This window comes from Loxodonta africana, chromosome 14 (genome assembly GCF_030014295.1).
Source record: "Loxodonta africana isolate mLoxAfr1 chromosome 14, mLoxAfr1.hap2, whole genome shotgun sequence".
In the NCBI taxonomy this organism is placed as follows: Eukaryota; Metazoa; Chordata; class Mammalia; order Proboscidea; family Elephantidae; genus Loxodonta; species Loxodonta africana.
In genome coordinates, this window is record NC_087355.1 from 60,624,256 (window position 1) to 60,912,613 (window position 288,358).

Here is a 288,358-nt window from a genome sequence, read left to right on the forward strand (position 1 = left end):
GTGGAGTGGTGGTGGGTTGGAACTGCCTACTTTTTGGCTGGCAGCTGAGCACTTTAACCACTCTGCCACTAGGGCTACTTACGCAAGCAATAGTGAACACTAAATTAAACAATTATGTATTCTATTTTCCCCTCGTTCTTAAATATCAAGTAAGCCACTTCAAAAGATTTGAAGAGAAGCGTATTTTATTTCTTGTAGTATATCATTTTATACAGAAACGTTTGGGTAATGAAGGAGTCTTTTTTTTTTTTTTTATATGAGCATATGGTTGATGATAAAACTAAATAGTTTTATTATGGGAACAGAAAACAATTTTTATTGTTCATGTAGTTAGCCTAACAACAACACTTCATTATGTTTGTTAAATTAATTGAACACATCATACAGACCAATCACCCAAACAACTGACTAAATGCTTTATTGTTTTGATTTTGATTACATTGACTAGGTGTTTTTTGAAGCGTGTAGAGCAGCTAATAGGGTACTAGGAAAGTGATCACTTGAGTTGCAGACAGAAATTTCCCATAGCAAAAAATATATTATTTAATTAATAAATATTCCTGGTCTGAGTCTACAGGCATAACGGTTTTGATCGCAGAGATGTTCAAATCGGTTGTAAACTTTCCTCTTTGTTCTAACTACCAGGTTGTAGTGATTTTTGATTGTCCTATGGTCAACTAATTGTGCACAATGCCATGGTAACTTATTGTTTTTTCTTTGCCTGATAAAACTTATAAAGTTAAGAAAAAAAACTTTATATTTCCCCTGAATATATATTATATACTCTGGAGGCTGAAGATTAAAAGTACTACTCATATTCTAATTATTATACCACCTGGAATGAGTAATTTGAGTATTTAATTGAGTGCTGATCTCATAGTTCCTTGGTCATTTTGTACAATTCGATATAACCCAGAAGATGTTTAACATGTTTTATACCCAATGACCAGCAAGTTGAGGTAGTTGAATACAGTAATGTAATAATGAATTTATTACTTAAATCTAAGTGAACCTAATTTATAATACTACATTTGGTGCTATAAGAAGAAAATTTATATTATTGAAAATGTATTTTGTATGAAATGTTGAAAAAAGAATAATATTCACTAGTTTGGTTTAACTCTATAATTATAAACTTTAAAACAGTCAAGTCGTAATTACCAAACAACCTTATCCTGCGAGAGAAACTTTATTTACTAACTTTTTGTAGAGTTACGGAGGAAACAAAACAAAACAAAAGTTTTCTTTCGTTGTTTTCACATGAAGAAAAGGGACCTATTAGTAGATAAATGACCTTGAAGGCAATCATTTAGTACAATTTGAAATCGCTTGAGTTACAGATTTGTGAGAGGCTAAAGATTGACATTATTCTTCCAAATATTTTCATATTGATACTGTTACATAAGACCAAGAAAATTCACAGTAAATGCTTCTAATTGACAAAGTCTCTCTTGCATTTAATATTTCTAGAGGGAAAAACAATCCTTTGTGAGTTTTATACTTAGTCCATGCTTGGATGTCTTTGAAAATGTGCGTTAGGGTCTAGAAATGGATCTAAATGAAGTATTCTCCCTGTTTTGTACAAGTTCCAATTTCCTTTTTTAAGTAATGAAGAGACTGTCTCTACCTCCACATTTCATCTTGGCTTTTTTGGAAAAGAATATTTTATTTGTGGGATAAGAAGAAAATTGTTTTTGAGACTTCCAACTTTTCAGTTCAGTTACCTGGCTGATATGATCTGCGATGCTCACCACTCATCCTGGGAGTCGTGGGATATGAAGTCCTCTTGTAATAAATGAGAATGTAGCTACTCTTACAGAAACCACTTATGCCAGTTAATGAAAATGAAATGGTAAGTTAATATTCCAGATAGACCTGTATTTCAAAAGTGCAATGCCATAAAACAATTTCATCACACCGTCACACTTTTGCCAAGTTGGACAAGGTTCAAAAAACAGCGAATATTTGAATGTCATGCTGTGGGATAGGATATATATGTATATGTACTGAATATGAATGGAAACAAATACATAAATAGAAACAAATATTATACACAGTATGAAAATTTTTTAAAGCCTAGATTCTGAACTTAGAGCACAGTTGAAGTGTTTGGTTCAAGATAGACACAAGTGTTGAACAAATGAAAGGCCTTTAAAAATGGAAAAGAATCATATAACACATTCATATGTTTGTTTCTTAGCCAAAAAGGTGATACCAAAAAAAATTTCTGTTGAGTTAATTCCGACTCATGGTGATCCCGTGTGTTGCAGAGTAAGACTGTGCTCCATAAGGTTTTCAATGGAGGATTTTTTTGGAAATAGATTGCCAGGTCTTTCTTCTGAGGTGCTTTTGGGTTGACTCAAGCCACCATCTTTTCAGTTAGCAGCTGAGCATTTAACCGTTTGTGCCACCCAGGGACTCTAAAGACATGATACAGTCCCTAATGAAAATTATCGTTGAAATAATTTACACTGGTTTAAATATGAAGAGTTTCAACTAATAGTGGGAAAATATATCAGGCAATAATTTGTAAATATTTACAGGAGAAAGTGGCCACTATGCTCATCAGAAGTCAGTGATAGTCATATTATCATCCAACTTTATTTATGATCTGGAAAACATAGTATAAACGATATATTAAAATTTGCAGATGATATTAGTTATACCTATTTGCTCATAGTATGAGGCAGCAATTTATTACTTGTATTTCAAAAGTGACGCTATTTTATGTTATAATAATGCAGAACCAAAAAAAAAAATTAAATTGGGCAATATATTTAGAAGTCAAGAGACGTATTTAATGAGAACATTTTAAAATTTTCTGCATGAATACGGCGCAGATAACCTTTACTAATCTCTTTGCAAATCCTTCATTGAATAAGGGAAGAAATGTATTTCAACATTATACTAAGGAAACACTTATTTTTCTCTTTCCATAAACTACTCCACCATACTAATCTTAATTTTTGTTTCAGTTAAAGAAGTGATAATAAAATAAGTGGAAATCTCTGTTTTATTGGGCACCAAATCAAGTAATAATAGTAGTGGATGGTCATGATGGTCACTGCTGTTACTAATAGCACTGCTACTTGCTGTTGTTGGGTGCTGTCGAGTCATTTCCGACTCATAGCAAACCCATGTGAGAAAGCAGAACTACCCCAAAGAGCTTTCTTGGCTGTAATCTTTCTCCCACAGAGCCGCTGGGTCGGTTCAAACCACCAGCCTTTTGGTTAGCAGCCAAGTGCTTAACCATTTGTTCCACGAGGGCTCCTTAGTACTACTACTAGATAACAAGTATTAATATTATTCTGTGTGTCAGATACTGTGCTAAGCATATTGTATGCATTAAACTCATTTAAACTTGTGATAATAAGTTGTTATTATTTAAATTGTTGTAGGTTTATAGCCTGTTTAATATGAGTAATTCTTCTAGATCTAGTCATTGAGGTTTAAGGTTTGATACATCAAAATTAACATGCCCAAAATTTAGGGCATTATAAAAGCAGGTTCTCCATGGGTTTCCACTAACAAGATTTTTTTTTTTTTAAGAAATTATAGTATTATAGCACATAATGAATGCTACTATTTAGAGATCAATATCTGGGAAGAAAAACACATTACATAATGGAGACAAAAAATCGACTTTGTGAAATTTAGGACAGTCAATCTGTGCCCAAGGTTCCTGAGAATGACTATTTGCAAATCAATTACTAGTAATTAAATATTTACACCTACAAGTGATATCATAGGCTTGTTAAGACAGGTTAATTAGAGAAAAAAGTTGATCAACTATGTATATGTGTACAACTTGCTCTCAGTCTCTTTCCATATTATCAAATTCTTTCTATCCTTTGATATAATTTGGCATTTGCCATATTTCTCATAGTGTGGTGTATTATTAACTTTCTTTTTATGTCTGAACAAAAGAACTTTCAAAAGAACTTTATATTTCATGAGTTTTTGATAGGCATGTACAAGTAAGGTAATTATAAAAACAAACACTTGTTGCCCTTGAGGGGATTCCAATTCATAGCGACCTAGGACCGAGTAGGAGCGGATGGTGGTTCAAACTGCTGACCTTTTGGTTAGCAGCTGAGCTCTTAATCACTGTGCCACCAGGGATTCAGTTGTAAGGTAGATTAAATGAATACGTGGTTGATTGCTTAGTTAATACCAAATTGTCTTTTATAAAATTTTCCAGCTAAATATTGGACATTTCAGAGAAACTAACAATAGCCACAATTTAACTTAATTATGAGTATATTTTAATGTCTGTATACATGTACACCGGCTGTTAACCAAAAAGGTTGGCAGTTTGAACCCACCAGCCACTCCAAGGGGAAAGATGTGGCAGTCTGCTTCTGTAAAGATTCCAGCCTTGGAAACCCTATGAGGCAAGCCTACTGTGTCCCGTAGGGTCTCTTGCCATGAGTCAGAATCGACTTGACAGCAATGAGTGGGTGATACATGTATGCACATATTAAATATTTGATCTAGCATCGAAAGTACTAAATAAATACCTGATAAAGACAATAATGAGCCCTGGTGGCGCATTGGTTAAGAGCTTGGCTTCTAACCAGAAGGTCAGCAGTTCCAATCCACCAGCTGCTCCTTGGAAATCCTATGGGGGCAGTTCTACTCTGTCCTGTAGGATCTCTGTGAATCAGAAATCACTTGATATCAACTCTTGTGTGTGTGTGTGTGTGTAAGGCGATAAGGAAGAATAAAAACTGTTTTTAGATTTTTAGAGTTTTCTTGAGCACTGTCCGACCCACTGGAGCATGAACATATATCATCTTTTGCAAAGGCATCAGTCATATTCTTAAGGAGCTATTTGCCAAGTTCATTTAAATGATACCTTCATGAACTCAGGCTGGGATTCACCACTTGGCCTATATAATATATAGATTCACTAAAATGTTATTTCGAGTATATAGCCCTAGAGGTCACTCAATTTAACTGTCCCCCAAAGTTATAATAAATGATTATAGCAGAAGTCAAATGGCTAGAATACAAAGCTCATAGCCATAACTGCACTTCATTAAATGCATTCAGAATGTCAAACTCAGTTGCTTCTGGCAGTGGCATTCCTGTTATCATGTTGATCAAAAGGTAATGGGAAGTGACAAGCAGTATCACAAACACTGTATTGTAAACAAAATACTCTTCAAACACTTAAGTGATCACAGTGATAGTCTGTTTTCATAATAGTAAAATCCAGCAGTCTTATTCAGCTTTTATTCGTGCATATGTTTCTTAGGAGCACATCTTGTCCTAACTGCTTTGAATATAGTGCAGTGAACTACTCTGAACAATGCAGGTAAAGAAATGTCAATATAAAGAATTCCTACTCTCCGCCTCTACCCACAACATTAGCGTGTTTGGTTGTTTTATTTTACACCTAAATAAAGATACTGATTATATATTTCTTCCTCCCTGTTCATACTTTATATATGGTGGGTTTTATAGAGTTATAATTTTCTCCTACATGGGATTATCTTTATTATTGTCAGTGAACAATGCCATCTTGTCTTTCATAATTTACTTCAAATGTTACTTTCACTGTCATTTTCTGTAAACTTTTCTCCCAAATACAAATAATTGGCCTTCCATCTGTGTTTACAGTATTATTTAATATCTATATTATAGTAAGTCAAATATTTCAGCCTGTTATTCAAGACACATCAAGATCATACACAAAATTGAACTCAATGTTTCTCCCTTCCTAAGCCAAAATGCTCATACTCTGTAATTGGTTCTGTAAGTGATTGGAATTACTACCTCAATCCCCAAGTCATAACCTCACTCTATTCCTCATCATCCACTGTATTTGTAAGAAAATACTGTCAGACCCTCATAAAAGAAGTATGTCCAGAACCTCATAACTTCTCCTCTGTACCACCAATATCAGATACCTGTGGACTTACCATCAGCTACGTTTCTAACTGGGCTGTCTGAAATTATAAACAGTTCCACCACTTTGTCATTACTATTTTCCCAATAATAAATATGATTTGATGACATCAGTAGTAAGTCTGAAAATACAATATCAACATACTCATTGACTCCACACTGCCTACAGGGTTAATTTTTATTTTTTATTTTAACAGAAAATAAATTATTTTCAGAACCTCAATCCAAGCAATATTCTAGTCTTTTTATTGATGCTTCCTGTACACTCTCTTTATCAGTATTCTACACATTAAATTATACATCCAACAAATATTCATTAAGTGCCCCACTATGTGTTGGGCAATGTGCTTGGTCCTGGAGTTACAACAGTGAACCCAGTGGACCACCCAGCAGACATGACTTTGTCCCTCACCTCCTTCATGTATTACTCAGATGTCATCTCTTCATTTAGGCCTCCTTCAACCACCCTATTTAAAACGTCATTGCACAAATATACACATCCCTTCTCTCTTCCCTCTCAATATTTCTCCATAGTTCTTCTAATCATAGATCTATTACATATTTTAGATAGTTTGTTTATATCTTTTGCTGCACTAGAGAGAAAGCTCCATGAGGTTGAGATTTTTGTCCTCTAGAAGTCAGTAAAGTTTGTGGGAAGTTTTAATATGTGAATTTTCCTCAAAATAAGGTGATTCTTAAGTAACTCAGGAAGGCATTTCATTGTCCGGTTACTGCTGTCCAAACAGAGATATTTTTCTCTATGGTCAATCCTGAATAATCTGTTTGGTTTTATTAATAAATGTGAAAATTTTACGTAAATCTCATATCCCATTTTCCCTAATCCATTTAAATTATTTTCATATTTCAAACCCTGTCTCAACTATCTCCTTCTCTATGAGGCCCTTCCTGGTTCTCTGGTAGAATTTCTTGCTTACTTGTCTTTGTCACAATAGAATAAGTGATGTTTCTATAAAAATGTTTACCATAGTATGTATAAAAAAAGTTATTTTAGTTTTCGTCAGAATTATATAGCATTAGGTGAGATGAAAAAGAGGAATCCGGCATTAACCTGCTTATCAAGAATTTCCTAGAGAATATTGCTATAATTTTTTTACCCTAGAAAAATGATATAATAGTTATATTAACTATATTTGTGGTTCAGATGAGTACCTTTTAATTTAAAATGCCAACAAAAAAACCTCCAAGGTATACTGTTATACTGAATACATATAAAGAAGGTACAGAACAATGTGTAAGTTTTGTTTGAAGGCAAAATTGAGATGAAACCTTTTATTGGTTACTCTATACTTTTTGGATTTTAAAACCTATGTATATATTAACTATATAATAATAATTAAAAAAACAACCATAAGCCCATAACCCTTTCCCTCTTATTTGCACTGGTCAGCATAAAAAGCTAGATATATAGTCTCTTTTCTACAAAAAGTAAAATTCTGATTTTTAAAGATAGTTAAGCTTTAATGATAAGCTCACATAATTAGACGTCAAGTCCTAAGAGGAAATAAACTAATTAGAAATAAGTCCTTGTTTCTTTGTGTAACTCCCTTGGGTAAAAAACTCCCTTGGATAATATTAAAATAATGTTCATTCAATTAACACACACGTATTGAGCTTCCATGCGAAGTATTGGGTATACAGTAATTAACCTGACAGCTATATTTTCTGTCCTCCTGGAAATTACTAACTATTCAGGAAAACCAAAAATAAATTAGTGAAATGGATAAATACAATATGTACTAAGTGCTAGGTAAGGAAAGTACAGGGTTTTGTAATAGAGAAGCAGAAGAGGATAGTTCTAACTGGGAAGGCCTCTTAGGGGACAGAATATCTATGCTGGATGACATGGAGTCAGTCATGAATAGATCTGGGGGAACCATGTTTCAGGAAGAGGAAATGAGTTGTTCAAATTTTGAGACAACAAAAAAACCACTATGACACTCCTGACATTGGAGAGCAATGGGCAAGATAAGGAAGAGTAGTGTGATATGAGGTAGAAAAGGTTTGCAGACACCAGATTCTGCAGGGCCTTGTAAGATCAAGTAAGGAGTTTGGATTTTACTCCAAGTTCAATGGGAAACCACATCATTTTTCTAAAATTAGAGGAATAACTACACATATTTTTTATTTTAAAAACATCATTCTGGCTGATGTGTGAAGAACAGGTTCAAAGAAGACAAGAGTAAAAGCAAGAACAGTTTATCATTGTCTTACTTCTATGGGAGAATGTGTGCACATTTGTACATGGTGTAAGGGTAGAAAGAAACCGTAGTATGGTGTGGTGCTACTGGCCTGTTCGGTCCAATGATGTGTGAGACCTAATGTGACCTCATAGTTTTCACTCAAAAACAAGAATACCGGAAGAGAAAGAACATGGCTAATGTGGGTAAGTATTGACTTCATGAAAGAAAAATGTATAGACTATGAAAATATTTTACATTTAAACGAAGGGTGGAAAATTTGGAGGTTGGGATTTGTTAACAGTTTTATCTCTTCCTTTTGCTAATAATATCCAATAAAAATTGCTATTTTGGGAGGGGTATCATATACAGGAAGTCCTGGTGGCATAGTAGGTAAGGACTCGGCTGCTAACTAAAAAGTCATCAGCTTGAAACCACCAGCTGCTCCTTGGAAACCGCATGGGGCAGTTCTACTCTGTCTTATATGGTCTCCATGAATTGGAATTGATTTGATGGGTTTAGTTTGGTTTTGGTCATATACATAGTGCCTCATTTCATGGAAATACGTGGCTATGATTAGAAAAATTGAAATGAATTATCTACAAATTTCTCTCATTGTTCAGGATACTGCAAGTCAAATTATGTATTTACTTTTTATTTCCCTTTAGACTTTGAACTTAAAAGTAGCGCCTGTGTTGGATTTACCCCTTGGGGAACATATTGTCTGTTAGATACAGTAAAAAAAAAAGTTTTGTATGGACTGTTTCATTTAATTTTCAAAACAACTTTTTGAAGTACATTGTATCAGTTTGGATACATCAAGTTTTGTTGCTAAAACAAAAGTAAGAACCATAGTGCCTTTGCCATAAGACCAGGAGGACCAAAGATTCAGTAGAAGAATCTTGATCCAAAGACGGAAAATGTAGAACGAAATTTCAAATTCTTATAGAATTCAGACTTTCTATAGAGCTTATAGAGCCATTAGGCCTGGATGAACCCCTGAAACTATTGCTGTGAGATAATCTTTAAACCTTTAACCAAAGCTATACCCTGAAATCTTCTTAAAATCAAACAATAGTTTAGCTTGGTTTGTAAAGAATGTCAGCTTTGAGCAATGTGTTCTTTTAAAGAAATATCTACATGGGAACAAATTGACAATAGAAGCTCGAAAGGTTGGATAAGAAGCTTAGGGGGCACTGAGTTTTTGTTAACGGTAGAGGAATAATTCAGAAAAAGTAGGTGAGAATGGTTGCACGACTTGAAGAATGTAATCGTTGTCACTGAATGTTACATGTACAAATTGTTGCCTTGGTGTATGTTTTACTGTGTATAATTTCAACAACAATAAAATAAAATAAATTATTAAAAAAAAACACAGTGGCTTAAGCAAGAAAATTGAAATTTCTTTCACTTAATATTCTGGGACCTTTAGAGAAACTAATGGATGTCAGGGCCACAGGATCTTTCTATCTTATTGCTTTGCCTACTTCAAATACGACTTTTAAGTTGTGTCTATCATGCCTGCTCCAGCATCTCACCATGCATTAAACAGGGAGGGAAGAGGAAAAGTGGGAGGCATATTCTTTCCTTTTAAGGAGTCAGTAGGTATTCATATCACTTCTGAGCTCATTTCATTGACAGAACTTCAGTCACATAGCCATATCTATATGCAAAAATGGATTGGGAGATAATAGTCTTTAACTGGCTTGCCAGCTAAACCTCGTGCTTTTAATTATTACAGAATAAAAGGGAAAATGTAGTATTAGAGAACAAATGGCAGCTCTGTCCAAGTCCCCCACTCTGATCACCCGAAGACCTTTTTATGCATAGCAATATTACCCCCTCTCTACAGGAAAAATACCCTCAAAAACAAAAACAAACTAACAAAAACCAGAAAAAAAAAAAAACCTAAACTGTATCCAACTACTGAAATCAGCTCAATTTTCATAAGCATATGAGCTATGAGCAATGTAATTTCTCTTCCAAGCCCAGTGACCTATAAACGGAAGGAAATGATATTGGATTCTCAGTTCAAATACAGTATGGTGAAGCAAAATCAAGATCATTGCACCTAAAACACTACTTCAGGAAAAGACACAGGAGTCAGTGGTACGCAGAAATTATCACTTCCTCCTGGGCTAAACTCCCCGTCTCGCTAGTGGGATAAATTCTCAGGAGCCCTAGGGATAGCTGTGTTACCCATTGTCTTTGTGACCACTGGTTTTGGCCTCAAAAGTTCAACTTCTTTTGCAAAGCTGGACAGTTTAAAGGTAATAAAAAACTGTCCTTTTTCCTACATAAATTTTTTAAGTGAAATTGATGTAGATAAAACGTTTGTTCCTAATTACTTGAGCATAGAACTTCATTTTACAGAAAAGTAATGTTATAATATTAAACACTCTAAAACTGCAGATAACAGGTGAATTAAAGAAAATTATATTGCCTTTTGTGGACAGATTCAGCAAGACTTTTTTTATAATTTCAGAAAAATCAAATCACGTATTTTAATGCTGGTAGTAGCTTTTTTTTTTTTTTAGCATTTCAGGCACAGAAGCAACATATCTATATCAGCCTTTATTTGAGGCTCTAGCATTTGTGAAGATACTAAGTATGTGTGCAAATACCTGAGCTCTTATATGTCTTCTAGTGTTGTTTCCCCCAAGTGAATAAATCCTGAAATACGTATTATTTTATTATAAATGCATTTTTTTTTTTATACTTTCCCCTTTTGATTTCAGTTGCAGCATTATGTTAATTTTGTGAAAACTATGTGGACATGCAGAATATGTAAGGCAAATATTTTATTTATCTTTGTATTTCCAGTACCTAGTAATGTGCAACGACAGGCTCAAATAGCAATGATTGTGATGGTGGCGCATGACTGGGCAGCGTTTCGTTCTATTGTACGTGGCGTTGCTATGAGTCGGAACTGACGCAATGCACCTAACAATAATAACAACAAGCAATGTGTAAGATAAATTAACCCTTGGTAACATAAGATGTGTCATGAATCTGGAGGAAAAGCCTATTGTAACTTTCCAAACCCATTGTCTTCAAGTTGATTCCGACCCATAGTGACCCAATAGGACAGAGTAGAATTGCCCCACAGCATTCTCAAGGCTATAATCGTTATGGAAGCAGACTGCCACATCTCCCTGCTGTGGAGTGGCTGGTAGGTTCGAACTACTGATCTTTCTGTTAGCAGCCAAGCACTTAACCATAGGAAGCATGGAGAAAAATAAAATAAATTAAAATGTTAAGTCAACATTGTTTGTTTTCCCATATATTTTGCCCAATTTTATTAAAAAAGCAAGCATACAGTATTGATTGAGTTATTCTAACATACTTTTAGCACTATACCTTCAGTAAATATGCAAATAATATATGAAGATGGATATTTACTTAACAATTGAAAGCTAATTTGAGCATCAGACATGGTTAAATGTAAAACTACAGTATCCTAGATATTTATGTCCCCAGAAGATAAAAACACCAATAGAGAGATGTATTACCAACATATTGAATTTTTTTCCAGTTTTTTTTTTTTTAATCCAACGTGGTTGTCATATTTTATTCTTTCATGTTTCGAGAATTTAACCATCAGCCTATAAGAAAAGAGATGGTAACAGAGATGATTTAAAATTATATGACTTTATGAACAGTGGTAGATTGCAGCCACTGACAGATGTTCTGAACTTTCAATAAATTTATTATAAAGATAAAGAAAAAAATAACATTACCTAGAAGCATGAATAGCAAAGACTGACTGTGATAGTTAAGGTTGTGTGTCAACTTGGGTGGGCCATGATTCTCAGTGGTTTGGCAGTTATGATGTAGTTTGGTGTTATGTAATGGTGTAATTTGGCAGCTGGGTAATGAGGTAGTCATCCTCCATTTTGAGATCTGATGTAATCACCTCCATGATATGATCTGACGTGATCAGCCAATCATTTGTAAGGTGAGTTTCCTTGGGGGAATGGCTTGCATCCAATATATAGGGACAGTGTGGCAAAGCTGGCTGGCTTTTGTTCTGGATCCTGCAACTGGCTTGTCATCATCTGACCTCCAGTTCTTGGTATTTGAGCTAGTGGCCTACCGTGTTGCCTGCTGATCTTGGGATTCATCAGCTTCTGCAATCTGTGACACAGCAGCCTGCCACCTTATCTTCTGATCTTGGAATTTGTTGGCCTTTGCAGCCTGTGAACAAGCAACTTGCTGCCCTACCTGCCAATTTTGGATTCATCATCCTCTGCACCTTGTGAGTCAGTGGCTTGCTGATGGACCTGCTGATCTTGGGTCCATCAGTCCCTGCCGCTATGTGAGTCAGGAGAAAACTCCAGACTCCACCCCTTCTAAACCAAAAATCCAAACCTGCTGCCATCAAGTTGATTCTGACTCATAGTGACCCTATAGGAGAGAGCAGAGCTGCCCCATGGAGTTGCCAAAGAGCAGCTGGTGGATTCAAACTGTTAACCTTTTGGTTAGCAGCCTAAGCTCTTAGTCAGTCTGCTACCAGAGCCCCCACCCTATCTATATCTGTATCTATACCTATATCATCCATATCTATACCTATTGTCCATACCTATCGTTTATACCTATCGTCTATACCTATGTCTATACCATCTATATCTATGTCATCTATATCTATATCATCTATAGATATATCTACAGATATAGATATATCTATAGGTACAGATATATCTATACCTATAGATATATAGAGACAGAGACAGAGATAGAGATATATCTCCCCCACACATCTATCATTTTGTCATAATGTGGGGCATGCATGTTGCCAAGGTGGACAGGCTTCAGCTGAGCTTCTAAACCAAGACGGATGAGAAAGAAGGACCTGGCAGTCTACTTCTGAAAAAAATTAGCCAGTGAAAACTTTATGAATAGTAGCAGAACATGATTTGATATAGTGCCAGAAAATGAGCCCCTCAGGTTGGAAGGCACTCAAAAGATGACTGGGGAAAAGCTGCCTCCTCAAAGTAGAGTCAGCCTTAAATATGTGGATGGAGTCAAGCTTTCAGGACCTTCATTTGCTGACTCAAAATGAGAAGAAACAACTGCAAGTATACATTAATGTGGAATGTACAAAGTAAGAATCTAGGAAAATCGGAAATCATCCATAATGAAATGGAAGGCATAAGCATCAATATCCTAGGCATTAGTGAGCTGAAATGGACAGGTATCGGTCATTTTGCATCAGACAATAATATGGTCTACTATGCTGGAAATGACAAATTAAAGAGGAATGGCATTGCATTCACTGTCGAAAAGAACATTTCAAGATCTATCCTGAAGTAGAACACTGTCAGTGATAGAATAATATCCATACACCCACAAGAAAGACCAGTTAATGTGATTTTTATTCAACTTTATGGAGCAACCACTAAGGTCAAAGGTGAAGAAATTGAAGATTTTTACCAAATTCTTCAGTCTAAAATTGATCAAACATTCAATCAAGATGCATTGATAATTACTGATGATTGGAGTGTGAAAGTTGGAGAAAGAAGATTGGTAATTGACAAATCTGACCTTGGTGATAGGAAAAATGCTGGTGATCGCATGATAGAATTTTGCAAGACCAATGACTTCTTCATTGTAAATACCTTTCAATAACATAAATGGTCACTATACAGGTGGACCTCAATCAAACTGACTACATCTGTGGAATGAGTCGATGGAAAAGCTCAATATCATCAGTCAGAACTGGGCCAGGGGACAACTGCAGAACAGGCCATCATCATATGCTCATACGAAAAGTTCAAGTTGAAGTAGAAGAAAATTAGAACAAGCCCACGAGAGCCAAAGGACAACCTTGAATATGTCCCACCTGAGTTTAGAGACCATCTCAAGAGTATATTTGATACATTGGACACTAATGATCAAAGACCAAATGAGTTGTGGAATGATATCAAGGACAACGTATGTGAAGAAAGCAAAAGGTCATTAAAAACACAGGAAAGAAAGAACAAATCTGTCTTGGAAGAAGTACAGCTGGAAGGCTCCTTAGAAGCAAGAATGGGGAGACTTTGTCCCATATGCTTTGGACATGTTATCAGGAGGGACCAGTCCCTGCAGAAGGACATTATGCTTGGTAGAGTAGAAGGTCAGTGAAAAAGAGGAAGACTCTTAACGAGATGAATTAACACAGTGGCTGCAACAATGGGCTCGAGCATAAAAAAGATTGTGAGGATGGTGCAGGATTGGGCAGTGTTTTCTTCCATTGCACATAAGGTCGCTATGAGTTGGAACTGACTCCACGGCACCTAACAACAACAGCAACACCTAGCTGCCTAGCTATCATCTGTCTGTCTGTCTGTCTATCTATCTATCATCTACCTACCTACCTATCTATCTGTCTGTCTGTCTGTCTGTCTATCTATCATCTACCTACCTACCTATCTATCTATCTGTCTGTCTGTCTATCTATCTACTTCAGCAGGTTTGCTTCTCTAGAAAACCCAGCCTAAGACACTGAAAAAAAATATTTTGTCAGAAACTTGGAGTAATTTTTTTCCTCCAATTTATCAAGGTCATCCATATCCTCTTTGTCCTATTCTTACCTGATTAGTTTTCAAAATTGATCACTTCTTTTGCTGGGTTTTCTTCAGTATTTTCCAGTTTACTTCATATTTTGGTTTCTCTCCTAGTGTATGAGTCTTTTTTTCCAGTCTCTACTGTAGTTTCCTCTTATCTTTAAAATTTTTGAACAGCTTCTTTTCTCTATCTACACTCACTACCCTAAGTGATTCGCTAAATCTCATGATTTTAAAAGCCATTTATATGTATAGATGAACTCCAAATTTTTATTTCCAGCCTAGGTATCTCCCCCAAACTCATACATATGTAATTTATACCTTATTTGAATGTCGAAGATATTTTCAAAATTCACACATCCAAAACTGAACTCCCAATCTTCCCTATCAAAATCCTCCAACATTCTTACCCATTTAAGATATTGACAACTCCGTAGTTCCAGTAGCTCAGGCCAAAGCTCGTGTTACTATCTCTCACAATCTTCACTAAATCTGTAGGAAATTATCAATCTTTCTGCTCAGTTCCACTGCCACCTGTCACCTGGGGGTGAAACCAAAAAACAAACAAAAAAAAAGACCCTATTGCTGTCAAGTGTTTCTGACTCATAGTGATCCTATAGGACAGAATATAACTGCCCCATAGGGTTTCCAAGGCCATCATCTTTATGGAAGCAGACTACCACTTCCACATCTTTCTCCTGTGGTTAACAGCCAAATGCTTAACCACTGCACCACCAAGGTTCCTTCCACCGGTGGCAGGCCATCATAATTTCTTATCTAGGTTATTGTTACAGTTTCCTAACTGCTCTCCTTGTTTGCCCTCTTGTTCCTCCTATAGTTATTTTTCAATACAGCTGCTAAAATGACTTTTTTTCTAAAATTTTCTGCTCAAAGTTCATTTCACCCTGCATGAAAGCCAAAGCCCTCATAATTGTCTAGAAGTTCTATATGATCTGTCTGGCACTTTCTCCCTTTAAGCTTTCTGACCCCATTCCCTATCACATTTTTTCTGCTATATTCTTAACACCTATAACAGTGATTAGCACATAGTAAGAGTTCAATACCTAATTGATGAAAAAATGAATTTACAGTATTACGTGTATAACCTGCTGTTAGTTCAATTAAAGGTCCTTCTGAACAAAGATGTCCCCCAGCTAATTATGCCCTTTCAAGCATTAATTTACCATTCACGCTACATGCTCATGCTACATTTGCCTGCACATTATCTATTTCATATTTCCCTCTGTAGAATAAGTTATAACTGACTTTTGTGCTTCTAATCTTTGTTTTTATCACCAAGGAAATTAAGGTAGACAAAATCTGTAAGCCCACGTAGCTTACACAGTATTGTCTGGATTTCAGAGGGCCAGATGACAAAGGTTGTTTAAAGCCTGAGCTGAAAACTGATCCCCTGCAGAATGATGTTTTGTAGTTAAAGATGCCATTCAGTTAAGGGAATCTGTTGACTTCAGCATGTTCAAGAGACAGCTTTACATTCCCATTATATACATGTGTTTGGTCCTCTTGTAATAAGCTACACCCACCGTTGAAATTCCCAGAAACTCTGAAAAATAAAATGAAGCAAAATGTTATTTTCCAAAAACAAAAATAAAGTAGAAACAGAAAATTATAAACTAATGACTGTTTGTCATTATTAAATACATACCGTTGTTGTATGGGTGAAGACCTGCATAGTAACAGCATGAATTTAACATTCCATGTCTGAGTCTATAATTTTATAATAATTACCAACAATATGTAATGATACTACAGTAAAAATTAAAATCATCAATAAAATTTTCTCTCTTCCCAAATTTCAACCTCCAATTTAATAATATCTTATCTGACTAATGCATCTACTCTGAATTGTATTAATAAAGACCAACTTCTGCTTTTAAAATGTTCATGTCTCCTTTCCATTGTGTTTTTCTTTTAAAGAAAAGGGAATGGAGAAAAGAAAAATGACACTTAATGGGTACATTAAAATTAGGTCTCCATTTGACATTTCAAGAGAATAGACACAGCTAATTAAAGTTTCCATCAAATCTACACCCCTTAGCTGTGTGTAGCCATTAGCAGTTTATTGAATTCACAAGTAGGAAAAACAAACAAAAAATCTGGCAATGTTTCCTCAAGTCAGGTATAAGAAACACCTGGGGCACTTTCGAAAATGGAGATTACCAGATCGCACTCCAGGTATTATGATTCAATAGATTTATTTGTTGGAACCCTGGAATCAGCATTTTGAGAAGCACCCTGGTGATTCAGATTCAGATGCAGACAGCCCAATAATTTTGCACTGAGAAATTTGTCCTCCTGAGAAGACTCTCTAATGGTCAAGGGCCTAAGAAAGCAGAATTTATGTTTTTGCCTTTATCTAGAAGCAAGAGGTAAAATAAAATTCCCATGACATAAATAGCTCTCAGGCTATTATTCTTCCCTGAAAATTACTGGTGACCCATGACTCTGAGCAAGGCAGCTTATAGGTGCTTTTCCCTGCTCCAGCCCATTACGCTAGAATAAAAAAGATTTTATACTGAGGAAGCTCAGCTATCCTCTGTTACAAAAATTGGTGGATTTGGAATTTGGATTGACCCATGCATGCCCTGTTGAAAATAAGAAACAAAGAAAAATAAATGAAAGGGAAATGCCATTACATAATTGTCTTGAAGTGCTAGAGAGTCAGGACAGAAGGAATTCTTCCGGCTTTTGCTTTTTAACTTTTTTTCTAGTGTGAAATTGTTTTTTTCTGTGTAGAGGTAGGCATATGTTTTAGGCAACGGTTTCAGTATTTTAACCTACATGTCTAACCAAGGTCAAATTAGTAACCTGTAGGCAATAAAGAAAATCCTATTTTCTTTGATAATCTCCTAAATATTTCAGATGGGCAATGGACTAAAAAAATGGACTATATGAGATAATTTAATGTTCATATTATCTCAATTTAACTGTAAACTTTCGTAGAACGCAAATGTGGATACATTATGCAAATGCAAAAAAATACACCAGAAATTACTAAGTTATTTGTTTTCTTTATCATATTTTTCACATCTCTTTTGATCTATTAAAATTTTATGTGCATAGATATGTGAAAGCATGTTGGCTATACCACTGAATCACAGGGGTACTTCGTACAGCACACATGGTAAACGTGCTGTTATATAATCTACGAAACATTGCATCACTTATTTCATGTTATGTTTAAAATACTCTGTACTTCTGCATTGCCAGAACTGAATGCTTAATGTTTCTCTTTCATTTTTTTTTTAATTGGTTGCATATTTTTAAAATAATTTCAGAAAGATTCTACCTCAGTGATTTTCTTTACTGAACTTCATCTTATCTCCTTCTTTCAAGGGAAAGTCAAAACGTATAAAGTCTGTAACTTAGGCAAAGAAAATAAACCTACTTTTTCAAGGTTCAGGATCTGTACAACACAAACACACAGAGGAATAAAAGACCAAGTTACTGGTTATTTTGCTACTCGCTTTCAACAGAATTTCCGAATAACATGGGGTCAGTATTTCTGGCTTCCATTAGTTTGTAGAAAACTTCAAAGAGCATCACTCCCAGAGTAACAACCAAAAAATCAGATAATCTACAAAATCCTAGCCTTCTTTTCAACCTGGCAGAAAGCTGGGGTCACAGGGCAACCAGCTAGCCTGAAATCGAAGGATAGATTGACACAATTCAACATTGCTTTACCTGGAGTAGAACACAGAAGAGAAACAGGTTCACCATCGGAACTGTAAAACAATGCTGCTAAAAATTTTAACAAATTGCTGAAGGCAAAATATGGACTAATATAAAAATATAAATTCCAGGGAACTGCAGAAACTAAGTGAGTTTGCCCCTACACCCAGGTTCTTTCCACAAAGTGTAAACTGTGTGCATACCAAAAAGACTGCTAGCTGGGCGGAAGCCTACAGAAAGCTTCCCTGATGGTGCAGTCCTGGAGGAGAGGAGCACCTGCTGCTGTAGGAAAGGCACAAAGCCTCACTCAGGCTCTTCCTTGCAAATGGTTAATGTGTCCAGCTGCGTTGATGTTTGGCAGTTTGAATCCACCTCGGTGTGCCTCAGAAGAAAGGCCTGGATACCTACTTCCAAAAAATCAGTCATTGAAGACCCTGTGGAGCATAAGTTTAGTCTAACACACATGGGGTCACCAAGAGACTTGACAGCAACTTTCTTTTTTTTAAAATTGTTTTCTATACAGCTGCTCCTATACCAAAACCAAACCGAACCCAGTGCCGTCAAGCTGACTCTGACTCATAGCGACCCTATAGGACAGAGTAGAACTGCCCCATAGAGTTTCCAAGGAGCACCTGGTGGATTTGAACTGCCAACCCTTGGGTTAGCAGCTGGAGCACTTAACCACTACACCACCAGGGTTTCTGCTGCTCCTATAAGCTCCTATACTTCCCTGTATATATGGATCCATCTGACTCTCACCACCTTCCCTCATCAGGGAAATGGAGCATAAGGAACCAGATCTATGGTTGCTTTGTAAGTAAATAATTGGTCTTTCTCAAATCTAGAAACCTTGTGTTTACTATCGAGGGAAATAAATACAGATTTTAAAAAATATCACTAGTGCTTGACACATGGTAAGTAAATATTTTTGAAAGATTGATACATATACATATAATCTCTCCTGTGTCTTCCTCTGTCTCTCCATTTCTGTCTCTCTCTCTTTCTGTATATAAAATGATCATTTTTTCTTAGCTTGGCAATATATATTACTCCTCCAAGGACTGGCCCACTTGTTACTTTTTTATTTTCCCCTTCTAAATTTGTTTTGTGATGGTATATTTTTTTCTAATTGTATCTGATAAATATCTATCCCAGCCATAATAGAGCTTAATATGTATAACATGTTGTACTCAGTTCTTTCCAGCTCCCACAAAATTGTATATAACAGTGTTGAGAATGTCTATTCCAACCCTTAAGATGATACTTTTCCTAGCAGGCAAGAAAATACTAACACAGTTACTCATTCAATAAATATTTATTGACTATTGACAGTCTATGAGGTTCCAAGTGTTTTGGTTAGCAGCTAAACTCCTAACCACTGTGCCACTAAATCTCCTTTCCTTTATCACTAAAAAATAAAAAAATTATTTAAATCACTAGAAGCTATACATTACCAAAGACATTGCAGTTCTTACCCTCAAAGAGGTCTAAATTGAGTATGGAAACTGATATTAGTAATCACAGTTATAATCCCAGTTTTATAGAGCTGTTTGGAGGACTAAATGGCATAATGCATATAGAACACTTACTGAGTACATACATACATTAGAACTCAATAAATGTTTACTACTATTATTTTTAGCAGCAAGAGCACAATAGAGTGTAGGTGCTCTAATGAAGTTATAGTTGTGCAGGGTAGAGCTCCTAGCACTTAACCAAGACTGAAGGCAAGGGCTTTGGGACATCTTACTGAAGGCAGCAAAATGACAAATTTTTAGTGTTATATGCAAGTCCAGAAGCCGCAGCAGAGAAATGGCAGCAGCAGAGGCAAGAGATGGGCAAGAGACTGTCAGAAGACAGCGCTGTGGGCTTCCTCGCCCATGCAACAAGGAAGCTGAGGATCTTCAGGCAGGAGGCTTACTGGCAGTGTAGGGTGCCTCAGGGCACTTGGTGGAGCTAGGTTTGCACACCCACAGAGCTAGAGTTGGGCATCTTTGGACCACAGCTTACTGGCAGAATGGGTTGCCTCAGGGTTCTTGTCAGCAGAGCTAAAAGAACTTTGTAACCCTTGTGGGAGGAGGACAGAGGCCCAGAACCAGAGAAAGGCATGCCTAAGGGCACAGCTAAGAAGAGGCTGTCCTGACTGAAGAACTGTATCCTGAGAGTTCCTGAACCTGAATTGTAACGTGATACTTTCCTACTAAGCCTCTTAATGGTGAGTATTATCTGTCGGTTCTGTGTGGCCCTTCCAACAAATTATCAAACTCAGCAGAGAAGTAGAGAGTGCCGTTGGAGGGACAGATAGCTGGCGTCAGAATTGGTAAAAAGAGCTGATGAGAGGACGTATGTCTGATCTCTGCTCATAGGAATCAGCCTTGGGCTGTTGATCTTGATTCTTCTTTCCCCTCATGAAGTTAGAGGTCAGACACTGCTGCTATGCCATTTTTACAATGACATATTATTCTATATATAATATCTGATACATGTTTCTGTAATAATTACTGCATGACCACTATACCAATACCACTCGAAAATATTATTGTGTTTACTAGTCAAAGCAGGATAAATTCAAAAACCCACATCCCCAGATCTCAAAGGTTTAGAAAAATTAAAATGTGTCTGTTGCTCACATCAAAGAGTAATATGGTTAGTGAAGGAGTCTCTTTTTCCTGTTCATCCATGTATCCTAGTTTCCTCCATCCTATTATGCTAGCAACTTCAGCATATAACCTCCAAGGTCACTGTAAATAGGAAAATGGGCGTTGAGGGGAGATATTCACTCTTAATTCTCCACGTGAAGTGGTGCTTCACATCGCCATTGGTAAGAATCAGCTAATGGTTCAAGTCAAATGAAAAGGGGGGCTGGAAAATGATGTTTAACTATTTGTTCAGGAAGAGAAAACAAATTTATTGTACATCTAATCAATCAGCATTACAGAAAGGAAGTCCTTATTTTTTAACCCAAGCAAAATCTCAACTCTTGCCTGCATATTCACTTTGGTCAGTAATCTACTAAGCAAAAATTTGAGGTGACTAAGGAAAGAATCTGACTGGGAAGTACATAGGTCATTTTGACCCCCTTATTAAGGGGGATGTTTTGTTGAGCATTCTAGGCTCATTCCAAAAGATCCAATCAGATAATTATTCATTAGACACCGATGGGAGTCTTCCTTACAAGTTTCTAAACATTCAGATAAATCATTCCAACTTGACATGAATTAATATAGATACATGCCTTTGGCCATCTCTCTTTCCATGAAAATTGGTCAAATAAATAGCCCCCTGTGAAGATTTCCCTTCTTTAAAAAAAATTCTTTAGCATCGTTCAAATCCACCGTTAGTGGGACTCTAAAGCTACCCCAGTTCACTTCTGGCTGGTGATAGCATATCCTAAAAAACATTTTGTAAATCAGGCTCAATAATTTTTTTCCCCCTTCTCAGCTAATAGGTTATAGATCATCACAAAGAGATCATAACTGTGTGTTGTAGCAGGAGTCAATGTGTTGGGAGGAGAGGTAACTACTTTAGGATAGAGTACCATTGGTGATGTCTGAACATGTAGTTCGATGGATCAGAAATCATCCAGTGTATGGAAGAGACTCAGTTGGGTTAAGTGTACTGAAAGCCATCTGAAACCTATAAAATATCCACAATCAAATTTTAGGGTCCCACTATTTCTCACAAGTTTCTTGGTAATGGCGTATATTTAACCTACGTTGTATTTGCGTAATCCACAGGGTCAGAATATAAATCTGATTTTTGGCTGCCTAAATCCTGTGGTTATGAGAAAAATGAATTAATTTGGTGTAGACAAAAAAAAAAAAAACTTGTATTTTCTACTACCAAGTATTTAGCTGAGATTTTAAAACTTTGAGTTTGATATTTTCTTTCTTTAAGATTTCCCTTGCAATCAGTTAAACAGTCTGTTAAGTCATTACATTCCTCATGTATTTCCATGGTGGTATATAGCAGTAACTGTATCAAAAAAAAACAAACCAAACCCGTTGCCCTCGAGTTGATTCCAACTCATATTCCTTACCAAAACCCTGCTTTTAATAATGTTTAATTTCAGTTAATAATTTAGTTAATTGTTTCACTGCAGTATGTTGTATATCATCAGTGTAGTATCATCAAAAGCTACCTGGTCTTCACTAAATTAAAACCCAATCGGGTAAGATAATAATTCCCAGATTCCCAATTTCCTAAGTGTATATTATTATGATACTTCCTCTGGTAATAATTATTTTGTCAGCTAAGTTTTTAAATTTAAGGCAACAGATCCCTCCACCTCCACTCCAGGAAGTTTAAGCAGAAAGAAGGTTATTATAAAGCTATGTTGTTGTTATTAGGTGTCCTCTTATTGGTCCTGACTCATAGCGACCTTATGTACAACAGAATGAATCACTGCCTGGTCCTGCACCATCCTCATGATCATTGTTATGCCCGTTGTTGCAGCCGCTGTGTCAATCCATCTAACCAATAAAGCTATCGGTTAGCTTAAAAAATTTCTGAGAGGGGCAGGGAATCAGGTCTCGGTATTACACAGAAAGAAATACCGCAAAACTAAACCCAGTGCCCTCAAGTCGATTCCAACTCATCACGACCCTATAGGACAGAGTAGAACTGCCCCATAGAGTTTCCAAAGAGTGCCTGGTGGATTCGAACTGCCGACCCTTTGGTTAGCAGCCGAAGCACTTAACCACTACGCCACCTGGGAGGTTTGGGTATTACACAGAAAGAAATACAGCAGCAAGTGTAAATGTGCTACTATAACCCGTGCTATTCTAACACACAAAAAAATTTTTAATTCTAACAGACACAACATTGTTATAGGTAAACATCAATCAGAACCTATAATACTGTACCAGCTGCCCTAGAACAAGTTGCCACCATCATACTTGACATAATAACGAATAACTATATATTTGGCTATCACCTTATGTTGTTTACTTCTGTTTCCGAATATCATAGGGATGTTTCTGCTTAGTGGACCCACGTCATTTGCAGAACCCTAGATGCATGAGGGTCTGCGAAAGACAGTTTTTAGTTTTGTGCCTCTACATTGCAGGAAGGCAAGCTCGAAGGGGTTGAAATAGGTTGTAAGCCAATTTTAAGATTTAACATAGTGGAGCAAAAGTCATTTTCAGCAGAAAGATTGTTATTGCAAAGGCCTGAAGGAAAAAAGAGAGTGAACTCTATCCAAAAGTAATATGACTATAACAGCACTATTTGAGATGTTCCATTAAGGGGGGGAAAAAAGATTCTAAAATCAAATGCTTGGAGAAATGCTTTATACTATTTTTGGAGATTTACAGCACACAGTAATTGCTCTGGGAAGATATTCAGTTAAAAAAAGCAGAAGGAAAGGAGGGAAGAAGGAAAAAAAAATAAAAAGGAAAACAAAACCTCTTTGGCAATCTTTTAGCCAAGTATTTATCAAACTTACTTATTCAGAGAACAGTGGTTTGTATAATACCTATTAGCATTCCAAAGAACAATAAACTGGGGAACACATTTTAGAAAACTTGAAGCTAGATTGAAGGCATCAGAAGAACGGTGGTGGACAAAGATGAGACTGAAGATACCTTTTGTCTTGTTTATCTTGCTAAGAGATTTGCATTTTTAATGACAATGAAGGTGGAACCACTGAAGAGTTGTAAGCAGTAACATGGCAAGATAAAATTTAATTGGCATCACAGGCACCTGAATGAACCAAGTAGGTTAAAAGGTTGTTGCAATAATCCAGATGAGAAAGAGGTGAGATTGAAATATTAGGCACTCACACCTGTGGAAAGTTCTACAAACCCATTATGAAAAAAAATTTAAGTGCCCAGTTGAAGTATGATGGTAGAGGCTAACTTGCACCCCACCGTAATTCCCCACCTGTGTTTTGAGCAAGATGTAGTGGAGTCCTTGATCACATCAGAAAACAAGGCAAAAAATGAAAATATGTAGAATCTGCTATTTTTTAGGAGCCAAGAACTTGGACTCCAATGGCCAAAGCCAGGAAATCAAAATCAAGAACAGTTCTATAATAGAAAAGATCAAAAGATCAGGTTACAAACAGTGCTAGAATGAATCATGGGTATAAGAGTAAAGGGCTCCTAAGTAATAATATCAATATAAATTGAATTTTATCTTGCTAATATGTGAAAATTGACATTTTGGTGTTTGAGTATACTGCAGTGAGCAAAGGTACAGAGTTTATGAACATACCATATAATTAGAAGGGAAAGAAAGATAAAGGAAATTAGTGTTGTAAAGGCAGAGAATGGATAATAATACATGAACATATAATATGTAGTACGATAAATCACCTTTAAATATTTACAATATGTCGATATCTTAATATTCTTGTAATCAAATAATGATTGATTACTCATAGATTACTGTTATTTGTTTTAGTGTCAAGAATTGTGTAGTTATCTGTTGTTGGCACAATTAGTTTCAGTGGTCTAAAGCTTTACTATACGTTGCTGACTTAATCCAAGTAAGAAGTTTATATATTTCCACACTAGTTTAATATATAATCATTTTCTAAGATTTAGCTCCCAGCAGGGAAAACATTTTAATTTGACATGAAAAAGTGATATTACAAATCTTGCTTAAAGTTGGATATTTTTTCCCTTGTAATTTGGTAGACTTGAGATGAATTGATAAAATATGAATCCCTCAATGTCTCATATATAACTTGGGAAAAATGTGTTGCATTTTATTACATAATTGATGAAAACTAATATATCAGCATACATATGTACTTTCTGACTGTGCTGCTAAATTATCACACCTTGATATTTTTTTCTTCTTTTTTTAATAAAACCTTTTAGAACAAACCCTAGAGTTAACAACCTATTTTAGTTATTAAATTCTCTATCAAAAATGTATATGTATAGTCAGAACAAAGTAACCAGATACATATACTTTAACATGTTAAATGTAAAAACTAGTGTGTTTTAGTGGTAAAGGAGAGGTCAGTCAAAAGTTAAAAAAGACCCTTGCAATTGCTGTAGGAAATAAATGGAGGTATTTTGTTCTTAGAGGTACTGGTTAAGGAATAAAACAAGTCTCTTTTAAGAAAAAAAAAAAAAAAATATCGTCAGTCAAATAGTACATTTATGGTGTACCAAGGGCTAACAATAGAGTTCTATCAGAAATGTTACTAAAATATTTTTATTGAAATTATATAAAATTCACTACAATACTTGGAAAAACACTGAGTATTTGATTCAATAATAGCTTGTCTATAGATGTCCAGAATCAGAATCTAGATATATTTTAAACTTTGTTCCTTGGATAGGGTGAGAGAATAACCTATAGGAGCATAGTAAGATTTATCAGTAGACTAGAAATGATCAAGATATTTGAGAAGGTTGTAGGCCTAGATATATTTTACTGTGTCAAATAGCTTCTGACATTTATAAGTTAATGACCCTATTGGCATTACAGGAATGAACTATGAAATGAAAAATATATTTTGATACAAAATCAAACATAATTTTATAACATCAAACCTAATATCATCCTTGAAGTATAGATTTACATAAGCAACTATTTAGCTTTTTTTTTTTTATTTACTTGGATATCAAATTGTAAACTCAAAATGAACATGACAAAAATTCGGCTCCTCAGAGTTTCCATTTAACCTGCTCCTTGCACAATTGTCTTATCATGCTAAATGGATACCTCATGTTTCAAGTTGCTCAGGACAAAAATCTTGGAGCCATTTTTAACTTTCCCTTTCATAAACCGCATCTAACCCATTAGCAAATACTGTCAGCTCTACTTTCAAAACTATCCAGAATTCATCCACTTTCCTACCTACCATTCTGTTACCTTAATTTGCTGATAAAGCCTTTTAACTGTTCTCCCAACTTCTGCTTTTGGGCTAGTCTCGACAGATCAGCTAGAAGTTTTCCTACTAGCTGTGACAGAATAGCTTGTATCAGACCAATCTTTTGTTGAGAAAGGTATTAAAGTGCTTTTTTTTTTTTTTAAAAAAAAAAACAGCTATTTAACCACATTGGGAGTCAGAAGTTAGGAGGGCATATCCTGGAGGGAAGGGAAAGTACTTAGGTAAGCGTATATTTTCCATCGCTTTTCCCTTTCACACATTTTCTGATTCAAGACTGGTGGGGAGAAGGCTGTGAAAGTTGGAAAGACTGTGGCTCCCAAATTTAAACAAGAAAAAGCTGGAGAAGCCACAAAATCATAACCTTACTCAAATTCTTCAGACAGCTAAGGTAGAAGGGCAGAAAAGTAGCCTGAAATCTAAGGAAAGATGACACCTCCAAGGAGAGATAATATGTGAGCACTTGCTTACCTGGGGAAAGCACTGAGTATCATACAAGCTGGTAAGGAGATTCAGTTAAAATTGTTAACAGATTGCTTAAGGCCAACTGTAGGCTGTCAGGAAAGTGTAGAGCTCTCAGGAGCCTGGAAAGCAAGGGTTATGCACATCCCCTCATGCATTCTTCTCTAAAGGTCTCTCCCAATTCACTCCAGAAAGACAGGGTGGGGTATACAGAATAAAACTACCTCTGGCCACTGCTATGAAAAGGCATGAAGTTTCACCTGGATCCTTCTTTGATACCTGCCCTGTGAAACAAAAGCCTTAAGCTACTGGGGGAAGGGCAGCAAACCCTGCTACTCTCAGGATACAGGTGAAGACACATTTCATCTGGGTGAAGATAACACAACAACAACAACAAAAATCCCCCCTACTACTAGGGAATAAACAGGAAAATTCCCTGGTACAAAACTTTAGAGATCTTCTACCACTGGAGGAGGGAATGGATCACTGAGAAGACCATATCCCAGAGTCCCAGTGACACAGGGCCTACCTAAAATTTAGCCTGAAACAGAACAACAGGGAGCACCCACTCCTCCATTGGACCATGATTTCCAGCAAGCACCAAATACCATATAATGACAGTCTACTGCTGGAGGAAAGGAATGTTTAGGGAATAAGAAGGTGTCTAAAGCAGAAGGTCCTAGGGAAAGATTAAAGCTGAAGATAGAGAATGGGAACGTTAAGAAAAACCGCCAGCAAACCAGCTTCCATGCTAAAAACAGATTCATATTAGAAGAATGAGAAGTTTCTGATACATTGAGGATAACCACCAATGACAAAACCCAGCTCAGTCCCCGACTAGACTGACTCAACCTCCCCACCCACCTCAAAACACATACGCTAAAGACCTAACAAAAGACAAGGTATGCCCGTTCCTAGACATAAAATACTGTTTATTTCAGTCCCTGATGTTGTAAAAGATTTTTTGATGTGTCAACTTGGCCAGGCTGCCAAACCATAAAACCAAATCCATTGCCATAAATTTCATTTCATAGTGATACTTTTGGACAGGGTAGAACTGCCCCACTGGGTTTCCAAGATCGTAATCTTTATAGAAAAAGACTGCCACATTTTTCTCCTGTGCAGTGGCTGATGGGTTTGAACCTCTGAACTTTTGGTTAACAGCTGACATTTTAACCACTGCACTGCCAGGCCTTATTTTGTTAAGTGCTTAGCTGCTAACCTAAAGATCAGCAGTTTGAACTCACCAGCCAGAGCGGCCTTAAGCAATTTGTTAACGATCTCAGTTGAATTCTTACCAGTGTATATGATACCCAGTGCCTTCCCCAGGTAAGTAAGTGCTCACATCTTATCTCTCCTTGGAAGTGCCATCTTTCCTTACCTAGCCAAGTAGGTAACTCGGTAACTACTAACACCACCATAAGCCAATCAATTGTAATAAAGCTATATCATCTAAATCCTACTGGTCCCTCTTTTCTAGGTGAACCCTACTGATACAACTGTCAAACACGATATGCCTAGACTTCAGAAAAGAATTATGAAACACACAGAGAATTAGGGAAAACAACATATTATAAAGATAGAAAGCAATCAAGGAACAGGCTCAGATATAACTCAGATATTAAACAGACAAGGAATTAAAACAACTATGACTACTGGAAAAGATGGACAATGTGCATGAACAGTTAGGGAATTCTGGCAAAGAGATGGGATTTACACAAATGAATAAAATGGAAATGTTGAAATAAAAACATGTCAGAGATGAAGACAGCCTTAGAGAGCTTTAGCAGTAGACTCAACACAGCTGAAGAAGAGTCAGTAAATCTGAATGCAGAACAATAGAAATTACCCAAATTGAAAAGATAGAGAAAGGGGGGAAAAAATTAGCCAGGTGTTGTGGTACAATATCAGTAAGTATAATATATGTATAATTGGAATTAGAAAAATAAGAAAGAGAAAATGGGGCAGAAGAAATATTTGGAGCAATAATGGATAAAGTTTTTTTTTTTTTTTAGACAAAACTAACATTAGACAGTAAACCGTGGATCCAAGAGACTCAGAGCACAACAAACAGTACAAGTACAAAGAGTACAACAAGCACAGCACACACACCTCCTATTTAAAGTGCTGAAAAATCTGTCTTACAGGCAGTCAGGAGTAAAAAACACAGATACATATGACATGTAGATTACCGCAGATTTGTTTTAGAAAGTATCCAAGCCTGAAGACAATAGAGTTTTATCTGTAAATTATTTAGAGGAAAAAGAAAAGTATATTAAGCCAGAATTTTATACATAGGAAAATCTCTTTAAAGGTTAAGTTTTTTTTTTCAGACAAACAAAAACAGAAAATTCACTGCCAGCAGAAAATAAGAAATATTATGGAAAGTCCCATGATGTGTAAATTACAGGTATGTGTCACTTAATGTCCATGATATGTACTATGAAATTGGAGGCTATGTGACTTGGAAGTTGTGCGAACACCTGAGTCCTAGGGACACGAACTAGGTACGGCTGGCAGGGCTGCTGTGAGGCACCCCATCTGGGCAGAGCTGGCTGAGGATGCCTCAGGTGAGCGCTCAGCGTGGCTCTGCAGCCGCGTGTGGGCCTGGGCAGCAGGTGAGTGGTCTCACCACCTAGCGCCCCGCTCTGGCTGGGCGCAGATGTTTGCAGACCACAGGATCAGCAGCAGGGGTCTTGCTCCAGTGAGTAGGGGATAGCGGGGCAGGCTCACTGCCGAGTGCAGCTGAGGGAAGGTGTTAAAAATACGAGTAGCCTGTTTCAAAGGTCAGGGAGCCAGTGTAACCTTAAAGCAAAAAGCCAGGGGGAAAGGGAGAAATCAAAAAGCACTGTGGGCTAGGCTGGCCGCAGACATACCAATGGTTTTTGTCATTTGTGGCTGGGCAAGATTTATGACAAGGTGCCCCAAAGCTGTAAACAGAGCACAAAATAACAAACACTTGCTCCTTAATGTGTATTGCGGTGGCGCCACATGAAAGAGGGAAGAGACCCTGCAGCAAAAATCCGCTTGCCAGCATTTTCTCTTCAAACTGGCCCAGTTAGTTGTGGCATTTGAAGAAAAAAAGGCTCTGGGGTCAATAGTCTACCAGCACTTTCTCCTCCAAACTTCTGATGCGACTCTCACCACCTTCTCTGCTAAGCCAGATGCAGGGAAGGTCAGCTCGCCAGCCTGTAAGAACCTACCCAGGGAGAGGACTGTGCAGGCCAAGGGGGCAGGGTGCACCAAGCCAGGGCTGGGGAGCCCAGGGCATATACCTCCCCATCGGCGTCGTCTGAGACCACGCCAGGTAAAACATGGGGACTAGACCCGCCAAATTGTGGGAGCTGAGTAGATCGAGGTTGGGAGTTTGGGCCTGACCATCATCGCCTCGGACTAGGTGACTTCCGGGGCACACGCAACAGCCGGGCAGAAGTGGGGCTTCAGTCTCAAGATGTGGGCTTGCCGTCATGGCACCCTGATACCTGGGTGCCAGGGCCCATGGAAGTGTGTGCGGTTGGATGGACATTGCCCAAACGGAGGTTAAACAACACTTACCTGTGTCGTACTATGACAATTCATTAAATATAGCCAAATATAACTTCCCGTTTTAAGTTTACAGGAAAATCTGTCTGCAATGTCAAATTATAATCAGAAGGGTATTTGGTGATCATGGCATAAGAACAGAGGGCATTAAAATAATAGAATGTTTAATGCCATTAGTAAGACAGCTTGCTGCATTCATCACTTGAAAAGCCTACAGTTGCCAAGTGGGGAGGAACATTATACATTTGTTTTTACAAGACACTTGCTCTTGCCATATTTTAGGATGCATACATTTCAATAGCTAGTGTTTCCAGTCCTTTCTACATTACTTGGACACTGCTAACTTTTTCTATTTCTCATCCTTTTTTATGGTTCCCTCATGATACACCACCCTTTTCGTCCACACATATTTCTTTTCAAAATACATACGCAATTTTTTACCACAAATGCATGCTGACTTGAGAACCTTTCTGTTTCTTTAATGTAGCTTTGAATGTCTCTATTCTATTGCACGTTTGGAGTTTTACAGCTTTACTCTTAGAGATAAATTGAGTTTCCCTTACTTCTAAAGATTATCTTGGCTTTCAAAAATTCCTTAAAAAATTATTTCTAGCAATTTGAAGTTTACCTAGTCTCTTAAGTAATGATATCAGCCACCATTTCAGTTGGCTTACTGAATAAAACCCAATGTATTTAATTGTTCTTCAAAGCTTTACATAATCTGCAAGATCTATATGATTTAATTTCCCAACATTTCTCTGATCTCATTTCCAGTCACCTGCTTTTTTTTTTTTTAGCACAGTCTGCTCTATCCAAGCTCCCTTCCTCAAGATTCTTTAAACACACAAAGTGTTTTCCTGCCTCACAGCCTTAAATTTGTTGTTTCCTCTCCCTGTAATTCTCTTCTCCCCAATTATCTAAACATTTCCTCCCTCAATTACTTTTGGCCTTCTCTGATTACCTCTTTAACTCCAAACTCCCCTTACTGGCTTTATTTTCCTACTGACACTTTTCATCAACTGACAAATTGTTATTTTTTATTTAATCTCCGTGAGAAGAGAGACTCCATTTGGTTCAGAGTAGCATCCCCAGCGGGTAGAACAACTGTGGCACAAAGTTGGCCCTCAGTAAATATTTGTCAAATAAAAGGGTGAATGTGGATCTGACACTATATTAAATCCTTTCCCATTACATTCTTTCACTAAATTCTTATATCAACTCATTTTATAGATGAGGATGTAGAAGCTCAGGAAGGGTAAAATAATTTTCCTGGGATTTTACATTTGGAAAAATTACTTAAACTGCTAGTCTTCCAGAGTAATCAGCCATGGTGTTCAAAGACTGTGTTCCCTGAAACATGTCGTACTTGGCAAACTTTGAAGAAATTAAAAAGCAAGGAAAAGATCAAGGGGAATTTTGGAGCAAAATATATAATTCAAAGAGGGCTGACCTAGATCAAACTGCAAAGATTCTCAGGGTGAGGACAGGACTGAGAGTAGGGAATAGGGATTCTGGACTGAAAGTAATTGGAGGGGTGGTGTCCTATGGTGGTAGCAGAGAAAGGTGAGAAAAACATGACAGTGAAAAAAAGAGCATACCTTCCTATTAAACCCTTTCAGGACCGACAATATATATAACTACCACTTACTTTTTGTTGCTTTGGGATTCACTGGGAAGCTATTGTCCCACTGACAGTAGGTGCTGCCAGCAGGCAGGGTCCTATCTAACACTTTGAAACAGAAAGAACAGGTGTATGCCACAAATTACTGTTTACACAGGGGTTTATGAGGGGGTGGTTAATCATTGAATTTTTGGCAGGAAAAACATGAATTTTGAAAATTTTTATTCAGTACACATATATACCTCTGAACTCTGGAGGTGAAATTTGTGGAATGAGGCATAAAGCAAAAACTATACTACCTACCAAAAATTCAGACATACTCAATGATTCAGCATGTCCTCCATTACTGAAAACACATAGTATCAAACAAAAAATTAAAAGGAAAAAATAATCAGGTCATGAAAGGGTTTATGAGAATTCTCTTTACATGGAATGGCTAGTGATATGGTGAGCTTCCTGTTTTTCAAAAATATTTTAGAAAAGGAGTGGGTGTCTTTATCAGGGATGCTCTAAAGGGCATTACTATTTTACTTGGGTGGCTGGTTTTATTAGTTGGAATAAGAACTATACTGTAAGATTTATATTTGTGTTGGTTAATATTTCTAGTATACAGATTCCAAATGTTTTGCAACATAGATTTATATGACCTTTCTCAGAATATTAAAATTGTTTATCTGCCATATTTCAAGTCACAAAAACAAAACCCTTGTGTGAAAATGACAAGGTATTAAAAGTGAAAAAGGAAAGTATTTTAGAAGAATACTTCATACACATCATATTTTCTTTTCAAATTTTTCCAGGAGTTGTCACACATAAATGTATCTGTGCCACTATTATGCCAATCTAATAAGATAAATGGCTGAATAAGGAGTCCCTAGGTGATGCAAATGGTTAACACACTCAGCGGCTAACTGAAGTTGGCAGTCAAACCCAATCAGAGCCTCAGAAGAAAGGCCTGGCAATCTAATTCCAAAAAAATCAGCCATTGAAAACCCTATGTAGCATAGTTCTACTCTAACACGCATGGGGTAACCATGAGTTGGAACTGACTCCAGCCCAACTGTTTAATGGCTGCAAAAATCCAAACCCATTGCCGTCAAGTCAATTCTGACTTATAGCGACCCTACAAGACAGAGTAGAACTGCCCCATAGGGTTTCCAAGGCTGTAAATCTTTATAGAAGCAAACTGCCACATCTTTCTCCCAAGGAGCGCCTGGTAGGTTTGAACTGTCACCCTTTTGGTTAGGAGCTGCAGCTCTTAACCACTATGCTACCAATGGTTAGGTTATTAAATAATAAGACAAAAATACCTGCAATTGGGACTTGAGGATTGCTGTAAGTTGAAGTCACAGCTAATCCTGTAGACTTTGTGGAGGAGTTACTGATAATTTTGAATAGAAAGAGACATTTTTTGGAGCTCAGATCTTTGTAATTTCAGGGAAATCCTCAAATTTATTGACCCAAGTACAAAATTTGGGGCTTAATAAAAAAAATTCATCAGGCCATTTCTACCAAGTATGTACATATTTGGATATAAAACTCTGTTTTAAATATCCCAAAATCTTAAATGAATCAACCAACAGTATATTTTAGCAGTTTCAATACATTATACTTAAACAATCTAGCATTTTTAAAGCATGGTATAAGGCAAAGAAGTCTGTGTGTGGGTGTGTGTGTGTGTGTGTGTGATTATCAAGATTATTCAAGTTTATCTATCTATCTAACTCTTCCCAAGTGAATTTGATACGTGTTAATAACTTGAACTAAAGGCTACAAGTCTTCCTAAAATGGAATTAAAAACTGGTGCTGCTTATTAACGCCAAGCTGTTTAGCAGAGGTCGAAGGCCAAATTATTAAAGCAGATGAGAAGGCTCCCTAGAACCACCTGGGCCTAGCAATAGAAAAAAAAAAAAATATTGGGGAATCTAGGCAATTCTGTTTAAAAACAAAACAAAACAAAAAACTACATATAGTGAGACCTAGGCACATAAATCATGAGAAATGTTCTAGTGAACTCTTTTCCATGTGTCTTTATATCTGAAGTCATCACCAATTATGTCTATAATAAGTTAAAGCTGTTTTTTTCTCCTGATTTATAGAGAAAAGACCTTAAGTAATAATACCTTGCTAAGAAAACATAATGGGGAATATAATTGAGAAAATAGGACAGAATACAATGGTTTTCTGAAAAGGTAATAGTGAAAATAGGGAGAATTAAAATCAGCAGGAAGAAGGCATGGGTAAAGGACACCTAATTTTCTGGGGTGCTGAGCAGCAGAAACTATGGTCCTCCTTCAAATCCCCCTCTCATCTGCCCTTATCTCTATACTCATTTTTACCTCCGTCTCCCAGATCTCAGTAAAACATTTGTTTTTTTTTCTTCTCCAAACGAAATTCCTCACTGAGGCACTGAGTCTATACCTTCTTGCGATCTCTGGTATTTCATCATAGCTTAACCGTTTCCCCATCCTCCTTGCTCATTTCCTTCTGCCTATCAACCATGCTCTAGTCTGCCAGATTAAAAAAAAAAAAAAAACAGTCAAATTAAGGTTCTTTCTAACGTGTTACTGTTGTTAGGTGCCATCTAGTCAGTTCCCACTCATAGTGACCGTACGTACAAGGAAACACTTCCTGGTCCTCTGCCATCCTCACAACTTTGCTATGTCTGAGCCCATTGCAACTTGAGGCTTGAATTTTTTCTTCAGTTCTTTGAGCTTGAGAAATGCTGAGTATGTTCTTCCCTTTTGGTTTTCTAACTCCATGTCTTTGCACATTTTGTTATAATACTTTACTTTGTCATCTCGAGCAGCCCTTAGAAACCTTCTGTTCAGCTCTTTTACTTGACCATTTTTTTTCCATTCACGTTAGCTATTCTACATTCAAGAACACATTTCAGAGTCTCGTCTGACATCCATACATTCCTGTCTTTTTAATGATGTTTTGCTTTCTTCATGTGTGATATTTTTGATGTCATCCCACAACTCATCTGGTCGCTGGTCATTAGTGTTCAACACATCAAATCTAGTCTTGAGATGGCCTCTAAATTCGGGAGGGATATAGTCAAGGTCGTACTTTGGCTCTCGTGGACTTGTTTTAATTTTCCTCAGCTTCAACTACTTTCCTTTACAGCCAAGATTCTTTAAACAAATTTCTCCTCTCATTGTCTCCAAATTTTCACTCCCCAATTCACTACTAAAAAGCTTTACCTTTTAGTTTCTTTCCCTAAGTGCTGTAACAAGCTATGAGGCATACATTATCTCTTACTTTGTAAAAACACTGAATCATTTTTAACCCTTATTTTATTTGATCTCTTTGCAGGATTTGGCAGGTTGCAATCCGCTCTGAGGAACCTTTACTTGTGGTTCTCAGACACAATAATTTCATTAATTTATTAATGGAAAAGTTTTATTTTCATTAAGGTGTTTTTCTGCTTTTCTAGTTGCTTTTTCTCAGTCTTTGTCATGGTCTCTTTCCTTGAAAATTCAAGTTTTATGTTCCCTGGGGTCAAGTCCTTGAATATCTTCTCAATTTTAACATTCCCCTTTGGGATTTTCATTCAGTCCCATGACTCCCAATAAATGCTAATGACATCCATGTTCATATCTATTTCATGAACTTCAGACCCATTTGTCTGACTTTGTCCAGCCTAGCCATGGTGGAAAATGAACAAATTAGTGAATAAGATTATTATCATGCCTTGATTAGACTTTTTTGCATTTCTTCAGTTTTTATGTACCTTCTTGCATAGGGAATAGATGTGTTAGTGCTAAACAAATTATCACCTTTGAATCTCTTCTTTCATGTACAGAGAAGTACATTCCTAACATGATCAGTCCTTAGTGCAGTAGAGGCTGGCTGGATTACATGCAGGTCAACCAAAATGTGTAAATTTATTGTCTGTGGGCAATCCAGAATGAAATGGCCTTTTACATTCCTATTTTAAATTAAAAAACACAAAACAAAACTCCTGCAGTAAAATCTATGGGGGTGAACTCTGAAATCGTTGCTCTCCTCTTTTTAGATATTGGAAACCCTGGTGGTTTAGTGGCTGCCAACCAAAAGGTCAACAGTTTGAATCCACCAGGTGCTCTTTGGAAACTCTATGGGGCAGTTCTACTCTGTTCTACAGGGTTGCTGTGAGTCAGAATAGACTCAATGGCAGCAGGTTTATTCAGATACAGATGATAGCTTGTTTCTTTTTTGAAAGGCACATTAAATAGGCCCAGTTACTTGACTGGTATCATGCTCAAAGTCATACAAAATTGAAACTTACAAACATCCAAATTTAAACTAAATAGATTTGTTTATCACTTTTAGTATAATTTTACCTATTACTTTTGTCTTCTCCTGTCTCTCTGTTCCTTGAAGGAAAACTACATTTTATTTTTCCAGTTTATTCTTTTCTAGCTAGTTCTTTTGAAAGATACCAGATTGGACAGCATCAAAAGTGGTATTGGAGCTAAATTACTAAGCTACTTTCTTATTTTGATTTTTATGCAGAGAAAAGGCAGAACTCTGGGAATTTGAGTTTGGTTTAGCTTTCTGTAGAATTTTCTTTTCTTCCTTTGTTTCTAATTTGTTTGACATCCTCAAACAAATGCTGGGGAAAATTTACTTTCCAAGGGGAATCTGAAATATCATATGAACATTGACCCTGAAGGTTAAAACAAAGGAGGATGACAAATCCTCATTTGTTTTGATTTTTCCAAGAGCTTTGACCTGCAAATAAGATAGGTTTGAATTTTTCAACTCTATGTAAATTATTCAGGTCTCTGAAAATATGAGACTTGCTTTTTAATCATTGTGTCTAGAGATTCCATTGACTTGACTGGATATTACATCTCATTCCCTACAGGAAAGGATCAGAATTAATTTAATTTCAGTAACTCTTGCCTTCAATAACAAGGCTGCGTAAGTTATTTGAAAGAAAATGTTGAATTATAAAATTCAAAGGCTTTGGAATTATTTTTTAGAAGAACCAACACTGAAAAATCTTGTAGTGCTGTCATGGCTAAATTTTGTCAGCCTAATGTGCAAAATAAATAGTAAAGCTCAGGGTTACAGCCTTTCTGCTTACATTTGTGCTGACAGATTGTGCTTATCAAAGCCTAGAGGTTCCAGAAAAGTGGCACAGCAACAGCCATTACTGGTTCAGCTGTGGTTGTCTTCAGCACTACAGTGGTTTTTAACAAAAATGCAACTGGACTTCAAGCTGCTCTTTAGAGTTGTTAGCAGAGGTATGGCAAGAGTATATCACTATTCAAACCCAATCCAAACAAACTGGTGGATATTGGTTGCTCAGTAAAACTGTTGACAAATATATCGTTTAACCAGTTAAATAGATTGAATGAGTTTATGTAATGAACTAGTCCACCATGTAGAATGCTGTACCTAGAAAGTGATTAGCCAAAAAAAAAAAAAAACCAAACCGGTTGCTGTCGAATCGATTCCGACTCATAGCAACCCTATAGGACAGAGTAGAACTGCCCCATAGGGTTTCCAAGGAGTAGGGTTTCCAAGGAGTGCCTGGTGAATTTGAACTGCCAAGCTCTTTGGTTAGCAGCTGTAGCTCTTAACCACTACACCACCAGGGTTTCCAGAAAGTGATTGCAAACTGCTAAACAGGCATATTGAAAAAAATACGTTCTTTTTAGTATGTGAGGCTAAGGTGATGTGATTTTCTAGAACACAGCTCTTAACTTTAAAATCAAAATTACTACAAAGCTATTTATTTACGCTAGATGAAAGGGAAAAAATACTCTTCATTTTAAAATACTTGCTTCAGCAGATAGTATTTTCAATTTATCTGAGACGACTGTACATTTTGCTGAGCTAACATGGATAACAAAGAAAATCCTCAATGCTCAAATATACTGTCAGTGTTTCCATGGAGACCAAAGAAAGCATAGCCCTTTAGTTCAAACAATTTGAGAAAGGCTAAATACCACACAACACATATAGTGAGGAGCGAAAGGTACAAAATTGAATACGTTACAGAAACACATTTTTACATACGCCGTACTTAATATGCATAAAAATGAATTATTTTATTCTCCTTAAATTCCTCAGAAAAATTAAACAAAAGGTATGTAGTTAGTGAGTTGTGAGCCCCATGGCTCTGAAGTCAGAACATGGGTTTTAGGACTGACTCCCACTTAACAGCTGCTTGACTTAGAGCCAATAGCCCAATCCACTTATTAATTCCACTCAAGAAGCTTAAAAGAAGGATAATCAATCAGAGCTGAGGTGAGTTACTGAAGAGGCAAAGGCCTAAAAATATTTCAAAGCTATGCTGCCTAAATTCTTTTTCTTTGTGCCCTCTGAACGGTGATTTTTTTTTTTGAATTTGCTAATAATCTGGATTAGTGTCCATTATTGATAATTTGCATGTCTTTGTCTCAAAATCTACTTTTGTAGTATGTTGGGGTTCTGCACTTTTCTCCTTGTTTGGTTGGTGAGATTTATATATACAGGGAACTTAAAAAGATGATTACCTTGATAGCTGATAACATAAATCTCTATTGGGGGAACTATTACTGTTTGGAAAAATTCTATCATAAATTCCTGGAATAGAAAGCAAAGCCTGAAAGCACGGTTATCTGAAGGGACAAAGTCAATAAAATGAGGTAGATGAGAAAAAGAGGAATTTGCTTTTCTCTTTGAAACAGAGAAGTGCTCATAATAAGGGGAGTAACAACTAGAGGAGCAAGAGAGAAGACAATAAGGTGGTGAAAGAAAGTTCCTCAGAGTTTGAGCAGCCAATATATATTTAAAACAGTAATATCTCTAGTTTAATTTGAAGTCTTCTACATTTCTGTGATGAAGCTGCTAACTAAATCATCCCATTCCAAACTTCAGTAAAATCTACTATACTCTATTACCCTCACAAATGCTCTGGTTGTGTGTGTGTGTGTGTGAATTTAAGGAAGGGATTGAGCTGACATAGTCTGGAACAGAAATAGTATGCCTTATATGGAATAGAGAAGTATTAGGCATATGAGTCTTGCAGTCATCTACAGCATTTTAGGAAGGAATGTGGATTCCCATAGCATGTAGAATGGGCCTTAAGCCTATCTCCATGGGGCCAGGAAAGCTCAGTCAGCCTCTATGTAAATTACATATGAGATTTTAGTATTTATTAGTATTCTTAGAAGGGGCATCATTACATCTAAGTGTTTATTTGGGCCAAGTTGTCAAGAAGATCAATGATCCCTTTAAACACTTGAAAAAACATCAATTGAAAAATACACAACACACAGGATGATACAATATAAAAAGAATAGTGTAGTATCAAGGGATAAATCTCCCTTAAACACAAATGATTGTAAACTAGCAATACAGCCAGCATTTACAGACTTGCTTCACTCCTCTCCTCTTATAAGATCCTCCCCATTACTACCCCCAATGTTTGCGATGTAATCTTTTGTGATGTTGTAAAGAGGGTAAACTGAGAAGGGATTAAGAAAAATATTGTGGGCACAGGTGTAAAATATTGATAAGTCTTTGTCACCATTTTTTTCCTGGAGTGGATTTTGAGTGTCTGAGTCTTCTGCTGTATTTCCAGAGCATTCTGTGACAAAGTTTCTGAGGTTCTTGCGAAATACATAGAACATAGAATCATCGTATGAACTGCTTTGCAGTAGAGATCATAAAGGGGTGTGTGTGTGTGTGTGTGTGTGTGTGTGTGTGTAGGGGGTTCCCCTGCCACTGATTAAGAATTTGCTCATTTGCAAACATTTATTTAGTGTCTTCTATGTGGTGGCTGTTGTGCTGGGTGCTAGAGACACAAAGTCATTTCAGGAAAGGGTGTACAGAAGCTTATAAGCCAATTAGGCAAGCATTTCAATTTGTCCATAATAAGCACAGTATTTGAGATATGCATTGAAATTGTGAGAGCACAAGGGAAGGGTATCTTCATCACACATCTGAGTAAAGAAAGATAAAAGAGATGATGTTAGAACCTGGCTTTTCAAGGACAGGTTACTCTCTCTTCACCTGTAATATGAAGAGCATAATAACCGCTCTAACTGCTTCACACAAATGTTTCATAGATTAAATATAATAATATATAATAAAGCTCTATACATATATTTAGTATCATAATTCTCTAGATATAAAATATCCCTATAGGAATAAGACTGGAATCAGGGCAAAGCAGGTAAATGAATGAGCCTTAAGCAGTGTAATAATTTGGTTCTCTTTCAACGAGATATTATTATTTTACATTTATTTTATGAGATAAGCCCATTTTGTTTTTGAAAAATGTATACATTTAAAAAAATTATTGTTAAGTTGATATCACCCCACTGTCAGCTTGTCACACTGTGGTGGTTTCCGTGTTGCTACGATGCTGGAAACTATGCTGCTGGTATTTAAATACCAGCAGAGACACCCATGGTGGGCAGGTTTTGGTGGAGCTTCCAGACTAAGACAGACTAGGAAGAAAGGCCTGCTGATCTACTGCCAAAAATTAGCCAGTGAAAACCCTATGGATCACAACAGAACATTGTCCGATATGGTGCCAGAAGATGAGTTCCCTAAGTTAGAAAACAAACAAACAAACAAACAAAAAACCCAGTGCCGTCCGAGTCGATTCTGACTCATAGTGACCCTATAGGACGGAGTAGAACTGCCACATAGAGTTTCCAAGTACCTTCGGTTAGCAGTCGTAGCACTTAACCCCTACGCTGCACTCAAAATTAACAGTGACCGCAGCAATGAACTCGAATATAGAATTGTGAAGATGGCGCAAAACAAGACAACCATTCAGCTCTGTTTTACGTGGGATCACCGTGAGTCTGAGTCAACTCAATGGCAACTAACAAGAAATATATCACAAAAAATTGACACTTCATCCAGCCTGAAGTGTACAATGAACACAATGAAGTGACAGTAATCACACTCACCACGTTGTGCATGTCGTGCAACTGTCACAACTATCCATTTCCAAAGAAAAAAATATATATATATTTTCTCACCTGAAGCAAACTTCGTATCCCTCAACCAATAACTTCCCATTCCACACTCTCCCATCCCTTGGAAACCATTGATAAACTTTGATGTCTGTTTTTCCTTTTAGATATTTCACGTAAGTGGAATCATACAGAATTTGTCCTTTTGAGTCTTTTTTTTTTTTTTTAACTGCACTTAAAGGCATAATGTTTTAGCATGATGTCTTCAAAGTTCATCCATATCAGAGCATTTGTCAAATTGTCAAAATTTCATTTCTCTTTATGGCTGAACAATAGTCCATCGTTTGTGTTGCTGTTTGGTGCCATTGAGTCTGTTTTGATTCGTAGTGGAATTGTGTACAACAGAAAGAAACACTGCCCAGTCCTGCTCCATTCTCACAGACATTGCTATGTTTGAGCCCATTGTTGCAGCCACTGTGTCAATCCATCTCGGTGAGGATCTTCCTTTTTTTCGCTGACCATCTACTTTACCAAACATGATGTCCTTCTCCAGGGACTGGTCCCTTCAGATAACGTCCAAAGTATGTGAGATGAAACCTCGCTCTCCTTTCTTCCAATGAGCATTCTGGCTGTACTTCTTCCAAGACAGATTTGTATATTCTTCTGCAATCCATGGTGTGTTTAACGATCTATCTTTGCCAACACTATAATTCAAAGGAATCAATTCTTCTTCGGCCTCCCTTATTCATTGTCCAGCTTTTGCATGCATATGAGGCGACTGAGAACACAATGACTTGAGTCAGGTGCACCTTAGTCCTTAAAGCGACATCTTTGCTTTTTAACACTCTAGAGAGGTCTTTTGCAGCAGATTTGCCCAATGCAATGTGTCATTTTTGATTTCTTGACTGCTGCTTCCATGGACATTGATTGTGGATCCAAGTAAAATGAAATCCTTGATAACTTCGCTCTTTTCTCTGTTTATCATGATACTTCTTATTGGTCCAGTTGTGAGGATTTTCGTTTCCTTTATGTTGAGGTGTAAACCATACTGAAGGCTGTGGTCTTTGACCTTCGTCGGTAAGTGCTTCAATTCCTTTTTGCTTTTAACAAGAAAATTTGTGTCATCTGTATATTTCAGGTTGCTAATGAGTCTTCCAACAATCCTGATGCCCCGTTCTTCATATAGTCCAGCTTCTTGGATTATTTGCTCAGCATACAGATTGAATAAGTATGGTGAAAGAATATAATCCTGACTTACATCTTTCTTAACTTTAAACCATGCAGTATTCCTTTGTTCTGTTCGAATGACTGCCTCTTGGCCTAAGTACAGTTTCCTCATGAGCACAATTAAGTGTTCTGGAATTCCCATTCTTCACAATGTAATCTATAATTTGTTATGATCAACACAGTTGAATGCCTTTACATACTCAATAAAACAAAGGTAAACATCTTTCTGGTATTCTCTGCTCTCAGCCAGGATCCATCTGACATCAGCAAAGATATCCCATGTTGTCTTCTGAATCCAGCTTGAATTTCCGGTATTTCCCTGTGGATGTACTGCTACAACTGCTTTTGAATGACCTTCAGGAAAATTTTACTTGTGTGTGATATTAATGATATTGTTCCATTGTTGGTATGTAGCACATTTTACTTAGCCATTTATCTGTTGAAGGTTACTTGAATTTTTTCCACTAGTTGGCGATTATAAAGAACGTTGCAATGAATATTGATGTACAAGTATCTGTTTAAGTTCCTGCTTTCAAGTCTTTTGGGTATAAACTTAGAAGTGAAATTGTTGGGTCATATGGAAACTCTATGTTTAATTGTTTGAGGAACCATCAAGCTGCCTTCTACCAAGTAGCTACACCATTTGTGTTTTCCTAATGAGGAGTCCCTGGGTGGTGAGAACAGCTAAGCACTCAGCTAATAACTGAAAGTTTGGTGGTTGGAATCCACCCAGACAAGTCTCAGAAGAAAGGCCTGATAATCTGCTTCTGAAAGATCACAGCCACTGAGAACCCTGTGGAGCACAAAGTCTACTCCGAAACAGATGGGGTTGCCGTGAGCTGGAGTTGACTCGATAGCGACTCATTCCTTTTCATGACTGATGAGGGGACAATAGTTGCTCAGTGAGTAGAATTCTTCCTTTCCTTATGGGAGATCTCTTTTGATTCCTGGTGGTTGCACCTCATGTGTGGTCACCACCCATCTGTCAGTGGAGGCTTGAGTGTTACTATGAGATTTCAGCAGAGCTTCCAGACTAAGACAAGGAAGAAAGACCTGGTGATTTACTTCCAAAAATCACCCAGTGAAAACCCTCTGGATCACCATGGTCCTATCTGCAATCAGTTATCAGGATAACCCAGGAGCATCATTTTGTTCCTCTGTCCATGCGTTTGTGATAAGAGGCCAACTCTATAAAAAATAGCAGCTAACAAAACTAACAAATGACTAATACGCTTTTGGCCATTCGTGTGTCTTCTTTAGAGAGATGTATCTTTAAGTTTCTTGACCATTTCTTAGATTATCATTCTGTGGTGAGTTACAGAAGTTCCTTATACATTCTAGGTATTAAACCCTTATCAGATATGGGATTCCCAAATAGTTTCTCCCGTTCTGTAGTTTGTTTCTTCACTTTCTTGATAAATTGCTTTGATGCAGAAAAGTTTTAAATTTTGATAAAGTCTGATTCATCTATTTTGTCTTTTGTTACTTATGTTTTCTGTGTCATATCTAAGAATTCATTGTTAAAAACTATGTCCGAAAACATTACCCCTATGCTTTCTTCTAAGAGTTTTATTGTTTTAATTCTTACATTTAGAGCCTTGATCCATTTTGAGGTATTTTTGTACATGGTGTGAGATATGCTTTCAACTTCATTCCTTTGCATGTGGAGGTCCAGTTATCCCAGCACCATTTATGGAAAAGACTATTGTCTCCCCATTGAATGGACTTGGCACCCCTGACAAAAATCAATTGGCTATAGATCACTAGCTCACTGAGAGAATGTGCTGTAATTAGGTGTTCATATTTTCAAAATTCACATTTCTTTTATTATGCCATATAGATATAGTAGAAAGTAAATAGCCACAAGTTGGATCAAATGGGGTTTACATTTTACTATAGGAAGAATTTTCAGGTGGGGAAAACGGGTAGCAATGCATTCGTTAAAGCTCTGTGTGTGTGTGTGTGTGTGTGTACGTATGTGTGTATCTGTGTCTATCTACTAAAGAGGAAACTAACATTATTAGACATGGTATGGTCAGATGCTAATAAGTTATTTCAGATTTTCCCAAATGGGTTCTGATTGGATCTTTGGTATATGTTTTTATTTTCATTGCAGTATTAAAAATCAGTGGTGAGGCAGCTTACCTTAAATTTAATGAAGAATCTTATCTTAGTTCCCAAATGCACTAGTGATTAGGACCATAAAACTTGCCAAATAGTTCTTTATAGAGACTGTTGATATTTCAGTTGCGACATAGTATGATTCACTGACCATGTTTAAGGCCGGTGACAAGATTCTCATAAATTTTAGAAACATGGCCCCAAGCTTGACCCTGTCCAATTACCGTTCTGCATGGGAAGTGATTGCAATTCTGGGTCACGTCTATGCTGTTCAGTGTAGGGAAGATTTAAAAGCCATTTTCTGTGGGAAAAAAAAAAAAAAAGCTTGCCTCACTAAGATAAGTAACATGTGTGATCATTTCTTTCTGATCAGTTTGCTGGCACTTCTTGATTTTTTTTTTTTTTGATTAGTTTTGAAATAAGAGTAATGGCATATTCTATGTTTTCTTCTATATTTTTTAGGACAAAAAAATGAATGTGGTTCCCATTATAGTTTGAAGTAAACTATTTCAGAATGAATCTCTGAAATTTATGGGCAGATATGAGCTATATCAGAAATAGCCTCAAGTGTGGTTGTTTTCTAAACTCTTAAGGATTATAATATAAAGAATAAGTTTAAAATATCTGCATTATTACTTCAGTTCTTAGCTAGGGAGAAAATCATTAATATGATAGTCATATGAAGTAAGAGTATTAGGTAATATACCTGACTAGGCATATCCATTGCAACAACAAAAGTCTTAATTGCATCAAGAATTTCTAGATATGTTTTAAGTTGTGTTATACCATCACACACCAACACTGTTGCGACAGCATTTTATCAGGGACTCTTAGAATTTCTTCTGAAACTAGTACTCAACAGATACTCTAGTAAAATTTTGATTAGAAAACATTATGGTTTTTCCATATTGACTAAACTTTGATAATTGCCACACCAAATGTGCAATTTTAAAAGCAAAATAAGATTAATTGCTGTCATAGAAAGCTTTACTCACAAGTCAAAATCAATGTTTCTTCTTTTTTCTACATAATTAAGATGGCAGAATTATTGCAAGACAGCAATTAGAATAAACCTTATGATTTGTAGTTCTAACAAATATGCTATTGCTGCTGCAGCTATACAAGTTCAAGGTCATAATTTTCTCAGTACTAAAACATCAGAAGAAACACTATGTATATATACACATATATACATACATCCATATATATGTATAAAAGAGTCCATGGGAGATATGGCAAATGGTTAAACACTCGGCTACTAACCAGAAGACTGGTGGTTAGAATTCAACCAGAGGCCCCTCAGGAGAAAGTGCCTGAAATATATTAATGCTTCTAAAATATCACAGCCATTAAAAACCCCGTGTGGTGCAGTTCTACTCTGAAACACATGGGGTCACCAGGGATTGGAATCAACTTATGGCAACCAGGTTGGTTTTTGTGTGGTAAAGAGCTCGGCTGCTAACCAAAAGGTCGGTATTTCACATTCACCAGCTGCTCCTTGGAAACCGCATGGAGCAGCTCTACTCTGCCTGTACGGTCGCTATGAGTCAGAATCGACTCGATGACAATGTTTTTTTTTAGTAGATATAAGTATAGATATAGGTATTGGTATAGATATATATAGATATAGATGTAGATATCTATTAGACATGGTGAGGCCTGTGGCCTGCTTGAGAGTAGAATATGTTTGAACATTACATTTAAATTGTGACTTAACCTTTTTTATAGTGAGGAATGAATCATTCTCCTTTTATATTGGAAATCATACTGAGGCCCAACGTTTTCTCAAAGATGACAAGGTTAGAGTATATTGAGATGTGGCAAAATGAAACCAGCTGCGGTCATTGTGCACTATTCATGTGCCGAAGTCCATTATCATGCAACATATTCTCAGAGTTCGATCAGAAGGCTACCTCCTTTATTGTCTCTGGAATGCCAGTTAAAAATGAAGGTTCCTGGTACCTACGTAAGAGTTACTACTAAGTCAGTCTGTTTTATGAAGAGACAGGGTTCTACACTTTAAACAATTCATGTGCACTAAATTTGAAATCAAATGGCTGTTCCTCCTTGGTTTAAAGAGAAAACAGGTAAGGGAGAGTGGCTCTATGGCAGACCCTATTACTCCTTCAGAACTCCTAAGGCATGTGATTCCGATGCAAGTGTGAAAACACATCAAAGGTGCAACCTAAACAGAATTATATGTTTGGACTTCTTCCATGAATACACTCTGCCAGTGAGTCCCTCAGGACATTCTCTCTCTCTTTTTTTTTTTTGAGTAGGCAAAGACTAGCCAAGGTCTCAGAAAGGCCAGCTAAGAGAAGTTATTGAAGAAAGCCCAAAAGCAAAGACAAGAAAGCAGGAAGGGGTAGGAGAATTGGACAAATGGAAACAGAGAACCAGGGGAAGAGAAGGGGAAAGTTGACACATTGCAGGATTGGCAACCAATGTCACAAAACAATATGTGTATTAACTGTTTAATGAGAAACTAATTTCCTCTGTAAACTGTCACATAAAGCATTAAAAAAACAAATTTTCAGTTTCATGTATTCATTACAAATTTTATTTTCATTTAATACATGCCAAAGGATATGTTACTTATATGCAAGCTGTTGAAGATCTCTATAAAAAACAAGTACTATGAATTCATCACCCATCTAAAGGCATGAGATATTACCAACAACGTTCAACCTGCGTGAATGCACATCCCATTTCCCACCTTGCCCATTGACGTTCAGCACTGTCTTAGAGTGTGTCCACAATTTTCTTGCTTCCTTCATGCATGTATATGTGCCTACGTGTGTGTGTGTGTGTGTGTGTGTGTGAGCATCCATCTATTTCTCTAACTTACCTATTTCTCTATCTAATCTCTTTTTGGTGTGATTTAGGTATCCGGTTTCATTTCTACTATAAGAATAAGCAAATACACCAGCACCATTCATTGAATGTTCATCATTTGCCCACTGCTCCAAAATTTCAGATGTGTCATATATCATTCTTGTCTGTATGTACATGTCTATTTTTGGTTTTTCTAATCTAATTGGTCAACTTGTGCCAACATATCCAGTATAATTATTGTAGCTTTAAATAAACATTGATATTCTGACATTTCCCTCTTGCCTTATTCTTCTTCCTGAATTTCTTGGCTCTCTTTAGCCACCTTCTCTGCCTCATATTTTAGAATAGCACTTCAAAAATATATACCGATTTTTATTACTGTTCAGTTATATCTATAGATTGATTTGGGGTGATGTAATACTTTGGTGTTAGTGAGATTTCTTATATAGTGACATGCACCCCTTTCTGGTCGTTCAGGTTTCCATTAATACAATGAACTGTGTCTTATAATTATTTTGAAAGTCTTTTACCTGTTTCATTGGATTATTCCAAGATACATTATTTATTGTTGAAATTTACATCATTTATTATAAAAATATGTTCATAATATCCAAGAATAACAAATTTGTTGTTACTTTGTTTCTGGCTAAGACCTCCAGTACAATGTTGAACAGAAATGTTAACAGTGGCCATGTTTGTCTCCTTCTGGATTTATAAGAGAGAGGGAATGGATGCTTGTAATATTTCTCCATTAAGAATCATATACATTTTTATGAAAGCTTCAAAGGTCAGCGGAGCAGGGGCTGGGGTTTGGGGAACTTGGTTTGAGGGGACTTCTAAGTCAATGGGCAAAATAATTCTATTATGAAAACATTCTGCATCCCACTTTGAATTGTGGCGCCTGGGGTCCTAAATGCCAACAAGCGGCCATCTAAGATACATCAATTGGTCTCAACCCACCTGGAGCAAAGGCAAAGGAAGAACACCAAGGTCACACGACAACTAAGAACCCAAGAGACAGAAAGGGCCACATGAACCAGAGACCTACATTATCCTGAGACCAGAAGAACTAGTTGGTGCCCGGCCACAATCGATGTCTGCCCTGTCAGGGAGCACAACAGACAACTCCTGAGGGAGCAGGAGACCAATGGGATACAGTCCCCAAATTCTCATGAAAAAACCATACCTAATGGTATGACTGCAACTAGAGGAATCCCAGAGACAATGCTCCCCAGACCTTCTGATGGCACAGGACAGGAACCATCCCCGAAGACAAATCATCAGGCATGAAAAGGACTGGTCAGTGCGGGGGAGAGAGATGCTGATGAAGAGTGAGCTAATTAAATCAGGTGGACCCTGGAGAGTGTGTTGGCAACTCTTGACTGGAGGGGGGATGGGAAGATAGAGAGAGAGGGAAGATGGCAAAATTGGCACGAAACGAGAGACTGAAGGGCTGACTCAATGGGGGAGAGCAAGTGGGAGAAGGGAGTAAGATGTATGTAAACCTACATGCGACAGACTGATTGGAATGGTAAATGTTCACTTGAAGCTTAATAAAAATTAATTAAAAAAAAAGAATCATATACATTTTTAATACCTATGCTGGATATTTCCTCCTATATCCAGCATATTAAACCCATTGCCGTCAGTCAAGTGGATTCTAACTCAAGTGACCTGACAGGACAGAGTAGAACTGCTGCACATGGTTTCCAAGGAGCAATTGGTGAATTTGAACTGCCGGCCTTTTGGTTAGCAGCTGTAGCTCACCACAGCTCTTCGTGCCACCGGGGCTCCATATAGCATATTACCCATAGCCGTTGAGTCGATTCCGACTCATAGTGACCCCATAGGACGGAGAAGAAATGTCCCACAGGGTTTCCAAGGAGCACCTGGCAGATTCAAACTGCTGACCTTTTGGTTAGCAGTCGTAGCTCTTAACCACTAGCCACCAGGGTTTCCATATAGCACATTAAAAAAAAAAAAGCTATTTAAATCAATAATAGCTGTTGAATTTTATTAAATGGGTCTTCTGCTTCCTTGCAATAATAATAGAGTTTAAATATTTTAATCACTGAATACGATAAATAATTGAATATGTAATGTAAAGCCAGTGAGGAATTTCTGTGATTTAAAAAAAAGCCAACATACACCTGATATTCGTATTGATTAATTTAATCATGAATACTTGCATGCTTAACTTATAGCATCAATAAATTATCAATCAATATTTTATCCCTTCTTATAAACAATGCAAGAACCTTAGAACACAAGTGCTCAAGAAACTTTCCACTAACATGTTATTATTGTCCACTAATTCAGTTGTTTTATTTTATTTTTTTTAGCTTCACACATTGGGCATTATTTTCATTATTTTGTCCATGAAAAATTTGTTTAGATTGAACTTCATGTTCACTTATTTTTCCTTACTATTACTTTTGTTCCATCTCGTAATTTCATTCTAAGGCCATTTCCTTTGCTTTTGAAGTACGTTCTTTAGGAGCTCCTTTAGGGAATTCTGTTAATTTAGTTGTACATAAAAATGCCCTCTTTTCATTCTCATTTCTGAAAAATAATTTATCTGGTTTTAAAACTCTAGGTTAATAGTTATATTCTTTCAGTACTGCAAAAATACAATTCCATTTTTTTTTTTTTTTTTTTGTGCCCACAGGACAATGCAAGCTTTGATACGTACTGCATACCTTCATTGAGCATCTCATGTATGCTTCACTTCCAGCCCACTTAGGTCCAAGATTCCTTTTTGTTCTCCATGACCTGTGTATTTCTCTAACTTTCACATGAGCTCAGCAATGCCATAAAAGGGATGTGATAACTTATCCCAGAGCTAGGGTTGCTATGAGTCACAATCAACTCTGTGGCAAAGGTAATTAAAAAAAAAAAAAATTTAGGTTCTGAGGTCCTGAGATTGGCATTTGTTTTGGGAGGAAGGGAGGGCGAGCAGTGTAACTTAATTTTGAAAGGCAATCCTGTTCTAGGAGAGAAGTACAATCTAATGAGGGAAAGCTGCACTTAGGCATGATGCCAGGCAGGTGGGATGAGTACATAGAGAAGATAGATCTTCTTAATGTGAACCAGACATAAATGACCCAGCTTCAGAGTTCCAATTGTCTGTGGTGGGGATTTTGTATTTCTTCTGAGACCTCTACTGCAAATCAGAATCCTCCTAAATTTGAAGGTTTTTTAGCCTGGATAAGGTTAAACACAAGAAGAAAATCCTGGTAAAGAAAACCGTGTATACCTGTGGGTAGCATCGTAGTTCAAACCTTGTATTTCGGTTTTTGAGTTTCTGAAGGTGTACACTATGGTGTTTCAGCCTGTGGTTGGCCTGAGTTTTTACATTCTAAGGATTCTTACTGGTGTCCTGCCTTTTTATCCTCTTCAAGTCCAACATAGGCATGGGAAAAAGCAAAGCTCCTATTGACTCGTGGAATTTTCACAAAAACTGAGATAAAAGATAGAGTTGGTGTAAGGTAATGGATCTTTTGATAAAAAAATGTGCATTTTAGTTACATGCATGGCATCTTCCTTACAAGCTCTTCAAAATATCAAACATTTTTCAGTAGCATAGCCCATATGACATTTGGACATTTTATTTTGAAATTCAGGTATATAGAGATATAATTCACATATAGTAAAAATTGCCCTCAGCTCTATGACTTTTGACAAATACATATAAATCAAACACAATACAAATGCATATAATTATGAAATAACCACCGTCATCAAGATAAAGAATAGTTTCCTATCCCAAAAAATTCCTCTGTGGTCCTTTGTTGGCAACCCCTATCCCAAACCACAGTCTGTGGCAACCATTGATCTGTTTTCTATACCCATAGTCTTGCTTTTTCCAGTATGCCCTAAACATTTTTTAATATTATTTATTAAAAATGTTTTTTGCACACTTACCACATCAAAGGTAACATTATCCCCAAAATTACACAAATATTTATTAATATTCAACAGACATTCCTGGTTGAATTTGAATGTTGCTTAGAACAAAACAAATATCAGTTTACAAAACAGCCATATGTGATATGCAAATTTCAGCTAAAACCACTACACTTTCTCAGCTTTCTGAATCTAAAAATGGATACAGTGACTGGTGGGAGGTGAAGCCAAATTTGGTGGAAATTAAGATTTCTTAATCAGCGGGTGACTAAAATTAGTTTCTGGAATTCACATTGACTTTCAGACAGTGACTTTACAGTTGTTTTGGCCATAGCTTTCAACGTCAGTCTGTCTCTGTGTTAGAGGAACTGAAGACTCCAGCACTGCAAAGCCCTGCTATTTGTGCCACCATGTATCTAGATTTAAGTTGATTGATTTATGTGAAATTGTCTGGAACAATTTTTGTACCATCCACAGAGGAAAAACAACAACCAAAAAAAGAAAAAAAAAACTGTCTAGCGTATTGATGTACATGATATTTCAAGCTATACCTTTTCAAAATCAGAAGTGAAAAATCAACCACATTGCTATGTGTTCCTGTTGAGCTTTCATCTAGAAGGTTCTGACTTTGTAAAAAACATTTTATTTTTTGAAAAGAGCCTCTTATTCAAATTTGATAAGCCTTTACTTTTATCAATAAATTACTCACAAGAAGTTGGCTGTAGCCTTTCCCTTGCTCTTAGGAAGTATGAATCTTGGTGATTCCCTTTGGTTTTTCTCTTGAATAATTGTTCTTTTTATTTTACACTCAGGTGGTTATTATTGTGTGCTGTTGACTTGATTCCCACTCATTGTGTGCTATTCTATAAAACTGAGTAGAACTGCTCCATAGAATTTCACAGGGTGAAATCTTTATGGCAGCAGATTGCCAGATCTTTCCCCACCTCCCCAGCAGCTGGTAGGTTCAAACTTCTAACCTTTCTGTTACCAGCCAAGAGCTTAACCATTCAGTATCCAGGGCTCCTTAAATTCAGGTTATTGTTCAGCATAAATTGAGTCTGAAGAGTTGAAATACAATTAAATTATTCTTATAGTTTAGAAAGTACTCAGATTATTCAAATTGATAGTGTATGATTTCATTATCAAATATATTTTCTCACCCACATGAATTAATATTCAACTCACTTCTGACTTTGATGGATCCCAAACAAAGCAAAACAAAAAGTTTTAAAGCTCTTGTATGTACATTCTCCTATCACCAAATTGTTGGTTGTGAATCAGGAGCCAATGTATCTGTATCACTCTAAGCTTTTGGATTACATGCATACATAGTTTTCTCTTCTCCCCACTCCCATAAAATCATAATTTTCTTGACGGGAAAGAGATAAGAGTTATTTTATCTGTCCTCAGAGCTATCCCAAGCACATTACCCTCTTGCCATTTAGTGAATTCTGACTCATAGCAACACTGTAGGACAGAGTGGAACTGCTCCAAAAGGTTTCCAAGGAGTAGCTGGTGGATTCAAATTGCTGAGCCTTTGGTTAGCAGCCAAACTCTTAACCGCTACACCACCAGGGCTCCATCCCAAGCACATTAGTACCTAATATTAGCAATTAACATTTAAGTTTGCACAGGTATAAACAAAAATTAGATATTTTAGTTGTAAATTCAGGGAAAAAAAAAAAACTGCATGGAGATTTCAGAGTAAGGAAACCTTTGACCAAACTTTCTTCATATCTGTCTGAAGGCAGTGTCTCTTCTAGGAAACTTTATCTCAGTCCCAAGTCTAGTCTAGTGTCTTATACATTGCCTTGTAGTGGTCTGTTAATCTGTGTTTCATTCACTAAACTGTAATAGTCTTTAAGAGGATAAATGTGTGGCTTATTCGTTTTTTAATTGTGGTAAATATAAGAGCAAAAAAAAAAAAGTTGCCATTTCTACAATCTCCGCATGTACAGTTCAGTGACACTGATGACATTCGTCAGGTTGTTTAACCATCACCACTAACGGTTTCCGAATTTTTCATCATCCTTAACAGAATGTGGCTTGCTCATTTTTGGAACACTGTGTTTAAAAAGCATTTTCTAAATCTTTGTTAAATAAGTCAATAAAGACTGAAAATATTTCTTCACATTACAGTATGCTATAAAAAGAGAAGCTTTTATGCAAGTTAAGTGTCTTTTTTTTTTTTAAGTGTCTTAGTCACCCAGCGCTGCTATAACAGAAATACCACAAGTGGACGGCTTTAACAAAGAGAAGTTTATTTCCTCGCAGTAAAGTAGGCTAAAAGTCCAAATTCAGGGCATCAGCTCCAAGGGAAGACTATCTCTGTCAGCTCTGGAGGAAGGTCCTGTCCTCAATCTTCCCTGGTCGAGAAGCTTCTCAGGCACAGGGACTCTGGGTCCAAAGGATGCGCTTTCCTCCCGGTGCTGCTTTCTTGGTGCTATGAGGTCCCCAACTCTCTGCTTGCTTTCCTTTCCTTTTATCTCTTGGGAGGTAAAAGGTGGAGTAGGCCATATCCCAGGGAAACTCTCTTTACATTGGATCAGGGAGGTGACCTGAATAACGGTGGTGTTACAATGCCACCCTAATCCTTTTAAGGTAAAATCGCAATCACAAAATGGAGGACAGCCAATCAACACTGGGAAGCATGGCCTAACCAAGTTGATACACATGTTTTTGGTGGGACATAATTCAAACCATGACAGTAAGTAAAAATATATTAGGCCAGGGATACAAGTTATAAACACTAACTAAAACTGGACTCTTGTTGTTCCAGGAGGTTATCAAGATCTTGGGGTATCAAAGTAGGGTGTAGAGCATAGCTGCTTGCTGTGTCTACAGAGGCTGCACCCTAAGCACTGGGTCACTAATCAAAACCCATTGCTGCTGAGTCCATTCTGACTCACAGCAACCCTGTAGAACAGAGTAGAACTGCCCTAAGGGTTTCCAAGGCGGTAATCTTTATAGGAACGTATCCCCAGGTCTTCCCTCCCCCTCCACCCACCTAGCGACTGGTGGGTTTGAACCACCTTCCTTTTGGTTAGCAGCCGAACACTTAACTGCTGCACCACTAGGGTTCCTAGGCTGTCTGATAAACCAAACCAAACCCGTTGCTGTCGAGTCGATTCCAACTCATACTGACCCTATAGGACAAAGTAGAACCACCCCATAGGATTTCCAAGGAGCGGCTGGTGAATTCCACTGCTCACTTCTTGGTTAGCAGCCAAGCTCTTACCCACTGCAACATCAGGGCTTCTGATAGTTGGCATCAAATGTTTGGTTCTGTGTAAATCACTGACCCAACAGCACTGGCAATGGGCAGGCAGCTCCAATAATATTTTGAATGGATTTTAACTAAGACAGTGGAAAGAAGGCTTTGTGATGTGATACAATGTGATTTTAACAAATTTAACTTATGTGATTCTTTCCGGACGCTAGAATTTGTGCCATTTTAAAGTAAAAATCCCCTTGTTACTCAGGTCCATAGACATCCTAGTAAAATGTATAAATTCACACAACTGTGTGCACTTTAACTGCCTCTGGGAGAGCTGAATCCTTGTGGCTTAGTCTCTAAAAAGCTTGGTTACTTAACTTTCCTCTCTAAGCCTAAATTTTCTTTCCCCTAACCGGAAGTATTTGGATCTGATGACCTGTGTGGTTCTTCCCACCTGCATCATCTCGTTATTCTCTGGTCGCTCTGCCTGTCGCTTACCAAGTCTTCTCTGGGGACTCCAGAGTGGAGCAATTACTTGATTGAAAACATAAAATAGCTTATCAAATGCAACCAACTTGAGGTCACAAAAAGGACACTCTAAGTTATAATAAGGAATTGGAGAGGTTAATGTCATATTTAACTAATCCGTTTCCTCCCTCAAATTTTTTATCTTGAAAAATTTCAAAGCGGCAAAAAGTTGAAAACATAATGCAATGAACATCGGTATATTGTTCACCTAGATTCTGTAATTGTTAACATTTTTCAATATTTGCTTTCTCTTGTCTTTCTATATTCTTTTCTGATTCAGAAATTAAAGTACAGGCATTAAGATACTTCTGAATGCATCAGCAGATACATACTCTGATAAACAGAATTCTCATACATAATTGCAAAACCATTAACATGTTCAAGAAATTTAACATTGATATGATAATATTGCCTAAAATGTACTCCATATTCAGATTTTTAAAGCCAAGATCCATCCAAGATCACACACTGTGTTTAAATATGTATTATTATTTTTTTTATTCTAGAACAGCGACCCTACCTGCTTATGTGCTCTTTTGTGTTATATCATATTTGCGGTCGTGTTCATGTTCCTGTCTTTAAAGACAGGAATATTTTTGTAGAGTTCATGCTAGGTTTCTCATAGAATGTCCAAATCCTGGATATATCAGTGGTTCCCTCGTGATTAGATTTTGGCAGAATATTTGGCGTGAGTTCTACATGGTGGGTGTTGCATATTCCATATTGTGTTATATTGGGAGTCATGTAACATCAGCTTTTTCCATACTGGTGATGCTTATATAAATATTTGGTTAACGTGGTATCTATCAGCTCTCTGTACTGTAAGGTATGCTTCACCTTTTAATTCACGAGCAATTTTTAAGGTGATACTTTTAGACCATGATCTTATCTTCAACAAAATTTAATCAGATGGTATTCATATCCATGGATGATTCTTGCTTACATCAATTGTTTCATTGGTGCTGCAAAATTAATCTGATTTGACTTGCTATTTTTATAGTATGAAAAATTAAATGGAGTAAGTTAACTCTAAAAACTCACTGCTGTTGAGTCGATTCTGACTCTTAGCGACCCTATAGGACAGAGTAGAACTGCCTGATACAGAGCTTCCAAGGAGTGCCTGGAGGATTCAAACTGCTGACCTCTTGGTTAGCAGCCATAGCACTTAACCACTAAGCCACCAGGGTTAACTCTACAATATATTTTTATCTTAGGATAAGCAAAGTAAATTAAATATTGGAAGTTGGGATATTTAAAAGAAAATATAAACAAATGCTTAAACTAAGAAGTAACTTGGATCAACACCAAAAGTGCACTGTCTAATTTTTTTTTATCATTTTGAGTGTCTCTGTTATATTTTTTACAAAGCACTGTAATTATTTCTCATATCATGATATAAAGAATCTAATTAAAATGGTTTTATTTTAATGCCTTAACATATTATGAAATGTCACTCTAAGTATGCGTTGTAAAAAATCATTCATTTATTCAGTCATTCATTAATCTAACCAACCAACATTTATTTTGTGGCTACTTATGTGTCTGGGACCAAGCAAAGTGCTGGTGGTAGAGAGAGAAAAGACACGGTACTTGTTTTCAAGAAGACTAAAACATGGTGTGAAAAGAGACATTTTTATTATAACCTGAGGGATGCTACGCAGTAACCAGTGAAGGCAGAGAGAAGTGATAGCACGAGCTTGGATTTTCTAACTTTCTGTTTCTAACATAATCAACCTCAGGGAATACACGTATTATTTAATAAGCTTCTCAGAATAAATGTGATAAGACAAGCCTAACAATAACCAAATTGGTTTTGTAAATACAGTTTCTTTTTATTCCTGTATTTAATAGGGTGAAAATCCTATAAACAGAGGAAGAAATCCAGAGGTCTTTCTTCCCTATGTAATGTTATTAGTTTCTTGCTTTGTAATTAAGTAAAAATGCTTTTAGCATTTAAAAATAAAATAGCTTTTTATCAGTATTGTAAAGGGATATTATTGTGACAAAAGCTACTAGTCCAGGACTTTTTCCTCCTCAAAGTATAATATTGTGATTTTTTTGGGGGGGTGGGATGGGGTCTGGAAAGGCTTGACTACTAGCCGAAAGGTTGGAAGTTTGAATCCACTCAGAGGCACCTTGGAAAATAGGCCTCCGGATCTGCTTCCAAAAGGTCACAGCCTTGAAAACCTTATGGAGCATTTCTACTCTGCATGCACAGGGTCGTCATGAGTTGGAATCTACTGATGACAACTAACAACCAGACAATATAGCACCCAGGATTATAATACACATACGCTCTCAAAAATATTTCTTCAACTAAATTGTTCTCTTAAAGATAGAATGGAGGCATGTAGTTTTGCAGCAGTTAGCTGCAGAGAAAGAATTATAAACTCCATGCTCTAAATTTGGACTCTGTTATTTGGCCATCCACTTTGTAGGCTCTCATTCCTGGTTGTGAATGGAATTGATTTCTTTGCTGTTCACAAAAGGTACAGCTCTTTTGTGGAATAGCAGATTGAGAGATGCAATGAAAGTATCGTAATAGTCCAATGTAACTTGAAGACTATAACTCTCCAGCCTCTTTAGCTCCTGTCTGGTACTTTTGGAACAAGAATGATGCTACAGTTAGAAAAAGAAGGTGACCATTAACAGGGTGGTTCCTAAAGATCTGCTATCCCAATACTTGTAGCTCTATCCACTAGTTTCTTCACAGTTCACTACTTTTACATTGAAAGTCTCTTTTAAAATACACATGCATGTATACATATGTATATGTGTGCATTTATGTCTATGTATAAACAGACACTTTTTCAATCCTTAGTTGATGTCTTAAGTTACTGCACATAGAATAACCGGATTTGACAGCTATTGAGATTCAAATGCTCTTTAATTGTTCTTTATCCTCTGTAGTATAAGGACAGTGACTCACTGGTATGAGACAGAGTTTAAGGCCTGACTCAACTATTGACCTTGAATGAGCTCATCCTTTCTAAGTCTAAACTTCTGTGAAGTGATGATAACACTCTCCATTGGTTTGTGGTGACAATTAGTTAAGGTAATGCGTGTCCAATGCTTATCACACTTCTCAGCATATGTTAAGTGATTGATAAATTTCACTAATCATTATAAAAACTCAAGTTCCTGAGCATGGATTTTAACTCTGATTACTATATCTAGTTTTCCAAACTTTCCAGATTGGTTACTTTGAACTCTGGGAGGAGCCCTGGTGGCACAATGGTTAAGCACTTGGCCAATAACCAAAGGTCAGCAATTTGAACCTACCAGCAGCTCCACGGGAGAAAAGATCTGATGATTTACTTTTGTGTAAAGATTTATGCCTAGGAAACCCTGTTGGGCAGTTCTTCTCTGTCACATAGGGTCACTATGAGTTGGAATTGACTCAGCAGCACACAACAACAACAATTTAGAAATTTAGTCATAATGAAATTTTAGCAGTAATTATGTATACCAGTTCAGAGCCTTGGGACTTTCTTTACACATGATAATCTTTCTATTGGAATTTCTTTTTTCCCTCGATCATGCGAAATCACCATTATCTTTTGAAGATTTAAAGCCCAGACTGATTCTAAGTAGACTGACAACTCTCACCTGTATGTCTACAAAACCCACTGTGCCATTATAGCACTGTGTATGCAAAGATTTTTACTTTGTGAATCTGATTTTGTTCCTCACATGTGAGCTCCTTGAGAGAGCAGGAATCACATCTATACAGCTTCAGATCTAAGACAATGTAGGACCCAGCCCAGCCCAGCCCAGTGCTGTCGAGTCGATTCCGACTCATTGAGAGATGAGTCAGTGTAGGATAAAAAAAAAAAAAAAAAAAGGATAGTGCCTGCTTAATAGCTAGTATTCAAAGAATATTTGATAATTCATTTATTAAAATTTGAAGATATTAAATAATTCACATAGATGGCAGGTCAAAAAAAGAATGATCATGGGGAAGGGTCCCAAGGGAAGAGATTGCCTAGATGGGGAAAAAGGAGCCTTGATGCAGGAAGTATTGTAAAGAGGAATTTCACATTTGACATAAACATTGTCCTTTCAGAAATGACATTTGGGCTTGCCTTGTTCCTGCTTAGGTAAGAGCTAGGTTATAAAAAATTCACTTTCGACTCAGTAGAATTCTGTTCCTTGTAGATTTCTGGTCTCCCTGTGGAAACATCGGTGGCAACCGTGTCTGTAGTTATCTAAGCACTCTCAGATCTCATACGTTTGTAGGTATTTATGATCTGTATTTATTTTTAGTTGGAAAAAAAATCACAGGTTTCTGTATGCCATGAGTTCACTTTATTGTATCAAAACTAATATGCAAATGCACACATCTCTTTTGGCCTCCTTTATAAAATATAATGTGATAGCAACATTTTAGCTGTAGGGCCTGCTTGTAAAATGAATGACTTTGGTGACTTAGAGAGAGTGCAAATTATCAGTAAACAATCCATTGCTAGAATATTCTGGACTATTTGATGACCTAGAAACCAGCTTTTCTGATTCTCAGATGTGTGATTACCATGCGACATGAGTCCCACATCTGCTTGCAGCTGAGTGAGCTGTCCAACTGCCTCTGCGAAGACATTTTATTGTTGATCACAATTTAAGTCAGCGTACTATTAATTTCGTGATAACTTGATTTTGGTATGCCTTTGTGTCATTTAAAAGAAAAAATTCTCTGTAGAATTTACATGAAGAGAGCTAAATGGTGGATGACAAATATGCCTTGAGCATTAACTGCACAGGTGGGCTTGTTGAATGACTTTCTTTAGTGTTCTCCAGGGGGTTATATAATTTTTAGTGATTGAAAGTTATTTTTTTTTAAATTGAGTTATCATTTCCACCAACCATAACTGTTACCTCTCACAAATAAGGCCACATATGTAACAGATCTAATTCAGTATTCCAGTCAAACGATATCAAATGATACTGCTTTTCATAGCCTTCTTGTATACCACCTAAAAAGCCCATGTTTGCTTTTGGGTCCTTGATGTCGTGCAAATATTAAGTGATTCTTATCACTACTGATCTAATGCATTTTTTCTGCTATTTGGACATCAAAGATTACTGCCAGGTTTAATTTAATAATCAGCAAGAACTCTTAACACAATATCTGTAACATTTTTTAACCTTTCATGAAATCCAATAATGAGAGTTTAATTCAAATGTTATTATATTTGTCAATATTAATTTTAGAATTAATTAACTACTTATAAAGAGCCAAGTAATATTAAAAGGCAAGTTTAAATTGCAATCCGGATCATTTTCTATTTGTCATTTCCTGCTTAATTGTTATTCTCCCTCCCCTATTTCTTGTTGGACAATTACCATAACTTCTCATTAAGCACACCTCCCCCAGCCCCCTGTCATCATCTGGTTAATTTTCATAACATTGAAAATTGAGGAACTATGACATATTTTTTTTTACGGCATGTAGTCATATTTCTTGCCTACAAGTGAAATATGAAGACATTTTAAAATTTATTTTGGCATAGATATTTGCAAGCAAGTAATACAAACTTTTTATAAAAGGTGCTTTCCTAAGAGTCATCATGCTGAAGAATCTGTAGTATCAAGGATCCCAGATCCATTCTTTTTTTTTAATAATTTTTATTGTGTTTTAAGTGAAAGTTTACAAATCAAGTCAGTCTCTCACACAAAAACTCATATACACCTTGCTACACACTCCCAAATACTCTCCCCCTAATGAGACAGCCCGCTCTCTCCCTCCACTCTCTCTTTTCGTGTCTATTTCGCCAGCTTCTAACCCCCTCCACCCTCTCATCTCCCTCCAGGCAGGAGATGCCAACATAGTCTCAAGTGTCCACCTGATCCAAGAAGCTCACTCCTCACCAGCATCCCTCTCCAATCCATTGTCCAGTCCAATCCATGTCTGAAGAGTTGGCTTCGGGAATGGTTCCTGTCCTGGCCCAACAGAAGGTCTGGGGGCCATCACCACCGGGGTCCTTCTAGTCTTAGTCAGACCATTAAGTCTGGTCTTATGAGAATTTGGGGTCTGCATCCCACTGCTCTTCTGCTCCCTCAAGGGTTCTCTGTTGTGTTCCCTGTCAGAGCAGTCATCGGTTGTAGCTGGGCACCTTCCAGTTCTTCTGGTCTCAAGATGATGTAGTCACTGGTTCATGTGGCCCTTTCTGTTTCTTGGGTTCGTAATCGCCTTGTGTCCTTGGTGTTCTTCATTCTCCTTTGATCCAGGTGGGTTGAGACCAATTGATGCATCTTAGATAGCTGCTTGCTAGCGTTTAAGACCCCAGACGCCACTCTTCAAAGTGGGATGCAGGATGTTTTCTTAATAGATTTTATTATGCCAATTGACTGAGATGTCACCTGAAACCATGGTCCCCAGACCCCTGCCCCTACTATGGTGGCCTTCGAAGCAGTGTTTATTCAGGAGACTTCTCTGCTTTTGGTTTAGTCCAATTGTGCTGACTTCCCCTGTGTTGTGTGCTGTCTTTCCTTTCACCTAAAGTAGTTCTTATCTACTATCTAATTAGTGAATGCCCCTCTCCCACCCTCCTTCCCTCCCCCACCCTCCTTCCCTCCCCCCTCTCGTAACCACAAAAGAATGTTTTCTTCTCAGTTTAAACTATTTCTCCAGTTCTTATAATAGTGGTCTTATACAATATTTATCCTTTTGCAACTAATTTCACTCAGCATAATGCCTTCCAGTTTCCTCCATGTTATGAAATGTTTCACAGATTCCTCACTGTTCTTTATCGATGCATAGTATTCCATTGTGTGAATGTACCATAATTTATTTATCCATTCATCTGTTGATGGGCATCTTGGTTGCTTCCATGTTTTTGCTATTGTAAACAGTGCTGCAATAAACATGGGTGTGCATGTATCCATGCATGTAAAGGCTCTTATTTCTCTAGGATATATTCCAAGGAGTGGGATTGCTGGATCGTATGGTAGTTCTATTTCTAGCTTTTTAAGGAAGTGTCAAATCGATTTCCAAAGTGGTTGTACCATTTGACATTCCCACCAGCAGTGTATAAGTGTTCCAATCTCTCCACAGCCTCTCCAACATTTATTTTGTGTTTTTTGGATTAATGCCAGCCTTGTTGGAGTGAGACAAAATCTCATTGTAGTTTTGCCAGATCCATTCTTAATGAATCCATGACCTTGTGAAATTCACTTGAAGTCTCTGAGCCACAGTTTTTTCATCTTTAATGTGGGGATTATAGTGTCAATTTCAGAATAGTGGTGAAGGCTAAGATGCCCTGAAAATGCTTTATAAGATAAACTCATTACATAAATGGGAACTGTTTTTATTTTTACATCTGCCATTTGCATTTTCCAACAAAACTCTATTTTATGAAAACCATAAGCTAGAAGTTATGCAAGCAATCACCTCCCTTTTGTGTAATATCATTTTATCGGACAGCTAAGATACCCTTTCAGTAATGGTTAAACCATCAGGCATTAAGGTCATTTTCACAGGCTCTGGATCCAGGCAAAGTGAGTAGACATACATTTTTATTTGATTAACAAGAATGCTCAAAGAATGAGGTATTCTATTTTAAGTGTTTGGTTTAAATTAGTTGGAAAGAGGAGAAAAAAAGTTTAGTTTTAATGGTGGCTGTGAAAAACATTTTCAAATACTTAATCTTCTTAGTAATTAAAATTCATAGAATCTAATAAAATATTGCTTCAGTGAATAAGGATTATTATGTTCCTTGTATCTGTGAAGTTGAATTCTCATTGTAAGTGTTATAGTAATAAATCGTAGGGGATGGTGATAAATTATTAATGGTATCAGGATATAATCTAGAATTTACTTCTTTACAGCAAAAACGTGCTAATCATTTATTTATTCATTAATAAGCAAATAAACTACTGCCTATTGACCATAATTGATTGACTATCATTTATGTATTTTTTTTGGTTACTGATGGGATTGTTTTCCCAGTTACTATTTTCTAGAAAATACTCTTACCCCTTGCACAAATGTACCCTATTTTTAGTACAGTGTGACAAGCACCACTACCTTTAGTTGATTGGTCCAGAGGTGGTTAACTGAAGCAAATATGGTCAAAGAGTTTCTGCTCTAGTATTATTAGACTTGGACTAAGAGTACAGGGTAAAGTTTTCTCCAGTGACTAGGTTGTGAGATGCAAAATTCAAACATCATCAGAGGATATATTTTGCATTATGTGAAGAAAGTCTGAGTACTCTAAAAGAATAAGTGGATTCCAAGGCAAAAGCAGATATGATGGATATAGAAGGTCTTGACCTTATTTGTGTTCCTGGTTCCAGTTGTTCCTGAAGCTTAGCTGTGCTCTAAAATTTCAGCTACATTATTACTCACAACTATGTTTATGTTTCAGAATATATCCTTTAAAGTATTTGAAGGAATTTGAATTTCTGTCAATTGCAACTAAGAACTTCAGTTAACATTTGTTCTTAAAAATTTCTTTCACATTTGTAATCAAAAAGAAACTCCTGCTTGAAATGGAGATAAGTATTCTTATTTAAGAAAATTATTCTAAAATATTTTATGGACCCAGTAAATTAACATTAGAAGCCTTCCTATGATTACTTACTTTAGGATTGATTGTATTTCAATTAAGAGAATGCCATTGCATATTAGCATACATTGTAAAGTATCTTTAGAAGTCTTGATGGAGGGAAAAAAATGTGTAAAGTCAAACAAAACAAAAGAATCAAAATTAATCAGTGTGGTAGACAGATAACGTACTCCCCCCAACATGTCATGTTCTATTCCCTGGAATCTGCGAACATGTTGTTAAATTCCAATGGAAAAGGGGATTAAGATTGCAGTGGAATTAAGTTACCTCTGACTTTAAGATAGTTAGAGAGACTATTCTGTGTTATTCAGGTAGGCCCAATTTAATCACAAAAGTTCTTGAAAGTGGTAGATGGAGCCAGAAGAGGTGATTCAGAGGGAGATGAAAAAAGATACAGAGAGGTGCAACCTTGCTGACTTTGAAGATGAGAGAAGGGGACATCTAGAAGCTGGAAAAAGCAAGGAAACACATCCTTCCCAGAGCTTCTAGAAAGGGATGCAGCCCTGCCAACTCCTTGATTTTAGCCCAGTGAGAATTGCCTTGGACCTCTGAACTACAGAACTGTAAGATAATAAATTTGCATTGTTTTAAGTCACCCAATTTGTGATACAACTAGGTAGTTCAAAACTATATATAAAGAATATTAAGTAGTAAAACTTTTTGGAATTCAATCTTTTCTCTAGTGCTCAATGACAAAAAAAAAAATTCTTTTCTTAAACTTTCTAAAATAATTAAAGCAATAAATATTTTATACAGTATAGTAAAAGACACAATGGTAATGGAGATAATTTAGAACACTGACTTCACAGGGAGAGAAACTTAAATATAATGTAATATGTCAAGAAAAATAAATGGTGCGATGGAATTTAAAGACAAGAGGATTCTAAAGAAAAGACAGTTAACCCAGATTTGGTGGCGAAAAAGGATTTCTGAATATTAGTGATACCTAACCATGGACCTTAAGGATGATTAAATCTTAGTCTTCCACATGGGACTATATACATAAAGACCGGGAATTGAAACAAAGAGTGGCATAGTCGATAAATTAAAAAATTCACAATAGTTAGACACGAAGTGACAACATAAGGAACCAGAGAGTTAGCAAGTGGTTCCTTATAGGTTATGGTGAAGATCTGGAATTATTCTATGATATGAGAACTCATTTTAAGAAATACCTAGTGTGTCCTGACATTTTCCCTATCACTAACTAATCCAGTGTTTTAAAGATGTATCACATATGGGTAAGGTAAGTATAGGAAGAAATGGCTAGTTGTCTTTGAGTAACGGATCCAGAAGTTCTCCAGTTTTCCTGAACATGAACAACTCACTCTAACTCCTACTCTGTACATTTCCAAACAAGTATGTGTCAGAGTCCTCTGACATTTGGTCTATTTTAAGAAACTGGTGCCACCAAACTCATTTCTTTATAAACAAAACCAAAGTGCATAGTTACAATTTCAGAGATTTCCATGAAAATAGCTATTCTGAACACTTGCTCCATCGTTCTGGAAACACAAGTTGCAACAGAAAAATAGTAACCCTTTAAATTTGTAAGTCCCAAAATACCTGAAGCATCTGCCTTTTAAGAAAATGAACTTGGAGGAGAAATTGTACAGTAGATAGACATGAATGACAATCCATCATCAACAGTAACCCAAACACACTAAGTGTTTATATATATATATATATATACATATATATTTAGTTGTCAGTAAAGGTGACATGAAGAGCCTTGGTGGCACAGTGGTAAAGCACTCAGCTATTAACTGAAAGGTTGGCTGTTCAAACCCACCTACTGCTCCAGGGGAGAAAGATGTGACAGCCAGCTTCCATAAAGACTTACAGCATTGGAAACCCTATGGGGGCAGTTCTACTCTGTCTCATAGGGTCGCAATGAGTTGGAGCCGACTCGACAGCAATGGGTTTAATTTTTTTACAAAGATACCACATCCTTGGGTATTTTACAGAAGATGCCACAGTGCACGTTTTGTGTTATCCCTGTCTCTCTCTTTCATGTCTCAATTCTCACTGATCGTAGTTTATGGTAGCAGCAGATATTATAAGAAACCATTTAGAGAATGTCCCTGCATAATTTATAAACATTGACTACATGGAGAATTGCTTTCAATTCTTTACACGTCCTTTTTTTTTTTAACCTTGTATCAGCTTATTCCATATAGCTAACTGTTACTCAAAAATTGTGAGTTAGTATCAAAACTGATTTTGCAAATGGAAACTGAAAGGAAAGAACAGTATAAAATCTACTTTTAAAATCACTGATCTCACTTTTCAGGCAGATAGAAGTTGGGGGCAGCATACCACTATATCAATAGCAAGAAATATAAAAAGCTTGAGGTGGCAAAAGCCCAACACTAGTAAGTAAACAACCTGACACCCAGCATGGGTTGTACTTTAACAACTTCAGTTCTGTATAATAACCTACATCTCTAATGTGTTCCCAGGGTCCTTCCGAAGCCAGTAAAGTAGAAAATTGTGAAGACGATAGGTTTCCCAGGTCCCTTATCTCCATGGTGCTTTCCCTCCTACTTTCCAAAATGCCCTTCTCCCTGGCCCTCATCTTGAAAGAGAGGAAGTTGTATATTCTTTTCCTGCAGAAAAACATAAAGAGTAAAAATTTATGCACTTATACATTTGCCCTTTTTTTCCAGTGTCCTTGTTCAGGAAAATATAAATAAGCTTGTCTTGCTACTAAACAAATTACTTCTCAGAAACAGCTGTGCCAATATGGCATTTTGGTAAATTCATCTGATTTATAATGGCTGAACTCATGAGAATATTGATTTTTTTTTTTTTTTTAATTAGAAGCCAAGGTTGTTGTGTTATCTCAACATTGTCAGCAGGAACCTCAGGCTCTTTCTAGGCATCCATGCCTCTATCTCACTGAAGGCTTTTGATCCCAGGTTGGTTGTCTGATTGTAAAATGGCTGTCACAGCTCTAGGCCTCATGTCATCACAAAATAACAAGGAAAAAGAAAGAAGGGGAGGGAGCAAAGACATCCATTGTATCAAGAAGGAAAATATTTTTCCACACCCACCCAGTAGAATTTTCATGCATCTCATTAGCAAGAATATCACACACTAAACTTCAGTTGAATTCTGGCTAAGGGGAAATAATTGCTGTTGTTGACTGTTAACAATCGTAATGCCAGCCCCAAATTTTAGATGGGTGGCCTACACAATAAAATTGGTTAGATATAGTCTATAGTTTATTGTAAAATGCTTCAACATAGACAATGATGTTTGTGCATGTTTGTGTGTGTGTGCGTGCGCGTGTGCATGGAGACAGAGAGAGAAAGGATGAGAGAGAGATTTGATCTATAGTACAGGTAATATTCAAAATACTCAAATTGGGAATACCCTTCAGGAAGCCTTGAATTGGCATATGAATAGATTCTAATCAGAAGGGCTGGTGTAAATACTTCAATTTTCTTTACCCCTGATAACCACAGAAAATTTTATATTTAGCACAATGTTAGAAATATTTTTTCATTGGTAAACTGGTAAAGGAGTGTTCAAGCGATGCAAATTGGCTGAGAATATTAAGCGGACAGTCTCATCCTTGAATAAAACCAAGGAACCAAACCCTTTGCTGTCAAATAGATTCTGACTCATAGCGACACCATAGGACAGACTAGAACTGCCTCATAGGGTTTCCAAAGAGGACCTGGTGGATTCAAACTGCCGACCTTTTGGTTAGCAGATGAATGTTTAACCACTGCACCACGAGGGCTCCCATCCTTGAACAGGGTATATGAATCTAGGAAAAGTAAGAACCTGATCCTTTGAAATGGCACCTAGGGCTTAGAATATATATTGGTCCAGTGCATATGCTTAACAGAGTATCCTGTCGTTTTTCTAAAAATTGTTGCTGGACTCACTGCTAGACGATCCTCACATCACCCTACAATAAACATTTCAGGTAAAGTGCTTATAGAATACATAAAAGGATAGAGAGCTGGAATACCATTTAGTTGGCAAAGCAGGTAGTCTGGAATATTAGTAAGTGGTATATTTTTGTTACAATTTGTTTTGTGACTTGCATTTCTGATAACGTATCACTTGACAGTAATGTTTGGGAGAAGAACATGTATTACCCTTCATGTCTAAGGATACTTATAGCTACAGACAAAACCCAATGACTATGGATAACCAAACTGCATTCTTCATGTATTTTTTTTTTTTTTCCTCCTGTAGGTTAATTCACAAAATGAGATGACTTAGGCCAAAAAACAAAACAAAACTATGAGTATGAATAACTTAAGTTACGTCACAACAAATTGGCTTGGGTCAGTTCATACCTTATTCTTTCTTTTTTTCTTTTTTTTAACAAAAGGAAGGGAAATAGCGTTAGAGTAGCTAACAATTATTAGTAGATTCTCCAGACTGAAAGAGAGCTAGAGATACCTGGCATGCTTAGCCTTGGCACCTTCTTTCTTGGAACTTCTTTGCCTGAGAGCTGTCCTATATAAGCATTTTCTAGTCAGTTATCTGGCAGACCATTAGAGTAAGATGGTGAAATTCAAATTGTAAAATTAGACACAGGGTCCAAGATTAATTTCCAAAACTATATTAACCAACGGAAAGCCATGTTTACAGAATAGCAGGAATTAAGGAGATTAGGACTGGAGAAATACTCTCAGGCAAGGAAGAAGCATTGGCTTTTAAAATATGATTTCTGCAACTGTAGACAAAGGTGTGTTCTAAATATTTAAGGATATAATTTGGAAGCAGGTGGTGGAACATTTCCCAGATTAGTATCTCCTGCTACTGTTAATATGTATATTTTTATGTTAAAAAATTGCTATGGTAGTAGTACATTTATTCCACATTGCCTAAGAAATGAGAATAAGCCAGTATGATATAAGGTATACCTTATAATAATTTATTTATGTGATTTCCACAAGGGCTTCAAGTTTTGACGTGTCTGTCACGTAAGAACATGTCATGTGAAAGATGCTTATTGAGACTGCACCTAATACATATTATGCATATGGACTTGATTATCATGTTTTGTCTCTTAGCTCCCTTATTCTCCTCTTGCTTGCTGAATCTCTTTAGTGGGTTCAGGTGTACATGCGTATGTGGCCCATTTTCTAGGCACTGGGGATTCGGGAGTAAACAAAATAAATATTCCTAACCTCTTTGTGTTTATAGTCTAAAAAATCCATTGCTGTTGAGTCAATTCTGACTTATAGCAACCCTATAGGACAGAGTATAGGGTAGAACTGGCCCATAGGGTTGTTTATAGTCTAGACTTTGGAAACATGGACTTATCTTAAGTGATTTCATTAGGGGAACATGAATAGCCAACTAGACAACACCACAGAAAGTAAACTTTGTTGTTTTTCTAGGTGCCATCCAGTAGGCTCCTACTCATAGCAACCTTACGTATAGCAGAACAAAATGTTGTCCAGTCCTATGCCATCCTCACAATCATTGCTGTGTTTGAGCCCATTGTCGCAGCCACTGTGTCAATCTAAGAAAATAAGCTCTGTGTTGAATATCTTTCAAAAAGAAAAATGCACATACCCTTTAATTTGGCAATTTTACTTTTAAGAAATTATCCTATTAATACAGTAGCACACGTGTAAAAAGATTTATGTGTGAGGATACCTAAAATGGTTGGAAACAGTCTAAATATTAATGTAAAATGACGGGAAGCAATTTAACATCAATTCACAGCAGCCTTGCCAAAAAGTCCAGGGCAAAAATTACCATTCCTACAAAGAAACGGAAGTACAGGGAGATCGGTTAAGTGAGATCTAATTAGTAGCAGCGACCGTGCCCTGGCCTCCTACTCTTGATCTAATATATCAGGTTGTGTTCTCTCAAATTAAGTGTCCATTTAGGCCTGTGTATTATTACAGTTTAAGTAAGATCATTTTCTTTTCTTTTTTTGGTACTTGTATGTCTAAGCCTTTCATTATTGTTTCTCTTTCGTTGTCCTTAGGTTATAGCTAATGTATCTAAGAATAACGAATGTGAGTTTTTAATCTACTTTAAACTTTCTTTGAATGTATCCAAACATTCTAGGAATGAATGATAATTTCCAATTACTACTATTTATTAGAATTATTTTCTTAATATAATTTGTGCTTCTTCTGGTGGTGTAATGGTTAAGTGCTATGGCTGCTAACCAAAAGGTCAGCAGTTCAAAGCCACCAGCTGCTCCTTGGAAACCCTATGGGGCAGTTCTACTCTGTCCTTTAGGGTAGCTATGAATCGGAATTAATGCAACTGCAACGGGTTTTGGGTTAATGTTTAGATTAACGTTGCTTTACTTTTTGGAAAAATAACATTTTATCTGACATTTTCAAAGAGCAGAGATAGTCCTTTGCACACTAACCTTTAAAAAAGGTTACAGTAAGTATAATCTTGATTTTGCCACTTTGACTAGTGTGATCATTTCAGCGACGACTCTTTCCTCTTTAATATATTCTTTTCTTTAATCTGAACAAAGTTGGTAAATTCCTTGTATTTTCATAATACTTTTTTTTTTTTTTTTGTAAGCACATATTTTTGTTTCTTTCACCTGGAGCTGTCTTTAGCAATTTTACAGAAGAAACAATTTTTATTGTGCTGAACATGTTAGAACAATATTATATGGCATAGATTGTTTACTTATGAGAAGGCTTTACTTCTGTGACACCCAGGCAACAGTTGTTTAGGTCGAATTATCATAAAATGAAGTAAAACTTGATATTTTTAATTGGAATGAGCTGGGGATAATAATGGACACAATTCATTTCTGATTTTTTTTTTTTAATTCCTAAACAGGTTTATGTGAATTATAAATTTATTCTAAAAACCACTTATCAAAATGCTACTTTCTTCAGAAGAACCTTTAGGATTCAAATATTCCAAAAGAAGTAGATTAATATAGTGGCTCTCACTGGATTTTTTACAGTACAAACTTTTTGAATACTAAATTATCAGAGCCTAAATTAGAAAAATTAAAGACCACTGAGATTTGAAAGGTCACAAACCAATAACAGTATTAGCAATAATAATGATAAAACCCTAAAGAGACACAGAATAATTTAATGTGCAATATATTTAAAATAAATAAATATTTTATGAATGATGTATTCTTTTTGTTTGTTTATTAAACCAGAGACTGAAATATCAAAAATGCAGCAGATAGTGTTTGCCAAAAATAACCACAGCAGTATTTCAGGTCCCACATGCTCTTTCAGAACCTCAGAGCCTCCTCACTCGTCAAGTGGTGAAGCCTATCTCCCATTCCCTAGAATCTGAGAGGGACATTGTGACTATCCTGAGAAATAGAGTGTGCCATAAAAGAGATGATGCTGTGTGTGTGACCGTGAAGGCCATACAAATCCTCTCTCTCTCTCTCTGTCTCTCTTTCTCTTGATGATTTTTCCCATTTCCACAGTTTCAGCAACTACTTATATGACCGTGATTCCTAATTTAGCCTGGCAGATTTTGAGATAATAGTCTTCAGCTTTATGACTGACCTCTCCACCTGGAAATCGCTCAGGTGGGAACTGGAATAAACTAGTTATGAAGTACATTGAAAGAAAATGTGATTTTTTTTTTTTCCTTGTTGCTCAGGAAAGGAACATTGGAAACTGGAAAAGGCATTAGCAGTGGCCTCCCAAACAGAGTGGACTAATTACCTCTTTTTTACATAAAAATTGACTTTGGGGCAAAAGCAGGATAATTTTCAATGTGTCTGACTTCTTTGATGAGATTTTCCACAAGTATTCTATCTCATGACAAAAGCATACCACCACTTAGTAGAGTATCTCCATCCAGAGCTTCTGGTAATCAGAGTGAAGTAAACAATTTGCAAAAGCAATTGAAGGCTCTCAAAGGTAATTCTTTATTACCTAAAGTTTGCTTTTTCTATTGTGGCTCATTTTTGATGAACTTATAAACAGGCACCTGTGTAAAGCAGAATGCAAAAGAGCAGTAGTCCATCTTAAAAAAAAAAAAAAAAATTGCTCCTAGATATCCTACTCTTTGTTTAATAAATCATGATATGCTCCATCTATATATGAGTAAAGTGAAAGGAAGAGCTATGAAATACAGCCATAAATACAGAACCAAAACCTTATGGCAGAGAATTACAGAACTTCAGAGCTGGAAGAGGTCTTGAGATAATCTATTCTAAAACTCAATTTACAAAGAATAAAAATCTAGGGAATACAATCTTCACAAAGCTACCGAGAGCACTAAAGAGCACTGTAATCTGTGTTCATTCCCTCGATCCTAATTCATTTTTAGTCTCATTGATCAAAGTTATTGAATAATATTTACTCTATATTTTACTTTTCCAAGGTAGATACAATCTCATGGGAGCCATGTTACTAAAAACATAATTATCAAATTTTATCTTATGTGGAGGAACTGTGTTGATTCAATTAAGAGAGTTCAGAAATTTCTACAATTATTAAAATAGTAAGTTGTGAGGGTTAGTAGACTTTGTATCTTTGATTTTATATATTATTGACTATATGGACTAGAATGAATATTTTCCTGTTGAAGATTTTTTCTTCAGATTAGACATTGTTGCAACTAAGATGTATTAACAAACTAGTATGTAGAAATAGAATCTTATGATAAAAATAGCATCATTTTTATAGGCCACTATTCATTAACAGGAAACCCTGGTAGCATAGCAGTTAAGAACTACGGCTGCTAACCAAAAGGTTGGTAGTTCAAATCCACCAGGTGCTACTTGGAAACTCTGTGGGGCAGTTCTACTCTGTCTTATAGGGTTGCTATGAGTCGGAATCGACTCAATGGCAACAGGTTTTTGGATTTATTCATTAACAAGTGGTAAAAAAAAAAAAAAATTTTTACGTGTAGACTGTATCAACAGTGAAGTAAAGTAACACAAAACGGAGTCATAAGACTGTTTTGAACACCCAAATTCTAGAATCTTATGAATATTTTCATTTGTCCTTTGAACTGAATTACAATATAAGTAGCATATAAACAGAATTAAATGTGATGTCTCTTTTTTTTTCTTTCCCCTTCTTTCTCATAAATGGCATTTCTATCTTGGAGACTTTCCTTACTAATCAGAATGAAGATATAGCCTCATGACATAGCAGCAGGCATTTCTGACTCACCCAAGAATCATTTCACCATTAGGTTCTTCGCATCACCTCAAAATTGATATAATTACAAATTATTTCATTAAAGATAATCCTAAATATTTTATATCTAGCTACATCACAGTGTTGCTCCCAATTTTACAACATCAAGATTGTGCCAAACAAGACAAAAGATTGCCTGTAATGATGTAAAATGCGAGAAGTTATTATTTGTTATAACGTGCATACTTAGGCTGGACTCAGTTGACCTCCAGAAAGGGGTTTGGGGGTGGGAAGCACCTACCAAGTCTGTGGATAATGAAGTGCATCTGGAAATGGTAAAATAAATCATGACAGGAAGATAAATTGTTAAATGATAGGTGAGAGAGCTTTTCCTTGTACAACAATCAGGAATTCACTAAACAAAACAAATTATCCCTTGTTAGCCATTTGAGTAGTGGCCTCAGAGAGATGAAAGGGTATTAAATATAAAAGATGCCTGTAAAATGTGTATAGGTAACTACTTCCTACATCAGACGGTATGATAATAAATTTTATATTTCTTAATGTTACCCCAAATACCATTTTATTGTTTTAACAACTTTATTAAAATAAAAAGAAACAAAGCTTTTTCCTATAAGAATATTTCCTTAAATTTGATTTACACCCACTTCTCACTTACCAACTATCTGATTATCTGACAGTTCACATTTACAACAACAGTAAAAAGTCTACTATCTGACTATTTTGCACATTAACGATGTATGTCCTGCAGTGACAAACGCCAAGATGGGCAGCATCTCAGGTCGCTTGCTGGGCAACTGCACTCAGCAGCTGCATCTCTCAAGCAGAGAACAGGTCAGCACAGCCCTTCTCAGCAGAGGCAGCTGTGCAGACAGAGGGAGGCAGGTCTTCACTATTTCCATGTGGCCAACTGAGGGATGGAGAATGGTGGGATCATGCTCAGGAGGTACTTGTACTGGCCATCATCAGCTAATGACACCTAGTGTACCACCAGGTCCATGCTGAGAAAGGTGAGGGTCCCGCCTGCAGTCAGGGCTGCCTTCTTCCAGCCAGTGATGGCACTACCTTTGCCAGTGTCCATGGCCCTCTTGAAATGCTTGCAGGTCCTAGTTGTGAGGGAGAGCAGTTTGGGCTATTGGCCGAATGTGTGTCAGACGCTGTGTCGTGTCATCGTGAGGCCCAGAAACAGCTGGCTGGAGGCCTGTAGCTTGGCCCCATTAGTCCAGTTGCTGGCCTCTTCCAAATGGAACACTGCCTTACCCCAGGGCTTAATGATCTGCTTGAATGTGGGGTGCAGGTGCCTGGTGGGCTCTGTCTTTTAACTCCATTTTCAGGTAAGGGAGATTTTTGCGTAACAACCTGGTCTTTGGAACATATCCATGTTGATAATCGAAGAGTAGATATATTTTTGAATACATCGATCAACATGAATTTGGAAGAAATAACTCATTACGTTGTAAAGGTAATTGCAAGGTGAGCTAACTTTGAGTTCCAGCTAACAAAAAGGAGCATATTTTTACCTATATATATTTTCCACAGAAACTCTGGTGGCACAGTGTTTAAAGTTGCTCGTCTACTAATTGAAATGTCAGCGGTTCAAACGTACCAGCTGTTCCATGGGAGAAAGATGTAGCAGTCTGCTCCCATAAATATTTAGAGCCCTGGAAACCCTATGGGATAGTTCTACTCTGTTCTTTGGGGTCACTATGAGTCAAGATCCACTCGAGGGGCAATGAATTTGGTTTTTGGTTTATATATCCTACAGTTAAAATCAGTTGGATCACCTAGAATCACAGGAGGTGAATTTCTTAAAAGATGTTCTAGAAATACATTGGCTAACCACATTTTTTATAAATGTAGTGAAAGTAGAGTTTCCATAAAGAATATAACATAAGATTGCAAAAATTTTTGCATTAAAAGATCAGTGGGTTTTTTTCTACTTATAAATATTGATGAATACCTTTATTTTGTATCTTTCAGTTAGATCATACTTTGTTAGTTTGGGGGATAGTAAAATAATTGTTTTGTGCCCCACAAAGCACAGCCATAAGTTGTGTTTGAGTCATACATTAAACTCACTGATCTTGTAGATTTCCCCATATGCCTGGCCCTATGGCAAGCGTCCAGTCACTGCAAAATTAATCTGGGGTTTCTGACTTAGGCTGACCTTGAATTCCATAGGACTTCTGAATTGAGGAATCAATTACAGTGCTCCAAAATCACCTTGAATTCCTCCCACACTCTCCTACTTCCCTCTTGTTTATGCCCAAATATACACAGACAGCCAGACAGCATGCTTTAAGAAGCCAGACAGGATGTCGGCCAGCCATGGCTCTTTTGAGCTAAGCCTTCTAAAAGTGATAGAGAGCAGATATATCTCATGAATACTGCAAGTGCCCTGCCAAACACTTCCCCAACTTTCTTTCTTGAAATTCATACTGATGTTTCCTTTTTTTAGATTTTCCATAAAATCTGTTGCCTAGGCCAATACTTTTCAACATTTGTGATGCCATGATATATATATGGCAAAATGGGATAAATCGGGGGGGGGTTTCCGGCTGTCCTGAGGTCTGAGGGATCAATACCTCCCCAGATTGGAAAGCCCTACCTTACGAAAATGATGGAGCAATATCTTGCATATGTTTTAATTATTTCATATACATTAATCTTGTCTTCCAAAAATGCAATTTTTTGAGTGTCCTCCTTATTTTTGTGGTTTGCCATGCTTACTTGTATAGAACTGATTCCATAATTAAAAAAGAAAAAAAGGGAGAATAGCCAGACTCTACTGCTTCTGTTTGATGGGGAAATTACAAAAAGTTCTTTGTTCCTCATTGTCAGTCAGCACCTGTACTGTAACTCTAGGAAACATAACGTCTGTGCTTATTTTATCATAATTTGGTAAAATATAACTTTATTGAACTTTATCTTTGTCTTTCATGTGTTTAAAATCAAGATAATTGCACTCCCAAAAGAGAACTGACAACATAGTCAATTAAAAAAATAAAAGTATACAATCTACTATACCCAGTGCCATCTACTATAGCTGAGTAGAATGATTTTGCCATAAATTGCTATCTTCCTCCACCTTCCCCTTCCCCCAGGAACAATCTACAGTAAAGCTTCTGATCAGTGCCTTCACTGAATGGTCATGAAATTCACACCTGTGATCCTTCTATCAAAACTGACTATATAGTCTGTAATACTCAGAACAATTTCCATCTAATTATTACAATGACATTTATCAGAATAATGTTCCTTGACATTTACCACAAGTTGTACTATTTAGATTCTGTTCCCTGGATTTTTTTTTTTTTTTTTTAATAACCCCAAAGTATTTGCTGTCATAGTAAATTGTATGTACTGTACAGGTACTTTGATTAGTTTTGCAACTCCTTTTTTTGAGTTTGATAACTTTCTACAGGAATCTATGGTACCAGATTAGGTAGCATTTTTAGTGAAACTGGCATTTCTCTGATAAGCTTCTCAAATGCTCAGAATGTGGTCAATTTCTTACATACTTTAATTGTGAGATGTCTATGAACTTATCCTGCCAGTATGAAATATAGACGAGATGAAACAGAATTCTCCCTCAAAAGCTGTCAAGGAGAAATAATGAGAGCCATTCCCATAGCCCATACACTCTATGACATGATTTTAGAGTTTGCTACATTTTGGTTGTGTTGCTGCTTTTCAAAATTGGAAATAAAACTCTACGTAGCTTTTTTATTATAGCAGTATACACAGTATGGTGGCATTTTGAGCACTTTATAAACTTATTCTTTGACATTAACAGGGTTTTTCAATAAGACTCTGAATATTAAAAAAATGTTTCCTAGCTATTATTAAACTGCATGGACAAGTGAAAGACAATGGGGTACAGGAGAAAGAACAATGATTTGAGGTCAGGATATCTTACTTCCGGACATGGGATTGCTTTACTAAGCTCTAGCAATCATCTAAAATATGAGTATTGGTCGCTTGGTCTATACATTTCTTAAAACTATAAATGCAATGATTCCTTTTCTCCAGAAAGCAAAACTGTGCTCAAATATATAAAAAATGAATCCTATGCATATTCTTGCTCTTTTAAGATAAATTAAAAAGTTACTATGCACAGATGAATAAACATTTTGATCCATGAATCTAGGAAGATAATTCAGCTCAGCAAATTCTTATTTACAATCTCCTATGTGCAAAGTGGGAGAATTGGTGGTTCAGTGGTAGAATTCATGCCTTCCATGTGGGAGACGCAGGTTCAATTCCTGGCCAGTGAAGAACTACTTCTCTGTCAGTGGAGGCTTGTGTGATTCTATGATGCTCAACAGAATTTAGAAGAGCTTCCAAAATGAGGCAGATTATGACAAAAAGGTCTGGTGATCGACTTCTGAAAATCAGCCAGTGAAAAGCTTAAGAATCACAATGGTCTGATCCCGTTGTGCACAGGGTCATTATGAGTAGGGCTGATGCGACAACAACGTACGCAGCGTGGTCAAAGGCATGCTAAGGATTTAAGATGCTCTTCCAGGGTCCTGGGAAAATTCATGGTCCTACCATCAATCCTGTGGATGATTTCAAATGAAAGGCAATTTCTTTTTTTGCTTATTTCACCTCTGAAGGGTAATAGAAAAAGAAATCAGCTTCTAATTGCTTCACAAGAATAGTGAGAAAATTCAATAAATAGTATTGGAAATGAAATTTGAAATGTATATTGAAGCAATTTAAAACATGCTATGAAAAATAAAATAAGAACTAAAACAGAAGTGCTATCTATAAAATTTAAAATTCTCATTGTTGTCATTTCCCTCACAGCATAATAGAAATATGACATAACTAGGATTTAAAAAGTACAAATCAAAATCCATGCTCTCCACTTACCAGCTATGTGAACTCTGACAACTTTTTTAATTCGTCTGTATCTCATTTTCTTCTGTAAAAAGAATAATAAAACTGTACTCATCACATAAGGGGACAAAATTAAGTGTTACAGAGCTCCTTGTACTTGGTAAACAGTAAAAATTCTATCACCTTCGCCCTTGTTTTAAGAATTATATTGGTGTGGAGAGTGTTTGTTTAATCTGTCTCTATTTCAAAGCAATACAGGGCAAGCTAACCCATACCAGTTATGATTTTAGAGACTTCCAAGGAAAAGTCACACTTACTTATTCCAGTTTATTAAACCATATAAGAAAGCAGTTCCTTCTTATGCCTAGAATATATTGATCCTGCAATAAGTAGAACATATTTTTTTCTGTGTTGCCCTCAGCTTTTCAGACCTTACTTTGTAATGACTAGTGTTTATGCAACGAAGGACGCATTCATAGGTATAATCTTCTTAGTATATAGTTAGTTCCTGAGGTGATAAAAAGAAGCTGTAACGAGATAATCCAAACATCATTTATATTTGATTACGGATTCCATTAGTTTTTGTTTTTCTTAAGATTTACATTCTTAATTATGTTGTGCTCGGGCTAATATTCAAATTAGGTTGCATTTCTTCAGCATAATTATCAAGGCTGGAAGAAGGCAGCTTAGAAGAATGCTAGGCGATAGCAAAAATGTCCATATCCATACTGATAATGCCAACATGGAATACAATATACCTAATTGCATGTAATCCCATGCCACTAGGATTTCCAATCCACATATTAGATCACCCAAATGGAGTAGGTAAAAAGTGAATAAGTCATCTAACAACAGATCAAATATACATTTCGGCATTTAATTACTATGCAGAATTCAGAACTAATCTCATGTTATAATGCAATTATTCCACTCTTACAAAAATCAGAACCCCAGGAGAAAAATCTGTTTTCGAAGCCAATGGAAAGTGTTATTAGCATAAATAGATGTGCTTTGGTATTATTGTTTGTTTGTTATTGTTGTAGTTATTTCATTCTGGATAGTACTATCCTATGGCAGGGAGATCACAAGCAAGCTTTCAACTCACAGGTTGTTGAGCTGTTTCAGAAAATTTGTATTTTGGTAGAGGTCTTAGTCATCTAGTGCTGCTATAACAGAAATACCACAAAGGAATGGATTTAACAAAGAATTTATTTCCTCGCAGTAAAGTAGGCTAGAAGTCCAAATTCAGGGCATCAGCTCCTGGGAAAGGCTTTCTTATCGGCCCTGGAGGAAGGTCATTCTCATCAGTCTTCCCCTGGACTAGGAGCTTCTTTATGCAGGCCCCGGATCCAAAGGATGGGATCTGCTCCTGGCACTGCTTTCTTGGTGGTATGAGGTCCCCAACTCTCTGCTTGCCTCCCTTCCCTTTTGTCTCTTGTAAGATAAAAGGTGGTACAGGCCATACTCTAGGGAAACTCCCTTTACATTGGCTCAGGGACGTGACTTGAGCGAGGGCGTTGCATCTCACCCTAATCCTCTTTAACCACAGACAGAGATTACGATTTATAACACATAAGAAAATCTCAAAATGGAGGACAACCACACAATACTGGGAATCATGGCCTAATCAAGTTAATACATATTTTGGGGGGACACAATTCAATCTATGACAGGAGATGTCATCAACTAAAGTTCTGAGATGTGATAGAAAAATGGAAGAGGTAAATGGTTTAAGTATTTCAATGTTTTTCTGCATGAATAATTTTGGTTTGAATAGCTGGCAATTTGCTGATTATTCAATAACTACAATTCACTTTGCTGTCCGTAGCATTTACCTTACTCGGTTTATAATATGGCTAATAAGAGCAACATGGTCCAGAAAAGAAAGAAAAAACACATTTTTAATCATAAGATTCTGAGAGTCATATCACACTTGGCTGAAACTCCTCTATCCATAGTACAAAACTGTTGTGTAGTTCCCTGGTGGGTTTTCATTGTTTCTCCCTGAATTATTCTGTTTTTATTCCAATGTCCTCCAATGCTTGTTCTTTGAGCTCTTGCTCTTATCTTAATTGCTCTCAAAAGCACTTCAATAAATAATCACATTGTGATAGATGTAGCAAAGTAAGAAGTAATCTCACAATGAAAAGCTAAAGCTGACAGCATAGCCATGAGGCTACTTTGAACTTTGGAAAGATAGGCTTCAAAACTTTCCCTTGCCTGCCTAAGGGTAGAGCTGGAACTTTGTCCATATACTGGGACTAGTTGCATTGGCTGGGTCACTGATAGGCAAGATGGTAGTTGGGATTTCACAATTAGTGAAGTTCAAAAATTATAAGTAGCTAAAAATGTAATTTTGTTTTCTCATAAAATGGACTAATCTAGCTCTCTATTTTCATTCTGCCCAGTAGCACTTGATCTAGTCACTTACAGATAAACTGGGCCCAACAAGGCGGGTCTCACTAATTTGGGTATCAAGTGTACCAAGATATTAATTCCTTCAGACCCTGAGGCCTGTGGGTATGGTCTGAGGCAGTGGAATCCTTGAATTACTTGTTTCAGCTATAAACAATTTCTCCATTTACATCAGTAAATCACCCAAGAATGATCACTTTTTGCATGTGCTTTATTATAAAAATATCTTGGAACATGTTGGAGTAAGAATTTACCTTGTTTTTTTGTTGAAAATCAAAAGATCACATATGTGTGGTTCTATTTCTGGGGTCTATTTTTTTTCATTCCTTTATACTTCTATCTTATACAAAAATCACACTTTCTTGATTACGGTAATGTTACGGTAAATCTTGAAATCAGGTGATAACCCGTCCTCCGACTTTGTTCCTTTTCAATATTATTTTGACTATTCTGGTTTCTTTGCCTTACCAAATAAAATTTAGAGGTATCACATCAGTTTCTTCAAAAAACCTGCTAGGATTTTCATGGGGATTGCATTAAATCAATAGATAAATTAGGGAAGAATTGACATCTTAACAATACTGAATTTTCTTAACCGTGAACATAGTTAAACCCATTGCCATCCAGTCGATTCCACTCATGGCAACCCTATAGGACAGAGTAGAACTGCCCCATGGGATTTCCAAGGAGCAGTTGGTGGATTTGAACTGCCAATCTTCTGGTTACCAGGCAAGCTCTTAACCACTGCTCCACTAGGGCTCCTGTCTCTTGAGTTATTTAGACCTTTAATTTCCTTCAGCAATATTTAGTTGTTTTTAGCATAAGGTCTTGCATATATTTTCCCTTAAATTCATCCCTAGGTTTTTTTTTTTTTATGCTGCTAATGTAAATTTTATATTTATATATCAATTTCCATTCTTACTGATAGCATAAAAAAAGAGATATACAAATGAGTTTGGTATGATGACTACCTATATTGAGATCTTAATAATCTAACTTTTAAGATTGATCATTGATTTTAAGTTTTCTTATTTGGCTCTACAAGTACAAACAAGTCATTTGCAAATAAAGAAAGCTTTACTATTTCTTCTCCAACATGTATGATGTTTGTTTCATTTTTTGGCCTTATTAACTGACAAGGATGTCTAGTACAATGTTTACTAAAGGTGATGAGATTAACAATCTTGCTTTGTTCTTCACCTTAGGTATCATTCTTTGTCCATGGAGTGTGATATTGGCAGTACATTGTTCATTTATTTTACTGGGTAACAAAATTCTTATTTTATTCCTAGCTTTCTGGCAACTTTTATCATTAACGGGTGCTGCTTTTCATTTAAAAAGATTTTCATTTATTAAATTAGCATTTAGATTTTACCTTTTATTCTACTAATATGATGACTTACAATGATTGATTTATGGATATTAAAACAATGTTGTTCTCCTGGAGTAAACTCCCTTTGGTTATTATGCATTATAATTTTCATACATTGTTTAATTTGATTTGCTAATTGTAATGAATTTCTGCATTTATGTGTAGGGATATCAGTCTATAGTTTTTAGTATTTAGTATTTTGTAAGTATTGAGGTAAGGGTATCATTGGCTTAATAAAATTGTTAAGTGTTTAGTCCTCTATTTTTTAAAAGAGGCTATAAGATTGGTATTATTTTTGTCTTAAATGTAGATGTGGAAACTTCGCAGATGAGAGTAGAGACATTTCCTGAAGGAAGAATTGGGCGTGGGATTAGACTGCTGTTCTTGATAAAACTAGTGTAGCCACTTCTTTTCTTCTTACATTTTACTTATCTTTTCTGATCTACTCAATCATTTAAAAATACTGTGAACTCCAAAGCAGTCTGGTTTTGGGGATCTGGGGAAGACTAATGAGCTAGAGAGAAACAGAAAAGTGACATTATCAACCACAAGCATCCTAGAAAGGCATTGGCAATGATGTGGGTGACTAAACATAAGATCTAATGTGGATTCGTAAGCAGAATCACAATCAAAACTTGCTAATGGATGCTACATAATAAACCACAGACTGGTCCTGGTATGGGAAGAAACGAAAGGCAAGAAAGGTAATGGGACTGAATTTCCTGTAGGTTAGCAAGAAATATCCTTTCAAAGGCAGATAATCCATATTCTTGTTGTTCCTGTTATCTACTTTAACCCTCAGAAAAATATATCAACTGGGTATTACCAGTAATTAAGAGGAAAGGAATTTGGGATTCAGGAAGGTTAAGTACATTAATGTCACATAGCTATTAAATAGCAGGACTGCATTTTTAAATTAATTTAAAGACTGTGAGACTCCACATTACATTTTCCTTCTACTGTACTGAACTGAAAAAAGGGTCGCTACAAATTGGAATCGACTAGACGACAATGGATTTGGTTTTTGGTACTGGACTGTATGCAAAAGAGTACACATTTAGGCAAATATCCAAACTGCATTCTACTTTCCAATAATTTTTAACTGTAGAACTATACTGCTTTTTTTGATTAATTTTTTTATTCTATAAGTAATAAAATTATTTTGTTAATTACAATCAGGTGATTTATGACAGAATAAACACAACTTCTCAAGAAGCAAGTGACCAATTTGCCTCCAAGCTAACAGACACCATTGTTGCTTTTTTCAGGGGAGAATAATTGTGTGTATACAGTGTCAGGGAATTAGGTCAGAAAAATTGAGATAGCAGCCAGTACTTGAAGTTCCAGTTTCTTTTCCAAATCATTGAGCTACTGAAATGTCTCTTAGAAGGAGGAATTTTTAATGTTAAAATCTACCTTAGCAATCTTTTTATGGATCACGTTTTTTTCGTGTGTGTGTGTGTTTTTGTTGTATCTAAAAACATCATCAAACACAAGCCCACATAAATTTTCTCCTATGTTTTATTCTATAAGTTTTATAGTTTTTCATTTGACATTTAGGTCTATGACCCATTTTGAGTGGATTTTTGTGAAAGAAGTAAGGTCTTTTTCTCAATTTTTTTTATTTTTGCATATGGGCATTCGCTTGTTCTAGTCCCATTTTTCAATTGAATTGCCTTTGATCTTTTTCAAAGATCAGTTGACTTCATTTGTGTTGTCTATTTCTAGGTTCCCTATTCTGTTTCACTGAGCTATGTATCTATTCTTTAGCAAATACCATGCTCTCTACTTTAGTGTAGCTTTATAGTACTTCTTGAAATAAATTTTAGTATGAACTTTCCAACTTCATTCATCCTCACATTGTGTTGACTCTTCTTTTTTTTTTTTTGCCTTTCCGTATAAATTTTGAAACAGTTCATGGATATCTATAAAATGTCCTGCTTGGATATTAATTGGGATTTCATTGGATCTATAGATTAAGTTGGGAAGAAATGACATCTTAACAATATTGAATCTTCCAATTCATGAAAATGGAATATATTTATTTAGATAACCTTTGATTTCTTTCATCAAAGTGTGCTTTTCTGCATATCAATTGTGCACATATTTTGTTTGATTTATGCTTAAGTATTTCATTTTTGGTGCTATGGTAAATTTCATATATGTATATAGAGAGAGAGGGAGAGCACCCTGGTGGCACAATGGTTAAGAGCTTGGCTTCTAACCAAAATGTCAGCAGTTCAAATTCATCAGCCACTCCTTGGAAACCCTATGGGGCAGTTCTACTCTGTCTTGTAGGGTCACTATGTGTTGGAATCGACTCAATGGCAACAGATTTGGTATATATACATACATGCATACACATACACACACACACACACACAAACATACACATATTGGGTATTAGCCTAACTTGTCAAGGATTTGGTGTATTTGGATCCACAATCAACGTCCATGGAAGCAGCAGTCAAGAAATCAAATGATGTATTGCACTGGGCAAATCTGTGGCAAATGACTTCTTTAAAGTGCTCAAAAACAAAGAAGTCACTTTGAGGACTAAGGTGCACCTGACCCAAGCTGTGTTATTTTCAATCACCTCATATATGCATGCTAGAGCTAGACAGTGAATAAGGAGGACTGAAGATGAATTGATTCGTTTGAATTATGGTGTTGGTGAAGAATATTAGTATACCATGGACTGCCAGAAGAATGAACAAATCTGTCTTAGAAGTACAGCCAAAATGCTCATTAGAAGAGAGAATGCTGAGACTTCGTCTCAAGTACTTTGGGCATATTATCAGATCGGACCAGCTCTGGAGGGAGACATCATGCTTGGTAAAGTAGAGGGTCAGTGATAAAGAGGAGGACCCTCAATGAGATGGATTGACATAGTAGCTATGACAGTGGTCTCAAACATAGTAATGATTGTGAGGATGGTGCAGGACTGGGCAGCATTTTGTTCTTTTACATAGGGTCACTATGGGTTGGAGTTGACTCAGCTTCACCTAACAACAAACCCCCCTCCCCCAAAAAAAACCCATTGCTATCTGTTTGGACTCATTAGGACTCTATAGGACAGGCTAGATCTGCCCCATACTGTTTGCAAGGCTGTAAATCTTTACAAAAGCAGACGGCTACAACTTTCTCCTGTGGAGTGACTGATTAGTTTGACCCATTGACCTATCAACAACAAATATATAGACCCACTCCTGACTTATCGTCATGGTTAGGTTGCAAAGACCAGGTCATTATATAAAAATTAGCATTACGTGGAAATGGAGGAGACCACATCAGATCACAAAATGGAGGATGATTACATCATTACATAACCACCAAATTATATCATTGCATAACTGCCAAATTTCATCATTACATAGCTGCCAAATTACTTCTTTACACAATTACCAAATTGCATCATCACATAACTGCTAAACCACTGAGAATGATGCCCCAGCCAAGATGATACATAACATTAACCATCACAACCAGCATTACTCTTGCCTCACAACTTGGCATTAGTTACTGCCAAATGTACATTGCTAATGTGCAAAATAGTTGGATAGTAGACTTTTTACTGTTGTCGTAAATGCAAAATGTTGGAGAACAAGTTAGTCGATAAGTGAGGAGTAGATGTATATACACATATATATAAGTATATAAATATGTAGGTATATATATAATAACAATTGTTAATTGCTGGTATATAGGAAAACAATTGACATTTGTATACTAAACTTGTATTCTGCAACTTTAAGTATGTTTTAACTGTAGGTTTTCTGCATATCTTCTTCACCGATTTGACAAATTTCCCCTCTATTCCTAATTTTCTGAGTTTTTACTATAAACGAGTGTTGGATTTTGTCAAATGCTTTTTCTGCATCAATTGATATGATCATACGATTTTTCTAACTTAGCCTGCTTATACATTGATTAATTTTTTGAATGTTGGACTAGCCTTACTTACCTGATGCTGTAGGCTGGGTTCTCTAGAGAGGTAAAGCCAGTAAGGTGAATAAATATATAGAGAGATTTTTATCAAGGAAACAGCTCACACAATTGTAGAGGCTGGAATGTCCCAAGTCCATGGATCAGGATAGAGGTTTCTCTAGATTTATGCAGCCACAGAACCTGTGAGCTCAAGATCGACAGATCAGAGAGCAGAGTTCCCGCTCTCAGGCTGTGAAGACAAAGGAATCCTGAGATCTGCAGATAAGCTGACAGCTCAAGTCCCAAGAGCCAGAGGTCAGACAAACAGGAGGCAGCTGTAGGATACAGAGTGAGCAAAAGCCAAATATCTGCTTATATTTGGATGCAGTTCACACCCCCAAGGAAACTCCCTTTCAACTGATTGGCTACTCACAGCAGATTCCATCATGGGAGTGATAACATTTAAACACTGAGAATCATGGCCTAGCCAAGCTATTACACAATATTAACCATCATGCTTGAAACAAATCCTATTTGATGAAGTTGTGTAATTATTTTCATATATTTTTTAATTCAATTTGATAACATTGTGTTGAGGATTTTTGCGTGTACATTCATGAAAGATATTGGTCTGTAGTTTGAATTTCTTGTAATGTCTTTACCTTGATTAGGTGTTAAGATAATTCTGGCCTCACAGAATGAGTTAGAAAATGGGATAGGATTCATTCTCAAATGAAAGGAACTTTTGAGAAATGGCTGTTTCTAGAAATAAAACAGGAAATATACAAAACGAGCCCAGAGAACCTTGGAGTGCTGTAAAGTAAGAAAGTGCTTATGAAAATCCACAATGATATGGGTGCGCCAAAGGGACACAGAAGCCAACTGAAAGATCTCCCAAGGGACAGGTCTGAAACACTTTAAGCAATGAAATAAAATAGTATTGGATTATAATACAAGGTATAAAATGAATATCCATGAGTCCATACTAATATTGTTTGGGTTAATGTAAATGAATAAATAAATGCAGGTGAGGAAAAGAGACAAATATCTTGTGCAGAAGCATTCCAAATAATATATGTATAAGCTGCCCTCTCAAGGAGGTGGAACATAACTCCCCACTCCTTAAGTGTAGGCTGCTCATGGTGACTTCTTTCCAAAAAGTACAGATAGAAAGGGAGGAAAAAGAGAGCAACTTACAGTGGAAAAACCTGACAATCACTACCTTATCCAGGAGATCTAGATTAACATTCACAGTGATAAATCATGTTGATAGCATATATTCTTAATATGATGTGATAAAAATAGTATTTTACCTTTGTGTTCTTCCTCTCAAAACCCAATTACTCCAGAAAGAAAGAAAGGGAGAGAGAAATGAAAGAAAGAAAGAGAGAGTGAGACACAAAGAGAGAAAAAAGAAAGGAAATATTCAGCTTCCCTTTAGGGTACAGCTTATAAACAACTCTTAAATTTCAAATAATACCTAAATAATTAAAGTACTTAACATTAAGTGCTTGGGGTATCTACCAATCATCATAATTTTCTTTTAGTCATTTGGATGCGAGACCATTTATTCAGATGTTTTCAGTTAATAGAAGGAGACTACTTGTTTCCCACAATAGTCATTATCTTATTATTTCACTAATATTACAGGGCTAATATTTTAGCTGAGCACAGCCTAAACCTCCCTCCCCCCAAAAAAAAACCTGTTGTCATTGAGTCAGTTTCTACTCTCAGCAACACTATAGGACAGAGTAGACCTACCCTATAGAGTTTCAAGGAGCAGCTTGTGGATTTGAACTGCCAACCTTTTGGTTAGCAGCTGAGTGCTTAACCACTTTGCCAACAGCATGCATCATAGGCCAGCTAAAACATTACATATCCCAAAACTTCTTGACACTAGATATGGCCATGGGGTTAAGTTATTTTTAATACAATAATAACATGTAAATAAAATGTGCCACTTCTGGGCATGCTCTTAAATGGAATGGGTATGTTGCCCCTTTTCCTGTTTTCCCCTTCTGAAGGGTTACACGAGGCTAGGAAGTGAAGAAGTGAAATAAGCCTCTTAGAATACAAAATGGAGGCCGCACAATTCAATACGGTAGAGTAACAAAACAGGATCAGCCTGGATATTTGGACCAATCCATGGAGGAGACTTTCCTTGCCAGTTTTGAACCAACTACCTGAGACTGTGATGTGAGAGAGAAATCAACTTCTTTCTTGTTAAAACCATTAATTTCCTGTTGTTATTACAGAAGTTTAGACTGTACCATAAGTAACAAAAAAACCAAAAACCAAACCCAGCACCGTTGAGTCGATTCCAACTCATAGTGACCCTATAGTACAGAGTAGAACTGCCCCACAGAGTTTCCAAGGAGCGCCTGGAGGATTTGAACTGCCGACCCTTTGGCTAGCAGCCTTAGCACTTAACCCCTACTCCACCAGAGTTTCCCCGTAACTGATACAGAAGGTATAATCCAAAGAACATAACAAAAGTAGCAGACTGTTAAATTGAGCTTTTCTTGCTGCTCCAAAATTGACCATCAAGGCCTATACTGGAGATAAGGAAATAATAAATATCCCCATATTCTGAAGAAAGCTACTAATAATTGGAGTTAAATGCTTTTCCTGAAACTTACAAAGAAGAAGCTAAAATTGCTATTATCACCATGTGCCAATACTTCAACTAATTTCTGACTATAAACAAAACCGAGAAGTGGGGAGGGAGTCAAACTTTGTTAGTATTGCCTGTAGTGAGTCTTTTCTTCCTGCTCTATCCTATAGATTATCCTCCCTGAAGCCAAGTGAAGATGGAGGCTCCAAGAGAATTACTTCTAAAGTTCAGATGAGTCTACAAAACAAGGAAACTGCTGTTTTGTTTTCTGTTGGATCTGCATAAGCAGTCGACCTGCTCATCTACCTTTGCTCTATCTGAGCTAGCAGTAGAGAACTGGGGAGAGAAGACAAAGTAAAGAGAAGGGACAGGAAAGAAGCTGCCTATACTTTTACCATCTTTGTGTAGCAAGCCTGAATGTGTTTCTGTGGCTTAGGGAGGAAACTATGAAAGTAAAATTTAAACTGAATTTGCAATTCAAAATTTAAGCTAGGGATGGCCATTCAAAAACCAAAAATAACTAAAACTTGGCAGAAATTATCCAAGATGCCATTAAGGTGCCAGAAAAGTATATTTAAAAAAAAATGTGGAAGGTAGTACTTGGGGAAAAAAAAAAAGAAAAAAAAAATCATATATAACCCTGTGATACAGGTCAATAAACCAGTTATATAAACATATTCAGATAATACAGCATTTTATCCTAAAAATATGTCTGAAATTTCATTGCAGGCAGCCTTAAATACTTTGAAACCAGAATGGCAAATTCATGAAGTAAACTCGATGCATGCACTTTTAAATTGCTTATTCAAAAATCTGAAAATCAGTTTGATCTTATCACTGTCTTTACTTTGAAATAAACTACAAATTAAATTATTAATGCAGGTGAAGTTCAAAAATTGATGTAATCTTATTTAGTAACTTACATAGAATTGGAGCCTGAATTATGGTAAGATTATTACAAGAAGCTTGGTAAGTGAGGCTAATTTTAAGTACTACCATTTTATTTTAAGGAAATAAGAAGATGACTATCTTCTTAAGGAGCCCTGGTTGCACAGCCGTTAAAGTGCTCGGCAGCTAACCAAAAGTTTGGCTGTTTGAACCCACCAGCTTTTCCATGGAAGAAAGATGTGGCAGTCTGCTTCCTTAAAAATTACAGTCTTGTCACTTGGGGGAAGCTTGTCAGCATCCTGCTCCCCCTGGAGTAAGAACCCCAGCTGCTACTAGAATCTGGTGCACACAACTATCGCCACTACTTCTCAAGGTGGATAGGTGTTAGGGTGCATCACACACTTGATGACCCAAAATCAGATTCTACTCAAGAATAGCGAATAGACTCAGGCATATATATCTGGCAACAGCCCAAACCAGCTGGTAATAGGTCATAAGTAAGTCAAGGGCTACGACAATCAAGACAGCACAATGTAGTAGCCCATCCACGTATATTGAAAGAAAACAACACAAGATAAGACTCAGTGAGCAAATGTAGAACAAATCACTACAATATCTTAGTGATGGCTCAGAGACAGCAGCTGATATCAAACCACATAAGGAAGCAGACCATGACAGCTTCTACAACCCCCCAAACAAAAGAATCAAAATCTTTCCCAAATGAAGATACAATCCTGGAATTATCAGATACAGAATATAAAAAACTAATTTACAGAATGCTTCAAGACATCAGGGATGACCTCAGAAATGAAATAAGGCAAACTGCAGAAAAAGCCAAGGAAAACACTGATAAAACAGTTGAAGAACCCAAAAAGATTATTCAAGAAACATAGTGGAAAAATTAATAAGTTGCAAGAATCCATAGACTACAGAAATTCAAAAGATTAACATTCAAATTACAGAATTGGACAACACAATAAGAAGTCAGAGGAGCAGACTCGAGCAATTACAATGCAGAGTGGGAAATCTGGAGGACCAGGGAATTAACACCAACATAGCTGAAAAAAAATCAGATAAAAGAATTAAAAAAAATGAAGAAACCCTAAGAATCATGTGGGACTCTATCAAGAAGGATAACTTGCGTGTGATTGGAGTCCCAGAACAGGGAGGGAGGACAGAAAACACAGAGAGAATAGTTGAAGCTCTGCTGACAGAAAACTTCCCTGATATCATGAAAGACGAAGGGATATCTACCCAAGATGCTCATCGAACCCCATTTAAGATTGATCCAAAAAGAAAAACACCAAGACATACTATCATCAAACTCGCCAAAACCAAAGACAAACAGAAAATTTTAAAAGCAGCCAGGGATAAAAGAAAGGTCTCCTACAAGGGAGAATCAATAAGAATAAGTTCAGACTACTCAGCAGAAACCATGCAGGCAAGAAGGCAATGCGATGACATATACAGAGCACTGAAGGAGAAAAACTGCCAGCCAAGGATCATATATCCAGCAAAACTCTCTCTGAAATATGAAGGCAAAATTAAGATATTTACAGATAAACACAAGCTTAGAGAATTTGCAAAAACCAAACCAAAGCTACAAGAAATACTAAAGGAAATTGGTCAGAAAACCAATAATATCAGATACCAGCACAACACAAGGTCACAGAACAGAACATCCTGATATCAACTCAAATAGGGAAATCACAAAAACAAATTAAGACTAATTAAAAAAAAAAATGCTCAAAACAGGGAATCATTGAAGTCAATAGGTAAAAGATCACAATAATCAAAAAGAGGGACTAAATACAGGTGGCATAGAACTGCCATATGGAGAGGGATACAAGGCGATATAAGACAATACAAGTTAGGTTTTTATTAGAAAAGTAGGGGTAAATATTAAGGTAACCACAGAGAGGTATAACAACTCCATAACTCAAAATAAAAACCAAGAAAGACATAACGACTCAGCAAGCATAAAGTCAAATACTATGAAAATGAGGATCACACAATTTACAAAGAAAAAGTCTCAGCACAAAAAAGTAAGTGGAAAAATGAAATTGTCAACAACACACATAAAAAGGCATCAAAATGACAACACTAAACACTTACTTATCTATAATTATGCTGAATGTAAATGGACTAAATGCACCAATAAAGAGACAGAGAGTCTCAGACTGGATAAAGAAACACGATCCGTCTATATGCTGCCTACAAGAGACACACCTTAGATTCAGAGACACAAACAAACTAAAACTCAAAGGATGGAAAAAAATACATCAAGCAAACAATAAGCAAAAAAGAGCAGGAGTAGCAATATTAATTTCTAACAAAATAGACTTTAGACTTAAATCCACCACAAAGGATAAAGAAGGACACTACATAATGATAAAAGGGACAATTGACCAGGAAGATATAACCATATTAACCATTTATGCACCCAATGACAGGGCTGCAAGATACATAAATCAAATTTTAACAGAATTGAAAAGTGAGATAGACACCTCCATAATTATAGTAGGAGACTTCAACACACCACTTTCGGAGAAGGACAGGACATCCAGTAAGAAGCTCAATAGAGACACGGAAGACCTAATTACAACAATCAACCAGCTTGACATCATTGACTTATACAGAACTCTCCACCCAACTGCTGCAAAGTATACTTTTTTTTCTAGCGCACATGGAACATTCTCTAGAATAGACCACATATTAGGTCATAAAACAAATGTTTGCAGAATCCAAAACATCGAAATATTACAAAGCATCTTCTCAGACCACAAGGCCATAAAAGTGGAAATCAATAACAGAAAAATTAGCGAAAAGAAATCAAATACTTGGAAACTGAACAATACCCTGCTGAAAAAAGGCTGGGTTATAGAAGACATTAAGGAGGGAATAAGGAAATTCATAGAATGCAACAAGAATAAAAATACTTCCTATCAAAACCTCTGGGACACAGAAAAAGCAGTGCTCAGAGGCCAATTTATATCGATAAATGCACACATACAAAAAGAAGGAAAAGCCAAAATCAGAGAACTGTCCCTACAACTTGAACAAATAGAAAGCGAGCAACAAAACAATCCATCAGGCACCAGAAAAAAACAAAAAATAAAAATTAGAGCTGAACTAAATGAATTAGAGAACAGAAAAACAATTGAAAGAATTAACAAAGCCAAAAGCTGGTTCTCTGAAAAAATTCACAAAATTGATAAACCATTGGCCAGACTGACTAAAGAAATACAGGAAAGGAAACAAATAACCCGAATAAGAAATGAGAAGGGCCACATCACAACAGACCCAACTGAAATTAAAAGAATCATATCAGATTATTACGAAAAATTGTACTCTAACAAATTTGCAAACCTAGAAGAAATGGGTGAATTCCTGGAAAAACACTACCTACCTAACTAAACTAACACAATCAGAAGTAGAACAACTAAATAGACCCATAACAAAAAAAGAGATTGAAACAGAAATCAAAAAACTCCCCCCCCCAAAAAAGCCCTGGCCCGGATGGCTTCACTGCAGAGTTCTACCAAACCTTCAGAGAAGAGTTAACACCACTACTACTAACGGTATTTCAAAGCATAGAAAATGACAGAATAGTACCTAAGTCATTCTATGAAGCCACCATCTCCCTGATACCAAAACCATGTAGACATCACAAAAAAAGAAAATTACAGACCTATATCCCTCATGAACATAGATGCAAAAATCCTCAACAAAATTCTAGCCAATAGAATTCAACAACATATCAAAAAATTAATCCATCATGACCAAGTGGGATTTATACCAGGTATGCAGGGCTGGTTTAATATCAGAAAAACCATTAATGTAATCCACCACATAAATAAAACAAAAGACAAAAACCACATGATCTTATCAATTGATGCAGAAAAGGCATTTGACAAAGTCCAACACCCATTTATGATAAAAACTCTCACCCAAATAGGAATTTAAGGAAAATTCCTCAACATAATAAAGGGCATCTATACAAAGCCAACAGCCAACATCACTGTAAATGGAGAGAGCCTGAAAGCATTTCCCTTGAGAATGGGAACCAGACAAAGATGCCCTTTATCACCGCTCTTATTCAACATTGTGCTAGAGGTCCTAGCCAGAGCAATTAGACTAGACAAAGAAACAAAGGGCATCCGGATTGGCAAGGAGGAAGTAAAATTATCTCTATTTGCAGATGACATGATCTTATACACAGAAAACCCTAAGGAATCCTCCAGAAAACTACTTAAAGTAATAGAAGAGTTTGGCAGAGTCTCAGGTTATAAGATAAACATACAAAAATCACTTGGATTCCTCTACATCAACAAAAAGAACATCGAAGAGGAAATCACCAAATCAATACCATTCACAGTAGCCCCCAAGAAGATAAAATACTTAGGAATAAATCTTACCAAAGTTGTAAAAGACCCATACAATGAAAAGTACAAAGCACTACTACAAGAAATTAGAAAGGACATACTTAAGTGGAAAAACATACCTTGCTCATGGATAGGAAGACTTAACATAGTAAAAATGTCTATTTTCTATCAAAAGCCATCTATACATACAATGCACTTCCGATCCAAATTCCAATGTCATTTTTTAATGTGATAGAGAAAAAAATCATCAATTTCATATGGAAGGGAAAGAAGCCTCGGATAAGCAAAGCACTAGTGAAAAAGAAGAAGAAAGTGGGAGGCCTCACTCTACCTGATTTCAGAACCTATTATACAGCCACAGTAGTCAAAACAGCCTGGTACTGGTACAACAACAGACACATAGACTAATGGAACAGAATTGAGAACCCAGATATAAATCCATCCACATATGAGCAGCTGATATTTGACAAAGGACCAGTGTCAGTCAATTGGGGAATAGATAGTCTTTTTAACAAATGGTGCTGGCATAACAGAATATCCATTTGCAAAAAAAATGAAACAGGACCCATACCTCACACCATGCACAAAAACTAACTCCAAGTGGATCAAAGACCTAAACATAAAGACTAAAATGATAAAGATCATGGAAGAAAAAATAGGGACAACCTTAGGAGTCCTAATACAAGGCATAAACAGGATACAAAACATTACCAAAAATGATGAAGAGAAGCCAGATAACTGGGAGCTCCTAAAAATCAAACACCTATGCTCATCTAAAGACTTCACCAAAAGAGTAAAAAGACCACCTACAGATTGGGAAAGAATTTTCAGCTATGACATCTCCGACCAGCGCCTGATCTCTAAAATCTATATGATTCTGTCAAAACTCAACCACAAAAAGACAACCCAATCAAGAAGTGGGCAAAGGATATGAACACGCACTTCACTCAGAAGATATTCAGGCAGCTAACAGATACATGAGAAAATTCTCTCAATCATTAGTCATTAGAGAAATGCAAATTCAAACTACAATGAGATTCCATCTCACTCCAACAAGGCTGGCATTAATCCAAAAAATACAAAATAATAAATGTTGGAGAGGCTGCGGAGAGATTGGAACTCTTCTTATACACTGCTGGTGGGAATGTAAAATGGTACAACCACTTTGGAAATCTATCTGGCGTTATCTTAAACAGTTAGAAATAGAACTACCATACAACCCAGAAATCCCACTCCTCAGAATATATCCTAGAGAAATAAGAGCCTTCACACAAACAGATATATGCACACCCATGTTTATTGCAGCTCTGTCTACAATAGCAAAAAGCTAGAAGCAACCAAGGTGTCCCTCAACGGATGAATGGGTAAATAAATTGTGATATATTCACACAATGGAATACTACGCATCGATAAAGAACAGTGACGAATCTGTGAAACATTTCATAACATGGAGGAACCTGGAAGGCATTGTGCTGAGCGAAATGAGTCAGAGGCAAAAGGACAAATATTGTATAAGACCACTATTATAAGATCTTGAGAAATAGTAAAAACTGAGAAGAACACATACTTTTGTGGTTATGAGAGGGGGAGGGAGGGAGGGTGGGAGAGGGTTTTTTACTAATTAGTTAGTAGATAAGAACCACTTTAGGTGAAGGGAAGGACAATACTCAATACATGGAAGGGCAGCTCAACTGGACTGGACCAAAAGCAGTTTCCAGGATAAACTGAATGCTTCAAAGGTCAGCAGAGCAAGGGCGGGGGTTTGGGGACCATGGTTTAAGGGGAATTCTAAGTCAATGGGCAAAATAATTCTATTATGAAAACATTCTGCATCCCAATTTGAAATGTGGCGTCTGGGGTCTTAAATGCTAACAAGCGGCCATCTAAGATGCATCAATTGGTCTCAACCCACCCGGATCAAAGGAGAATGAAGAACACCAAGGTCACACGATAACCAAGAGCCCAGGAGACAGAAAGGGCCACAGGAACCAGAGACCTACATCATCCTGAAACCAGAAGAACTAGATGGTGCCTGGCCACAACCGATGACTGCCCTGACAGGGAGCACAATAGAGAACCCCTGAGGGAGCAGGAGATCAGTGGGATGCAGACCCGAAATTCTCACAAAAAGACCATACTTACTGGTCTGACTGAGACTAGAGGAATCCCGGCAGTCATGGTCCCCAAACCTTCTGTTGGCCCAGGACAGGAACCATTCCCGAGGACAACTCTTCAGACATGAAAGGGACTGGACAGGGAGTAGGACAGAGATGCTGATGAAGAGTGAGCTACTTGTATCAGGTGGACACTTGAGACTGTGTTGGCATCTCCTGTCTGGAGGGGGGATGGGAGGATAGAGAGAGTTGGAAGCTGGCAAAAATGTCACGAAAGGAGAGACTGGAAGGGCTGACTCATTAGGGGGAGAGCAAGTGGGAGTACGGAGTAAGGTGTATATAAACTTATATGTGACAGTTTGACTTGATTTATAAACATTCACTTGAAGCTCAATAAAAGTTAATAAAAAAAAAAAATTACTGTCTTGGAAACCCCATGGGGCAGTTCTGCTCTGTCTTATAGGCACCCTGTAAGTCAAAACTGACTTGATATCAATGGGTTATGGGTTACTATCTTCTTAATCTTCGAATAAATTATCAAATAATTTCATTTTCTGGGCATCATGAATTCTCTTTTTGACAGTGTCATTTCTGGTAGAGAGATAAAAAAGATGCTAAAAAATTTGTCCTTATCAAAATAAATGCCCTTGATTAATTTATTTGGAAATTTATTGGTTCTGTTGTATTTATAACCTTAACCTTATTTTTATGTTTTTTCAAAATATTATTAAAATTTCTTATGATTTTTAAATCGGCTTTGCAGTGTTGATACGTCATCAAAAAGCAAGATTCTACGATGAAGGGAAAAAGATTAATTGGCTTCTGTTTAAGGAAACAGTAATTTAAAATGCTCCCAAACCAAAACCAAGCCAAACCCGTTGCCATCGAGTCAATTCTAACTCTTAGCAACCGTATAGGGCACAGTAGAACTGCCCTGTAGAGTTTCCAAGGAGCACCTGGTAGATTCAAACTGCTGAATTTTTGGTTAGCAGCTGTAGCCCTTAGCCACTATGCCACCAGGGTTTCCTCAAATGCTTCAGAGCATGGTAAATATAAAATACTGAGAGGCATACATTAAAATGTTTTACTCATTTCTGTAGCACACATAAGCTATATTTTAACTTTTAGTATTATTATTTTTTTTTTAGTATTATACTTAATTTATTAAATTTGGGATTTGTTTGAATACACATTTTGAGCAAAAACCAAATTATAATTTCTTATCCTCAATAATATCAGTATGTAGGTGAATATTTCTTGAAACAACAACAAAACAATTTTTCATATCTAATGGTTAACAAACACTGGTGTATTCTACTCCCCAGACATATGACTTGGAGGATGGTATTTTTTTTTTTTTTTTCTGAAAAGTAGGCTGTTGCTGAAAACCACTTGAATAAAAATCTTTTCTCCAGTGGTCTGATATATTCTAAAAGTTCTATTATACTTAAATCCCCAGTGATTTAGGAACAGAAATAAAAAGTCCTATTTTTCCATTTGCAAAAAAGTTCACCAAAGCCGCTGGTTTACCAAACCTTCAGCAACGGTATGTTTTAATGGAAACAGTGGTGGCATGTGAAGACTGACATTAGAACTTGGCAGAGATGAACCTTGCTTGTAGAGATGCAAATTGGACTACAGGACAAAAAAGTTAATATTTAAGGTCTTAGCAAAATGCCTGATGTATTTTTGTCTCTCATAATAATAAAGAGTGGAATAATAATAATATCATGTGTATGTATAAACTTTCTCTAATCTAAAGAGATACCAGAAAGACCATAAGCTCTAACACCCATGATACCACTTGGCTCCATCAGAGAAATTGCTACCTTACTTGAAAATATTAGTACTTCTCTTTAGAAATTACATGCTTTTTGAATATCCCTTGAGAGATTCTCTCAGGCTTAACCTTGACTAGAACCCAAGGAAAGAATGAGTTTTTTGTTATTGTTTTGTTTTTCCATTCTCACTCAAGAATGCAGACTTTTCATGCCTCAAAAGGGAGAAAAAAAATACAGTAGATTATGTCAATCTGATCCTTATAACTACAACTGAATCCTCAGTTTATGACCCGTACCTTGTATTTAAGTTTCATGACAAATACTGAAAATGAGTCAAGACCATTTACTTGAAATCTTTAATAGGCAAATAAGTTATTAGATTGAGTGCCGATGACAGAAGCAACTTAAATTATTGAATATTTAAATAATTATTGTAGTTAACTAGTATGATATAAATACTAATTAGTTGAAATTCACTACTGCATTTATCTTTTTGCTTCTATTACCACAGGCACAAGTGTTGATGTTCCATAGCTCAAAGAATGTATTTGCTTAAAATCTGTATTAATGGCTGTGACTAGTTTCCATTCATCAATCCCTATTTTCATTATGTTTGAATTTCAGATAAATTTGATTCAAGATCACTAGCCTATGGCAATTTTACTGAGATGAAAGAAGATAAAAATAGAAAGATGAAAAATTGAACTGCCAGTGCTGTGTGGAAAGCTTGTGATGTGCAGCCATTAAATCCTCCATCTGCTGGATCTCATAAACAGCTCACAAAAGAGGTGCAAGATAGCAAATAAGCAAAATTGACTCACTGGATGATTATTTAACATGCACTTTATAATGTAATATTTAAATGCCCACATTAAGTGATTTCACTTCGGAATATTTTTTAAAGTATATATACCACAAATTTGTATTGAGGAAGACATTCACTGCAAATTTACACCATTTCTGAACCACTATTGCAAATCATAGTTATCATTCTTAGGTCATAAATGAAAATTCACTTCTCAAAAGAACAATAACTGGAACTCATAAAACAACAGTACCAGGGCAAAGTAAATTTAATTAGGAAAATATTGTGTGTTACGGTGTTTTTGAAAATTTTAAGAAGATTTGATAAAAAAATAATATATCAACAACTCATAAAGCTTGGGTGAATATAATTTAATATATAATTTTTCAATTTACTCAGCCAATATTTAAGGAATGCCTAGGGCATTATACCATCATCTATCTGTTGCTTTATTGTAGTGTGGTGGCTTACGTGTTACTATGATGCTGGAAGCTACACCACTGGTATTTCAATTACCAATGAGGCCACCCAAGGTAGTCAGGTTTTAATAGAGCTTTCGGTTTAAGACAGACTAGGAAGAAAAACCTGATGACCTACTTTCAAAAATTAGCAAATGAAAGCCTTATGGATTACAGCAGAACACTGTCTGACTCGCATGCTTTGAACACATCATCAGGAGGAATTTATCACTGGAGAACATCATATCTGGTGAGGTAGAGGGCTAGTGAGGGCAAGAGAGACCTACAGTGAGAAAGACTGGCACAATATCTGCAACAATGGACTCAGGTATGCCATTGATTGTAAGGCTGATGCAGGACTGGGCAACACTTTGTTCTGTTGTACATAAGGTCTCCATGAGTCAAAGTGGACTCAATGGCAGCTACTTATCTATCTAGGGCAAATGCTTTGATTCAGTGGTGAATAAAACAGACACAGTCTTTGCCCCATTCAGCTTCCAATCTAATGAGGGTTATAGAAAGTATACTGAATAATCTGGCAATTACAGCCAACTAAGATAAATAGAGAGGAGATTATGGAGTCCTATAAGAGAAGGACTGGGTCACCTAACCCTGATTCAGGGTTTGGGGATAGATCAAGCATGTTCACTGATGAAAGTGATTTCTGAACTGTGACTTGAATGGAAGTAAATGTTAACCAGACAACTGCTTCAGTTTGAGGGCAGAAATTGCAGATCCAGAAGCCAAAGTGAGAAAAAGCTTGACAGTGAAGAAAACTGAACCATGTCCTTCTTAATTGAAAATGGAAGGAGATAATCGCGAAAAAAAAGTCTGGAGAATAAGAATAAGTCAGATCATAAGACCTTATAAGCTACATTAAAATGATTTTGTGCTTTAACTTGAGGGCACGTCTAATTGAGGAGTTTAAAGTTGGAGAGAGGCATGGGAATATGTTATCAAAATACCTTTGGCTTCAGTGTGGAGAAAGGATAAGAGAAGCCCTACTCTGATAGCAGAGAGATTAGTTGGGAAGCTGTGAAAATGTTGAAAGATGATGATCATCTAGCCTAGTAAAGAGTAAAGAAAATGGAGAAAAGTGAGCCAAATTATCAACAAGAGTTAAAATAGGGCATGGTGAATTGGTAAATATGTATAAGACTGAGAGGTTTGCATTAGAACAATCCTGCGGTATCTTAAGGAATTCAAGGAAGAATTAAACAACTAAACCCTGTGAGGAAAACTTCCTACTTGTGAAGAGCAGGAAAGGGGGAGTTTTTGGGTCCTCAGCTACTGAAATTCATGGTTCTGTCTTAGTAGACTTTGTTTTTAAAGTAACTTAAAAAACCTCACTTCTAAGAAGCCAAAATATCTGTATTTCTCAGGCTTGTATTTCTAATTTCTGGGAAAGCAATGACTGTCAGAACAAGGCCAGGGGCAAACTGTGGAACAGACTATCAATTGTTCATACGCAAGTTCAAGTTGAAGTTGAAGAAAATTGGAATGAGTCCACAAGAGCCAAAGTACAACCTTGAGTATATCTCACCAGAATTTAGAGACCCTCTGAAGAACAGATTGGATGCATTGAGCACTAATGACCAAAGACCAGATGAGTTGTGGAAGGACATCATATATGAAGAAAGCAAGGGGTCATTAAAAACACAGAAAAGAAAGAAAAGACCAACATGGATGTCTGAAGACACTCTAAAAGTTCCTTTTCAACACTGAGTAGCTAAAGTGAGAGGAAGAAATGATGAAGTAAAGGAGCTGAGCAGAAGATTTCAAAGAATGGCTTGAGAAGACAAAGTATTATAATGGAATGTGCAAAGACCTGGAGTTAGAGAACCAAAAGGGAAGAAAACACTTGGCATTTCACTTGCTGAAAGAACTGAAGAAAAAAATTCAAGCCTCGAGTTGCAATAGTGAAGGATTCTACAGGGGAAATACTAAAAAATACAGGAAACACCCAAAGAAGATGGAAGGAATATACAGAGTCACCGCACCAAAAAGAATTGTCCAATATTCAACCATTCCAGGCGGTAGCATACAATCAAGAATCGGTGATACTGAAGGATGAGATCCAAGCTGCACTGAAGGCATTGGTGAAAAACAAGGCTCCGGGAATTGAAGGAATACCAAGTGAGATGTTTCGATGAGCGAATGCAGTGCTAGGAGCTCTCACTGGTCTTTGCCAAGAAACTTGGAAGACAGCTACCTGACAAACCAACTGGAAGAGATCCGTATTTGTAACCATTCTAAAGAAGGGTGATCCAATAGAATGAGGATATTATTGAACAATATCATTAATATCACACAGAAGTAAAATGTTGCTGAAGATCATTCAAAAATGGTTGCAACAGTACATCCACAGGGACTGCCAGAAATTCAGGCTGGATTCAGAAGAGGACATGGAACAAGGGATGTCACTGCAGATGTCAGATGGAGCCTGACTGAAAACAGAGAATACCAAAAACGTGCTTTCCTGGATTTTATTGACTATGCAAAGACATTTGACTGTGTGGTTCATAACAAATTATGGATAACATTGTGAAGAATGGGAATTTCAAAACGCTTAATTGTGCTCATGTGGAACCTATACACAGACTAAAAGGCAGCCGTTCAAACAGAACAAGGGGATACTGAGTGGTGTAAAATCAGGAAAGATGTGTGTCAGAGTTATATTCTTTCACCATACTTATTCAGTTCGTATGCTGAGCAAATAATCTGAGAAGCAGGACTATATGAAAAAGACTGTGGAATCAGGATTGAATGAAAGCTTATTAACAACCTGCATTATTCAGATGACACAACTTTGCTTGCTGAAAGTGAAGAGAACTTGAAGCTCTTACCAATGAAGATCAAAAACTATGGCTGGCAGTATGGATTACACCTCCAAGTAAAGAAAACAAAAATCCTCACAACGAGACTAATAAGCAGCATCATGATCAAGGAGAAAAGATTGAAGTTGTCAAGGATTTCATTTTACTTGGATTCATAATCAATCCCCATGGATGCGGCAGTCAAGAAATCAAATGACGTATTGAATTGAGCAACTCTGCTGCAAAAGATCTCTTTAAAGTGTTAAAAGGCAAAGAAGTCACCTTAAAGACTAAAGTGTACCTGACACAAGCCATGGTATTTTCAATCTCCCCATGTGCATGTGAAAGCTGGACAAGGAATAAGGAAGACTGAAGAATTTATGCATTTGAGCTGTGGTGTTGGCGAAGAATACTGAATGTACCATGGACTGCCAGAAGAATGAACACGTCTGTCGTGGGAGAAGTACAGCCAGAATATTCATTAGAAGCAAGGATGGCGAGACTTCGTCTCACATACTTTGGGCATGTTATCAGGAAGGACCAGTCTCTGGAGAAGGACATCATGCTTAGCAAGTAAAGGGTCAACAGAAAAGAAACGCCTCAACAAGATGGATAGACACAGTAGCTGCAACAATGGGCTTAAGCATAGCGATTGTGAGGACGGCACAGGACAAGGCCATGTTTAACTCTGTTGTACGTAGGATTGCTATGAGTGAGAACCAACTCAAGGGGACCTGACAAAAAGCAATGACTATGTCAGATATGGTCAGGTTAGGAAAATCACATAGTATAGACATTGCCCTTGATTATCAGGGTCAATTTCTAGAGAAATATTTTGTTAAGAAAAAAGGCAGCTCAAGAGTTTTCCAGAAAAGTAATTTGGCCTTAAGGGACTTGAAATAAAAGAATTTTTAAAATAAAAATGCTTCTCAGACCAATAATCAGAAACTTTTTTGTAGGGAAACAATAAAAATATTCCCTTTTCTGAAAATCTAAAAGAAGACAAAGATATTCACTACTACCACTATCATTAACTTTGTTTTAGAAGTAATGGTTGTAATAATCAGAGAAGAGAAAAAAACAAACAAATGAAACAAAGAAGTTGAAACTTTACTACATGCCAAGGAAAAAATATGATTTTGTGATTATATACACGGAAATCTCAAGAGAAAAAAGAAAACTTAAATGAATGTAAGCAATAATATAGGATTGCATTTGAATTACAAGTCAGAAATTAAAATACTTAAAAATCTAGTTTTGCTAAATGCAAATAGTTGAAAGAGCTGATTGAAGATAAGCAATTCACAAGACAATTTCTGACAATCACAAAAAAGAATAAAAATACCTTGAGAAAAATGTTAACAGGAGGTGAAGTATGCCAAGAAAATCATTATCTCTATTGAAAGACATAAGTATATATATAAGACATAAATACAAAATATAAAAGAAGAACATTTAATGTTTTTAAAATAACACAGTTTTCTAAATGTAGCCATAAAGTAAATTTTATTGCAATCAAAATCTCTACAGAGTATCTTTGGAGTATGGCATAATAACTTTAGATCTATGATCAACTGCTATAGTAAACATAAGAAAATTTCCAGAGAGTTCTGAAAAAATAATGAAGAAACTTGATCGAATAGATATTAAAACATGAATAGTTACAGCAAATAAAACAGTGTGATAATAGTGAAGGAACGGGCTTGGGTAAGCTAGTATAGATGCAAGCATAAAAGGAAATTTAATTGAATATAAAGGCTGTATTTTAAAGATGAATTAGTCAATATTTGGAGGGGGAGAGTAACTGGCTATTGCTTTGGAAGGAACAAAGCTTAACAACTATCTTACATGTTACACTAATCAAATTATAAATGAATCAAAGATGCCAGAGTAAAAATTAAACCATAAAAGTGCTGGAAGAAAATGTGGGTGAGTTAACACGTTAACAATAATTTTGTCGGAAAAACATGAAGGAAAAAATAGACAACTGAAAATTAAAATGGAGAGAGCTTCTGTAGCCAAATTAAGCCAAAAGAAGAAGGAGCAAGAGTTAAAGGGTACCAAATGCTGTTAATGAGGACAAAGATGAAGACATTGGCAGAAGTTGCCGGCATGAAAAGGAACCAAATAGAACCAGAGCCAACCTAGGGTGTCTTCACCTCAGGGCAACAGTTCTCAAAGGGAGTCTTCTGCCTTCTTTGTGTCTGTTTCCTGTTTCCAACACTGGACAACTTAGTTACTAGAAGATAAGAGGAAAGATGAACTCAGTGAGCCACATCCTGTATCTCAGGCCCCAGCCAAGTCTCACCGCACAGGCACACACACACACAGAGCACCCTTTGTCTAAGCAGCTAGAGCGTTTACTGAAGCGAAGAAATAGAACAAACCCTAAAAAAAGTTAGAGACTGAAAGTTTGAAAACAGACTATAGTATGTCTTAATACAGAACAAGAATATTCTAATAGCGAAAAGTATGGAACCTGACCAAAATAGTATTAAAAACTTGCTATTCAATAGGAAAAGAAAGTTCAGTAGTGGACAGAGGAAAGCAGTATTTGGGAACAGATAAAACTAACTGATATTTACAATTTAATAGCTTAAGAGCCCTGGTGACACAGTGGTTAAGAGATAGGGCTGCTAACCAAAAGGTCGGCAGTTGGAATCCACCAGGTCCTCCTTAGAAATCCTATGGGGCAGTTCTACTCTGTCCTATAAGGTTGCTATGAGTCAGAATCAGCTCAATGGCAATGGTTTGGTTTTTGGTTTTTTAAATAGCTTAAAACTCTTCACTAAATCAGTTACTCCTGGATCAAAGTATGTGAATATTTTTATTATTAATATATATAGCCAAATGATTTTTGAAAAAAAAAATCTGGTAATTTGTTTCTTTTTAGTAATTTCTCAGAATGTCTGTTTCCCTGCATCCTTGGGACTTTTATTTAATTGCCTTGTCTGGCAGTTTTCTCTGTTTCATTGGCTGCTTTTCTATGTTTTTCATTAGGATGCTGTCTAATCCATATTTCCCATTAGACTTGATTATCTTTCCTCTCTCTAAACAAAGATATATATCTGTCAATCATGTCTGTTCAGTCGTTCATCTATTAATTTATTCCCTCATTCCCCAAATATTTAATGAGTGCCTAGATTTCTGAAGAAAGTTATTAGTAATACAGAGGTTAATAAAAGATAAATGTATTTCTGTACTCATGAAGCTGATCATTTACACTTTAAAATATTTTAATTCAGCTTCCCTTTGGTGGTAAAAATATATTGCCACCTCTACTGAATTCTTTTCATCTTTAGAGATAATGGCATTTTTAGATATGGTAGAGTAATCCAATGAAGCAGAGATTAAAAAAAAAAATATGCTAACGCAATCATAAAATGGGCAAAGGACTTAGACATTTCACCAAAGAGGGCATTCAGATGGCCACCAAACACATGAAAAAATGCTCAACATCATTAGCCATCAGAGAGATGCAAATCAAAACCATAATGTGACACCATTTCACTCCCACAAGGATGACTAAAACCAAAAACAACCCCATTGCCACTGAGTCTAGTATGACTAAGATAAAAAATAAATAAAAAATGTTGACAAGGATGTGGGGAAATTGGAACCCTCAGTCATTGCTGGTGGGAATGCAAACTGGAATAGTTGTGGAAAACAGTGTGGCAGTTCCTCAAAAAACTAAAAATAGAGCTACTATATGATCCAGCAATTCCACTCCTAGATATAAACCCAAAAGACTTGAAACTAGAGACTCAGAGACCTACACACCCATTCATTGCAGCACTATTCACAACAGCCCAAAGGTGGAAACAACTTAAATGCCCATCAGGAGATGAATGGATAAACAAAATGTGGTACACACATACAATGAAATACTAATCAGCCAGTAGAAAAAATAACTTGATACACACTACAAAACGGATGGAGCTTGAAGACATTATGCTGAGTGAAATAAGTCAATCACAAAAGAACAAATATTGTATGACCTCACTTACTGTAAAAAGACAAGAAGAGGCAAATATATGAGACCAAAGTTTATTAGTGGTAACCAGGGATAAGACAGAGAGGGAAGGGGGGTTAACAGGGACGGAAAAACCACATTGATTAAGGGTAGGCTTGCACAGCTGATTATTGTAATTGCTGTCAGCAAGTTGTACATCTGAAAAAGATTGAACTGGCACAAGTTGTTTGATAGATGTATCTACAACAAGGAAAAAAAAGGTAGCTGCTGAGCCTGCTTAAAAAAAAAATTTTTTTTTTTTTTTTTTTACATACAACTAAGCACCTCATGGGATTTGGTTCCTTGGTTTAGAGGTTTAGGGTCATGGTTTCATGGAGCATCCCAGTTAATTGGCCTAATAATGTGTTTACTGCTTCTGTTCTACCTCCTAATTAGTTCATTGTTTAGTGCCAGAGGTCTTAAAAGCTTGCAAGCAGCCATCTAAGGCATGGCAATTGTTCTGTATTTGCTTGGAGCAACAGAGGAAGGAGAATCAAAGATAGGAGAAGGATATGGAATGTGAGGCTAATTACTTCCATGAACAACCACCTTCTTTGCTATGTGATCAGAAGAACTGGATGGTGCATAGCTATCGTTATTGAATGTTTTGATCAAAGATTCTGTAGAAGAATCCTGATCAAAAAGGGGGAAATGCAGAAAAGAATTTCAAATTGTTACACACTCAAGACTTTCTGGAGCCATATGGGCTGGATGAACCCCTGAAACAATTGTCCTGAGATAATCTTTACACCTTAAACCAAAAATATCTCCTGAGGTTTCAGCTTAATTAGTAAAATATGTCTGCCTTGAGCATTATGCTCTTTTAGGAACTCTTTATATGGGATCAAAATAACTTGAAAGATTAGATAGGAACCTTAGGGGACAGTAAGTTTATGTTAATGGGGGAGGAACAACTCAGAAAAGGGGGCTGAGAATGATTGCCAACTCGAGGAATGTAATCAATGTCTCTGAATTGTACATGTAGAAATGGTTGAATTGGTGTATGTTTTGCTGTGTATTTTCTCAACAACAGCAACAAAAAAATGTAAAAAAATGGAAACATGATGTAACTCATACAATTGTTGTTTGTGCTATCTTACCTGTTGAATTGGAGAACATGTTGAGGTTTATTAGTCTCATTTAATTGTCTTGACATACTTGAAAATTTAATCTAATCTTTTATTTATGTTACTTTCCCTAAATATAAATGTATTTAATAATTAAGTTTATATAATTTAAATAATATCAACTACTTTGTTAAGACTAATATAAACTACTGCATGCACATGTACGTGTTGGTATATGTATGCACGTGTCAACCCAAATGATAAAATCTTGTAGGTGAGAAACAAAAACCAAATCAAACCCACAAACACAAAATACAGAAGAGGTCAAGAAGCCAGAAAGCATCGTTTCTGAAACGACAATATTAGTTCTTGATCAAAAAGCATCAGACATGAATACAATTGGAGACAAACTACTTGGATTATATATGCTTGTTATATGTAGGCTAATCTCTTTAAATTTTAATTTTCATATCTACAAAATAGAGTGACACAACATTATGTCATAGTTTGGATATTGTATAGATCACAGGAAAACCAGATATAAACTATGAAATATATCAGGTATCCTGATTATAAATGACTGATGGATAATTTACAAGATGTACGCTAATTTATCTACTGATCATCATGTGAAACATAGATTTTTTCAACATACAATTTTATTAATTTTATTGTTGTTGAGAATACTATATACATAGCCAAACATACACCAATTCAACAGCATCTACATGTACCATTTAGTGACATCAATTATATTCTTCGGGTCGTATAACCATTCTTGCCATCCTTTACTGAGTTGTTCCTTCCCTGTTAATGTAAATTCTTTGCCCCCTAAGGTTCTTATCTAATTTTTCACGTTGCTGTTATTAATTTGGTACCATATAGATACTTCTTACAAGAGTATAATGCTCGAGGCCGACATTCTTTACTAGTTAAACTAAACTATTGCTTGGTTTGAAAACCAAGATGTTAACCAAAATGTCAGCAGTTTGAATCCACCAGGTGCTCCTTGGAAACTCTATGGGGCAGTTCTACTCTGTCCTGTAGGGTTGTTATGAATCAGAATTGACTCGATGGCAATGGGTATTGCTTGGTTTTAAGAAGACTTCAGGGGATATGTTTGGTTTAAGGTTTAAAGACTATCTCAGGGTAACAGTTTCAAGGATTCATCCAAACTTCTTGGCTCCAAGAAGTCTGGAGTCCACAAGAATTTTTAATCCTTTTCTACACTTTCACCCCTTTTGATCAGGATTCTGCTGTAGAATCTTTGATCAAAATGTTCAGTGATGGTATTTAAATGCACCTAAAACTTAATTTAAAACTTAATCAGCAAGAACTATAAAACAGGCTTTCGGTTAGTACGCAGTCACTTTTAAAAAGCAAATTCATTTTGTTCCTACACTCTCCACACTCAGATTTTTACTTACCTTTCTTTGGCTAAACAAGAAGCTAAGTGTCATATCCTGACCTGGTATCATGACAGAATTTTAGAAAACCATTTCTCACCCAACGTCTCTACGTTTTTATTTCTTCATCTGAATTTTCTTCCTGTGTAGGAAAATTGATAACATAACTCCCATGCTCTATTTTACCACCTAATAAGTCTATTACTTCTATTTTCATCATCCTTTTGGACTTTTTAGAAATAATAAAAAGAATGCTTTCTGTTTTTGCCATTCCGAGAAACATTATTGACTAGGATGTTAGCATTTTGCATCTTTTCCTCCGAGTAGTCAACCCTAGGCCAATTTTCTGCTAAATTAATTTCAGCCTGTCCCTCGTTATAACACAATATTGTTTATCATGCAGTTTTCCCAATTAGACATGCTGTGCCTCTCTGTCCCACTGTTTTTTACCTCACTTGTTGTACACACTTAAGATTTTAGAGGTAATTATTAATCAAAGCACAGTTCTTTTGCTTATCATTGCAAATGAGGAAGGAGGCTTGATGACAGAAATTTCTCACCAACTAGAGCAGAAGAAATGAGCATCCCATTCTTCTCTTCTAACTCTAAACATGTACCGTAAAAGCAATACGTATTATACGTAGTACCCACAGCTGCTTCCGTTATGAAATAAAAGGTATCAATTATTTAGATAATATAACTTTGTTAAACGTTTCCTGTATGTTTATGATGAAGGGAACTTAAGATGTACGGGAGTAAATCCACGAAAATATATTATTAAGAATACTTTATTCTAAATAATTAATTATTAACATAGTATATTTATATTCTATATCAAGAGATTTATGGCTTTAAAGTCAAGATGATTTTATATATATACATACATATATTTATATTTAATTTTTTCAACCAAAAACTAAATTGTTCTTAAATAATCTATAAAAATCTATTGTAGCATTTTTTTATCCATCATTAATCACTGATATTCATCAGCCTCAACATATGAAAAATTACAATCTGTTCTCTTCCAAACTATTAATCCTAAATTTAAATTTTGATAAATAGGAGCTATACCTATTCTAGTACATAAGCCAGAATCTCTCTCTCTTTCCTAGCCCTTGAGTCAAATTTACACCCAAATTTATTTGATTTTGCCTCATAAATATTCCTTGATCTATTTATTCTCCATTTCTACAGCCAATCCCAAGCTTCTGTCTGTTGTTGACTGAAACATATGCCCATATGACCGCTTTGTGTTGGTTCTTGTCCTTTTCCAAATTATTTCTTACACTAAAAATTATCTTTTTGAAATGCAAATCTAGTCATGCCATTTTCAATACTCTTAGTCTATAAAGACCTATAATTCTACTGGTTTACATGGTCTTGCATGATTGGGGCTCCTCTCTGAGTACCAGCAGCATTGACTCTCCATCAGTTCCTTCAACTTTCCCAACTCCTTCCTGTTATGCCTTTGCCCTCTGTCTAGAAAACCTTTCAACCTTTTACTCATCCTTCTATTATATTCCCAAACACCTCATTCTCCCTCTCTCTCTATCTCTCACACACACATACGCACACACGTACGTTTCTCTCTCTCTGCCTTTACTACCCTGACTGAGTTACTATTTATCGCATGTGGTCAGTATACATGAATCTTTTTTTTTTTTGTTCTTCTCAGGTTTACTATTTCTCAAGATCTTATAATAGTGGTCTTATACAATATTTGTCCTTTTGCCTCTGACTCATTTCGCTCAGCATAATGCCTTCCAGGTTCCTCCATGTTATGAAATGTTTCAGAGATTCGTCACTGTTCTTTATCGATGCGTAGTATTCCATTGTGTGAATATACCACAATTTATTTACCCATTCATCCGTTGATGGACACCTTGGTTGCTTCCAACTTTTTGCTATTGTAAACAGAGCTGCAATAAACATGGGTGTGCATATATCTGTTTGTATGAAGGCTCTTGTATCTCTAGGGTATATTCCGAGGAGTGGGATTTCTGGGTTGTATGGTAGTTCTATTTCTAACTGTTTAAGATAACGCCAGATAGATTTCCAAAGTGGTTGTACCATTTTACATTCCCACCAGCAGTGTATGAGAGTTCCAATCTCTCCGCAGCCTCTCCAACATTTATTATTTTGTGTTTTTTGGATTAATGCCAGCCTTGCTGGTGTGAGATGGAATCTCATCGTAGTTTTAATTTGCATTTCTCTAATGGCTAATGATCGAGAGCATTTTCTCATGTATCTGTTGGCTGCCTGAATATCTTCTTTAGAGAAATGTGTGTTCATATCCTTTGCCCACTTCTTGATTGGGTTGTTTGTCTTTTTGTGGTTGAGTTTTGACAGAATCATGTTGATTTTAGAGATCAGGCGCTGGTCGGAGATGTCATAGCTGAAAATTCTTTCCCAATCTGTAGGTGGTCTTTTTACTCTTTTGGAGAAGTCTTTAGATGAGCATAGGTGTTTGATTTTTAGGAGCTCCCAGTTATCGGGTTTCTCTTCATCATTTTTGGTAATGTTTTGTATTCTGTTTATACCTTGTATTAGGGCTCCTAGGGTTGTCCCAATTTTTTCTTCCATGATCTTTATCGTTTTAGTCTTTATGTTTAGGTCTTTGATCCACTTGGAGTTAGTTTTTGTGCATGGTGTGAGGTATGGGTCCTGTTTCATTTTTTTGCAAATGGATATCCAGTTATGCCAGCACCATTTGTTAAAAAGGCTGTCTTTTCCCCAGTTAATTGACACTGGTCCTTTGTCAAATATCAGCTGCTCATACGTGGATGGATCTATGTCTGGGTTCTCAATTCTGTTCCATTGGTCTATGTGTCTGTTGTTGTACCAATACCAGGCTGTTTTGACTACTGTGGCTGTATAATAGGTTCTGAAGTCAGGTAAGGTGAGGCCTCCCACTTTCTTCTTCTTTTTCAGTAGTGCTTTGCTTATCCGAGGCTTCTTTCCCTTCCATATGAAATTGGTGATTTGTTTCTCTATCCCCTTAAAATATGACATTGGAATTTGGATCGGAAGTGCGTTAAATGTATAGATGGCTTTTGGTAGAATAGACATTTTTACTATGTTAAGTCTTCCTATCCATGAGCAAGGTATGTTTTTCCACTTAAGTATGTCCTTTTGAATTTCTTGTAGTAGAGCTTTGTAGTTTTCTTTGTATAGGTCTTTTACATCCTTGGTAAGATTTATTCCTAAGTATCTTATCTTCTTGGGGGCTACTGTGAATGGTATTGATTTGGTGATTTCCTCTTCGATGTTCTTTTTGTTGATGTAGAGGAATCCAAGTGATTTTTGTATGTTTATTTTATAACCTGAGACTCTGCCAAACTCTTCTATTAGTTTCAGTAGTTTTCTGGAGGATTCCTTAGGGTTTTCTGTGTATATAATCATGTCATCTGCAAATAGTGATAACTTTACTTCTTCCTTGCCAATCCGGATACCTTTTATTTCTTTGTCTAGCCTGATTGCCCTGGCTAAGACTTCCAACACGATGTTGAATAAGAGTGGTGATAAAGGGCATCCTTGTCTGGTTCCCGTTCTCAAGGGAAATGCTTTCAGGTTCTCTCCATTTAGAGTGATATTGGCTGTTGGCTTTGCATAGATGCCCTTTATTATGTTGAGGAATTTTCCTTCAATTCCTATTTTGGTAAGAGTTTTTATCATGAATGGGTGTTGGACTTTGTCAAATGCCTTTTCTGCATCAATTGATAAGATCATGTGGTTTTTGTCTTTTGTTTTATTTATGTGATGGATTACATTAATGGTTTTTCTGATATTAAACCAGCCTTGCATACCTGGTATAAATCCCACTTGATCAGGGTGAATTATTTTTTTGATGTGTCGTTGGATTCTATTGGCTAGAATTTTGTTGAGGATTTTTGCATCAATGTTCATGAGGGATATAGGTCTATAATTTTCTTTTTTTGTAATGTCTTTACCTGGTTTTGGTATCAGGGAGATGGTGGCTTCATAGAATGAGTTGGGTAGTATTCCGTCATTTTCTATGCTTTGGAATACCTTTAGTAGTAGTGGTGTTAACTCTTCTCTGAAAATTTGGTAGAACTCTGCAGTGAAGCCGTCCGGGCCAGGGCTTTTTTTTGTTGGGAGTTTTTTGATTACCATTTCAATCTCTTTTTTTGTTATGGGTCTATTTAGTTGTTCTACTTCTGAATGTGTTAGTTTAGGTAGGTAGTGTTTTTCCAGGAATTCATCCATTTCTTCTAGGTTTTCAAATTTGTTAGAGTACAATTTTTCATAATAATCTGAAATGATTCTTTTAATTTCCTTTGGTTCTGTTGTGATGTGGTCCTTCTCATTTCTTATTCGGGTTATTTGTTTTCTTTCCTGTATTTCTTTAGTCAGTCTAGCCAATGGTTTATCAATTTTGTTAATTTTTTCAAAGAACCAGCTTTTGGCTTTGTTAATTCTTTCGATTGTTTTTCTGTTCTCTAATTCATTTAGTTCAGCTCTAATTTTTATTATTTGTTTTCTTCTGGTGCCTGATGGATTCTTTTGTTGCTCACTTTCTATTTGTTCAAGTTGTAGGGACAGTTCTCTGATTTTGGCTCTTTCTTCTTTTTGTATGTGTGCATTTATCGATATAAATTGACCTCTGAGCACTGCTTTTGCTGTGTCCCAGAGGTTTTGATAGGAAGTATTTTCATTCTCGTTGCTTTCTATGAATTTCCTTATTCCCTCCTTGATGTCTTCTATAACCCAGTCTTTTTTCAGGAGGGTGTTGTTCATTTTCCAAGTATTTGATTTCTTTTCCCTCGTTTTTCTGTTATTGATCTCTAGTTTTATTGCCTTGTGGTCTGAGAAGATGCTTTGTAATATTTCGATGTTTTGGACTCTGCAAAGGTTTGTTTTATGACCTAATATGTGGTCTATTCTAGAGAATGTTCCATGTGCGCTAGAAAAAAAAGTATACTTTGTAGCAGTTGGGTGGAGAGTTCTGTATAAGTCAATGAGGTCAAGTTGGTTGATTGTTGTAATTAGATCTTCCGTGTCTCTGTTGAGCTTCTTACTGGATGTCCTGTCCTTCTCCGAAAGTGGTGTGTTGAAGTCTCCTACTATAATTGTGGAGGTATCTATCTCGCTTTTCAGTTCTGTTAAAATTTGATTTATATATCTTGCAGCCCTGTCATTGGGTGCATAAATATTTAATATGGTTATGTCTTCCTGATCAATTGTCCCTTTTATCATTATATAGTGTCCTTCTTTATCCTTTGTGGTGGATTTAAGTCTAAAGTCTATTTTGTCAGAAATTAATATTGCTACTCCTCTTCTTTTTTGCTTATTGTTTGCTTGATATACTTTTTTCCATCCTTTGAGTTTTAGTTTGTTTGTGTCTCTAAGTCTAAGGTGTGTCTCTTGTAGGCAGCATATAGATGGATCGTGTTTCTTTATCCAGTCTGTGACTCTCTGTCTCTTTATTGGTGCATTTAGTCCATTTACATTCAGGGTAATTATAGATAAATAAGTTTTTAGTGCTGTCATTTTGATGCCTTTTTATGTGTGTTGTTGACAATTTCATTTTTCCACATACTTTTTTGTGCTGAGGCGTTTTTCTTAGTAAATTGTGAGATCCTCACTTTCATAGTGTTTGACTTTATGTTAGTTGAGTCGTTACGTTTTTCTTGGTTTTTGTCTTGAGTTATAGAGTTGTTATACCTTTTTGTGGTTACCTCATTATATACCCCTATTTTTCTAAGTAAAAACCTAACTTGTATTGTTCTATATCGCCTTGTATCACTCTCCATATGGCAGTTCTATGCCACCTGTATTTAGTCCCTCTTTTTGATTATTGTGATCTTTTACCTATTGACTTCCATGATTCCCTGTTATGTGTATTTTTTTTTTTTAATTAATCTTAATTTGTTTGTTTTTGTGATTTCCCTATTTGAGTTGATATCAGGACGTTCTGTTTTGTGACCTTGTGTTGTGCTGATATCTGATATTATTGGTTCTCTGACCAAACAATATCCTTTAGTATTTCTTGTAGCTTTGGTTTGGTTTTTGCAAATTCTCTAAACTTGTGTTTGTCTGTAAATATCTTAATTTCGCCTTCATATTTCAGAGAGAGTTTTGCTGGATATATGATCCTTGGTTGGCAGTTTTTCTCCTTCAGTGTTCTGTATATGTCGTCCCATTCCCTTCTTGCCTGCATGGTTTCTGCTGAGTAGTCAGAACATATTCTTACTGATTCTCCCTTGAAGGAAACCTTTCTTTTCTCCCTGGCTGCTTTTAAAATTTTCTGTTTATCTTTGGTTTTGGTGAGTTTGATGATAATATGTCTTGGTGTTTTTCTTTTTGGATCAATCTTAAATGGGGTTCGATGAGCATCTTGGATAGATATCCTTTCGTCTTTCATGATGTCAGGGAAGTTTTCTGTCAGAAGTTCTTCAACTATTTTCTCTGTGTTTTCTGTCCCCCCTCCCTGTTCTGGGACTCCAATCACCCGCAGGTTATCCTTCTTGATAGAGTCCCACATAATTCTTAGGGTTTCTTCATTTTTTTTAATTCTTTTATCTGATTTTTTTTCAGCTATGTTGGTGTTGATTCCCTGGTCCTCCAGATGTCCCAGTCTGCATTCTAATTGCTCGAGTCTGCTCCTCTGACTTCCTAGTGTGTTGTCTAATTCTGTTATTTTATTGTTAATCTTTTGGATTTCTACATGTTGTCTCTCTATGGATTCTTGCAACTTATTAATTTTTCCAGTATGTTCTTGAATAATCTTTTTGAGTTCTTCAACAGTTTTATCAGTGTGTTCCTTGGCTTTTTCTGCAGTTATCCTAATTTCATTTGTGATATCATTAAGCATTCTGTAAATTAGTTTTTTATATTCTGTATCTGATAATTCCAAAATTGTATCTTCATTTGGGAAAGATTTTGATTCTTTTGTTTGGGGGGTTGGAGAAGCTGTCACGGTCTGCTTCTTTAAGTGGTTTGATATGGATTGTTGTCTCCGACCCATCACTGGGAAACTAGTTTTTCCAGAAAATCCGCTGCGTGCAGTCCAAATCCCTGCGAGACGGTTCCCCGGCTCGGATGCTGCTCTTTCTGCTCCAAGATCAGTCACTGCCTCCCGGGGACTTCTCCTAACGGCTGCGTCCCACGCCGCCCGTGGAACCGGCTAGTCCCCCTCCCGGGGTTAGTTCAGGGGGGTGGAGCAGGTCTCTGTGCTTGTGCCGTACCTGACTGGTACGCTGGCTCCAGGCTCTGGAAACAATCGCTGCTTCCCCGTATTAGTTCGTTCTCCGTCTCTAAATCTGTGTTTGTTGTTCAGGGTTCGTAGACTGTTATGTATGTGATCGATTCACTTGTTTTTCCGTGTCTTTGTTGTAAGAGGGATCCGAGGTAGCGTCTGCCTAGTCCGCCATCTTGGCTCCGCCCTCCATACATGAATCTTTGATTTGTGTTTTCTGCTATCCTGCTTACTGAACTTTAAGCTTTACTCAGACATTGGAGAGGAGCCCCGGTGGTGCAAATGGTTAAATGCTCAGCTGCTAATCAAAAGGTTGGTGGTTCAAACCTACCCAGAAGCTCTGTGGGAGAAAACCCTGGTGATCTTTTTCTGTAAAGGTTACAGCTTAGGAAACCCTATGGGGCAGTTTTACTGTGTCATACGGGATCATTATGAGTTGAAGTCTACTTGAAGATGCCTAACAATATAATAACAGGACATGGAGTATGTATAAATAGCCCGGTAAACGTTGAATGAAACTTTAATAAGTCTAATAGTATCATTTTAAACAATTTTGCTGAAGTTTACTGAGGTATCTCCACTGTATCAGAAGATATTATTCAAGCAAAACCCTTATAGCCACTTGGTTGTGGGTGTAGATTTCTTTATTTCTATTAACATTAATGCAAAATTAATTTTGAAATTATTATCTTGACTTTTCTTCAAGAAAAAAGTGATGGCATATACTTTAAAAATAATTAGTTTATCATTAAATAATTATTGTGATTAATGTAGAAAACTTGGAAGACACAAATGTTAAGAGGAAAAAACACAAATCATCTGTAAGCCCACTAAAAAAAAAAAAAAAAGCCCATAATCAAGAAATAGTTATAAAGTTTGGATCAATTTCTTTCTAGACTTATTTTCTTATCTTTTTCCATACCTTTGTTATTTTGTTACATAATCAAATAATGCATGTGTAGGACTACTCTTAAGACTTTTAAAATTATGAAGTGAAATGTTAAAGTGAATTTTTTCTCGTGTCATTTTTATAGATTCCAATTTTAGGTACTATGATATTGCAAAGAGCCTTAATATATTATTTAGGAACAGATGCTATCAATCAATATACTATATTATATACTTTATCCAAAAATGGATATTATATTAGATTCCTAGGGCTAACAAAACAAAGCACCAGAGCCTGGTGGCTCAAAACAATAAAAACTCATTCTGTTACAGTTCCAGAGGATAGAAGTAAAAAATCATGGTGTTGGTAGAGCCATGTTCCCTCTGGAGCCTCTAGAGGAGTACCCTTCCTTGTTTCTTCAGGCTTTCAATAGTTCCAGGAGTTCCTTACTTGTGGCAGTGTAACTCCAGTCTTCGCCTTCATCCTCACATGAGAGTCTTCTTTCCGTGTCTGTGTCTTTTCTCTTCCTACAAGGACATAGTCACATTGGGCTAAAGGTTCACCTACTCCAGTGTGACCTCACGTTAACTTAGCTAATTACACCTGCAACAACGTTATTCCCAAATAAGTCCTCTTTCCAAAGTTCAGACAAGGACATGCATTTTGTGAGGACATTATCCAAGTCAGGACAAATATTTAAGATCGTTCTAAAATGTTACTATTTTAGTTACTAATGCAGTGAATATATCTGTATGAGCATTTTGAATAAATACGTGATTATTTTCAGATTTATTTCAAAATGCATTTGTTCATTTTAGTTGCAGTGATTAATTCTGTGAGCATGTTGATCCTCATTGAAAAATAATAAGATTTTGTTATAATCATATTCTGGTTGTGCAATTATCAAAGTAAGTTTTTAAAGTGAGGATGACTGATTGAATGAAAATTTAGCCAATCATTTTTTAAAAATCCAATATTCTTTTCTAATTAGAGCCCTTATGATATCTTACTTACAGACAATTGATTTTAACAGATGCAAACAAAAAAGTTCTTGAAGAGAAGGTAAATTTTTGTAAGATCAATAAAAGAACATTTTAATACTTATTTATCACTTATACATGATTTTATGAAAATGAATCGACTACAGGTAAAAGCTAATTCAAGCAAAATTTAGACTATTTAAGGAATCCCTGAATGTCAGAAATGGTTAATAACCAAAAGGCTGATGGCTTGATTCTACCCAGAGGCATGTCGGAAGAAAAGCCTGATCTGCTTTCAAAAGGTCACAACCATGAAAGTCCTATGGAGCACAGTTCTACTCTGAAACACACAGGATTGCCATGAATTGGAATTGACTTATCAGCAACTGCTTTGGTTTTGTGGCTAGTCAATTCTGAGAGCCATTGGTGGTTCAGTGGTATAATTCCTGCCTTCCGTGCTGGAGACCCGGGGTTCAATTCTTGGCCAGTGTACCTTATATGCAGCCACCACTTGACTGTCAAAGGAGTATTGCTTGCTGCTATAATGCTGAACAGGTTTCAGAGGAGCTTCTAGAATAAGATGAACTAGGAAGAAGGGCCTGGCAATCTACTTCCAAAAATCAGATAGTGAAAACTCTATGAATCACAACAGTACAATCCCCAACCAATCATAGGGGAAGTGCAGGGCTAGAAAGCATTTAGTTCCGTGGTGGAAGGGTGATCACCATGAGTTGGGGACCACTTGAAGGCAGCTAACAGCAACAAGGCAATTCTAGCTCTAAGTCTAGTTTCCTGTAAATTAACCACATCCTGTAATTTTGATTCAGGTACATAAAGAGGCATGTGGTTTTAATTTTACCAGCCTGTTGAATACACTTCAATTGTACACTAATCTACCATTGCTCAGAGCAAAGGTGATATGCTCAGCACTGTTCCAGGAAAGTTTTAGTTTAAATAAATATTTAAATAAATAAATAATAAATGACTTAAAATTCTCCTAAAGAATCAGCATAAGGTATTTGCAGATATTTACTTATATCGATGGACTTAGGTTTTGATAAATTTTTCAAAGCAATGTAAAAATCAGTGATATTTAATGTCTCAAACTGTGTTCATATGCTAAGAAAATTAGGGTGTAACAAAGAGGCAGTAATGGTTTGGGGCTTACTCATTCAGGGGTAAAACTTAGTCAGAGATGTCCACTTTTCACAAAGACTGAACACACATAATCAGAAATTCATGTGTGTACAGTACAGGCTATTCTTAGTATTACTTCTTCAAATTATTTATTCATTTACATTAAAGTACTTTTAATTGATTATTAGCTCCTGCTGAGTAGTACATTATCACCAAAACATTAGAGAAATGCAACATTAGTCATTCATTTCTCATTCAGGAGTCTCTGTGTTGGTTGGAGCAGTTCTGACACATGACTGCTCCATGTGTTTTAATCTGGGTTTGGGCTGGATCAGCAGTGCTTACCAGGGGCATAACCTTACACAGGAGGTGAAGTGGCTCCAGAGGGATGAGTGCGTGGAAACAAATGATGCCCCTTAAGATCAAGACTCAGAAGTGGTAAATACTTTTTTCTCCCTACATTTCATATATATATGCTTCTTTTTAGCTTTCTAAAAATAGGTTCTAAAAAGCATGAATGGAAATGTTGCATACTATGCATCCAGGTTCTTTTCTAGTATTTTTTCTGAAATTAGCATTGTTGACACTAGGAAAAGAACCTAGACATACAGCTAAGTGGAGGAAAGCAATGACAAACTAGAATTTGCAGAGATGAGTTAGAGCCCATGAGGAAAAACTAGAACCTAAGCCTTTTGATGATTTAGGTGACCTGCCAAAATGCTGGCATACTTGGCCATGAAATTGCACACTAACCATGACCAGGATTTGGAGAAGGTGAAAGAGGAGATTGGACAGGAGCTAAAGGAACTGCAGCTTAGCTGCTTCCCTACACCTACAAGTCCATGCATGGGGGATATAACTAAAGTATTTTGGGTAGAGAAGGCAAATCAATATCCAGAATAAGTGCCTATTCCAGAGAGAATAAAGTGCTGCCCCTTCCATGATGGAGGCTGTTCAATGTAATCAACCTGCCAGCAGGGGAATGGCTGATCCCTCTGGGGGAATGGTGTTATATCAGGACTTAGTATTGATTTCTGCTTTTGTCAGGTCGTATTTTTAGTAGTAGACCATGTCATGCTTAGTTTCTAAAAGTTCATATTATTGAGTCCAGCACAACCCTCATCCCTGCTGTCATATCCACTCTGTTTATATGTTCCTGAAGAAAGTATAGGGATGTCTTGGGAAAGAAGCTGATTTACATCCGTAAGGAAGATCATCTTATCTACCTGATTATTATTGTCATCTGCTGAGGCTGCTCTTTGGCTTCCCTTTATACGCGACACAAACCTCTTTATTATCTGTGCCCCTGCAGAGAGCCTGTTTATATATATACCTTCTTCCCCAGAACTCCTCTCACCAATTTTCCAATTGTGTTTCTTCCAACAAATCATTGCCAGTTGTCATAAATTAGTTATAATTACCTCTGGCCATTTATCTTTCCAGGTAAAATGATAAACCAGGTTTACTTCTTAAAGGTCTGTCCACTGAAAAGATATTCCATCATTATTTTCTTAAGTAATATTCCAGTATTAGGTTATAATTCTGTAGTCCTCCACCTTCAGGTAGTACCAGTTTACTGTGTAGAACATTTATAAATGGACCATAATAATTTTTCAATCAAGTGGGCATATATTACCACAGCTGCAGATTGAAAGGGAAGAGGCAGCTTAATAGGCTTATGGGTAATAAATATCTGAGCTACTTGCTAATGTACCTTGCTTGGATCTTCTGGACTTGCTTGGACTCAATCTCATATATACCATTTTTTTTTTGAGATAAAGTGCTGCTGTGCACTCCTAATTTTCTGGTTTAGTGGGTCAGACAAATCCAGGCTCATGATGTTCATAACGATGAATTGGTTGCTGACAGTCGGGCATTCAATATCAACTTGAGCTCAGTACAAGTCAGCAGTTTTTTCGTCGAAATGAGAATAGTTATCCTTAGAGGATGGCATAAAGTTGCACTAACATCTTTAGAACTGCATTGCGATTATCTAAAAAAACCTGCCAAACACTCTATGTAGCATTCCTATCTGCCATAGACACTTCAGGTACCACTGGATCTGCTAAGGTATGTGGCCCAAGAAGCAGGGCAGTTTGCATGGAAACTTGGATCTGTTGAACAGCCTTCTTTTGATCTAGGTCACACTCAAAACTTGCAGCTTCTAAGGCCATGTGGTAAAAAGGTTGGGGTAGTAAGCCCAAATCAGATATTTGTTGCTTCCTAAATTCAAAGAACAAATCTGTCTTGGAAGAAGTACCGCCAGAATGCTCCTTAGAAGTGACAATGGCAAGGCTTAGTCTGGTGTACTTTGGACATGTTATCAGGAGAGACCAGTCCCTGGAGAAGAACTTCATGCTAGGTAAAGTAGAGGGTCAGCAAAAAATCGGAAAACCCTTAACAGGATGGATTGACAAAGTGGCTGCAACAATGAGTTCAAACATAGCAATGATTATGAGGATGGCGAAGAACAGGGCAGTGTTTCCTTCTGTCGTACATAGGGTCACTATGAGTTGGAACTGACTCAACAGCACCTAACAACAACAACAACAACAACACATCCTAAGAAGTTCAGTAAACATTGTGTCTCCTTCTTAGTAAGAGTGGTCAGATGCAACAACTTGTCTTTATCTTGAAAGTGGTACCTGGAGTTACCGCAGACAATTAAACCACTAGAAAGGAAGACTAAACTGAAACCATGACATTGGCCTGGAACCAACAAGGATGAAATAAAACCTGTATCTGTCTCTCACTGGAACCTATGTTGCCCTTTTACCATTTTGAGGCCTCTGACTTTGATGATGTGAATGACCTACAATAGGGCTTCAGAAGAACCTGGCCAAGAGTTTGGAGAAATTGAAGGCAGACATCCAGTGGGAGCTGCAGGAGCTGCAACCAACAAGGTAAACTGGCAAATCTGTGGCAATGCATGTGAGTTGCAACAGCACCTGTCTTTGTCTCCAACTTCTGAAGGTAAACATGTTTCACGTCTACCTTCTAAATCTTCCACAGAATTCTTTTATTATTATTATTATCTTACTTTATTACTATTATTATTATCCTACTTTAGATGAAGTTTTATAGAACAAACTAGCTTCTTATTAAACAATTAATGCACATATTGTTTTGTGACATTGGTTACCAACCCTACAACATGTCAACATTCTCCCCTTCTCAACCTCGGGTTCCCTGTTACCAGCTTTCCTGTTCCCTCCTGCCTTCTAGTCCTTGCCCCTGGGTTGTGTGCTCCTTTAGTCTTGTTTTGTTTTGTAAGCCTGTCTAATCCTTGGCTGAAGGGCACAGATATCGTTTGTGGCCAAATCTAACCCAGAACCACATGGAAAGGAATTCTAGGAGACAGCTCCAGCTTAGCTAAATTGATCCAACAAAACCACAATATTTTCATCTTACTTTCAAACTCTACCTTTGATAGTCAGAATCTAGTAATTGTTTTGGTATTCATTCTCATGTCTCAAACTTGAAAGGGATGTACCCTGTCTTTTTACAACTTTAACTCAATGGTTAATTCTTTTCAAATCAGTCAAGTCATCCAGACTTGTACATTTCAAGTGCACTCACAAAAACTTAAAGAATAATTCAGTCTTATCCAAATATATGGTGAAATTCTGAAATATTCTGAAATTCTGAATAAAATTTCACAAGATACTTCTGTAATTCTTCAAAATATATTGCTCTGAAGGGCCCTCATTGCCTATTTCTTTTAAGAAATAAATGTAACCTTCACTTGCCCTTTTATAAGTTCACAGAATACATTTTGTTTATTCTTTTAAGACAATTCTTGATTGACTGCTAGGCACAGATTTTATTGTTGTTGGGTGCCTTCGAGTCGATTCTAACACAGAGACCCCATGTGACAGAGTATAACTGCTCCATAGGTTTTTTTTTGGCTGTAATCTTTACAGAAGCAGAATTGCTAGATCTTTCCCCTATGAGCCAGTGGATGGGTTCTAACTACCAAACTTTTGGTTAGCAACAAAGCACTTGACTGTTGTGCCACTCAGGCTCCTGCAGAATTTATTTTAAAAACATAAACAAAAACCCATTGCCATGAAGTAGGTTCTGACTCATAGCGACCCTATGAGGACAGAGTAGAACTGCCCCCATGGGGTTCCCAAGGAGCGGCTGGTGGATTTGAACTGTTGACCTTTTGCTTAGCAGTCAAGCTCTTAACCACTATGCCACTATAGGCAAGGTTCCAATTTTAAAAGAACTTATATTTTGGAAGGTGTGGGGAACTTGGGAAAAGTCAGGCAATAAGCAAGTAAAATACTTTAGAAATTTTCAAATAAAGTGCCATGAAGCAAGAAAACAATGTGATGTGTGAGAGAGTGATTCTATTTAAATGGGGGCATTTTGGATACATAGAATTATCAGGGGCCTCCTTGAGGAGGGGACATTTGAATTGAGAAAATAAATGACAAGAGGCAGACCACCATAGGAAAATCTGAGATATGATCTTCATCAAGAGTTAAGGGGGAAACAAGCTTGGCATGTTGGAGTCCAATGAAACCAATGTACGTGAAGCATAATGAAATGAACGAGTGATTCTGGATGAGATCAGAGCAATAAGCATGCAGATTTTGCTGGTTATGATATTAAAAGAAGTTATCTAAATTTTATGTGGAGACATTAATCATTTTAAGAATGCAAATGGTATGATCTAAATTATATTAAAGAACAAACAAATAACACCACTCTTCTATGAATAGAATAAACACACTCTACGAGTGATTAAGTGTAGAGGCAAGTAGACTAGCCGGGAAGCCGCCATAGTAGCTGAGGCAAGAGTTGATGGTGTCTTTTTTCTTAGAGATGAATATGCTTTGGAAGTAGAAAAAAAAAAAAAAAAAGACTAGTTGGTGTATTAAATTTACAGTTATTTGAGGGAAAAACCTTCCTTGCTGAAAATGAAGAGGACTTGAGGCATTACTGATGAACATTAAAGACCACAGCATTCAGTATGAACTACACCTCAACATAAAGAAAGCAAAAATCCTCACAACTGGACAAATAATGATAATTGGAGAAAAGATTGAGGTTGTCAAGGATTTCATTTTACTGGAATTCACAATCAACACCCATGGAAGCAGCAGTCAAGAAATCAAAAGACATACTGCATTGGTCAAAAAGGCTGCACAAGGATTCTTTAAAGTGTTGAAAGGCAAAGATATCACCTTGAAGACTAAGGAGTGCCTGACCCAAGCCATGGTGTTTCCAATCACCTCATATTCATGGGAAAGCTGGGCAATTAGTAAGGAAGAGTGAAGAAAATTGGTGCTTTTGAATTGTGGTGTTGGAGAAGAATACTGAATATATTATGGACTGCCAAAAGGAAGAACAAATCTGTCTGGGAAGAAATACAACCAGAATGCTCCTTAGAAGCAAGGATGGTGAGACTACGTCTCACATACATTGGACATGTCATCAGGAGAGATCAGTCCTTGGAGAAGGACATCACGCTTGGCAAAGAAGAGGGTCAGCAAAAAACAAGAAGACCCTGAATAAGATGTACTGGCACAATGGCTGCAACAATAGGCTCAAGCATAGTTAACAATTGTGAGGATGGTGCAGGACCTGGCAGTGTTTCGTTCTGTTGTGCATGGGGTCCCTATGAGTTAGAACCAACTCGATGGCACCTAACAACAACAACATGAGTTATGATTTAGAAATGTTAAATATGAGATTGCTGCAGGCCATGCAAGTAGAGATATTAATTAGTTGTACCGTATGAAATTACCACTTTTTTTTAGAAACAAAACACAGCCAAATATCAATTTCATATGGTTTTGCCTCCACCTGATAGTATGTAGTTAAATGTATGATTTGGGAGTTTAAAGAAGAGTTTGGAGTTACAGAGATTTGGTAAGCATTGAAATATTGATATTATTTAAAGCCATAGAGCTAAGTGACAGCATATAGGGGGAAAGTGTAAATTTAAAAATGAGCCCACAGCTGAGCTAGAGGCATAAAAATACTTATGGATCAAGACTATATGGGAATTCAGCAAGAAACCCCTGAAGAGCAGCTGAAGTGAATGAAATTATTTGTATTTCCTTGAACAAAATAGCAAAATATTTTTTAGGTCATCTGACCTTTTGACATTACGGTTACATTGCCCTTAACATTAGTATAATAGAGTTTTCTGAGCCACTGTGATTCAGAAAGTTAGAATTTGATCTAATGAAGAACCTTAGTAAGTCTTTTCAAATTTTCACAACCCGATGACTTATCAAACTGCAATGTTATAACAATGTTTTATATTCCACTCCAACTTCTACCAACTACCCTGTAAAGTATTGACAGTTAAGAGTATGCTCAAAACAAAATCTGCAATCATGATGTCTTCTTATACTATATCATGTAGGGAAATTGACATAGAGGTTCCAAACCCATATTTACTTGAAAATCGGTGCAATGTAAACTAGGCATTTAAACTTTCTCTTTGCTTTCAATAGATTTATTTTATTTTATTTTATTTTTTTGGTCTTTATATTCAGGAACCCCATCTGGTACAGTGTGTACTTGTCTATATTTAGACAGAATTTCTCAAATTTCTTGTACTTGGTTGCAAAAACAGAAATGTAGCATGACAATGAAAATAACTTATTGGAATAATATCAAATGGCTTGTAAAATGTGCCTGGTTAATCAGGCTGAAAAAAATGAGCAGGCGCAAGGGAAACTAGCCAGCAGACAACAGGCTATTAAAACAGACTGTCTAGGTGCCACTCTGGGCATTACCAGAACTGGAAATTCAACCTACCAGCACTCGTAAATGTCACCGTTGCACTTTTGACTCTGTCAACTTGAATAATCTCTAATTTTTCTGGAATATTTGTGGTGCTCCCTTAAGTTTTAAAGCATGAGGAGAGAGGATTTGATTCACCAACTTTAGGTCATATATCTACGACCTATAATATTTTTTATTAGATTGAATGATGCCCTACCTCCTTCCAGGCCCACCATAACACTTAAGATCCTTCAAAACTGAAGTTTTTTTTTTCTTGTTTTTTTGTTTGTTTTTTAATGATAGGTACTCAATAAATGGTGAATACTACTATAGTCAATACATTTTCATTTCCGAACAACTACATACATTCTTATTATATATGGAAAAATAAATTTTGCCATCTCACATAATGCAACTATTCTTTGTATTACTGAAAACAAGCTCATTTCATTTCAAACAAAAGAAAGTCACTCAAAATTTCATCAATTCTTACATCAAATTCTGATTCCAGGTTAGCTAGGAAATTCTATGAAGCAATTGTTTTTTACATATAGAAGTAAATACAAAAACTAACATGGTATTAAAAATGAATAAAGGCTGTAGTTCTTGGTGTTCAAAACTAAACATGAGGTCGTAGCACATATTTCTAAATTATCTCCTCCATCACCCATTTTAAGAAATTCAGGCCAGAGTCAGAAGAAGACGTGGAATGAGGGATATCATTGCTGATGTCAGATGGATCTTAGCTGAAAGCAGAGAATACTAGAAAGATGTTTACCTGTGTCTTATTGACTATGCAAAAGTATTGAACTGTGTGGGTCAAAATGAATTATTAATAAATTGCAAAGAGTGAGAATTTATTTAATTTAATTGTGCTTATGAGAAACCTGTACACAGACCAAGAGGCAGAACAATGGATGCTGGGTGGCTTAAAATCAGGAAAAGTGTGCATCAGTATTGTATCATTTCACCATACTTATTCAAGCTGTATGCTGAGCATATAACCTGAGAAGATGAACCATATGAAGAAGAACGAGGCATCGAAATTGGAAGAAGACTCATTAAAATATGCAAATGACACAAACCTTACTCTCTGAAAGTGAAGAGGACTTGAAACACAAATGAAGATCAAAGATCAAAGACTATAGCCTTCAGTACGGAATACACTTCAACATATAAAAATCAGAAAACAAAATTCTCACAATTGGAACAATAAGCAACATACTGATAAATGGAGAAAAATTGAAGTCAGAGATTTTATTTTACTTGGATCCACAGTCAACGCCCATGGAAGCATCAGTCAAGAAATCAAATGACCCATGCATTGGGCAAATCTGCTGCCAAAGACCTCTCTAAAGTGTGAAAAAGCAAAGATGTCACCTTGAAGTGTGTCTGACCCAAACCATGGTATTTTCAATTGCCACATATGCATATGAAAGCTGGACAATGAATAAGGAAGAGCAAGGAATAATTAATGCCCTTGAATTATGGTGTTGGTGAAGAATACTTAATATACCATCGACTGCCAAAACGAAGAACAAATCCATCTTGGAAGAAGTACAGTAAGGATGCTCCTTAGAAGCAAGGATAATGAGACTTCCTCTCACATACTTTGGACATGTTATTAGGAGGGACTAGTCCCTGGAGACAGACATCACGCTTGGTAAAGTAGAAGGTCAGTGAAAAAAGAGGAAGATCTTCAACGAGTTGGACTGACACAGTGGCTGCAACAATGGCCTCAAACATGTCACTGATTGTGAGAATCAGTTATGACCAGGCAGTGTTTTGCTCTGTTGTCCATAAGGCCACTCTGAGTTGGAACTAACACCACGGCACCTAACAACAACAACAACCGCCCATTTCAAATTCTTTTGGTGTTAAGCAGCATCTCAAGTTGTCAGGGTTCTCTACCCAATGGTATGATCCAAACTTTTATCAGTGAGGAATCTGAGTATCTGTATAGAGTTGCAGTAACATTTAGTACTCCCTGTAATTGTAGGAGCCCTGGTGGCACAGTGGTTAAGAGCTTGGCTGCTAACCAAAAGGTCAGCATCAGCAGTTTGAATCCACCAGCTACTTCTTGGACACCCTGTGGGGCAGTTCTACTCTGTCTTATAGGGTTGCTATGAGTTGGAATCAACTCAACGGCCACGAGTTTGGTTTTTTAGGGGGGTAGTTGTATACTTAAAAATTGATCGTCTGGAAAGCCAGTCATCGCCATGATTGGTTTAGGTAGTGAATCGACCTTCATGTTTCTATCTAAGTGCTGAATTATACCCAAGAATATGATTTAACCTATAGAGAACTTAATTTCAATCTGATTTAAAATAATTTCCTTATGAGTTGTATTTTCTTTCAAAGTGAACTTTAACATTTGCAATCAATGAGATATACAGAAACATTGTTTTCTGTGATTTTTTTTTTCCATTTGGTAATGAGCACACAAATAAGTACCTGCCTTTTGATACATAAATGTATTCTGAGTAAGGAAATTGTCATCTGTGGGATTTACAATCTAGTGAAGATGTGCAAATTATATCAGTTGAACTCAGTGCTTTACTCTAGTTAGGCCCACTGTGAACACTTTTTGAATAAAATATGATTGTATTGCTAATTTCTGATTGACATTGGATTACTATTATTTTAACAGCTGTGGTCAAATCCCTTAAATAACTTTCAGAAAATACATTTTCCAAAGACTGTGTGAAAAGAAACTCATCCAAAAGGGAGAATGGATCATAAAATGCTAACTCTTACAGTTTCTATTTTAAAGGCATCATAATAGTTATAAGGAACTGCTTAGAAAAGGTACAAATGCATTTCTCTCTTCCTCCAGGTCGACTGAGCAAATTGACCTAAAAATACCTGAAGACCCCTCAGTTGAATTACGACAGGTAGCTAACAGCATTTAGAGTTGTGTGTGTGTGTGTGAATGGGCTAAACCCTGACAATCGAAAATTCCTTTTTAATTTTTTTTTCGCGTACATTTTAGTGTGTGTTTTAAAAATCAAGCAATCAATATGACATAGTTTCTGCAAGCGGCAGAGAGCCTTGGAACCCTTGACAGCTTAAGAACAAGTGGTGAGAAAAATGTGCCAATGGCCTGGGAACCTGGTGATTGATTGAGAGAATATATTATAAATGGTTTCGACACACTCATGTAATGGAGGGAAATAAAATGCCCAGGATAATTTATGAAAAGCAATAGAATAAAGCATACTAGAATCCAGGTGTTTCTTTACCAGGCTACATACAGAGATCTTAAGGTGGTTGGATGATTAGGTGAGGATGTATGCCTGGAAACGAAGGCAATGCCTATAGAACGGCTACCTATTATATTGTTATTAATCCATTTTCCCTTAAAATAGGGAAAACTTAGAGACAAAATGGCTATTAAGACAATACAGTCATAGAAATGACTAACACGTGGAAATCTGAAGAATAACTTCAGGCGCCTACTCATTTACAAAGCCAACTTTGGGTTCCTGTTAATGGAAATCTATAGCTTGAAAGAAAATGCTGGGTGTTATAATTAGTAACATTCCCCTGCTCTCAAACAGCACAAGATCATTTCAGTTTCTGCTTACTCATCTGTCAGGATTTTACAGGTACACTTTTTTTCTTCTTTAAACCATAACGCCTGCATCTGGAAATCTTACATGGTGTTTGTTATGCTAAAATATGTTTTTCAGATTCCTGCACATTATTCAACATATGTGTTGTATGTTAAATCGCAGCAGGGACAGGTGTCCCAAATTAGCCTGTTAAGTTTGTCGAGCTTAAAACAAAATACTGCCATGTGTCTCCTGCATTTTAAAAACCTAGCAAAAGCTACACTTCAAAGCAATTAAATCTGGAATCCTATTTTTAAGTGTTCCTCTTCTCTGTTATTTCCACTTTGTTGGAAACCACACACACACGTACACACACACACATACACACATACATAGCGGAGTCCATATATATATCAGGAACTATATATATATTTTTATGGTGTATATAAAGATCTGTAACAAAATTGTATTAAAAACTAAAAAAGGTATCTTGTTACTCCTCCTTTACTTTCTACTTTCTTCATCATATTGGAAGGCTTACTATGTATTTAATTTTCAGATATTATTACCTTTTTATATATGCCCTGAGAGTTTCTAAAACCAGTGTTAGATTTTGACCATATTTAGCCTCTATATTTTGGAAACTCTGGTGGCAGAGTGGTTAAGTGCTAGGGCTGCTAACTAAAAGGCCGCCAGTCAAACCCACCAGCTGCTCCTTGGAAGCTCTATGGGGGAGTTCTACTCTTGTCCTATAGGATCACCATGAGTCGGAATCGATTCCACGGCAATGGATTTGGTTTTGGTTTATATTTATATTTGCTATAAAAAGATCAAAAGCCAAACCCATTACCATTAAGCTGATTCCAACTTTCAGAGACCCTATCAGAGAGAGAACTGTCCCATAGGGTTTCCAAGGAGTGGCTGGTGGATTCCGAGTGCCACTTGGTTAGCCAGCTTTTGGTTAGCAGCCGTAGCTTGCAGTAGCTCTTAACCGCTGTGCCACCAGGGCTCCATAAAAAAAAAAAGAAAAAAAATTTTTATAGGAGCCAAAAATTAAGCAAGATTTTATAATTTGCAGAAATAATTTGAAAGGAATAAAAGAAAATTCCACCTGAATTTGGTTATTTCTCCTCAATTGGCCCTGAAATGAGGTGAAAAGAATCTTAATTACTAAGCTATTAAAAAAAAAAAAAAGCTATTAGGTTGGTAAAAGTCTCCTTCATAGTAGAATGGCAGCAGGGAGAATAAGAACAGAAAACAAAAAGCAGAGAGATGGAACATGCGACATTCTGCATTTATGCTTTCCTTTTTTTTTTTCAGTAGATTTATCTATGCAGTATAAATAGTTGATTATTTCTAAGGCAAGCAACGTTAATTCAGTTAGGCGTGCTTAGAGTCAAGACAAAACAATCTTTTTTTTTAAAAAAAAAAAAATCGACCACCTACAGAAAGGCAAACAGAAATAACAAAGCCATGTAGAGGTAAAACGAATAGTGAACAAATTTTGAAAGTGGAGAAAAACAGAAAGGAAAAAGATCTTCAAGGATCAAAAAAGAAAGGGATCTTTATGCTTTGCTTTCAGGTCTCTGGGCACCATAACAGAAAAGCAATAAGAAAGCAGGAATTGTATTAGACAAGGAAGTGGGGAAAAAAGAAAAAGCAACATCTAGACACAGAATTTCACTGATTTCAGTCATCCCTGAAAGCCTGGCTAAACAGAGATTCTAGCACTGGGTCAATGGAAGGGAACAAGGCGACAGAAACAAACCATGCTGTGCTTCACTGAGGATGTTAGCAGCTTGATAATTGTGCCTGAAACGCTTTCCTTTGTTGCCGTCTAATTGCCATTAAATTCATCACATCACACAGAAGTTAAGGCCAAAACTCCAGGAGTATTTTGAGTCATGTCAGTTCATTTTAACACGTGTTTGATCTGCTTAAAACCAAGCCAGTTTTTCCATCTCACAAGGCATCCACCTGAAGGAAATGATTACAAATGCCATGAAAATTATAGGGTCTGGATGCTAGCAGAACAGTAATGCTCCCCATTTTTCTGTTATTCTGGGATTCCTGTGGTGAATTTTGAGAAATCTGTTCTCTCATTTTAAAAATGGAAAAATTCGTGAGAGATTAGTGATATTTTTGAGGGTTTAGCTAGTAAACCGCCATGGAATTCAAAATTCCTGATTCTAAATAATATGGAGTTTCCACAATGTTATTGAACAAATATATGGCCTGTACCAGAAGCTTTTAAAAATTTCAAGTTAAGTAGACTTCAAGAATGTATCTCCGAGGCTTGGATAGGAAAGGCTCTGCCCTTCTATCAGTGATGTTGGCCTCAGGCAAAGGAGGCAGGTATACTCACAAGAAACAAAAAAAATAATCTATTGCCCTCCAGTCCAACCTAACTCATGGCGACCCCGTGTGTTATGAAGTAGAACTGCTCCATAGGTTTTTCTTGGCTATAATCTTTACAGAGGCAGATCAATAGGCCTTTTTTCCATGACACCTACTGGGTGGGTTTGAACCATCAACCTTTAGGTCAGTAATCAAGTGCAAACCATTTGCAACACCCAGGGACCTTATACTCACTAAACGTATATATTACCCCTGGGAAAAAAGGTAGTAAAAGCAGATAATGCCAGGAAATACAACAATAGCAAACATATTTTGAGCCTCAGTTCTACTCATGTTTTCTCATGATCTATATGTTGCAGGAAATGCAGTTTTAGCCTTACTAAGAGAATTGGGTGTTAGTTTCTTCTCCATGACATCAATGCAGGAGAGCATGTTTTCTCTTTGCTAAGCAACACAGTGGTCCAGTAGGAACCTACATTTTTCTAAATCTCAAGATTTTTCTCTGTGCCTGGAACAAAGTACAAAACTGTGTATTACTCAAGTGAACTTGGCCTATGGCAGTCTCAATCCCACATGTGACACCAATTGAAATTAAGCATTTTCCAATTACTTATTTACCCAAAAAATGCTTTATGCAACACATTCATCACATTAACTCCCTGTCAGCTTGCTTCTTCTAGTTAAGAAGTGAACAACTAGTGTCTCTATATTTGACTAAACCTTTTCCTAAGCTATCACCATTCATATGTTTTTTATCATAATTTTAAAAAAAACTGGATCATCTAACAGTCAGTAAGAGGCCAGTGTCTCATCATGTGGGTTATAGATGAATTACAGAGAACCTCTTGCATTTTTTTTTTTTGTCCAAATCAAGTGCATGGTGTATCAGAAGTTTAAGATCAGGTAGGAGTATTTGGACAAGCTAAATGACACTAAAGCCTCAATATCACATAACCAACATATTGCAGAGTAGAATTATTTGAAACACTGTTTCAGCTTGGATCAGGCTTAAGGGTTTTCATTGCCTTATTATTTCATATTTCTACTTGTAACAGTGAGGTGCCAGTGTGGGAAATAAGGGGTCAATAAGCTAATTGTGGGAAACCTTGACAGAGTAGTGGTTATGAGCTGGCTGCCAACAAAAAGGTCAGCAGTTCAAATCCACCAGTTGCTCCTTGGAAACTGTATGGGGCAGTTCTACTCTGTCCTATGGGGTGGTTATGAGTTGGAATCGATTCGATGGCAATGGGGTTTTTTGTTGTTGTTGTTGTTTTAAAGGTAATTTCCCACCCTTGGCTATCTGCACTGTTAGTGGAAGAATCTTACATGTGTAGAGATTTTGCAAAATAAAATAAAAAAAAAAAACCGTTACTGTCGATTCGGACTCATAGAGACCCTATATAAGAGTGGTAAAATAACAACTATATGAAAAGGTAGAGTATGTGATGCATAGAGTTTTCATTACTTTTATCACAATAGAGAAGTATATTATATGGCAGCAGAAATAGGCAGTTTCATATATTGCTTTTATTTTACCTCAAATTAAATTATAGGTAAAGGCTAATACATAAAAATCTATCCACACCTTTCACACAGTAATAAAAAAAATTATTTTTCTTAATTCATAATTTCAGTCCAAATCAATCATATTGCTGTTCTACCTTTGTATTTTACTCAAGTTGTGGTATTATTCACAAGGTTATGATCTTGTTAGGAACCAAAAATCATGAACATTTTAGAATTTACTACCTAAGCTTTTTACAACAAAGAGATCAATATTTTCACAGCCTCAAACATACTTTATGATTCATTGCCGTATTTGGACATTTTTTATCCCTAAAAGCCATTTGAGAATAGTGAAATTTAAAGGGGCATAACCGATTCAGGTTGGGGTCTCTTTCAAGTATAACACTGCATTATGAACGGCAATATCTGAAAATTCCTGCAAGGATATTCCATTACCAGAGTGAGCTCCTTCTTATTTAGAAATAGTAAGATATATTGAGTTGTTCAAAACCATTCCTATTCAGTCTTATTTCAGCCCATATAAAAGCCTTATCAGAAGCAGATTCAAAACTTCTTCATCTTTGATCCATTTTCCTTCCTTCCTTTTCTTCTTTCCTTCCCCTGCCTTTTTTTCCTTCCTCCCTTCTTTCTATCCTTTCTTCCTTTTTCCTTCCTCTTCTCTTCTTTCCTTATTTGCCCTTTTCCATTTGCCATGTGGTTGAGATTCCGCTTTCCATGAATCGAAATGATTAAGACTGGTGGGAACCAAAGCTCGCTCCTACCAAGAAGAGCAAGAAATAATGCTAACATCTTTGGGCTAGTGCACCAATGAAACAGACCATCTCTTATGATAACTTCATGTCAAAATTAAGCTAAGTAACTCTTCCCTCCAGCATTAAATTGTGAAGGGACAAAGGGGTTAAAGAGAATAAAAATTCCTGGTCTGCTATATAAATCTCAGCCCCCTGAATCTATATTCTACAACTTCCTCCTACCCCGAAGGGCACTGAGTTATTATTACTAATAAGAGCATTCATGTCTATGAGATAAAACTAAAACCAAACCCATTGCTGTGGAGTTGATTCTAACATAGTCGTGAACTCATAGCAAATTTATAGGACAGAGTAGAACTGCCCTATAGGGTTTCTGAGGAGGAGTTGGCAAATTCAAACTGCTGACCTTTTGGTTAGCTGCCAACCTCTTAACCACTATACCACCAGGGCTGTGGATATTGTGAGACACTGCCCAGATTCCCTTTGAAGTCTTAAGGACTTACATACTCGTATTTCTGCTAAATGTGCTACGAGGGGTGGTCCTCAACTCTCATCCCTCTTCAGAATTGCCTGGGCTGAAGAGAGTTGCTTCACTAGGTCATACCTCCTTCCTGGAAAATTCCACTTTTAATGACTGTTTGATGAGGAAGAAAATGTGACCAGTTACCTTGACAAATTCAGAATAATTCTTGATGACCATCTGAGCTGCAGAGCTCCCCATAGAGTCTTCTGAGACAGTTTTGCATTCCAGCTTCCTGTTTGCTCAGCCCTATTTCCTTTCTTTCCTCCTCCGATGGTGATCTCAAGACCATTCCTTAGTAAGCCTCCTGTACTCTACTCTCCATCTCAGAGTCTGTTTCCAGGAACCTGCAACAGATTTCTGTAAGAAAGCAGACTTCTGAAGGAATCATTAGGTTGATGTTGCTTTCCATGTCTAGACCTTGAGTTCTTACTTTCAGAGAACATTAAGACTAGTATAAGGAAAAAAGAAAAAAAAATCCAGAAACCTGCAGTGAGGAATAGTGGAAAGAATCATAGGCTTGGATTTGTTTTAGTACCCTTCTCCTACTCACTAGCTTGTAAAGTTCACAAATGTTAGGTCTAATGTTCCATGTCTTAAACAAGAAACAGCACAATATTTGCCACATGGTAGGTCTCCAATATTTTTCTAGTCTGACAAATATAATAAAACCTTTTGTAATTGAATAATCACAACTTCTATTTTATATTGGTTTGGCAAATAAAATTAAATTATTTATAGTCATATTTTGAAGAAGGGGAGTGTAATAAAGGAAAAAAAAAAAAACCCTTCAGAAACTTTTCAGTTTTTATATCTCTGTTTAAGCAGTACTACATTTCAAACAGATTGGGAGTGGAACTTGCTCTAGAATTATGTTTACATTTAAAGTTAAGCTTGAGAATGCCATGTTCTGATGACAGTCCTTAGAAGTTCAATCAAGTATTTCGTATGTTTGGTTTATTTGCAGACAGGGAGACCATATAACTTATCATTCAAACCAGGACATTTTAGAAAGCGAATGGGAAACCATTAGCAATCATGCCAAAATAACAGGAGTAATCCAGGACTGTCCAGGACAAACCAGAATATATTACCCAACCTATTTAAGAAATTTTCAGGCTAAAAGTTGTGTTCAGTTGCACACAGTATACCATGACGTATGACTTGATAAAGAGAAATTGCTGTTCTCAGACTGGTTGTGTTTGGACTCAATCATGAAGGCACAGACACAGAATGAAAAGATCTAGCCTGAACCTGAATCCATGCTTTAGGATTTCCTGGACATTGAGAGAGAGCCTCATGGCACTGTGATGCACTTCATATATCACACAGGGAGTGAAATAAGAGCAGTTGTGCATATTTCATATCATTTAGTGCTGGGGTATTAATAAGAGAGCAGCTAGGAGGGGTATGAATACTACAGTACACAAAGGTCTTAATGACACAGAGGTAGAGCTACTTGGCTTATCTAATTTTATCTTACAGTGTAGGACCTATATCAGAGCTTCTCAAGCATTCCTAAGGATATAATCACCTGGAAATTTTGATAAATTAAAGATTCTGATTCCATAAGTTTGAGGTGAAACCCTAAGATTCTGCATTTTGAACAAGCTACCAGTGAAGGCAATGCCACTGGTCCACCTGCACACTTTGAGTAACAAGGGCTTTTATTAAACATCCACTGTTGCAGAGCTATTTATAGTGAGATGTCTCAGGCAACTCTAACAGCACTGACACATAAAGGTCAATAGAAAATAGGACTTTTTTAATTGTGTGTACATTTTTAGATCACAAAAAGAAAAAAACTGCATTAAAATGCTCCATATCTCTAGCAAAGCAACAGGGACTTCGCTTTCTCACGTGATTCTTGAAAACAGTATTATGCACAGTCGTCACGCCATCCTTGAGATTCATAGGAACATCATTTAAAAAATAGGAGCCCTGGTGGCTCAGTGGTTAAAGCACTTGGCTGCTAACTGAAAGATTGGAGGTTTGAACCCACCAGCCACTCCGTGGGAGAAAGATGTGGCAGTCTGCTTCTATAAAGATTTACAGCCTTGGAGACTTTGTGGGGCAGTTCTACTTTGTTCTAGAGGGTCCCTTGTAAGGTGGAATCGACTCAGTTTGGCAGTGGGTTTGGGGTTTTTTTAAGTCATGATTTTGTACAGTTTAACAGAACTTCAAGAAACAACGCCTGGTTTATGTAGGGGGAAAAAATCAAATTGTTCTTGCTTACAAAATCCTGAAAAAGAGAACCTTAAAAACAACTAAAGAAACCACCCAATCAAACAAACCAATAAAAACCCAACAGGAGTGTCATGGATTGATTTTGTCCCCCCAAAATATCTATCAACTTGGCTAGGTCGCGATTCCCAGTATTGTATAATTGTCTACCATTTTGTCATCTAATGTGATTTCCTATGTGTTATAAATCCTGTCAATATGATGTAATGAGATGGATTAGTGGCAATTATATTGACAAGATCTATAAGATTAGATAGTCTCTTAAGACAATTTCTTGAATTATAAAAGAGACAAGTGAGCAGAAAGACATGGGGACCTCATACCACTAAGAAAACAGTGCTGGGAGCAGAACATGTTCTTTGGACCTGAGGTTCCTGCTAGGAGAAGCTCCTAGAACAAGGGAAGATTGATGACACGGACTGTCCTCCAGAGCTCAAAGAGAAAGTCTTTCCTGGAGCTGGCACCCAGAATTTGGACTTGTAGCCCACTAGACTGTGAGAGGATAAATTTCTCTTTGTTAAAGCCATCCACTTGTGGTATTTCTGTTAGCACAGTACTAGATGACCAAGACAAGGAGCTACCATCTTTTTTCTTCCAGGAAGAATAATCTCAAAGTTATAACAAGTTAACTCATGCCTTGGCCTTTCCTACTGCCAGGGAATTGAGGAAAGAATGCGTAGTGGCAAGCTGGGAAAAACAATGCACTCAATTAATTTAGGTGATAGAATAGTAATCAACTTTAGCATGATTTATTGTCTATGGTGCTGAAAATCTTACTTCCAAAGTAACCATAATTTCTTTCCTTTTAATGTAACATTTCCCTACCTAATTTTATGGTATGTTAAGAGGGGATAGGGTTCTCTGTCTACAAGTTAGTCAATTTCTGGTCAGTTTCAAACCCAAAAAGAAAGATTAGGTACATCGTATCTTTTTAATATTAATATACATAGTTTTTTAAAATCTTAATATTAGGTTACCAACTATAGCATTTCATGGTATACAAAGCACTCTTAAATTAGTTTATCTCATAATAAAGAAGAAAGCTTTTTTCAGATAAGGATATCCTTATTTGTACTGGATCAGTGACCAATAAGTTTAATTATTTAAAAACAAATGGCTATGTTTTTAAATAATATTAGCATATAATTATTTGGTTTTGGTTGCAAGATGGCTTCACTCGATCTTCCACATTTCAAATAACTAAGTTAGTTAAATATGAAAATAAGGTTATTGGGGTTTTATCAGGCTAGTAAGAATCTCTGGCAGTGCAAATTTTTAAGTTCTCAGCTGTTAACCTAAAGGTTGGTGGTTCGAACCCATCTTGCAGCTCCATTGGAGAAAGACCTGGCTATCTGCTCCCCTAAGGATCACAGTTGAGAAAACCCCATGGGGCAGTTCTACTCTGTCACGGGGGGTCATTATAAGTTGAAATCAACTCAATGGCACCTAAAGGCAATAACATCAGTTTTTTAGTAAATATTAGCTCTCTTCCTCACCTGAGTCCAAAACCAACTAAGAGATAGATGCAAATTTTGAGCAGATGGAGATAACACTCTCACCTTTCTAAGTGATGAAGGTGACTCTGGGAAATATTTTTTAAGGATATTTTTAAGGCTGTGGTTTACTCATCTTTATCCCTAAATTAGGCACACTTAAAAAAAAAACAACTTTTTTTTTTTATTCATCCACTCAAAGAGCCCTGGTGATGCAATGATTACGCACTTGGTGGCTAACGAACAGGTCTGTGGTTCAAACCCATTTACTCTATGCAACAGAAGATGTGGTGATCTGTTCCTATAAGGATCAAAGCCTAGGAAACTGTGGAGCAGTTCTACTTTATAGAACTATAGGATCACAATGAGTTGGAATCGGAATCGACAGCAACAGGTTACATAGTAGTTAATAGTTAACCAAGTGAATTTTCTGATACATTCTATCACATATTAAAAAATTTATATATATATATTTTGTATAAGACGAAACTGATATACAAAGTACTAACTGCCACTTATACAGCTAGTAAGTGATGAAATCATGACTCAAACTCTTCTCCAGTTCTTCTACAATCTAGCAGTACATTGAATTAGGACATCACAGTATCTCTCACAATATACTGGTTTGGAGATGTTTTTAGTAAACATCACATTTTTTTAAACCGTAAAATGAAAATGGTTAAATGTAAATACATATCCATGAAACAAAGATACAACTGATTTAGCTTGAAATTTTATAAGGGAAGGAAATGGTATGATTAAAATGAAAACCTTCGAGGGACTTCTTCGTTGTTTTAAGAGGTTAGATAGAATTGATTGTGGCTAAAGACATAGGCAAATGAATTGAAGTGTTCTGGTTCTATATTCTGGTTTAATTACCTGTATAAATTAGTTTTCTAATCTACTCCAAACTAGGATATCGATAAAACCAAAATCCCAACTTGTTGCCATTGAGACTATTCCTACTCATAAGGAATAGGACAGAGCAGAACTGCCCCATAGGGTTTCCAAGGCTATAAATCTTTATGGAACCCGGCTGTGACATTTTTCTCCCATGGAGCAGCTGCCGGGTTTGAACTGCTGACCTTTTGATTATCAGCCAAGCACTTAACCACTTTTTCATCAAGGGCTCCCAGGGTAATGATAACTATCACATAAAGAGTACAAGGTCCCAATGAAATAATAAATGCGTAGTGTCCTGGTCAAACTAACAACCTAAAAATTTTAGTGGATTCCTTCTTTCCTTCCTCCCCTTGTCACTTTTTTGCTTCAGTTTTTGCTTCCTTCTTTCATAAGGTAATTTTGATGGCTTCATTTATATCAGGCAACAAAAATATAGACTGCCCTCAAGAGACCCAGTCTAGTGGGGGAAACAGACCGTAATCAAAGATTAATGATTCACATGAAGAACTGCAAACTCAGTTGTAATAGACGCTACCAAGGAGACATGTTGGTGCTATGTAATTGGGGAGACATGTCGGGAAAGATTTAACTGAAAAATATAATTGAGTTGTGGTATTAATAAGAAATATAATTTAACCAGTTGAATAGGGAATAATGTGAAGACCATTCCAACAGAACACGGCATGTGCGTAGACAAGAAAAAATGACCAGTTCAAGGTGGCTGAAAACCAGAGAACATCCAGGAGGATCAAGGTGCAAAATATGTGATAATCCAACGCTAAAAGTAAAGGATCTGGACCATTAAAACTCAGTGAAAAAATCAAGCAAACAAACTAGAAATAAGAAAACAAGATGTGCCTGACTCATGGGGTAGGTGAATGTTACCAGTTATTAAACCTAGTTTAGCAACAACTTTTCTTATTGTTTCCTGGACTAATATTTTTGATAACAATATTATTTTATAACCTCTTTCTAAAATAAATATTCTACTAAGAATACCACTGGTTAGCTCTGCAAATATCACTAATGAAGCATATAGACAATATAGACCATTTCTAATAGAGACTACAGTGATCTAAAATATTTACAAGGGTAGACAATTAAAATGCAATGATAATGGCAAACACAGATTAGCCAAATTTAATAGGAATACAACAATTGCTAACCGTTTCTTTTCATATTTTGCATCTCACTGAGTACATTGTGCATCTAATGACTTGTGCTACATTCACAGTCATATTCAAGTGTGCAGAAAGATGAGAACTTAGCACAAATACATTAGTAACACCTGGGACTCACTGTGTGCCAAGAAAACACATTAATCAGGCAAACGGACTAGAATCAAAATGGCCATTAAAAAATAAAGTGGCTTCTTATCACCCTGTTACATGTTAGCTATTGCAAGGTGCTCCAACTGTCAAGTGATGGCTCTCTTACCAGATGGAAGTTCTAGAACAGTAGTTCCATATAATGAAAGGTCATGAGTAAGCTCTTCGTAACATTGCACTTGATGATGAATGGAGTATTATATTCAATAGCACAAAACAAAAATAAAAATACAAAACCCTTGCTTTTGCCTTTTCTTTCTTTCTTCCTAATTCCTTCCTTCCTTCCTTCCTTTCAGCTTCTGTCCTACTCCCCTTCCTATCTTCTTCTTTCTCTTGATCTCTCTTTTCCTTTCCAACTTTTCAAAAAGCTAGGGTATTAATGTGTGACAGTCAAGAGTAATTTCAACTTTTGGGTACAAGTACTAGAGAATTTTGTAACAATTGTGCTTGTTCGACTTATACTGATCCTTCATTGAGTGGTAGAGAAAGAATGCTCTCAAGAGTCTCAACTAAGGGAGATAATATGTGGATTCAAAGTAAATTTGGTAGTTGAGAGAAACTGGTCAAACGACAAAGGAAAAAAGTGACTAAAACTGACAGAAAGATGTTTTACTGTGGACACTGAGAACACAACTACATGCAAAAGTCTAGAGCTGGGAGTGATTTTTAATATTTTAAATTTCAAAGACCATCTTTATTATTTTTCTGACAACCTCCCTATATTTCCTAAGAAATAATTAATATATTTTCCTAATTTAATTAAATACTGACAACCATACAAACAGGGGCTTTATTCAGAAGCCTAAGGAAGGAATCCCTAATTCTTTCTCCCTTGAAATATCAAATAATACTCGTCAATACCTTTTGAATAAACCAACTTCTCTCTATCACCACAGAGATGACCATATCCAAGCCACTATTGTCCCTCATCTGGACACATTCAATTCTCTATTCAGTCGGTGAACATAAAATACATAAAAACATAAAATACATAAAATCACACCATTCGTATACTAAATGCTTCAATTAATTTTAAGTACGTATAAAATGAGATTTTCACAACTTACCATCTCCCCTGTGACCCTCTCTTTGGCTTCATTTCAAGTCATAGTGCCCGCTGACCACTATGCTCAAACTATACTGCCCTTACTCCCACTTCCTCCGACAAGTCAAGCTCTCTCCCACATGGCCTTTGCTATAAGCAGTTTTCACTGTTGGAATGCTCTCAGCTTCCATCCTTCCACATCACTCTAAATGCTAGCTCTTTCTCATGCTCCCATCTCAACTCAATTGTCACCTCATCATGGGTGATTTTCATAAGTATATTATCAAAAGTAGATCTAATTCAGCTCCTTGTATTTCTTTCATGGCAGTTATTGTATTTTCATTATTTTATTTATCTCTTTGTATACGTTTTTTGTGTTCTGATTCCCCGGTGTAGACTGTATGCTCCATGAAGCATTAAAAAGAAAAAAAATTGCTGTAGATCATTCAAAAGTACTTATTCAATGTGTATGCTGATCAAATAATCAGAGTAGCTGGACTATATGAAGAAGACCATGGCATCAGGATTGGAGGAAGACTTATTAACAATCTGCGATATGCAGCTGATACATTGCTTGCTGAAAGTGAAGAGGACTTGAAGGACCTATTGATGAAGTTCAAAGACTACACCCTTCAGTATGGATTACACCTCAACATAAAACAAAAATTCTCACAACTGGACCAATAAGCGACATCATGATAAATGGAGAAAAGATTGCTGTTGTCAAGGATTTCATTCTACTTGAATCCACAATCAACACTTTATGGAAGCAGCTGTAAAGAAATGAAATGATGCATTGCATTGGGCAAAGCCATTGTAAATGACCCCTTTAAAGTGTTAAAAAGCAAATATATCACTTTGAGGACTAAGGTATGCCTGACCCAGGCCATTGTATTTTCAATTGTCTCATATGCATGAAAAACTGAACAATGAATACAGAAGACTGAAGAAGAATTGATGCCTTTGAATTATGATGTTGGTGAAGAACATTGAACATACCATGGAATGTCAGAAGAACAAAGAAATTTGTCTTGGAAGAAGTACAGCCAGAATACTTCTTAGAAGAAAGGATGGCAAGACTTTGTTTCACATACTTTGGACGTGTTATGAGGAGCGAGCAGTCTCTGGAGAGGTCATCATCTTGGCAAAATAAAGGGTTAGTGAAAAAGAGGAAGACCCTTAATGAGATGGATTGACACAGTGGCTGCAACAATGGGCTCAAACATAACAGTTGTGAAGATGACACAGGACTGGGCAGTGTTTTGTTCTGTTGTGCATGGAGTCACTATAAGCGGCAATTGACTTGATGGCACCTAACAACAACGTGCTTTTTTTTTTTTTTTTTTTTAAATCTAATACCTCTGTAGATTGTACAATCCATGGGAACAGCAACTGAATTGATTTTTATTTCCTACATGGTTTTGCCATGAGTTGGAACAACTCAAAGGCAACTAACAAAAACAACTTTATTTAATTCCCCAGAGGTTGGCACATAATAGATGCTCAAAATTATTTCAAATAATTTATTTCTTTTAGAATATTTGTTAGAATTGGGAAGAGTGTAGAGAAAGGGTCCCTGGGTAAAATATGAATGCACAGACACATATATATGTAACATCCAAAAAATGAATACAAATAAATTCTAGTAAAGACTTGATTCATGTTTCTCCAGTCTAACAATATTCTTTTACATTGAGATACCTATTTCCTATTTCTGGGCTTTTAAGAGTCTGTTTATGTATTTGCATCCCAGTCACACCTTGAAATATAAAGCTGTATAATTTGGTGGTTTGGGATTTATAACTATTTCTGACAACAGTTTTCACTCACTATTTAAAAGATGAAAAGATTTTTAAAGGCCCATTAGCAAATTGACTTCCAAATTTTTTTCTAGCAACACTCCTAAAGCACTTGATACTTGTCAGTACATTATAAAAGCAAAAGTAATTGACATTTGGGAATGATATGCATATATACAATGTCATTAAAAAGTGCTATGATGTTATTTTAGAAATATAAATCTCATGCCCCTCCTTACTCACTTCCATAATGTTACATCTTCCTTCAAAATGCAAGTTTATATATCAATTTCTTGGGAATCCCTTCTTATCCTGTCCTTCACTTCACAGGGTTAATCATGACATTTTCTACGCTATTTTGTTTGTGCTAGTTATCTGTTGCTATGTCAAAAATAACCCACAACCTAAAGCCCTGAGAAAATAAACATTTTATATCTCATTGTTTGGTTCAAGAATTTGGAAGTGGCTTAGCTGGGGGGCTTCTGTTCAAATTCTCTCATAGATTGTAGCCAAGATGTCAGCCAGAACTGCAGGCACCTGAAGGCTTGACTGGATCTAGAGAATCTCCCTCCAAGATGGCTCACTTTATGGCTATTGACAAAAGGCCTCAGCTACTGTCCGTGTAGGTCTGTCCGTAGTGCTGTTTCTGTGCCCTCATGAAATGGCAGCTGGCGTCCACATAAGTGAGATGCCCAAGAAAGAGGGCAAGAAGGACCTATTCTCTCATAAGTCAAATACCATCCCCCCAAAACCAAACCTGTTGACATCAAGTCAATTCTAACTCATAGTGACCCTATAGGACAGTGTAGAACTGTCTCAAATGGTTTCCAAGGAGTGGTTGGTGGATTCAAACTCCCAACACTTTGATCAGCAGCCTGAGCTCTTAAACACCATAACACCAAGCTTCTAAATAGCATCATTTCCACCATATTCGACTTGTTATATGTGAATCGTTAAGGTGAGCCCACACTAAAGGAAGGGGAAGAAGACTACACATTTTGAAGGAGCGTTGAAGAATTTGTGAATACATTTTAACAATAACACTTTGCCTTTATCCACACTTCTTTAAAATAAATCTTATAAAAGTACAGTGACTGTTTCTTATTGGAATTAAGTATACCATAAGAAAAGAAAAGAAGAGTCTAACTTGGGCCGCTCCTCTAAGTGCATTGCTCACAGTTCGACACTCAATAATATCCCAGCAAACATTTATTTAATTCAACTTTTTTAATTGAATTTTTATATTAATATTTTGTGGTCATATACAGTAAAAATATCATCTCCTAGTTGGTAATCTATCTGTTCAATAGGCTTATTAATACTTTGTTAAACAGGAAAATAATTATTTCTGAGGTAATGAGATCCGCCAATATTATTTTTTATGGCTTTTTTTTTTTGTGCTTTTGCGGTCTAGTTTTTAAGAGGTCATATTTTTATGATCTGCTTGTGGTTAAAAGTCTGTTGAGTCAAAGAGGATATCATAAAGAACACGTTTTAGATAACAGTTGCAAGAATGTTTTGCCTATAATAGTAATACAATAATGCTGTCTAGAATTAGAGCTGTAAGAAGACCTAGCAAACATCAAATAGACAAATTTCTCACACTGTATATCAGTTATATGTGAGAATGAGAAAGTTTGCTACAATCTGATTTTTTATTATGAGACTTTTAAGTACACACCATGCTATATAGACAGTATTTTAGGTATACTGAGGAAGGCTGAGGAAACATTTTGTGAGCCCCAGCAAGGATAAACAAACAGTATTTTAGGGCAATAAGACATTTGTGGTCCATATAATGACATTATAAAATCTCTATGCTACTCAGCTATTCTTCTGTCATCAGAAACTTTCTGGAAATATTTCTCAAAAAATTGCAAATTCTGCAATTTCATATTTTAATCATAAATCTCCTATAGACAGGCTACAGCATCATCCATTTATATACATTTTTTAAGTTTTTAACCTATATTTCTATTCAATGAGGTTTCAGTGAATGACTTTTGATTTTTTTTAAGTAAGAAACTCTTTTTTGTGTGTGTGAAAGTAAGAAGGAGAAGGTATGTTTCTGTATAGACCGAAGATGATAAATACCCGAAACTGCCAACTTGTAAAATTATCAGATTTGGAATATTAACAATTCAGAAAGGACAAATATTGGCATGGGGGTGACGGGTGGATTGAGATGAGGGTGGGGGTTGGTATACACACAAGTTATTATGACGAACTTTGTTGCGTACGCGCTAGAACTTTAATTGCAAATTTTACGTATATATTTAAATGTATATGTTTGTATTATATATGTAAATGTACATAAATAATGTTATAATGCTAGGCATTTTTAACACACTAAAGTTGTCTTCTAGGATTGTTTGTATATGCAATGTCTCTTAAAAATAACAGCTTCAGTTTATGTGGTTCCCTGGGGGATAGGATGAATTATACTGGGCACCTCAATGATCACACGTGCTAAGGAAAGTATAAACAAGTGACAATGTAGTTTACAGTTACACGAAGGGAGCTTTCTAAAGTAGACCTCTGCAAAGAGAAACAAATGAAAACTTAGAACCAAAAGCTTCCCCATTTCCTAGTGGATTTTTAAGCCAGTATATATGGATGTTCCTGTTTGAACATTTAGCTTCCATGGAGAAGTAAGAATCGTCAAAGAAATGAAAACAAATTTATTGATCATTTTAACAGGTGTGTAATTAAGTGAAACTGCAAGGGGCAGAAAAATAGCAGGCACATTCTTTTGGTATCAGACCTTGGCTCATATTCTAATGAAACAATTTCATATCGAAGTGATATTAAGAAAATTGGGAAACCTCTCTCAACCTTGATTTACTCACCAGTAAACTAGTATAATAGTGTTGTTGGAAGAAGTGATGCGATATTGCTTATGAAGTACTAAGTATTGTATATAAAATGTATAAACGTATAAAAGTGATATCAGTAGAAGTGATAGCAGCATCATTAATAGACACAAGGACTAAATTAAGATTGACAATCAAGCAACAGTATCTCCCTACCAACAGATCGGAGCCCTGGTGATCCAGTGGTTAAGTGCTCAGCTGCTCCCCAAAGGGAGCAAGATGTGGCAATATGCTTCCATACATATTCCAGCCTTGGAAACCATATGGGGCAGTTCAACAGGTCCTATAGGGTCTCTGTTACCGCAAATCTTGGATTGGAGCCACCTGCTGAAAGCCAATAGTCAGACAGGAGGAGGTAAGCAGTAACAGGGCTTTATCGAACACTGTATTCAAGAGACAGAGGGGGCAAAGTTTTCCCCAGATTCTGTCTGCCCCAAGAGGGCTATAAAAGGGTTTTATAGGGAAAGGGTCAGGGTTTAGAAATTCCCAGGAATGTTGATTCTCCTTTGAGGGGGACTAATGACGAAGTGACTTTTTATTGACGTCTTGCAGGCCTCTTGAGGCCATCCTGGTTTCGGTCACTGGATGGGTCCGGGTTTTACTCAATTATCCTGGGTCCTGATGGTATTGCTCATTGTTTTTGTCACCTCGGAGAGAAGCATGGTTTAATCAACAACAAAAATCTTGATTACCTTGTCTTGGAATTTGTTTTTCTACAATGGAACAATCGTGAGACAGATTCCAAAGCAAATAATCGATGTTTTTTAAAGACTAAAGATTTTAATCACAGCTTATACAGCTAAACTAGAAAATGTGTTCTCTCTGGTTTTAATACTAAAACACTACAGAGAATGTATTTTCTCTACTTCATCTCTGTGAGTCGGAATTGACTGGATGGTAAGTGTTTTTGTTTTTGTTTTTTAATAGAGGATAGTACAGTTTGGTGATGGGAACATAGACTCTGAATTCAGACCTCTTGGGTCTGAAACTCTCTGTGACAGAATGTCTCTGTGCCTCAATTTCCCACTTGTAATGGGATATAATAATATACCTCTTTTGGTTGTGATGAAGATTATGTGAATGAATATTCTTAAATTACTTTGACCAATACCTGGCTCATAGTCAAGAGCTATATGCCTCCTCTCAATTTATGCAATCAATTATTTTCTAAGATTTTCATGAAAATAAAATATTAACATTAGCAAGCTATAGCAAAATAATCCAAAACAAATAAACAGTTTTAATTCTCCCTAAAATCTTTCACTGGTGTCAATAAGTCCCCGGGAAATTTGAGAGGTTGTATTGGAAGTTAAAGTCTAATGAACAGTCCTCCTTTTATTTATTCATTTTTGTGAGAAATAATCAATTTAAGTCAATAAAGTATCTTGTAAGCTTTTTAAAGGCATAAAATGAGACTAAGCTCTATTCTAAAATTGAGCTAATGTTCTATGGTTTTTATTTTTTTAGTATAATATCTATTTTAACTCATTTAAATGTCTTCAAAATGCACTTTTACCAAATATTTTAAGCTTGTTATGCACACAATCAATTTATCATTTGGAAGTTAATGCACTTGTTCATTTTGTTTTAGCTATCTGAAGAACTGAAAATACAATTGATTGGAATAACTATAAAATCAATTTGTTTGTTAAAATTGAGAAAAACTCCAAAATCAGCATTTTTGACTTGATTCTGTTTTATCTAAATCCAACTTTAAAGGTTAAATAAGTTTAAAAATTCAAAGCCAAGTTAATTGAAATTTTAGTGCATTTCTGGCAATGCTGAGAATAGCCCAGTAATAGCAACAATTTGCAAACAAATCTTTGACTGCCTTGAATCGAGGTGCCCATAGAATACAAATGTGACATTTGTTCTTTGAAAGATTCTCAGAACAATGAATAGTGACAACCAACATATTTTCAGATGCTTAATTAGAAAAAAAGAACGGGAATCAAGTTACGGGCAGATAAAAGGAATCAGGGAGAATGTGATATATACTGAAATTAAAATTTGTATGTTGTTATTACAAATCTGATTATTTTATTTATTCACTTAATCAACAGATATTTAATGAGCACACCTTATTTGTGCCAAGCACTCTTTAGGCAATGTCAATGTAGCAGTGAACAAAACAATGTTCCTTCCTTCTCTCATGAAATTTACTTTCTAGGTAATATCAGTATGACTATAATGTACATATGATTTCAGAATATGTTACTAGAAGATAGGTATTGAGAATTTAAATATGACTGTAATGATATGAATTAAGCATGTTAATGATCATTATATGAAGCCCTTGGATGGCACAGACGATTAAGTGTTCAGCTATTTACCAAAAGATTTGTGGTCCTAGTCCACTCAGAGAAGCCTGGGAAGATAAAGCCTGGTGATCTTCTTTTGAAAGCTCACAGCTATTGAAAATCCTATGGAGCACAGTTCTACTCTGAAGCATATGGGGTCATCATGAGTCTAAATCAACTCGATGGCAATTGGTTTATGTTCATTATGTTTTTCTCAACATTGCATTCTAGTGTTATGTAGGTATAAATTACATGTTCAGTAACAGCAAAAACAAGAAATTTACATTCAACTTCTTGATAACATTTTTTTTTAATTAATTTTTATTAAGCTTCAAGTGAACATTTACCATTCCAATCAGTCTGTCACATGTAGGTTTACATACATCTTACTCCCTTCTCCCACTTGCTCTCCCCCATTGAGTCAGCCCTTTCAGTCTCTCGTTTCGTGCCAATTTTGCCGTCTTCCCTCTCTCTCTATCTTCCCATCCCCCCTCCAGTCAAGAGTTGCCAACACACTCTCCAGGGTCCACCTGATTTAATTAGCTCACTCTTCATCAGCATCTCTCTCCCCCGCACTGACCAGTCCTTTTCATGCCTGATGATTTGTCTTCGGGGATGGTTCCTGTCCTGTGCCATCAGAAGGTCTGGGGAGCATTGTCTCTGGGATTCCTCTAGTTGCAGTCATACCATTAGGTATGGTTTTTTCATGAGAATTTGGGGACTGTATCCCATTGGTCTCCTGCTCCCTCAGGAGTTGTCTGTTGTGCTCCCTGTCAGGGCAGACATCGATTGTGGCCGGGCACCAACTAGTTCTTCTGGTCTCAGGATAATGTAGGTCTCTGGTTCATGTGGCCCTTTCTGTCTCTTGGGTTCTTAGTTGTCGTGTGACCTTGGTGTTCTTCCTTTGCCTTTGCTCCAGGTGGGTTGAGACCAATTGATGTATCTTAGATGGCCGCTTGTTGGCATTTAGGACCCCAGACGCCACATTTCAAAGTGGGATGCAGAATGTTTTCATAATAGAATTATTTTGCCCATTGACTTAGAAGTCCCCTCAAACCATGTTCCCCAGACCCCAGCCCCTGCTCCGCTGACCTTTGAAGCTTTCATTTTATCCCGGAAACCTCTTTGCTTTTAGTCCAGTCCAATTAGGCTGACCTTCCTTGTATTGAGTGTTGTCTTTCCCTTCACCCAAAGCAGTTCTTATCTACTGATTGATCAATAAAAAATCCTCTCCCTCCCTCCCTCCCTCCCCCCTTTGTAACCACAAAAGTATGTGTTCTTCTCCGTTTTTACTATTTCTCAAGATCTTATAATAGTGGTCTTATACAATATTTGTCCTTTTGCCTCTGACTCATTTCACTCAGCTTTTTTTTTTTTAATGCCTTCCAGATTCCTCCATGTTATGAAATGTTTCAGAGATTCGTCACTGTTCTTTATCGATGCGTAGTATTCCATTGTGTGAATATACCACAATTTATTTACCCATTCATTCATTGGTGAACACCTTGGTTGCTTCCAGCTTTTTGCTATTGTAAACAGAGCTGCAATAAACATGGGTGTGCATATATCTGTTTGTGTGAAGGCTCTTGTATCTCTAGGGTATATTCCGAGGAGTGGGATTTCTGGGTTGTATGGTAGTTCTATTTCTAACTGTTTAAGATAACGCCAGATGGATTTCCAAAGTGGTTGTACCATTTTACAATCCCACCAGCAGTGTATATGAGAGTTCCAATCTCTCCGCAGCCTCTCCAACATTTATCATTTTGTGTTTTTTGAATTAATGCCAGTCTAGTTGGTGTGAGATGGAATCTCATCGTAGTTTTAATTTGCATTTCTCTAATGGCTAATGATCGGGAGCATTTTCTCATGTGTCTGTTGGCTGCCTGAATATCTTCTTTAGTGAAATGTGTGTTCATATCCTTTGCCCACTTCTTGATTGGGTTGTTTGTCTTTTTGTGGTTGAGTTTTGACAGAATCATGTAGATTTTAGAGATCAGGCGCTGGTTGGAGATGTCATAGCTGAAAATTCTTTCCCAGTCTGTAGGTGGTCTTTTTACTCTTTTGGTGAAGTCTTTAGATGAGCATAGGTGTTTGATTTTTAGGAGCTCCCAGTTATCTGGCTTCTCTTCATCATTTTTGGTAATGTTTTGTATTCTGTTTATGCCCTGTATTAGGGCTCCTAGGGTTGTCCCTATTTTTTCTTCCATGATCTTTATCGTTTTAGTCTTTATGTTTAGGTCTTTGATCCACTTGGAGTTAGTTTTTGTGCATGGTGTGAGGTATGGGTCCTGTTTCATTCTTTTGCAAATGGATATCCAGTTATGCCAGCACCATTTGTTAAAAGACTATCTTTTCCCCAATTAACTGACACTGGGCCTTTGTCAAATATCAGCTGCTCATACGTGGATGGATTTATATCTGGGTTCTCAATTCTGTTCCATTGGTCTGTGTGCCTGTTGTTGTACCAGTACCAGGCTGTTTTGACTACTGTGGCTGTGTAATAGCTTCTGAAATCAGGTAGAGTGAGGCCTCCCACTTTCTTCTTCTTTTTCAGTAATGCTTTGCTTATCCGGGGGTTCTTTCCCTTCCATATGAAGCTAGTGATTTGTTTCTCTATCCCCTTAAAATATGACATTGGTATTTGGATTGGAAGTGCGTTATATGTATAGATGGCTTTTGGTAGAATAGACATTTTTACTATGTTAAGTCTTCGTACCCAGGAGCAGGTTGTGTTTTTCCACTTAAGTATGTCCTTTTGAATTTCTTGTAGCAGAGTTTTATAGTTTTCTTTGTATAGGTCTTTTACATCCTTGGTAAGATTTATTCCTAAGTATTTTATCTTCTTGGGGGCTACTGTGAATGGTATTGATTTGGTGATTTCCTCTTTGGTGTGCTTTTTATTGATGTAGAGGAATCCAAGTGATTTTTGTATGTTTATTTTATAACCTGAGACTCTTCCAAACTCTTCTATTAGTTTCAGTAGTTTTCTGGAGGATTCCTTAGGGTTTTCCATGTATACGATCATGTCATCTGCAAATAGTGATAGCTTTACTTCCTCCTTGCCAATCTGGATACCCTTTATTTCTTTGTCTAGCCTAATTGCCCTGGCTAGGACTTCAAGTACGATGTTGAATAAGAGCGGTGATAAAGGGCATCCTTGTCTGGTTCCCGTTCTCAAGGGAAATGCTTTCAGATTCTCTCCATTTAGAGTGATATTGGCTGTTGGCTTTGCATAGATGCCCTTTATTATGTTGAGGAATTTTCCTTCAATTCCTATTTTGGTGAGAGTTTTTATCATAAATGGGTGTTGGACTTTGTCAAATGCCTTTTCTGCATCTATTGATGAAATCATGTGGTTTTTATCTTTTGTTTTATTTATGTGATAGATTACATTCATGGTTTTTCTGATATTAAACCAGCCTTGCATACCTGGTATAAATCCCACTTGATCAGGGTGAATTATTTTTTTGATGTGTTGTTGGATTCTATTGGCTAGAATTTTGTTGAGGATTTTTGCATCTATGTTCATGAGGGATATAGGTCTATAATTTTCTTTTTTTGTAATGTCTTTACCTGGTTTTGGTATCAGGGAGATGGTAGCTTCATAGAATGAGTTGGGTAGTATTCCGTCTTTTTCTATGCTTTGAAATACCTTCAGTAGTAGTGGTGTTAAGTCTTCTCTGAAGGTTTGGTAGAACTCTGCAGTGAAGCCGTCTGGGCCAGGACTTTTTTTTGTTGGAAGTTTTTTGATTACCGTTTCAATCTCTTTTTTTGTTATGGGTCTATTTAGTTGTTCTACTTCTGAATGTGTTAGTTTAGGTAGGTAGTATTGTTCCAAGAATTTATCCATTTCTTCTAGGTTTTCAAATTTGTTAGAGTACAATTTTTCGTAGTAATCTGAAATGATTCTTTTAATTTCATTTGGCTCTGTTGTGATGTGGTCCTTCTCGTTTCTTATTCGGGTTATTTGTTTCCTTTCCTGTATTTCTTTAGTAAGTCTAGCCAATGGTTTATCAATTTTGGTAATTTTTTCAAAGAACCAGCTTTTGGCTTTGTTAATTCTTTCAATTGTTTTTCTGTTCTCTAATTCATTTAGTTCAGCTCTAATTTTTATTATTTGTTTTCTTCTGGTGCCTGATGGGTTCTTTTGTTGCTCACTTTCTATTTGTTCAAGTTGTCGGGACAGTTCTCTGATTTTGGCTCTTTCTGCTTTTTGTATGTGTGCATTTATCGATATAAATTGGCCTCTAAGCACTGCTTTTGCTGTGTCCCAGAGGTTTTGATAGGAAGTATTTTCATTCTTGTTGCTTTCTAGGAATTTCCTTATTCCCTCCTTAATGTCTTCTATAACCCAGTCTTTTTTCAGGAGGGTATTGTTCATCTTCCAAGTATTTGATTTCTTTTCCCTAGTTTTTATGTTATTGATTTCTAGCTTCATTGCCTTGTGGTCTGAGAAGATGTTTTGTAATATTTCGATATTTTGGATTCTGCAAAGATTTGTTTTGTGACCTAATATGTGGTCTATTCTAGTGGAATGTTCCATGTGCACTAGAAAAAAAAGTATATTTTGTAGCAGTTGGGTGGAGAGTTCTGTATAAGTCAGTAAGGTCAAGTTGGTTGATTGTTGTAAGTAGGTCTTCCGTGTCTCTATTGAGCTTCTTACTGGATGTCCTGTCCTTCTCCGAAAATGGTGTGTTGAAGTCTCCTACTATAATTGTGGAGGTGTCTATCTCACTTTTCAATTCTGTTAAAATTTGATTTATGTATCTTGCAGCCCTGTCATTGGGTGCATAAATATTTAATATGGTTATGTCTTCCTGATCAATTGTCCCTTTTATCATTATATAGTGTCCTTCTTTATCCTTTGTGGTGGATTTAAGTCTAAAGTCTATTTTGTCAGAAATTAATATTGCTACTCCTCTTCTTTTTTGCTTATTATTTGCTTGATATACTTTTTTCCATCCTTTGAGTTTTAGTTTGTTTGTGTCTCTAAGTCTAAGGTGTGTCTCTTGTAGGCAGCATATAGATGGATCGTGTTTCTTTATCCAGTCCGTGACTCTCTGTCTCTTTATTGGTGCATTTAGTCCATTTACATTCAGCGTAATTATAGATAAATAAGTTTTTAGTGCTGTCATTTTGATGCCTTTTCATGTGAGTTGTTGGCCATTTCATTTTTCCACATACTTTTTTGTGCTGAGACGTTTTTCTTAGTAGATTGTGAGATCCTCATTTTCATAATGTTTAACTTTATGTTAGTTGAGTCGTTATGTTTTTCTTGGCTTTTTTCTTAAGTTATGGAATTGATATTCCTTTTTGTGGTTACCTTATTATTTACCCCTATTTTTCTAAGTAAAAACCTAACTTGTATCCTTCTATATCGCCTTGTATCACTCTCCATCTGGCAGTTCAATGCCTCCTATATTTAGTCCCTCGTTTTGATTATTGTGATCGTTTATCTATTGATTTCCATGATTTCCTGTTATGTGTATTATTTTGTTTATTTATTTTTTTTTTTAGAATTAATCTTAATTTGTTTGTTTTTGTGATTTCCCTATTTGAGTTGCATTGATATCAGGACGTTCTGTTTTGTGACCTTGTATTGTGCTGGTACCTGATATTATTGGTCATCAGGCGAAACAATCTCCTTTAGCATTTCTTGCAGTCTTGGTTTGGTTTTTGCAAATTCTCTAAACTTGTGTTTATCTGTAAATATCTTAATTTCTCCTTCATATTTCAGAGAGAGTTTCGCTGGATATATGATCCTTGATTGGCAGTTTTTCTCCTTCAGTGCTCTGTATATGTCGTCCCATTCCCTTCTTGCCTGCATGGTTTCTGCTGAGTAGTCTGAACTTATTCTTATTGATTCTCCCTTGAAGGAAACCTTTCTTTTCTCCCCGGCTGCTTTTAAAATTTTCTGTTTGTCTTTGGTTTTGTCAAGTTTGATGATAATATGTCTTGGTGTTTTTCTTTTTGGATCAATCTTAAATGGGGTTCGATGAGCATCTTGGATAGATATCCTTTCGTCTTTCATGATGTCAGGGAAGTTTTGTGTCAGGAGTTCTTCAACTATTTTCTCTGTGTTTTCTGTCCCCCCTCCCTGTTCTGGGACTCCAATCACGTGCAGGTTATCCTTCTTGATAGAGTCCCACATGATTCTTAGGGTTTCTTCATTTTTTTTAATTCTTTTATCTGATTTTTTTTCAGCTATGTTGGTGTTGATTCCCTGGTCCTCCAGATGTCCCAGTCTGCATTCTAATTGCTCAGTTCTGCTCCTCTGACTTCCTATTGCGTTGTCTAATTCTGTAATTTTATTGTTAATCTTTTGGATTTCTACATGCTGTCTCTCTATGGATTCTTGCAACTTATTAATTTTTCCACTATGTTCTTGAATAATCTTTTTGAGTTCTTCAACAGTTTTATCAGTGTGTTCCTTGGCTTTTTCTGCAGTTAGCCTAATTTCATTTGTGGTGTCTTGAAGCTTTCTGTAAATTAGTTTTTTATATTCTGTATATGATAATTCCAGGATTGTATCTTCATCTGGGAAAGATTTTGATTATTTTGTTTGGGGGGTTGGAGAAGATGTCATGGTCTGTTTATTTATGTGGTTTGATATGGACTGCTGTCTCTGAGCCATCACTGGGAAACTAGTTTTTCCAGGTAATCAGCTAAAAAAAAAATGCAGTCAGATCCCTATCTGAATTCTCCCTCTGGCTCAGAGTATTCGGATGTTAATGGAGCCGCTTGGGGAGGGTGGGGGAGGGATCAGAGAGCTAGGAGTGTAATACCTCAGAATATAGAGCTGATCTCCGTGTTCATGCTCCGCCCATGCCCGCCAAAATCCTGGTGGGACGGCTCCATGGCTGGGACGCTGTTCTCCCCACTCCAAGACCAGTCACTTCCTCTCGGAGACTTCTCCCTCCGGCGCGCTGCTCCGCTCGCACGAACTGGGTGGGCGTCGCCCGCACGAACGGCTGGGCCCTCCCCCGGGGTCAATTCTGAGGAATGTAACTGGTCCCCACGCTCACGTCCCGCCCGCGCCTGCCAAAATCCCAGCAGGATGGCTCTCCGGCTGGGACGCTGCTCTCCCCGCTCCGAGACCAGTCACTTCCTCCCGGGGACTTCTCCCTCCGGTGCGCCGCGCCGCACACGCGAACTGGGTGGGCGTCGCCTGCATGAATGTCTGGGCCCCCCCCTCGGGGTCGCTTTAGGGAAATATAGCTGATTCTTACGCTCTCGCCACGCCTGCTTCCCCCCAAACTCCCGGCAGGATGGCTCCCCAGCTGGGACGCTGCTCTCCCCGCTCCAAGATCTGTCACTGCCTCCCGGGTGCTTCTACCACTGGCTGCGCCGCTACGCCGCCCACGCCAACCGGCTAGGCTCCCTCCTGGGATGAGTTCGGGGGGTAGGGCTGGGCCCCTTGTCTGTGCCGTCTGTCCCCCTGGGGTCTGCCCCAGATCGGGCTCCGAAGGTCACCTGCCTGGTACGCTGGCTCCTGGTTCTGAAAACAATCGCTGTCTGCCCGTATTTGTTCGTTCTCCGTCTCTAAGTCTGTGTTTGTTGTTCAGAGTTCGTAGATTGTTATGTATGTGATCGATTCGCTTGTTTTTCCGAGTCTTTGTTGCAAGAGGAATCCGCGGTAGAGTCCACCTGGTCCGCCATCTTGGCCTCGCCTCCTTAAGACTTTTTAACAGTTGTGCCGCCCGCACCCGCCAGGCCTCTCTGCGCCCTTGCCTGGCTCCCGGCTCGGCTCTGGCTCTGGCTCCACGTGCGCCCACCGGGGGGCCGGCGTTCCTTGATAACATTTTGATTTTTGTTTCAAGACTCCTATAGAATGTGGTAAGCAAATTTAAGCCTGAGAACACTTCCTTGTCAAAACCCTTTATATACACGAGCATATAGGCAGTAGGCAGTTGTAGGTTCCAAATATTTTTGTGGACCCTACAGCAGATCTTTTCATTTTGCCTCAAAAAAGATGTCAATTTTTTTTTTCCCTATCCATTAGAGATGCTTCATCACAAATGATTTTTTAAGATATTGTCTGGGGATTAATTTTTTTTTTTAATAGAAAACAAAAGTGTTATCCAGCTGATTTTTTCATCTCATATTTTCTTATTTGTTCAGGCTTTTCTTTTTTTTCTTTTCCCCGAAGGCATGTATATTTACATGAGGTGAAGGGAAGAAGCCTTTGGTTCTGTTAATGCAAACCAGAATTCCTGCACACTGCAGTTAGCAATTATGCATTGTGGTACTCTATTAAATGTTGGTAGCTGCTTCCCACTGGTGCCTTGCTCCTAAATTTGTCTCTTAGTAAGATTTTGAATACCAATGAGCTATGTCATTAACTGTAATCATGAAACTGTGTCTACTGCATCTAAAGATAAATTCCTCATTTTGTGATGATATGTATGACTCATCAACTTGGTGAGGAATTTCTTTGTAACTCACCTAGTAGTTTTTGTGGTTTGGGGGTTGTGAAATTAAATTTTTCTTATTTAAAAATGGATTACTTTAGTAGTAATAATTAAAATGCAATTTATATATTTTAGAATTTGTATTTGACATATACTGATATTCTCTAATATCTGTGTAACACTAGAAAGTTGTGGAAAAAGTTGTGACAGGATTCTTGACTTTTATAATGGCATCAACTTCTTTCCTCCCAAATAGGAATTGTGTTTACTTTTAAAGGATAAATCAAGCTTTATCTAGAAACAAAAACATCATCTCAGTTTTCTCATGAGTGACTAGGGATACTAAAGAATAAAATAAAAATGAAATATCACCTATAAGTTACTATTTGGACCTAAATATTAATTACTGTAACTTCACTGGGGTCAATACCCAGAAAGGAATGGATGATTGTGTAGCAAAATAATCCCATTTATAGTAAGTGCCAGCTTTATAATATGTATTATAGTGATAAAATATGCAAATTAAATAATCCATACATTTTATTAATCATTTGTAATCCATTCTTGCAACTAACTATGCACTTAGTTACCGTTCTGATCTTTCTAAATTTCTACATCACTTTCGTTTCATCTTCCTAATTTTGTCTTTTGTCCATACTACATAAATGCTGACGAATTTTATTTAATCGACATTTAGGTTAAGAGAGTTTTTTATTATAGTTATGCAAACTTTTTCTAATGAGTGGACTTTGTTAGTCAATAACTTTACAGTTTAAAGAAATTTATTTTTTTTAATTTAAAAATTATTATTCTTTTAGTGTATTTTTAAATCTTATGGAGAACGTATGTTGTATTTAATTATAGTTAATTTGGGTTCATAAATTTCTAAGTAATTAATTTCTCAAAGAATATTTGTAGGAGCAGTAGTAGATACTTGTATAACCTAAAACCTATGTTCTAAGGTTACATATATATATACCCAAAACCAAACCCGTTGTCCTCGAGCCGATTTCGACTCAAAACGACCCTGTAACAGAGATGGGCAATTTCGGGGCCTCATCGTCACTGCCTAAATGGGTCATTTATCCAGCATGTTTAATGACTTGGCACCCTCTTCTAGACAGTAGTAGAATATTTCCTAGCACCGCAGGGATATATTTCCAAAGACATGGCAAACAAATCGAAACAACAACAACGTATCTTGGAAGCAGGCAGAGTATAAATCTTCAATAAATTAGCCAAATCATAAATCATGAACTAAAAAAAAAAAAAAAGATTCTTATTAATGGGTTAAGCTTAAGTATTCGGAGAACTGAGTCCTTCAGAAAATATGAAAACAGATGTGAGAAAATTGGAGAAGAACTGCTCCCCAGGCATAAATGTCACCATCTTTGTAATACATTCCTATCTTCAAGTCTGAGGTTCCTTTATCTTGATGATATAAAATCACCTCCAGGGCAATATTCACTGTGATCCATGGATGCAAGACTGTCTTCCCGAGAAGGTTTGCTGCGTTGGAGAGGCTTGCTTTTTTCTATCATCATATCCCTGATATAGCTGTCTCCAGGGTGGAATTCCGACTTCACATTATATAGCTATGCTTCCCAAGAAGAAAGTGGCTTCTTAAAACTATCTTTATTATTGAAGAAATGTACAGAGAGTTGGTTTCTGCAGGAGAATAGATATATTTTGTAAATAATAGATGTTTTCTACTAGACTAACATGCCTGGGGGCAGGCAATGGGGGTCAGAACTCTGAAACACAATCACTCTGCATTCTTCTATGTGCAGAACAGGATTCCCAGTACGACCATGAGGGACTTCTGCAAAGCATACAGTACACCTGAGGTGTGCATGACTGATTACATGCCTTGTTAATGGCCTAACTCCATTATTACCTGGGTTGTTTCAGAGACTAAATCACCAGTTTAAATTGTGTTTGGGGCTGCAAGTCACATCTTAAAGGGACAAATACTTGTACAAATGTTGTTGAAATATGGATTGCTTTCTAGACATTTACCCACAAGACTTTATGATGGATTATAAACATTTAGCTGTTGTGCATTACAATGATGTTTATCAATGTTAGAAGTCTCAGAATTGTATTGAGTTAATACTTCATCTAGTATTAAACTCAAGGGTTTGCACCAAGCCTCTGAAATAGACTCTGACTTCAAGGTATAATTCTTGTTAAGGCGGCCAAGTAACGCCGCGCCTCCAGGACAAGACACTGCAATCAGTGTGGATTACAGGCTGCTGGTAGCACACGAACTGACTTGGAAAGGAGTTTATAGATTTATGGATTTTCTCCAATTGTGAGATTTCAGCTGGTAATACAAAAGTGCAACATTCTAATTTCAAGGCACAGTTGTCCAAGGGCAATACCTACGTAGTCATACTTGAAAGTAAATTAGCAGTAAAAAGACCTGTATTTTACTATAATTTTAAAGATATTCCCATATGTTGTATATTTTGTTTTGGTTACATGATATTGAAAATATCCTCATACAAAAATTGTAAGTAAGAAGTGTTATTTATTAAAAGTTTGACTTGCAGTCTATCCAAAGAAATTTATTCTTAAGCTTGAAAGAAAAAACTTTTTTTCCTCAAAGCTATGGCATTTCTCAATTTGAGTTTTCAAATTGTTTTCTAATCAGTATATATCTTATGGTTTGATAAAAAAATTTTATTTCAAACTTGTTTTAAAATCTATTAGAAAAAGGAAAACTAAAAAAAAATGGCAATGAATGCAAATATATCATAAAAGAGGAAATGCAAAATAAACTTATGAATATATGCTACACTTTATTAAATATAAAAAAAGTAGAAATTAAGACCACAATGAGATGGCATTTTATACCTGTTAGTTTGTTGTACTGAGGTGACTTGTGTGTTGTTATGATGTTGGAAGCTATGCCATTGATTTTTCAAATACCAGCAGGGTTACATATGGCCAACAGGTTTCAGCGAAGACACCAGGCTAACAGACTTGGAAGAAACGCCTGGTGATATAATCTAAAAACTAGCCAGAGAAAACTCTACAGATCACAGCAGAATACCTGTCTCATATAGAGCTGGAAGATGAGCCCCCTAGGTTGGAAGTCACTCCAAACACACAGCAGCCACAACAATGCACTTGAGGATACCAACAATTGTGAAAATCGAGCAGGATCGGGCAACATTTTGTTCTGTTGTAACTGGGGTCTCCATGAGTTGGAGCTGACCCCAGGGCAAACTGACCACAATACCAAGTTAGGCCAAAGCCAAAGTAAAGGCAGAGGGATGGAAAAAGAGAAACTTCATGCAAGGCTGGTGGAAGTGTAATTCGCACAACCCCCTTGGGAAATAATTTGAACTTGTCTTGTAAAATTGAATATGTATGACCTATGACCCGGCAATTTCAATTTTAGTTACATAATCTAGAGAAAAAAAGCTGTTATAAACAGCCTTCTATCTGATACTTTTTTTGTAATATACAAACTGGAAACATTCTGAGGATATCAACAGAAAACTGAAAAAATATTAAATATTTTTATTATATAAAATATAATAAAAACGAAACAAAACTACTCTCATTAACAAAGGGAATCTTAGTAACACGATGTTCAAGAAAATGAAAATAATCATAATGTCACATCGTTTATATAATGCTAAAAAGCATGCAAGTGTACACAGTATTTTTCCTCACTGTATACATATATGATGAACCTTTGAAGAAAAGTGATGAAAGATTACACACTAAACTCAAAATAGTAGTTACTTTTAGGAGGGATGAGTTAGGAGAATGCACAGCTGTCTGTTTGATTTTTATGCTTCCTAAGTTACATATACATTTTTTACAGGCTCTTGAATGTGTTAATCATGGCATATATATATATATATATAGCGATTCTATCTAAAAATAGAGAAATTTCGGTATTCCATCAAATAAACCCCCAAAAAACCCAGTGCCGTCGAGTCGATTCCGACTTATAGCAACCCTATAGGACAGAGTAGAGCTGCCCCACAGGGTTTCCAAGGAGCGCCTGGAGAATTTGAACTGCTGACCCTTTGGTTAGCATCCGTAGCACTTAACCACTACGCCACCAAGGTTTCCCTTCTATCAAATATATCTTCAAAAAATTATAAATTAATTATTCTGCGTGTTGAACTCAAACTTTTGAGTCAAATTTTTTCCTTGATATTTTAAAAGACAAAAGCATATCAGTGTATTTAACAGTGATATCAACTACTTCCATGCTAAACTTGTTGATTTTACTTAAGAAAAACTTGTCAGTCTAGTTATCTAAATATTTAACAAATCAAAGTCTTTAGATATTAAAAAAAAAGCAATCCCTTGTGTTTCTTGTATTGTGCATGCCACTTGCCTTGAGACAGCCAAAAAGTTTTGATACACAAGTAAATTCTGTAGATCACAGTACACTTAAAAAGATTGAAATGCCTGTATTTGCAAACTATAGTTTCATACGTTTGAGAGTTTGTATAACATTAGCAGCCGCTGTTCAGAGAGATGTTGATAGCTTTTTATCAACTAGTTTTCCAGGAAACATCCAATGACTTCTAATTTGCATTTTGGAACTAACCCTGATTTCTTATTTTTGGTTTGTATGGTGGCGTAGTGGTTAAGTGCTACGGCTGCTAACCAAAGGGTTGGCAGTTCGAGTCCACCAGGCGCTCCTTGGAAACTCTATGGGGGGCAGTTCTACTCTGTCCTGTAGGGTCGCTATGAGTTGGAATCGACTCGACGGCACAGGGTTTGGTTTTTTTGGTTTATTATCAGTACAGATGGAACTATGTATTTCTGCGATTATATTTAATGGTGTTATAAATGAATCTAAACACTTAAAAATTCCCTTTCTGTTATGTATTTATCAAAAGTTTTACAAAGTAGTAAAATTTCTTTGAATTTACCTGTATAAAAAGGCTATGTAAAATGAAAAGGCTTACACCACCCATACTTCATTGGTTGACCTGTAAACTTCTCAGTATTTACTAAAGCATCAATTGCATTAGATGCCCAATGCCAATGGTTCTATTTTTATAGCAATTTGCCATCTTTATAAAATATGCTAGAATGTCATTGACAAAGATACAATGAACTTTTAAAATTTTAATGTGCGTTTCTTTCGTACGTGTTATTAAATAATTTAAAATATTTAATATGTTACTATTTTAAATACAAAAAGTGAAAATAATATTTTCTAAACATAAATGCAGAATATAGAGGTCCACAGAACGCAGATTTGAAAACTGCTACACAAGCTTATATCATAGAAAATGTTACTTTGCAAGAAAAAAGGAAAATTCTGCTGCAATATTACATAATCAGCATAACTACCGCCTTTCACAGCATAATTACAACCCTCATGTATTTAAAATAAAGCAAACAAAAAATACAATGTGAGGCCTATTTTCCAAAGGGGTTTTATTTTCAACTTTTCCCCACCAAATATTGAGCAAGATAAAGTCTATCCACATTCCAGCATTATGAGTAGAACTCAGAGATGATTTATTCTGTTATAGCGTGTTGAGAGACAAGGAAACACCTTACTTATCGACTGTTCCGTAATAAATTACTCCGAAACTTAGTGGCTTAAAACAATAACATTTATTGTCTCACAGTTTCTATAGTTAAGGAATCCAACTATTGGCCTAGCTGGTTCCTCTGCTTTAGAGTATCTCAGAGACTGCAGTCAAGGTATCAGCGCGGTGGCAGTCATCTGAAGGCTCAACTGGGGAAGAATCACTTCCATCTTGCTCTTTCTGTTGGCTGGATTCTGTTCTTCATGGGCAGTTTAAGGATTTGGATTCCCTGCTGGCTATCAGCTAAAGGTAACCCTCAGTCTCTTGCCACATAGGCCTCTCATTAGGGAAGCTCACAACATGGCAGCTGTTTCATCAGAGCTAACAAGTCAGAGGGCAAAAGAGTGTGAGCAAGATGGAATTCATAGCCTATAACCTAATTTTGGAATTGACATCCCTCATTTTTTCCAGATTCTATTTGTTAGAAGCAAGTCAATAGTTCCAATCCACACGAAGGGGAGGGGATTTCACAGTGAAAACCAGAAAACAGGAATTATTGGGAGCCATTTTACAACCAAGATCAATAATAACAATAATAATAAGTATTTAGCAGAGAAATTGGAGGGAAATAACAATCTAGAAACCCAAATTGCTTGTTTGTTTTGGTTGGTTACTTTATGGAAGTCAGGTGAAACTGACTTTAATACAAACCTTTCTTCCCAGCACAATATTACTAACAGCTAGTGCATAATCACTTATTATATTTTATTTTATTTTTGGTTTGCTTAATTTTATCCATTTTTTTTTTCTTCCTCAAACTTCCCTTATCCTATCCTCCAATGAGAACTCATTATTTAATAAATACTCTTTCAGTTCACTTTTTGGAATTTATGTATGTTACTAACCATACTATTTATTAGTATGTTTTTGTGTTTATGAGTATATTTATAAGCTATTGGGTTGTATAGCTTACTCTATTTCTTATCTTTTTAACTCAACTATATAATTTGAGATTTATCTATATGTCTATGCAAAATTAGTTAATTTTCACTGTATATTATACCATAACTTATGTACACTACATTTTATTTACTTATTTCACTTTTATGAACATCTTGATGGCCTCCATCTCCTTGGCACCACCAATACTTTCATATACAATTCTGCACCTCCTTGTCCAACTTGATTGTATGAGTTTCCTTGAAGTACCATACACAAGAATGGATTATTGGGTACAAATTACTGCCAGAGTAATTTACAAAATCGTTGTAGCAGCTTAAACTTCCACCTGCCTCAGATAAGATGTTTCATTTTCTGACATTCACACAAGTATTTGATATTATAAAAACGTCGGTTATTTTTTTTTTGCCAACTCAGCGTATATAAATTAATGGATGTAGACTGCCACAGAGACAACTAGCTATGTATCAAAGTTTATGCCTCCTCTCCCATAGAGTTATTGTTAGGAAATTGTTGTCCCAAAAGAGCGTATATCTACCCCCCAAAGTAATTGGGACACATGACTAATTTTTGCCAAAGATGTGATAAGTGCCAATTAAGACCAACATCGTTAGGAAGCTGAAGTGCCTTTTCTTTCCATGCTTTCATTTTTGCCAGAATGTTTCACATAAATCTGGTGGCCTTAAAAACCCTGTCTTACAGAAGACTTCGAGAAAATTTGAAAGGAGCCTTGGTCCCTAAATTACAGATTCAAAGAATGTACACAAGAACACTCATTATACTTTATGTGATTGAGAAATGTATTTTATTGTAAGTGTTAGCACCTACTTTTACTAGAGGAGTTCAGATGTCACAGTGGTTAAGTGCTTGGCTGCTTGCTAACCAAAAGGTTGGCAGTTCAAACCCACCAGCTGCTCTGTGGGAGAAAGCTGTGGCAGTCTGCTTCTATAAAGATCTACAGCCTTGGAAGTCCTATGGAGCGATTCTACTCTGCCTTGTAGGGTTGCTATGAATCTGAATCGACTCTGTGGTAATGGGTTTTACATAAATTAATAGGAAATCTGAATCTTGATCTAATTTTCTTTTCCCCCTCATTCCTAGTGAGGTAAAACATCATTTCATATATTTTCTAATCATTTATGTTTTCTTTTCTGTGAATTGTCTTTTTACATCCTCTCTACTTTTATTTCCAGTGCCCTTTTTAAAAAATTGGGTTTTTGCACATTTTCTTTTAGGTATGTATAAAGCTCCTTGAATGTTCTCGATATGAACACTTCAGGCCATAAACAGGAAAAATATCATCTCCTTGTCTACTAACTTGGTTTTTAAAATCCTTTGTTAGAGATAAATAAAGCAACAACAAAAAAAAACTTACTTTTGATGCAATAAAGTCCATAAACTTTTCCTTTTATGGTTTTTTGTTTTTGTGGTATTATTTATAAAATCTTTCTATTCATGATGAAAATAAAAGTAGTCCACTATTTTCTCCTTTAGCCATTCGTAAATTTACCTTTGTGTCTGTTTATTTATTTCTGTGTCCATATTACAGTTTCATTATGAGAGATTTGGTATCTCCATCCATCAATTTACAACTGTTTTCAGTACTCGATGAGTCTTTTATGTCGTTAATGATATTTTAAATTTTCTTCCTGAACATTTTGTGCATTTCCTACAGTATTTATTTAGAAATGTTGTGGAGTAATTTGTATGCCATGGTTTTTTAATGACAAATACCAAAACCAAAAACCAAATCCACTGCCATTGAGTCGATTCCTATTCATATCGACTCTATAGAACAGAGTAGAACTGCCCCAGTAGAGTTTCCAAGGAGAGCCTGGTGGATTCAAACTGCCGACCTTTTGGTTAGCAGTGGTGGCACTTAACCACTACACCACTAGTGTTTCCTAATGACAAATACATGAGATAAATGTAAAAGCACTTAGAACAGTGAATAGCACATGAGGAATGATCAATAACCTTACATTTATTTTGCTATTGTCGTTGCTGCTGTGGAAGCTTTCAAACTTTCACATATGCTTTCGAATTTTAGAAAGCAATGAACAGAAAAGCTATTGATTTTTGATATGTTAATCTAATATACAATAACATGGAGAACTCTGATAATTGTTACAATATCGTTCTGTTTGACTACCTTGAGTGTTTTATGTCGTATCTCCCTATCTTCATATTGTGTGTATATGTGTGTGTGTTTTCAGTTTCTTTCTACTGTACCAGCCATGACCTTCAGCCCTAGGTTGATAAATATCTCTACTGTATCCTAGCTTTGTTTCCTTAGAGAGAGACATTCTTAGACATTTGATGCAATTATATCATTTGCTGTCGTGGAACCCTCCCAGTCTCTGAAGCTTTGTGTATTTCCTACAGGATTCTTTATGAATATTTCAAGAGTAGAATTAAGATTGTCACCCTCTTTTGTAATTAATATTTCTAATTTTTAATTCACTTTATTTTTAAGCAATCACTTGAGAAAAATGAATCTGTAAATTTTGCCCTGGAAATGTGGTAAAAGTGTATTTCAATGGCCTTCAGCATAAATTTATTTCTGGATTTCCACCTACATCTTGCTTTTGAATGCATGAAGCAAACCTGAAAGCAAGTTATTTCTTGAATCCAGGAGAAAAAAGTCATTCCATAAGAATAAACATAGGTATATGTGTGTTTCTTACTTCATCAATTCCATGAGGTTCTAACATGCTGAGAAAATAACTTGTAAAAGATTAGGTTTATATATCTCCTTTGTTAGGTTAAAAAAAAATTTTTTAAGTAAAAGTCTGCTGATTTAACTCTAATTATACTTCACGTAGCAATTTTAAGAAAAGATGGTTTCGTGTAATTGAAACTTTCCTCTAAAACATGAGAATGTGCTAAATGTGTTCATTCTAAAATCATTTTATCTTTACCTATGCATTTCTACTGTGATTTTAAGCATTCTATACACTATGGTTATATTTGCTAACGTATTCTTAAAAAGTAAAATTAAAGGGTATCTCAAAAGAAGCCTATGTAAGAGTTGATATAAGAATCCTTGACTAAATTTTTCTTTAATTTTTCCATCTAGGTGCAAAAAGAAAAAAAAAAAAATCAGTTATTGCTGCCTGTCTTGAACTGTTGCCATTATCTAATTTATTTTGAGAAAAAAAAGTCATATTTTGGGTAATATGTTTTGAAATTGTTTATGCTCATTAAGCACAATATATAGAAGTAATGAGTCACATTATTCTTCCATTATCTTAATTGTGGTAATCTCTAGTTGATTCGTAGGCTGAGTTTATGAATGAGAGACTATTCTATTTGGATCTTCCTTTAAAAGTTTGGATTAAGCTATTAAATTGTGTAGGCTTGCTAAATTTCCTAGCATATAATTACGTTACTAGCAAAGATCTTTTTTGAAAAAAAAGTCTGTAACAATATTTTTAATGTGATTAATCAGAAATAATAGCATATTCTGAAATCTTTTCTACTCCATTAATAAACAGAAAAAAGAAGAACCCGAAGTTTGAATGATCTGTGTGGCCATTAAATAACGAGATGAGCCATTAATGCTACTTTTATGACTAATTAACATTTCAAAGTTTTGCATAAACATAAAATATCCCCTTTTTTGTTGCTGTTGAAATACGGTTTCCGACATTCATATCTTGTAGAGTCAGAGTATGTTATACAAAAGCACATTATTTAAAGGCTGGGCTCCAAGAAAATGTTAACGCCTTACTAACTGCTTTTGAAGAATTATCTAGGCCAATGTTTTCAAGTTTTTGGAAACAGTGTGATCTTGATGGTTCTTGCTTTAGATCTATAATTTATTTTATTTTTTGTTATTGTTGAAAATATACATAGCAGAACATATGCCTATTCAGCAATTTCTACATGTACAATCCTGTGATATTGAATACATTCTTCAAGTTGTACATCCAGTCTTACTCTCCTTTTCAGAGCTGTTCCTCCCCTATTAACATAAACTCTCTACTCTCTAAGGTTCCTATCTAATATTTCTAGATGCTTTGTCAATTTGATCCCTGTCTTAGTCTGGGTTCTCTAGAGAAGCAAAACCAGTAAAGCATATAAATATGCATCGAGAGCGAAATCAACATCAAGGAAATGGCTCAGGCAGTTTTAGTGATTGGAACATCCCAAGTCCATGGGTCAGTCTGGAGGCTTCTGCTGATTCGTGTAGCTGCAGGAGCTGGCGAGCCCAAGATCAGCAGGTCAGAGAGCAGGGCTGTCGCTCACAGTCTGCGAAGATCAATGGATCCCAAGATTGGCAGGCAAGACCGCAGGTAAGCTGCTAGCTCAAGTCCCAAGAACCGGAGGTCAGATGAACAGGAGCCAGCTGCAAAATCGAGAGTGAGCAAAAGCCACAAGCATTGCCAGAATGTCAACTTATATTCGATGTGGACCACACACCCAATGAAATTCCCTTTCAACTGATTGGCTACTCAAAGCAGATTCCATCATGGGGGTGATCACAAGATCATACGACTACCAAACCACGGAGAATCATGGCCCAGCCAAGTTGACACACGATCTTAATCATCACAATCCCATATTCCTTACTGTTACACAAATAACGTGCACCTTCATGTTTGTTTGCCAACTCCAACATTTTCCAGTAAGGTATTTTCATAAACGTTAATATGCCAATTTTTTTAATATATTGCTGAAAAAAAAATTGCATAGTGCACTTACAAAAATACCTTGAAAGTGTGACCCTAAACCTCAAACTGAGGAACCAAATTCCATGAGCTGTTTAACTGTATATAAGCAGCCTCAGCAGCTACTCTTTTTGTGATTGTAGTAAATACGTCTCTCACACAACTTTTGTCAATTCAACTGTATATTTATATATATATTTTTTATTGAGCTTTAAGTAAAAGTTTACAATTCAAGTCAGTTTCTCATACAAAAAGTTATACACACGTTATTATGTGATCCTAATTTCTTTCTCTACAATGTGACAGCACATTCTTCCTCTCCACCCTGTATTTCCCGTGTCTATTCAACCAGCTCTTGTCTTCTTCTGCCATCTCATATGGCCTCTAGACAGGAGCTGCCCATTTAGTCTCATGTATCTACTTGAGCCAAGAAGCACATTCTTTACCAGTATCATTTTATGTCTTATAGTCCAGTCTATTCTTTGTCTGAAGAGTTGGCTTCGAGAATGGTTTCAGTTCTGGGCTAACAGAGAGTCTGGGGGCCATGTCTTCTGGGGTCCCTCCAGTCTCAGTCAGACCATCAAGTCTTTTCACTAGAATCTGAGTTCTTCACCCCACTTTTCTCCCACTTCATCAGGGACTTTCTGTTGTGTTCCCTGTCAGGGTGGTCATTGGTGGTAGCCAGGCAATAGCTAGTTCTTTTGGTCTCAGGTTGATGGAGACTCTGGTTTATGTGGCCCTTTCTGTCTCTTGGGCTCATGTTTTCCTGTGTCTTTGGTGTTCTTCATTCTCCTTTGCTCCAGGTGGGTTGGGACCAGTTGATGCATCTTAGACGGTCGCTAGCTAGCTTTTAAGACCCCAGACACCAGCCACCAAAGTGGGATGCAGAACATTTTCTTAGTAAAATTTATTATGCCAATTGACCTAGATGTCCCCTGAAACCATGGTCCCCAGATCCCCCTGCCCCTGCTACTCTGTCTCTCCAAATGTTTGGTTGTATTCAGGAAACTTCTTAGCTCTTGCTTTAGTCCAGTTGTGCTGACCTCTCCTGTATTGTGTGTTGTCCTTCCCTTCACCTAAAATAATTCTTGTCTATCTAGTTAACGAAAACCCCTCTCCCTCCCTCCCCACCTTCATAACCATCAAAGAATGTTTTCTTCTGTGTTTAAACCTTTTCTTCAGTTCTTATAATATTTGTCTCATAAAATATTTGTTTTATTTCAACTGACCAATTTCACTCAGCATAATGCCTTCCAGATTCCTACATGTTATAAGATGTTTCCAGATTCATCATTGCTCTTTATCTTTCTGTAGTATTCCTTTGCTTGAATATACCATAATTTGTTTATCCTTTCATCCATTGATAGGTACCTTTGTTGTTTCCATCTTTTTGCTACTCTAAACAGTGCTGCAATGAACATAGGTGTGCATATATCTATTCATGTGAGGGCTCTTATTTCTCTGGAAGATATTCCAAGGAGTGGGATTCCTGGATCATATGGTAGTTCTATTTCTAGCTTTTTAAGGAAGCACCAAATTGATTTCCAAAGTGGTTGTATCATTTTACATTCCCACCAGCAGTGTATAAGTGTTCCAGTCTGTCCACAACCTCTTCAACATTTATTATTTTTTGTTTTTTGGATTAATGCCAGCCTTGTTGTGTGACGTGGTATCTCATTGTAGAAAAACATTATTTTTTTAATCCATCTGTTTTTGGGCATTTAGGTTATTTCCATCTTTTGGCTGTTGTGAAGAGTTTTGCAATGAATGTATAGAAAATCCCAAAGAATCCACAAGAAAGCTTCTAGAGCTGGTAGAGAAATTTAGCAAATATACAGGGTACAAGGTCAACAAATAAAAATCAGCTGGGTTTCTATACACACACAATGAGAAATCTGAAAGGGATATTAGGAAAACAATTCCATTTACAATAGCAACTGAGAGTATAAAATACCTAGAAATGTTTAACTAGGGATGTGAAAGATTTATACAAAGAAAATTATAAAACACTACTGAAAGAGATTAAAGAATACTTTCATAAATGGAAAGATGTTCCTTGTTCGTGAATTGGAGACTTAATATCATTATGATGTCAATACTGCCCCAAACAATCTATGGATTCAGTGCAATCCCAATCAAAATTCCAAGGACGTGGTGAAAGTGGAATACTTATGCATTGCTGGTGGGAATGCAAAATGGTATAGCCATTGCAGAAACATTGCAGCAGTTCCTCAAAAAACTAAACTAGAATTAATCCATGACCCAGCAATTTCACCACTAGGTTTATATACCCAAAGTAATTGAAAGCAGAGATTCAAACAGATACTTGTACATCAACGTTCAATGCAGTACTATTCACAATAGCCAAAAAATGTTTCTTGCTTTTAATTTATTAGACTGGATCAGATTAGCATTTAGTCTAGGGCTAACAATTCCCCACTACCAAGACTTTTCTGAACACTTTAGTCAATACCCTTTGAATTATGAAATATCTCAGTCTGGCTGGTGAAGAGAGGCACTATTTCAAGTCTTCTGTGACTGTCAGACACTCGTCCCTCTACTCCTTTCTGGTGATTCTGTCTCCAGCCTTGGATAACTTCCTGACGCACACGCTCTGAATGGCATTCTGCCACATACTCAAAGAAAACCTCTGTGTATGTTTTGAGTTCTTTCTTTGTGCAGCTCTGTCCTTTCCGGTACAGTCAGTCCCCAGATTACAAACGAGTTCCGTTCCTAAATCTGTCTCTAAATTGAACTTGTACGTAAGTTGGAACAGTTAGGTAAGAATCACATCTAATATCAGTCAAATATATAGTGTACATTTCTATGTACATTTCTTAATGTTTTTTATAAACATTAAGGAAACACTTCCTGATACACTGGTACATCTTTAACATAATAATATGGTAATAATAATAATAATGTTTTGATACACATCACAAAGTGGTACCCATTTGTTACTAGGAACCATTGTATGTACCTCGCATTTTTAAAAGAACGAGATTTACAGGGGCTGGTTCATAAATACAGGTTGTACGTTAAGTTGGACATCTGTAATTCGGCACTGCCTGTACTAGGTCCTCTAAATTCTAGTCACATCTGTCTCACAAAACACAGTTCTTTCTCTCAGTCTTCAGGCTTTGTGTAGGTTCTCACCAAACTCAACTCTATCTCCTCAATCCCCAGGCTCTTTGTACGTTCCTCCTGCCTGTACTGTGGACTGGAAATTCTTTCAAGACAGTAAATGGGCAGTCATAGGGCTCAGCTCATCAGTTTCCCTCATCTCGGAGTACACTGTCCATTCTTTGTGTGTTGTATCTTCATCCTGTTCTGGATGGAGAAGATACTTTGTATGATTTCAATTCTTTTAAATTTACTAAGGCTTGTTTTGTGAACTGTGACTTGTTTTATAGACCTAACGTATCTATCCTGGAAAATATTCCATAGGTCTCTTCTCATTTTATTAATACTACTTCTCTACTCCTGTTTCTTATACTCTTTAGTAATTATCATAACAACTCCACCTTTCACTCCTTTGTCGCATTCATTCTCTACCACTCGTTCTAGCTTACTGCTTTCCTAATTTTGTTACTGACCTTACAAATTAAACTTATAAAATTAACACAAGCAATGCCACATTTTTGATAACCTCTGTTTTTCAGTTTCTGCTGTTTATGTCTTCAACCACTTCACTTTGTTGATAAAATCCTTTGATGAACAGAAGTTTTTAATTTTGATGAAGTTCAAATTATCTATTTTGTCTGTTGCTACTGGTGCTTTTGGTGTCATATCTAAGAATCTATTGCCTAAACCTAGATCCAGAAAAATTACCCTTATGTTTTCTTCTAAGAAACATAGTTTTAGTTCTTATATTTAGGACCTTGATCCAGTTTCAGTTAATTTTCATATATGGTATGAGGTGTGGGTCTAGCTTCATTCTTTTGCATGTGGAAATCCAATTGTCCCAGTACCATTTATGAAAGAGATTACTGTTTCCCCATTGAATGGATTTAGTAACCTTGTTGCAAATCAGTTGACTGTAGATGTATGAGGTTATTTCTGGACTCTCAATTCTATAATATTTGCCTATAGGTCTATCATTATATTAGTACCAGACTGTTTTGATTATTGAAGCTTTACAGAATGTTTTGAAATCCGGAAGTATGTGTCCTTCTACTTTGTTTTTCCTTTTCAAGATTGCTTTGGTTATTTGTGGCCCCTTACAGTTCCATATATATTTGGGAATAGGATTTTCCATTTCTTCATAGAATGATGATGGAATTTTGATAGGGATTACATTGAATCTATAAATTGCTTTGGATATTATTGAAATCTTAACAATATTGCTTTCCAATCCGTGAACATGGAGTGTCCTTCCATTTATCTAGGTCTTCTTTAATTTTTTCAATAATGTTTTATGCTTTTCAGTATATGAGCCTTTCAACTGCATGGTTAAATTTATTTATATGTATTTTATTCTTTGATTCTGAATTAGTGAACTTTTCATGAAACATCATCAGGTCAAAAGTGTTCATTTTAATAGACAAAATGAATTTTAGGATTTCTATGAATAATATGATTCATTCTAATTTGAAGACAATATAACTAATTTATCAGCTTTATCTAAATTGAATAATTAAGGAAACAATCACTGTACAGTTCTACACATTTGAGGTAAAGATTAATGACCAAAACTATATTATATTACATATCTTATAACTCAATGTCAATTATAGAAAAAAGAAAAGAAAAGAAAAAAAAAGTATTGATAAATTTTGAGGGGGAGGTTGAGAATTTCCAATCTCTCTCTGTTTTTTTTTTTTTTTTTTTCTCTCTCATCTGAAGAAGTCACTATGGTCAATCAGATGCTCATTTGCATCCAGTTCACACTGTCCAATAGCCACATTTGGTACATTTGCCTGGTTGTCCCTGTGGGATTTTATTGACCTTTAATTCATAATTCATTTTTTTCTTACATTAATTTAGCTATTTTTACTGAGCACAATCAGCCTTACTGGAGGATTGGAGAGTTCACTGCTAATGAAATGAAGCTGAATATTACATTATCATGGTTAATTAAATAAACATCAAGGAGGCAGTTATGTGGGGCTTTCTTTTATGTAAAAATAAGACAAATGCATTTAGATGCATGTTCATGTAGATTAGCTGTTCATTTTTTTAGATCATGTGTGGAAGACATTTCTAAAGATAATGTATGGGAATCTGAAATACGAAAAAGAATAATGTCTGAAAATTATTGACTTTTTAATAATGAAAAAAGTAGTCATATTCCTCAGAGTTTTCTATGAGAATAAAAGACTTCATTGTTCCAAATTCTTTCAACTTCTTACCAATTTACCTATTTCCTCTATTCTTTGAGCCTATAATCTCATTGCCATTTGTTTGTTGCTTTTCTTTCTTTTTCTGAGCGCTTGTTCTCAACATAAACTCCTGGAATTCCTTTCACTTTTCTAAAATCACCTTTGTCCCTTAGGCTCTTGCTTTGCTTTCACTGATCACTCTCTGAGTGGTGAGGCATCACAGGGACCTTGGAAGTGTGGATTTTTTCTCAGTTGGGTAATATAGCCAAAGTCTTATCTTTTTAAAATAATCTTTCTTTTAAAAATAAATGAATCTTTCAGTGATTACCACTTTAACCTGCAATCTAAACAACACCCTAGATTTACTGTTTTATCCATTCATTGGTACGGATTTCAATTCTTTCTACATAATTAATTTAATTAGTTCCAGTTTCACTTTCTATTAAAGTTAGCTCTAAACTGTTAAAAGATTCGTTATTAGTGTATGGATAAATTAGATTCTTTATTTTAAAATCATATTATCTTTCATTTGTATCAGAATAACTGATTACACATGTGTTCACAGAATACTCAGTGAATATACTAGCTTATTACCTGTTGCTCCAGAGATTATTTTATTATGCCTCAGATCCGGGGTGGAGAGATTTCCACAGTGGTTTAATGATAATTTGATCATGTTAACGGTAATAAAACAAAATAAATTTGTGATACGGTAAGGATAAATATTGTATGAAACCAAATTTGTTATATATTTGTAAGTTATTCCCAATTTAATGGGATCATGATAAGAATTGGTGGCCTTAAAAACTTTTTATTTGTTCAGATTTTCTTTGTGGTCAGATATATGATTGAATTTTGAAAATCTGTCAAAGATACACACACACACGCACACACAGAGTATCTTTTCTTGTAAGGGAAAGTTTTATACATTACTGTATTTAGTGTTTGGTATATAATTTCTAAATGCACTCCCCTTTTTTTTCTGTCAGGATTCCCTTGCATTCTAATAGTTTTTGTTATATATATTAAGGTGCTAAGTTGCTTAGTGCATACTATTTGATGATTTATGTTGTTCATAGTGTGTTTTTCATGTTAAATTAATTTTAATTGTACTAATATTTGCTGTTAAAATTAAATTTCATGGTGTCTGAAATTAGTATTGCCACTTGTACTTTTCCTTTGCAAGTGGCTGGTACCTCTTAGCTCATGCCTTTGTTATCAATAGTTCTACATCAGTGTGGTTGTTGTTGCTATTGCTGCTGCTACTATTGTTGTTTGTAAATTTAATAACCCAGCAACCCAGTGCCGTGAGTTGATTCTGTAGAATTTCCAAGGAGTGCCTGGCAGACTTGATCTGCCGACCCTTGGGTATAAAGATATGTTTTTTAAAACAACATGACAGTAAATATTTGCTAGTTTGCCTTTTTGAACTGAAATTGATTTATTTTTAATAACCACATGTTTCTCAATGTTTTGCAGTAGTTTTCATCTACATATATACATACATACCTCTACTGCTGCGGGTGCCCAAGGGTGGGATGTTCCTTGATATTGCTGGGTGAGGGTAGAGTTCCGGCTCTCCACTAAGCTTGCAGTGATAGCCCTCTGACTGGAAAGATTACGAACGCCTTGTTTTTGCTTGTTCATGGTTGTTTTTGTTCCGTGCTGTTGAGCTGGTTCTAACTCATAGCGACCCTATGCACAACAGAACAAAGCAGCTCTGTCCTACTCCATCCTCACAGTTGTTGCTATGCTTAAGCCCACTGTTGCAGCCACTGTGTCAACCCATCTCACTGAGGATCTTCCTCTTTTTAGCTGACCCTCTACTTAACCAAGCATAATGTGCTTCTCCAGGGACTGAGCCCTTCTGAGAACATGTCCAGATTATGTGAGACACAGTCTTGCCATCCTTGCTTCAGAGAAGCGTTCTGGTTGTACTTGTTCCAAGACAGACTCGTTCATTCTTTTGGCAGTCCATGGTATAGTCAGTATTCTTCTCCAACACCACAGTTCAAAGGCATCTATTCTTCTTCAGTCTACCTTATTCGTTGTCCAGCTTTCACATGCATATGAGGCGATTGAAAATACCATGGCTTCCGTCAGACACATCTTAGTCCTCAAGGTGACAGCTTTGCTTTTGAGCACCTTAAAGAGATCTCTTGCAGCTGATTTGGCCAATTCAATGTGCCTTTTGACTTCTTGGTGCTGCTTCTATGGGTGTTGATCGTGGATCCTAGTAAAACGAAATCTTTGACAACTTCAGTCTTTTCTCCATTTATCACGATGTTGCTTATTGGTCCAGTTGTGAGGATTTTTGTTTTCTTTATGTTGAGGTGCAATCCATACTGAATGCTGTGGTCTTTGATCTTCATCAGCAAGTGACTCAAAATGAGAAGAAACAGCTGCAAACATTCATTAATAAATAGAATGTGGAATGTACAAAGTATGAGTCTAGGAAAATTGGAAGTCATCAAAAATGAAATAGAACACATAAAGATCGATATCCTAGGCATTAGTGAGCTGAAATGGGCTGGTATTTCTCATTTTGAATCGGACAGCCAGATGATCTCCTATGCCGGAAATGACAACTTGAAGAAGAATGACTTCACATTCATGGTCAAAAAACGTTTCAAGATCTATCCTGAAGTACAACTCTGTCAGTGATGGGATAATATCCACATGCCTACAAGGAAGACCAGTTAATACGACTGTTATTCAAATTTACATACCAATCGTTAAGGACAAAGATGAAGAAATTGAAGATTTTTACCAACTTCTGCAGTCTGAAATTGATCAAACATGCATTCAGGATGCATTGATAATTACTGGTGATGGGAATGCAAAAGTTGGAAATAAAGAAGGATCAGTAGTTAGAAAGTATGGTCTTGGTGATGGAAATGATGCCAAGAGATTACACGATTGAATTTTGCAAAACCAACGACTTCTTTAAAAAAGTATTATAGGGTGGGAAAATTCTGAGGAGGGACAATCCAAAAAGGGGAAGAGAAATAGAGAGCAAAAGAAAATTAAAACTAAAAAAAAAAAAGCTCATGAAGCAGATATTTTAATAATAGTTAGGAGATGCTTGGCAATTAAACATAGTTATATTTGTGACCTTATGCCTTTTTAATTATGTTGAGGTTAAGTAGTTAACAATTACAATTAAATTAACTATAACATGAATAATTCTTATTTAGTTAAGAGTTATTATTATAAGTTTGTGTTAAGTTATTAGAAGTGACTTTAATTTTTATTATAACATTAAAATTATTTTATGCTAATTAAGGAATCAAAACAAGTGAAAATTTAAAAATTCTGAGTGATAGATTGCATAAGAAGAAATAGTTTGTGCAAATATAAAATCTTTATCTCTTATTTTGTTTATGAAATTTAGAAAATGGAGTTTTGAGGACAGAAAAACTCATCAAAGAATATTTCTTTATCAAAGAAACTATGTGAAATTTCTTCCAATATCTTGAAATTTGTAAGGTAGAAAGAATGTTCTAAAATAGTGGATGGAAATTCTGAGAATGGAAAACATACTAGGGTATTCTATTCACTTTAATGTATTAATAATATAATGTATGAGGATGAACATCCAAAGAAAATTCTGATTGATCCCTGTTTAGAGAACATCCTTTAACTGCTCTTCTAGAATAGGTCTGTTGGAGATAAAGTCTACTATTTTTTCTTTACCTGTGAATGTCTTTCCTCTTTATTCTTAAAGAATATTTTTGCTGGGTATATGGTTATGGGTAGACAGTTTTTTTTCTTTCATCCCTTGAAAAATATTATGTTACTTCCTTCTGGGCTTTATAGTCTTTAGTGAAAAACCCACTGTTTCAAATTGTATTTTCCTTAAAAGTGAGGTGTTATTTCTCTTGATGCTTTCCATATTTTTCCTTTGGCTTTAGTTTTCAGAAGTTTGACAATGGTATGTTTTGATGTGGATTTCTTTAAGTTTATCTTATGTGGGGTTTGGTTAACATTTAAATTTGCTTTTTTTTTTTTGGAAAATTTAGAGATTTTTTTGAAGAATTTTTTCAATCATGACCTCTTTTGCCTCACCTTTTAGGTTTCCATTGACACGAATCTTGGAACTTTTGTTATAATCCCACATATCTCTGAGGCTTTGTTCTTTTATTATTTATTTATTTATTTTTACACTCCATTTTACCTCTGTCGTTCTGTTGTTCAGACTGAAAAATTTCTCTTGATTGTTCTGTCTTCAAGTTCAAGGAGTCCCTGGTAGTACAGTGGTTAAGCACTCAGCTGCTAACCAAAAGATCAGACTGCAGTAGTCTGCTTCTGTAATGATTACAGCCTTGAAAACTGTATGGGGCATGTCTACTCTATCCTATAGGGTTACTATAAGTTGGAATTGTATTGATGGCAACGGATTTGGTTTTGGTATCTTCAGGTTCACTGATCTTGTTCCCTCCATTCTGCTCTTGAATCTATTCACCAAATTTTTATCTCAGTCATTCAGTTATTGTATGGGGGGGGGGGCGCTGAGACTATTTCTTTGCCTGGACTTTCTATTTTTTAGTTGTTGCAAGAATTTTTGTAATTGTTCATTGATACTTTGAAATATTTGTCAGATAAGTCTAATATTTCTGTCTACTCAGTTGTGACCTCTCTTGATTGTCTTTTCTCATTCAGCTTGTGATAATTCTGGTTTTTGGTATAACAAGCACTTTTCAACTAAAACCTGATTTTCAACTGAAACTTGGGTATTACATTATTAGACTCTGAATCTCATTTAAAACTTCTATTCTAGGTTGTCACTTTTGACACCATCCCAGCAAGGGAAAGAGGAGGTGCCACTTCATTACTGCCAGTAGAGGATGAAAATTCAGTAACCCCACTCTAACTCTGTGGACATCCAAGGGAGAAGTTTCTTGTTATTGCTGAGTGAGGGTGGGAGAGCTGGCTCTGAACTAAGCTTCCAGTGATACCTCTCTGACTGGGAAGGTTAGGAGTGCCTTGTAATTTTTTCCTACTGGTACTATTGGAGGAAGAGGTCTCATTACTGTGGGGAAGTGATGAAATTTATGTCTCTTATTGGGCCATCTCTGATACTACCATACTGTGGAAAGGAAGGGCTTCCTCCTTTCTGCCAGGCAAGCTTGGAAATCCTCATGTAATTCCCAGTGATAATGCAGAAATGGCTGCGTCACAATCTGGTGGGAATTAAAGTCCTAGCTCCCTACTTTGCCTTCTGTCATACTACCGTACCAAGGGAGTTGGAGTGCCTTGTTTCAGCTTGGTGAGGTTAGAAATCTAGGCTTTCACTTGGTCTTTGTAAACATGCCTGATGATGTGTTTAGCTGAAGTAGGGTGGTTATTATCCAAAAAATTTCTCTCTTTCTAGGCTTTTCCCTTCCTGGTCATTTGGTTAGAGATTCCAGGTTTTCTTAGAGGGCCTTTATTTTATTTTATTTTATTTGTCTGCACCTGTTAGAGCTTTTGAGTTGCTGGTCATTCCAAATCTTGGATATGTGAGGAAAAAAGAAAAACTAGGTCCTCATCACTTTGTCATTCCTTGGGTCCAGACATCCCTAGACAGTCTGTCTTTTTCTCTGCACCGTTCAGAGTCATCTTATGTTTGTTTTACATATAATGTCAAGGGTTTTTACTTGTATTTAACAGATGGAATAAGTGCACTTTGACTCCATTTTACCAGAAGCAAAAGGTCTCAATTTTTGTTTTGTTCATATTGTATATTCCCTCATTGTATGGGATTCTTCATTTTGTGTGTGTACAGCTCTGTACGATGAACAGGCAAGGTGCTGGATTTTATAATATAGGACCTCTAAATGCCAGAAATAGCTTTCTTCTATGCTGCAAACACCTACTTCAATTATACAAGTTTCTTTCACAGTTTGACTTTTATCAGTTTCTTTACAGAACAAAAAATCTATCTATCTCATCTATCTGTCTATATGCAGCAATATGCACATTTGTGTACATATATGCATATATGTAAATATATATTATACAAGTCATATGATACATGTAGAAGATATAAGAAAGAAGTATTATTACATAGTGATTATCAGCACAGATCCTGGCCTATCGATAAGTTCCTGGCTCAGGGCATTCTGATTAAGTAGTAGATGTGGCTAGTGGCTTTCTAAGTCTTTTACCACCACTTTTCACCCTCACTTATTACTGTCACTTGCTGTTTTTGTTCAATCTTGAGCTCAAACTTTCTCTGACTTTCTACTGGGCAAGAAAATTCCCTGTAGCTCTATGACACTTTAAGTTTATCCTAGGTTAAAATTTCTTCCTTTCTCCATCACAGGTGACATTCTTTCCTCATCCCAATATTGTTGAAATCCTCCCTTTGCTGAGAACTTCCATTTTCTTTTATTTGTTATCGAGGATGTGTACAATTTTTATCCACTTAACAACATCTTCATTTGGTCTTAAGAATGCTAAACAATAAAGTGTCTCAATCCATTATATTTCCATATTTTTAATTTAGACTTCAAAAAAATGAATGAGACAAAACTGGAAAAAAATTTCAAATACAGCAACTACTAATGAGATCATAATCACAATGTAATATATAATATATAAAATATAAAATATACAATGCTGCCCAGTATAGTTTTATTGACTAGGCAAAGACATTCGGCTGTTTAGACCATAACAAATCATGGATAACATTTCAAAGAATGAGAATTCCAGGACACTTAATTGTGCCCATGAGGAACCTGTACATAGGTCAAGAGGTAGTTGTTAAAACAGAGCAAGGTGATTCTGTGTGGTTTAAAATCAGAAAAGGTATGTGCCATGGTTGTATCCTTTCACCAAAGTTATTCAATCACATGCCGAGCAAATCATTCCAGAAGCTGGGCTATATGAAGAAGAACATGGCATCAGGATTGGAGGAAGACTCATTAACATGAGATATGCAGATGACACAAACTTGTTTGCTGAAAGTAAAGAGGACTTGAAGTGCTTGTTGATGAAGATCAAAGACTACAGCATTTAGTACAGATTATATCTCCATATAAAGAAAACAAAAATCCTCACAACTGGACCAATAAGCAACATCATGATAAATGAAGAACACATTGAAGGTGGCAAAGATTTCCTTTTACTTGTATCTACAATTAATGTCTATGGAAGCAGCAGTCAAGAAATCAAATGACGTATTGCATTGGGCAAATCTGCTGCAAAAAAAAAAACAAAAAACTCTTTAAAGTGTTAAAAACAAATATGTTTGAGAACTAAGTTGCACCTGACCCGGGAAGAATTGATGCATTTGAATTATGGTGTTGGCAAAGAGTATTGAATATAGCCTGGATTTCCAGAACAAGGAACAAATCTGCCTTGGAGGAAGTACATCCAGAATGCTCCTTAGAAGCAAGATTGGCTAGACTTTGTCTCATGGACTTTGAACATGTTATTAGGAAGGACCCAACCCTAGAGAAGGGTATCAGGCTCGGTAAAGTCAAGGGTCAGCTAAAAAGAGGAAGACTCTCAATGAGATGGATTCACACAATGGCTACAACAATGGGCTCAAAGATAGCAATGATTGTGAGGATGGCACAGGACCAGGCAGTGTTTTGTTCGCTTGTACATAGGGTCACTATCAGTTGGCATCAACCCTAAGGCACCTAACAACAACACTCAAGGGGGAGAAGGTTTTGCAAGAAAGCCTCATGTATGGCCCTCAAATTGGCAAAGTCAACTCCACTAACTTGCAATAAAATTGAATAGAAATTTGTCAGTTACACAGCTTGGCTAATTTCATTGGTCAAACTAACTTACATTAGCTGCCTATTTCCTAAAGCTTCACTTCATTTAGTACTATGGAAACCCAAATGTGGAACATGCTATTGTAAAAGGCAGAGAAATGTTATGCTATGTCAAATAAATCCTTAAAGAAATACCAAAATTTTATTGGCATGAAGAAAATGAAGTGGAAAATTGAGATAATTACTTAGATAAATCAAGTGAAAAATAATACTAACCTTTACTCCAATTACTTAGAAAATTCTGGACAATTAACATTAAGCCTAAAATGTCAGACAGTTGTTTCAAATCTCTCAGTCAATTTCTGAATAAATTTATGCCAGAGTAGATTATGATTTGGAAGGAAAAAATTACGTTTATATTTCGTGGCACCATAAACTTTTTTTTTTTTACTTTACTTTCCTCCTGTGTTTTTAATGACATAAGAATATTTTTTCCTAGACTAAAGCTCTGTAATTTTTACTGTTTGTGATTTTTTTCCACTTTTAATAACCATATTTGAATCAGTAGTTTAAATTATATGTTATAAAATTGAACATTACAGGAAGTAGAAACTTTTTCTACTAGAAAGGTTTCTAGAATTGGAAGTAGCAATGAGAGGATGACAGTGGACGCAATGACGCTACTATGTATGTTTTCCATACCACAGCAAGGAGTCCCAGGCCTAAGTTAAAATTTATGTGTATCTAAGGAAAAGAATATCAATATGAAAAATAGAATATTGATATCCTTGAATTCAACAGTTCACATTTCTAAAGATATGACCCATAACTTTACCCCATGTAACCACATTGAGTTTAACTGTAAATTCAGTTCCAATACCAAGTGGAAAGGTCTGTTTTTTGAGACTTTATCTTCAAATCCCTTGACATCTACCAAGACATGGGGCCATGCAAAGCATTAGTAAAGGTGTTGCTATACACTGTCCCTGTGGGTAAATGCTATTCTGGTTGATTTGGATAGCCTGAGTATGGAATAGCAGTGAGGATCAAAACATGCAACAAATGGGAAAAGAAGACAGGTGAGAAATTATTATAGACAAAAGCAGTGTTCATATTTCATATTTGGGTTTCAAACCCAGAAAGAAAAAAAACCTCTTTTTCTAGATCAAAAAAAAAAAAAAATCCAATGGGGCAGTTCTACTCTATCCTTATGGGGTTGATATTAGTCAAAACTGACTCAACAGCAATGGATTTGGTCTGGTTTTTGGATGGGAGTGTTGGAGCCCTGGTGACATAGTGGTTAAGACTTACAGTTGCTGTCTAAAGAGTTGGCAGTTCACATCCATCAGCTGCTCCTTGGAAATGCTATGGGGCAATTTTACCCTGTCCTATAGGCTATGAGTTGGATTGACTCGACAGCAATGGGTTTGGTTTGGTTGTTTTTTATGGGAAAAGTAACATATTAGAAATGGAGTCTATGACTATAATTCCCTGCTGTATAGTGGAAAATAGATGGATTTGGCATCAGGTATTCCTGAGTTTCTGGAAACTCTGGCGGCTTAGTGGTTAAGTGCTACGGCTGCTAACCAAAAGGCCAGCAGTTCAAATCCGCCAGGCACTCCTTGGAAACTCTATGGGGCAGGTCTACTCTGTTCTATAGGGTCGCTATGAGTCAGAATCGACTTGATGGCAGTGGGTATTCCTGAGTTTGAATACCTCCACTGCAGTCTATTGGCTGTGTTATTTCCCTCACTGAGTTATTTACACAGTCTGAGCCTCAGTTCTCTCATATTTAAAATAGGAATAATAATACCTCCTCCAATGACATTATTCAGTAAAGTACTGGGTGGGAGAGTGTCAAGCCTTGCCCCTGACACCTAACATATAGTCCAGTAATGATTGTTTCCCTTTATTTTCTTTTAGTAAGTATATTCATCTTAACACTTCCTGGGATTAAATAGTATTGTAAGTCTCTATGCAAAGTAATAAAGGTATTGAAACATATTTTACTGTCCCTAGACATCAATGAAGGCTATTTTATTTAATCAGATTTACATTTGAACTATCATTGCCTTTACACGATAAGAATTGACTAATTTACAGAGCAGCCCAACATAAATTTTCAATTTTAGTAGAGACATAGAATATAATCAAGCACACCATACCCAACGAGTGCTAACAACCATAAACATTAAACCCTTTAATAATGTATTTTATGCTCTAAGTATACTTTTCTGGTTTGTCTGTGGCAGAAGTAAAAAAGAAAAGAAAAATATAGCTTCTTTCAATGAAAACTTCTGTCAAGCTATTAGTTTAGGTGAAATCTACAGAGACAGCTAAAAAATAATTGATATTTTACCAAATGGTTGTTTTACTTTGAATAAAGTATAAAATTGGAATAATGAGTTTAAGAGTGGTTTGAGAGTGATACAGCCACCCACTCTTCATATTTCATTTTTTCCCTTATACATAAGTGCAAACACTTTAAATATATCCAAATTAAGCATTCCTTATCCAAAAAAAAAAGGAAAATGAATCTTGTGAACTCTGAATTCTGAACATTATATCATTGATTAAGAATTTTTGGAGGAGAATAAACAAAAGAGTACATTTAAGTCTGTTTCATTTTATTAAACCAACATCTTGTTTGTGGACATGAGAAATTATAAAAGCAGTTTTTTGCTAATTTTTAAAGATGTATCTCCTCTTCCCAAGTAAGTTTCAACTCATTTGAAACTGCATGATAAACACCTTTAGTGCTCAAAATCAGTCTAAGACAGTACGGGTACTATGGGACAATTCTAGGATATACATTCTGCCTTACCCCCTCAATGGAATCTAATTTGTGTTACGCCTGTCATCAGTTGTGTTATAAAGTTATAATTCCACCATCCAGAAATCAGAGTTTAAAAATCCTCATTTTAACACACCTGTCACACCAGAAGCAAGTGAAAATTACTCCCTCACAACAAGGAATCAAATAGCTTTGTTTAGAGCTTTGTAATTATTCAGCACTCCTTTTCATTTGATCCTCACAGAAACACTATTATACCTGCTTACTTTTTTTTTTCTTTTTAATAGACTTTATGTTATAGAACAGTTTTAGATTTACAGAAAAATTGAGAGATACTACAAAGATTACTTATATGTCTCACACACAGTTAACCCAATTATTTACATCTTATATTAGTATGATTCAATTGTTAGAAATAGTGAACTAATGTTAATACATCATTATTAAATACAGTCCATAATTTATTTAGACTTTCTTAATTTTTATATAATGACTTCTTTTTCTGTCTGAAGATTCCACGTAGGATACCACATTACATTTAGCTGGCATGTCTCTTTAGGCTCCTCTTGGGTATAGCAGTTTTTCAGACTTTCTTTGTTTTTGATCACCTTGACTTTTTTTAGTGGATACTCCACTATTGGAATTTGTCTGATGTTTTTCTCATGATAAAACTGGAGTAATGAGTTATTGGGCTGAAGAGCACAGGGATAGAGTGCCATTTACATCACATCATATCCAGCATATAAAACATCAGCATGGCTTATGACTGCTGATATTGGCCTTGATCACTTGTCTGAGATATTATTTGTCAGGTTTCTCCACTAAAAGTTACACTTTTTTTCCCCTTTACCTACTGTATACTTTGGAAAAAAGTCACCACCCACACCTATGGAGTTGGGAGTTATTATATATACTTTATTTTCTAACATCCCCCATGCGTCTGTCAGTTTGTCATACTATGGGGGCTTGTGTGTTGCTGTGATGCTGGGAGCTATGCCACCAGTATTCAAATACCAGCAGGACCTTCCATGGCAGACAGGCTTCAGCTGAGCTTTCAGGCTAAGACAGACTAGAGGGACAGACCTTGTGGTCTACTTCTGAAAAGAAATAGCGAGTGAAAACCTTATGAATAGCAGTAGAACATTGCCTGAACATATTGCTGGAACATGAGGCCCTCCGGTTGGAAGACACTCAAAAGATGACTGGGGAGCAGCTGCCTCCCCAAAGTAGAGTAGACTTTAATGATGTGGATGGAGTCAAGTTTTGGGGACTTTCATTTGCTGATGTGGCATGACTCAAAAATGAGAAGAAACAGCTGCAACATCCATTAATAAGTGAAACGTGGAATGTACGGAGTATGAATCTAGGAAAATTGGAAACCATCAAAAATGAAAAGGAATGCATAAAAATTGATATCCCAGGCATTAGTGAGCTGAAATGGACTGCTATTGGTTATTCTGAATCAGGTAATGACAGCTTAAAGAGGAAGGGCATAGCATTTATTGCCTAAAAGAACATTTCAAGATCTATCCTGAAGTACAATGCTGTCAGTGATAGGATAATATCCATATGCCTACAAGGAAGACCAGTTAATAGGACTATTATTCAAATTTATGCACCAACCGCTAAGGCCAAACATGAAGAAATTGAAGATTTTTACCAACTTCTGCAGTCTGAAATTGATGGAACATGCCATCAAGATGCATTGATAATTACTGGTGATTGGAATGCAAAAGTTGGACACAAACAAGGATTGGTAGTTGGAAAGTATGGCCTTGGTGACAGAAACAATTTCGAAGATTGTTTGATAGAATTTTGCAAGACCGACTTCTTCATTGCAAATATCTTTTTTCACTATTATAAACAGCAACTATGCACTTGAATGTCACCAGATGCAATACACGGGAATCAAATTGACTACATCTGTGGAAAGAGATGATGGAAAAGATCAATATCATCAGCCAGAACAAGGCCAGGGGCAGACTTTCACTCAGGCCATCAATTACTCATATGCAAGTTCAAGCTGAAACTAAAGAAAATTAGAACAAATCCATGAGAGTCAAAGTACTACCCTGAGTATATCCCATCCAAATTTAGTGACCATCTCAAGAACAGATATGACACTTTGAACACTAATGACCAAAGACCAGAGGAGTTGTGGAATGACATCAAGGACATCATACATGAAGAAAGCAAGAGGTCATTAAAAAGGCAGAAGAGAAAAAAAAAAGACGTAAATGGATGCCAGAAGAGATTCTGAAACTTTCCCCTGAACATCAAGTAGCTAAAGCAAAAGGAAAAAATGATGAAGTAAAAGAGCTGAGAAGATTTCAAAGGGCAGCTCAAGAAGACAAAGTAAAGTATTATGATGACATGTGCAAATTCCTGAAGATAGAAAACCAAAAGGGAAGAGCACACTCAGCATTTCTCAATCTGAAAGAAGTGAAGAAAATATTCTAGCCTCGAGTTGCAATACTGAAGGATTCTACAGCGAAAATATTAAGTGACTCAGGAAGCATCAAAAGAAGATGGAAGGAATACACAGAGTCACTATACCAAAAAGAATTGGTCGATGTTCAGTCATTTCAGGAGGTAACATATGATCAGGAACTGATGGTACTGAAGGAAGAAGTCCAAGCTGCACTGAAGCCACTGGTGAAAAACAAGGCTCGGGGAATTGACAGAATACCATTTGAGATGTTTCAACAAATGGATGCAGCGCTGGAAGTGTTCACTCATGTATCTCAAGAAATTTGGAAGACAGCTACCTGGCCAACCTACTGGAAGAGATCCCTATTTATGCCTATTCCCAAGAAAGCTGATTCAACTGAATAAGGAAATTACCAAACAATATCATTAATATCACTTGCAAGCAAAATTTTGCTGAAGATCATTCAAAAGTAGCTGCTGCTGTGTATTGATAGGGAACTGCCAGAAATTGAGGCCTGATTCAGAAGAGGATGTGAAACCAGGGATATCATTGTTGATGTCAGATGGATCCTGGCTGAAAGCAGAGAATACCAGAAGAATGTTTACCTGTGTTTTATTGTCTATGCTAAGGCATTCGACTGCATGGATCATAACAAATTATGGATAACATTGTGGAGAACGGAAATTCTGAAACACTTAATTGTGCTCATGAGGAATCAAGAATCAGTCCTTTGAATATAACAAGGGGTTATTGCATGGTTTAAAGTTAGGGAAGGTGTGCATCAGGGTTGTATCCTTTCACCATACCTATTCAATCTGTATACTGAGCATATAATTTGAGAAGCTAGACTATATGAAGAAGAAAGGGGTATCAGGATTGGAGGAAGACATTAACAACCTGCATCATGCAGATTACACAATCTTGCTTGCTGAAAGTGAAGAGGACTTGAAACACTGATGAAGACCACTGTCTTCCATGTGGATTATATCTCAATATAAAGAAAACAAAAATCCTCACAACTGGACCAATAAAGAACATCATGCTAAACAGAGAAAAGATTGATGTTGTCAAGGATTTCATTTTACTTGGATCCACAATCAACATCCATGGAAGCAGCAGTCAAGAAATCAAAAGACATTGCATTGGGTAAATCTGCTGCAAAGAACCTCTTTAAAGTGTTGAAAAGTGAAGATGCCACCTTGAGGATAAGGTGCTCCTGACCCAAGCCATGGTATTTTAAATCACCTCATAGGCATGTGAAAGCTGGACAATGAATAAGGAAGACCGAAGAAGAATTTGATGCCTTTGAATTGTGTTGGCAAAGAATATTGAATGTACCATGGACTGCCAAAAGAATAAACAAATCTGTCTTGGAAGAAGTACAACCAGAATGCTCCTTAGAAGCAAGGATGGCAAGACTGCATCTCACATCCTTTGGACTTGTCAGGAAGGATCAGTCCCAGGAGAAAGACGTCACGCTTGATAAAAGAGGGTCAGTGAAAAAGGGGAAGACCCTAAATAAGATGGTTTTACACAGTGGCTGCAACAATGGGCTCAAGCAGAGCAACAATTTTGAGAATGACACAGGACCCAAAACTGTTTTGTTCTGTTGTGCATAGTTTCACTATGAATCAAAACCTACTTGACGGCACCTAACAACAACAACATAGTATAACTTGGTTTATAATCTCATAGTACCTTTAAAAAAAATTATCTTTTTGTTAAAATTTTCCCACTTTGGGCATGGGAGCTCTTTCAGTTGGCTCCTGTGCTCCTTTGACATAGTCCCATCGGGGTGTGTGTGTGTGTGTGTGTGTGTGTGTGTGTATGTGTTGGTGGAGGGGGAGGGCTGGGTGTTTTTTACTTTCAGAAACTACAAGATCCTCAAGACTTATTTATTTCCTTCCCCAGTTATAGAACTAGCTGTTTTCCTAGGAGTTCTGTTCTTTTATTGGCGAATGGTATTAGAAAACATGATCCAGCTACTAGGCAGAGCATGTTGCTATCATTTTAGGCCTTCTCAGCTGACAGAACAAAAACATCTCATACTAACCTGCATATATACACATACCTATAAATACTTTTATATTTAACCCTCTGTGTCTATATTAAGGTAAACTTAAGCTCATTCTGGTATCTCTAGCTCTAATCTATTACCACATGGATTATTCTAGCTTCCTTTCATTGCTTATATGTAGGCTCCTACTCCAGTGGTGAAAAGCCTTGTTCCTACCACTTGCCATACATTTACTTCATTGGTCTGTTTCAGTATACTGTATAACAGAATAAGAAATATTGTTAACCTGTGCTCCCATGGGAAACAGTTTTACCAACTAGAGAACTGTCCTTCTGTACAGCTCCTTCTTCCTTTAGCCTAACAAACTCTATTCATTCTGTCCAAGAGTAAACTGTTGCTTCTATTAAAATTAAAGCAAAGAGTTTATTGAAGGAACAAAGCGATCTGGGTAGTACTTAGTGAGAATTTACCAAAGTTTTTTACTCCAGAGAAAGGAATTTTTCAATTTAAATACAGAAAATCCAGAAATTTACAAGGAAAAAATTCTGAGTGCTTGGTGTCTTAGTTATCTAGTGCTGCTATAATAGAAATACCACAAGTGAATGGCTTTAACAAAGAGAGATTATTTTTTTCACAGTCTAGTTTTTAGTGGGCTAGAAGTCCAAATTTAAAGCATCGGCTCCAGGGGAAGGACTTCTCTGTCTGTCAGCTCTGGAGGAAGGCTCTTCTCATCCATTTTCCCCTAGACTAAGAGTTTCTCTGAGCAGGAACCTTGTGTCCAAAAGACATGCTCTGCTCCCAGTGCTGCTTCCTTGGTGGTATGACCTCCCTCTGTCTCTCTTCACTTCTTTCTTTTATATCTCAGAAGAGATTGGCTCGAGACAAAATCCAATCTTGTAGATTTGGTCCTGCCTCATTAATATAACTGCTGCTTATCCCACTCCACTGACATCATAGAGGCAGGATTTACAACACATAAAAAAATCACATCAGATGACAAAATGGTAGACAACCACACAATACTGAGAATCATGGCCTAGCCAAATTGATACACATATTTGGGTGGGGGGCACAATTCAATCCATGACAGTTGGCATTTACAAAATTATGATATAAGAGATAACAGACAATTGCAAGCTCCCTTAAATATTGTTTTGTTAATCGTAAAGTTTGAGTCATTTAACAGCTTAATCTGTGAATATTTCGAAGGCCAGCCTGAGTGAATGTTCTTCCTGGGAGTATGCTGTGAGAGGAAGGTAAGGGAGGAGAGCCCACAGGCTTCCAGAAGCTTTCTGGATAGGTGACTTTTGAAAGTGAGCTCAGAATAAGCAGTAAACCAAAAAAACGAAGACCAGTCTGCAGTTCTGGCAGAAGCCTCTCTTTACGCCAAGCATCTACATATTTTAAAGTCTACTTCACAATCCCCAAAGATACAAAGGTCAATGCCTTTTCTCGCAATCCTTCAGTAAGGTTGCTTCATACATTTATAATACAATTAGATTCTCTTGAAAGAGTCTGCATTTTTTCCTGGAATCACCCAAACTTCTAAATATTTTTTTTTAATTGCATACATTAAGGTTCATGTTGCAGCCCTGGTGGTGAAGTGGTTAAGCGCTCCACTGCTAACCAGCAGTTCGAATCTACCAGCCTCACCTTGGAAACCCTATGGGGCAGTTCCACTTTGTCCTATAGGGTAGCTATGAGTCAGAATGGACTTCACAGCAGCTGGTGTTTTTTGTTGTTGTTGTTCATACTTAGCGCGTTCAGTTCTCTGGGATTTGGCACCTGCATGGCATCTTCCATCCACTATTACTGTAGCATACAGAATAACTTTAATGCCCTAGAAATCCTCTGTGCTTCACCTATTCCTCTTCCTCCATCCCTCACCTAAATTTTGATACCACTAATTATTTTTACAGTCTGTTCATGGGTTTACTTTGTGATGTATAAATACGTAATTGGTTCATGATTCTATACATTTAATGAGTTTCAGTACCTTTTATTTCTAAATAGCCAATCCATTATTTAGATAATATTTAACAAATATTTTCCCCTTCCATTATTTTCTTAGATCTTTGATTTTATAATTAATTATTTTTAAAAAGGATTATTTGGTGGTTCAAACTTTTGCTTCAGTTTTGTAGTTACAGCAGTAAGTATCCAAAGCCACACATTTTCTGACTGAGATTTCAAGTGGAACTTCATGTACAACGAATCAAATAGGATCCAAGACATTGGTAGAATCTTTATGTTGAGAGAAAAGTAGGTTTCAGATAATTTGAGCTTTGAACTGAGCACTAGGCAAAATGGAACTGAGAGGTCTTCACTTCCCAGTCTTATTTTACCCTACTGTATTTTCTTCTCTGAAATTTCTAATATGTTAAAATAAGCACAGTTATTTGAAAAGTCATAGTGTAAATTATAGTACCTAGGGTCATTAAGATGCATACTTAGAGACATAGTGAGTATTATTTTTATCTTGTGCATTCTTTTTTCAGATCTGAAAGAAGAATAGTGTCCTTCTAGCTCATAGTTCATGTCTTAGATTAATACCAGTGGTCAAGTCTAGATCTGAATTACCCTTTTGAGTTACATAAACTGTTTTTTTTTTTTTTTCTCAAAGTTCAGATTTTTCTCTGTTGGCCTCTGAGAGGTACACAGAGAAGTTGTGTTTTAAGCATAATTTTTTCCATTAGCTATATATCTTAAATACATAATATTCATTATATATTTTACATTCTAGGTTTGTAGAATTAGACAAGATAATTTCCCAGACAACTTCTAATAGCTAGATGATAATAGGAATAAATGCTAAGTTTTAGACATGGTGACTGTCAAAAACTAACACCACAAAGTTACATATTAGAATAAACCACATATGGAAATGAAAAGTGACAGCAACATACCACAATATATCCTAAATGTGTCCAGAATGCTCTTAACGATGTCAACAATGTAAAGTAAAAATAAATCATAAAATTATCTAATCTGTACACTCTTTATTTCTTTTCCTTTTATAATTTTTAGAGTATTTTTTCAGTTGTATGACAATTCAATATAACGAAGAACCAAAACCCATGGCTGTTGAGTTGATTTCGACTCACAGTGACCTTATAAGACAGAGTAAAACTGCCCCAATATGGTTTCCAAACAGCAGCTGGTGGATTCAAACTGCCAACCTTTTGGTCAGCAGCTGTAGCTCTTAACCACTGCACCACAAAGGCTCCTGACAATTTAATAGGCAGAAATGTGAGCCTCTTCACGTTTCTTCAGGGTAAATACTAAAGACATTGCTGTGCACAATAGGAATTTAGAAAGAAGAAAATCGTTCTTGACCTAACACAAAAGAAGCCTAAGTATAAACATTTATAAATTCTTTGTTTATAATTCTGTTTAGAAAGGCTCATAATTCTTTTTTATTATTAACAAATACCTAAAATTAAAAACAAAAACCGATTTTAGAAATGCCTAGGGGTTTTAGTTGTAATGAGTAAGTGCTCATTATTCTTGAAGAAAAGTTGTTGGTATGCGTAGCGTTTCACTCACTCATTAGAATTTGACTGTGTGTTTAAGTTTCCAGATGACATATTGTCTTTTCACACAGTCGTTTCCCTGGGTAAAAATCTCATTGCTCTCCTAGAGCATAAGAATGTATTAGTTTAAAAATAAAGATGAATCACTTTTGTTTAAAAATCAATTTGAGTGTTCTGGGAGAAATTGCATCATTGCTGCAATTCACACCTGTCAAAAATCTTTGGTTTCTCTGGAAAGAAAAACAAAACTGTCAGATTTGAAGACAATTGCTTTATGCGAACATTAAATTGCATTCTTCTGCTCACTTTGGTTAATCATAACTCAGTTTGCCATTTAAAATCGTATACTACTGATACACTTGTGATACTTAGGCACAAATATAAATTAAAATGTAAGTATACCCGACACATGATTTTCCTGACAATTCATAGAAAGTGTACATATACTCTTCTTGCCAATAATATGTCGAATAAGACAGTTTGATTGTTAAACTCGGTTCTTGTGTTTATTAATTTTAAAAATTAAACTAATGTTCTGTCAAATATTTTTTTGATTCAATGAAAAATCCGGATATTAAAAAAAAACTCTATGTAAGACATAGCAGGATAGAATATTAAGAACTGTGCTTCTACGTAAATTTGGATCTTTCAGTAAAATAAATTTACAAGTACATTCCAGCTGTGGTCAAGGGCATTGCAAACTTTTTGTCAATTTTTTTAATGTAAAATATACTGAAAATGCAAAAAAAAAAAAGAGGGAAACAAAACAAATGGTGTTTAAATAATGGATGTGTTTTTAAAGAGTTACTGAGAGTACATTTCCCTGTTTTAGAGTTTGCTTGATGACTGAGCCATTAAGACTCTTAGAACAAAACAACATTTCATGGAAAAACACATTTATTCCGGTCAGCATCTCATATCAAAACAAACATTTTTACAGTAACACCCGATCTCAAAATCCTTGGGGAAAAAAAGTGTTTATCACCACACAATAAACAGAGGCTTCTTGTTATTCTTGTTATACTCCTAGTGGGCGGCAGAGTAGAGAATGGGCTCTTGGACTTCTATCCAGGCACTGTTTACAACCAAAGTCTTAGAGAATGGAAAACACTCAGCACCCTCATACTCTGAGATGACTGCTCTTAACCCAAAAGTAAAGGAACGTTTTCTCCCAGTCTCTGAGAAGAGAGTGGAGAGATCACACTGCATACAGGAGGAAATCATGAATTTTTAAGTTACATATTATGATATCATTTCAGAGTCGATGAAAAAGAATCTTTTCGAAGAGCTGGGTTGGATAGTGCTGCTCATGCGATTCAAACAGCCCCTATGGGGTTTTTTCCTGTCAAGGTTCAGGGCTCTGAGAACTGAGCCAATTACTTTCATGGAAGCTCAATACAGTGTGCTATCTAATGCTGTTAGGGAGAAACTCTGCTTATGGTTTTCAGAGGGAGAAAGAACAGCAAAAGTAAGAGGAGATAAGCCACGGTGAGTACAGCTGCAGCCATATTTCTAGATATATCCCTGTCAAGCACACAGCAGCAGACAAGGCCAAGGCCAAGGTCTGGCAGGCAGATTTAGCCAGTAAAGATAGGGCAAGCCGCTTTTAAATTCAAAGAGTTTGTTACTTAGCAAGATAAAGGTTAGTCAAAGGAGGCAGCTCAGTGTATTCCTTGTCCCACACAGCAAAACAGGAGAAACTAAAACGTAAGGGGCAAGATGGCAATGTAAGGCAAGCTGTGGGATACCCTGCCCCTGAGGAGCCAATTCGAGAATGCAGCTGTTTGAGGTTGAATTGTGTCCCCCAAAAAAGATATGTTGAAGTCCTAACGTCTGGCACTTATTCATGTGACCTGGTTTGAAAATAGAGTCTTTGAAGATGTTATCAGTTAAGTTAGCATGAGGTCATAGTGCCATAGGGTGGATCCTAATCCAATGATAGTTGTGTCCTTATAAAAGAGAAGAGACAAAGAGAGAGCCCAGAGGGATAACAGCCATGTAAGATGGAGGCAGAGATCTGAAGTGATGCATCTACAAGCCAAGGAACACCAAAGACCACCAACTCACTAGAAGCTAGGAGAGAGGCATAGAATAGATTCCCTCCAGAGCCCTCAGAAGGGATAATCAAGCCAACACCCATATTTAAGCCTCCTAGCCTCCAAGACTGTGAGGCAATTTCTATTCTTTTAAGCCACCCAATTTGTGGTACTTTGTAATAACAGCACTGGGAAACTAATACAGCAGCTAGGTGTGTTATAGACTGCAATTATATTCTAAGGGGCACAGGGCACAAAGCCTCATACCGTATCAGAATTTGGGAGACAAAGAGAAACTGTTAAATCACAGCTTCCCAGGCGACATGGAGGTAGGTGGCAGATGGCCTCAGAGCAGTTTTTCATAAGCCTCTGTTCTGTGGCGTTCCAAGATCAGAAGGCATTCCACAAAGGCTCAGATTAGCTGTGGTTCAAACTTACATAGCCTATGTGCGTACATAAAAGGTCACCAGGGTGCCATGGTGCAATTGTCGCCTTGTAATAATCAATGAAATATAAGTTTTCCACAGTATACTTTGTGCCTAGTTCATAATTTTCCATTTTATGGCATTCCATTCCCTCCTTATCCACAGTACACACACACAGTATTAGAAAAAATAATTAATATTGCTTTTAAAATACACTAATTATCACGTTGGCAATCATAATTTCTCCCTGTTGATTAATACATAAAGTGTTAACATCTCCAATCTTATAAATGTGTTGATGTTGTTGTTAGGTGGTGTTGAGTGGCTTCTGACTCATAGTGACTGTCCTAGTTACCTAGTACTGTTATAACAGAAATACGATAAGTGGATGGCTTTAACAAAGAGAAATTTATTCTCTCCCAGTCTAGTTGATTACAAGTCCAAATTCAGGGTGTCAGCTCCAGGGGAAGGCTTTCTCTCTTTGTTGGCTCTGGAAGAAGGGCCTTCCCCTGGTCAAAGATCTTCTCAGGTGCAGGTACCCCTGGTCCAAAGGATGTGCTCTGCTTCTGGTACTGCTTTCTTGGAGGTATGAGGTCCCCAACTCTCTGCTTGCTTCCCTTTCCCTTTTTCTTTTGAGAGATAAAAGGTGGTGCAGGCCACACCCCAGGGAAACACCCTTTACCTTGGATTAGGGAGGTGACCTGAGTAAGGGTGGTGTTACAATCCCGCCCTAATCCTGTCAACATAAAATTACATTACAAAACAGAGGACAACCACATAATACTGGGAATCATGGCCTAACCAAGTTGATACACACATTTTTGGGGGGACATAATTCAATCCATGACAGTGACCCTACTTACAACAGAACAGAACACTACCTGGTCCTGTGCCATCCTCACAATCATTGCTATGTTTGAGCCCATTGTTACAGCCACCGTGTCACTACATCTGGGTGAGGGTCTTCCTCTTTTTCACTGACCCTCTACTTTACTAAGCATGATGTCCTTCTGCAGGGACTGGTCCCTCCTGATAACGTGTCCAAAGTACATGAGAATAAGTCTTGCCACCCTAATTTCTAAGGAGCATTCTGGCTATAATTCTTCCAAGACAGATTTGTTTGTTCTTTTGGCAGTCCATAGTATATTCAATATTCTTCACCAACACCATAATTCAAAAGTATTGATTGTTCTTTGCTCTTCCTTGTTCATTGCCCAGCTTTCACATGCATGGCTTGGGTCAGTCTAACCTTAGTCTTCAAAGTGTTACCTTTGCCTTTTAGAACTTTAAAGAGGTCTTTTGCAGCAGATTTGCCCAATGCAATACATACTTTGATTTCTTGACTGCTGATTCCATAGGCATTGATTCTGGTTCCATGTAAAATGAAATAGACAATCGGTAAGTGATAACTTTGCTGAAGGGTAAGACAGTACATAATATTGGAGAACCAGCACAACTTGACCAAGGCGAAGTCATGGAAGCGCCATAGACACATCCAAAATCCCTGAGGGACTGAATTACTGGCTGAGGGCTGTGGGCACCATTGACTTGGGAACATCTAGCTCAATTGGTATAACATAGTTTATAAAAAAAAATGTTCACCGTCCTACTCTGGTGAGTATTGTCTGGGATCTTAAAAGCTTGTGAGCGGCTAAGATATTCCACTAGCCTCACCCCATCTGGAGCAAGGATAGAATTAAGAAAACCTCAGAAACAAGGGAAAGATTAGAACAAAGAACTAATGAACCATAAGTACCACAGCCTCCACCAGACTGAGTCTAGCACAACTAGATGGTGCCCAGCTATGACCACTGACTGCTCTGACAGGGATCACAACAGAACGTCCCAGGCAGAGCTGGAGAAAAATGTAGTACAAAATTCTAACTCACAAAAAGAAAAAAAAGACAAGTCTTACTGGTCCAGCAGAGACTGGAGAAAACCCAAGAGTATAGTCCACCAAGAATATGGCCCTCAAACACCTTTTTAAGGAGTGAAGCCACTCCTCAGGTTCACCCTTCAGCCAAAGATTTGTTGTTGTTGTTAGGTGCTGTTGAGTCGGTTCAGACTTTTAGTGACCCTATGTACAACAGAATGAACCACTGCCTGGTCCTGTGCCATCCTCACAATTGTCATGTGTGAGCTCACTGTTGCAACCACTGTGTTAATACATCTTGTTGAAAGTCTTCCTCTTTTTTGGTGACCCTCGACTTTACCAAGCATGATGTCCTTCTTCAGGGATTTAACCCTCTTAATAACATGTTCAAAGTATGTGAGACGAAATCTCACCATCCTTGCTTCTAAGGAACACTCTGGCTGTACTTCTTCCATGACAAATTTGTTCATTCTTTTGGCAGTCCATGGTATATTCAATATCCTTTGCCAACACCATAACTCAAAGGCATCAATCCTTGTTTGGTCTTCGTTATTCATTGTCTGGCAAAGGTTAGACAGACCCATAAAACAAAATGTGACTAAATGTGCACGCCAGCCAGGCAAGGGCGAGAAAGCAGGAGAAGACAGGAAAGCTGGTAATGGGGATCACTAGGTCCAGAAGGGGAGAGTGTTGACACGTAGTGGGGGTGGCAACCAATGTCACAAATCAATACGTATATTCATTATTTAATGAGAAAGTAATTTGCTCTGTAAGCCATCTAAAGTACAATTAAAAAAGAAATCCTTGACAACTTCAGTCTTTTCTCCTTTTATCATGCTGTTGCTTATTGGTCTATTTGTGAGGATTTTTGTTTTCTTTATGTTGAGATATAATCCATACTAAGGCTGTAGTCTTTGATCTTCATCAGTAACAAGTCCTCTTCACTTTCAGCAAGCAAGGTTGTGTCAACTGCAAATCTTACGTTAACGGGTCTTCCTCCAATTCTAATGAGGCCTTTTTTCTTCATTAATCCAGTTTCTCCGATTATTTGCTCAACATATAGATTGGATAAGTATGGTGAAAGGATACAACATTGACGCACACATTTCCTGATTTAAACCAAGCAGTATCCCTTTGTTCTGTTTGAAGGACTGCCTCTTGATCTATGTGTAAGTTCCTCATGAGCACAATTAAGTGTTCTGGAATTCCCATTCTTTGTAATATTATCCATGATTTGTTATGATTCACACAGTCAAATGCCTTTGCATAGTCAATAAAGCACAGATAAACTTCTTTCTGGTATTCTTTGCTTTCAGCCAAGTTCAATCTAACATCAGTAATGGTATCCCTTGTTCCACTCCTCTTCTGAATCTGGTTTGAATTTCTGGCAGCTCCCTGTCAAGGTACTGAATGGCAGCTCCTGTCAATGTTATGAATGTAGCTGATTATATTAATGCAAAGCAATTTTAAGCTTAAATCTCACTGTAATAATTTCCCATCTTACATATTGTCTTTGAGTATATTACAAAAGAGTATGGCCACAATTTTCTTCTCCTTATATCTATGCTCATGGCAAAGGAAATTTTCTTCTCTGTCCTTATAAAGGAGCCCTGGTGACCCAGTAGTTGAGAGGTGGGCTGCCAACCAAAAGGTTGCCAGTTTGAATCCATCAGCTACTCTCTGGTAACCCTATGGGGCAGTTCTACTCTGTCCTACAGGGTCTCTATGAGTCTGAATTGACTGGACAGCAATGGGTTTGTTTTATTTGGTCTCATTATAGAGGCAAAGCCTACTTCTTCAGCTGTTTAAATAGATTAGTCTTGTGACTTACTTTTGCTAACAGAACACACCAGGAGAGATGGGGTGCTAGTTTTGAGCCAAGGTATCAAGTGGTCTTGAATGTTTTTAATTCTCTTCCTTGAAACCTTAACACCATCATGTGGACCAGCTAGTCTAACCTGCAGGATTATCAGAGACATATCTAAAATACCATTGCCACCAAAGACCTTTATATGGCACTACCCAATAGACATACAGTCTGGAGAAGCAGAGAGCTGCCTCATTGGCAGGCAGGCGACTTTAATTGCATGACTGAGGCCAGCTGAGATCAGAAGAATTGCCCAGCTAAAGCCAGCCCCAAACCATGAGTTATGTGTGTTACTTGTTTTAAGCTAGGAAGTTTTGAGGTGGCTTGTTATGTGGCAAAAATTAACTGATGCAAGCACATATTCACCCCAGTACTAAGAAGGCTACTCTATCAAGGAATAGCAGGGGACATGTAAAGGGGTGAATGATGTTTGTACCTAATTATCTGAGAGATATCCCAACTTTTCATTTTCTGTATATGTTCACTTAAAGGCAATTTTATAATTTCCAAAATTAGTCATTCCAAATAAAAATGTCTTAAAATTTCTTCCCCATTTTGTTTTGAATGTAGGTCTTTAGTATCCTCACTTTAATCTTTTATTTGCATGAAAAATCCTTCAGTCCTTCAAAAATGATCAAAAGATGTACAAGAAGCACTGTGGTGATTTTAATAAGACTAATACAATATGCTTGACTAATTTAAGTGACTTTAAGCATCTCAAAATGTGACTTATGTGACAAATGATAAAAACGTCTACTCATTACTTTGTTATTGTACAATGAAAGTCAGTGACATGCAAAAAATAATTCAAGGAATTGAGACATGGATTTATAGGAAATGGTATAATCACTTTTAAATTTACCTCCTCATTTTAGCAAATAGGATTATACTGGATCTCAAATGGAGAGTGTTTTGCTGTGTTTTGAATTTGAGTATTTAGTAATTGCAGATAAAATATTAAGCAAAACCTATAGTATATATTTTTCAAGGATTTAATAAAAACCCTTTTTTCTTGACATTTGGTTACATTTAAAGATACCCACTATATATAATTAAGAATAATATTTCAATCCTTAGAAAACAGCATTTCTACTTTCAACAAATGTAACTCATTTAACTAAAAAACAGTATACATCTGAATATTAAAAGCATGCATTCTCTTTTTTTTATCATACCTGATGTATATGTACAACATAGAGGTAAAATACAAAGCAACTCGATGACCTAGGATTTGTGATTTAACATGAACCATTTAATTGTATAAATGGAACCACTTTTCTAATATGTTTAAAAACATTTAAGACAATGTCTTTTAACTAAGAAACCATGTTTTTTTGCATTAGGTAATATTAAGCATTGCAACAATAAAATATAACTAAAATTAAGCATATTAAAATATTTTTTTAGATATCATGATGTATTGATTTTTGAAAACATTTCTTTCTCAGTATAAAGAATTGAAGCAATATAAGCACAATGCAAAGGAGGAATGAAATCAACCAAACCCAACAGTAAGAAATATCAAGTCAATATCATTTCAAGTATCCCTTTATATATGTTGTTGTTGTTAGGTACCATTGAATCAGTTCTGACTCGTAGTAACTCATGTACAACAGATGGAAATATTGCTCAGTCCTACCCCATGCTCACAATCATTGCTATGTTTGAGCCTGTTGTTGAAGCCATCTTGCTGAGGGTTTTCCTTTCTTTTAACAAGCATGATGTCCTTCTCCAGGGACTGGTCCCTCCTGATAACATATCCAAAGTACGTGAGGAAGTCTCACCATTCTCACTTCAAAGGAGCACTCTGGCTGTACTTCTTCCGAGACAGATTTATTTATTCTTTTAGCAGTCCATGGTATAGTCAATAGTCTTCGCCAACACCATAATTCAAAGTCATCAACTCTTCTTCTTAGGTCTTCCTTATTCATTGTCTGGATTTCACATGGATATGAGGCCATTAAAAACATCACGGCTTGGGTCACACATGCCTTAGTCCTCAAAGTGACATCTTTGTTTTTCAACACTTTAAAGAAGTATTTTGTAGCAGATTTGTCCAATGCAATACGTTGTTTGATTTCTTGGCTGCTGCTTCCATGGGCTTGATTGCAGATCCAAGTAAAACGAAATCCTTGGCAGCTTCGATACTTTCTCCATTTATCGTGATGTTGCTTGTTGGTCCAGTTGTGAGGATTTTTCTTTCCTTTAAGATTTTTGTTTTCTTTATGTTAAGGTGTAATCCATACTAAAGGCTGTAGTCTCTGATCTTCATCAGTAAGTGCTCCTTTACATATACACAGATAGAAATATTCTATTGTCTATCTAATCATCTATATATTAGAGAGAGTAGAGAAAACCTACTACACATGTACTGAGTCAAGTCCCTTCTCGCTTTTCACCTGTGTATTCCCAGAGCCATTTCTAGTACCTTCTAATCCCTCCCATCTTTCCACCAGAAGGAAAACAAACCTGCTCAGTTTTTCTTGCACATTGTGGTGAAAGATTTTAGTGAGAATTTTTAGGATATTTCTTTCAACTTATCAGTGTGGTTTATACGGAGTTATGTTAGGAGCCTGAGTACACTTTTCCAAAACTCTTTGGTTCTTTCACTGGCAACGATTTTTCAACAGATGTATCATTAGGCCAAGCTCTTTTAATTGTTTTATTCTTTACTGTTGTCAACCCCCTTCCCCCAATTTGAGCTGTGGTGATCACTCCAAGAGGTATTATAATCAAGATTTGCTTGCTTGTTTTTAACAAAGAAGAGATTCAAAACAATTTAAATGATAGATAATTGGGTTAGTATCTAAGATCCAATCAATATTTATTGAATGTGTACTATTTGCTAGTCATATAGATAGTAAAAGTGAATGGTATAATATCTTAAGAAAGAAGAAGAATCTGAACTTGTATTTTACAAAAAAAAAAAAAGTTTAAATAATTGTATATTTCTGGTCCACATTCTTTTAATGTGTATTAAGAAGGCCATTGCCTTTTAATTTTGTTCTGAGGTTACTGCAAAATCTGCTCCTTTATTGTGCTTTACTTTTTAGTCCCTCCTTTTTTCATGGTTATAGATCTTATGGTGCAAATAGTTGTTTATCTTATTTTAAAGTGGTTTATTATGTTTAGGGAAAATTGAGTTGAGGAATTTGCCATCAGCTACAGCCAGTTTGAAAATGAATGCTCTCCAGCAGCTGAAAGACTAATGAAGTAATTTATTCTTCCTGGGCCAAAGAAAATTTGAGGAATAAAATATGGTGACTGAATGTCATACCTGTCTTGCATCCGGGTCATTCTGACAAGAGAAATTATGTCAATTCATCAGAAAAGGCAAACAGATAAATTGAATCCTTACTCTTTGAGGCATTTTACTAGATTAAAAAAAAAAAAAAAAACTTTTTCTTTCTTTGCAGCATATTTAGATTTAATGTCATGAACTGTTATTGGTTATAGAGAATATAGTGCTAATTAGGACCACTTTGAATTATTATCTCAGAAGTGAATGATTTTCTTCAAATTAATATTCTAACTTAAAAAGAAAATGATTTAGTTCAGGGTTTGATGGTGAATGCAATCGTTTAAGACTGTGTTTTGATGCATCATGTAACTTTCAAGGACTGTGAAGTACCTGAGATTTTACTCTACATGCAAGCTAACAAGTTATCATGCCACAGTTTCATGAAGGCTGAAAGAAGACACAAGGCTCTTAGGTCAGAGACAAAGGACCTTATTACTCATATCACAGCGAGTAGCAAGAACTTCATAATTGTATTGATTTTTCTTGCCGTCCAAGTCTCATGGGGACAATACGGAGCAGGCCTGATGCATGTTGTACACATGGTGGGTTTGCGTCATAGCTGAGGAACCCTGAACTTAAAAAAAAAAAAAATAACGAACGCCAAATTTTTATAAGGGGCTACTAGCAAAGTGCCTCTAAGGCAGGCATTATTTTTATTGTACTGGAAAGTAAACAAATCTGCCTCCTGTTTAGGAAGGAGACACTATCATTATCTTCCAAATTTGTTCGTTATATAAACAAATTTAAAAACAAAACAAAAACAAAAGCTATCCGTGCCTCTGCTTGCTAGAAAACTATGGAAAATTGTCTCCCAACAGAACTATGGTATCTAAGCAGAAAGGATGTTAAGTCAATGCTTTTGATAAATAAAAACAATAATATTTAATTTAAGCTGTAGTATAAATATGAAAATTATATATTAATAAATCAAGATTAGGAAATTAGATATTTACTTGATTTATATTTGAGCCTACTTGTTTTTGATTAACTTATGCTCCCAAAGTAACAGTTAATAAATTATATTAACTTTTATTCAATACTTACATCTTTAAACCTAGCTACTCCCACAAGAATAGGTGCCAGAAACTTTAAATATTTGAGGCTTTTACCTTACCTGCAAGTTAAAAATTTAGATTGGCCCAGTTTCATGGATCCTAGTATACAACATGAGGCTCCTTTTTCAGGCATAAAGGTCAGTTTATTACTCACAGCAATGGTAGTGGAGAGAGTATCAACATTTTTGAATTGATTCACCAAACTCCAATCATTACAGGCTGATGTGAAGAGACTAAACGGTATCTTCACACACAGTAGGATACATTATAGGAGAGGAACCCTGAGCCTAGAGAACCCAGATCCCCTATAATGGTCTGTAAGAAGCCTGTCTTTTGTTTCAGGGGGAGACATTATCTCTAACTTCCAAAATTATTCCCTAAAAAAAATCCTTGAAAAGTGTCCAGAACAAAGGGCAGTTAGTTTCTTACTCTTAAGACATGTAGTAAGGTGAAAAGGTTATAGAGGCTTGTATCCAAGCAATACGGGTGCTGTGAATAACAAAAAAGAGGAAGAATCTAAACATTAAAGATCCTGGTATAATTGGGGAGAGATTCCCAAAGTAGACATCATCTTCCCAAAGAAATAGATACAGAAGGTGATCGGAGGCTGATAAGGTTTTTTTCTCAGTGTAAGTGGACAGGAAATGATATATTTATTGAAAAGCCTTTTTTTTCCTTCCTTGAAATTTAGAAGGTTTGGAGGGATGTTTCATAAAACTCAAGCCAAACCCATTGCCATCAAGTTGATTCCGACTCATAGGAACCCAATAGGACAGAGTAGAACTGCCCCATAGGGTTCCAAGGCTGTAAATCTTACCAGAAGCAGACTGCCAAGTCTTTCAAAGAGAAGCTGGAAGTGTCATACTGCCAGTGGAAACCCTGGTGGTGTAGCGGTTAAGTGCTACAGCTGCTAACAAAAAGGTCAGCAGTTCGAATCCACCAGGTGCTCCTTGGAAACTCCAAGGGGCAGTCCTACTCTGTAATATAGGGTCGCTATGAGTCGGAATCCACTCGACGGCACTGGGTTTACTGGGATGTTTCCATTAGCAGTAAAGCAATTTAACCAGTGTACCACCAGGGCTCCTTGTTTCATAAGAAACAAGAATTTCTTTATCTTCGGTAGACCAATAACATGATAGAGAATTACATACTTTTTTTTTGGAGAAGAGAATATTCTGACTAGGCTCCTTTCTTTGCAATTACTTTGAGTTTTATTTTTATGAATATATGGAGATATTCAATGAAATCTGAGGTTTAGTGAGATTTTAAGCCCTTTACATAATATGTAAATCTAAAGTTTTATTATTTCTCTATTAAATGTTTTTCTATAATCCTCAACCTCTAAAGCCTTGAAGAAGGATTGGCAGAATGCTGCCTGCATATTAGAACTAATACTTTTTTTAGTGCTACTAAAAAAAAAAAAAATTTTTTTTTTTTTTTTAAGGAACATATCAAGAAGCCTGATGGTGCAATGGTTAAGAACTTCACTGCTAACCAAAAGGGCAGCAGTTCAACCCAGTAGCCACTCCTGCGAGAAAAGACCTGGTAATTTGCTCCCTTAAGAATTATAGCCCAGGAAACCCTATAGGGTAGTTCTATGCTGTTCTATAGGGTCCTTATGAATTGGAATGGACTAATTGGCACACAACAACAATCAACATATCAAGCAAAGAGCATCATCTTCAAATTAGTAACTTGGAGCCCTAATAATGGGGTATATCTGGAACTCCTGTGATGTGCATGCTATCTATATAAGACTGTTTTACCTAAATCACAAAACTCTCTATAAATAACTGGGTGTCATGTTTTTCAGTTGTGATGTAGCCCCCTATGCCTAAGAACGCCCACTCCATCTTGCTTGTGAGAAATAATCCTTTATCACTTTATTATGCCCCTTGGAAATACAGTCTTTTATTGCCATCTATGTTTTTATTATTATAGCCCCCCTCCCTGTATTTGGGCAGATCCAACACAATTCCAGCTATTTGTGCTTGAAGATCACTGTTTCATTACAGTTTTCAAATGGCTATTACTCTTAAATACCCTTTTTGACTTTGTGATAATACTTACTTTCTACTGCTTATGATAATCTGTCACAGAATTAAGAAGAAATCCATTTTCTTGTTGTTTATTCTACTGTCTCAATTTCACCCAAACTACCACACTGAGAATTGTTCAATAAACTAGATTAGTTCTCTCTGCCATACACTATTTCAGTCCCCTCTATTTCATCTTCTTATCACTTAGTACAATGGAAATAAATCCATTATTTGAATAATCCTCATTTAATGCAATTGAGCTATATAAGTGTCTGTGTGTGTTTTGTTTTCTACTTCATCATACCATTTATAGCACAAGCTGGCAATCGAAAAAATAATTCTGAATGGATAAATGTATCTTTTTACCTAAAATCCTCCAAGTTCTCATTTACCTTTCAAAGTTTCCCTCTAGGGCCCCTCAGATGTTCAAGGTATTTATATTTGTGCTATTTCTCTGCAATTCCTCAGATTTTCCTCATTGATCACAGGTAAATTACGTTGGTGTTCAGATGTTTCCAGAGTTGGCCCAGAAGACAAACTTCAAGATAATCTTTAAGGCTGCTTTACTTTGCAATCTTCTTCCCCACCCCCCTGCCTGGAAATATTTTATTTTATCTTATAATACATTTAAGTTATGTTGCTATATTTCATTTAATTCAATTTGTTTGTTTACTTATTGGCAATAATATACACAGTCATATATCATTTCATCAATTTCTACATGTACAACTCAGTAACATTGATTACATTTTTCAAGTTGTACTAACATTCTCACTATCCTTCTCCAAACTGTCCTAGTAAACTTCTCATCTAACCTTTCCTCTTGATATTGTCAGTTTGTTCTCACATAGATAATTCTTTAAAAGAACACAATGCTCAAGGCAGATGCACTTTACTTAATAACAAACTATTTTTTGGCTCAGTGAAGACTTCAGGGGATAGTTTTATTTTAAGGTTTGAAGATTCTCTCAGAACAATAGTTTTGAGGGGTGCATCTAGCCTCAATAGCTCCAGAAAATCTGGATTCTATTGAGAATTCATAATTCTCTTCTGCATTTTTCCACCTTTTGATCAGGATTCTTGTATAGAATCTTTGATGAAAATGGTCAGTATTGGTAGCCAGGTGCCAACCAGATCTGTTCTCATGGCAAAGGAGGCAGTTTTTTTGTGGCACTAACAAGACATGAAATTCTTTTCCTCCTCCAATTCTTCCTCTGATGCTCCAGGTGAATGGAGAGCTACTGCTGTACCTTGGATGTACTCTGCTGTCTTCTTACATCCTTTAGTTTCTTCCCTTAGGCATAAAGCAGATGTGGCCAAATTTACCTAACTCTAGGTGTCAGGGTTGACGAAGCAGACACCCACAAGCTGGAAAAAAAACCCTTAAGTTCATAAAATATATATCAGTTGCATGGAAGTAAGCTATTCAAATTGAAGACCTTCCAAAATGGTGAATATAAATGCAACATGCTACATGATTGCAAGAGCATTCATCCTTCCTTACTATACCTAAATCTTTGATTGGTGCCTTGCTGAAACAACACAAAACAAGGAACACTAATGCAAGACCTTTATAAAACAATAGCATTTCAGATCTGATGGATGAATAAGAATTAGTCATGGCAGATGAATAAAGGGTATCAGATAGAGATAATAAGTATGTGAACACAGTTACTGGTGCAGAAGATTGGAGGCTGGATGAACAGAAATAAATCTGGTATGAAAATAGTTGAATGGGTAGGAAGGAGAATGGAAAGGGATGAGGATGAAAATTGGTCAGTAACTTCCTATTATTTCTTTTGTAATTAATTGCATCTTTTTATTATCTCAGTAATCCTCCCCCTTTTTTCTAGAATTCCTAGAATAAGATATGAAATCATTTCATTTGACTCTGTGTCTGTGTATCTATCCACCTATCCATCCACCCACCCATCCATCCACCCATCCACCCATCCATCCGTCCGTCCGTCCGTCTGCCCGTCCGTCCATCCATCCATCCATGCATCAACCTATTAATTAATTAATTTTCTTGTTTGTTTATTGTATTTATATATGTATAAATACATGTGTATGCATGCATACATAGTTAGAAACTCAGGCTAGGGAAAATTTATCATATCATACAGTGGAACTCACAATTCTGTCAAGTTCTCATAGATGACTTAACATAAATAAATTCAATTCCTTCATTTTCCTAACACATGCTCATTTTCAAAGTAAATGTTTTAATAAAATGTATATAGAAATACACTTAGAGAAATATGTACATACACACACAAAAATACAGTTGAAAGAATTTTCCAAATGTGAACATACTTCTATGGATCAAAATATACATCCACTAGAATTCATATGGATCAGAGTTTTGCATCTTAAAAAGTAAATCTTTAATGAACTGAAAGAGAGCTTGATAGAAATACAAATTTGGAGTGAAGAGGGCCTTTCCAACTATGTATCAAAATCCAAAAGTCATGAAAAATTTTATAAATATCACCACATGGAATATTAAACATAAATGAGCACGGTTAAAATATGAAGGAGCAAAGTCAAAAGAAAAATAGGGAAAATATATTTATAGCTAATATCACAGATAAAATTAATTTCCTAGTTTATAAAGAAATCTAAAAATAAATACGCGAAAGATCAATAAACCAAGAGAAAAATGAGCAAAACAACATAGGCAGACAATTCAGAGAAAAAAAGTATAAATGACCCTTGAATTTATGTAACTATCCTTAATGTTTCTCATAACAGGAGAAATGAAAATCAAAACAACACTGAGCTGCAGACCTTATCTGTAATGTGAATGAAAATCCAAAAGTTTGATCACACACTTTGCTGCCAAAGCTGTGTGGAAAGACGGACACTAATGCATATTGGGGGCTGCATAGATAGGTACATTCTCAGTGAAAGACAATATGATTGCACACATGTAGGCACACACTCACTCACACACACACAATTTGACTAGGATGTTCTACAAGTCTCCTGTTGGTGTGTTTACACAGTAACACAGAAGTTACTTATTGTGAAAAAAATTGTAATAACCAAAGATAGGCAATAAACTCGTATTTATTAAGTAAGAGTATTTTCGTCATGCATACATAAGAAACTGTTCAAAGGTGCAAATGAAACTACCTGGTTAGAGGGGCATTTTTTCAGGCATTAGTGGGTGGGATAAGTGTGCAAGCAGAGAGATATAACAATAACTTATTTTTTTCACTTTTCATTGAAGAACAGAAAAATAACATACCATAAAAGAACTTCTTCATGATTTTTTTCAAAAAGTTAGTACACCCATATATCAACAACCAGACCAACAAACAGAAAATTAACATTGCCCTTAGAATAATCCTTGTGCTTCTTTGTAGTCAAGAACCCTGCCTAAGTTTTACCACCAATTTGGTCTCTAAAAGCTTATTTTAGTTTTGCTTTTTATTTTTTTTTTACTTTAAGAATTGGACTCATGTTATGAAATTGAAGTAGAGAAAATACATTTTCTGTAGTGTTTTAGTATTAAAATAAGAGAGAATATATTTTCTAGTTTAGCTATAAAAGCTGTGGTTAAAATCTTTAGTCTTTGAAAACGTCGATTATTTGCTCTGGAATCTGTCTCACTATTGCTCCGTTGTAGAAAAACAAATTGCATTGTAAAAGAACAAGGTAATCAAAATTTTTTGTTGTTGATAAAACCATGTTTCTCTCCGAGGCGACAAAAACAATGAGCGATACCATCAGGACCCAAGATAACTGAGCAAAACCGGGACCCATATTGTGACCGTAACCAGGATGGCGTAAAGAGGCCTGCAAGACGTCAACATAAGTCACTTCGTCATTACAACCCCCTCAAAGAAGAATCAACATTCCTACAAATTTCTAAACCCTGACTCTCTCCCTATAAAACCCTCTTGTAGACCTCTTGGGGCAGACAGAATCTGGGGGAAATCTTGGCCCCTCTGTCTCTTGAACACGGTATTCAATAAAGCCCAATCGCTCCTTACCTCCTCCTGTCTCACTATTGGCTTGCCGCAGGCGGCTCCAATCCGCAATTTGCTGTAATAAAATCTTTGTGTATGGCGTCTTTCACTCAATGTCATGTTTTTGTGAGTCTTCTATATTGTCGTGATTGGTTGCAAATTGTTTATTTCTTTGCTTATATTTATTAGAGTATATTTTTAGTCATTCAATGACTCATTGAATGAATTCATTCAATGAGTCACTGAACGAATATATGCAAATGAACTAATACATTATAAGTTTGATGAACACGTGGATAATTTCGATGACTATTTGGATAGTTTCCAATCTGGGCCTGTTAAGAACAAATATTGCTAAAAGAAAAAAAAAATAATGCTGTTAGGACCATTCTAGTAAATATCTTCTTGTGAAAATATGTATTAATATCTGTTGCATATAAAATTATGAGTCAAATTGCTGGGTCTCTACATACATATATCTGAGACAAAAGAATGTATTATCTTTTCCAAACTAAAATTCAAAATAAAATAAATGGAAATAAATAATAGCATGAGAAACTAATAGAAAATGAGACCTCATCAGTTCATGATTTCAAAAAGTGCTACTTGCTCTAGACTTCACCTTTCAGAAGTAGTAGAAAAATTGCTGAGTTTTAGGAAAAAAATTTATACAATTTATCTTCTTGATGCATATTACAGCCTTCCTAGTGATTCAGTATGTTAATTGCATCGAGAAACAGCTCCTCCTCATTCATATTACCAGCCAATATTTTATCTAGTGTGTGCTGATATGCAGATTAATATGAATTATTTTGATAGGTAAAATTATGCTCATACAAATTACTTGCGATCTTTAGTGCTAACTATGTCCTTTGACTTGAGGATTTAGCTTTAATATTTATTTATGTTTTCATTAGGTCATGTGAATTTCACCTTTTTCTGCTCTTTGGCGTTTTGTCTTCTAAGTGGCTGTGAGAGTCATTTCTTAGAACATACTATATGTTTAATTATTCAAGCCAAGGGAACAGTCTATAAGCATAGTGAAAATACAGTTTTAGTAAGAGTCATATTTATTGCTTTCTAAACCAGATGATAGCCTCCAGTCATTCAAAACTTCTCTTAACCCTGTATCTTGGAACATGGACTTTTCAGATTCAATCACTTGGCAATATATGGCTATCTGATATGTCTCAGTTTAATGCCGATTTTCAAGTCGTTTGTTGTGGAAACTTTTTAATATATATATGTGTGTGTGCGTGTGTACATAAGCAAACTGGCCTATTTCTTGAAATATCATGGGTTTGAGAGATGTAAACGTGCCAGACGGTTACTGTACCTATAAATTTCAATCCATCCGTATTAGCTAAAACATTTCAATAAAAAATTGACCCCAACTATATAATAGATTTCAGGAACATAGTATGGCTTTATGATTATTTTACTGGGCATGCTGACAGAAATTTAAATCTTCAACTTGTGTTTATCAACTTATGAATTAGTGTTTAAAGAACTATATGGTAAAAAAGAAATTAAAATGCATATAGTTACTAAGTTTCAAAAGAATATTGTATCAGTAGGAATCTACTTTATATAAAAATGAACTACTGTAGAAATAGTAATATATTTTATTGTATTTTAATATAACCATTGTATTGATATTTTTTATTGTTTGACCTGGTCATTGCTGGGTCTGCCCCTTCCTCCTCTTTAATGATGTCCAAGTCCTAACACACCACCTCAAAGCCAATGATTACAAGTAATTCAAAGATTCGCTGCTCATTCACCCTTAAGCACAGCAGGGGATTTCTTGGCCAAGGAGGCCTACTGAGTGGAGAATTCTCTGATGTCCTGAAGAAGGGTGAAAATCAAAAAAGTTAGAAGATAGACTGGACCTGGGGATGTATGTATATATACATATATATGTCAGGATCCAGCAGGCGGGATTTTTAAACTATGCAAGGAAGTCAATTGTGGTTATGGAGGGAGGGGGAATTGTAAGGAATATCAGAGGGGCAGGATGGGTGTTTTGCATACAACTTATCCACATAGGAGACTTGAATAGGGCTGCGATGAAATATAGCTTCTACCCTGGTAGCCGATTTAGCCAAATTAAAAATGATTTAGCCAAATTTCATTTTGCTGTAGTTAACTTATTGCTTCCAACATTATTTCTCCACATTTATCTATATCTATGTTGTTGCTGTTAGGTACTGTCGAGTTGGTTCCTTCTCATAGCAACACTATATTCAAAAAACGAAACACTGCCCAGTCTTGTGCCTTCCTCACAATCCTTGTTATGTTATGTTTGAGCCTATTGTTGCAGCCACTTTGTCAGTCCATCTTGTGACACTATACCTTACCAAGCATGACCTTCTCCAGGATGAATTCTTGCCACCCCTCGCTTCCAAGGAACACTCTGACAATATTTCTTCCAAGACAGGCTTGTTCGTTCTTCTGGTAGTCCATTGTATATTCAATATTCTTCACCAATGCCATAATTCAAAGGCATTAATTCTTCTTTGGCCTTCCTTATTCATTGTCCAACTTTTGCATGAATATGAATCAATTAAAAAATATCATGGCTTGGGTCAGGCACACCTTAGTCCTCGAAGTGACATCTCTGCTTTTCAACAGCCTAAAGAGGTGTTTTGCAGCATATTTGCCCAATGCAATGTGCCTTTTGATTTTTTTTTTTTTTGCTCCAGGCAAAATTATTACTGAAAAGAAGCCAGTGAGTTTACATGATATAATGATAGTTCAAAAATAAAGAATTCTACAAAAATCCAGTCAAAGAGAGAAAATTGCCTTCCAACAGGGAAGAAGAAAACATGTTGCTGTTGTTAGGTGCTGTTGAGTCAATTCTGACTTATAGACACCCCATGTACAACAGGAAGAAACACTGCCCAGTCCTGCACCATCCTCTTGATCACTGTCATGCTTGAGCCCATTGTTGCAACCACTGTGTCAATCCATCTCATTAAGGTCTCCCTCTTTTTCGCTGACCTTGTACTCTACCAAGCATGATATTCTTCTCCAGGGAGGGGTCCTTCTCATAATATGTCCAAAGAATGCGAGATGAGGTCTTGCTGTCCTTGCTTGTAATGAGCATTCTGGCTGTAATTCTTTCAAGACAGATTTGTTCATTCTTTTGGCAGTCCATGGTATGTTCAACATTCTTCAACAACATCATATTTCAAAGGCATCGATTCTTCTTTGGTCTTCCTTATTCTTTGTCCAACTTTCATACACATATAAGGCTATTGAAAACAAAATGGCTTGGGTCAGAGGCACCTTAGTCCTTAAAGTGACATCTTTGCTTTTTAACACTTTAAAGACGTCGTTTGCAACAGATTTGCCCAGTGCAATGCATCATTTTATTTCTTGACTGCTGCTTCCATGAGCATTGATTGTGGATCCAAGTAAAATGAAATTCTTGACAACGTCAATCTTTTCTCCATTTATCATGATGTTGCTTGTTGGTCCAGTTGTGAAGATTTTTGTTTTCTTTATGTTGAGGTGTAATCCACACTGAAGGCTGTGGTCTTTAATCTTCATCAGTAAGTGCTTCAAGTCCTCTTTACTTTCAGCAAACAAGGTTGTGTCATCTGTATATCACAGGTTGTTAACGAGTCCTCCTCCAATTCTGATGCTTCATTCTTCTTCATATAGTCTGGCTTCTCAGATTGTTCGGTCAACATACAGATTGAATAAGTATTGTGAAAGGATACAATCCGGATCCACACCTTTTTCTTTTTTTGGATTTGATGTATTCTTTCAAATATATTTATGATGACCAAGAACTTTGTTGTTGGCTGCCATTGAGTTAGCTCTGACTTATGAAGACCCCATGAACAACAGAAGGAAACGTTGCTCAGTCCTGTTCACCTTCATAATAGTTGCTATATTTGAGCCCATTGTTTTGGCCACTGTGCCAGTCCATCCCACCGGGAGCCTCCCTTGCCTTTGCTGACCCTCCACTTTACCAACCATGATGTACTTTTCCAATGATGGGTCTACTCACCACAGTGGGACAAACTGACTGCTGGTGTTGTTGTTAGGTGCTATGGAGATGGTTCCAACTCATAGCAACACTATGTACAACAGGATAATAACACAGCCTCATCCTTCACCATCCTCACAATCATTGCTATGCTTGAACCATCGTTGCAGCCACTGTGTCAGTCCATCTTGTTGAGGGTCTTCCTCTCTTTCACTGACCCTCTACTTCACCAAGCATGATGTCCTTTTTCAGGGACTGATCCCTCCAGACAACATGTCCAAAGTATGTGACATGAAGTCTCACCATCCTCAATTCTAAGGAGCATTCTGGCTGTACTTCTTCCAAGACTGATTTGTTCTCTTTTCTGGAAGTCCATGGTATATTCAATAACCTTTCTCAACTCCAAAACCTTTTTTTTTTAATTTTTATTGAGCTTTAAGTGAAAGTTGACAAATCAAGTAGGTCTCTCACACAAAAACTTATATACACCTTGCTACATACTCTCAATTGCTCTCCCCCTAATGAGACAGCCACTCCCTCCCTCCACTCTCTCTTTTTGTGTCCATTCCACCAGTTTCTAACCCCTTCTACTCTCTCATCTCCCCTCCAGACAGGAGATGCCAACATAGTCTCAAGTGTCCACCTGATCCAAGAAGCTTACTCCTCACCAACATCACTCTCTATCCCATTGTCCAGTCCAATCCCTGTCTGAAGAGTTGGCTTTTGGAATGGTTCCTGTCCTGAGCCAACAGAAAGTCTGGGGGCCATGACCACCAGGGTCCTTCTAGTCTCAGTCAGACCATCAAATCTGGTCTTTTTATGAGAATTTGGGGTCTGTATCCCACTGCTCTCCTGCTTCCTTAGGGCAGTCATCAGTTGTAGCTGGGCACCATCTAGTTCTTCTGGTCTCAGACTGATGTAGTCTCTGGTTTATGTGTCCGTTTCTGTCTCTTGGTCTTTTGATTTCTTGACTGCTGCTTCCACAAGCCTTGATTGTGGATCTAAGTAAAATGAAATCCTTGACAACTTCAGTATCCTCTCCATTTATCTTGATGTTGCTTATTGATCCCATTGTGAGGATTTTTGTTTTCTTTACGTTGATGTGTAATCCATGCTGAAGGCTGTAGTCTTTGATCTTACATCAGTAAATGCTTCAATTCCTGTTTGCTTCAGCAAGTAACGTTGTGTCACCTGCATATCGAAGGTTGTTGATGAGTCTTCTTATAGACACCTGTATCTACATCTACATCCACATCCATAGTCTAATATATACATATGTTTGTAATTTCCATCATTCTCTCTTCATTTTTATTAACTCATTTTTAAACATCAAAGATAAAATATGGTAAATTTGTGTGCTAATTCATTTTTTTTTTTTTTTTTTTACCACAGAAGCAATTTTGGGCAGTTTTGGGTATGGGTCATCAATAAAGTGTTTAGAAGCATTGTCTCTGCTAGTTTATGTTTAGCATTAACCAAATTATATATTGTGTATTATCAGATGTGATGTCTTTGATAATTTAGTAAATGACTAGGATTCAGAGAAATTGCACATAATTCCAGAATGTAGCATTGTCTGGAACATTAAAACATCTGTATATTTACTCATGCTGTCACCTGTAAAACAGTAGTGTATTCATTTGGAAAACAGTGTATGTGGTTGAAAATAAAACAGGAGTGTTTCTTATAAATTATGAACTCTGGTGGCTGCTGATTCCATTACAATGAAAAATGAAGCAAATATTATTTGTCCTCCTTAATTAGGATATGTTTTTGGCACCTAAGTGCCAAAATTCAATATTCTATTTCCAGTGTTCTTCTTACCTGATTTTTTTTTTTTTTTGCCATCTTGGTTATTATTGACCATTCTCTCTTTATTCAACCTCTCTTTCCATTGGTGTCTCTCCATCCAGGCTTTCAGAGCTGTTTCAATATGGATTAACTTTCTCTGTCTCTTGAATTCACTAAAGTTCTATTTTGGACTCTCTTCTCCTCTACTCTACATTCCTGCCGGTTATATTCACCTTTTCTCATGATGTCAAATATTAGATACATAAGAATCACTTGGAAATTTATATTTCTATGTCTATTTTCAATTATTAACTAAATATATATGTGAAGTTCCAGGTGGTGTGAGCAGTTAAAGTGCTCAGCTGCTAACTGAAATGTTAGAGGTTCAAGTCTACTCAGATGTGCCTTGGAAGAAAGGACTGGTGATCCACTTCAGGAAAAAACAGCCATTAAAAAGCCTATGGATCCATCCTTTTATGGTCACCTGATCTTTGGCAAGGGCCCAAAGCCCATCAGTTGGGGAAAAGACAGTCTTTTTAATAAATGGTGCTGGCAAAACTTGATGTCCATCTGCAAAAAAATGAAACAAGACCCATACCTCACACCATATACAAAAACTAACTCAAAAGAATCAAAGACTTAAATATAAAGTCAAAAACCATGAAGTTCATAGAACAAAAAATAGGATCAATGCTAGAGGTCCTAATACAAGGCATTAACAGAATACAAACCACAACCAACAACACACAAACTCCAGAAGATAAGCTAGATAACTGAGATCTTCTGAAAATTAAACACTTATGCTCATCAAAAGACTTCACCAAAAGAGTAAAAAGAGAACCTACAGACTGGGAAAAAATTTTTGGCTATTACAAATCAGACAAAGATCTAATCTCTAAAATCTACAAGAAAACCCAACACCTCTACAACAAAAAGACAAACAATCCAATTAAAAATTGAGCAAAGAAAATGCACAGACACTTCACCAAAGAAAACATTCGAGCAGCCAACAGATACCTGAGGAAATGCTCATGACCTCTAGCCATTAGAGAAATGCAAATGAAGATCACAATGAGATACCATCTCACCCTGGCATTACTGGTACAAGTCAATAAAACAGGAAATAACAGGTGTTGGAGAGGCTGCAGGGAGATAGGAACTCTTATGCACTGCTGGTGGGAATGCAAAATGATGCAACCATTTTGGAAAATGATGTGGCACTTCCTTAGAAAGCCAGAAATAGAAATACCATATGATCTAGCAATCCCACTCCTAGGAATATATCCTAGAGAAATAAGAGTCATCACATGGACAGACATATGCACACTCATGTTCATTGCAACATTGTTCACAACAGCGAAATGATGGAAACAATCTAGATGCTCACCGATAGATGAATGGATAAACAAACTGTGTTACAAACACACAATGGAGTATTAAAAAAAGAACGAAAACCAAACCCACTGCTGTCGAGTCGATTCCAACTCACAGCAACCCTATAGGACAGAGTAGAACTGCCCCCATAGAGTCTCCACGGAGCACCTGGTAGATTTGAACTGCCTACCTTTTGGTTAGGAGCCGTAGCACTTAACCACTACACCACCAGGGTTTCTGCAAAGGAGTATTGCACAACGATAGAGAACAAGGATGAATCTGTGAAGCATCTCATAACATGGATGAATCTAGAGGACATGCTGAGTGAAATAAACCAATCACAAAAGGACAAATACTGTATGAGGCCACTACTATAAATACTCATGAAAAGATTTACATACAAAAAGAAACAATCTTTGATGGTTACAAGGGAGGAGAGGTGGGGATGGAAAAACACTTAATAGACAATAAAGATAAGTGGAAACTTTGGTGAAGGGTAAAACAGTACTCAGTACTGGGGAAGCCAGCACAACCTGTACAAGGCAAGGTCATGGTAGCTCCATAAACACATCCAAACACCCTGAGACCCTACATTGCTGGGCTGAGGGGTGTGGGGACCATGATCTCAGGAAATATCTAGCTCCACTGGCATAAAATCATTTATAAAGAATATGTTCTACGTCCTACTTTGGTGAGTAGCATCTGGGGTCTTAAAAGCCTGTGAGCAGCCATCTAGGATACTCCACCAATCTCACCCCTTCAGGAGCAAGGAAGAATGAAGAAAACTAAAGATACAAGGGAAAGATTAGTCCAAAGGACTAATGAACCACATCTACCATGGCCTCCTCCAGACTGAGTCCAGAACAACAAGTTGGTGCCTGGCTACCACCACTGACTGCTTTGACAGGGATGACAATAGAGGATCCCAGGCAGAGCTGGAGAAAAATGTAAAACAGAATTCTAACTCTAAAAAAAAAAAGGCCAGACTTGCTGGTCTGACAGAGACTGGAGAAGCCCTGAGAGTATGGCCCCTGGACACCCCTTCAGCTCAGTAATGAGGTCACTTCTGAGGTTTACCCTTCAGCAAAAGATTGAACAGGCCCATGGAACAAAACAAGACTAAAGGGGCTCGCCAGCCCTGGGGCAAGGACTGGAAGGCAGGAGGGAACAGGAAAGTTGGTAATAGAGGACCCAGGGTTGAGAACGGAGAATGTTGACATGTCATGGGTTGTTAAGCAATGTCATAGAACAGTATGTGTACTGTTTGACAAGAAACTAGTTTGTTCTGTAAACCTTCATCTAAAGTACAATTTTGAAAAAAAAAAAAAACTTACTGGTCTGACAGAGACTGGAGAAACCCCAAGAATATAGCCCCTGGATGCCCTTATAACTCAGTAATGAAGTCATTCCTGAGGTTCATCCTTCAGCCAAAGATTAAACAGGCCTATAAAACAAAACAAGACTCAATGGGCATACCAGCCCAGGGGCAAGGGCTAGAAGGCAGGAGAGGACAGGAAAGATGGTATAGGGAACCCAAGATCAAGAAGGGAGAGTGTTGACATTCTGTGGGGTTGTTAACCAATGTCATAAAACAATATATGTACTAACAGTTTAACGAGAAAACAAGTTTGTTCTGTAAACCTTCATTTAAAGTACGATTTTTTTTTTTAAAAAAAAACCTACATAACACACTTCTACTTTGACACTCATGGGGCTACCCTGAGTCAGGGTCAATTTGACAGCAACTTTAAGAAAAAATAAAAAGTATATATATATATATATATATATATATATATATATATATATAAAACCCAACCATATATATATGTGTGTATTCCCTAGGCATCAATTTTGAAATACTTAAAATCACATCGATTATTTTTCACCTAAAGTATCTTCTCCTATCTGTATTGTCCTCTGCCTCTTTGATCAGTGCCATCCTAATCTGTCTGAGTTAAGTTTGAAAACAAAGGGTCCTCCCTTACTCTTCCCACTCTAACCCCTTTTCTCCAAAAAAATTTAATAAATTCTCTGGTTTCCGTTTCTTAAATAACTTTCAAACCTGGACACTTTCTCCATCCCCCAGCAGCTCCCAAGCATTCAGTCTCAGTGTTTTGACCTTCAGTTTCACTCCGTCTCTAGTTCGTAGTTTCCACTAGAATTGTTTTTTCTGGTTTATAATTCATTTTCTAGGATACGAACATAAAAAAGTCATTTGTTTGCTCTAAAATTTTCATGTTTCTCATCACCTTGCTGCATGCATCTGAACTCCTCAGCATGGCATCTGGACCCGTGGACTCCAGCTCCGGCAACCTCTTCCTACCCATTTGCCACACACGATCCTGCCCCATCGCCACATAGGACAACATTTCATTTCTTATAGACACACACTTTCAAAACTCAGGGCTAGTTCAATCTACCTGGAATTCTCTCCTCTTTTCTTTGGTCAAAGCGACACAGGTAGGCAGTCTGGGCTTTGAAATCAGACAGTCTTGGTCCAGATTTTTACAACGACATAGTACTCTCTCTCAGAGTGTACACGCTCTAGGAAAAATGAGACATTGTGAGTGATGTCTAGACATTTCTTGTGTGAAAATGAAAATAACAAAAATAAATAAATATGGTTATGCAACAACAGATACATTTTTTAAGAAGGGAGTTGGGTGACATTTTAAACAAAGTTCAGTAATCAGCACAAACTCATTTTTTGTTCATAAGTATACAATTTTGCCTATGCAAATAGTCATTAGAAGAACAATTTAAAAAAAAATTACTATGAATTAAACAATAATAGTTTCTATTTGCTCTGGACCTACCACTATGCAAAGAATTTGAAATGTGTTAGATCATTTGATTTTCACAACTGACATGAAAAAGGGTCACCACTGATATGCCAACTTAAAATACATTACAGAATATATCAACGTACAAGCTCACAATAATAAGAGATCTTTTACCAGAATCGACTCAACAGAAAGGGGTTTGGTTTAATATACAACTTTACATGTTTGGGGACACTTATTTCCGAACATTTGTGTCACTTCTATCAGCTTGTAAGTCCCTTGATGATCGGATTTTACACATTGGGGCATGTAGCAACAGCCATGCAGATTTAATGTTTTTAAGGGGAAACATTCTAGGTCTTTCATGGGCAGACATTGAAGGATAAACTTTTTCTCATCCCAGAAAAAAAAGAGAATCATCAGGAATATCCTTGCAATAATCTGTTTCTTGTTTCTCTGCATGTGTAGGTGTGTGTGTGTGCGTGTTTTATGTCTGGTCTTACTACTAAGGTTATTTTTATGAATTCATCATCACAATATTATTTCCTTGATTTAAATCTCCCGTGACACCCCATCACATTATAAATTATTTTCTCTCTCATGATCCTACTCTATCCTCATATCCCAGAATTCCCGGATACACCAAACCCTTCACCGTTACTTTCAACTGCAATGCTTCCCTAACACTTAGACAATTACTTTAGTCCAATTTTCTTCAGAAGCAGAGCCTGGGATCAAGTTTCAAGTGCAATTTATTTATTTGGAAGTTAATACCATAAGACACAGGTAGGGGAATGGAAAAATGAGACAGGGAAAAGAAGGCAGACTATAAAGTGTATAACCAAGGAAATTACCACTGTGGGCAACTGAAGCTGAATCCCACATGATGGCCAGTGTAGGTATAAGGGAGCTGGGGTATTTGTACATCAAATCCTGGCATCTACAGGGTTTGTTAATTACCTGGACTTCTGGTAATTTTGTCTCAAACACTGAGACAAAGAGTGTCAAGCAAGCAAGGGGTTTTATTAGTTAGCAGAGGGTTTTTTTTAATAGCAAAACACTTGACCAGAGAGCATCAAGCAGGCTGCTCAGAGGGAGAGTCTGAGAGCCCTGATATAGTCATTTGCTTAGAGCTTTATACCCTTCTGTCTTACCTCCCCCTTACATCTTTCTCGTGGCACTGTCTTCCCTTTTGTTGACTTTCTATGGGCTGGAATGCTTTGATGGTTTAAAGTTTAACTGCCAAGTTGGGGATCCTTGTAGGGACCACTTCCTTGGCTTAAGGTTTAACTGCCAGGTAAGGGACCCCTGCAGGGACCACTTCCTCTCTTTCTTTGCCGAGTGCAAGCTCTTCCCCACCCCCTTACAATTTGACCATTTATCCCTGGCTGGAGAAAGGTGTGAGATAAATTGATGTAGATAGTGGCCTCTCTGAAGTGGTACAGCCTGGCTGGATTTAAGTGAGACATTGAAAGTGTCCACTTTATTGATATCATTATACACTGTATGATAATTCATTTATTTGCATGCATGTCTATCCCACTAGACTAAAACTCCTAGAGAACACAAAAATATTTTCTTATATCCCTCTGTCTCCACTAAGTTTCTAGCCTGGTGCCAAGCTGAACATATGTCTGCTGAATTAATGAAAAGATAATGAGCAGAAAAGAATATGCTATTGTGGCTCCTTGTTTTCACTTATTTTTCTATCCTTTTAGAAGAGCACATTAACTAAAACCTATTGTTTTCAGGTTAAGCATACAAAGTAAGAGCTGTAATAGAAAATACATTTAATTTTAGGTTCTCTTTTAAAATAGTGGGGAAAAAATGAGATTTATGGTAAATATGTAGATCTTGTCTTGACCTGTGCTGAAACTATTGATTATGCACTCCAATCTCCAGTGTCACACTGGACAGTGAGTCATCAGGCAGAGACTGAAGTGCCTGGCTACAAGTTCAACAGACATCTTAGTTCAATTCCCTAAACTAGTAGTGACCACTGTGTGCTTTTAGTGGCAGAAAATCAGTAGCTAAGAGGGAATCTATGACCTGGGAGACATTATACTGAAGCTCTCATTTATGCATAACTTTAGGCCACAGGGAAAATACTAGCAAAAGAAGAGAACTTATGAAAAATAAATTATGCTAGCTTCCCTTTTAAAAATAGATGCTTCACTTTCTGATAACTTTCAACCAATCAAGTTCAAGTACAGTTTGAGTGTAGTCACAAAATGTTGAATGTTGCCTTTCATAAATTACTTCTGATTTATTTACATAATGACTATGAAGAAACAAAGTAGCCTTAGAAAATAGTAAATAACTTAGGGATTTTTGTTACAGAGTATATCAGATGAGAAAGCAGGCATGAGTTCTAATCACTTTCATACTCAATTTTAAGCTTGTTCTCTCTCTCTTTGGTATGCTTTAATATTCTCTCAGATCTCACTTTTCTTCAACACTAAAGACTATTCCAATGTGCGGAGGGGGTGTTGGGAGATGGACAAAAAGGAAACTAGGAAGAAATGGGTGCTAAACAGCTTTGGGCTAAAGAAATTAAAATCTTGATAAGACATTAAGCATCAATAGAATTCTACGATTTTACCATACGAATGAAATAAATTACTTAAATATAGGATAACTTATGGCAGGCATCTAGGAAACCAGAATTTATTCAGATTTGAAAAAAAAAATCAAAATGAAACAAAGTAAAGACAGATCCAAAACTAGATGATATTAACTGAATACATAATTCAGTTTAGTTCTTTGTCCAGTGATATTTTAATTTGATTTGGCAATTTTCCTTTAAAAAAAAGATTCAAACATCAAAGAAAATTTTTTATAGCCCCCAGCATCAGCCTTTGAAAAATAAATCAGTATTATTTCGGATTTGCATTAAAGAAAGTGGTATGAATCTGCACAAGACTCACTAAAATAATTTCTATTTCCTTTTTGCCAGTTTAAGAGCTAATAAATATACATCTCCCTTTTATATCCAACTAAATAGTAGAGAATCCCACCAGGTATTAACTGAAATGCATGCTTTATTACAGATAAAAGCTGAACAAGAGGGTACGACTTAGTTGTACTGGTACCTCGGCTTACTGAACCTGCAGCCCTGAATCAGATAGATTTGGGTCTCACCCAATCCCTTTTACAACTGGATAACCACGGGCCTTCACAACAGGATGGCTCCACTAAGTGAAGAAGTAGAGAATAATTGTGTCTTGTGTCCAGGATGTCGCCCTGGTGGTGCAGTGGTTAAACATTCAGCTGCTTACAGAAAGGTCATAAGCCTGAACCCACTGTGGCAGTCTGCTTCTGTTCAGATGATAGTCTTTGAAACCCTATGGTGCTGTTCTAGTCTGTCCTCAGGGGTCACGATTGTTACCTGATTAGGGTCTGTTCCCTGGAGCAGTCCAGCCAATGAAACATACTCCAAGTCAGAAAGAGTGAGAAAGTTTATTAAGGAGATGTATACATCGCCAGGGACCCAGCAGCTACACAGCAGTCTCTGTGGAATCCCAAAGAACAATTTTACGTTAGAGCTTATATAGAATTATACAAGGGTTAGAAGTGCCTTTATAGTTACTTGGCCAGAGGTATGCTCAAGAGGAATTATTCATTACAGGATAGCAACAAAAGATACTTGCCAGACATCGCTTTATTAGGCTAAAGGTATACATATCAGATACCTAGGCTACAATTTTCCTGTGGGGGTTGTGTGCCACAGGTGGTCAGACATAACTGGTTATTTGCATCAGTTTAGAACAAAGTCATTAGCATTTGGTCAAAACAGAGTCGTTAACAGAGGTATGTGAAGGAGGGAGCAGACTGAGGAAGGAGGAAAACTTATAGGTTCATCATGGCATTAGTTATGTCAAGCTCTCAGTTGCCCATTTTGAAAAAGGAGAAAACATGCTGGGGAGTATTGGGGTCACACTATGAAGTCTACTGCTTGGCAATTTTTTTTTTATATATATGGGTGTCCAGGATGGCTCCAAATAAGCCCAATCAGGACCTGGAGAAAGTTGAGGAGCATTACTCTAGCTCAGCATTTCTAAAAGCAGGGGTGCTATTAGGTTATGAGAACGATAGTTTCTGTAACTGTTAAAGGTTACCCCAAACGTTGCTGGAGAGTTAGCTTTTTGGCCTGTATTTGCTTAATGTCAGTGATGCCTCACTTCAGTAACCGAGCCACAGCCTTAAAAAAAAAAAAAAAAAAGGAAGGGGAAACCCAGTACTACTTCTAACCCAGTAATCAATGCCAGTGAGTCGATTCTGACTCATAACGACCCTATAGGACAGAGTAGAACTGCCCATAGAGTTTCCAAGGAGCGCCTGGTGGATTCAAACTGCTGACCCTTTGGTTAGGAGCAGTAGCACTTAACCACTATGCCACCAGGATTTCCCGTACTACTTCTAAATGCCTCCTAATCTAGTTTTGGCCCTCTCTAAATGGAAACAAGAAGATTTAGGTCCTGACCTAATAAGTACAATCATTCCGGGATGACAAATCCTACATTATTAATATATGTATTAATCATACATCATTTTGTGGAACTTCACTGCCTTAAAACAATTATGTAAGCAACCAGTGATCCTATCTTCAGGTTCAATTTTACTAATCTAACATAAGCTGTTTAATTCTTAATTAGAAACACATTTCAATAAAAAAAATTTTTTAAGGTACAGTCACTTAATTCTAATACAATTATAAATTAATTGGCCTATGAGAATTTAATTTTATAGTAAGCAGAAAAATAATTATTAATTTATCCTATTGTAGAGCAATATTATAAACCTTTACAAGTCTAACAAAGAAGTTGATCATCCCTGAGATAACTCAACATATTTTCTATGAACCAAAAAAAAAAAGGTAAAAAGAAAGGAAGGGAGGGAATGGGAGATCAATCATACAGTCAAGTTAAAGGAAAGCAAGATATGCACATAGAAGATTAAATGTGTTTACAGATTTCAAGAATTTAGAACAATAGGGAGTGCCATGTAAGTGTTAGATTTTAATCACTGTGAATTCCCCTGCGGTGCCCATGTTGTGTTTCTCAATTTATTAAAAAGTTCAGTGTCTAGGCAGGATATGTACCAGTAGTTCATTTAGTCCATACTTAGCCAGCATCTCTGAACATATGTTCCATATTAGGAAATTCAGTCGCACTATTGACAGCACATACACATTAATATCTTGTACAAAATTTGTTATCCCCAGTGTCTCCTTCTTAAGCAGAAAGCCACTGAACAAGATTTAACATTTTCTTAGTGCCATGTCATTATGTTCATTAATTAAAATAGATAATTTCAATAAGGAAGTTTACCAGGTCTTCTTAGTGTTTTTTGCTTTTAATTCTCCTTCACAGAGTGCCTGTCCTCTTTCAACTTGGTGTTACTGTGATTTGAGAAATTTGATAAGCTAATGTGAATGTAATGTGTACAAATTGAAAGGCATAAGAACAGTGAGAGTCCAAGGAAAATGCAGTGTGAACGGAAGACCAGAGTCCTATTCCTGTTTCTCATTGGGATGGGGGGATATATATATAACCCAGAGCCGTCTACCCAAAATAATTAATATGGGGAAAAATTAAGCATATTTATGATCCACATAGGAATTTCTATAATCACCTATTGCCCCAAGAGGCAGACTTAATCACAAGTCCTTTACTCTGGGCTTTACAACTGGAAGATAAATAGGAAAACTGCCCTTTGCGTTATCTCAATTTTAGCCTTAAAGCCTTTCTTTGTAGAGAACTGAGACTGCACTGGGACCTCATTTCTAGCCTGAAGCCAGAGATAACACATGTGGTATGATCACTGGGAATTGCTTAAACTGACAAAGACTCTACTTTAGGGACTATCAAACAAAGGAGGAAGAAAAGGGTATCTTGGCTCAGTCAAGCTCCAGTCTTTGATTCCACTGAAACAACAGCCAGATAGTGAACTTTGAACCCCACCATCCTTATGTGTGATCCCAATTATAGAAATTCAAGAAGCACTGTCTCCTACTAAGCAGGGGCAGGTTAACCAGTAAGCAAGGTACACATGATCTTACAGTAAACAAAGTATCTACGGGCTTCATTGTATTTATTTACTAATCTGCAGTGCACAATTTCACATGAGTTTCACCACATCTGTGGTGTCGCGAAAAACAGGTGCAATTCTGCACAACAGATTAGTAAGTAAGCACAAGCAAACCCATGCATACCTTGCTCATTGGGTAACCTGTCTCCCCTATTAAGTAATACAGATTTTAAACCAGTGTGACCCCAATACCCCCAGCATGTTTTCTCCTTTTTCAAAATGGGCAACTGAGACCCTAACATAACTACGGCCATGATAAACCTATAAGTTGTTCTTCCTCTGCCTGCCTCCTTCACATACCTTTGTTAATGACTTTGTTTTCACCAAATGTTAATAACTTTGTTCTTTGTTTTAAACTGATGCAAATAACCTTTTTTCTGTCTGGACTACCTGTGGCATACAACCCCCATAGGAAAGTTGGAGCCCAGGTATCAGGTATGTGTATGTTTAGCCTGATAAAGAAATGTCTGGCAGGGAACTACAAAGACACTTGTAACCCTTGTAAGATTCTATACAAGCTCTAAGGTAAAACTGCAATTTGGGACTCCGTAGAGACAGCTTGTGTTGCTGCCGGGTCCCCAGTGATGTACGCATCTCCTTAATAAACTTTCTCACTCTTTCTGACTTGGAGTATGTTTCGTTGGTTCGACTGCTCCAGGGCACGGACCCTAATCGGGTAACACTAGCAACCTTGCATCATACCCGAGCTCCAAGAAACTTCATATTACATGTAACCATAAGGAGAAAATAGTAACCTGCCCCTAATAAGAAAGTCATACAACGTAGAAGAAAAGTGAAAAAAAGAAAAGTAAGGCAGAATATCAATCTCACTCTAAAAAGAATTAAGCAGAGGAAATGCAAAATTTTTAGGGAAAAAAAAAAGTTTATCTGTTTTCAGGAAGAAAGCATCATCATTGCTAAAGAATTATTTAAATCTTTATCAAACTGTGTTGATACCACAGAAAATTGGAGTTATGAAATAATTTTTTAAATTAATGTGACATACTGCATTTCCCTTCTTCCTCTAAACAGTCCATGAACATTGAGACTTAACCACTTCAAAGTGGCGAATTCTGCTAATAAATGCCTGATAGAGAGAAAATTATAGTAATTTTTCCAATCTTTAGTTGACTTTTCTTTTTTCTTGCCATTGATATTGTCCGTGTTAAAATATTATCTCCTGAGGATACTTATATTTTGAAATATCTTCCACTTGGACCCTCAGTCTTTCAACTCTAGCTTGCACTTTGATGTTCTTAAATTTTCCTGAAGTCCACCATTTCAGGATGGGTAAGCGGGGGTGTAGGAGTTGAAGGGAGTAGGCTGTTTCTAGCCTTAGCTTCCTGCTTACAAGATGAGGCCCAGATATCACCCACAACCACCTAGGCCCTAGAATTGAGACCAGGTTACCAGTCTCTGAGATAAGAGCTCAGAACATGTAGCTAACATAAGTATCATTTTTAAAGAGTTACAACCATTCTTAGTATGAAAAGCTATTAAACAGCCACGCCCAATCTGTCTTTGCCATCATCACCAACTACTTCTCACTGAGTATCCACTGGCTCTGTGCTAGACACCAAAGAAAAGTCTTAAATCCCTCTTAAACTTCAGTCAATCTGCACAAAATTTATACCAATGACATGTATACTAAACATCCTCTTTGAAAAAAATGCAGTTTACCATCTTTAAGTGCCTATAAGGAAAATCCTTTTTTAAAAAAAAAAAAAAAAAAATCAGCTGATTTAGAAACATTGAAGAAAGCAAGAAACATACATGTATTCCATAGCTTTGTAAATGAATTTGTCAGCACAAAACTAATAGCTGAGAAAGACTGTTTGGAAGGAGAAAACTCTTAATGGAGAAAAGAAAGCAATGCTATGAATAGTTATATTGCTTAATGATTCTACAAAGTCTTTTATTGTTTCTTATTGTTAGATAGAAAATGTTGTCACCTTACCATAAAATTATATTTAATTTTTAAGAAATCATGCATAGATTTCTAAAAATATATGACTATGTGGGATTCAGGTGAATGACCTCAAAATCATTAGGTCAATCTTTCTGTAAAGGTATCTGCTTTGTTAGTGTGTCTTTTAATTATGCATATTTTGTTCTACCAAGCAGTTTAACGACAGTTGAGAGAACAAATACACTATATTGCCATCACTTTGAAAGGATAGTCAATCTGGAAGAATATTTAGAAATTTAAAATAAATACCTAAATCATAAAGAAAGGTATATCTACTATAGCCCTGGTGGCTCAAAAGTTAAGCGCTCGGCTGCTAATGGAAAGGTTGGCAGTAAGAACCCACCCAGCAGCTCTGAGGAAGAAAGACCTAGCAATCTCTTACCTGAAGGATTACAGTCTAGAAAACCCTACGGGGCAGTTCTAATCTATCACACGGGGTCATTATGAGTGGAAATCTTGATGCCACCTAACAATAACAACATATCTAGTACAGAATTACTAGATGGTAAGAATGGTTAGAGTGTTTGGCTGCTAAACAAAAGGTTAGAGGTTCCTGTCCACCCAGAGACACTTACAAAAAGTCAGTCATTGAAAACCCTATAGAACACAGATCTACTCTGACATAGATGAGTCCTCATGAGTGGGAGCCACCTGGAGGACAATTGGTTATACTTAGTATGCATGTCAACAAGTAACTAATATTCTGTTCTCCTCTTTCTGGGAATACAAGAGAATCATATTTCCTCAGCCTCATGAAATTGTTGTTGTTAGGTGCGCTCAAGTCATTTCCTGCTTATAGCGACCCTGTGTATAACAGAACTAAACACTGCCAGGTCCTGTGCCATTCTCACAATCCTTGGTATGCTTGAGCCCATTGTTTTAGCCACTGTGTCAACCTATCTCCTTGAGGCTCTCCCTCCTTTTCGGTGACCCTCTACTTTACGACGCATGACGTCCTTCTCCAGGGACTGGTTTCTCCTGATAACATGTCTGTCTTAGTCATCTAGTGCTGCTATAACAGAAATACCACAATTAGATGGCCTTAACAAAGAGAAATTTATTCTCTCACGGTCTAGTAGATTACAAATCCAAATTCTGGGTGTCAGCTCCAGGGAAGGCGTTCTCTCTCTGTAGGCTCTGGAGGAAGGTCTTTGTCCCGGTTAAGGAGCTTCTCAGGCTCAGGGACCCCACGTCCAAAGGACAAACTCTGCTTCTGGTGCTGCTTTCTTGCTGGTATGAGGTCCCCAACTCTCTGCTTGCTTCCCTTTCCTTTTGTCTCTTGAGAGATGAAAGGTGGTACAGGCCACACCCCAGGGAAACTCCCTTTACCTTGGATCCGGGAGGTGACCTGAATAAGGGTGGTATTACAATCCCGCCCTAATCCTCTCAACATAAAATTACAATCACAAAATGGAGGACTACCACATGATACAGGGAATCATGACATAGCCAAGTTGACACATATTTTTGGGGGGACACAATTCAATCCACGACAATGTCCAAAGTATGTGAGATGAAATCTTGCCATCCTTGCTTCTAAGGAACATTCTGGCTGTACTTCTTCCAAAAGAGATTTGTTTCTTCTTCTGGCCAACCAAAAAACCCAAACCCACTGCTGTTGAGTCCACTCAAACTCATAGCAATTCTATAGGTCAGCACAGAACTGTCCCATAGAGTTTCTAAGGAGCGCCTGGTGGATTCAAAACAAATCATGATTGTTTTAAGTCACTGAGATATTGGAGTTGTTTCTGTGGTGTTACATAAAATGTGTATAGTTTATAGTTTGTGTTTGACCTGACAATGATGACAGGTAAATGTAAGGCATCAAAACTGGAATTTTTTTTTAATGTGATTTGGGTGAAAGTTTACAGAGCATGTTAGTTTCTCATTGAACAGTTAATACACAAATTGTTTCATAACATTGGTTGCCAACCCCATGATGTGTCAACACTCTCCCCTTCTCCACCTCTGATGCCCTGTTTCCATTCATCCAGTTTTCCTGTCTCTTCTTGCTTTGTCATCTTTACTTTTGGGGTGGTGTGCCCATTAGTCTCATATACATGATTGAACTATGAAATATAACCCCCACATGTGTTATTCTTGGCCCTATAGACCTGCCTAATCTTTGGCTGAAGGGTTAACTTCAGAAGTGACTTAGCTCAGTACAAAACTGGAATTTTTAATTTATGGTAGTGGTTCCATGTTTATTCTATTTGTCAATAAGGTTCTTAACAAGATCAGCCCTTAACTGGCACACTTTAACTGTTTGTCCTAGCAGAGAAGGACACCTCTTGCATTTTTTTTTTTTTTTTTTGGTCTTCTTTGCCTGTTGATGTCAGCCTATCTTTTTTTAGGATGCAACGCACATAATTCCTCCATAATTCCTCCATTCCACAAGTGATTTGCTTCTGCCTTCTACTGTCATAGAACATTGTTATATCCTTACTTTTTCATCTGATGTTTGAATTTGCTTTATTAAATTAATACCTCGTTATAATCAAACTTTGATTCCACTGCTAAGTGCAATGAAGGAATCAAATTAACTACACCTGTGGAAAGAGACTATGGAAAAGCTCAATATCATCAGTCAGAGCAAGGCCAGGGGCTGACTGTGGAACAGATCATTAATTGCTCATATGCAAGTTCAAGCTAAAAGTGAAGAAAATAAGAGCAAGTCCACGAGAGTGAAAATATGACCTTGAGTTTATCGCACCTGAATTTAGAGACCATCTCAAGAATAGATTTCATGCATTGGACACTAGTGACTGAAGACAAGTTGTGGGATGACATCAAGGCCATCATACATGAAGAAATCAAGAGGTCATTGAAAAGGCAGCAAAGAAAGAAAAGACCAAGATGGATGTCAGAGGAGACTCTGAAACTTGCTCACAAACATCGAGCAGCTAAAGCAAAAGGAAGAATTGATGAAGTAAAAGAACTGAAGATTTCAAAGCGTGGCTCCAGAAGACAAAATAAAGTATTATAATAACACGTGCAAAGAGCTGGAGATAGAAAACCAAAAGGGAAGAACACAATCAGCGTTTCTCAAGTTGAAAGAACCGAAGAAAAAATTCAGGCCTCGAGTTGCAGTAGTGAAGGATTCTATGGCGAAAATATTAAATGATGCAGGAAGCATCAAAAGAAGACGGAAGGAATACAGAGTCATTATACCAAAAAGAATTAGTCAACGTTCAACCATTTCAACAGGTAGCATAGGATCAGGAACCAATGGTACTGAAGGAAGAAGTCCAAGCTGCTCTAAAGGCATTGGTGAAAAACAAGGCTCCAGGAATTGATGGAATATCGACTGAGATGTTTCAACAAATGGATGCAGCGCTGGAGGTGCTCACTCGGCTATGTCAAGAAATATGGAAGACAGCTTCCTGGCTGACTGACTAGGAGAGATCCCTATTTATGCCTATTCCCAAGAAAGGTGATCCAACCGAACGTGGAAATTATATGACAATAGCATTAACATCACATGCAAGCAAAATTTTGCTGAAGATCATTCAAAAACGGCTACAGCAGTATATAGACAGGGAACTGCCAGAAATTCAGGCCACTTTCAGAAGAGGATGTGGAACCAGGGATATCATTGCTGATGTCAGTTGAATCCTAGCTGAAAGCAGAGAATACCGGAAGGATGTTTACCAGTGTTTTGTTGACTATGCAAAGACATTGGACTTTGTGGATCGTAACAAACTGTGGATAACATTGTGAAGAATGGAAACTCCGGAACATTTATTGTGCTCATGAGGAACCTTTACATTGATAAAGAGGCAGTTGTTCGGACAGAACAAGGGGATACTGATTGGTTTAAAGACACTAAAGTTGTGTGTCAGGGTTGTGTCTTTTCGCCATACCTATTTAATCTGTATGCTGTGCAAATGATCCAAGAAGCTGGGCTATATGAAGAACAGGGCATCAGGATTGGAGGAAGACTCATTAATAGCCTGCATTATGCAGGAGACACAACCTTGCTTGCTGAAAGTGAAGAGGAATTGAAGCACTTACTAATGAAGATCAAAGACCACAGCTTTCAGTACGGATTACACCTCAACATAAAGAAAACAAAAATCCTCACAACTGGACCAACGAGCAACATTATGATCAACAGAGAAAAGACTCAAATTGCCACGGGTTTCATTTTATTTGGGTCCACAATCAACACCCATGGAAGCAGTAGTCAAGAAATCAAAAGATGCATTGGATTGGGTAAATCTGCTGCAAAGGACCTCTTTAAAGTGTTGAAAAGCAAAGATGTCACCTTGAAGACTAAGGTGTGCCTGACCCAAGCCATGGTATTTTCAATAGCATCATATGCATGTGAAAGCTGGACAATGAATAAGGAAGACCGAAACACTGACATCTTTGAATTGTGGTGTTGGCGAAGAATATTGAATATACCATGGACTGCCAAAAGAACAAACAAATTTGTCTTGGAAGAAGTACAACCAGAATGCTCCTTAGAAGCAAGGATGGCGAGATTGCGTCTTACATACTTTGGACATGTTGTCAGGAGGGATCAGTCTCTGGAGAAGGACATCATGCTTGGCAAAGTACAATGTCAGCAGAAAGGAAGAAGACCCTCAATGAAGTAGATTGACACCGTGGCTGCAACAATGAGTTCAAGCATAACAAGGATTGTAAGGATAGCGCAGGGCCAGGCACTGTTTCGTTCTGTTACGCATAGGGTCGCTATGAGTCAGAACCGACCCAATGGCACCTAACAACAACAACAACATAATCAAACTTGTCAGCCGGTGTTCTAAGATGCACCTTACCCTGTCCTGTTCCTTTGTAAATTGCTCCTGTCTCCATCTCCTGAATCTACTTTTTAATTCGTGAACAAACTCTGTGAATCTGGTTCTTGTTCTTCAGCTATCTTTACTGGAACTTGAAACTAGATCTGTCTCTTATTGCCAGGAACTTTAAATTAAATTCATTTTGCCTAGCATGCTCTGCTCTACACTAGCACTGCGAATATAATCATTTTAATCGCTCGCTTGCATGCACTCTCAATCTCTTTGCTCCTGTTTTGCTGCTACTTTGTTTTACTCACTTGAAAATTAAAATTACTGTTGTTTTCAACAATCTTTCTCCTATATACCTTTAACAGCACAATTAACATAGCTGAAAAAAAAAATCACAACCGTGCTGACTGGCCACAAGTTAAATCAGGATCATGAGATCCACCTCATTTCCTTTCATATGCATAGACCATCCCTGAGCCTAGATAAATAAGTCTACATGTACGCACTAGATCTGATTCCCTAACATCATCTAACTAAAGAACAAGCCTCCCACAATTAACCAATCTCTCATTGACACAGTCAAACATTTCCTCTTTCCTGGATCATTCCACACAATACATGAGCATATTGTCATACCTTCCATTTTATTAAACAAATCTACAGACAAAAAACTTTGTTGTCTTCACTGCCGCTGCAGCAGAAATCAACTCTCTTTATCTTTAGAACAAATTTCTCTGAAATAGTTTTTTAAAAAAAGTATCACTCTTGACTTTTCTTCTCTCTCTCCCCACGTTTAGTCTGATCCAAAACCAAAAACCAAACCCACTGCCATCAGTCGCTTCCGACTCATAGCGACCCTATAGAAACTCTTTTATGTTCAACCACTCTTCGCAAGCTTTGTTGACACTCTTAATCCAGACTGTTCTCTCATAAAGGATTTTACAATAGCTTCTGTTATAGACATAATTTAAAGTTGACCCTTGTCCTTGTATGAACCCTTCCTTTTGTGTTTAATTGGAACTATAACTTTCTACTACATAGAAAGATGTGGCAAACATGATGAGTTATCATTCCTCTGATTACATTGCATCTTATGGCAAAGGTTATAGGATTCTGTAGAGGTAATCGATGTCCCTAATCAATGGACTTGATCAAAAAGAAGTTATCTTTGATAAATCTGACTTATAATAGCTAAGTAGTGTTAAAACAAAAATAATGTTGCCAATAACAGAAATTGATTGAAGTTTATTTAATATACAATTTGCAAATTAGGGCACCATTTCCAATTACAGAGTCAAAAAGGTTCCAAAGAAGAAAAATCTTTTGTGACTTTTATACCTTACATTATCACTAGTAATTGTACGTTGGCCTGGAAGCAGGACCAGAATAGTGCTTACATAATAACTTGTGGACATGCAACAGTTTCTTGAAGAACTGCACGTAATTACTGATGTACCCTAAACCATAGCTTCTAGTTTGAGCTTTGGAGTTTCTGTTGTCAAAACTCCATATAGATAATTCTTTAAAAAAAAGGCACAATGCCCAAGGCAAAGTATTCTTTACTAGTTAAGCTAAACTTTGACTTAAAGATGACTTTTGGAAAACCAGTTTTCTCATGGTTCAAAGATTATCTCAGGGTAATAGTTTGCGTGGGTCATTTCAACCTTCATGGAATCTAGACATCTGGATTCCATGAGAACTACAAACTTACTTCTTCATTAGTAAATAAAATATTCCTATAGTGCTGTGAAAATAGACATTAAAAATTGGCAAAGACTGTAGAAATAGATACAAGAAAACATATTTAACTAATGATAAATTCAGAATTTTAAATTTTAGAAAAGGTGGATTTAAGAAAAAAACAATCTTGGGACAATAGATTACTGTTATGCTACTATTTTTAAGCATATTAGGGGAAAGAAAAGGCTAGATTACTATTTAAGTCTCTGAAAGACTCTGCTTATCTACTCACCTCTCTATTCTTAACAGAGTAGTCTGACAGTTTAAAAACATACATTAGAGCATGTCAAACCTCTTAAATCCTTTTTCTCTTTCTATCCCTCTCAGCATAAAAGTCAAGTCTATAAATGGTCCACAAGGCCCTAAATAATCCTTTTTTTTTTCTACATCTCTCACTAGGGATATAGTAGTGAACAAAAGAAAACCATCCTGTCTCCTAGGAGCTGACATTCTAGTTTGAGTGGAAGGGGAAGGCTTCTCTGAGAAAGTGGGTATTATTCAGATACCTGAAGCAGGAGGGAATAAGTCATGCCACTCTGGGGGGAAAGAATCGCAAGCAGAAGAAACACTAAAAGTCTTGAGGCAGGAGTACAGTAGGCATGTTTGTGGGACAGCAACAACGCCAGGACCCGAATGGGTCACTGAATGGAAGCAAAGGGGAGAAGTAGTATGAACATTCAAGTTCTGAATGGCAAACTACTTCTACCTTTTGTTCTATCAGAATCTGTCTGGGTTGACTATTATTGATGCCACCACTTTGCCATCTATGTTCTCCTGTAGATGATAGTTCATTTCTGCGAATTGTCTTACTTGCCTTGCTCCATTGATTTCCCACATTAGTACCTCAGTCGATGCCTGCACCTCCTTTAGAAGTCAGAGAAGAAACTGGGCACTGCAATCTCCAGTTGCTTAACAGAAATTGTTCTCCATTTTGCAGTTCTTGATGCTTCATTCTTGCTGGATGACTATTCTGTCCTCTGTTGGCACATGATCTCTGCAAACTGAGCTAAGATTAATTGTATACTAAGCAAGGTTTTTATGTATTTCACTCTTGTACGCTGAAAAAAAGAAATATATAGTTATCTTGTGTTCTTATGTATGAAAAAAGAAATAAAGTTAATGGTCTGTGGCAAAATTCCTGTTCGAGAAATGGCAACTGCTGAGTCCGCTGTTTTATTTGCGCAGGGAAAGTATCCCCAACATGTTTACTGAATTTTGGTTAAAGCTCTCTAATTGCAGGTTACTGCCTTTCTCAAGTTTTGTACTTCAACTTACTGAAACACTACCTATAGCAAAGGCTCTCAAATTCTGCCTCCTGATATGAGGAAATTAGAGGCCCATGCATGGGATATTGGCACAGATTCATTTGGTTTGTTTGACCCACTATCCTGTTCCCACAATCCTAGATGGAAAGAGCTTTCACACAACCAGTGTGGTGATTAATCACAACACATTCTGGCTATCCATTTTCAAGGGCAGGGAGTCTTTACTCAGAAATTGCAGTGGTTTCGCTTTCTGGGCAAACTGCCTGGGTGGTCAAGGGATTCAGATGTATGCAGAAGACACAAATCTTATCTGGACTGAATTCTTTTGCCAATTTGAAAAATGAAAGGGCTTTTTTTTTTTTTTTTTGGCCCATAAAGTGTATCTACAAAACTGTATAGCAAACATAATGGCAATTGCGTTAAACCAAGGACAGTAAACATAAGCAGTTCTATTCAACATCATATTGAAGTTCATAATCAGTGCAGTGCAAGGTTTTGTAAAACTGTTTTGTAACATCACATTTATTGCAATATCCACAGAGGAGGCAATTTCAGCAAAAATGTTATGAGGAAAATTAAGCCAGTGGGTAGTCTATGGCACCATTTCTTAAGTCAGCTCCTACAAGGAGTCATGCTTGAGTTGGCAGTGATGGGATTTTTGCCTGTGCAGGGTGAGGTTCAGCCAAGTTTTGTAAATCTCCATATCTCACATCTGATAAAGTTCAAATACTTCATCTGAAACTATCATCTTTGCCTAAAATGGGCAAAAAAATGCCTTTATAAATCTATGAAAATTATGAGAACAATTTCCCACAATGCCACCAGCACCAGCTGCTGTTTTTCCTACAGATTACTTAGGAAATAAACTCGGCACCTCCTATGCAGAGTTGCATTGCAGCAAGTAACGATGACCAATATGGTGACATGAGTTTAAACCTAGAAAGAGGGGAAAGGGAAGTTTGGCATAGACTTGGTATACACAGGAAAATAAGGAAAAGAAATAGCAAAGTTTATTAAAGACTGAAATACAGATTCCTTCAAATTTTAGTCAGCTGCAGATGAATTAAAAAAAAAAAAAATACATGTAAAAATGAGTGGCCTGAATATAAGAGTAGGTATTTTCTGTCTCATACATAGTTCAGAGCAAGTCATCCATGAATAATGTCCTGGTCCGACACTCATCATAATCCTAATTCATCTGTGTGGCTTCATTGTCACGTCTGATCTTTGGCTTTTTCCTCATGTTTCGTCATCACTGCACAAGTTGTAATCATAATGAGCACATTACAGCTAGAAGAAATGAGGAAGGAATAAATAAGGTCCTATGTAATCGACTCAACAGCAACAGGTACAGGTATGTCCTCTCTTAGGAGCTCTGGTGACAAAAGTTTAAGCACTTGGAGGCTAACTGAGAAGTTAGTGGTTCAAATCCACTCAGAGGCTTGGTGGGAGAAAGACCTGGTGGTCTGCTCCTGTAAAGATCACAGCCTAGAAAACCCTGTGGGGCAGTTCCGCTCTGTCACATGGAATCACTGTGGGTTAAAATTGACGTGACAGCACCTAACAGCAACAACTCTTCTTTTCACATTTGTATTCCATAAGTCATACTTGACAATTCCTGGAATGTACCTGTTTGTTTATGCAGAGAAACAAACTTGGTTTGTCTTTCCTTACAGTGCATGGGATATGTGAAGTCCTGCTATGAAAGCTTTCCAGCATTTGAAATGCCACTGTATCTTTTTTTAAATATTTTTTACTGTGGCTTAAGTGAAAGTTTACAAATCAAGTCAGCCTCTCACACAAGAACCCATATACACCTTGCTACACACTCCCAATTACTCTCCCCCCAATGATACAGTCCGCTCTCTCCCTCCACTCTCTCTTTTCGTGTCCATTTCACCAGCTTCTAACCCCCTCCACCCTCTCATCTCCCCTCCAGGCAGGATATGCCCACATAGTCTCAAGTGTCCACCAGATCCAAGAAGCTCACTCCTCACCAGCATCCCACTCCAACCCACTGTCCAGTCCAATCCATGTCTGTAGAGTTGGCTTCGGGAATGGTTCCTGTCTGGGCCAACAGAAGGTCTGGGGGCCATGACCACTGGGGTCCTTCCAGTCTCAGTCAGGCCATTAAGTCTGGTCTTATGAGAATGTGGGGTCTGCATCCCACTGCTCTCCTGCTCCCTCAGGGGTTCTCTGTTGTGTTCCCTGTCAGGGCAGTCATCAGTTGTAGCTGGGCACCATCTAGTTCTTCTGGTCTCAGGATGATGTAGTCGCTGGTTCATGTGGCCCTTTCTGTCTCTTGGGTTTGCAATTACCTTGTGTCCTTGGTGTTCGTCATTCTCCTTTGATCCAGGTGGGTTGAAACCAATTGATGCATCTTAGATGGCTGCTTGCTGGCATGACATACCATTGTATCTTGATATTTTGATTTGGATGTGCAGTAGGTATGTTAGGCTTACTATGTTTAAAAGCAAACCACCTTCAGAAGGCCAGGGATTTTTGTTTTTCTTCCCAATGCTAAACATATTGCTAGTGCCTGAAAAAGCTTTTAACATATGATAATCATTCAAAGAAGTACAGCCAGAATGCTCCTTAGAAACAAGGATGATGAAGCTTTGTCTCACATACTTAGGACAAGCTATCAGGAGGGACCAGTCCCTGGAGAAGTATATCATGCTTGGTAAAGTAGCAGGTCAGCAAAAATAGGAAGACCCTCAACCAGATGGAGTGACAGTGACTGCAATTGTGAGAGTGACGCCAGAGTGGCAGTGTTTCCTTCAGTTTACATAGGGTTTCTATGAGAAGGAGGGACTCCATGGCACCTAACGATAGCAACCATCATTCAAAATTATTTGTTGAAAGAAATTATTATTTGGAGGCCAGGTCTTCTAGGTGAAACCCCCAGAAAGGTAGGAAGTGCCTACTTATACCTGCCTTTGGCCTCTGTCGTCTATCCTATAGGCTTTGACCCGCAGATCATAAATAGATACAACACAGTCATCTAGGTTTCAGTGCCTGCATGGAGCTGACAGTATTGGTCTTAAATTTTGAGAAAGATGGAATTTGTTCAAATCAACATCGGCACTCCCTAAACACTTTCCAAGCCCGTACAATTAACCAAAAACAAACAAAGCAGTTGCCGTGAAGTCAATTCCAACTCATAGAGACCCTATAGGACAGAATAGAACTGGCCCATAAGGTTTCCAAGGTACACCTGGTGGATTTAAACTGCCGACCTTTTGGTTAGCAGCCATAGCACTTAACCACTACACCATCAGGGTTTCTCCTGTACCATTAGTGACCCTGAATATACTTTTAGTAAATTCTCATTTAGTTATCACATAGCCACAGTGTGGGAAGTTTACTATTGTTAAGCCAGACAAGTTTGGCCCATTTCTCTGTCCTCAGAATTGTGCATAGCAAGGGAAAGAAAAAAAAAAAAATTCCTAAAGCTTAGGAAACCCAAGAAGACCTTTTGATACCAATTCCTCAGGGCAAGGATTGCTTCTACCTCTATATTTACATAATTAAAGGAGTTATTCTTTTTCCCCCCAGAATAGAAAATATTCTCAAAATGATTTGAAGTTTCCATCTCTAGGCAAAAAAGAGGTTGGCTCAATTTTTTTTCTTTTAAATTCTAAAGTACCAAAGACCTAGATAAACTTAAAGCTTTTAATACGTGGCCTGTATTTCTTCCATTACATGAATTTTTCCTTGTAAAATGATCCTTCGATCCACATTTTTTCTGTTGACTTGGTTCTGTAGGATCGGCTCGTTGATTTTTCTGTAGTCTGTTAAGACTGTTCCTATTTGCCTCAATATCAGCAATGACCTTGACATCATACTCCATGCGTGATGATTTTGGTAGGAAAATATACAGCTGGATGCTGAAGTGTTCGAAGCAATTGCACCGTACATTACTGCCCACCCACCTGCTTTCTTTTCTCCCTACACTTATAGCCTAGGTAGAAGTGATCATTGTAAAGCTAACGTTACCACTACTCTGTATTCCTGGGACTAGGAAGGGACAAGTGTGGGATCCCCCCAAAACAGTATTTCTCTTGAATATTTATAGCTTGTTAGAATAAAACACCACAGTAGAAAATAAGAAGACAGCAGTTTGTGGGGCATATGTTGCCTAAATGAGACTTCCTCTATGAGTTTCTGATTGAGACTTCTTTTTCTGTTCTTCCCCTATCCTTTTTGGAACCTAGTTCATATCTGTTTTTAGGTTTTCCAAGTTTCCTAGTGTGGTAAATTAAACTGTCGGCCCCAACTCTGTACCTCTTCCTTATTCTACACTTATACCCTGGACTCATCTTAGACAAAATGTCCTTCCCCTTACCTCAGTTTTGCCATTGTAGTTGTTAATTGTTATGGAGTTGATTCTAACTAACGGGAACTCTGATTCTAACTTGCAGAGTAGAATTGTTCCATAGAGTTTTCAAGGCTGTGACCTTTCAGACGCAGATTGCCAGATCTGTCTTCCGAGGTGCCTCTGGGTGTGTTCAAACCATCAAACTTCTGGCTGGTAGTTGAGTGCTTAACCATTTGTGCCACAAGGGCCTACCTTGACTTTGATCTGGGTCATATGAATTGCTTTGGCCAGATGAGAGTCATTCAAAGTCTTGGCCTTGAGAAGTCTCCCATGAACCCCCTGGGCTCTCTTACTTCTAAACTGCAGATTAGAAAACTCAGGAGTTTTCCTGTTATTCCTTCAGGATGCTAGCTGAACACTCAGGAAGCCTTCTGGGCTCCTTCACTACTGACTTGCTGACTCCCGCTAACTCTCTTAGGTTCCATAATTCACTAGAATGACTCACAGAATGCATGAAAAGGACTATACTTGCCATTAGTTTTTCTTCTTTTTGAATCAGAGTTTTTTTTTTTTTAATTGTTGCGAAAATATATACAGCAAAACATCCACTAATTCAACAAAATTTACATGTACAATTCAGTGACATTGATTAAAATTTTACATGTACAATTCAGTGACATTGATTAAAATTTTACATGTACAATTCAGTGACATTGATTATATTCTATAAATTGTACAACCATCCTCCTTTTCCTTTACAGATTTTTCCACCACCATTAACACACGTTCGGTGTCCCCCAGGCTGAAATTTCTCCTTACCCCTCCCTCTTGTTCCTGGTAACCATCAACCATCTTTGGTTTCTATATATTTGCTTATTTCATATAAATGGGATCATACAGCCCTTGTCCCCATACGCCTGGCTTATTTTGATCAGTTAAATGTTTTCAAGGTACATTCATGTTGTAACATGTATCAGGACCTCATTTATCTTTATGGCTGAGTAATACTCCATTGTAAGTATATATCACAATTTGTTTATCCATCGTTTTTATTTTATTTATTTTGTTGCTGATGTTGAGAATATACACAGCAAAAACCTACACTGATTCAACTGTTTCTACATATATAATTCAGTGACATTGTATATATTCTTCCAGTTATGCATCCATTCTCACCCTCCTTTTCTAAGGTTCTTTCTCCCATGAACATAAACTTACTGCCCCCTAAGGTTTCTAGGGTTTTAAAACCTTCCACGCAGGATCCAAGACACAACGATTGGTCTCTGTTCACCTGGAGCAAGAGAGGAAGAAGGGGGGTAAGGGATAGCAGGAGGAAATAGAGTGTGAAGCTAATTGCCTGCATGAGATCAGAACTAGATGGTGCCCAGCTACCATTACTGAACATTCTATAGAAAAATCCTGATCAAAAGGGGGAAAATGTGAACAGAATCCCAAATTCTCATGAACTACAGACGTTCTGCAGCCATGGAGGCTAGATGAATTCCTGAAACTATTGCTCTGTAATAATCTTTAAACCTTAAACCAAAAATATCCTCTGAAGTCTCCTTAACCAAACAATAGTCTAACTTAACCTGTGAAAATGTCTGCCTTGAGCATTATGCTCTTTTAAGAACCATCTATAAAGGATCAAAGTGACAACAGCAACTCGAAAGATTAGATGGGAACCTTACTATTATAGTTTTATTACAATAAAAAGATACAGCATGTGACCAATATTAAGAAGTAACATATAGAATGAAGTCTGGGAGGATTCCCAGTGTGAAGCTTCCATGTCCCCAAAACGGCAAGTCACCCTCTTGATTACTGATGTCTTTTGGAAACCCTGGTGGCTCAATGGTTAAGAGCTATGGCTACTAATCAAAAGGTCTGCAGTTTGAATCCACCAGGCGCTCCTTGGAAAATTTGTGGCGAAGTTCTACTCTGTCCTATAGGGTCGATATGAGTTGGAATTGACTCGACAGCAATGGGTTTGGTTTTGGAGTTTTTTGTCAACCAGAGAGCCCACAAAGCTTCCAAGTACAGAACTTTATTGGGCCTTACTTAGTCATGATTCATTGAATCAGCCTACCTCCTCTGAGATCAGCTGACACCACTAGGTGGACTTTCTGGCTTGGGCAACCACCTGCCTGAGTCACTTTATTAGCATAAACTCTCAGGGGTGGTTTGGAGGCCTTTAGTTAACAGTCATCTCAATTGCTCAGGAAATTCCAAGGGTTTAGAGTTGTCTCTCAGGAACCAAGGACAAAGACCAAATTACATGGATAAAATTAATGTAAACTCCCCATCCACTAATAATTATCTTTCAGAATTTTGTGGGAAGATATTTGGAGAAAATATTTGCTAGACTTTCCTTTCTCAACTCTGCCTAACCATGGTTTTGTATACTTGATTTCCCCCTAGAGACTTAGCGATGACCCTTACTTTTGAATCAATTCTGAACCTTATCTAACTTGGCATGAATTAAAGAAAGTCCTATTTCTGAGACAGAGCAATTTACCTTTTTTTTTTTTTTTTTAACTATTCATTCTCTTAACTTAGCAACCCGTTTCTCAGAGAATGTGTTCTGCAAGGGCTCTCAGGTGATCATGTAGCTGAATTTCTGATATGTCCTTCATGACCTTGGCCCACTTGCTTGTCACACTTGGTGATCAATTTCCCATGGATTTACCCGGTTTTCTGAGTCCATTTGGATTTAGGACAAGGATATATATCTACTTCCCGTCTTTTTTTTCGTTTGAATTCATATGGTTGTAAATCTCTTTTCTAAGTAATTTGTTAATATCAGGTCCCAGCCCCTTTCCACTGAAACTCACAGCCTTCACGCTAATTCCGACTCATAGCCACCCTATAGGACAGAGTAGAACTGCCCCATAGGGGTTCCAAGGAGCGGCTGGTGGATTGAAATTACCAACCTTTGGGTTAGCAGCCATAGCATTTAACCACTGCACCACCAGGGCTCCTTTTAACTACTAACCACTTGACTCTTCCTGCAAGCCAGGTGGCGGCCTCCCTAAGACTCACAGACTTAACAGTGAGACAGAGCTCCCACAGTGTTGTATTAAAAATTCCGTTTCATTTGCTGGGCTTTCTCCCACCCCTGCTTTGCATTTGAATCCTGTTTTTTCTTGGGGAACCCCATTGCACCTGTGTAGTTTGATTAAGAATGTTGCTGATATAACTTGTACAAACTCCCTTAAAAGTAACTTGCCTGCCCGCCCTTGGGGAGCTGTTTTGGTAGCAGCAGCTCCGACTGACTCCTTTTCCTTGTACAATGAAATAAAAGTGTCTTTCCTGTTTTCCCACCTTGGTCTCTGGTTTATCAGCCAATACGAATCATGCTGATCAAGAACCTGGGGTTTCTACCCAGTAACAACAGCAACAAAACATTTTTTATTATAAAGAACTTTACCTTTAATTCTAAAGATAGATTTCTCTTGAAGTCTATATCCAAGATTTGAAAAAAAATAAATAAAAAGAACCAGGCTTTCTATTGTTTGTTTTTAAATTTTCAAAATCTTTCTATGAAGTAATTAGTATTTAAACAGCCTTGAAGTGTTCCCGTTGTGAATATTGCTGGCAACGTTAAGTTCTATACCATTTTAATTGGAATGGGGTCTCATTATCAGTACTTTTACATACATTTTGTTGTTGTTAAATAAGGACAACCTTGCCATGAGTTATTTTTATGGCTAATAATAGTTGGAAAATATAAAAAGGACTATCTGATGAAATATAAATTACCTAATAAAGACTGTTTTTACCACAATGAGTTACCTGGAACCAAAATGAGCAATATCTTTCTGAAGAAACTGTTTTCAAAATTTAAAAAATACCCCTTTAATGGGTGAATACATAAAATTTTCAGCTTCGAAAGTCCAGGTTACTATTCTTAAGAATGGGCAATTTATAAACTAAAAAGTAATTAAGCCATAGACCTGTAATCATATCCTCTGATTTAGGAATCTGGTTATGCCAACACTTGTCTGTCAGTTTGTCGTATTGTGATGTCTTGCGTGTTGCTATAATGCAGGAAACTATTCCACCGTTATTTCAATTACCAGCAGGGTCACCCATGGTGGACAGGTTTTAGCAAATCTTCCAGACTAAGACCAACTAGGAAGAAAAGCCTGGCAATCTACTTTAGCCAATGAAAATTCTATGGACCTCAGAATATTACACAAGACTTCAGCTTGCTACTTTGGACACTTTGTCATGCTAGGGAAGGAAGGAAATCATGCTTAGTAAAGTGGAAGGCTAACAAAGGTGAAAGAAACTTCAGTGAGATGGATTGACACAACGGTTGCAACGATGGATTCAAACATACCTTTAATCATGAAGATGGAACAGGACCAAGAATATTTCATTCTCTCATACATGGGATTACCATGAGTCAGAGCTAGCTGGGCAGCAATTAACAACAACAAATATATGTATACATTTTTTTCATTTATATTCTAAAAGATAGTTGATAATCCATAGTCTGGAAAGACAGTGTGCTAGGTGATGTGACAGCTAAAAAGATGTGCAAGCAGCTTTCTTGTTCTTCTAGAAGTTTGTAGTCTGGTAAGATCAGTCACAGAACAAATAAAAAATTCCTGTCATACACATCGCACATTATATCTTCATAGTACAAAAGTATGCAAATGTTACAAACTAACTTACATTTTGATAAACTTTATGTAAACTGATAAAAAATAAGAATGTAAATGGAAAGAGGTTGTCCCCTCAATTAAAGCCAAATTGAACACTAAGAAAAAGCAATGAAATTGAATTACTTAAAAAAATGCTAGCATTTGATACCTAGAAGAGGCCATAGTAGCAGTGAAAAACGTAAAATTCAGTTCATGTATTGCTTTGCAAGTGTCTTTATGCTCTTTCTACGTTAAAAACAAACAAAACATTTATATGGAATCCTGAAAATTGTACTACATATATGGTTAATACAAGAAAGAGGGTGTAAAAAAAGTAATCATTGGGCCCCAAAAAGTTCTATAAATGCAAGTATGTATATACATGAACCCTGGTGGCCCAATGGTTAAGGGCTTGGCTGCTAACCAAAAGCTTGGAGGTTAGATCCCACCAGCTACCCCACAGGAGAAAGATGTGGCAATCTGCTTCCCTAAAGATTACAGCCTTGGAAACCCTACATGGCAGTTCTACTCTCCCCTATATGTTTGCTATGAGTTGGAATTGACTCCATGGCAACAGGCTTGGTTTGTGTGTATATTTATATTTTTTAGGGTAATTATAGTGTTTAAGATAAAATGACACTTAAATTTAGCTCCTTTTTATTTCAATTTTGTGTCAAGTGACTCATTTTTGGGGTGCCACAATATGTACAAGTGTTCCAGATAAATTCCACATTTCATGGGGAAATGAATAAGTTTTTAGGAAAAGGTAAAACTCGCAAGACCAATCTCAGCAGGACAGAGATGCCTATAGTTCTCTACTCCCCCAGTCATCTCAAAGAGATGCATGACAAGGCTAGAGTGTTTAATGGACAAGAAATGAGTTTCCTTTCCAGGGGATGGATTCTTCCCCTTTTTGAATTATCCTTCTTTTAGGACAAGCAAGAGAGAAACCTGGTCATTTTGGGGATAAACAATTTTTTTTTCTTCAAGAATTATCATCTCTTTATCAGAGTAGTCCGAAGAAGCCAGCTCCTCTTTGCTTGGAAAATTTAGGGCCTTTGGAGAATTACAGCATAGACCCACATTTGTGGGAGTTTAAACTAGAGCAGTACCCCTGTAGCTAGGAGCAGGGGGAGCCCCAGGATTTTAGCTAGCTAGTCTGCTCATGGTTAGATGGGAATGATATTCAAACTATCCTGAAAATTACAGTCTCCTGGTCTTAACATTTTTAGACAGGAAGGAATCTACTATAATGTATTATTTTTCTTATTGATCTCAGTTTTTTCCTCACTTCTTAAAGAGCTTCTACTCTTTATCACTTACTCTTTTGACTGTAATGTAGTATTATTTGTTAAAAGTAGGTCTGTATTTGTTTGGGACCAAACTGATAATCTACAGTCAACAATTTCACATCATAAGATTGTGTTTAAAGCTTTGAAATGATCCCTGATATGGTCTCATGATCTTTTTAACTGGTTTGCTAAAGTATATTTCATGTGATATTCTAATTACATTCATTTTCTCACTTTACTAAGCCAATCTAATATCATTTATATTGAGCTTGCCATATATATCTTCATATTGAATAACTTTATGACCCACTTCTTGCCATTTGAGTAAGACGCTCCGCTAACAGCATGTTTATAATTTCACAATTTCTCAATACAGTACATATAGTCTAAAAAAAGATCAATATATTTTTGTGACAGTTTGATTTGTAGCTGTATATTTGTTTTATGAGTCAACCAATAAAGTTTTGTTTTAAATCATATTTGCTTAACACCTTTTATGTATAAGCACCAACATCAAAGACAAAAATGCCTGCATTACATTCTTTAACTAACAGCCTCACTTATGTGTGATCAGTGGAAATCAAAGAGCTCAACAAATCCATCATTCCCAAACTTCCCATTATGAATGAAAAGTTGTTAAGGAAATTATAATATACACACCTCTCCACCTCAGAGATGATATTAACAAATCTCTAATTTCTGAAGGCATGCGATAGATCTAAATTAAAAAAAAAAAAAAAAAAAAAAGATCTAAATTAGAGGAGGAAAAATGTTTCAAGCCATGATTTAATATATATTTTGTTGTTATTGTTGTTAGGTGCCTTTGAATCGATTCTGACTCATAGCTACCCCATGTACAACTGAATGAAACACTGCCTGGTCCTGTGCCAACCTCACAATCATTGCTGTATTTGATACCATTGCTGTATTCACTGTGTCAATCCATCTTGTTGAGGGGCTTCTCTTTTCAGCTGACCCTCTATTTTACCAAGCATGATGTCCTTCTCCAGGGACTGGTCCTTCCTGATGACATGTCCAAAGTACTTGAGACAAAGTCTCACTATTCTCACTTCTAAGGAGAACTCAGGCTGTACTTCTTCTAAGACACAAAACCAAAAACCAAACCCGGTGCCGTTGAGTCAATTCCGACTTATAGTGACACTATAGGACAGAGTAGAACTGCCCCATAGAGTTTCCAAGGACCACCTGGCAGATTTGAACTGTCAATTTTTTGATTAGCAGCTGTAGCACTTAACCACCATGCCAGCAGGGTTTCCTCTTCCAAGACAGATTTGTTCATTCTTCTGGCAGTCCATGGTATATTCAGTATTCTTCACCAACACCATAATTCAAAGGCATCAATTGTTCTTCAGCCTTTCTTATTCTTTGTCCAGCTGCATGCATATAAGCTGATTGAAAATACCATGGCTTGGGTCAGGAACACCTTAGTTCTCAAAGTGACATCTTTGCTTTTTAATCAATATGTATACTTTCACTATCAATTCCAGTAAAGGCCAAAGTGACCATTTATTGAGAACAAACATAATTGTTTTTAAATTACCTTGACAGTACAGAGAGTACACTGTCAATATATTTCTAAAATACGTCCTGACATTACTCTGGGTATTTCAGCAGATGACACATCTTTGTTCCTCATTATTATTATGTAATTCCTCATCTGAATCCTCATCAACACATCCAGAAATCACTATTTGTTATAAAATATCATGGTACAACAAGCATAAAACTTTCTCATGTACTGATCACTCTTACCATCAGTCAAACATTCTGTCCTTCACCTCAGTGTCTCCTTCACTTCTCAGTGTTGTTCTCTCTGACAGAATTACTATAAGAAGCTGAAGAGATCATCTCAAACTAGTCAGCTAATTCTGACTCTCTAAACTTTTTTGAGCATTTGTAGACTTCTTTGAAAAAATATTCCCCTTATATCATTGTTTCAAAAAGTAATAATAATTTTAAAGGAAAGCATTTAATGCTAGATTTTACATATATCCTGAGGGTAAAGAGAGAGTCCATCTTGAATAAATGCAAGAAGTAACAGAAAGTAAAAATTACTCTACTCTAGCAGCTGCTTCTCTAAACTTTCTCTGTCATTTTTTACCTGGAGAATTTTAGTTTCTTTGTTGCCCAATCTCTAGATAATCCAGATTAAGATATTCATATCTTTTACTGAGGTTTATAACCCATGTAGGTATGTATGTATCAAAAACCATGATGTGTAATTCACTGAAATGTCTGGTATATTAAGATCTAAACATCATGAAATTTCTATGGTTTACAAAAAAGCCCTGGAAATACAGGCTAGAAACACATAACCTGAGATCAATAAAATTATGGAAATCAGTAGTTTTTTTCCCTATTTTTTAATGTTTATTTTCCATGTGAAAGTACACTTAATAAGGATTATAAAACATGTATTTTGACCCAGCAATATCAGTCATATGAGTACAAAAAAAGAAACAGGAGACAAAATGAATGCTCACAAATAAAGAAATGTTTTAATAAACTATGATACATTTAAACCCTGAAATACTACGGAGCCATTAAAGAAATTGATTATGATGATCCCAGTCAATGTACATGTATTTCTACAAGCTATAGTTAAATAAGAAAAAGAAAAATGCAAAAAATGAATAACAGCAACAACAAAAATTTGGTTATATAAGAATTTACACAAGTTGATGTTGCATGAATCTGAAGGATTATATCAACATGCAGAAAAACTATGGAAGTATACACCCAGGATTGTTAACATGAGTTATTTTGAGAGTAGGTGAATCAAGGAAGGGTAAGATAAAAAGGAGGAGAGGTAAGCCAAAAAAGAAAAAGATAAAAAGGATTATGCTATAAACAAATACACACAACAACAAAGCCAACTCCTGACTTACCATTAGAGTGTGTGAGGATTAACATTGTGTGCCTACTTAGTTAGGTTATGGTCCCCTGTGGCTTGGCCAAACCTTAGTGTAGTTGCTGTTCCATAATGTAATCTAATGTGTTATTGTTGTTGTTGTTGTTGATCGGTATTTTCGAGTCAGTTCTAACTCATATCAACCCTATGTACAACAGGACCAAAAACTGCCAGGTCTTGTGCCATTCTCAAAATTGTTACTATGTTTGAGCCCATTGTTGTGGCCATTGTGTCAATCCATTTCCTTGAGGGTCTTCCTCTTTTACGCAGACCCTCTGCTTTACCAAGTATGATATTTTTCTCTAAGCTGATCCCACCTAATAACATGGCCAAAATACATAAGACAAAGTCTTGCCATCCTTCCTTCAAAGGAGCATTCTGGCTGGACTTCTTCCAAGACAGATGTGTTCATTCTTAAAGCAGTACACGGTACACTCAATATTCTTTGCGAGTGCCATAATTCAAACGCATTGATTCTTCTTTGGTCTTCCTTATTAATTGTCCAATTTACACACCAAACTCTAATGCCACAGATGAAGAAATTGTAGCTTTTTACCAACTTCTGCAGTCTGAAACTAATAAAAATAAAATCAAGGTGCACTCATAATTACTGGTGATTGGAATGTGGAAGTTGGAAACAAAAAAGAAGGATCAGTAGTTGGAAAATACAACCTTTGAGATAGAAATGAGGCAGGCGATTACATGATAGAATTTTGCAAGACCAAAGACTTCTTCATTGCAAATACCCTTTTTCAACAACATAAATCAGGACTATACATGTGGACCCCACCAGAGGAAATACACAGGAATCAAATCAAGTACATCTGTGGAAAGAGACGATGGAGAAGCTCAACATTATCAGTCGTAACAAGGCCAGCAGCTGACTGTGGAACAGACCAACAGTTGCTCATACGCAAGTTCAAATTGAAGTCGAAGAAAATTATAACAGTTCACGACAGCCAAAGTACAACCTTGACTATTTTCCACCTGAATTTAGAGACCATCCCACGAACACATTTTATGCATTGAACACTAATGACTGAAGACCCAGAGAGTTGTGTGATGGATCAAGGACATCATACATAAAAGAGCAAGAGGTCATTAAAAAGACAGGAAAGTAAGGAAAGACCAAAATGGATGTCAGAAGAGACTCTGAAAGTTGCTACTGAACGTCAAGTAGCTAAAGTGAATGGAAGAAATAATGAAGTAAAAGAGCTGAACAGAAAATTTCAAAAACAGCTCGAGAAAGACAAAATAAAGCATTACAATGAAATGTGCAAAGGCTTGGAGTCAGAAAACCAAAAAGGAAGAAAATGCTTGGCATTTCTCAAGCTGAAAGAACTGAAGAAAAAATTCAGTCCTTGAATTGCGATATTGAAGGATTCTATGGGCAATATATTGAACAAGGTAGGAAGAATCAAAAGAAGATGAGAAGGATATACAGAATCACTGTACCAAAATCTAAAGTAACCATGTAATTGCCTTCATAATGTAACCTGATGTAATCTATCAATCAGTTGAAAAGGGAGTTTCCTTACGGTGTATTTTGCCTTCAGACTAAAGTTATTTTGGCAGAACTCAATCTCTCATTTCACTCTGCACTTTTTATACCATCTGATTTAAGGTCTTGGGATAGAACCTACAGAAGTCTCAGCCTGTTGCCTCAACCATAGATTATTTGGACTTGCCAGCCCCCACAACCACATGATCTAATCCCTTGACATAAATCTCTATCTATATATGTATATGTCTCACTGGTTCGTTTTCTCTACAGAACCCTGACTAAGAAAGAATACTAGTGGCCTGGATAATTAAATCCACTGAGATTATAGCTTAAAGGAAGAAGTACAGTGTAGTATCTTGCATGCCGAAGGTGGAAATTTGAAGCCTCCACTTCACTTTCCCGTCTCCATTCGTGAGGAAGATGAGTGGCTACCTGCTTGATGCAGATTTTTCTGGATATTCTAAGGGTCAACACCAGTCAGAACTGCATCTACCAAGTCTGACTGAAAATTCAGCACTTGAGATGGTTCCTCATGTGCCTGGAGGAATAGGGGGCTCTGCTGTTCTCTCAAGGGAACTGTAACTGTTTGCTCTATTGGCTCTGTCTCTCCCTGTCACTGATAATGATGATGTTAATGTTATTAATGCTTGCTAACATGCATTATTACATTTGAATTATGGTCTTGGCAAAGAATATCGAATATACCATGACTTCCAGTAGAATGAACAAATCTGTCTCTGGAAGAAACACAGCCAGAATACTCCTTAGAAAGGAGGATGGCAAGACTTTGTTTACGTACTTTGGACATGCTATTAGAAGGGACCACTCCCTGGAGGAGGACATCATGCCTGTAAAGTAGAGGGTCAGCAAAAAAGAGGAAGGCCCTCAAAGAGGTGGATTGTCACAGTGGCTGCAACAATGGGCTCAAACATAGCAACAACTTTGAGAATGGCAAAGGACTGGGCAGTGTTTCATTCTGTTGTACCTAGGGTCACTATGAATTGGAACTGACTTGAGAGTAACTAACAATGACAACAACAAACACGACTTATAAAGAGATCTGGTGGTGCAATAGTTAAGAGCTTAGTTGCTAACTGAAGGGTTGGTGGTTCAAACCCACCAGCAGCTCAGTAGGAGAAATATGTGGCAGCCTGCTTTCATAAAGATTCCCCCCCCCCAAAAAAAAAAATTACTATCGAGTCAATTTTGACTTATATCAGCCCTACAGGACAGAGTAAAATTGCCCCATATGGCTTCCAAAGAGCACCTGGTGAATTCTAACTGCTGACCTTTTGGTTAGCAACTGAGCCACCAGGGCTCCAGTTGCAGGTGGCTGAGGGACAAATTACCAACAGTAACCTGATATTAGAACCTACCTGATACTAGTTGATCTCTATAAAGAGGGGAAGGCAGGGTTCAATCAATCATGTTAAGATAAGCCAATGGTTGATCTTCTGTATTTCTCTCTCCTCTTGTCTTTATAAACCTCATGGTACCTGGCTTCTTCAAGCCATTTGCTTTTTCTGAAATCAAAATGGTCTCCCTATACACATTATGTTCAAATTTTGACCTGTATTTGGTTGAACTAAGAAGCGTACTCTTCACGAGTATTATTTTATGTTTTTATAGTCCAGTCTAATCTCTATTTGAAGTGTGGGGCTTGGAAATGGCATTAGTTCTGGGTTAACAGATCATCTGGAGGGCCATAGTTTCGGAGGTTCCTCCAGTCTTTGTCAGACAATGAGGTCTGGTCTTTTTACGTGAATTTGAATTCTGCTCCACACTTGTCTCCCATTCCATTGGGGACTCTCTGTTATGTTCCCTGTAAGGGCAGACATTGGTGGTAGCTGGGTACCATCTAGCTCTTCTGGTCTCAGGCTGATGGGGTCTCTGGTTTATGTGGACCTTTTGCCTCTTGGGCTAATATTTTCCTTGTGTCTTTGGTGTTCTTCATTCTCCTTTGCTCCAAGTGGGTTGGGACCAATTGATGCATCTTAGATGGCTGCTTGAAAGCTTTATAAGGCCCTAGATGCCACTCACCAAAGTGAGATGCAGAACATTATCTTAATAAACTTTCTTATGCCAATTGACGTAGATGTCCTTAAAACTATGGTCCCCAGGCCCAAATTGTGGTGAGTTTTGATTATTTTTAACAAAGTCAAGATCTCATATAAAAATATAATTTCACACTTTGTTTTTCTCACCTATATTCCTCTCCAAGAACTATACATTGTGATGACTTTGGAGGTAGTATTTGGGTATTTATTGTCTTTTTTGAAAATAATCTTAATACAACCCTTAAACACTGTAATATTAAAATTGAAGTGAAAATTACATAATATAAATTTAAATGAACAATTCAATGGTATTTATTACATTCAAAATATTGTATAACCATCACATAGTTCCAAAATGTTTTCATCACCCCAAAAGGAAATCCCATATCAATTATGCAGTTACTTCCCTCTCTCCCATCTTCTGGGCTGTAACCAATACTAGTCATTAACCTTTTTCCCCTAACTTAACTAAATTTACTAACAAAAATAATTAGAATTTCTGGGCCTCTTTATCTATATAATTGGCATAGTATACTCATGTCATGACACAGCAGTAAAGAATAAGTGAAATGATGCACATAAAGGATCTGACACAAGACTCGGAGCACTGTTGATTCCAACTAAATATATTATTTCCCCGTCATAACCCAATACTGAATTGAACAGAAGACCTTAGTCTCTGCAACACACTGGTTTGTCATTCTTTAGCTAGGACTATCTACTGTTTATAAGAAAAAGATCCGAAATTTTAGGTATAATGAGTAATTTATCCTTCAAACGTCTTTAAAGAATGAAAAAGAAAGAGAAGGACAAAGAAGGTAGGAAACGAAGAAGGGATCGTGTAGAAAGCAAAGACTTTATTTTTTGTCTAACACAGGGAAGCTCAGGATCAGAGAGAGTGAGTATGCAGAGCAGGAGCCAAGACAGGAACCACATTTTACTGACTTTTTTTTTTCAGCTCAACCCCCTTTCTACTTGGCTGTTGTTCTTTCTTGCCATCAAGTTGATTCCAGCTCATGGGTTCCACAGTGTGCAGAGTAGAATTGCTCCACAGGGTTTTCAATGCTATCGCCTTTTCAGAAGCAGATCACCAGGCTGACCTGTCTTCCAAGGTGGCTCTATGTGGATTCAAACCACCAACCTTAGTAGAGCTCTTAACTATTTGCACTATCCAGGGAACTTCCACTTGTATACATAAAAAAACATACCCAGCTCTAAATGAGCTCCGGGACAAAGGGATCTCTAAAACATGAAAGAATGCTAAGGAGGGTAATTCATGGAGAGTGGGAATTAAAATTTCTTAAAGGACAGTCTCTTAGTCATTAGAAAGTCACTTTCTAAAGTTAGTTCTGCACAGCAGAGAGGTTTTTAGGGCCTTTCACTTATTTGTAAAGGAAAGCCATAAAAGCAGGATGCATTGTAAAGAGTTGGAAAGTTTGAATGCACTGTAAACAAGGAGGCAACAAAAACCAGGTTTCTGAGACAGAGAGATAGTTAGAAAGACACCAGGGAACTGGCAAATAACCCTAAAGTGGATACTATGAAAAAGAACTGTAACTCCAATTGAAAATCAGTTACAAATACAGAAGGCTTGTGTGTGTATGTGCTCTCAGTCATGAAAGAGGACACTGAATCTACACCCTTACTGAGAGAACAAATTGGGGAAGTGTTACTTCTCTCTCTTCTATTTCTCTCTCTCTGTCTTGTTTCTTTTCTTTAATTTCACAACTCTAATCGTTAGATAAATATGTACCAGTAACAGTAAAATAAAGCATAGGGAAAACCTCCCTAAGCAAATTATATATTTTATTGAAAAACCAAGAATAAACATAAACTACAAACTAAATTATGACTACAAATCTGTAAAAATAACTAGTATGATAATGGCATTTCAGTAATCGGAATTAATGTACACATCTTTACGGCCTTGAATCCTTTTGGTTACAAGGTGGTGATATAAATAAATGTATTTTAAAATGGTATTCTACTACTTTTCTTTATGAGTTAGGGTATTCTCAGATATCATCTAAAAATGCTATTTTCTTTTCCTAAAGATAATACTATTTGGTACATCATTAATAACACATCAGATAAATAAACCGATTACCAAATAGCAATAGAGTTTTTGTTAAAATTAAAGCAAAGAGTTTATTGAAGGAATAGAGCTATCCGGATCGGGCAGCACTTCATGAGGATTCACAAAAGTACTCCAGTGAAAGGAATTTTTCATAGAGTTTAAGTACAGAAAATTAGGGAACTTAAAAGGAAAATATTCTGATTGGTTGATATTTACAAACTCATGCTTTAACAGACACAAGACAATTAAGATCCCTTAAACATTGTTTTGTTAATTACAGAGTTTGAGTCAGTTAACATCTTGTTAATCTATAGATATTTGCAGGGGAGCAGCCTGAGTAAGTACCCTTCCTGGGAGCTTGCTGCCAGAGGAAGGGAAAGGAGAGGAGGTCACAGGATTCCTGAAGCTGGCTTGTGAGAGTCAGCTCAGACTGAGCAGCAAACAACGAAATGGAGCCTGGCCCCCATCGTGGGAAGAATGCCTCTCCCTATACCAGACACCTAGATTTGGTGGGTTTCCTCACATGACTTTTATATATTTTCCTAATAAAGCTTTGGTTTTGAATTTGCAAGCAGTACTCTTCTAGAAGCTTTATGACAACTTTACCATTCTTTCATTTTTATTCCTGAGTAAATATTTTTTTCACTACTCTTGGTCTCCAAGTGTCAACTTTCCTTCCACACCATTTTTGTGCTGCTGAGATAACCCTATATACCCATCAAATGCTTCTCTTCAAACTTTTCCTTAGGGAGTAGGATCCGTTGTTAGACTTACGGTAAGGTTTATTGTTAAGAGTCCATGCTGATTTCAGTTATGCAGTTACAGCCTTCTATTTAGTCTTAAGCAGTGCCATCCATCAAGGGGTGATGGACACTCCATCTCATCCCCTGAATTCTATGCATACCTATGGAATTCTGAGTATTTGTTTATTCTCTTGAGATTAGACTTAGAGAAAAAACCAAACCCAGTGCCATTGAGTCAATTCCAACTCATAGCGACCCTATAGGACAGAGTAGAGCTGCCCCACAGAGTTTCCAAGGAGCGCCTGGCGGATTGGAACTGCAGACCCTTTGGTTACCAGCCGTAGCACTTAACCACTACGCCAGACTCAGAGAAGGAACCAAAATAACAAATTTATAATAAATTCTAAAGCATTTTGTAGTGCTTCATGCGCAGTCACTGGAGTTAAGCAGACCTGGTTTAGAACTGTGGCTGTGTCCTTTATTACTGCTTAATATCTACAAGGAAATGCTTAATGGTTCAGTAGCAAGAGAACATAAACAAGTTGATTTTCTTGCTATACCAGCTTTATTATGAAACGAAGCTTGAGAAATTTATGCCTTAGTGTTGCTGGGAACACCGGGTTCTGCTCAGTGCAATTCTATCCAGGGCCAAAAGACAGAAACTGAGTTGGCAGGAACGAAAGGCAACTTTATCATTGGCCAAGCAAGGAGAGAATCAGGGCTCCGTGCCATACAAGACTGCATTACAGGCAGCCTGTAATGGCTGGTTTCCACAGGCAAGATTAGTTACAAAACACAAGACGGCATGGAGCAGAGCGTTCCAGAACGAATAAGCATTTCCTAAGGCCTAGGTTCGATTTCCTGTGCAAGAAGAACTTAGTTATTTTTGTTCATTAGCATGTCCGTTCTCCACCCAGGGGTGGAGAATTTACAATGCATGAAGCAGTTAATGAGCTAAAGGCCATCTGGAATGCCAGGATGGAAGGCAGGACCTGTTTCAGCCAATTCTGTCTAGCCAGTGGCTGTTTCTTTTCAAGAAGTTTTGAGGAGAAAAACAACTTCAGGAAATAGGGTGGTTGAGGGTGAGGCTGAGGAGTCAACAATTTTAAGAAAATGGCTCTGTTGCAGACCAGGGATTGCCAGCTCGGGACTAAGCCCTGCCTAGGTTCTTGCCTTCTACTGACCAAGAATTACCAGGAGCCGCTCAGAGGTTGCACACAAACAAAGGTTTATTAGCGGCAGAAAGGAAGCAGAGGCTTGAGAGGGGGAAATAAGGAGCAGGCAATGCTAGCCCAGGACAAAGATTTTTCTGCGGCTTATATGGGTTTGGTGAGGGTAATGGAGTAATGAACATTTAGTAGGCTTCTTTCAAGGGGTGGGTACTTCTCAGAATGGTGGTACACGTTAAATTAGTTTGCATGCGCATCTCGAATCCAAGATGAAACCTGTAGCAAAGGCTCCTGGGATTGGGTGGTAGGACTTATTATGGAGTGTCACACCCACACAGTCCCCAGCTATGGTGCCAGTTCGATTCCTGTTTGGGTACTTGCATCAGGCGCAAGTCATCCGTCGGTCACCTCGCAGATGTCTGCGCATGCTCCAGGGACCAGCTAGGGCCGGAACTTCTGAAAAATATCTTACAAAGAAGTACATTGTGAGGTGCGTGAATTGCCCTTTCTTTATGCGTGTCCCAGGGTGTAGGTGCCACGTCATTAGCCAAGCACATCAAGTTAGTTGCAAGTTGAAAGTGTTGCAGGGTTTCTCGCCTAGGGGCTCAGTCCTGTTTTCTCTTCTCTATCTCAGCTCTACCCCTGTCTTATTAATAGCCATATTATCAATGATTACGTAAATAAAACATAAAAAAGTCAGTCTTTTTTTGTTTTGTTTCGTTTAATACTATTATGCCTAGGTATTGATCAGGACCCTGGAAATAGGAGATGCTGGGTCCAGTTATGGAGAGATGGTTAGGTTGACATACAGAAAAATGACAAGCACGAACAGGCAATAAGCTTTTTGATGACAAAAGACTTATTTATCTTTTACTTTTTTATTAGTATTTATGCCTTTTAATCAAATACATTCACTTGCAAAATAGTAGGCGCGCAACCTTGGGCAATTCAGGAGGAACATTCCTCATCTGTAAATTAGAGGGTGACACTAATGGCATAGTGGCTAAGTACTACGGCTGCTAACCAAAAGGTTGGCAGTTTGAATCCACCAGGAGCTCCTTGGTAACTCTATGGGGCAGTTCTACACTGTCCTATAGAGTCGCTATGAGTCAGAATTGACAGCAGGTAACTTTTTTTTTTTTTAATTCTAGAGAATGGAGCCCTGGTGACGCAGTGGTTAAGAGTTCAGGCTGCTAACCAAAAGGTCAGCAGTTTGAATGCACCAGCCACTCCTTAGAAATCCTATGGGGCAGTTCTACTCTGTCCTATAGGGTCACTTTGAATCGGAATCTATGGGTTTGGTTTGGTTTGATCTAGAGAACATGAACCTTTCACTTTTTATCCAGAAATCACGTGATTCTACGTGAACTAAGGAGATGTCTTTAAGCCACCAGAGGGAAATATTTTTGCTGTTTTCCTTCAGACCTTAAGGTGTCTTGGACTGTATGTAGTGATAACAAGAGCTCAAATAAAGAAATAAGGGGTGGTGGAGGGCATCACTGCCTTGTGGTAGCCGTCAGGGGAAACCCCTTTAACAATGGTGAGGGGCGAAGAATGCGTTGTTATGAAAGGGTTAAACAGTGACAATTTAGAACATTTTCACATTGAAGCCTCTACTAAAGATCTAATCTAGTTTTTACTACTCACACTATATAAATTTAACTTTTTACATAGTGTATATTCTTTCAAATCAAGAATATTTATTTAGCTTTATCAACAGACTGACAAAGAAAAAAACTCAATCTTCCTTTTGAAAACAGTACGCTGAAATGATATTTATTATAATTTGTCAGAGAAGTTTTTTAGAGAGGCATAAGGATTATCTTCAAGCTCAAATGATTTCCCTCCTTTGACAAGGCTTTCCCTAAGAGACAAATATATGCCAAATTACTAAAACAGAAAAAAATACGTACTTCAGCATAAAAAAAAAATGTAATTTGGCATATCTATATTCTATTTGAGTGTGTATAAATTTCAATCTTTGCACTATTTAGCATTTACTTCTCAAAATTTTGTTATGTTTTTCTTTTTTGCTTACTGGAATTGAACAAAAAAAGAAAAAATCCATTGCCATCGAGTCAATTCAGACTTATAGTGCCCCTATAGGACAGAGTAGAACTGCCCCCTGAGGTTTCCAAGGAACAGCTGGTGGATTTGAACTGCCAGCCTTTTGGTTAGCAGCTAAGCTGTTAACCACTACATACCACCAGGGCTCCAAGCAGTCTATAATTATCTGAAATTGGAAAGAAACTACAAGACAAAGCAAAATACTACCAAATCAATCAACCAACCAAACAAGCAAAATAGGGTTTATGCCTTTGAGGCATGCTCATATTTCTTAGTGTGAACTCTCTTGCTTGTATATGTATTGTAACATGGTCATCAATATAATAAGATTGTCTACAAAACTGAAATCATAAGAGCCTCTAATTCATCAGATGACTGTGAGGGATACATGAGATAATCTATGTGAAAATCTTATAACAAAGCCTAGCATACAGTAAGTGTTCAACCGCTGGTAGTTACTAATATCATCATCATCATTATAGAGGTCCAGAACTTCTCTGTAGCCCATTAAGCCAGAGCTTTGCCAATTTCGGAGTCTATAGGTGGTGCACTTGGCTGCTACCTGAAGGATGGGAGCTTTGAGTTCACCAAGAAGCACCTTGGAAGAAAGACCTGGCAATCTGTGATGGAAAAATCAGCCTCTGAAAACCCTGTAGAGTACAGTTCTACTCTGACACATATGGGGTCACCATGAGTTGGAATTAACACAAGGCAATTCGTTTTGATTAGCAAATTTTAAAATGCATACTGATCACCTGAGATCTTGCTAAATGCAGATTTTGATCCAGCAGGTCATGGGTAGGTCCTGAGATTCTGCATTTTTAACAAGATCCAGGTGATGTGGATGTTGAGCCTTCAGCTGGATTAGCCAGTCAATAAACTAGAGGCGTTCTTGAAACGTGTACTATTTCTTCATAGTGTTGTTCCACCATTTTATTTCCTGTCCATGTATTGAAATATCTTGCTTGTTTTTTCCTTTTTTCATTCAGTCATCTGACTTGCTATTTTCTTGAAAGATAATTTTGTTCCTGGTCAAACTCAAGTATCTTCTCCTTTAAAGATTATTAAATAATCTGGAAAAGTAGTAACTCATATTAGTGAGCTGAATTAAAAATACAAATTTAATTTGGTATGCTGAGTTGATTGAACTATAAAGTGAGTGTTAAATTAGAACTCTGAGAAGGGCAAGGATTTTAGATGCATCTAAATACAAATGGTTGATGTGCTCAGCTGCTAACCGGAAACGTTGGTGTTGGAGTCCACCAACAGGCACCTTAGGAGAAAGGCCTGGTGATCTACTTTTGAAAAACCAGCTACTGAAAATGCCATGGAACACAGTTCTACTCTTACGCACATGTGGTTGGCACGAGTTGAAATTGACTAGATGGTAACTGTTTTTTTTTTTTTAATGTTTTTAAAGTGCATTTTTAAAATAGCTATGAGAAAGTTAAATCCCTGAAAAATATAAGAAACAAGGGGTAGAATTATGCCTTAAGTATGTGATAATTCTGGCTGGATAGTATTCAGAAAGCACTGGCTTCTTAAAATATCAAACTGTTTTATTTCTTGGGAGGAGGTCAGGAGGAAGAAGCCATTCATTTTATCATCACCTGCCCCTGAGTTTCATGGTCTCTGAGCATTGGTTTAGTTTTCTTGCTGAGAAATGAGTAGGAATCCTCTTGTTTTGTTCAAGCAGACTATTCCTTGGGATTACAAAGTGAGAGAATATTTGATGGTAGGTATAAGGAACATAATCAAGGAATGGGAGAAAGTTACATTATGAAATACGGATGAACACTATACAAATGTACTCGAGATATTTTTTGCTTTACTCTGATAGAGAAGTTTCAATTGTTTAAAGGCAAATCTGTATAGATTTCATAAAATATAGTATAGATTTTGCTTTCTTTTCATTATACGTATTTTTTTCTGCAAGAAATTTCAGCTTTTTCCAGTTTTGCACCAAACATCATGAAGAATTAAGACTACATTGTATAAGTTGCCCTAAAAAACTCATTTGCTTGAGATAGCCAAGTTAACCCAAGAAAATTAACTTTTAAAGCTTAAATTATCCTAATAACTGGCTCAACTTATCTTTTTATTTAAAATCAGAGTTCGTACATGTTTAAATGACTTTTATTTAACACTGTGTTTTTTCTTAATCTTTACTTTTAAGAAATGATAATCCAACTAATTAATAGCCACCTTTCTTGCGTTGTTTCTTAGGGGCATTTTTATTGGCATAAAAACATGTCACTGCATTTCTTATTTAGGCTAATGATGTATAGGCTAATACTGTGGTTATATTTACATTTTACATGAGCCTCTTTAGAACTAGTATATTTATAGCTACTGGGTTACTGAAAGATAATCATGAAACCATTAGGGAAATTCTCTGAGTCTTTGTTAGGTGATCCTTGTTCCCTGGAATAACAAAAAGACATAACATTATGAGGGAAAGATGTTGTAAAATATAAAAAAAATGGATCTTAGACAATTTAAAAAGGGAACTGAATAAACAGATCAGTGGCCTCTGTGTGGAACTAAATGTTGTTTTATCATACGTTAATGTCAGTTTTGGCTCAAGAGGCAATTACTGAACTAAATCAAGAATGCCGGTAGGAAATATTCAATTGTCTCCAAATACTGGATGGCGTATGTTAGGAAGAATTATGTTACTACTTTAGAAGAGATGATGATTGGTGTCTGAAGACCATCAGCTAGGTAGGTAGGTGGCATTACATTTTGTAATTGCCTGACCTCAATCTACTTTACCAATCCTATATCCAGTTACTTTTTCAGTATTCTCTTTAATCCTATCATATTGAACTAGATGCTCTTGTTTCTATATATCATTTGCTTTCTCACATTCATGTTTTTGCTCAACTTTATGTCATGAACCATCCAGTGAAGTCTGTAATAATCACATAGCTGTAACTATCTGTCCATCATTCCTTTCTATAGAATTAAATCCCTTCTTCCTCTTAGACAGTTAATTCATGGAGAAAAGTGTAATATCTCTCATGCACTCCAGGATAATCATTTGTTGAATAAATGGATAAAATAACTATGGCTTTGCTAGCCATTTTATTCTTCAATGTGTTTTCATTAATGGACGCATGCTGAATCATTGAGTGTATCTTAATTTTTGGTAGGTAGTATAGATTTTTTTTTCTACTCTCAGAGTTCCCCGGGACACGAGTCCCAAATACAAATTTTCAAAATTTCTAATTTTCCCAACAAAAATGTGCACATCTCATACAGTACCCTGTAAAGACAGTAATTTGTGGCACACTTCGTTTCTTCAGTTTCAAATAGTCATAAAGCCCCCTCCTTTGCAGGAGCATGCACTGTCAGTGGGAAAGTAGCTTCCCAATAAACTGAAAAATTAAATGGTTGCTATATGTACGCCAGGTACTAAAGGGCTAGTTTGGAGTATATTTTATTGCCAAAATGCAGCCCTGAGGCATACGCCAGGTACTAAAGGGCTAGTTTGGAGTATATTTTATTGCTAAAATGCAGCCCTGAGGCATAGTAGACTGAAAGTTCCGTGACAAGAGTAATTGTATCTAAATTATCTCTTTGAGTCGACTTGAGATGAAGTCTCACCATCCTTGCTTCTAAAGAACATTCTGGCTGTACTTCTTCCAAGACAGATTTGTTCATTCTTCTGGCAGTCCATGGTATGTTCAATATTCTTTGTCAACACCATAATTCAAAGGCATCAATTCTTCTTCAGTCTTCCTTATTCATTGTCCAGCTTTCACATGCATATGAGGTGATTGAAAACACCATGGCTTGGGTCAGGTGCACCTTAGTCCTTAAAGTGATGTCTTTGCTTTTTAACACTTTAAAAAAGTCTTTTGCAGCAGATATTTAAAGAAATTTACTACTTAAAGAAATAGTAGGTAAAAAAAATACTGTAGAACATTATACAACTGTGAAAATAAGTGTGATTGATGTTATCTATTGACCCAGGAGGATGAACATACTACATTTTTAAGTAAGAAAAAAATGTAGGTTAATATATATGGTACCCAAAAACCCAGCACCGATGAGTCAATTCTGACTCATAGTAGAGTTTGCAAGGAGTGTGTGGTGGATTTGAATATATATGGTATGACAAAATAACTAAGAACAAAAATAACAAAATAATATTACAAGAGAGTACCCAAAAATAACAAAATAATATTATAAGAGTGTAGGCGATGATAATTATTTTTTAAACATTTACATATACTTCTTATTGTTTCACTGGTTGTGGTAATTGCATATTATTTAGTTTTGTAATTTTTGCTACAGACTGTAATAAAATAAAATCAACCAAATATCTGGGAGGGAGAAAAATGTCCAGAAAAAAATTGACTAATAAAAATTAAGGACACGGGGTATGGCTGATAAAGATATAAATTTAAGACTGACGCAGGAACATGGGAAAATAAATAAAACATCTTGCATTTCAAAATAAATTCAATAGACAAGGTGATAGACTAGATCTGTAGTTAAGAAAGTATACACCTTTATAGAAATTCAAGCATTTGACTGAAAAGTCAAAACTTGCTTTAAAATGTTGGAAGCGAAGTCTTCCAAACAGCCATGAGGTATTCTAAGGTAGCAACCTGAGAATGCCTTGCATTTTCAAAGCCTCTCACCCCCTGTATATCCAAAGATATCTTTGGGCCTTAAGATATTTGCATGCTTACTTTTATATAGTTCCCTTGTCAAAATTTAAAAATGTGCTTAATATTAAACAACTAACAAATGAAAAGAAAATTCAGTGAGTCATTAGAGCATCCTTCAAATATTTGAAGGACATTTTGTTGGAAGTTGATGTATCTGTTATATAATACACCAAAAGTTAGACTCAAGCCACTTAGTAGAAAAAACAAAAACTCCAGCTCTCATCCAGCCATTCTAAAATGTAGACTTCTTTTCAGTTTAAGAGAAAACTTTCTCATTTTGGAGATGTGGAGACCTCACGTTACTAAAGATTTTCAAGCTTGAGTTTGGTGAAAATTTATTGGGAGTGTTGTATAGAGTATTCAGACACCAGGAAGGTGTTTGAATAAAACGAGCTTTAATGTCCTTTCCAAATCTAAGGTGGTAAATTTCCTTGGTTTTATGAATTATGTGGGAATTGGACAGCTGTTGCTCTGAAGACCCAACAAAATGGGAACAGAAATGATACACCAAAAAGTTCATTAGAAAGGAAGAAAGAGAAAAACAAAACAAAACCAGTAAAGTATAACTTTTTTTTTGGTGTTTATACTTCACACTACAGAGGGAGAATTTGTGTTTTATTGGTGTAGATTGTAAAATTGACACAGAAGCATAATATAGAAGTGAATAGGGACTTAAACTTCCTTTGGAACTTGTGTTCTGCTAAAACTGAGCATGTCATAAAATTTTGACTTGACTATTTGACAGTTCAGTTCTACTAGGATGAAGGATTAAGAAGGCAAACTCACTTTAGACTGCCTCTGCTGAATGGAGAACTAGCTGATAAATTAGAAGTAAGGAGAAAGTTGTTAACCTTATCTGGTTTAATCTCAGTTTATATTAGGCAAGCTATCTAAGTTGAACAACTTTCCTAGCCTAAAGGAAAAACAAAAAAAAAAATATATATATATAGCCTCAGAGGCAATATTTGTATGGTGACTTATCCAGAAAGTCTAAAAGGAAAGTCAATTCAAAAGTGACAAAATCTTAAAACAAATGAACAGATCAGAGATATAATAATTTTGATTTTATACTCGAAATTAGTTTGTATGATTTCAGTGTGTTTAAAAATGCTATGAAATTATTTTGTTTACTGAATTAAATTTTGTAAGAAAATAGGCTCTGATAGAATCTAGAGATATAAAAATGAGTATGAGATAGACTCTGCCAACCAAGATACCACAGTTTTGTGATGGATGCTCATAAATGTGTCGGCAATTAGTGAGTGCTATAAAACTTTAATAAAATAACACACAACTTACATACACAAAAAACAAATGTTTTAATTTAGCTCTGAAGAATGAAGAGCCCTAGTGGTTCAGTGGTTAAGAGCTCAGCTCTATATAAAAGATTGGCAGTTCAAATCCACCAACCACTCCTTGGAAACCCTATACAGAAGTTCTACTCTGTCCTATAGGGTCACTATCAGTCAGAATCTAGTCGATGGCAATGGGTTTGGTTTTTTTTTTTTTTTTTTGAAGAAGGAGCAGATGTTCATTAAGAGATTAGGTGAAAGAAATACCTCACAGATTAAAAAAAAAATGTAAAAAGCATGGCAAAATTAAATAGTGTACTATTTCAGAAAAACTATCAATAATTTGATCAGATAGAACCAAAGACTTTGATGAATGCTCATGTTAGAAAGTAAGACTGGATGTTTAGGCTAATTACAGAGAGTTTTTTTTTTTTTTTTTCTTGCAAACCAGTACACTTTATTTTACCAGTTATGGAAATCTCACTCTCAACCTCTCTAATAAGTGTAGAGACTGTAATACAGACTAAAGACAGAGAGCTATTGACAAAAGTTGAGCTTGAAGTAAGGCAAGAAAGTGCCTATAGAGAAGAGAGATAGAAGAATTGCTTTGGAGTAGATGTTTATCATAGGTTTTCACTTGATACAGCTAGAATCAACAGCTTATTTAGAGGCTTAAATTTCTAGTGATTTGTTTTTGAAAATGAAAGATGGACACATTCGTTTATAAACATAGGTAAATACATTTCTTTTCATCAAAGAAACAAGGTCAGTTCCTGCTTGTTCCTCCTACATTCTCGTGGTGTTTGATGTAGAGACTGCTGAAAGAACGGACAAAACCATTCATTCCTTTACCATAGTTGGCATAGTGCTTAAAGAGATCATGTGAAAGCTGTGTTGATAAACACTGAACTTCATCTGGAATTTTCACATCCACAGAAGCAGGTTTCCTGCAAGAAGAAATAGTATTTTTATGGATCAATGCAGCTGGCTTCTGTTCATCTGACCTCTGGTTCTTTGGACTTGAGCTAGCAGTTTACCTGTGGCCTTGCCTGTTGATCTTGGTATTCATAGACCTTCACAGTATGTGAGCAAGAGCCCTGCTCTGTGACCTGCTGATCTTGGGTTTGCCAGCCCCTGCAGCTACGTGAATCAGGAGGAAGCTCTATCCTGACCCACAGATGTGGGACATTCCAGTCTCTAGAACTGCATGAGCCACTTCCTTGAATAAATCTCTCTCTGTATATATTTATGGGTATATATTTATACCCTTTACCAGTTTTTGGTTCTCTAGAGAACCCAGCTTAAAACATTTGGTACTGTCTAGCCATCTACTGCTGCTATAACGGAAATACCACAAGTGGATGGTTTTAACAAACAGAAATTTATTTTCTCACAGTCTAGTAGGCTAGAAGTCCAAATTTAGGGCATCAGCTCCAGGAGAAGCTTTCTCTCTGTCAGCTCTGGAGGAAGGTCCTTGTTATCAATTTTCCCCTGGACTAGGAGCTTCTCTGCTCAGGAACACACAGTCCAAAGGAGGTGCTTTGCTCCCAGCACTGTTTCTTCGTGGTATGAGGTCTTCCCAAAATATGTGTCAACATGGTTAGGCCATGATTCCCAGTATTGTGTGGTTGTCCTCCATTTTGTCATTTTCCTATGTGTTATAAATCATAATCTCTGCCTGTGGTTAAAGAGGATTAGCGTGGAATGCAACACCCTTGCTCAGGTCATATCCCTGATCCAATGTACAGGGAGTTTCCCTGGGGTGTGGCCTGCACCACCTTTTATCTTACAAAAGATGAAAGGGAAGCAAGCAGAGAGTTGGGGACCGCATACAACCAAAAAAGCGGTATCCAGAGAAGAGTGTGCCCTTTGGACCCAGGGTTCCTGCATGGAAAAGCTCCTACTCCAGGGGAAGATTGATGACAAGGACATTCCTTCAGGGCCAACAGAGGGTGAAAGGCTTCCCCTGGAGCTGACACCCTGAATTTGGACTTCTAGCCTACTAGATGGAGCCCTGGTGGCATAGTGGTTAAGGGCTGAGGCTGCTAACCAAAAAGTTGGCAGTTCAAATCCACCAGCCACTCCTTGGAAACCCTATGGGGCAGTTCTACTCTGCCCTACAGTGTTTCTACGAGTAGAAATCGACTCGACGGCACACAACAACAAGAACAACAAGCCTACTACACTGTGAGAAAATAAATTTCTCTTTGTTAAAGCCATCCACTTGTGGTATTTCTGTGGTAGGTGACTAAGACAGGTACTGAGAATAGTTCTAAAGAAACAAAGTTGTAAGGATGAGTTTTCTAAATTGGTTCTCAAGCCTGGTTAGTCTTAGAAATGTCAATGACTGTGCTTCTAGTAGTAAAGAGGGCACTGCTAATCCATGGCATAAGGTGGCAATTCAAATATGCAAAATATCATCACAAATAGATCAGGTATGGGTGAAAGGCGAGCCTCTGAGTGATTGCATGTGTGATACCTTTCTATAATTTTGTCATAATGAGGAGTATAAGGAAGCTGGTTGGTTGGTCCTACTTTTGTGAGATGAACTGGTGAAAGAAAGAGATGTGCCCACGACTTCAGAGTCAAAGCTCAAGTGCCACATAAATGACCTCAAAGATTCCATTTGTGTTTTGAAAGAAAACCTTATTTCTTGTAGTAACAGAGCAGATATTGCCAAAAACCAAACCCAGAGTCTTATTGTAAGGGTGTCTGAATTATGATGCCAACTCAATTGCTAACCTCAAGAGGTGTCCAAAGTTAAACTGACAGCATTGATTGGGAAGAAATTGGATCATGAAACATGGATTGGGGACCTATGGGTAGATAATCAGGAAGCTGGAGACACTGAACCTCTAAATTCCATTGAATCATTCCTGCCAACAGAACCAGCACTCTCACTCCCCTCTGAGGAGATTGCTCCATGTTTGTCTGGTAAACCACCCTCCCAAATAAAGCCATAACCCCCCCCCCCGTTCTATCCAATGAGATTAATCCAGCTGCTTTTGAAGAACCTTTGTCTGAGTCATTGCCTGAGGCATCATCTGAGACAGATGCTTTACAAGACAATGCAGAATGTTCTCAAAACACTTCTGCACTACTGATTTTGGCTTCTAGACCTATAACCAGACTTAAGTCCCAGTGAGCCCCAAAAGGCAAAGTACAAAGTGTGACCCAGTAGGAGGTATGCTACACTGCAAAAGAACTGCTTGGCTTTCCTAATATGAACAAACAGAAACCTGGGAAATATGTGTGGGAATGGCTATTAAAGGTGCGGGATAATGGTGCAAGGAACATAAAGATGGATCAATCTGAGTTTATTGATAGTGGTTCACTAAGCACAGATTTTTCATCCAGTGTTTCAGCCTGAGAAGTTAGGAAAGGATCTAATAGTTTATTTGGTTGGGCTTCTGAAGCATGGATTACATGATAAAAAAAAAAAAAAAAAACATGATAGCCTACACTAAAACAAGAACTGCCTTGGCACTATAGAAGAAAATATCCAAAGGTTTAGGGAAATTGGCATGCTAGAGTGGATTTATCAGGTTAGACCCACAGACCCACTCATGAAGTAACCAGAGGACACACATTTTACCACAAGTGTGAAGAACATATTTGTGAAAGCAGCCTCAGCATCCTTGAAGAATGCTGTGATTACTATTTATGTAAGTCGGATTTGACAGTGGGAAATGCCCTAACTGAATTAAGATACCTAAATGAATTGGGGCTGATTGGACCCCGTAGTAGTAGGGCCAAGTGGCTACACTCAACTGACAAAGACAAGGTGGGTGTGGTTATCATAATGGACAGCAGAGTCAAAGCAGTAATCATAATAGTGTGGCTTGTATGGATTTATGGTGTTGGCTAATTAGTCACAGTGTCCCTGTGAGTGAAATAGGAAATCTACTAAATATTTACTTGACCTGTACAAGGAGGTGAATTCTAGGTCAAGTTAACAGCAGTTTTACTCAAATTGTCAGAATAGAGAGTCACATCCTCTCAATCAATTCCCAGGCTTGAGTGAGTCCAGAGACCCACAACCACCTGAATGAAGGGTAGGTGGGGTCACTTTGATGAAGGACTCCAAAACACTGCTAAAAGTTTTTACTGTCAATCTTTCTCCCAGCCTTCTCCAAAAGGGATCTATGGCCTTTTACAAGAGTGACTGCTTATTGGGGAAGAGGAAATAATCAGAATTTTGAGGGATTACTGGATACTGACACTGAACTGACACTAATTCCAGGAGACCCAAAACATCACTGTGACCCACCAGTCAGAGTGGGGGCATATGGAGGTCAGGTTATTAATGGAGTCTTAGCTTGTGTCCATCTCACAGTAGGTCCAGTAGGTCCTCGAACCCATTCTGTAGTGATTTCCCCAGTTCCAGAATGTATAATTGGGGTAGTTATACTCAAAACTGGCAGAACGCCCACATTGGATCCCTGAATGAGTAAGGGCTATTATGGTAGGAAAAGTCAAGTGAAAGCCATTAGAACTGCCCTTACCTAGGAAAATGGTAAACCAAAAGCAATACCACATTCCTGGAGGCACTGCAGAGATTAATGCCACCATCGAGAACTTGAAAGATGCAGGGATGGCGATTCCCACCACATCCCCATTCAACTTGCCTATTTGGCCTGTGCAAAAAATGGATCTTGGACAATGACAGTGGGTTATTGAAACTTAACCAGGTGATGACTCCAATTGAAGCTGCTGTTCCAGATGTAGTTTCAGTGCCTGAGCAAATTAATACATCTCCTGGTAGCTGGTATGCAGCCATTGACCTGGCTAATGCCTTTTTCTCCATACCTGTTTTGAAGGGACCATCAGAGGCCATTTGCCTTCAACTGGCAAGGCCAGCAATATACCTTCAGTTGTCTACCTCAGAGCTACATGAGCTCTCCAGCCCTATGTCATAATTTAGTTTGCAGGTTACCTGATCACTTTTCCCTTCCACAAGATGTCATCCTGGTCCATTACATTGATGACATTATGCTGATTGGACCTAGTAAGGAAGAAGTGTCAATGACTCCAGGCTTATTGGTAAAACATTTGTGTGCTAGAGGATGGGAAATTAACCCCACAAAAATTCAGGCACCTTCCACCTCAGTGAAATTTGTAGGGGTCCAATGGCAAGGGGTGTTTCTAGATATTCCTTCAAAGTAAAGGATAAGTTATTGCACCTGGCTCTTCCCACAGCTAAAACAGAGGTACAGTATCTAGTGTGCTTCTTTGGATTTTGGAGACAACTTATTCCTCCTTTGGATGTGCTACTCTGGCGTATCTATCAAGTGACTCAAAAAGCTTCTAGTTTTGGGTGGAGCCCAAATAAGAGAAGGCCCTGCAACAGATTCAGGCTGCCGTGCAAACCACTCTTTCACTTGGGCCATATGATCCAGCTGATCCAATGGCGCTTGAAGTGTTAGTGGCAGGTAGGGATGCTGTTTGGAGTCTTTGGTAGGTGCCTCTTGGTGAATCAGAGAATGAGCCCTTAGGACTTTGGAGCAAAGCCCTGCTATCTACTAAAGATAACTACTCCTTTTGAGTAACAGCTTTTGGCTTGTTACTAGGCATTAAAAAAAAGATACTAAATGCTTAACCATGGGACACCAAGTCACTATGTGGCCTGAGCTGCACATCATGAACTGGGTGTTGTCTGACCCACAGAGTCATAAAGTCAGACATGCACAGCAGCACTACATCATTAAATGGAAGTGGTATATACGATATTGAGCCCAGGCAGGACCTGAAGGCACAAATAAGTTGCATGTGGAAGTGGCCCAAAGGCCCATGTCTCCACTCCTGTCACCTTACCTTCCATCTCCCAGTCTGCACCTCAGGGTGAATTCCTTATGATCAGTTGACTTAAGAAGAGAAAACTCGTGCCTGGTTTAAACATGGTTCTGCGCAACATGTGGGCACCACTTGAAAGTGGACAGTACAGCCCCTTCCTGGGCCTTCCTGAAGGACAGTGGTGAAGGGAAATCCTCCCAAATGGGCAGAACTTTCAGCATTGCACCTGGTTGTTCACTGTGCTTGGAAGGAGAAATGACCAGATTCATGGGCTGTGGCCAATGGTTTGGCTGGATGGCCAGGGACTTGGAAGAAGCATGATTGGAAAATTGGATTTATGGGGAAGAGGTATGTGGATAGATCTCTTTGAATGGGCCAAAGAAGTGAAGATTTTTTTGTGTGTCATGTGAATGCTCACCAAAGGGTGACCTCAGCAGAGGCAGATTTTAACAATCAATTAGATAGGCTGATGTGTTCCGTGAAATCAGTTATCCTCTTTCTCCAGCTACTCATGTCATTGCTTGATGGGCTCATGAACAAAGTGGCCATTGTGGCAGGGTTGGAGGTTATGCATGAGTTCAGAAACATGGACTTCCACTCACCAAGGCAGACTAGGCTACAGTCACTGCTGAGTGCCCAAGCTACCAGCAGCTGAGACCAACTGTAAGTCCCCATATGGCACCATCCCTCGAGGTGATCAGCCAGCAACCTGGGGGCAAGTTGATTACATTGGACCACTTCCCTCATGGAAAGGGCAGTGTTTTGTTCTTACTGCCATAGACACTTACTCTGGATATGGATTTGCCTTCACTGCAGGCAATGATTCTGCCAAAACTACCTTCTGTGGACTTACAGAATGCCTTATCCACCATCATGGTATTCCACACGGCATTGCCTCAGATCAAGAGACTCACTTCACAGCAAATGAAGTGTGGCAATCGGTGTATGCTCATGGAATACACTGGTCTTACCTTGTTCCCCCTCATCCTGAAGCAGCTGTCTTGATAGAAAGATGAAATGGCCTTCTCAAGACAAAATTACAGTGCCAGGTAGGTGGTCATACCTTGCAGGGTTGGGGCAATGTTCTCCAGGAGGCTGCATATGCTCTAAACCAGCAACCAATATATGGTGCTGTTTCTCCCATAGCCAGGATTCAAGGGTCCAGGAATCAAGGGGTGAAAATAGGAGTGGTACCACTCACTATTACCCCTTCTGACCCACTTGCAAGATTTTTGCTTCCTATCCCCACGACCTTATGCCCTGTATGTCTAGAGGTCTTAGTTCCAAAGGAAGAAATGCTCTCACCTGAAGACACATCACTGAGTCCATTGAACTGGCAGCTAAGAATGCCACCTGGCCACTTTGGGCTCTTTATGCCTTTGGATCAACGAGCAAAGAAGGGTGTTACCATACTGGCTGGTGTGATTCATGCTGATTACCAAGAGGAATTTGGGTCTCTTCCTGAAGTTTCTTCTCCCCAAGGTTATTGTATCAGAATTGGGGAGTTGTTTCCCATAGATTTACTTTTCCCTAAACTTCTGCTCATTAGAAAAGACTGGCCTAATTATTATTAGCTCAATTATTTTATCTTGAGACTAATTTAGCTTAGTAAGAAATGAAACATTTGAGTCACCAGGTGAGCAATAAAGGTCATATTTGCAGTTCACAAACAAACTTGATTTTTGCTCTCTATTCTTTGCCTCACATATTCTGATAATTAACATGAGTGCTTTTTAGAAAATTCCAATAAACTCCACCACTTGACTATGTTTATCAAGAGTTTTATGTTAATTTGCCTCTTCTTATCATCTCGGACTCAGATTCTCTTGTAGATTCACCTTGTTCCAAGTGGTTGTATCTATTGTTATTCTCACTTAAGCTATTATTGCTTTGCCACATGGGTGGAAAACCTATTCTCTTTCCGGTCACAGATTATCTCAACACTGTTATTGTTAGGTGCCGTCCAGTAGGGTCTACTCACAGGGACCCCATGTACAACAGAACGAAATACCGCCCAGTCCTACACCATCCCCACAATTCTTGCTCTTTGAGCCCGTTGTCGCAACCACTGTGCCAATCCATCTCATTGAGGGTCTTCCTCTTTTTTGCTGACCCTCTACTATACCAAACGTGATGTCCTTCTCCAGAGACTGCTCCTTCCTGATAGCATGTCCAAGGTATGTGAGACAAAGTCACGAAATCTTTGCTTCTAAGGAACATTATGGCTGTACTTCTTCCAAGACAGATTTGTTCATTCTTTTGCCAGTCCATGATATATTAAATACTCTTCACTAACACCGTAATTCAAAGGCCTCAATTCTGCTTCAGTCTTATTTATTGTCCAGCTTTCGCATGAGTATGAGGTCACTGGAAATACCATGGCTTGGGTCAGGTGCACCTTAGTCCTTAAAGTGATGTCTTTGCTTTTTAACACCTTAAAGAAATCTTTTGCAGCAGATTTGCCCAATGCAATGTGTCATTTGATTTCTTGGCTGCACCTTAAATGGGCATTGATTGTGTATCCAAAAAAAACGAAATCCTTGACACCTTTAATCTTTTCTCCGTTTATCATGATGTTGTTTATTGGTCCAGTTGTGAGAATTTTTGTTTTATGTTGAGGTGTAATCCATACTGAAGGCTGTAGTCTTTTATCTTCATCAGTAAGTGCTTCAAGTCCTGTTCACTTTCAGCCAGCAAGGTTGTTTCATCTGCTAATGAGTCTTTTTCCAATCCTGATGCCCTGTTCTTCTTCATATAGTCCATCTTCTTGGATTATTTGCTCAGCATTCAGATTGAATAGGTATGGTGAAAGGATACAACCCTGAAGTTCCTCTCTATTGTTTTTGAACACATACTGTAGCAGTCATTTTCTTAATATATATATCAGATATATTAATATATATATACTTGCATATCTTAAAGATAAGCTTTATTTTAAAATTTAAAATTTAAGTGTAATACACCCATTACAATTAAAAAAAAACAGTAATTCCTTAATATGATCAAATATCCATCAATGTTCGAATTTCCTTGTTTCTTTACTTGCCAAATAGATGCATAGAAATCATAGATCTTGTCCAATGCTAAACTTTACTAGTAATTCAAATAATGTAAGCAAAAAGAGACATAGAATAGCATTCCTCTCTATTAAAGATTGAGACCATCAAATGTAATTTTTAATTCTCCTTCCCTCAACTCAGGAGCCCTGGTGGTGCAGTGGTTAAACACTCAGCTGCTAACCCAAAGGTTGACAGTTCAAATCCACTAGTGACTCCATAGGAGAAAGATGTGGCAGTCTGCTTCCTTGAAGATTTACAGCCTTGGAAATCATAATGGGTAGCTCTTCTGTCTTGTAGGGTTTCTATGAGTTGGAATTCAACTTGAAGGCAATGGGTTTCGTTTTTTGGTTTTCCCTCAGCTCACAAACATTTTGGTTCAGGAGTACCAGATACAGAGTGTGTTAACCAAGCGTGTATTTAATGTTAGCAAAGAGAAAGATAATTTCTCAGATTTTACATTTAGTTACTTACCCAGAGTAAAGAGATTATGTTACTAACCAGCTGCTTTCTGTAAATTTAAGTGTTCCAGTTGTATCAAGCAAAGCATTATATATCTGCTAAAAATGAGAAGTACTGGCTGAAGGTCAGCATTTCTCAAAGAGAAAAAAAGGGAGTCAGTTACAGGTCAGCCGTCAATTATTCTTTTTCTAATCACATATTCTTTAAAAAACAAATAATATTTTATTGTGTATTGGTGAAAGTTTACACAGCAAATGAGGTTCCATTTAACAATTTCTATTAGTGACGCTGGTTACATTTTTCACGGGTCAACATTATCATTATTGCCCTTCTTGTTGTTCTGTCTCCATTAATCTAGTTTCACTGCTGCCCTCTTCCCCCTTACCTTCTCACCTTTGCTTTAGGGTAACTGTTGACTGTTCGCTCTCACATAGGTGATCTTTTTTCCAGGCGCATTGTACTCCTAGGTGATATTGTTTATTTCAAGAGCCAATCTGTTATTTAGCTGAAAGGTGACCTCCAGGAGTGGTTTCAGCTCAAATTTTAAAGGGTATCTCAGGGTGATAGTTTCCTGGGTTCCTCTAGTCTCAACTGGTATAGCGTAAGTCTGGGCTTTTCTAAAAATTTGAATTTTGTTCTACATTTACAAATGTTTTTAAAGTTTATTTCTCAAATTTGTTTCCAAACAAGATTCAAAAATTTCAATTGGTTAATAAAACCAAAACCCATTGCCTTCGAGTGGGTTACGACTCAGCGATCCTATAGGACAGGGTAGAACTGCCCCATACGGTTTCCAAGGAGTGGCTGGTGGATTCAAAGTGCCGACCTTTTAGTTAGGAGTTGAACGCTTAACCACTGCACCACGAGGGCTCCAATTGGTTAATATAGCTCTTAAATCTTTCTAAATAATTGATATTCTTTCTCTCTCTCTCTTTTTTTTCCCCTGGCAATATATTTATTGAAGAAAATAGGTTACTCATCTTTATAACTTTGTAGTCGGGTTGTTCTCATTGCATTTCTCTGATGTCATTTAACATGTCCCTCTGTTTTCTGTGAGTTGATAGCTTTATCAAAGGGCTTGATTAAGGTTTAATTTTTTTTCTTAATCAAAATAACTTATCCTTGCATTGTACAGGCATTCTGTACTTCCATCAGGAGCATATAATCTCTGTGGTATTAGCAATCATTAATGATCATTGCTTAGATACATTTTCTTATTACCAAAACCCAAATCTGTTGCTGTCAAGTTGATTTCAACTCTTATCGACCCTATAGGATAGAGTAGAACTGCCCCATAGGGTTTCCAAGGAGCAGCTGGTGGATTCAAACTGCTGACCTTTTGGTTAGCAGCTGAGTTCTTAACCGCTGTGCCACCAGGTCTCCCATATTCTTATTAGAGGTTACAAAACAGTGACTTCATAACATTATAATTCCTTCTTCATTTATTATCTACAATATTTTATAAGAATAAATCTCCTTTATCTAATATATGGTTACTTTGACTAGGATATAGTTTATACAGGAAAGGTAGGTTTAACACTTGATTATTTTGCTTCAATTGACAGTTTTCAAAATAAGGAGTTGGAATTCTAAATATTTTCCAAATGTAGCCATTGAAGTATTTGTTGTTCTAATTTTGTTTTTGTTTGTTTATTTAAATATCATTAAGAACTTGTGGATTTAAACATTTTTGATGTCTTCCCATTCACTACTGTTATTTTTCTTAATTATGCTCAATTTTCCTCAGCTTTGTCAGTAAGGAGACGTCTTATGTTGACTTAAAGAATTCTTCTGATTGACGTTAGTATTCTTTGGTATACTTTATTTTGTGAAATAAAATATCCTAGGATCATTTCTGGCCTCAGGAATGTAATGTACAATTACACCATGGAGTCCTATCTCCTTTTACTGAGAAATGTTATTTAGAGACCACAGTGTGGGCAACAAAGAGTCCCTGGGTGGCACAAACCATTAAGCGCTGAACTACTAATGCAGAAGTGTTGGTGGTTCAAAGGCACCTAGAGCTTACCGTGGAAGTCAGGACTGCTGTCTGCTTCTGAAAGGTCACAACCTTGAAAAGCCTATGGAGTGCAGTTCTACTCTGCATGAATGGGGTTGCCATGAGATGGAACTGACTTGACAGTACTTAACAAACAACCATAGTAACTGACAACAACAATAATAATGGCAGCAGAGTGTGCTTTGCTCCTGTTTTGGTCACAGTTTCTAAGCCCTTTCATTGTCAGAACAAAGAAGTGAGGAAATATGTGTGTGTGTGTGTGCGTGTGTGTGTGTATGGAGAGAGATAGAGAATACATTTAAGATTAAATTCAACATGGGTTCATACTGGTAGTATCTATTATAGTTTTGGACTATAAGGTTTACTTAAACTATTCTATTTACATTTATATCTGCTTTTCTCCACAATGAAAATCCTGGTTCTCAGTGACATGAACATAAATATTCATTTGTTTTATCCTATAGTGAGCACTCAGTGGTTTCAGAATAATAATATAGACGTTAACAGCAACAATATGAATAGAGAAAACTGTTCACTTTTTTAAGTTCTTTTTATCCTCAGGGCATATCTCACTAGGATTGCAGAAATTATTGCATCTTAAATTTACTTAAAATAACTCCTCCCTGTGTGATCATTCCATAACCTAAAAGATAGTTCTATTTGTTTTATTTTGCTTTGAATTTTTACAGATTCTGTTTAAAGCTTTTAACTTTTTTATATTTATGTAAAATATTTATATAGTGCTAAATTAAAATCTCCTAACAAACAAGGTATATTCAAAGAGGTTTAGTCAGCTGCAGAGTTCTTCATTATTTGGATGCCTAAAGCTCCTAATTTTGGCTCTTCTAATTTGTTCAATTTATTCATAACAATTCAATATTGATTGAATTCAGCATACTAGAGTATTTTTTTCTCCCACAGTTTAGTAGTACCAGTTTTATCGATCTATATCTTATTCATAAATAATAAATATGAATATTCATAATGTATGTTCTTAAGACTCATTGGAATATGGACCACAATTTTTTTTTTTTCTGTGACCGCATCAGATTAACCTCTTATCACCTTTTACAGAAGTCTTTTTCGTAGTTGGTGAAATCAAGGTATTTGAAATCTAAGTAAGCACTGATCTGTCGTGATTAAAAAAATAATGTTTATATATTCTTTCTCCATTTTCCTATGTTCTCTGTTTAAAGTAATTAACATATTGTAGAAGTGTTATTCATTGTACTTGTAAGTTTTTTAAAAAATGACTGTAATACCAACAAAATTTTAACATTAACTGTTCAGTTGAAACCAAGAAATCACTTCCTGAATATAGGTTCATTATTATCCCACTCATTAATAGAAAATACTTTAATGCTAAAATACACATTTTTTCTTCATTTACCTCTTTGGTCATGACTCACTCTCAAATAACTTCTGTCTATCTCCACTAAGATTTAATAATACGATCTTAACATTGTACAAAATTATTATTTATGGTACAAATTCTGCTCTTGTTTTAGTTTAATAACAGGCCCTCATTATCCAGTTCTAGGACCTGCAGAAGTACATTATATTTTTTTAAAGTCCTATTATGAGTTCAGAGAGCCTAAAGTAAAGATTTTTTTTTTTTTAAATCTTCTGCAGTGCAACACATACAGGATGTGGAAACATCGTGATTAATTACCCTCAAGTGCATGCAGCCATGTAAATACCCTCAGACCGAGAAATAACATCATCATGCTAACTTCTTTCTTCCTCGAAGTTCACTCAGATTTAACACCCTACATAAGATTTTCCTGTTTTTGAACTGTTTATAAATTGTAGATATGATTTTATTTTATCATTATTCTGCCTCCTCTTGTCAAAATTATGTTTGTGAAAGTCTCCATATAGATGCTGATACCTATAGTTTGTACATTTTTCACTTCTTTGTGTTATCACATTGTTGGTGGACAGTTGTTTCTAGTTAAACCTATTATGAGAAGTGCTGTTGCAAATATCCCTATGTTTATCTCTTACTTCATCCAAAAAAAAAAAAAGCCAAACCTGTTGCAACTGAGTAGATTCCGACTCATAACAATCCTATAGGACAGAGTAGAACTGCCCCACAGGATTTTCAAGGAGTGGCTGGTAGATTCCAACTGGCAACTTTTAGTTAGCAGTCAAGCTCTTAATCACTGCTCCACCAGGTGTACAGGAATTTCTGGTAGACACATTCCTAGGGGTAAACTTGCTGGGTATGTTCAACTTTGTAGATAATGCCAAACATGTTTCAAATAGATCCTATCAGTTTATACTCCTATTAAGAATATATGAGGCTCCCATTTTTTCATGTTATGCCAACACTTCATATGGTCTGTTTTCTTTTTCTATTTTAGCTTTTTGGAGGAAATGCAGTGGTATTTCCTTGAGGATTTAATTTTTATTTCCCTGGCATAGATTTTCCTGTATCTTTTCATATATGTTGGGTAAGCCATATTGCTACTCTTTTCTGAAGTGCCTTTTCATTACTCTTGTCCATTTTTATGTCCTTTATTTTATTAATTTTAAAAAGTGCTTTTCATATTTTGAGTCGTTAAGAGTTTTATTTTGCTGTTATTTTACCCACATTGTGTTCTTTGCCTTTTCACTTTCTTGGTAGCAAAGCATTCTTTTGTGAAAGAAATTTGTAATTTTAATACAGCACATCTTTTCCTTAATTTTTATTGTTTTTTTATTTCTTTTTAGGAACATGCTTCTGTGTGTACTAAGATATTTTCGCCTTATATTATTTTCTGGAAACTTTATCATTTCGCCTTTTTTGTTTATATCTGCCATCCATCTGAAATTGATTCTTGTGTATGATGTGAGGTAAGATTTAAGTTCCGTATTTTTCTGTAGGGTCGGTGTGAGCCGGAATTGACTCGACGACACTGGGTTTTGGTTTTATTTTTCTATATTGATATTCAGTTAACCCAGCACCACTTATTGAACATTCTGGTAATTCCCAATGGGTTGTAGAGCCACTTTTGCCATGAATCAAGTATCTATCTGGGCTCTGTATTCTTTTTCCGTGTTATTTTTCCATCTTGTGCTAATGCCACACTGTTTTCTCTCTGCTTATTGAAAAATAGAATGATTCACTTTTGTTTCTAGTGATTGCCTCTGGAACACTATCATATCAATTGAATCAAGGAATTCAAGGCTTGTCTTTTGTGTATATATATATATATAATTTTTTTTTTTTTTTGGTAAAAATATATACACCAAAGCATACACCATTTCGACAAATTCTGCATGCGCAATTCAGTGACATTGTTTACATTCTTCAAGTTGTGCAACTGTTCTCACTATCGGGTTCCAAATTATTCAGCCACCATTAAGGTAAATCTTCTCATTCAACCTTTCAAGACACTGTTATCAGTTGATCCCACATAGATGAATCTTTGTGAGAGCGCAATGCTCAAGACAGAATACTAATTAGCCTAAACAGTTGTTTTGTTGACTTCGGGGAAAATTTTGCTTTGATATTTAGGGTTAAAGATCATCTCAGGCCAATAGTTTCTGGTGTTTTTCCAGCTTCAGTGGCTCCAGAAGTTCTGTATTTCATTGAGGATTAGAAATTCTGTTCTGTGGTTTTTTGTTTGTTTTCCCCCTTTTGATCAGGATTCTTCTGCAGAATCCATGATCAGACTCTTTAGTAATAGTAGCTGGGCATCATCCTGTTCTTCTGGACTCATGGCACACAAGGCAGATGTTCATGGTGGCAGCATTTTCTCTTCTGCTTCCTGACTCTCCTTCTTCATTTGCAGCACCAGGTGAATGGAAACCTCTTATTGTAGTGTGGGTGGCCACTTGCAAGATTTCAAAATCCCAGGCACAACACAACAAACTAAGAGGTAGAACAGAAGCACTGAGAAAGAGTGTCAGCCCAGTTAATTGAGAACATCCCATGAGAACATGACATTAAACTTTCAAACCAAAAAAAAAAAAAAAAAAACCAGAAGCAAATGCCATGAGATGTTTGGTTACACATGAACAGCACCAGAGGCTACACTCCCTCTTTTTTTTTAAATAGAAAAAAGTTTTAAAACTTTACTTTACTACATATTTTACTTTACTACATAAAACTTCATTACATAAAGTTTGTCATTTCAACATTTTTCAGCCGTACACCTTAGTAATGTCAATTACATTAATAGGTTGTGCAACCTATTAATTTAATTCAAGAATGGGTGTTAGACATCTGAGATTTATTCCCAGTGTCTGAAGGTTTTACTATCTCACCCCCTTTAGTAGACGCTGAAGTCAAATTTTGATTCCCCTTAGCCTGTTGAGCTTATCTAAAATATATCTCAACTTATAATATATCTCAACTTCTCAACCTTTCTGCTACCTATTAAATATGCACAAGCACTCTGGGAAAAACAACTCATATGTCTGCTTCACATCTCTGATAAGAGGATGAATGTGTGCAGATTGTGGAGGGTCTTAATTTAACAATATTATGGCTGATGTTTAAGAAAGACTGGTGTGGTTTAAAAGTGGAAGTAGCAATACCATTCTGTAGGTTATTACAGTTACCTAAGTGTAAAATGATGGCTTGGGCCATGGTGGTAGCAATGAAAGTAATGAGAAATGTTCAAGTTATTTATATAACTGAAGATAGAGCTGATGGAGTTTATTGAGTGCAGAGTGAAAAAGTTATAAGCCTTTGGCCTGAGCAACCAATTAAAATCAGGCAGACAGTGAGAGAAGTAGTTTTGGAGTGGTGAGGACTGGGCATCAAGAGCTAAGTTTTAGGCATGGGAAGTTTGAGGGTTTCATGAAACTTCAAGTTATGAATGTTGAATGGACAGTTGGATATAGCAGTCTTAATTTTGGGAAGCTGTATGTTGTTTCTAGGTGCTTTGGAGTCAGTTCCAGCTCACAGTCACCCTATGTACGACAGAATAAAGTACTGCTTGGCTCTGCGCCATTCTCACAATCCTTGCTATGTTTGAGCCCATTGTTGCAGCCACTGAGTCAATCATCTTGTTGAGAGTCTTCCTCTTTTTTCTGACCCTTTACTTCACCAAGCGTAGTGATCCTCTCCAGGGACTGATCCCTCCTGATAACATGTAAAAAGTACATGAGACAAAGTCTCGTCATCCTCACTTCCGTTGCACTGAAACAACTTTTGCCAAAGCCTTCTGGAACAAAGAGATATTTACTGTGACATATCAGAAAAAAAAAAAAAAAATGAGAATTTGGCTGCAATAACTCAGGCTATAATCAGACCAAAACCCAAAGAAGCACAATCTGACTGTATAAGACAGGTGCTGATTCATTACAAGTAAGGGTCTTTCAACACGCCCGTTACAATCATTGGAACACGTACCTATGAGCAAGTTAGAGACTATGCCTGGTTAAAGTAAAGACAAAGAACTTGTCTTGGTGAACATTTCTTGTTTTTCCTTTCTAAAAATTTCATTTCTTGCCTCAGGGGTCCTAGGTCTGTCACATGATGGTTGCTTTTTATTTGTTATGTGGGCTACATATGATATAGTGTAGATCTTTAACTTGCTTCTTGGGATAAATTATTTAGTTTTGGTTTTTGGGTTTGGTATGCATGTCCACAGTCCACTGTGGTTAGACCACTCTGTCCCACTTCTTTGACGTGTTTCTTATTGTTTGAAATTTTTCAGATTCTGGCAAACAAGTTGGCCTTTTGTGGTTATGGGCTATTGTGGTCAGGTTAACCTCTTTTTACTTCAGAGGAGCATTCTAGGTGTACTTCTTCCAAGACAGATTGTGCTGCTATCTGCACATTTTCATTGTCCAAATTTTTCAGGTGAGTAGATCCTAGTCTGTCTTAGCCTGGAAGCTCTGCTGAATCCTGTCCCTGTGGGTGACCCTGTTGGTATTTGAAATATTGGTGGCATAGCTTCCAGCATTACAGCAATTTTCAAGCAGCCACAGTTCAACAAACTGACAAATTGTGGAGAAGATTTGGTGGGTGGAGCTGGGCATCAAGAGTTCAGTTTTAGGTGTGTGAAGTTTGAGGGTTTCATGAAACTCCCAATTATAAATGCTGAATGGGTAGTTGCACATACAATTCTTAGTTCTAGGCTAGAGATATAAATTTGGGAACCATTATATTGATAATCGTATAGCTTAATAAGAAAATCAAGGGAATAAGTAGTGACTGAAAAGAGAGAAGAAGCTTAAGTAATAAGCTCTAGGGATTCCAACATGAAAGAGAATGAGGAAATGAGAAAGGATCCAGAAAAGATTTAAAATTAGTAGCCAGTGAGCTGGAAGGAAAACTAGGTTTAATTGTGTCTCGAAAAAAAGTGAAGTATTTCAAAGAGGGATTATTGAGTTTTCTGGAGTGCTATTGACAGGTCCAGTAAGAAGAAGCTAATAAATATGGAGGTGACTGAAAACTTTAATAAGAAGAGTCATGGACAGGTGATCGAAAAGAAAGCCCAAGTTTATTGGTCTCATGGGAGAATGGGAGGAGAAAAACTGTAAACATACATCTAGGCAATGGTTTTGGGTTATTTTGCATTCCCTTTCTTCTAATGTCTGCCTCCTGTGCTCTGCCAGTAATACAATTCCGTATCTTTTAAACCCCATCCCCACTCTCTTTGGGAAAGTAAACAATCATAAATTAAACTTTATTAAAAGGAACAAAAACTACATTCTTTAATGTTACAGTAAGTGATTTTTCCTTATTTCTTAGTCTTCAGTTTCAATATGTGTCATTGGAGAGTAACTCAAAAGGTCAAAATTTGAGCATGTTGTGGCTCCCAGGGGATATGGACTGAAAAGGTTTTAAATCATTCACTGTGAAATTACTCAAAAAATTCTGGAAGAATACCAAGGTATGGCATTAAAAACTGATATATATCTATGGCAAAAATCCAACTCAGTAGTGTCTTGCATCACAGGAAAAATTGCAAGTCAATAGTGCAGTAATACAAAAGGTACTGTCAGGTATTGTGATAAACAGTTTTTATATGCATTTAATATGAGAGTGATTCATATAATATTTGAGGGTTTTAAAACTTTAGCAGTTAGGTATTGTGGCAAAAAATACAATTCTAAGTGCTTTGTAAACTGTGGGGAGCCCTGGTAGCACAGTAGTTAAGGCTCAGCTGCTAACCAAAAGCCCAGCAGTTTGAATCCACCAGCTGCTCCTTGGAAACTCTATGGAGAGATCTGCTCTGTCCCACAGGGTGGCTATGAGTCAGAATCAACTCCACGACAATGAGTTTATTAGTTTGGTTTGTAAAATGTGGAGATGGTGGATATATCTTTTGTGAATCTTGTGGTGGTTTTCAACTCAATGAAATTATTTAATGACCTTTATCAATAGAAAATTAATGATGAAACAGGAGTGTATGGTTATAATTTAGATTATGTTGTTATTGTGTGTTGTCACACAATAACAGTAACCCTATATGACAGAGTAGAGCTGCCCCATAGTCGTTCCTAGGCTGTAATCTTTAAGGGAGCAGATCACCAAGTCTTTTCTCCCATAGAGCTGCTTATAGGTTCGAATCATTGACCAGGATTCCTTATATTTTAGATTACATATATTTGGAAAATTAATTTTGTTACAACTTGTATGCTACTCCTTAAAATTTTAATAAATTTCCTTAATTAAAAAAATGGAAGCATAAGAAGGTATAATGAGAAAATATCATTTTGCCAGTAATACCCCAGTACACTGTTACCCATTACTGATATGTATTGAATGATATTGTGATTATTCTATTACCCTGATTTAATAAGGCTTTTGTGTTGGACTCATGACATTGTACTATGAGCTACCAAGATCATCAATTTTATATTTTCAGTATTGGGAAGAAAGTGTTAAAACAAGCAAGCTTGACCCTGAGCAGATTCCCTTACAAACATCTACCTACAGAATTTCCTGCCTAAGAGAAGTAACTATTAGAGTGTTGTAAGTACTGATCTGAGCACTGAACTGGAAACGCTTCTGCAGGATATACTTAAACTGTCTAGTAACTTATTGTAAATAAATCTGCAGTTTATAGACTGATGTCGTATTTGACCAGTTCAGGGTTTCTGAGCTACGGCATTTGCCTGAGCTGTAGTTCCCACCTTGTACCTTTGCTAATACTCCTTCAAGCCGGGTGCAGGGTAAGAATGTATTGTTTGACTATTTGGGCTTTGTCATCACACAAATATAATGTAAGAATATAATGATTGGTTGGATTCCTCCTCTGGCTTTATTAGCTATTCGCTTATTCAAATTTCAGTCTTATGTGCTAGTTACAACTGCACCATACTTCTTGGCTTCAAATCCATTTTCTCCAGCTTTCCAGGATGCTCGTCATTCTGTATACTGACTGGAACACTGTTTTCTAGCCTCTTAATTAATTATATCCTGTTACAATTGTAATCTGGTTGATAAATTGACAAATACATCTTAATCAGTTTTCATTTTGCTCTGACCAAAGCATAACAAATATTTTAGATTGGAGCTAAAACAAGAATGAGAGAATTGGTTTTTTTTTTTTTTTAATTAAAAAATTTTTTTTACCCCTAGACAGCATATTTTAGAACCATTAGGACTACAATCCTGTTAGATCTACTTTCCTGTAAATCACATTCCAAGGTAAGATCTTGGTTTCCCCTACCCCAGAGGTAGGAGCCGAATATCTGCTTATTTCTTAGTTTGACATCATTTTGTAGCCACTCCCAGGGTTTTAAGGATACTAATTTGAAAGTACAACAACCACAGGACTGAAAAAGTTTTATAACTGAGCGTTTATAGATTCTAAGGTGTCCATGACACTCCCTTCAATAATATGCAACATTAGGGATCAACATCATTGAAATTTAACAGTCTTGTTCATATTGCCATAGCCAAAATCCTTTAATTTCTCGTTTTAAATTTCTTAGGAGTAGAAACTATTGTTTGACACTTTATTGTAGTGTCTAAAAGAACTTGGTAGAGAGAATAGTTAGTAAAATATATTGAATGACTGATTACATATTGAACCAGAAATTCAAACTTCTTGACAAAGAGTGGGACATATCCTTTACCTAAAAGGCAAAGCCACCATGCTAGATTTTTCAGCTGGGATAGCAATCATGAACTCGAACTTAAAGAAAAGTGGGGATATATAAGAAGATACTATCCAGGTCATTTATCTCCACCATATTTTGATAACAAGACAAAGCAGAGCCCCACGTTTTGCTGGATATACTTGAAACTCATAATTAGCCTTCCAGGGTTTCCTTAATAAAGGCATGTCTTCTCAGGAGCCAAGAATTAAAATGCATACCTCTTACAACAACAAGCCGCTCACAAGGTTTTCAAGAATTTCCTTCTATGCTGACTTATATTGTATATTCTTTCATTTCCATTATTGTCGCTGTTGTTTTTAGGTGCTGTCAATCACTTCTGACTCATAACAACCCTATGTACAAAAGAACAAAACACTGCCCAGTCCTGTGCCATCCTTACAATGCAATGGTTGCTATGTTTCAAATGATCGTTGGAGCCACTGTGTCAATCCATCTCATTGAAAGCCTTCTTCCTTTTTGATGACCTTCTACTTTATCGAGCATGATGTCCTTCTCCAGTATTGGTCCCTCCTGATAACACGTCCAAAGTAACTGAGACAAAGTTTCACCATCCTCACTTCTAAGGAGCATTCTGGCTGTACTTCTTCCAAGACAGATTTGTTTGTTCTTCTGGCAGTCCATGGTATATTCAGTACTCTTTGCCAACACCAGAATTCAAAGGCATCATTTCTTTGGTCTTCCTTATGCATTGTCTAGCTTTTGCATGCATATGAGGCAATTGAAAATACCATGGCTTGGGTCAGGTGCACCACAGTCCTACAAGTGACATCTACTTATACAGCGTTTTCTCGCATAACTACCTCTCTCACATCTACTTGCAAAAAATAGGTAGCACTTTTGAATTGAAAAAATTTCAGAAGTAGCATAATAGTAAGTTTTTCCATGAGGTTTGCTTATAGGCATGTGAACCATAATGATATTTCCTACATAGTCTGCAAAATCCTATTTTCTCCTCACTTTTATGGTACAGCAGTTTTATCTTGAGGTCATATAATCAATATACTTTTAAAGAGCATTATGATTAGAGTGTGAAAAGACTGTATAACAATGGTAAGTTTTAGTCCCATATTTTCCATTCTATTCATTGTTTCCTTCATTCATATGAATAGCAGATACGCATATGAATTAAAGGTTTTTATACAAGTTACAATCCTTGCATCAGTGCCTACTACTTGTTATGGTTTTGTTAAGCACAGAGGCAGAACAATTTTTATGACAGCTAATTGCTTAGGACTGTGATACGTAAATGGTTTGAGTCATCTCCATTTTTGTCAACCCTATTTCTGCCAGTTAGGGTAACTCCCAGAAGCATGAAAGTACTTTAACAACCATTTCATCCCAGCGGAGAAGAGAATATTAAAAAAGGCTTTATTTGTCTCTAGGCAAAATAAATGATTTTGATTTATTTTACTGAACCCTCACTAATAGTTTAGATAGAAACAGTTCTACTGGGGTATCGTAAGTGTCTTAAATATGTTTCTCTTTCTTCAAATGGAGAGAATGGAGTCATCAAAACAGACACCTCAGCTAGTAGTTACATAAATTACCATACAGAGACTGACCTATGAATGGCTTTATACTTATACAAGTTGCTTGTTAGAAGACCAATGAAGTAATTTACCAAACTAATCTAATTTTGAGTCATCTGAAGTAAGTTTTGCGTGTTCCATGCAAATTTCTGACTAATAATCACCTGTATCTGGAAGCCATTTAAACACACACAATGGAGCTAGTCTTGGAATGAATGCACACGATTACAAAATTTATAAGGCCTGTGTATTTTCTGACTGCAGCAGTAAGAAACTTAAAAGAAGAATATTTGGGGTGAGGGAGGGGAAAGGCTGAATATGGAAACATTTATTGTTATTTTTGTTATTATCATTACAATTGTTATATAATGATAAAATCATTATCAAATTACCAGTTCATTCAATTTATCATTTTATTCACATGCAGAAACAATGAAAGCTATTTTCTTCTTTCTTTTTAGAAACAGTTAAAAATATTATAGAACTAGTGTTTTATAAGCTATCTCAGAATACCTCTTTCCTCCCCTGCAAACTATGCATTTTTTCAGAGAGAATATTTAAGTAAGTACAGAATATCTTTCTTTTCTATATGAACTTAGGAAATGAATGATCCCTGATAATGGAAATAAGTCTGGAGACTGGATATTTAAATTAAATGTTTCTTTCCTTGACTGAGCTTCCAAATTGTGATAAACATTCTAAAACATTTTACTGAAATGTTAATTATTCCAAGATTTGGAAAAAAAAAAAAATATATATATATATATATATGGCCCTAATAAGAGTTTTCATTGTACCTAGAACAAATAAAATAAGCCAAATATTGCTTTTTGTTTTAATCTCTTGTTAAAAAAAAAAAAATCTAGAGAGTAAAAAATGTAGGTGCGTAGTGGGTTATTGAATAATGGAATAGGTTTGTGATATCAGAGAATCTGAAAGATTATGGCTGCAGCTAAAATAAGAAGCTGAGAAAACAGCAGATGATGCCAACTTTTTGTCCTGGTTAATAGCACCTGTACTGTGTACTTGCTCAGTAAGCCAATGAGGACCGCACAGCCTTGGACCCTTTTGCTGCTATTGGTAAGCATTTGTTTGTTTGTTTTTACCAAGTTATTAATTAAAAGGAAAAAAAGCTTCTTCCATTACATTACACATGTAGTTTTCTTAAATCACTTCAAGTTTTTACCATAGTTACTCTTAATTTGTACTTTAGATTGTTCTGTTTCCTCCACATTGACTTCTCACAAGACTCAATGACATAAAAAAGTCTATCCTTGTATTTTTGTAGTGTTATTTTCTAATTAAAGTTTTAGTATCTAAAAAATTAGTGCTCAAATAGGAAAATGAAGCACTGGGTTCAAGAAGGATGTTTGAAGTATAAATTCAGGGTCAATGTAGGCAGTAGATTATGGTAATTAAGAGTTCTTCATGGACTCCAGAGTGCACCTGCCTAAGTTGACATTTCAACTCTGCTACTGCGGAACTGTGTACCCTTAATCACTTTGTGCCTCAGTTTCTCTATCTGTAAGAAGAATATAATTATGTTGTCTCGTATTTGCATTGTAGCTGCAATTCCCTGGAAAGAATTAAGTAGATGAGAGTAGTAGCACACACAAAGCTAGTAGATTCATAGGGAATAGCAGCAATTTGGGTAAAAGTTATCAGAAGTAATTTAATTGTTATTTATCATTCGGGTTTCATGGTAAGAATATAAACAAAAGATGAAAATTGAGAACTTTACAAATGCCACCACAAAATGAAACATTTTAACATCTTCAAAAGACAGATTTGAACAATTATTTGAGAACTATTACTGATTTAGTCATTTCTTATGCATTTATTATTGTATTTTTAATTTGATGACTAAGCTTTTAATTTGCATTAATAAAATTTCATTTCATTTTGCATGTTTGCATCCGTAGTAAAGATATTTTTCAATAAGATGTGTGAGGATTTTGGCAACATCATAATAACTAGATATCTTTTTTTAAAAATAAATGTGCAAAAGGGAGACAAACCTAGAAATCAAGACCACACTGTACATCCCAAAAGCATCAAGGTGTATTGCCTGATTCAGCAAAAACACTTAACTTTAAACATATTGCCACTTGATGTCTTGTTATAATCACTTGACGGGGAAGATGCTAAATTCATAAAAATGTATGAAACATGAGAAATCTTGTACTGTTATACAGGCACATGCTACTGTACAAAGTTCTGGATAAAATTTTCAAAATGGGGTAGTATTGTTATTTTTCATTATGAAAAAAATCACAAGGAGCTATGAAAAGTTTGATTAAATAATGACGCCACAACTAATAATAAAAAGCATACTTCAGAGCTTGAATTTATACTAAGTAGCTGTCTTTTTTTTTTTTTTTTTAGCTGTCTTAGTTATCTAGTGCTGCTTTAACAGAAACACCACAAGTAGATAGCTTCAACAAACAGAAATTTATCCTCTCACAGTTTTGGAGGCTCAGGGTACCAGCTCCAGGGGAAGGCTTTATCTCTCTCTTGGCTCTAAGGGAAAATCCTTGTCATCAATCTTCCCCTGGTCTGGGAGCTTTCTGTGCAAGGACCTTGGGTCCAAATGATACACTTTGTTTCTGGTTCTTCTAGCTTGGTGATAATGAGGTCCCTCTTCTCGATTCTCTCTTTTATATCTTAAAAGAGATTCCTTCAAGATACAACCTAATCCTGTAGGTTGAGTCCTGCCTTATTAAAATAACTGCCTCTGATCCTGCCTCATTAACATCATAGAGGTTAGGATTTACAACACAGGTAATCACATCAGATCACTAAATGGTGGACAACCAAACAATACTAGGAATCATGACCTGGCCAAGTTGACACATATTTTGGGGGGACACAATTCGATCCATAACAGAGGCTAAGACTTAAAAACTGCCAAGACACATCACAGCTTGTTAGAAAGAAAATGAAGTTTGAGTGGACATTTTGCTTCCCTAAGAACGTAAACACAATCTAGCTGCTTTGGCCTTTTGGGCCCCTCAGCTCCATCTCTTCCACTATGGGAGAATGCTGGGCTGTCCTCGGATTTTCTGTTCTTTCATTGCAGAATAGAACTTCTCTCCAGGTACTGAGCTGAGGTAATAGCAGGGTCCATACTGTTTGTTTCCAATTATCAGATGCATAATACTGTAGGGAGAGAGTTCAGTTCTGATCGGTATCTGGTAGGAATAGAGTATTTGTCCTGTTAAGAATGAACTTGATAATGTATTATAAAACAATTATAAGTACACCATATCTTTATTTATTTATGGATAGGAATCACATGAAATAGGATTATCCATTATTTGTGAGTGAAAGGAAAAACCTGTAGCAGTATTAAAAACAGAAAACATGTTTTTAAGCACTCATATGTGAACGGAAACTTCATAGAGGTTTTCTAGAATTTCACAATAATTCTAAGCATAGCAATAGCAATTTGTGAAGCTTAAACGAACTTTTGTAAATGATCAAAAACAAATAAATAAGATTAAAAAATCAAATTCTGTCCCCACCAAAACAAACCATTCAATTAGCCATGATTGATAGAGTTTTCTTTCTATTCTCTTTATATTAAAAAAAAAAAAGTAACATTATTATCATATTAAGAAGTGACCACAATGTAGATGAAAAACATAGAGGTATCAAGACATCGATAAAATATTATGTAGTTTTTCTGGATTTTGAGTTTTGTTGTATTTTTAAGTGCTTTACAACTCTTTGTGATTTCTTTTCTTCTTCTACATAACATTCATTCTTATACTTGATTTTATATTTGTAACTTTGCATTCTTTTCCTTAAAGAAAAATCCCATTAATTTACAAACTTCAGGTTTCACAAAGCCAGGATCCATCCATGTTCAAAAAGCATAAAAATCTCCCCAAAAGGAATTGTGACTGTAGATACAGAGATAGAGATAAATACATATAAGTAGTGATACATATAGGGATATAGGTATAGTTAAAGTTTCCTCTCTCCTATGCACATTGTCTTAAGCTGGGTTCTCTAAAGAAACAAAACCAGTGAAGTATATATCTCAAGGAAATGGCTCACACAATTGTAGAGGCTGGCAAGTCCCAAGTCGATTGATCAGGCTTACATGACTGCAGGGGGTGACAAACCCAAGACTGGAAGGTCAGATGGCAGGCTGCTGGGTCACAGGCCGTGGAGGCCAACAGATTCCAAGATCAACAGACAAAACGGCAGGTTGCTGGCTTAAGTCCTAAGAACTGGAGGTCAGATGATGATGAGCTGGATGCAGAATCCAGATTGAAGAAAAGCTTAAAGCTTTTCTAGTGAAGTTTGCCGGAACGTCCATATATATTGGATGCAGGTGACCACCCTGAGGAAACTCCCCTTTATAATTGATTGGCTGACTACATCAGATCACATCATAGAGGTGACTACATTATATCACAAAATGGAGGGAAGCTACATCATTACATAACTGCCAGAATACATCATTACAAAACTGCCAAACCACTGAGAATCATGGCCCATTCAAGTTGACACACAACCTTAACCATCAGACAAGTGATTATGACAATAGTTAACAGCTGTGTGGAAGTGGGCAGAGATGATTGTTGAGAAGTTCTTGGATAAGAAATTGCTTATAGAGGAAGGAAGGTTGAAATTCCTTGAAATTCAACTACCCCATGCATCTGACTTACAAGTCTGAGGTTCACAGATGACAAGTGCCATGGTAGAAACTAACATATTCAATTAGTAAGTTACATGGCGTGTGTGTTTATGTGTCTGTGATTTCTCACTTTAAATTTTAATTCAGAATACAAAGAACGTATGTAAATTGCCTGCAAATCATGTAGAAATTTGGCCATTAGTCTTTTGCTCTTGCATTTGATTTTTCTTTTTCATTTTCTGCCATGTGGGAAATATTGAACAAATAAATAGAAATGTAACAGTTGCTTTATAATTCATTCTCAAAATGTTTCCTTACCATAAAGAATCAGCTGGGGAGAAAAAAAGGGATCAGTCAAAAGGGAGATAGAGAAAGGAAAAAACTGCATGTTTTATTGCATGAGACTCATTTTCAAAAGTTAATACTTTCAAAATGTGTCAGCATGTGA